General features: G+C 41.4%; 8 protein-coding genes, 1 long non-coding RNA gene and 1 pseudogene across 14 annotated transcripts in view; 6 read left to right on the plus strand and 4 right to left on the minus strand.

Annotated features, from left to right (window-relative positions):
• Positions 1-2,104, plus strand: part of LOC117526653 (E3 ubiquitin/ISG15 ligase TRIM25-like) — a 13,913-nt gene extending 11,809 nt beyond the window's left edge. The window contains exons 9-11 of the mRNA XM_034188708.1: positions 1,061-1,240; positions 1,397-1,456; positions 1,554-2,104. Coding sequence (XP_034044599.1) covers positions 1,061-1,240; positions 1,397-1,456; positions 1,554-2,086 — 773 coding nt within the window. The 3' untranslated portion in view covers positions 2,087-2,104. The remainder of the gene's footprint in view (positions 1-1,060; positions 1,241-1,396; positions 1,457-1,553) is intronic.
• Positions 2,105-26,306: 24,202 nt separating this feature from the next.
• LOC117526297 (structural maintenance of chromosomes protein 6-like) lies at positions 26,307-63,210 on the plus strand. Its single transcript, XM_034188349.1, is given in 27 exon segments — positions 26,307-26,774; positions 31,191-31,326; positions 36,188-36,293; positions 40,670-40,806; positions 41,111-41,172; positions 41,534-41,614; positions 41,729-41,830; positions 43,384-43,503; positions 43,729-43,827; positions 45,243-45,389; positions 46,265-46,353; positions 46,476-46,640; positions 48,847-49,025; positions 49,318-49,519; positions 53,442-53,556; positions 57,145-57,299; positions 57,632-57,767; positions 60,304-60,384; positions 60,520-60,690; positions 60,816-60,953; positions 61,337-61,482; positions 61,865-61,990; positions 62,164-62,269; positions 62,383-62,520; positions 62,522-62,536; positions 62,764-62,861; positions 63,038-63,210. Coding segments are annotated over 27 exon segments (3,267 nt in total). The 5' UTR covers positions 26,307-26,663; the 3' UTR covers positions 63,144-63,210.
• A 1,904-nt stretch (positions 63,211-65,114) lies between these two features.
• Positions 65,115-69,392, plus strand: LOC117527144 (uncharacterized protein C1orf115-like). Its single transcript, XM_034189332.1, has 2 exons — positions 65,115-65,448; positions 67,240-69,392. The coding sequence occupies exons 1-2, from the start codon at positions 65,191-65,193 to the stop codon at positions 67,375-67,377; spliced, it is 396 nt and encodes a 131-aa protein (XP_034045223.1). The 5' UTR covers positions 65,115-65,190; the 3' UTR covers positions 67,378-69,392.
• Positions 69,393-69,931: 539 nt separating this feature from the next.
• On the plus strand, positions 69,932-90,806 carry LOC117527140 (E3 ubiquitin/ISG15 ligase TRIM25-like). Of its 3 annotated transcripts, XM_034189327.1 has the most exons (9): positions 69,932-70,301; positions 79,013-79,624; positions 82,928-83,023; positions 83,874-84,107; positions 87,101-87,281; positions 87,441-87,752; positions 88,167-88,298; positions 90,417-90,460; positions 90,545-90,806. In XM_034189327.1, the coding sequence occupies exons 2-9, from the start codon at positions 79,031-79,033 to the stop codon at positions 90,665-90,667; spliced, it is 1,716 nt and encodes a 571-aa protein (XP_034045218.1). In that variant the 5' UTR covers positions 69,932-70,301; positions 79,013-79,030; the 3' UTR covers positions 90,668-90,806. The 3 variants fall into 3 exon arrangements, with proteins under 3 accessions (XP_034045218.1, XP_034045216.1, XP_034045217.1); XM_034189325.1 differs by having other exon boundaries at positions 90,417-90,806; XM_034189326.1 differs by lacking the exon at positions 69,932-70,301 and adding an exon at positions 78,628-78,647 and having other exon boundaries at positions 90,417-90,806.
• Positions 90,807-101,179: 10,373 nt separating this feature from the next.
• Positions 101,180-111,206, minus strand: dgke (diacylglycerol kinase, epsilon). Its single transcript, XM_034189328.1, has 11 exons — positions 110,639-111,206; positions 107,571-107,730; positions 107,360-107,479; positions 107,084-107,227; positions 106,840-106,997; positions 103,202-103,250; positions 102,999-103,112; positions 102,850-102,921; positions 102,651-102,778; positions 102,322-102,433; positions 101,180-101,686 (listed from the first exon to the last, which is right to left on the minus strand). Exons 1-11 carry the CDS (start codon positions 111,076-111,078, stop codon positions 101,471-101,473), a joined length of 1,713 nt encoding a protein of 570 aa, XP_034045219.1. The 5' UTR covers positions 111,079-111,206; the 3' UTR covers positions 101,180-101,470.
• cbx8b (chromobox homolog 8b) lies at positions 105,661-124,209 on the minus strand. Of its 3 annotated transcripts, XM_034189330.1 has the most exons (7): positions 124,052-124,146; positions 123,890-123,933; positions 123,668-123,733; positions 123,430-123,496; positions 121,695-122,521; positions 107,049-107,052; positions 105,661-105,673 (listed from the first exon to the last, which is right to left on the minus strand). In XM_034189330.1, exons 1-5 carry the CDS (start codon positions 124,118-124,120, stop codon positions 121,706-121,708), a joined length of 1,062 nt encoding a protein of 353 aa, XP_034045221.1. In that variant the 5' UTR covers positions 124,121-124,146; the 3' UTR covers positions 105,661-105,673; positions 107,049-107,052; positions 121,695-121,705. The 3 variants fall into 3 exon arrangements, with proteins under 3 accessions (XP_034045221.1, XP_034045222.1, XP_034045220.1); XM_034189331.1 differs by lacking the exons at positions 105,661-105,673; positions 107,049-107,052 and adding an exon at positions 120,994-121,664 and having other exon boundaries at positions 124,052-124,209; XM_034189329.1 differs by lacking the exons at positions 105,661-105,673; positions 107,049-107,052 and having other exon boundaries at positions 120,994-122,521.
• Positions 113,591-120,053, plus strand: c15h17orf67 (chromosome 15 C17orf67 homolog). Of its 2 annotated transcripts, XM_034189333.1 has the most exons (5): positions 113,592-113,827; positions 114,467-114,473; positions 116,157-116,253; positions 118,168-118,295; positions 119,925-120,053. In XM_034189333.1, exons 1-4 carry the CDS (start codon positions 113,785-113,787, stop codon positions 118,282-118,284), a joined length of 264 nt encoding a protein of 87 aa, XP_034045224.1. In that variant the 5' UTR covers positions 113,592-113,784; the 3' UTR covers positions 118,285-118,295; positions 119,925-120,053. The 2 variants fall into 2 exon arrangements, with proteins under 2 accessions (XP_034045226.1, XP_034045224.1); XM_034189335.1 differs by lacking the exon at positions 114,467-114,473 and having other exon boundaries at positions 113,591-113,836; positions 116,162-116,253.
• Positions 124,210-134,061: 9,852 nt separating the features above from the next.
• Positions 134,062-141,847, plus strand: LOC117526363. The gene is made up of 3 exons (XR_004565270.1): positions 134,062-134,193; positions 137,783-137,787; positions 141,831-141,847. It is a non-coding gene; the product is annotated as an uncharacterized LOC117526363 (long non-coding RNA).
• LOC117526362 lies at positions 134,566-147,876 on the minus strand (annotated as a pseudogene).
• A 10,023-nt stretch (positions 147,877-157,899) lies between these two features.
• LOC117526312 (E3 SUMO-protein ligase CBX4-like) lies at positions 157,900-165,544 on the minus strand. Its single transcript, XM_034188366.1, has 5 exons — positions 165,286-165,544; positions 165,046-165,089; positions 164,586-164,651; positions 161,247-161,313; positions 157,900-159,757 (listed from the first exon to the last, which is right to left on the minus strand). Exons 1-5 carry the CDS (start codon positions 165,352-165,354, stop codon positions 158,327-158,329), a joined length of 1,677 nt encoding a protein of 558 aa, XP_034044257.1. The 5' UTR covers positions 165,355-165,544; the 3' UTR covers positions 157,900-158,326.
• Positions 165,545-288,358: the final 122,814 nt, after the last annotated feature.

Genomic DNA, 288,358 nt, shown 5'->3' on the forward strand with positions numbered 1-288,358 from the left:
GCGGCCTTTGTGTGCATGTGTATGGCTTTGATCACAGAGAAACTGGGGAGAGCTGACATTTGCTGTTTGGTCTGCTTATGTATTTTGGGTCAAGGATGAATGAAGTGATAATGTAAAGTTGATAGGACTAGTATCTTTGAAGACATTAGGGACATTAGCGAACAACAGTGAACAGTGGACGTTGATATAATCAATCAGTTCCTCATAATCAGACAAGCTCTGAACAAAGGAAATATCTCAACCTTACCAGTTGTAAAAAATGACATAAACTAAATGTGCCAAAAAATAAATGCAATTATTCACTAAACTTTCTCATTTTAATTTCCTGCACTTTCACTTAAAATCATTACAGAAACTGCATAATTTATTATCACCCTTGAGAAATATCAGCTACCTCTTTGATGTACACTACCCAATCTAGAGCCCGTGGATCCCCACAGGCAATGTGCTAGTTTTTTTAAGTTGGAAAAGTGGAAATAAATGTATTTATCTTCCTTACTAGTACTGCCAACTGTTTTGATCATTTGGCTTCATTAATGTGAATATTTTGTAGTTTCTTTACTTCTCTGTGATAATAAACTGAATATCTTCGGGTGACGGACAAAACAAGACATTTGATGATGTCATCTTTGGTTGTGGGAAATACTGATCAACATTGTTAACAGTTTTATGGACAAAAACTAATTGACTTATTGCAAATTAACTGATAATGAAAAAAAGTTGTTAGTTGAAGCCAAAACATATTAAGAATTAAATATTTTACAAGAACTGAGATGTAATGATGTGGCTTTCTCTTTCAGAATGTTAACATAAGTTTAACGTCATGCCTCCTTCTATCCTCCTTATTTATCTGGGTGTGGGATTGGAACTCAGAATGTACTGGCTGCACACCCTGTGTGGCTGAGTTAATGTTAACATGCAATAATTTGTAATTTCTCACTTGATACTGTTTAGTGTAACATCTGTTATTCTTTTCACTGTAATTGTCATTTAACACTTTCCAGCTCTTCAGAAACTTCACTCCAGTTACAAAACAACCTTTTCATCTTTCTTCATTTAGAAGAACCTAAAAAGCCTCCGCAACCTCTCAGACATAATAAGAATCATGCCCGGTCCATGGAGAACATAAACTTAGACTTCAGCAAGCAACCTCTAAGAAGTCCAACTGCAGAGAAACCCAAACAGGAACTCAAAAAGATGCCCAAAGAGGAACCCAAAGAGGAACTCAGAGAGACACCAGGTGCAGAACATCCACAACTTATAGCTGTCATAATGCAAAGTATTAAACACGGAAGAGAACTTCAAATTATTTTGAAAGAATTATGACATGACCTCAGATTTTCATATACTGAACCTGAACGATGTTACAAATGAGCGTTGTCTCCCTTTGTTGTAGAAACTTCAGTTATTCCTCCAAATGTGGCATGTGCTGAAAAAAGAAACGACCTGCTCAAATGTAAGTGAACCAGATGTTGTCCTTCTCATGTTAATAGAAACAGGTGTTTTTATATGACTGGGCTTTTATTTTTTTATTTGAATTTTTTTCAATACAGACAGCACGGTACTCACTTTGGATCCAAGAACTGCTCACAAACGCATCATACTGAGTGAGGGCTTCACAAAGGCAGATGTGTCAGATGAGCCTGCAGACTACCCCGACTGCCCGGAACGCTTCACCGTCTGCTCCCAGGTGCTCACCACCAAGGGTTTTTCGCGGGGGCGCCACTACTGGGAAGTGAAACTAAGCAGTAATAACTTCCTTGGCATCGGTTTAGCTTATGGCAGCATTGACCGCAAAGGTCCCACCAGCCGACTGGGCCGCAATTGCCAGTCCTGGTGTATCGAGTGGTTTAATGTGCGACTCTCAGCTTGGCATAACAGCACTGAGGTTGTCCTCCACAATCCCAATCCAAAACGCATAGGCGTGCTGGTGGATTGTGAGGAGGGAACAGCTACCTTCTACGGTGTGGCAGACAGGGCCTATCCTTTCCATTGCTTTGTCTTTCCCTTTACTGAGGCTGTGTTTCCAGCTTTCTGGATATTTTCAAGTGGATCATCCATTTCTTTGTGCAAGCTGCAGCCATAATGGGAATATGCACCAAAATGTTTGCAAATGACACAAACACTGACTCTTAAATGTAACTGCTTTTGTGGCCTTTATGCACAATAATGTATTAGAATTAATCAGCTACAATTACATTCTGTGTGCATATTGGGCAGATCTTATGATTGTGAAATCAAAATTCTTAGAATATTTAAGATACTTCAGATTGGCTAAGAACATATTGTCATACATGTGAGCTAACAACACTGATTACTGTCTTTTGCATACATTTTGTGGATTTTTCCATGTCTGCATGCTATTTCCATGCATGCAGACATTGTTGTACTATGTGCCAAAGGGATGAATGAAATGGAATATACACCTGAGGGTGCAGGTTTTTTTCTTCTCATATGTTTTGAATCACTGTGGTGGACAGCGGTGGATAGAGCGATTGTGAAATCAAATGGGAAGATGGCTTTTTCAGGGGAAAAACAAAGGTGGAGAGATGGAGCAATGACTAGTGCCACAATAATTATTTTCATTGTTATTAATCTGTTGATTTAACATGTAATTAGTTGAAGTATTAGCCTATGGAATGTCAGGGAAAAAAACTGTAAATTATGTGGGTGGAATAAGTCTTTAATATCTAGCAGCATTTCATCTAAATATTTATAGTGTGCATTTTCTTTGGGATCAACATGAAGCACAGTCACAATGTCTTAGCAGTCGAGAGTGTGTGGTAACTTGGGTCCCTGGTGAAAAATACATATTTGATGATTGAGACTGGGCTTCACCTTGACGTTTAAAAATTGTATTTTTGGTCCTGTTTGAATTAATGCACCCAAACTATCAAACATTCTCCAAATGCACTGATCACGATTTAATGGCCTTGGAATTTGAGCCCAGTTTGAGGAGTTTCTGTCTGTGGTTCTTCCTTGCTGAACCCTAGTTTAAGGTTCACATTGATGCAAGAAAATGAGGGAAAAGGTGGAACTGGCTTCGTAACAGCATCATGACCCACGTTGTAGTCAAGTCACAAACCTTCAAGAAAGGCTGAGGCTTTAATCCTGTACGGCCCAAGCTTTGATCTCTCAGTACCTAGGCAGAGGCTTTGACCTCCCAAGAATCAGGCTTTGACCTCTAAATACCCAGGCTAAAAATTTGATTCCCCAAGGCCCATACTTTGACTCCTCCAGGCCCAGGCTTTGAACCCTCAAGGCCCAAGCTCGATTCTCCCAAGGCTCAAGCTGAGGCTTTGATCCCTCAAGGCCCAGGCTGATGCTTTGAACCTCCAAAGGCTGGGCAGAGACTTGAAACCACAAAGTCAAGGCATAAATAGAAAACAAATAAAGTTGTGTGTATGTAGGGGGAGGGGGGTGATCATGCAAAGATGGATTTTCACACAAAAAGACTCAAAAACATGGACCTTTTTTCCATAATGTGTATTGTCGCATTGAAAGGAGCCAGTCGAGGTGGTTTGGGCACCTGGTGAGAATGCCCCCTGGTCGTCTCCCTAGGGAGGTCTTCCAGGCACATCCAACTGGGAGGAGGCCACGGGGAAGACCTAGGACATGCTGGACAGATTGTATTTCCCAGCTGACTTGGGTACACTTTGGGATCCCCAGGGAAGAGTTACAGGACTTGGCAGAGGATAGGGAAGAGTGGGATGAGCTGTTTGCTTTGCTGCCACCGCTACAATGAATGAATGAATGGTATAATTTGACAGTCACCTCAAGAACAACAGTTGTTTCCAGTAAAAGCACATAGTTTCTGTATATACAGATTGTCTAGGTGTTGAAATTGTATTCAAAAATGGCAAAATTCCTGATGCTGTGAAAAAGCCTTGAATTGTCTTCAGATAACCAAGTCAAGACCTGGGGAAAAAATGGGCCTTAATGTGTCTTCAGGCCCAGGGGGAGCATGGAGGCACCACAGCACTGATCATGATACGTATGAAAACAGTTAATGACATCAGCTAGCAGTATTCACTACACTAGCAGTGATGCGTATGGCTGTAAAATCAAAAAGCTGCTGGTTTCTACCTTTGTAGGAATGCTCATGTTCAAGCAGAGTACACTGTGAGCATGCCTGCAAAGTACATCCGTCCCTGTGTGAAGCAACAGCAGCACCTGCTCATGATGCAGCAAAGCTGGCAGTAGTTTAATTTAAAAGCTTCAGTATTTCATTACATACACACATAGCAATAAATAAATATTTGCCTGTGAGAAGTGATGAATACTAGGAAGTCTTTTTTTTTTGTCTTTTCATGTTAGGTTTGAGCCAGACGGCATCTTAGTCAGTCACCTCCGGTCACTTAGATGTAGAGGTGCAGACAGGAGGAGCACTAGCTAAATTCAGAGGTTAGATCTACTCCTTCCTGTAAATTATGTAACTGTACATGTACATTTACCATGTATGTACAGTTTGCATTTCTCACTTTTATACACTGTGATACTTCTGAATGTTTTGGGATGAAGAATTTCTTTCCAAGACATCAGCACAGTGTTTTGTAGAATGTCTTGGTGTGAAGTGTCGGCTGATGAGAACAGGCATGATATAGACTGTTCCCATGAACTCTGTAGTGTTCATTTTCTTTAAGAGTAGATAGAGAAGCAGGAATTAATGTGTACAGAAAATCAGATTAGGTCTTTTCCCACTGGACATTTGAATGATGATGCAATACACAATTTTCTGGAGTATTAGTTGTGGTTTTATTTATTGGTTTGAGAGGTCCTGTGACTTATACACTGGTGCAGCTTGCATACCTGAAAAATGTGTTTATTATTATTATTATTATTAGTATGAGTATTATTAATAATAATAATAATCAGAAGTTATTTAGTCTTCTCGCTTTTTACACTCAGGGTTGCCACAGCAGATCCAGTATGGGGCCACATGTTTATTTGGCACAAGTTTTATGTGGGATTCCCTTCCTAACACAACTCCACATTTCGTGGCGAATGGGCATGGGTGGTCTTGTACTGGGAACCCTGTGTTTTGGTAGCAAGTGTACGACCACTTGGGCCCACGCATAATAATAATAATAATAATAATAAAAACTGCCAACCAGTGGTATTAACCATAGACTGTAGGGTGTTAATGCAGAGTGTTGCCATTTTGAGGTGTAATAGCACTTGTTAACACTGCACAGAGCAGCAGAGGTAGCAATATGGGCATGCTATAAAATAGGAATAATGCCTCCCCCAGATGGAGATGCAGGTTAACAGCTGGTGCATTCATTTGTCAAAACTCTAGATTACAAATATCACATTTCTGATCATATCTGGTCCTGGCTTGCGGTGGGAGTTAATCATAATGGTGGCATGGCATTGTGATGTTAGTTCAGTGATTGTGCTGTTGTTTTTCGCACCGAACAATGGCTGCCAACCCTCTAGCGACCAAAGGGAGAACTACCAAAATTTGAAAAACTGTAGACAGTCCTTTTGTGACCAGGTCGAGGCACATGTATGCGCTGTCTAATCAGTAGTGGTGTAACGAACCATAGTCGATCCATTTTGGCACACTTCAACTGTGGATTTATTGAAAAGTTCAGGTAATAGTATGAAAAACCGAGTTATAGTCATGGTAAATGGTTTTCAAACTAATAATTGCATACATCTCAACGTAATGTTCCAGTAAAGTCAGAGCAGATGTCTTCATGTGAGCGGGGGAAAAAGCAGTTGTTCATTCACATGAACATAGCATGTTAAAAGCAGACAGACTCTGCTGCCTTGCATTTGGTTTGTGACAGCTTGGTGCAGGCTCAATGCACATTGGGGCCTAAGCAGGAAAGAATCACTCAGGAATATCAGAAGTTGTTAACAGACTGTGTGTGTCACGTAGTTGTTGTGCCATCCTGAGAATGTGTTGACGTGAGTGTGGGCGAGGCCGAAGTGGCTGGGAGTCCACTAAGTTCCAGAAAAAACAAGTTGATTTTTGCCAAGTGGTGCGCCACTAGGAAAGCAAATTTTTCAATTCAATTGTTTTCCTTTATATAGCGCCAAATCACAACAGAGTTGCCTCAAGGCGCTTCACACAGGTAAGGTCTAACCTTACCAACCCCCAGAGCAACAGTGGTAAGGAAAAACTCCCTCTGAGGAAGAAACCTCAAGCAGACCGAACTCAAAGGGGTGACCCTCTGCTTGGGCCATGCTACCAACATAAATTACAGAAATAATTCACAGAACAATTCACGGACGAATATACAAGAATTGCTGTTGGTGCACAGGACAGGAGGGTCGCCAACACAAACACAACTCCCATCTCTGGATGGAGCTGCACCTTAAACAGAGAAAAAAACAGAATCAGGCATCAGAAAGACAAAAAATAATGTATAATTTGCCAGCATTAATCAACAAGAAAAACAGAAGAAATATTAAGGTGATCGCCGGCCGCTAGCCCTAAGCTTCACTAAAAGACCCAGAATTTATGTGAAGTTGAGGCCGCGGCCCGCTCCAATTACTAATAACATGAATTAAAAGAGTAAAAAGCGTAAAACAAAACTGTACCAGTATGCTAGCCATATGAAAGGGAAAATAAGTGCGTCTTAAGTCTGGACTTGAAAGTCTCCACAGAATATGACTGTTTTATTGACACAGGGAGACCATTCCACAGAACAGGGGCACGATAAGAGAAAGCCCTGTGACCCGCAGACTTCTTATTCACCCTAGGGACACAAAGTAGTCCTGCACCCTGAGAACGTAAAGCCCGGGTCGGTACGTAAGGTTTAATTAGGTCAGCTAGGTAGGGAGGTGCCAGTCCATGAATAATTTTATAGGTTAGTAGCAGAAGCTTAAAATCTGATCTCACTTGGACAGGAAGCCAGTGAAGAGATGCCAAAATGGGTGTAATGTGGTCAAACTTTCTGCTTCGTGTCAAAAGTCTGGCTGCAGCATTCTGAACCAGTTAGAGAGCCCTAATGCTAGACTGCAGTAAACCCGAAAATAGAACATTGCAGTAGTCCAATCTAGAACAGATGAACGCATGGATCAGGGTCTCAGCATCAGCCATAGACAGGATGGGACGAATCTTCTCTATATTTTGCAGGTGGAAGAATGCAGTCCTAGTAATATTTCTAATATGGAGGCCAAAGGACAACGAAGGATCAAAAATTACCCCAAGGTTCCTCACTTTGTCAGTGTGATGTATGACACACGAGCCGAGGCTGAGTGTTAACTGATCAAATTGATGCCGATGTCTCACTGGACCAAGAACCATCATTTCAGTCTTTTCAGAGTTTAAAAGTAGGAAGTTTCTAGACATCCAACTTCTCACTGCTGCAAGGCAATCATCTAAGGATTTTATGTGAACGAGATTACCAGCAGTTATTGGCATATATAACTGAGTATCATCTGCATAGCAGTGAAAGGTAATCCCAAAACGCCGCAATATGTGCCCAAGGGGTGCTTTATAAAGGGAGAAAAGCAGGGAGCCTAAGACAGACCCCTGTGGAACCCCAAATTTCATGTCACTAAGGTTAGAGGTTGTTATGTGGGCCGCTGAAGAGGAGGTACTGCTGGCCCACTACCACCAGAGGGCGCCCTGCTTGGAGTGCGGGCTCCAAGCACGAGAGGGCGCCAGACCCAGAGGAAGTGACAGCTGTCACTCATCACACCAGCTGTCACTCATCTACACCACTACTTAAGCCGGACTGCAACTCCACCTCCCCGCCGAGAAATCGACTACCAAGAGGTAATTTCTCTGCTGACTGACACGTTGTGTACTAATCTAGATCTCATTTGCAGCCATTGTCCTGTGGTCCTTGCCTTATCTGGGATTTTGGCGTTTGGTGTGACTACGACGACTGCGCCTCACTCTCTAAACAGATAAGTGGTTAATCAAGAGCTGCACGAGTGTGTGATTTGGAGGTGGAGGTTCCCCCTCCTAACTGTGTACAGACCGTGGACCACTGAGTGTGCGGACTTACACTCATTCATCTTGTCTCTGCTTTCTGCCAGCAGTACCAGGATCGACAGCCGAAGACAGAGGTCACCTGGGGATACGGGACTTGGCGGCTCCGGTGTTCTTCAGACCGTTGGTGGTGGAGGCCGTGTGGGACGCGGCTTCTCTCTCGTTGGGGTCTTCTATCTTCGAGCCTGCCCACACGTCAGCTGGTGTTAATTGGCTTTACAAATTTTGTGTGTTTAGTTGTGTGTTGTCACAACATTAAATTGTTACCTTTTGGCTTACTCATTGTCCGTTCATTTGCGCCCCCTGTTGTGGATCCGTGCTACGACACCTTCCCAACAGGATTTCTCGGCCAATCGTCATGGATTCCGAGGGGCGTCAACCCGAGCGTGAACGGCCAATGGAAGAGCCAGGAGCGCAGGCGTCAGCAGGAGGCGTGTTGAGTGAGCTGCAGCAGATCTTAACCGCCTTCACGGCTCGGTTAGATTTAGTGACCGAGCAGAATGTCCTCCTTAATCGGAGGGTGGAGGCTCTCGCCGCCAGGGTGGAAGCGCGCGATCAGGGCGCTGCTGCAGCTCCTCCTCTGGCTGGTCCTGGGCCTGTATCAGACGTTCCACTGGTCGTTCAACGACCCCCCCCACCGTCCCCTGAAGCATACATAAGCCCTCCGGAACCGTACGGGGGCTGTGTTGAGACGTGCGCAGACTTCCTCATGCAGTGTTCGCTCGTCTTTTCACAGCGCCCTGTCATGTACGCATCAGACGCTAGCCGGGTAGCTTATGTTATTAATCTGCTTTGAGGAGAGGCACGCGCTTGGGCTACGGCGCTTTGGGAGCAGAATTCACGGCTCCTAACGTCTTATACTGGGTTTGTACGGGAGTTCAAACAAGTGTTTGATCATCCCAACAGAGGCGAGACCGCTTCGAACGTGCTGCTGTCTATGAGACAGGGGCGCCGTAGCGCAGCCGAGTATGCAGTCGACTTCCGCATCGCGGCAGCGAGGTCCGGCTGGAATAACGTTGCGCTCTGCGTCGCCTTTGTAAATGGACTGTCCCCGGTCCTTAAGGAGCACCTACTGGCTAAGGAAGAACCGCGGGATTTTGACGGGCTTGTCGATTTGGTTATACGCTTAGACAACCGTTTAAACGAGCATCGTCGGGAGCAGGCCGGGGGGCGTGACCGGGCACGAGCCGTCCCTCCCCCTTCCGGTTCCGACAAGGTGACGTCGTCCCCACGCTTCACTGCCAGAGAGCTCCGTGTGGCTACAGCTCCCCCTGCTGAGGAGGCTATGGACACGAGCAGGGCCAAAGTGAAAACAAATGTCAGACAAAGGAGGCTGGCCCGCGGGGAGTGTTTTGTCTGCGGCTCTTGTGAGCACATGCAGAAGGACTGCCCTGAACGGTCAAACTACAACGCCCGTCCTTAGAAACTGGGCTAAGGGTGGGCCATAACACACACGCGGAAAGACCCCGCAAATCTGCACGAATCCCAGTAACAATCCTTTGTGGGGATTTAACCCTTCACGCCCCAGCACTGGTAGACACGGGGTCAGAAGGGAATCTGCTGGACAGCAGATGGGCAAAGGAAGTAGGGCTCCCCCTGGTGGCTCTGCCGGCACCATTGCAGGTGCGAGCACTAGATGACACCCTGCTTCCATTAATCACACATCAGACACAACCAGTGACTTTGGTTGTGTCTGGGAATCACAGGGAGGAGATGGTGTTCCATGTAACACCATCTACCTCCCGAGTGATTTTGGGCTTTCCATGGATGGTGAAGCACAATCCCCGGATAGATTGGCCGTCCGGGGTTGTGACGCAGTGGAGCGAAACCTGCCACCGGGAGTGTTTAGGATCCTCGGTTCCTCCCGGCACTACGGCTAATGAGGAGGTCAAAGTCCCCCCCAATCTATCGGCGGTGCCAAAGGAGTACCATGATCTTGCTGACGTTTTCAGCAAAGATCTGGCGCTCACTCTTCCTCCGCACCGACCGTATGATTGCGCCATCGATTTGGTCCCGGGCGCTGAGTACCCGTCCAGTAGGTTGTACAACCTCTCACGTCCGGAACGCGAATCAATGGAGACCTACATCCGGGACTCCTTAGCTGCCGGGCTGATCCGGAACTCCACCTCCCCGATGGGTGCTGGTTTCTTTTTTGTGGGTAAAAAAGACGGCGGACTCCGTCCATGCATTGATTACAGAGGGCTGAACGAGATCACGGTTCGCAACCGATACCCGTTACCTCTGTTGGATTCAGTGTTCACGCCCCTGCATGGAGCCCAAATCTTTACGAAATTGGATCTTAGAAACGTGTACCACCTGGTTCGGATCCGGAAGGGAGACGAATGGAAGACGGCATTCAACACCCCGTTAGGTCATTTTGAGTACCTGGTCATGCCGTTCGGCCTCACTAACGCCCCCGCGACGTTCCAAGCTTTGGTAAATGACATCTTGCGGGACTTCCTGCATCGGTTCGTCTTCGTATATCTGGACGATATACTCATCTTTTCCCCGGACCCTGAGACCCATGTCCAGCATGTACGTCAGGTCCTACAGCGGTTGTTGGAGAACCGGCTGTTTGTGAAGGGCGAGAAGTGTGAGTTCCACCGCACTTCTTTGTCCTTCCTGGGGTTCATCATCTCCTCCAACTCCGTCGCCCCTGATCCGGCTAAGGTTGCGGCGGTGAGAGAGTGGCCCCAACCAACAAGCCGCAGGAAACTACAGCAGTTCCTCGGCTTTGCAAATTTTTACAGGAGGTTCATTAAAGGTTACAGTCAGGTAGTTAGCCCCCTGACTGCCCTGACCTCCACCAAGGTCCCCTTCGCCTGGTCGGATCGGTGCGAAGCCGCGTTCCAGGAGTTGAAACGCCGGTTCTCGACTGCACCAGTTCTGGTGCAGCCTGATCCTGATCGCCAGTACATAGTAGAAGTGGACGCCTCTGACTCAGGGATAGGAGCCGTGCTGTCCCAGAGTGTGGAGGCTGATAAAGTTCTCCATCCTTGTGCCTTTTATTCCCGCAGGTTGACCCCAGCTGAACGGAACTATGACGTCGGCAATCGGGAACTTCTTGCGGTGAAGGAGGCTCTTGAAGAGTGGAGACACCTGCTGGAGGGGGCATCGTTGCCCTTCACGGTTTTCACGGACCATCGGAACCTGGAGTACATCCGGACCGCCAAGCGGCTGAACCCCAGGCAAGCCCGCTGGTCTCTGTTCTTCGGGCGCTTTGACTTCCAGATCACGTATCGCCCCGGGACCAAGAACCAAAAATCAGATGCATTGTCCCGGGTGCATGAAGAAGAAGCCAAAGCGGGGCTGTCGAACCCCACCGAGACCATCATCCCCGAGTCCACTGTCGTGGCCACCCTCACCTGGGACGTGGCGAAGACCGTCCGGGAGGCCCTGACAAGGAGCCCGGACCCGGGGACTGGCCCCAAGAACAGACTGTACGTCCCACCAGAGGCTAGAGCTGCCGTATTGGACTTCTGTCACGGGTCCAAGCTCTCCTGTCATCCCGGAGTGCGTAGGACCGTGGCAGTAGTCCAGCAGCGCTTCTGGTGGGTGTCCCTGGAAACCGACGTCCGGGACTACATCCAGGCCTGTACCATCTGCGCCAGGGGCAAGGCAGACCATCGGAGGACGACGGGCCTCCTCCAACCCCTGCCAGTGCCTCATCGCCCCTGGTCTCACATCGGCCTGGATTTCATCACGGGCCTCCCGCCGTCCCAGGGCAACACCGTGATTCTCACGATAGTGGACCGGTTCTCCAAGGCGGCCCACTTCGTGGCCCTCCCGAAGCTCCCGACGGCCCAGGAGACGGCAGACCTCCTGGTTCACCACGTCATGCGGCTGCATGGGATACCATCGGACGTTGTATCAGATCGTGGTCCCCAGTTCTCTTCACAGGTGTGGAAGAGTTTCTGCAAGGAGCTGGGGGCCACCGTGAGTCTCTCGTCCGGGTACCACCCCCAGACCAACGGCCAGGCAGAGCGGGCCAACCAGGAGTTGGAGCAGGCCCTTCGGTGTGTCACCTCCGCACATCCGGCGGCCTGGAGTCACCATCTGGCCTGGATCGAGTATGCCCACAACAGCCAAGTTTCGTCTGCTACCGGCCTCTCCCCTTTTGAGGCATGTTTGGGGTACCAGCCCCCATTGTTCCCGCTGGTGGAGGGAGAGGTCGGTGTGCCCTCGGTCCAGGCCCACCTCAGGAGGTGCCGCCGGGTGTGGCGGACCGCCCGCTCTGCCCTGTTAAAGGCCCGGACGAGGGCTAAGACCCATGCGGACCGCCGACGTTCCCCGGCCCCCACATACCAGCCCGGGCAAGGGGTGTGGCTTTCAACAAAGGACATCCCCCTCTGTGTGGACTCTTCCAAGTTAAAGGACAGATACATCGGACCATTCACGATCCTCAAGATCATCAACCCGGATGGATCCGCAGTGAAGCTGGGAGTCGGAGCTTCACTGCGGATCCATCCTGTATTCCACGTGTCCCGTATCAAGCCACACCACACCTCGCCCCTCTGTGCACCTGGACCTACGCCGCCTCCTGCCCGGCTCATCGACGGGGAGCCTGCTTGGACAGTCCGCAGGCTCCTGGACGTCCGTCGTAAGGGCTGGGGGTTCCAATATCTGGTGGACTGGGAGGGGTATGGACCTGAGGAACGCTCCTGGGTGAAGAGGAGCTTCATCCTGGACCCGGCCCTCCTGGCCGATTTCTACAGAAGACACCCGGACAAGCCAGGTCGGGCGCCAGGAGGCGTCCGTTGAGGGGGGGGTCCTGTTATGTGGGCCGCTGAAGAGGAGGTACTGCTGGCCCACTACCACCAGAGGGCGCCCTGCTTGGAGTGCGGGCTCCAAGCACGAGAGGGCGCCAGACCCAGAGGAAGTGACAGCTGTCACTCATCACACCAGCTGTCACTCATCTACACCACTACTTAAGCCGGACTGCAACTCCACCTCCCCGCCGAGAAATCGACTACCAAGAGGTAATTTCTCTGCTGACTGACACGTTGTGTACTAATCTAGATCTCATTTGCAGCCATTGTCCTGTGGTCGTTGCCTTATCTGGGATTTTGGCGTTTGGTGTGACTACGACGACTGCGCCTCACTCTCTAAACAGATAAGTGGTTAATCAAGAGCTGCACGAGTGTGTGATTTGGAGGTGGAGGTTCCCCCTCCTAACTGTGTACAGACCGTGGACCACTGAGTGTGCGGACTTACACTCATTCATCTTGTCTCTGCTTTCTGCCAGCAGTACCAGGGTCGACAGCCGAAGACAGAGGTCACCTGGGGATACGGGACTTGGCGGCTCCGGTGTTCTTCCGACCGTTGGTGGTGGAGGCCGTGTGGGACGCGGCTTCTCTCTCGTCGGGGTCTTCTATCTTCGAGCCTGCCCACACGTCACCTGGTGTTAATTGGCTTTACAAATTTTGTGTGTTTAGTTGTGTGTTGTCACAACATTAAATTGTTACCTTTTGGCTTACTCATTGTCCGTTCATTTGCGCCCCCTGTTGTGGGTCCGTGCTACGACACCTTCCCAACAGAGATAGTGTTACTGTACAAAACAGTGAGAACGACTGGTCAAGTATGACGTCAGCCATGCAAGGGCACTCCCAGTAATCCCAAAATGATTTTCCAGCCTATCAAGTAGAATATGATGATCCACTGTATCAAATGCAGCACTGAGATCTAACAGCAACAGAACCGTAGTGGTATCCGAATCCATTGTAAGCAGAAGATCATTCACCACTTTAGTGAGAGCCATCTCTGTGGAATGATATTTTCTAAAAGCAGACTGCAGTGGCTCAAAGAGATTATTCTCAGTAAGATAGTCTATGAGCTGCCGTGACACCACTTTTTCCAGAATTTTAGAGCAGAATGATAGATTTGATATCGGCCGATAGTTTTTCAATACACTAGGGTCAAGATTAGGTTTCTTAAGTAATGGTTTAATCACTGCAGATTTGAAATGTTTAGGAACAGATCCAGAAGTTAAAGAAAGATTAATCATTTCCAGCACAATCGGCCCAAGAGTGGGCCACAGGTCCTTAAACAGTTTTGTTGGTATAGGATCAAAAACAGGTTGTGCTTTTTGTTGACGTTACGAGTTTTGTCAGCGTGTCTAGGGAGATACTATCAAATTCTGTAAATCTAGGTAATACCTAATGTCATCTATTTTCTTCTCAAAGTAATCTAGGAAATCTTGTGCTGTAAAAGGAGAGCGAGCTACAGGTGGTTGTCCATGAATAAGTGTTGCCACCGTGTCGAACAAGAACTTTGAGTTATGCTTGTTTTTGTTGATCAGATCAGAGTAATAGGTCCGCTTTGTAGCCAATAATGCATGCTTATAGTCTAAGATAGCATCACGCCACACAAGGTGGAATACTTCTAATTTTGAAAGACGCCATTTTCGTTCAAGACCTCTTGCTTTATGCTTGAGGTCACGCAGGTAATCATTGAACCAAGGTGACTGCGATTTGGGGGAGTGCGGTTTCAACACAGGTGGTGCAATCATGTCGAGTGTAGTTTTGAGCACTGAGTTTAAACTATCCACAAGTCTGTCTACTGACTGGGTATTTGTCAAAAGTGAGGCTAAGACATCAGGCAGTCTAGCTTCTAGTTCAGTCTTAGTTGAGGAGTTGATGCATTGCTGCAGTGATAAATAAGGTTGTTGTTCCACTAAACACGGCAGCGAAACTGTAAACTTAATAAGTGAGTGATCAGAGACCACTGATGTAAGAGGCATGATGTCAATATTCGTGACAGCAATACCACGTGCGAGAACCAGATCCAGGGTATTTCCACTAATGTGCGTCGAATCCCGAATGCATTGCCGAAATCCTAATGCATCCACAGTTTCCATAAATGATTTGCAGAGGGGATCAGAAGGCTTATTTATATGAACGTTAAAGTCACCAATGATCAGAATGTTATCTGCACTAGTTGACAAGTTAGAGATGAACACACCAAATTCATCTAAGAATTCAGAATATGTGCCAGGAGGCCTATATACAGTGACAAAGTAATACGGCTGATTTTTATTCTTCTGACCTTGGCAATGCGTAATATCCTGAGCTGAGCGGAGAATCAGATGCTCAAACGAGTTATATTTGTGACCCCCTACAGCTAATAAGCTAAACCTAGATTTATAAATAAGAGCAACACCCCCGCCTTGCTTCGCATCACGAGGGATGTGACTAAATGTATATGCTGGTGGGCAGGCTTTATTTAAGGGGAGGACAGCTGTAGGTTTAAGCCAGGTTTCACATAACCCAATCATATCTAAGTGATGATCAATAATTAAATTATTAAACAACAGTGATTTTGAGGACAGTGATCTTATGTTAATGAGACCCAGTCTGAGGACCTCAGTGGGATTGACAGTTGAACTGTTTGGGTTTAGAGGTGGTTCCAGAGTGGCATATATAAGATGCCGAGAAGTAGATTTAGGTTTGAGACATTCCACGCGCGTTGTAGGTAGCAGACACGAAATCTTTGCTATTACTGGAACAACCACTGGGCCATCCTCAATTTCAACATGATCCAGTATAGTAATGGGTATTAAGTTTGCAAAGCATATCCCTCTATGATTTTTATGGACACGACTACGGAAGCAGGCCACAGTCTCAGCTTGTTGAATTTCCCTCCCTGGCAGATAAACTGCACTATCACCATAGTGGATTTTCTGCACTAATTTCCCCACTAAGCTAATGGATTCCACACCCACATTTGTCATAAGCCTTGCAGGGTCTCTAATCACCTGCTCCGTGGCCTGCTGTAGATTCCTAATGTTACCTTTATATCTTTGTTAAAGCAAAGATATATTTGCCTCTCCCTTTTTTTTCTGATCAAAAAAGAATGAAAAAAGATCTAATTCATGACTAAAAATTGTGAACCTAGTCAAACTTGGACTTTTGTGATCCATCACACAGTTATTAAGCAGTGAGTGGATTATGTGGGCAAAGGTGAATGTCTCAAGAATGCCGATTTTATAAAAAAAAAAAAAAAGTTTGAGAGAAATAGACATTTTGTATTCCTAAAAGAAATCTTAAATCTTCTTTAATGTATGAAAACTGGGTGTGAAAATAAGTGTTGCATTTATATATAGTATAGATGATGACTGCAGCATTTAGAATTTGTACCTGCTACAGTTTATCAGTTTAACTGTGATAAGTGCTGAGTAGTAACAGTTGGGTCAGGACATAATGTATTCCAGGCTGCACAAACTGTTCTAGATTACAGAGCTTTTCACGGCATGAATCCAGCACATGTGAGATGATATTGTGGACAACTTCACTAATCCTGTGTGGCATGGCAATCCCGTAATCATTTCAAATGCAAACAAGATAAAATAAGTGACAAAGAATGGCTGCTCAGTTATTTCATAGCTGGTTTGCTAAATATGAGGTCGACCTGCAGAGAATACAGGTGTGCAACATTTATCACTTTTTAACTCTTTATTGGACTCAAGAAGCAAAAAACTCTGACTTGCATCTTGCACACACGACAGCGATACCACATGAATCACAAGTCAAAGCAATAACCGCTCACTCACTTTGCAAACTCTGAGCTAACCTTTGCTCTCCTAATGAAATTTCACAGCACATCTGGCACAGAAACCGGCTATTATGCATGGTTGTGTGCAGTCACAGTCATTTCTTACCATTTACGGTTTGTTTAGTGGGAATGGTTGGAGCTCTTCCCCCACTGAAATTCACCCTGAAATGAAATCACCTGGAGGGTTTGTTCCATGAAGCAGATCCCATAACTGATCACTCTTCTGTGCAAAGATATTCTCTTATTTAATTAAACTGTGGCATCCTGCAGTCCAGATTTATGAGCATTTCAGTTTTTGACAGAGCATTTCTCATGCTGCATTATACACTTTTTGCAGCATGTAGAAATGGTCTAAAGCAGGAAAAACCGAAGCCGGCGAGTGTAGAAATGTCATGACTCTGATATTGTATAAATATAATCACTTCCATGTGGGAAAACAGCTTTTAACATTCTTGTGGCAGATGTAAACACAGGTCAGCAGGGTCTGCAGATAGAAAAATAAATAAATAAAAATATATGCAAAGTGACCTTTGAGCTTCACTTTAAGTGAAGGACTTATTTGACTGGGGTAAAAGTATGATTATAAAGTTTACCTCATCTTATAAGGTGTTTTCTGGAGCACACAGAGCAGCTTCTTATTTCCTGAGTTTGGGCAACTTGAACTCTGTTAACTGGTTGTCAGTGCAACAACAAATAATAATTGCAGAATATATTTAATTCATTAACGCTACAGAGTGTGTAGGATTTAGGGACATTTATTAGTAGTATACAAATAATGAATGTTTATGAGTTCAGCGGTACGAATATTTCATGAGGTGACAGCTGGAACAAGCCATTCCAGCTGTCACCTCATGAAATATTCGTACCATTGAAAGAATTTAAAAACATTCATTATTTGTTTTATATAACGGCTAAAATAGATCCTTGTCATTTGATATTTTATTAATTTATAAACAACAGAAAAGGGACTTACATTTTGCTGTTCCACTGCTGCTAAAGTCCAAATTGTAACGTGTAGTCCAGTGATGCTGTGCACTGACTTTGGGCTTCCATTAAAAAAAAGACTTTGTGTAGTTCCTCAGTCCAGCCAAAAATCACGTCAGCATTTCATCTGAACAGCGCTTCATGCAGCCAGACGGCTTACAGCGGAGTGGATTTTGTGTGTATGTTACAAGAATTAGCAGTGTCAGTTAGCTCAGTCAAATCATCATTTTGTTGTCCCCAGCGTACGCACACACACGCAACCGGGTCGGTCGACTGTGTACGTCCTCAGTGCAGCAAAAAAAAAAAATCATGTCAGAAATGAGTCCAGTTTTTCTTCTTTCTTCCTTTTAACAGCCTCCAGACAGCACAGTGGATTTGTTTTTTTTGTGTGGGTGTCTTAGAAGAATTAGCAGCGTCAGTTAGCTCAATCAAATTATGTCTTGGGAGAGTCGTTGTCCCCTGTGCGTGCGGGCACACATGCAACCTGGTCAGCGCTTGTGCATGCGTGAACTACCAAAAAAAGACTGTGTACATCCTCAGTGCAGCGAAAAAAAAAGTCACATCAGAAATTAGTCCAGCTTTTCTTTCTTCCTGCTAACAGAAATGGAACCAAGCTGCACTCTAAATGCAATGCAACACAAATGGGATGAATTAATCCGTGTCATGTGACATACAAAGTACCAATCAAATGATAAGGATCCACTCAGCTGTTATATAAAATGGAATATAGCATTCATCACCGTCTGTTCGTTAGTGTTTAATTACCTGCAACAACAAATCAGTGTGATTTCATGAGTGCAGAAGAAGCCCTTCACGTCTGTATAAGAGCGGGCCCCTTCATGGAGGCTGCCATCTTGCAACGCCAGGTTGTCATAGTAGCCCAAAAGGGACATACTCAACTTTTGGCATTTTGTAGTGCAGAAAACAAAAAGAGGACAAATCAGTGCTTCCTCCTTTCTAATCTGTGAACTGGTTGGTCATGCAGGCTAAAGCCACCGTGACACTTTCACAAATCTGATCCCCGCACTGGCATGAAATTTTGCGTGCCAATGAGTAAACTTGTTGTAAACAGCATGTAAACTGCGAGGCTGTGTGCCAGTGCGCAAAGAAAATTTTTAAATGTTCCAAATTTCTGGCACACATAAATGCCACTTGTGTGAACTAGTTGTGAACATTGTGCAGCATATTTGCAACCGGTGCGTGTCACTGTCAATGCGTGTCATTGAGCACAGGGCCTCGTGCAGTTTATGTAGTTTAGGACGAGTTGTGCCAGTGAGTAAACCCATCATAAACTGTGCAAGGCTACGTGCGTGCCAGTGCTCAAAAAAAAAATTCATGGCACTTGCGTGAACTAGTTGTGATCATTGTGCAGCCTAGTCGCAAAAACTGTATGTCAGTGTGTGTCATTGTGCATAGAGCGCACAGTTTTAGCATAGTTTACTCATTGGCAAGCACGATTGTGTGCCAGTGCAGGGATCATATTCTTACAAGTGTCAAGGTGGCTTAAGTTTGAAAACCCTCCTATTTGTGAAATAGAGGATCATGCTTATCACAATAAAAGGCAAGGGAGCATGAATCCCCTGTCACCAAAGAAGCAAAAACATGAAAACTGCCTGGCAACACCATAATGCAGTCTGCATTCTCACCACTAGATCACAGTAAATCCTACACTGTGTAGCTTTATTTATTTTAGGGTATAGTGCATGTTAGATGCTAGCAAGTCCAGTATCAAAAAAATTAGACTGTCTAAACATGTCCAGTTATTGTGAGTCTTTTATGAAGGAGGACTCTAATGAGCATTGAAAGTTGCAGACATATTTACCAAACAGATGCTAAAAGCAGCCTAATGATGGTGTAGGAGTGTTAGAATTTCTTCACAGTAGAAGTAACTGCAGAGCAAAGTTCTGCTAGTTGAAATATTATTAGTTTTATTTAAGATGCTGTTATCAAGAGCATGTTAATAATAAGATGATGGAGTAAAATTACTTACTTACTAATTAATTACTAATTGAGCTTTTTCTGCCAGCACATTTTATTTTTATTGTACATGCAAATATCTGGAGGTCTAGCTTGAACCTCTTCGGTCGAACTAGGAGTCTGGCCCATTTTGCTGGTTGTTGCCTTCACACGGGACATTTTTTGGTTGTAACCAATGGCAGTGAATATTCAGTACCATGATCAGTGCATATTGGTTTCCTGTTGCTACTGAGCTAAAATACGGTAATGTTTGGCATGTTAGTCATAAGCGATGGACCTATATTTCATTGATAGGTGCTTCTGTTGAATTTGGGCCAATTTACAGACGTTTCATAGCATGTTGAAATGCAGTTGTTTGTTTTTTATGAAACAAAAATTAACGGTGTGACATTACATTTTCTTTGTCACTCTGGAACTGATGTTCTTGTTTTTTTGTGAAATTTGCCCTTTGATTATCATGAATTCATGTTATGACATATGTAACACTTTAGATTTGAGATGCATTGTGTCTTATGATTTATCAGTGATTGTTCCTAATAAAGACTTTGTCAGTTACTCCTGTTTTGTTTTTTAATTTGCATTTTCAACATTGTGTCCGTGTCTACAGCGACGGCGCCACTCTCAGCATTGTGGCTTTCTGTGTTCATATGCCGCCACCTCACTCAGTTGAAAAACTGCAGCACACGCCTCTTAGATGATCCTTTAGGCCGATGAACCATACAACACGCCATTCTATTACAGATATTTGTAATAAAATGCTTACAAAGAAGCTATTCGATCATGCTAACAGCCATTATAATTGTGCTATGTCATGCTAGCAACTTCGAAAAGATTGTGTTTTCAAGATGTATCAATGATTAAATCCATCATGGATCACCACTTTAAGGAGCTCACCTTAAAGCCTTGGTTAGGTCATCAGCCACAGTTAGAAAATAAACTTAAAATTTATAAATAATTTAAAAAAGAGCTTGCTCTTTGAATTTAATGGCAAAACAGTTTTAGAGGTGGATACCGCCACCTACTGTATCGGAGTACATGGAATCATAATGTTAATTATTCTAAATTGATGCAATACAGAACGTGAAACAATAAAATGAAAAATAAATTTTACAATAAATACCTTTACACTCTTATTAAATGGCACACATTTGACCGTGTTAGCACAGACATACAGCAAGCACTTTTACAAGACTGAAAACACTGAGTGCTGTCATTTTTATAACCCTTTTAGGGCTATAAAAATGCGCGTTGATGCACTGATTCTAATACTGTGCTTAAATTTTTATTTTTTAAACGGAAAACCACTTAAAACTTGGTAAATACTCTTCACCTGGGCTAAGTTAGATACCTCTGCTAGTATCTATAAAGCTTCAAATCATCATTACACATCATCACAAAAAAAAAACGCCTCAAATGGGAGAGGTAAACTATAAGATCCAGATCTTTAATTTCATTTTCATTTATGTATATAGCGCCAAATTACAACAAAGGTGCCTCAAGGCACTTCACACCAGTAAGGTCTAACTTTACCAACCCCCAGAGCAAGCACACAGGTGACAGTGGTAAGGAAAAACTCCCTCTGATGATTTGAGGAAGAAACCTCAAGCAGACCAGACTCAAAGGGGTGACCCTCTGCTTGGGCCATGCTGCCAACACAATTTACAAAACAACTCACAAAACAAATATACAGGAAATGTTACCAGTGTACAGGACAGGAGGGTTACAGAAGCACACACCACACCCATCTCTGGATGGAGCCGCACCTCAAACAGAGAAAAAAGAATCAGTCATCAGAAAGACAACAAATACAGTAATTTATCAGCATTAAGCAACAAGAAAAACAGAAGAAACACTAAAGTGATTGCCGGCTACTAGCCCTAAGCTTCACTAAAAGACCCAGAATTTAGATAAAGTTGAGAACGCGGCACACTCCGTTTCCTAATAAAATGAATTAAAAGAGTAAAAAGCGTAGTAACATACTACGCCAATATGCTAACCATACAAAAGGGAAAATAAGTGCGTCTTAAGTCTGGACTTGAAAGTCTCTACAGAATATAGATAAGCTGGACTGTTTGCCCATGATACACTAAAAGTGATGGATTTGTGTGGTAGGGGTGGTGACCAACTGGTTATTGCACTTGGTTTCAGGTTCAAACATCACCCCTTCCACATTTCTCCATTTAATGTGGAGTTGCGTCAGGAAGGGCATCCGGCGTAAAAATTGTGCCAAATAAGCATGCAGGGCCACCTTGGACCTGCTGTGGCAACCCTGAGTGAAAACAAGAGAGCAGCCAAATGGACTCAGGCTTGAGGTAAAAGATTACATAGAACCAGGAAGGAATCATTTCACAGAGCAGCATACTTACAGCATTTCTCCGTCCTCTATAAAACACATTTCCTGCACACGAGGAAGACGTTGATGCACAAACTATCGTTTGGCACTCACACACACACACACACACACCCGTCTGCCTGACAAGAAACTCTGGTCTTTCCGGACTGACGAGACTTTACGTCACAGATTAATGAGGTAAGAAATTAAACACAGAGGACAAACACAAGATCAACCTTGAACATTGTGTTGACATCCAAAGCGTGATTCTGCTATAAGTCGTGAATTATCCGCAAACCGATAAAAATTTTCACAAACCATTAATATCCTTGAACCGTTAATTTTGCTGCAAACCAAACAGTGAATAAAATATTCCACAAAACACGAATGCAGATTTTGCAAAACGTGATTTGCAAAAGGAAAGTCATAAAACATATCCTTCATGATTTATATTTTCTTTTGGTTTAAGTAGTTTATGAGTCAGTTAATTCAGGAAATGTTGATCACAAACCTTATCTCTGCAAAATAAATAAAGCTGACCGTGTGTGTGTGCCAGCATGTGTGTTCGCTATGCACAGCACAGTAATTAAGCAATCGATGCCAAACTTGCTATGGTGACTGGGGGCAGCAAGGGGGAGGTCACTGGGGCTCTTAGATTGAAAGTGTATGTACGCGAACACACAAATATGGTCAGCCTTATATATTAGATCACGACCCGCTCACTGGAGCCCTTATTTTCACAGTTCACGTGGTACTCAGGTCAGGTAGCAGCATCACACTTTAGTTACTACATAGTAGTGTCTGACGAAGGTGTGCTTTAATTACAATCCAAACAGGCCAGTGTGAGTTAAGGCGTGCCACACAAGCGTTCCACACATTGCGAATAGGCATATAAGCCTAATGTGCATATTTATACATGTATGTTTTCCATATGTGGCTTTAGCATGGCAGAAATAATAGTAAAATCAACAAATAAGCGCTTGAGTTGTTGATTAGTTGAATATATTTTGGAAAATGTACACATTTTCTATCTTTTTCCTGTGGTTTGCTCCATTAATGAGCAAAAATTTATTTATAGTGACACGAAAGATCCATAGTCATGAAGAAATTCACCTTTTGCAAGATGTGCATTCACATTCCTTGAGATTTTTTTCAGTATTTATGTTTTGCAATTCACCATTTGCGGATAATTCACAATTTGCAGCAGATTCGTGTTTTAGGGGTTAACAGTTTCTGTTAAATGATAAATGATGGCACAACTTATATGCTGAAGTTCCACATGAAAAACGTGAGAATGTTAATCTTATTGTATAAAAACTTAATGACTGAGCAATAGCATCACACCGAGGTCAACTAAAGAAATTGAAATGTTTAATATAAAGGTTAATAGGTCAAACTGTTCAAAAAAAGTGATTTACAGTATGTAGTTATTACACTTAAATACTATATGTTTGAAGTGTAAAATAAAAAGTGCAAATTCAAACTTCCATGCTGTAAACTATTCTAAAAAGAGCAGTTTTTGTCATAGATTTTTTTATTTACAGAATGCAAGTTATATATCAGTAATGTGATACAGAAGGCCAGTTCCACACTCCTGTTGGCAGGATGAAGGACCTTGAGCTTGACCTTGAGTGAGACTTTCACATTTACTTATTTACTTTTTTATTGATTCCCACAGCCTTCATGTTGTCCTTTTTCTATACTCTGCAGGCAAACCTTTGACCTCATGATTTGGCTCTCGCCCGGATACGGCCACAGTGAGACTTTGTGTCGACACACGTGTGTATTAGACCCCCAAAATATGTGTTGAAACATTATTATTATTTTTTTTTTTTTTTTTTTGCTTTGAGATAGCGAAGCATCTGAAATAGAACGATTCTGATTTTGGGGGGGTAGATATGAAACCGATATTAGCGAGTTAAAAAAAACAAACAAACTATATCTTCTGATCAAATTCCTTGTATGTGAGAACTTACTTGGCAATAAATTCGATTCTGATTCTGAAATTTGATTCTGATATATTGGAGGTGGGGGAGGGGGTAATGGTTGATGGAACAACCTCTGCTGGACAACATATCTAATGACATCATTTCCAACAAAGTGTTTTTCTGCATTATTTATTCGCTAAAATAAGTTGTCATATCGGCAGGGTTGGGTAGGATTACTTTGAAAGAATACATGTGGATTACATGTATGTATGTACATAGATTTGGATTACTTGTAATCTGATTACTTTTGGATTACATTTCAAAGTAATCCTACCCAACCTTGCATATCGGCAATAACATACCGATACTGATAATTGTGAAAGGCTCATATCGCCCAGTATTATTGGACAACCTACATTAAATGAAAGGGTCTGGTTTAAACTGTCTAAAGCAACAACAACGGTAATAATAATAAAAATACTAATGTGTAATTTAAGAACGTGGACTCTCATTGAAGGAGCAGCTGATAAGCTGTTGGGCAGCACAGTGGATTAGTGGTTAGCACTGTTGCCTCACAGCAAGAAGGTCATGGGTTTGATTCCTACCTGCGGCCTTTCTGTGTGGAGTTTGCATGTTCTCCCTGTTTTTGTGTGGGTGTGCTCCGGTTTCCTTCCACATTTAAAGACTGAAGATGCAGATTCAGTGAACTAGAAACTTTATAAATGTCCAGGTCTGCCTCTCAGTGGAACTAACCTGGTTAAATAACGGATAAATTAAATTAAAAGATGTCAGTAATGTGAATGGCAGCTTTCTTGACCTCAGTAATAATATCACAAATATATGTAATTGTTAATTGTTAATTAATTTACAGTTTTGATTGATTGATTGATTGATTGACTGATTGATTAAAACCAAAAGATAACAGTACATGTAAAATTTCGAGGAAAACGACTGTTACAAATAAAGACCAAACGTATAAGGCACATACATACGTGCGCCCACGTAACACGAGTTAGTTTAGTTTAATGTATTTAATGTCCTTTTTGCGGATGATACAAACTGTGTTCTGTAGCGGTGAAAATCTTGAACAGCTTCTGGACATAGTGGAGAAAGAACTGGAAAAATTTAAAGTTTGGTTTGCCGCTAATAAGTTGTCACTCAACCTTGGGAAAAATAAATGTATTATATTTGGAAATAAACAGGCACCCAAATGTAAAAATTTAACTATAAACAATAAGGAAATTGAGTTAGTAACAGAGAATGAATTTTTAGGTGTTATAATTGATAATAAACTTAGCTGGAAACCACATATAAATTATGTGAAATCAAAATTGTCAAAAACTATAGCCATTTTGTATAAAGCCAAAGACCTACTGCCGCAAGAAGGGTTACTTACTTTATATCATTCTCTGATGGTACCATATATGACATATTGTGTTGAGTCATGGGGAAACACTTACAAATCAAATACCAATCCAATATTCCTTTTGCAAAAATGAGCCATACGAATCATCTGCAATAAACAATATCGTGAACCAACTCATTCTCTATTTGTGTCTTTAAATTTATTAAAATTCATTGATTTGGTCGATTACATTACAATTCAAACTTTATTTCGAGCGAAAAACCAAGCCTTACCGAGACATGTCCAGAGTCTGTTCCGATTGAGGGAATCCAGATATAGTTTAAGAGGTTGTGCAATTTTTATGAAACCACCAGTAAGAACAAATGTAAAGGGTTTTTGTGTGTCTGTGGTTGGGGTGAGGAAATGGAACAAATGTTCAACAGAGGTTAGAATGAGTAGTACCTTAGTAAGATTTAAGAAACTACTCAAAAAGGACATCATGTCTAAGTATCATAAAGAAGCAAATATAATTTGATTTATATGGAATGTTCAATTTATAAGTGGGACTTATTGTATATTTGAATGTGTGGGTATGTATATGTGTATGTAGATATATAGATATGGGTAGGTGTATATGTATATAAGTGACTGTGTATATGTATGTATATATTTATGTTTGTAAAGTATATACGTATGTATATAGGTATATATGGCACAGCCCAAGCAGAGGGTCACCCCCAAGAGCCTGGTCTGCTTGAGGTTTCTTCCTTATAGGGAGTTTTTCCTCACCACAGTTGCCTAGTGCTTGCTCTGGGGGTTGGTAAGGTTAGTCCTTAGTGGCGTAAAGTGCCTTGATTCGACTTTCTTGTGATCTGGTACTATATAAATATAATTATAAGTGAATAGTATATTGATGTGTATGTCTGTGTGTCGACATGTAGTAGTGAATTTATATTTATGTAAATATGACTGATTAGAATTGTTGGACTTGTACTAGCAGGGGTGGGCGCTAATAAGCTTTGCTTCAGCCCACACCCTTTCGGACTCACTAGTTTTGTCTGTGTTTGTTTGTGGAATTGTTCATTTTTTTCTATCTGAATATTTTGTGTGCCGAATAAAAAACTGTCACTTTGTCACTTTATTTATGCGGCGTGACACTCCAGTCCATTAGGTGGCGGTAATACAACACTAGTTTACAAGCGAAGCGGTCGCCTCGAATGAGAAAAGAAGCCGGTTTTAGTCAAGCTGGATCTAGACGAAAGTGCAGCGATTGTCGCTTTCAGTGTGTTTTACAATGTTTTATGTTCATTCAAAGGTAAAATGTGACTCAAGTTATTAGCGTTGTGATTCCTTTACATCCGGCGTGTGTTTAATTACAAGACGAAAAGTAATCATCGTGCTTTTAGGGAGTTAGCTTGAATTTGAATTACTGCTAACTTTATGTTGACTTTCCGCCTTTTTTATGTCGATGAACAAGATGAGAAATAAATGGCGACATTTTCTTTCGTTTAACGTTTAAATTCCCACAACTCTCTGCTTTCAAGCTCTTACGTGTGCACTTTAGCTTTCGTTTAGGTAAACTAGGCGTTGAACATGTCAAAAAGAAGAAGTGGCCCTGTCACTGAAAACCCAAACAAACGAGTCAGAGCTGAAGAGGTCGACGAGGAGGATGAGGATGGAAACACTGCAGCTTCACTACAACAGGTATTTACTCTGTCTCCAACATGTAGGGCAGACCGGGGCAATTCCATAACTAGATTTATTTTCTCCTGGTTATAGGTGTTTAGAATTGGAGGGGAGAAAGTTATATTTCAGGTATATTTTATAAGAAGGCTTCTGATTGTCTTTTGACCTTTCAACCTGTCTGGCCAAAAATATGGCAGTTGAGCAGACAACAAAAAACAATCCATTTTTTTAGGGTTCAAAACTACACCATCCAAGCTTGCATTGTGGTAAGTATGTTTCATAAACTCTCAAATAATTGTATAGAATTGATATTTTTTTTTAAATAAAGGATCTAATAATGTAAAAATATATGTTATATCTTGACCTGCAGACTCAGTTGTAAAATGATTTGACATATTCTCAACACTGTGAATGGGGTAAATCCATAACCCTGGGTGTGTAATTATCCCAGAGGTAAACAGTGGGTTGTTAGGAAACACTTAATTTCTTAGGAATACATTAATTGATCTGGGATTGCTCACACATATATTTAATGATAAAAAATGTGAATTTTGTCATTTTAAATTACTATTTTTTTCTATCTTTCCAGCAAAAATGGTGCGTTTTGATATTCTATTGGAATGTGAAACTAAAATGGGTTTAGCAAGTTGTTGTTTCCTTAAAGTTTAAATTTCAAGATTGACTAAAAGATGTATGACTGAATTTCTGACATTGTTGAATGTTTTACTGTTAACGTAAATGGGGTATGGAATTGCCCCGTTCCAAATTTTTGTTTAGTAGGTATTGTTTGTTTGTTAGAATGAGTTTGAATTGATTCTGCTTCCACATGGTTAAAATATTGAAATTTATAAAAGTAGGGTATGGAATTACCCCGGTCTGCCCTATTTACTTTCTGTGAAAAGTGTTTGAAAAGAGAGAGGGGGAAAAAGTAATTGTGACTGTTGTATGTGGACTTGACAGGGTATCCTTTTTTTGTAGCTGTGCGGTTAAAAAAACAAACATTGAAGCTATTAAAATACATTGCTGAAATGGCTATTTTGAACATATTATTTTTTGGTAATGATGTGCCCTTAAATTGTAGGAAAATCGTGCTGTCTGAATTACCCAGGTAGTTCACTAGAAGAAAACTAGTTTTAGTCTACTTTTACAACTAGTCATACCAGTGGTCTTGAGAAACTGCCTCGACGACACTTTGCTTTTGTGTCATTTCGCCCCTAATATATACAACCCCTGGCAAAAATGATGGAATCACCGGCCTCTGAGGATGTTCATTCAGTTGTTTAATTTTGTAGAAAAAAAGCAGATCACAGACATGACACAAAACTAAAGTCTTTTCAAATGGCAACTTTCTGACTTTAAGAAACCCTGTAAGAAATCAAGAAAAAAATTTGTGGCAGTCAGTAACAGTTACTTTTTTAGACCAAGCGGAGAGGAAAAAAAAATATGGACTCACTCAGTTCTGAGGAATAAATTATGGACTCACCCTGTAAATTTTCATCCCCAAAACTAACACCTGCATCAAATCAGATCTGCTCGTTAGTCTGCATCTAAAAAGGAGTGATCACACCTTGGAGAGCTGTTGCACCAAGTGGACTGACATGAATCATGGCTCCAACACGAGAGATGTCAATTGAAACAAAGGAGAGGGTTATCAAACTCTTAAAAGAGGGTAAAATCATCACGCAATGTTGCAAAAGATGTTGGTTGTTCACAGTCAGCTGTGGCTAAACTCTGGACCAAATACAAACAACATGGGAAGGTTGTTAAAGGCAAACATACTGGCAGACCAAGGAAGACATCAAAGCGTCAAGACAGAAAACTTAAAGCAATATGTCTCAAAAATCAAAAATGCACAACAAAACAAATGAGGAACGAATGGGAGGAAACTGGAGTCAACGTCTGTGACCGAACTGTAAGAAACCGCCTAAAGGAAATGGGATTTACATACAGAAAAGCTAAATGAAAGCCATCATTAACACCTAAACAGAAAAAAACAAGGTTACAATGGGCTAAGGAAAAGCAATCGTGGACTATGGATGACTGGATGAAAGTCATATTCAGTGGTGAATCTCGACTCTGCATTGGGCAAGGTGATGATGCTGGAACTTTTGTTTGGTGCCGTTTCAATGAGATTTATAAAGATGACTGCCTGAAGAGAACATGTAAATTTCCACAGTCATTGATGATATGAGGCTGCATGTCAGGTAAAGGCACTGAGGAGATGGCTGTCATTACATCATCAATAAATGCACAAGTTTACGTTGACATTTTGGACACTTTTCTTATCCCATCAATTGAAAGGATGTTTGGGGATGATGAAATCATTTTTCAAGATGATGATGCATCTTGCCATAGAGCAAAAACTGTGAAAACATTCCTTGCAAAAAGACACATAGGGTCAATGTCATGGCCTGCAAATAGTCCGGATCTTAATCCAATTGAAAATCTTTGGTGGAAGTTGAAGAAAATGGTCCATGACAAGGCTCCAACCTGCAACGCTGATCTGGCAACAGCAATCAGAGAAAGTTGGAGCCAGATTGATGAAGAGTACTGTTTGTCACTCATTAAGTCCATACCTCAGAGACTGCAAGCTGTTATAAAAGCCAGAGGTGGTGCAACAAAATACTAGTGATGTGTTGGAGCGTTCTTTTGTTTTTCATGATTCCATGATTTTTTCCTCAGAATTGAGTGATTCCATATTTTTTTCCCTCTGCTTGGTCTAAAAAAGTAACCCTTACTAACTGCCACGATTTTTTTTCCTGATTTCTTATAGTGTTTCTTAAAGCCAGAAAGTTGCCATTTGAAATGACTTTAGTTTTGTGTCATGTCTGTGATCTGCTTTTTTCCTACAAAATTAAACAACTGAATGAACATCCTCTGAGGCCGGTGATCCCATAATTTTTGCCAGGGGTTGTATAACTGCGCACTACTATGAAAATAGCAAGGTGGTGCATGTTTGTTATGCTGCACCGCGGCTACAGTAATATTGCCTCTCTGCAAAACTGTCATGGGATTGTTTCCCAATGGTCCTTTCTGTGTGGAGTTTGCATGTGTTTTCTCCGGGTTTAAATGTGGGTTTGCTCTGGCTTCCTCCCACTTCCAAAGAAGGTTCCAGTTCCATTGTAAGTTGGGTGAAATGGTAACTGCAGGTTTGTGTGCCAATGTAAGTGAGTTTGTCTGTTTGTATGTGACCCTGCGACAGACTGGTGTCCTGTCCAGGGTGTACTCTGCCTCACACCTTATGACTGATAGGATAGGACCCCTCCCCCCATGGGCATAGAGAATGAATGCTTGGTATATGGCACCGAAACAGCAAAAAATGCAACGAAGACATGCACATCCAAAACACATAAAAAGGCATGCTGGAACAAGAAAAAAATGCATCAAAAATAGAAACCAAATAACCAACCAAACAAACAAGACTACAAAAAGAAAAAAAATACACTAATATGAATATAGGCAGAATATCTAAATCAAATACATAATAACAGAAATGATAAACAGAGATACACACCAGGACACGTGTCCTGTCTTGTTTTTCGTCTGTGGCGCATGTTTATCCGCTTGCCCTCTTTAATTTGTGAATGTTTACAGCGGATAACATGATCATATGTTTTTAATTTTGGCTTAATTAGTTTCCAGGTGAGGGCAATTACTAATCATGTCTGTATTTAGACAGGTGTTTCTCACCTCTTTTTTTTTTGTCTGATGAAGGGCACATATGTCGTGTTTAATAAAACCTTTTTGTATTGGAGCGCTGTGGCTGTGCGGATCGTTTGGTTTCCGTTTTTGATCGAACCAGCAAAAGTCATCCAAACTATCAAAAGCTATTGTATTAAAAAAAAAACTGTGTACCAATAGCAAAAGAAATACCATGGAAATGCCACATGCAACAAATAATGTAATGCTGTATGGTTTATATAACAATCATACTTCAAAAGTTTTTCCTGCTCTAATATAATGTCATGCTTGCAACAATAGTCTATCCAGCACTTCAGTTTCACAGTTTCCGGAATAATCTTCATATGAACATTCATGCATTCTTGCCTAGTGAACTATTCATTGGATTTTTTCTTTTAACCTATTTGAAAATGCTTTGCTGCACTTTGTTTAACTGATCTTTATTATTGTAAGTATGTTCTAAACAGTGAGTTATCCTCCTGAGTCTGGTTTGCTTGAAGTTTCTTCCTCGTTAAACGCCTGAGGGAGATTTTCCCTACCACTTTTGCCTGTGCTTGCTCAGGGGTGTTTATGAGGTTAGACCTTGTGAATGTTATTTGGTGCTATATAAATACATTCAGTTGAATTAAACTAAACTCTGTTATTAGTTGAATAACAATGCTAGAAAATGTATGAGGAAAAACAGATATGTATTATTTATAGGAGTGTGTAGCAGGGTGCATGAACGAACCTGTTAACCTGTGTGCTGTTCAGGTCCATTCCGGTGGTGATGTCTTGAGTGACACAGGCATTGTGAAGAGCATCACATTAAAGAACTTCATGTGCCACTCCCTCCTTGGCCCCTTCGCATTTGGTTCCAATGTCAACTTTGTTGTTGGTAACAATGGAAGTAAGTGGTTTAATGAGTGATGTATTCCCAAAAAGAGGATTGTTAAATTCTCTGGATTTTCATTTTTCCCTCAAAATTCTACACAGTGTAAAGTGTTTTTTATTATAGATTTTTGCAAATTTATTTAAAATAAAAAACCAACAACTACTAAATCGCATGTACATAAGTATTCACAGCATTCGCCATGAAGCTCAAAATTGAACTCAGGTAAATCCTGGTTCCAGTGACCATCCTTGAGATGTTTCTACAGCTTAATTGGAATCCACCTGAGGTAAATTTAGTTGATTGGACATGATTTGGAAAGACATACATCTGTCTACATATAAGGTCCCACAGTTGACAGTCCATGTCAGAGCACAAACCAAGCATGAAGTCAAAGGAATTGTCTGTAGACCTCCAACACAGGATTGTCTCGAGGCACAAATCTGGGGAAGAGTACAGAAACATTTCTGCTGTTTTGAAGGTCCCAGTGAGCACAGTGGCCTCCATCATCAATAAATGGAAAAAGTTGGGATCCACCAGGACTCTTCCTAGAGCTGGCTGCCCGTGTAAACTGAGCGATCGGGGTAGAAGGACCTTAATCAGGGAGGTGACCAAGAACCTAATGGTCATTCTGTCAGAGCTCCAGCATTCCTCTGTCAGGGCTGTGAAAATTCCACAGATCCAAGGAATTCCGCAGATTTCATCATGTGAGTCGGGGGGGGGGGGGGGTGTTAGTGTTGTACTCTGTAATGGTCATCATCACTGACTTTTTAAGATGCCTATCACAATATGTTTCTTTTTTTGTGACCTCGTGCAAGTTTTATAAGTCCGCGAACACTGATCTGTGTGTTACAGATACAAATCTGTGTCCTCGGATTCACGGAACTTCGTGGAGGAAAAATGCCACTCAAAGTGTAGCTGTTAGGACAGTTGTCATAAAGCGGGACTGGTTGGTTGCTGTGGGGACACTGGCTCGTGTAGGACGCTTAAGCTAAATGTAGCTTGTGGACATCGCAAACTTTTAGAGCTCTCAAGTTTTTAAAAGAAGAATTGTGCAGCCTGTCTGTGTCATGGAGTGACGTCGGACAGAGCGAAGATGATGAGAAATAGACGGTTTGAAAGAGTTTGACAAGGATGAGAATCCATGGAATTGTCACTTGCTTCATGAACACACCTGAAAGATAAACGGAAAAAGTGAACTGTGATATCAGGAAATACAGTAAGAATTTTTCTCTCCCTGGAAAATAAACATTGTGCTGTTCAAACTGGATTTTATACTAGATGAAGTGACTTTTTTATTATTAATCAAAACTTTATTTTATTGGAGAACAGACATTGTGACTTTGAATGGATTTACATGAATTTACACAAGAATGTAAATTAGTTTTTATTAATGTAGACTTTTTTTCATGGGAAAAAGACACTGGATTTACAGGAATTTACACAAGAATGTGTGACTTTATACTATAAGGTGTGTTAATGATATTTTATCCTGATTTTCAAAATATTCTACAAGCTTTAGCTGTGGGTTTTGAAATGCTGTAACAGTCTTTTCAGTCTTCCTTAATTTCATGTAGTTTAATTGTTCTGAGTTAATGCATAATTTGGTTTACAATTAAAAGGAAAATCATTCCAGGTCCAACTTCCACGTCATATTCTGTTATTTCAACATTATCATTGACAGTTTAAATGAAAGATTGAGTCTAGGATCATTTTAATATGCCCTTCTTTTGAGATTTTTTTTCCTCTAAGGAGATGCTGAAAATGTATCATTAGATACAAAATTAATTGGTTTTCTGGGGCCCCACGGGCCCTAAACCCCGACTCGACCCCCTGCAAATTTTTCTCGGATTTCACAATTTTCATTTCACAGCCCTGTCTGTGGAGAGAGAACCTTCCAGAAGGACAACCATCTCTGCAGTAATCCACCAATCAGGCCTGTATGGTAGAGTGGCCAGATGGAAGTCACTCTTTAGTAAAAGGCACATGGCAGCCCACCTGGAGTTTACCAAAAGGCACCTGAGGGACTCTCAGACCATGAGAAACAAAATTCCCTGGTCTGATGAGACAAAGATTGAACTCTTTGGCGTCAGTGGCAGGTGTCATGTTTGAAGGAAACCAGGCACCATCCCTACAGTGAAGGATGTTGGTGGCAGCATCATGCTGTGGGGATGTTCTTCAGTTGTAGGAACTAGGAGACTAGAAAGATGAATGCAGCAATGTACATAGACATCCTGGATTTAAACCTCTGACTGGAGTGACAGGACAACTCTGTGAATGTCCTTGAGTGGCCCAGCCAGAGCCCAGACCTGAATCTGATTGAACCTTAATGACCTTCATCAAGTGAAGCTTCCTCGGGGTTAAATATACCCTATGTATATAATTGTGATGTATTTGCTGATGGTCAGGGTTTCTGGATGCTAAACTCACATTAACCCAGGCACTAGCCCAGTCAAATATAGGTTTTAGATCTGGAACATCACTCCTTCACATTGTGTGTAATGCCAAGGGTCTGTAATAATGCTGCAACAAAAACCGGTAGAGTCTCAAAATAAAACCATGTGTGCTTCCAGCAGAGTGTAACAATTTATGAAGAGAGTGTGGTGTGAGAGGGCCCTGTAAAGAAACACCATCGTCTTTTAAAGACGATCTCAGCTGCAAATAAAAGATAAAGGTGTGTGGGATATCATACTTAATGAATCGTTTCATCAGGAGACAGTGTGACTGTGGTTACTTACAAGATATGAAAGGCAGAAAGCAGTGTGAAGGCATGCATCAAAACTGTGTCCAAACCTGAAGCATAATCCGCATGTCTGCTGCCCACATTAAAGTCCAGTGTCACACAATATGCAGCAATATAGATCTGAGGATGCACTGATCCTGTTTTTTTTTTTTTTTTTTTTTTGGGTGCAAGTTACACACTGGCTATTAGTGTTACAGTGGCATATGACTAACCATGTGGTATTTAACAAGGTGGGTCAGGTTCATGCACAAGCTGTCTGAAAGATCTTCATGCATTTCTCTTTTAGTTCACATTTTTCTTTGATCTGTCTGTAAGGTTGGAACACAGCAATGCACACCATTTATATATGGCAACACCACTTTCTGGAGCCCTGGCTCACTGAATATTAGTCCAGTGCATAGAAGATGCATCGCCTTTGTCTGTGTCGCCCATCAGTTGGTTGGATCACCTTGTGAATGCGATAAAAGTCTACTGACATATCAGAAAATGTTCAAATGTGCATCGATTCAATTGTCGTCTGAAATCGCGATGCATCGGTTGCTGCGTGCTTGCATTGATCTAAAAATCATTCTAAACAGACAGAGGGAGGGAGAGTCCTTCATGTACCGTTTTGAGAATGGGGCGCATTTCTGAAAATAAATAAAAGTACTTCATTTAGTCATATTTGGAGTCAGTTTGGATAAATTGTTCGAGTCAGTTGGGATTAGGGTTGGGTTTTGAGAACCGGTTCTGTTCGGGTATCATTAAGAAATTATTTGATCCACTGATATCAATAGCCTTTTTACTTAACGATTCCCTTATCGGTCCTTCAGAATGGCTGTTGTTTTTGAGGGTGTTTGTCGGGAAAATGATGATTTTCTCTACATTGATTACAGACCCTGCAGCGGGTCTGTAATCAACTGTTTCTGCAGCGTGGTTCTGCATGGAACCTTGAACCAATGAAGCAGTGCTCCGATCCGCTGCTTCGTTGCTTCTTTGCTTTGCTCCTCTTCAGAAGCGGCAACTCCGCTTCTTATCCCCTCTCAAAGCCATAAAAATGTCAATCTTGAGTCACTTGTTTGGATTAAAGTAACTAACTGGGACTCCTGTCTTGTGAGATAGAAACGAGAATTGTCCTGCAGACTCCAGCAGCTGTCTGAGTTCAGCTCAGACATATGAAGAGACTTTCATGTCATTAATGTCTAAATAAAAATGCTTTTGACAAAAACGGCAGATTTTGTTTATTTCTTTTTATGTCCAGAGATCAAGGATCCAATGACCAATTTCATATTTATTTACTTTACGACTCAGTAAAATGTTGTTGACAGAAAAACTGTAAAGCCTACTTTTACTACACAGAAAATTCACAGGAGGTATTGTTAGGAATCAGATCGATAAGCTGAATTGATAATGGTATCTATCAATAAAATCTTATCAATACCCTTCCCTAGTTGGGATCAGTTTGGGTAAATTGTCGCACCCCGTATGAGGGAACTGATTCCTGTTCCTTAATGTTGCATCTGGTAAATTTGCTGCTTATAAGGAGTCAAACAAGTCCTTTGCCTCTCTAGGATCAGAAGAAGAATACCATAGTATCATACTGAATTTGAGCTTCTTATTTTCTATTTAAATTTTTGGTATAATTTCTTTGTATCATGTTGAAATGCATCATATCACACCAAATCGCATTCTATCACATAGTGAGGAATTGAATCGCTATGAAATGCATATCGCATCGAGAACAGGGGTGAATCGTATTGCGTCGTCTGTATGGCAAGATGTATCGCTGGTAGTGTATCGAGATGCGTATCATATCGTTGTCAGTGATGAGATTCACGTCCCTAATATACAGACATTCTCCACATCAACTTTTAAGATGAGCTTGATTTTAGTCTTGCTTTGACCTTTTGACCTCTGAAACTGGGTAAAGTGTCAGATACCTCGTATATGTTGATCACCTCCAAAATGTACAGGACTGTCCTCCGTGCATTATTATTACTCTTATTTTCGATGTTCTCTAGCTAAACAATTAATTCTTTCAGAGCCATCCACTACAAATACAAACGGAAATATACCTCTGATCTGTTTGTCTCTTGTAGATTATTTCTTTCGTCCACAACTTTTTTGTATACATACAATGATCTCCTTGTGCGACAGGTGGAAAGAGTGCCATTCTGACAGCTCTCATAGTTGCTTTGGGAGGGAATGCACAGACTACAAACAGAGGATTATCCCTGAAGGGTTTTGTGAAGGAAGGAGAGAGGTAACCACACCCACATCTCGTGCCTGAAGATCACTTACTCTGTCTGAGACCTGCTGTAAATGTCTTTTTGATGACTTTTGTTTTGGTGGAAAGCCTGTAAATGTGAATGTGGCCACAAGTGGCTTGTCCTTCCTTTCTATGCAGGCATGTGTCACTACAACATTTTGATAGTGCGATAACATTTATTCCTTCTTTATTTGAAACAGACAAATGAAGTCCATATGGTATTAAAAGAAATACAGTATTAAAAGAAAAAGACAAGTAAAACATTCATTTAAACAGTCTGTCCATCCATTGACATGATCCTAACATGCAGCATTATACAGTATTTCACAACTCCAATGGATACATTCGAGGGTTTTAATAGCTGCTGTCAGCTGAAATCATTTTTACCAGAGGCCAACATATGGCCATCGGGTATTGCGAAGACCTGGCATCTGTCCTCCTCTCTGTCTGTGTACAACATAAATCCAGTCCTATTACTGCTGCAGTCTTCAAATTCACAGGGAACATTCTTGGGACACAGACCTTGGACATGTTCAAAGATGGCCAACCTTGATGTATTTTAAGAGGTTACAAAGTCACATTCTGTTTTGTTTTTGAGTGGTGGGGATGACAGCCAATCAGAGTAGAGCTGCACCGTGACGTGAGTCGCTGGTCTCTTCAAAACCGCTTTGCTTTGTGTTTATATGCATGTCTCTCATATATTATGTAAAAGCTTGTGATAAATAAGCACTTCTAAAATGGAAAACGCCATTTTTTTTGGTACCTGATAACATCTCTGAACTTATTTTGCAGACGTTAGCATGGTGACGTCACAGGTTGGTAGCTAGCTGCAAAACTCTTTCATTTGTGTGTAAATATACCCTCTTTTCAATATATAACCCCTGGCAAAAATGATAGAATCACCGGCCTCGGAGAATGTTCATTCAGTTGTTTAATTTTGTAGAAAAAAAGATCACAGACATGACACAAAACTAAAGTCATTTTAAATGGCAACTTTCTGGCTTTAAGAAATCAGGAAAAAAAAAAAAATTGTGGCAGTCAGTAATGGTTACTTTTTTAGACCAAGCAGAGGGAAAAAAATATGGAATCACTCAATTGAGGAAAAAATTCTGGAATCATGCAAAACAAAAGAACACTCCAACACATCACTAGTATTTTGTTGCACCACCTCTGGCTTTTATAACAGCTTGCAGTCTCTGTGGCATGGACTTAATGAGTGACAAACATTACTCTTCATCAATCTGCCTCCAACTTTCTCTGATTGCTGTTGCCAGATCAGCGTTGCAGGTTGGAGCCTTGTCATGGACCATTTTCTTCAATTGGATTAAGATCCGGAGTATTTGCAGGCCATGACATTGACCCTATGTGTCTTTTTGCAAGGAATGTTTTTGCTCTATGGCAAGATGCATTATCATCTTGAAAAATGATTTCATCATCCCCAAACATCCTTTCAATTGATGGGATAAGAAAAGTGTCCAAAATATCAACGTAAACTTGTGCATTTATTGATGATGTAATGACAGCCATCTCCCCAGTGCCTTTACCTGACATGCAGCCCCATATCATCAATGACTGTGGAAATTTACATGTTCTCTTTAGGCAGTCATTTTTATAAATCTCATTGGAACAGCACCAAACAAAAGTTCCAGCATCATCACCTTGCCCAATGCAGATTCGAGATTCATCACTGAAAAAGCCTCCTGCAGATGCCGTTAAAACATAAATATTGGTTTTGATTGAATGATTGATAGAGGGGCTTTATTGAACATGTACAAATTGTACATAAGACAATAGGCTCTTAATAATTAATTAAACAACTGCAAAGAGCACAATGCTCATACGGCTGAGGGTATTTTAGCATTGCGTTATATTTACAAAATGCGATGGTAACTTCTGATTGTGTCATGTATCATGGTCCACCCCTTAGGTTTTGCCATATGAACTGCGGGTTAATTACAATACTTACATATTCTCTGCTACTTTTGCACCACTCAAAGCAGCCTGGGGGTTGACTCACATCAGGTTACAAGAACAGAAAGAATCACACTGAAATATCAGGAGTTGAGAATGGAATGTGTGCTCTGTCAGTGATATCATTTAAATGAGTGAGTGCCCACCTTGTTTTCATGCAGCTGGAAGTCAGTCGAACTCCAAAAAAAAAAAAAAAGAAAAAAAAAAGACCTAATCTCACTTTTTTTTATTGATTTCTGTGCCTGCTCAGGCGAGTACTAATGTATCCTGAAAGTGTTATGTCAGTGCAGTTATTACAGTTATACCACCTATGTAGGAACACAAATGAAGAGGAAAACTTGTGCAAATTAGAATGATTTTAGGGCAGCTTTAAAATGATATAATCTAATTAGGAATGACTATAAATTTGCCTAAATGCTCCACATCAGAAATAATTTTCAACTGACAGGTTAGAGCAGTGATTCTCAACCGGGGTGCCGCGGCACCCTAGGGTGCCGTGACCGATCGTCAGGGGTGCCGTGGGTATTTTTCATATTCGCGATTATTTTTCATATTCGCGATTACCGTGAATTATTTATTTTATCCACAAAGCATAAAACCACTCAGAATCTGACGTCAAACGTGCTGCAGCCTCGCTCTCGTCTTAAGGCGGGACAATAACAAGGAGGCTGACGGCCGATTAAAACATTGCCGTCTTCAAAAGCTGTCTAAAATGCGAAGCTGTCGGTGTGTGTGTCTGTGCCTGTGTGTGCGCACGCGCGGAGTTAACAGGCTGCAGACAGCGAGGGAGGGGGTGGGTGAGGGAGGGGGTGGGTGAGGGAGATTCCTGAATGCAGGCACGACATGTTCAGTGCGCAACGAGCGCGGAGCAGAGAGAGGATTGTAAACCCGAGTGAACGTTAAAACGGAAAAGTGAAGCTGCCTTTACTTCTCTCTGAACTTTCTCTAAAGGTGTGATTCTGCCGTTACCGTCCTGTTCACACCATGTGCGCGTCGTATGCTGAATTTATGAGATCATGAGATGAAATAAACGGTCAAATATCTTTAAAAACATATTTAAAAAATGAGAATATATGAATGAACTGAGCCACAAAAAAACAAACAAACAAAAAAAGAAAACTCTGAACTTTAACAGCTGTTACTTTCCAAAGGTATTTATTTGTTCAATCTTGAGCTTAATGCAGTGTTTAAGCACAAAACGTGACTGATGAGGAGAAATAATTTCAGAAATGCAACAGAAACAACCACAAATCAGAAAAAGTTGGGACTGTATGTAAAATGAAGATAAAAATAAAAATGTTGCACCATTCCCAGTTTCTCCACTTACAGAAGCCAAACATTCCAGAGTTGTGTAATTATACTACAATAGTGGAATATAAAGAAGGGGAAAAAAAAGAAAAAAATTTGTCTGACAATTAATCGTCTCCAGAAATTCCTAATCGTGACAGCCCTACTTGAGATCAGAGCGCAAAATGCTTGAGGATTTTCGAAATGCGGTGTTTTCTGTATCGATTTTCTATTAATAATAATAATAATAATGATATTTGGGTTTTGCGCAAAACCAGAGGTAATAGCATTATAATATTATTTTGGTTGGTGGTGTGCCGCAGGATTTTGTAAATATAAAAAAGGTGCCGCGGCTCAAAAAAGGTTGAAAATCACTGGGTTAGAGGAGTCCTGAATTTTAAAATTGAAAAGTATTTTGTTCAAACCCAGCCCTTTGGTCTTGATTGCTGACCCCAGAGAATGTAGATGTTAGCATATGTGTTATATGTTTTGTTAGCCAGTCAACTATATTTTTTCTACTGAAAGCCAAGGCAACACTGCCTATCTCTTATTGAAATTCATTTTAAAACAACACTACTTTTAATTCAGCAAAGACCTATAGGGGATGCAGTGTTTTTGTCCTCTTTCAGTTATTCTTTAAAAAAAAAAAAAAACTTTTCATGTTAGGTGGCTTTCCTCCTCTCCGCTGTGACCATGGGTTTTAGCTGTGCAAAAGTCACCAACCTAAGCATGAGGAATGATATCAGGTTTTAAAGAGCACATACCATTGAGTGGGAAGTCCTCAGTTTTTGAATTGTAGCTTTGTCAAACCAGGTTATACTTGATGAAATGGGTAGTTGGTGTATGGTTGCTTTCAAACAGTTGTCAAACCAACAATTCTGGAATACTTGAGCTGCATCTTCTCGTGAGACATCCGTACTTGGTATGGTATGGTAAAGGTATGGCACATTTGAGGACAGATTATGTTGAAATGTGTCCTGTTGTCTTTTCTGAGTCTCGCCAAATTCCCAATCCAGTAATCTTGGAATTGTCAAGTAATTATAAACATGCTTGTTCTTGGAAGTCGCATGAATTGGCTCGATGGATTAAGGCATATTTTTCTGTCTTCTCAGTTCAGCCGATGTGTCAATAACCCTGCACAATAAAGGACGAGATGCTTACAGGCCTGAAGTGTATGGTCAAGTCATCACTGTTGATTTGAGAATAACCCGTGACGGGTTAAGAACCTACAAACTGAGGGGAAAATCAGGTAAAGACTCTTTGTTTGTAAACAGTTTGTAAAGTTTTAGCACTGTATCTCTGCTAGAGATATTGAGACTGCCAGTTTGGAGGCCTTTGGGGATATCACATGGATTGACTCACGAGAGTTTGTTTTAAACATTTTCTATGCTAATGAACTTTTTTCCTTTCATGCAGGGGAGATTTTTTTTAAAACTTCATTATGTATTTGTTCAGACGCAGCTGTTGCTGGGTTCTTAATGCAAAGTCAACACAGCTTCTGTTTGCTTAAATATGTAATTATGAATGAAACACATCTTTGTTCTCTCTCATAGGTCAAGTGATCTCAACCAAAAAAGAAGAGCTCCTGTCAATTCTGGATAGTTTTAATATTCAGGTATGAGTTAATTTGGGGCCTAAACTCTCCTGTGCAAGACTCAAATGTTTTTCTAGACTTGGATATTTGTGATTTTGCTTTTGTAAATGATTTTGATAAATCACAAAAAAAAAAGGTTTCTTTTTAATGGTATCAGCATAATTCTGGTTCAAAACGTAATGATTCTGATGTCTGAGTGATGGTTGGTCAAGGTGTCTTCCTTCTCACACATGAATAAGAATGTTTCATAGATAATGCGAAGCAATTGCCATGACAGCCTGCAGCACAATAACTTTAGACACCTGGATACAGGTCACCAGCACAGAAAAAAACAATGATACTTTGTTGGACACAAATGTAATTAAGTTGTTTTCTATTAAAGGTTAACAATCCGGTGTCAGTTCTCACCCAGGAGATGAGCAAACACTTCCTGCACTCCAAAGGAGAGGGGGACAAATATAAGGTTTGTTTAACTTTAATATGTCTTCTTTTTGTTGGGTCTTTAGTTACCTTTTGTTTACACAGAAAACAGATTTTCTGTGTTGACCATGCTCTAAACCTTGATGCTTTTGCCCAGTTTTTTATGAAAGCTACCCAGTTGGAGCAGATGAGAGAAGACTTCATCCACATCAAATCAACTAAGAACGTCACGGAGGAGAAAGTGGAGCAGTACAGTGAAGTAAGCAGATTCATGATAAGATTACGTAAATGCCCAAGTGCTTATGTAAGTGTTAAGACCTTTAGTAATAGCTTCACTGTTTCTCTGTCCAGTGAGTATGACTTATTCCTATATGGCTGCAACGCTATGCTCGCTCTGATTGGCTGATTACCAGTCGAATATTTTCTCATATCGAACCAGTTACCATGACAATCAGTCCAGAACGCATATTTTCGTTACAAACCAGGAAGTTAAAAACGCGATTAGAAAAAATAAAGTCAGACATATACGCACTCCATAAATATCTAAACTGCTGTGGAAAAAACACAGATTGAAAGCTTACCAACTAACAACTGGACCATCTGTTAGCAAGTTCTTCATGGAGGTGAAGAAAGTGAACTAGTCTGACTATGAGGTCAACACTGTCAGCAGCATATTCAGGTGATACTGTAAGTTTGCGTGTTTATATATAAACTAATTATTAACCTCTCTTTCTCGGTCTGTACGGGTAGGCCTCTAAACACCTCAGTCTGATATTTTCCTGTACAGACCTCTCACTCAGTTAATAATCTTTTATTATACTTGGTTTGGAGATGGTGGGGGTGATTCGTCTAGCAGTTAAGCATTGGGCTTGAGACCAGGGGATCCTCAGTTCAAACCTCGACGAGACAATTACTAAGGGCCCTTGGGCAAGATCCTTAATCCCCAAGTTGCTCCCTGTGTGTAGTGAGCGCCTTGCATGGTAGCACCCTGACATTGGAGTGTGTGTGAGAATGTGGGGCATCAGTGTGAAGCGCTTTGAGTGTCTGATTCAGATGGGAAGCACTATGTAAGTGCAGTCTATTTGCTATGGTTTGTGGATCAAGATGTGAAGGATTTTGCTGTTCCCACATTAGTAACATGCTGTCATCATCACTTGGGTATGTCAGTGTGGTATGTTGTGGGGCTGAACTGAATAAAGGGACAGAGTTGCTATTCTGATATGCTAAAATGCTACAAATGTGAAACGACAGCACACCAGTTTGATATGTACTTGTTTTATTGCACAGGTTTCTTCCATGTGTAATAACATTACCTGATCGCCACATAGTTTATCTGGACACAGTTTGTAATGTTCTGACATTGTAGCTTTTGCAGCTGCAGTTATTTTTCAAGTTAATCTCCAGTCATATTCTATCTTAGCAGGTGTGAGCTTATAAATAATGCCAATTTCATGAAATCTTGTTGGCATTTAAAAAAATTATTTAGTAATATTACAAAGAAATTTAAAATAATGGAATAACTGTGTTGATTTGTGTTGTATGATGGTGAATGAAGTGTGCTCTATCTCGCTGCAGAATAAAAATGGGAAAATATGCAAAATGAATTAAATGTAGCTAATTTTATTATTATTATTTATTATTTATTTATTTATTTTTTTACATTTTTTTTGTGTGACTCTGAGAGCTCTACTGTTATGTGGATTTCACTGTAACAATTAGTTTTAATGTGACTGGTGTGTAGGTTTGTTTCCCCGATTTAAGCCAACCTCAGCAAAAGACCTGAGCGCATAACTGGGTTTATGTGATCAACAGTGCTTGAAAGATCTGAAGCGGAAGTATCTGGAGAAAGAGGACCGCTACAAGAGCCTGGGGTCCATGGATGAAATGCACACTAAACTGGAGGAACTGCAGAAGCAGATGGCCTGGGCCCTGGTGAGATGTCCATCTCAAAGTTTTCTCCTTTTTAAATATAATTGTAGAAATAATGAATTCCTTGCGACATAATTTGTGTTGTAAATGAGTACTAATTTTCAGGGTATCCTTAATGAAAAATAAATAAATAAATGTTTGTACAGTATGTACTAAAAAATATATTTTTTTTTTTGTACCAAGAAAGTCATGAAATGCACCAATTATCGGCATGAATGATTGTGGCAGGTGTCTGAGATGGAGACAGAGCTGCAGCCACTGAAGGATAAACTGCAGTCCGACAGACGAGCTACAGGGAAATATGACGAGAAGGTGGAAGAATGGAAGGTGAGATACAGTGCTGCCAAAAGGTTTACGAGGTCTATTAGAAAAGAAACAGACCTTTTTATTTTTTCAAAAACTATATGGATTTGAATCATGTGTGATTGCGTCAGACAAGCTTGAACCCTCGTGCGCATGCGTGAGTTTTTTCACGCCTGTCGGTTGTGTCATTCGGCTGTGGGCAGGCTTTGAGTGAGCACTGGTCCACCCCCCTCGTCGGAATTCCTTTGTCTGACTTTTTCCTGAGACTGGCGCTTTGCTTGATCAAAATTTTTTCAGGAACTGTAAGGCACATCTAAGTGGACACCATTCGAGAAATTCAGACGGTTTTCGGTGAAAATTTTAACGGCTGATGAGAGATTATGGAGTGTTACTACAGCCCACGGCGCGCCACGCCCCGAGCCGCCGTCGTCAGCCTGTTTTGATCTGAAAACTTCCAAATTTAAGTCTCTGTTGACCCAGGACGTCGTGAGAGAACAGAGAAGTTTCAGAAGAGGTCGGCATCAGCAGTTTATCCGAACATTCCACTGTTAAAGGACATTTTGTAATGAAAGACGTGCGGACGGATTCGCGCGTCGCCACCCATCTGCTCATCGCGTGGCGCCACAGCAAAACACCTCTGTTGGAAGCATTACAGGACAAGTTTGAACATGCCCAGCTGTTAAACAATCTCTCGGATACTCACTCGACTGAAAGCCATCGGAAACCGCCTGAATCTTAAGAATGGTTATCAACACGGAGGTGTTTTGCTGTGGCGCCGCGCCATGAGCGGCTGGGTGCTGACGCGCGAATCCGTCCGCACGTATTTCATTACAAAATCTCCTTTAACAGTGGAATGTCCAGATAAACTGCTGATCCCGACCTCTTCTGAAACTTCTCTGTTCTCTCACGACGTCCTGGGTCAACAGAGGCTTAAATTTGGAAGTTTTCAGCTTGAAACAGGCTGACGACAGTGGCTCGGGCCGTCCAGCTCCGTGGGCTGTCCTTAAAGCGACAGTAACACTCCATAATCTCTCATCAGCCGTTAAAATTTTAACCGAAAACCGTCTGAATTTCTCGAATGGTGTCCACTTGGATGTGCCTTACAGTTTCTGAAAAATTTTGATCAAGCAAAGCGCCAGTCTCTCAGGAAGAAGTCAGACAAAGGAATTCCGACGAGGGGGGTGGACCAGTGCTCACTCAAAGCCTGCCCACAGCCGAATGACGCATGCGCACGAGGGTTCAAGCTTGTCTGACGTAATTGCACGTGATTCAAATCCATATGTTTTTTTTTTTTTTTAAATAAAAAGGTCGGTTTCTTTTCTAATAGACCTTGTATGTGCCCTTGAGCGTTAACGCATTTGAATTTTGTGAATCTGTGAGCCAGTCTTCCATTTATGGACAGCTTGTCCCACTGTAACGTATTTTCATTTTGTATTCAGAATAAGGTAGCAGAGGCTGAGAGGAGGAACAAGGAGGTCCAGGAACAGTTGGAAGGTATCACAAAGCAGGTCCAGGAGCTTGTGCCCAAATGTGGTCAACTGAAGAAGGAAGCCCAGACACGCAGTAGTCTCCACAAGTCAAGTGAGGTCAGAGTTCACACTCTGCATTAGAGAATAGCAAACTGCTGTTTGTTTGCTCATATGTGTATAGTAAAAGGATTATTTGTGTGTTGTGCAAAGACCGATGCCAAACTCTACTCCATGTATTGTAAACTCATTCAAAGTTTATTCCTTTATCCCTGAACCAGGAATCAAAGACTGATCATGTAGCCTGCACAGTTGCTAATGTGTTATCTTCTTCTTCTTTGTCTTTCGGCTGTTCCCATTAGGGGTCGCCACAGCAGATCAATTGTTTCCATCTCACCCTGTCCTCTGTATCTTCCTCTGTCACACCAACCACCTGCAAATTGGATCAACTATGTACCATAAACAAAATTTATGATAATCTAAAGGTTGTAGATGTGAGCTTGGGATTGAAGGGTCATTGGTTCAGTTTTCTTGACTGGGATAGAAAAGCAGTTGATGACCAGCCTTCATTATGACCATGGAGGTGACCTTGAGCAAGGCTCTGAATCCTCATAAATCACATAAGGAGATCATAACACAGGTGTGATTATGAACTTGCTGAGTAACCAAGTTGTCTCATCTCTGGGCCCTTAAAAATTAGATACCAGATTTATTGAAAAACAAAGAAAATGCTGTAATTCATACTGCTCAGTGGTTATCCGGTTTGCTTGTAGAAACTCAAATTTAACCTGATGGTTGGCATTCTTGAGTTCATTTTTAATTATTGTTTGCTTTAAATTGCAACATTCTGTGAAAGACAGCTAACATCTCTGCACAAAGAGTTATGGACCTGTCTGCATGTTCTGTGAAGCTGAAGTTGAACATTTTTGTGTCCTTGTTGCACACCACTGTACTGGCCGGTGCTGCATAAGGTTTTAATCATGTGTAATATGCAGGTCAAGGTTCACAGATGTAAGGCTAACCTGAGGGACTTGGAAAAAGACAAGACTCAACTCATCACAAGAATAAATGACCTAAAGCTGAGGTATCACTCATGTTTACTCGACATCTTTGCTGTGTTCTTTCTTGTATTTAACATGAAGTACACACTAATTGATTGCTCCTTCCTGCTTTTGTGTATTTATTCATTTATTGGTCATCCTCTAGCATCAGCCAGATTGCAGGAGCAGAGAGCCAGGCGAGGATAGAGCGTATGCAGCAGATAGAGTCTGAGATTGAAAATCTGAGACACCACATCGCTACTCAGGGCCAACAGATTGACCAGTATCAGAATGCCTGTAACCGTGGCAAGGAGGAGTACGGAAAGATGAGGTGAGCAGCTGGAGAATAGAAGACAAAGGGAAAGATTCAACAATGGAATAACAGCTCTAACTGTTAGCAAATTTTTGCTTTAGGTTGTCCTGTAAACTTTTTCCCCCTTCTTCTCTCTCTTTTTTTTTTTAGGAAAAATCTCAATTGTTTTTGCTTATGAGGGGCTTTGGTCTTATAAATAGTACAGTCAGACCAATGTATTCGTTAAATTCAGCAGATATGAGCCTTTCACCAAAATATCAGTATCTGCTATTTTTTGCCATTATATAAGTTTTTATTTGTGTATAAGCAATGCAGAAAAATGCTTTAGCTGTTTGAAATGGAGTCATTATGTAGTTTGTCCAGGTGGTCCATCAAAATTGTTTACAGTGCTGTCAAGCATCGTGTTTCTCGGTGCATGATCCAGCACACAGGTGCCTGGATGTTGAGGACCCCAGTAGGTAGAGAAGGCCAAGTGGACACTCCTGTTTAACCTGGCTGATTTGTACAACCCCTGGCAAAAATTATGGAATCACCGGCCTCGGAGGATGTTTATTCAGTTGTTTAATTTTGTAGAAAAAAAGCAGATCACAGACATGACACAAAACTGAAGTCATTTCAAATGGCAACTTTCTGGCTTTAAGAAACACTATAAGAAATCAGGAAAAAAAATTGTGGCAGTCAGTAACGGTTACTTTTTAGACCAAGCAGAGGGAAAAAAAATATGGAATCACTCAATTCTGAGGAATAAATTATGGAATCATGAAAAACAAAAGAACGCTCCAACACATCACTAGTATTTTGTTGCACCACCTCTGGCTTTTATAACAGCTTGCAGTCTCTGAGGCATGGACTTAATGAGTGACAAACAGTACTCTTCATCAGTCTGGCTCCAACTTTCTCTGATTGCTGTTGCCGGATCAGCTTTGCAGGTTGGAGCCTTGTCATGGACCATTTTCTTCAACTTCCACCAAAGATTTTCAATTGGATTAAGATCAGGACTATTTGCAGGCCATGACATTGACCCTATGTGTCTTTTTGCAAGGAATGTTTTCACAGTTTTTGCTCTATGGCAAGATGCATTATCATCTTGAAAAATGATTTCATCATCCCCAAACATCCTTTCAATTGATGAGATAAGAAAAGTGTCCAAAATAGCAACGTAAACTTGTGCATTTATTGATGATGTAATGACAGCCGTCTCCCCAGTGCCTTTACCTGACATGCAGCCCCATATCATCAATGACTGTGGAAATTTACATGTTCTCTTCAGGCAGTCATCTTTATAAATCTCATTGGAACGGCACCAAACAAAAGTTCCAGCATCATCACCTTGCCCAATGCAGATTCGAGATTCATCACTGAATATGACTTTCATCCACAGTCCACGATTGCTTTTCCTTAGCCCATTGTAACCTTGTTTTTTCTGTTTAGGTGTTAATGATGGCTTTCGTTTAGCTTTTCTGTATGTAAATCCCATTTCCTTTAGGCGGTTTCTTACAGTTCGGTCACAGACGTTGACTCCAGTTTCCTCCCATTCGTTCCTCATTTGTTTTGTTGTGCATTTTCGATTTTTGAGACATATTGCTTTAAGTTTTCTGTCTTGACGCTTTGATGTCTTCCTTGGTCTACCAGCATGTTTACCTTTAACAACCTTCCCATGTTGTTTGTATTTGGTCCAGAGTTTAGACACAGCTGACTGTGAACAACCAAGATCTTTTGCAACATTGTGTGATGATTTACCCTCTTTTCAGAGTTTGATAATCCTCTCCTTTGTTTCAATTGACATCTCTTGTGTTGGAGCCATGGTTCATGTCAGTCCACTTGGTGCAACAGCTCTCCAAGGTGTGATCACTCCTTTTTAGAGGCAGACTAATGAGCAGATCTGATTTGATGCAGATGTTAGTTTTGGGGATGAAAATTTACAGGGTGATTCCATAATTTATTCCTCAGAATTGAGTCCCTATTTTTTTCCCCTCTGCTTGGTCTAAAAAAGTAACCGTTACTGACTGCCACAATTTTTTTCTTGATTTCTTGTTTTGTGTCATGTCTGTGATCTGCTTTTTTTCTACAAAATTAAACAACTGAATGAACATCCTCCGAGGCCGGTGATTCCATAATTTTTGCCAGGGGTTGTATAACTGGGAGTTTTATGTAACCATAAAGTTATTGCACCATCTCCCAATAGTTGTTTTTAACTGATAACTCATTCTCCTTCTTATGTCAGGCGAGAGCAAGACGACCTCTTTAAGTCAATTGAGGCGAACAGAAGACGCCTGCAGACGATGGAGAGCAGTCGCTCCAATCGTCTGCGGCGTTTTGGAGAACACATGCCTGCACTGCTCGACTCTATAGAAGAAGCTTATGGAAAGAGCCGGTTCAAACAAAAACCCAGAGGACCTATCGGTAAGACATCCTGCACAAGGGTGAAGGTCACATGTCTCTTAGTTTGCAGGTTTTTGCTTCTTTAAACAAACTCATTCTTTAAGGTGTTCATTTCAGGTTTATTAGGTATTTTAATGTTGTTTTATTTAGGGCTGTTTAAAGCAAATATCTTATGAGTCAACCACATGTCAGTGTACTGTTTCAGACCAAATAATATTGTCATTGATTTATTGTTGGATCCACCTGCATCCTCAGAAAAGAGCAACACTACACAAAGATATTTTTCCCCCCTCATGTTTCTTTCCTTGTACAGGTTATTGCATTAGGCTGAAGGACCCAGAGCTGGCTCTAGCTGTAGAAGTATGTCTTAAAAGTCTGCTGCAGGCCTTTATATGTGACAACTATGAGGATGAGAAGGTGCTGCAGGAGCTGATGTCCAGGGCCTTCAGATCAGGTCGCAGGCCCACCATCATTACGAGTCAGTTCATCCTACATATCCATAATACACGCATGAGGTGAGTGCGGATTTTCATTGTGTGTCTGCTTTGATCAGCCACCTTTCCAGACTTTATTCTCTAGATTTGGGTATGTAGTTAACCTGCTGTAGAGGAATAAGACTTTTCAGAAGTCATTCTCTATTTTAAAAAATTGTGGCAAAAAACAATGTCGGACTCTGTTGTTTTCTCTGGGCCCCTCCCCAATCAGACCGGGAGTGACATGTTTAGCCGCATGTTCTCCTTGAATTGCTGGCTGTCTGAGTGGTGTCCAAAAAATGAGGTGGGCTTCATTGATAATTGGCAAAGCTTCTGGGGAAAACCTGGTCTTGTTAGGAGAGACGGCATCCATCCCACTTTAGAGGGAGCAGCTCTCATTTCTAGAAATCTGGCCAATTTTTTTGGATCCTCCAAACTGTGACTGTCTAGCGTTGGGACCAGGAGGCAGAGCTGTGGTCTTATACACCTCTCTGCAGCTTCTCTCCCCCTGTCATCCCCTCATTACCCCATCCCCGTAGAGACGGTGCCTGCTCCCAGACCACCAATAACTAGCAAAAATCTATTTAAGCATAAAAATTCAAAAAGAAAAAATAATATAGCACCTTCAATTGCACCACAGACTAAAACAGTTAAATGTGGTCTATTAAACATTAGGTCTCTTTCTTCTAAGTCCCTGTTGGTAAATGATATAATAATTGATCAACGTATTGATTTATTCTGCCTAACAGAAACTTGGTTACAGCAGGATGAATATGTTAGTTTAAATGAGTCAACACCCCCGAGTCACACTAACTGTCAGAATGCTCGTAGCACGGGCCGGGGCGGAGGATTAGCAGCAATCTTCCATTCCAGCTTATTAATTAATCAAAAACCTAGACAGAGCTTTAATTCATTTGAAAGCTTGTCTCTTAGTCTTGTCCATCCAAATTGGAAGTCCCAAAAACCAGTTTTATTTGTTATTATCTATCGTCCACCTGGTCGTTACTGTGAGTTTCTCTGTGAATTTTCAGACCTTTTGTCTGACTTAGTGCTTAGCTCAGATAAGATAATTGTAGTGGGCGATTTTAACATCCACACAGATGCTGAGAATGACAGCCTCAACACTGCATTTAATCTATTATTAGACTCTATTGGCTTTGCTCAAAAAGTAAATGAGTCCACCCACCACTTTAATCATATTTTGGATCTTGTTCTGACTTATGGTATGGAAATAGAGGACTTAACAGTATTCCCTGAAAACTCCCTTCTGTCTGATCATTTTTTAATAACATTTACATTTACCCTGATGGACTACCCTGCAGTGGGGAATACGTTTCATTACACTAGAAGTCTTTCAGAAAGCGCTGTAACTAGGTTTAAGGATATGATTCCTTCTTTATGTTCTCTAATGTCATATACCAACACAGAGCAGAGTAGCTACCTAAACTCTGTAAGGGAGCTAGAGTATCTCGTCAATAGTTTTACATCCTCATTGAAGACAACTTTGGATGCTGTAGCTCCTCTGAAAAAGAGAGCTTTAAATCAGAAGTGTCTGACTCCGTGGTATAACTCACAAACTCGTAGCTTAAAGCAGATAACCCGTAAGTTGGAGAGGAAATGGCGTCTCACTAATTTAGAAGATCTTCACTTAGCCTGGAAAAAGAGTTTGTTGCTCTATAAGAAAGCCCTCCGTGAAGCTAGGACATCTTTCTACTCATCACTAATTGAAGAAAATAAGAACAACCCCAGGTTTCTTTTCAGCACTGTAGCCAGGCTGACAAAGAGTCAGAGCTCTATTGAGCTGAGTATTCCATTAACTTTAACTAGTGATGACTTCATGACTTTCTTTGCTAACAAAATTTTGACTATTAGAGAAAAAATTACTCATAACCATCCCAAAGATGTATCGTTATCTTTGGCTGCTTTCAGTGATGCCGGTATTTGGTTAGACTCTTTCTCTCCGATTGTTCTGTCTGAGTTATTTTCATTAGTTACTTCATCCAAACCATCAACATGCTTATTAGACCCCATTCCTGCCAGGCTGCTCAAGGAAGTCCTACCATTATTTAATGCTTCAATCTTAAATATGATCAATCTATCTTTGTTAGTTGGTTATGTACCACAGGCCTTTAAGGTGGCAGTAATTAAACCATTACTTAAAAAGCCATCACTTGACCCAGCTATCTTAGCTAATTATAGGCCAATCTCCAACCTTCCTTTTCTCTCAAAGATTCTTGAGAGGGTAGTTGTAAAACAGCTAACTGATCACCTGCAGAGGCATGGTCTATTTGAAGAGTTTCAGTCAGGTTTTAGAATTCATCATAGTACAGAAACAGCATTAGTGAAGGTTACAAATGATCTTCTTATGGCTTCGGACAGTGGACTTATCTCTGTGCTTGTTCTGTTGGACCTCAGTGCTGCTTTTGATACTGTTGACCATAAAATTTTATTACAGAGATTAGAGCATGTCATAGGTATTAAAGGCACTGCGCTGCGGTGGTTTGAATCATATTTGTCTAATAGATTACAGTTTGTTCATGTAAATGGGGAATCTTCTTCACAGACTAAAGTTAATTATGGAGTTCCACAAGGTTCTGTGCTAGGACCAATTTTATTCACTTTATACATGCTTCCCTTGGGCAGTATTATTAGACGGTATTGCTTAAATTTTCATTGTTACGCAGATGATACCCAGCTTTATCTATCCATGAAGCCAGAGGATACACACCAATTAGCTAAACTGCAGGATTGTCTTACAGACATAAAGACATGGATGACCTCTAATTTCCTGCTTTTAAACTCAGATAAAACTGAAGTTATTGTACTTGGCCCCACAAATCTTAGAAGCATGGTGTCTAACCAGATCGTTACTCTGGATGGCATTTCCCTGATCTCTAGTAATACTGTGAGAAATCTTGGAGTTATTTTTGATCAGGATATGTCATTCAAAGCGCATATTAAACAAATATGTAGGACTGCCTTTTTGCATTTACGCAATATCTCTAAAATCAGAAAGGTCTTGTCTCAGAGTGATGCTGAAAAACTAATTCATGCATTTATTTCCTCTAGGCTGGACTATTGTAATTCATTATTATCAGGTTGTCCTAAAAGTTCCCTAAAAAGCTTTCAGTTGGTTCAGAATGCTGCAGCTAGAGTACTGACGGGGACTAGCAGGAGAGAGCATATCTCACCCGTGTTGGCCTCTCTTCATTGGCTTCCTGTTAATTCTAGAATAGAATTTAAAATTCTTCTTCTTACTTATAAGGTTTTGAATAATCAGGTCCCATCCTATCTTAGGGACCTCGTAGTACCATATTACCCCATTAGAGCGCTTCGCTCTCAGACTGCGGGCTTACTTGTAGTTCCTAGGGTTTGTAAGAGTAGAATGGGAGGCAGAGCCTTTAGCTTTCAGGCTCCTCTCCTGTGGAACCAGCTCCCAATTCAGATCAGGGAGACAGATACTCTCTCTACTTTTAAGATTAGGCTTAAAACTTTCCTTTTCGCTAAGGCTTATAGTTAGGGCTGGATCGGGTGACCCTGGACCATCCCTTGGTTATGTTGCTTTAGACGTAGACTGTGGGGGGGTTCCCATGATGCACTGTTTCTTTCTTTTTTTGCTCCGTATGCATCACTCTGCATTTAATCATTAGTGATCGATCTCTGCCCCCCTTCTTGGCATGTCTTTTTCCTGGTTCTTTCCCTCAGCCCCAACCAGTCTCAGCAGAAGACTGCCCCTCCCTGAGCCTGGTTCTGCTGGAGGTTTCTTCCTGTTAAAAGGGAGTTTTTCCTTCCCACTGTGGCCAAGTGCTTGCTCATAGGGGGTTGTTTTGACCGTTGGGGTTTTTCATGGTTATTGTATGGCCTTGCCTTGCAATATGGAGCGCCTTGGGGCAACTGTTTGTTGTGATCTGGCGCTATATAAGAAAAAAGTTGATTGATTGATTGATTTTGTTTTGGGTTTCAGGGCTGTCAACCACCCTGAATACCCCTCTGTGCTGCAAGCTTTGGAAATTGATGATCCAATTGTGGCAAACTGCCTGATTGACCAACGAGGTGTAGAGAGCATTTTCCTCATTAAGGTAATGTTCTGCCCCTTAAACTGTGTATGGGAACGATCTGCACACACTGTGGTTACGTTTTATAGAAATGAGACTTATATTTATATTTAGGGATGTAAGGATCTGAACTTTAAATGCTGAATATCATCCAATATAGAGAATGTGATCCAGTAAGTTGAAAAAAACATCTTAAGAATTTACTTGTACTTCTTGTGCTATACAGCACATCCACAAGCACATATTAAAATGACAGTTCAGTTATTTAAAAACCCCTTCACACATAGTGCAAACCCCTGCGAATTTTCCTCGGATTTCACAATTTTCATTTCACAGCCCTGGTATTTCCATTAGTGACACACAGTTCTTGTAACTAAATTTGACACATTCAGTTCTATAAAATTCATCTTGACGCATGAATACAAGATCTGTATTGTTTGAAATTCAACTGTGGAGGAAATACTAATGATCCTGACTTTAATGTCATTGTGGCAACTCATAATATGTGGACCCAGTTATGTGATACCGCTATGTGGTTGTGTGTACTATAATAAAACTGATTTTGGTGCGATTTGGAGGTTATAAGGATTTTGTGTTGATTTTATGGATTTTTTTCACTTTGTTATACGGGTGGACCCTCAAAGGGGTTGACATGTATGAAAATGCAGTAAACTGCATGTTTGTGTCTTTTTTCATGAAAATATCTTACTAAAGATCACATATTTCACTTTAGTCAGGCCTTTAAAATACTTTTGTGGACTCTTGCTGTAATATGTTGTCAGTGGTTGAGATAGTTGCTGTAGGCATCTAAAAATGCTCATAATCGGGTGAAACCTGATGGAAATCTTTGTGGTGTGTCGGTTATGTATGTATGTGCAAAATAAAACAAAACACTACTCCAGGTATGTTTTTGATGAGGATATAACATTATAACTTAGTTACAAGCTCAAACGTTGATGTTGTGTAATGAAGTCCTTTTAATAATAACCCACTTAAAGAAATAATGGCAATAAAAAAAATGGCAAAACTCCCATGTAAGTAAAAAAAAACAACAAAATCGAAAAAATAATCGATTACTAAAATAATCATTAGTTGCAGCCCTAGTTTGTTTTATGAGTGAGAGTATTTTACCAATTAAATGTGAATAAGCCAGTTTTGAGTTTCTCAGTGCGCATGCATTTTCAAAACTGGTGACAGTGTTACTTTGTGCACAGCAGAACAACGTTGTCAGTTGCTTTAGGCCCTAATTTTGTATTTTATTGACTGTACAGCCAGTGACATAGCACCCTTTTGGCACATTTACCGTATTAAAACTGATCGAAATACTACAGAAGACAAAGAATTTTTACTTGACAGTTTGAAGTGAGTTTTCTTTGTTTCAGAGGGCTTCATACCCATTAAAATTCACGAGAATATACAAAATTTGACTTGCTCTTTTAAAACATTTCTGGGGGAGCACCCCCAGACCCCCCCGTAATCAATAATGTGTTTTTATTTCAGTTTGAAGTGACTTTTATTTGTTTCAGAGGGCTTCATACTCATTAAAATTCACCAGAATATGCAAAATTTGACTTGCTCTTTTAAAAAAAAATTCTGGGGGAGATCCCCCAGACTCCTCCTAATCAGTACTGTGTTTTTACTTAACAGTTTGAAGTGAGTTTACTTTGTTCAGAGGGCTTCATACCCATTAAAATTCAGCAGAATAGAAATCTGAGGTTTTATTATTGCATATAAAATTTTCTAAGCAGATTTACTTGGATGTCTTATTTTGGTATTATATATTGGGTTATAGTGCCAATGACAAATTGGTAAGTATCACAGTGTACAACTTTTTTTTGCAGTCAGAGATGCACTTTTTTCATTTAGAAAAATCACAGAGAAAGTGATTTTTCTAATTAAGAATTATGTGTCCAGAATTCCCCAGAATGCACCAAAATGGCGCCATTTAAAAAATGGCGCTCATATTGTGTGGCTTTGCCGCACAAACTGTCCTCCGTCAAAAAACATTTTCTCACCAGCAGCCATGCGCACGGTTCATTGACCTTTGACCTCCTTACACAGGTGAATCCAGTCATGAGAAAGGGTATTTAAGGTGGCCATTTGCAAATGTTTCTCCTCTTTGCATCTCTTCTAATGAGTGGCAACATGGGAGCCTCTAAAAAAAAAACTCTCAGATGACCTGAAAACAAAGATTGTTGAACATCATGGTTTAGAGGAAGAATACAAAAAGCTATCTCAGAGATTTGAGTTGTCAATTTCCACTGTGAGGAACATAGTGAGGAAATGGAAGACCGCAGGCACAGTACTAGTTAAGACCCAAAGTGGCAAGCCAAGAATAAAGATAAGTTGAAGCGAAGGATGGTTAGAACAGTCATAGTCAATCCACAGACCTGCTCCAAAGACCTACAACATGATCTTGCTGCAGATAGTGTCTATGTGCATCGTTCAACTGTACAGCGCACTTTGCACAAAGAGATGCTGTAATGCAGAAGAAGCCTTTTCTGCATACACGCCACAGTCGCTTGAGGTATGCTAAAGCACATTTGGACAAGTCAGTTTTATTTTGGAATAAGGTGCTGTGGACTGATAAAAGTAACATTATTTGTACATAACAAGGGGCAGTATGCATGGCTGAAAATGAACAGAGCATTCCAAGAAAAACACTTACTACCTACAGTAAAATTTGGAGGTGTTTCCATCATGCTGTGTGGCCAGTACAGTTACTGGGAATCTTGTTAAAGTTGAGGGTCACATGGATTCCAGTCAATATCAGCAGATTCTTGAGAACAATGTTCAAGAATCAGTGGCAAAGTTGAAGTTGCGTCGGGGCTGGATCTTCAACAAGACAACAACCCTAAACACTGCCAAAAATCTACTAATGCATTCATGTAGAGGAAGAGGAACAAGTACAATGTTCTGGAATGGCCATCTCAGTCCCCAGACCTGAATAATATTGAAAATATGTGGTGTGATTTTAAGCGGGCTGTCCAATGCCCGGAAACCAACAAACCTGAGATGTTTTGTGAAGAATGGTCCAAAATACCTTCAGCCAGTATCCAAACTCTCATTGGAAGCATTTAGAGGGTGTTATTTCTACAAAAGGAGGATCTACTAAATATTGATATTTTTTTCTGTTGGGGTGCCCAAATTTATGCACCTGCCTAATTTTGTTTAAAAGAATTATTCCACAATTTTTGTAAATCCTGTAAACTTCACTTCTCAAGTATCACTGTGTTCATCTGCTGTATGATACATTTTAACAGAAATTGCTGATCCAAGCAACCAATGATTTATAAAGGAAAATCTTGGAAATCATCAGGGGTGCCCAAACATTTACATACAACTGTATCTCAAGTTGGGAGGAGTCACCTCTTGTTTATAATCAATTTAGTGTGGTTGAACATATTTGAAGAGTTTAACCAGGCTGCTCCAGCCCACCCTTGTTGATGATATTCTTCATACATCACTCATTCCTCTAATCACCATCCTGTTCAGAATATGGCATCAGGTGTAATGCCAGTAATGAACTGTTTTTATTTTTTGGCTTTATTGTTTTTTTTTAAAAGATGCTGTGCACCGTTTCTCTCCCCACCCTTTTCGGTGCATTTATAGAATCGAACGGAGGCTCGCGGCGTGATGGCGAATCCTCCTCGTAATTGTACCCAAGCTTTTTCCGCTGACGGAGATCAGATCTTCAGTAATCGGAGCTACGCTGCAGATCAAACCAGAGCCAACTACCTTTCTGGAGATGTTGAGGCAGAGATCAGGTATGTGGGTGCACAGGCAGTGGAACAGACTGTTTAATGGCTCAGAGCTCCTTCCTGGCTACCTTTGCATCCTCTGCAACATATCCAGATATTTTGGTTACCCTTCCCATTCTTGGCTGATTGGTTTCAAAATGAGAACCCTGGACATCTGCCTCAAGCACTGTTCTATCCTAAATTACTTAGATGACACGTTTATATTCTCTGTACTTGTTTAGATTCACTTTGTACCATCTCTTAGAGCTCCAAATAGGAAGATGGTCATAAAAGCAGTGCCCTTGTCTTCTCGTGTGAAGCTGTTTTGACTTCTCCTTTCTGGCTGTTCTTTCCCTCAGACACCTGCAGGGGGAGCTAGAGAACCAAAAAGCTCAGGCAGCTCGCTTCCAGCAACAAATGAAGAAACTGGAGGATGATCAGAGACAAAATGATGGGCTGCTACGGCGAGCCGTTGGGGAACAGAGGAACACAAAAGTAACCATTTCACCTTCCTCCAACGTTTTTTTTTTCTCATCTCTTTGGACAGTTTTTTTTTTTCCCTTTTGCTATTCTATACAACTTGGAAATTGAAAAATGTTTTTTCTATCGGAAAAACTACACTGAGATGAGACTTGAAATTGGACTTGTATTTGAATTTGTAAATCAAAATCAAATCAAATCAATTTTATTTATATAGCGCCAAATCACAACAAATAGTTGCCCCAAGGTGCTTTATATTGTAAGGCAAAAGCCATACAATAATTACAGAAAAACCCCAACGGTCAAAACGACCCCCTGTGAGCAAGCACTTGGTGACAGTGGGAAGGAAAAACTCCCTTTTAACAGGAAGAAACCTCCAGCAGAACAAGGGGTTTGGGGTTTTTCTGTAATTATTGTATGGCTTGCCTTACAATATAAAGCGCCTTGGGGCAACTGTTTGTTGTGATTTGGCGCTATATAAATAAAATTGATTTGATTTGAAGTTATCATGCGCACAAGAAAGCATGACTAACGGATGCACGCATGTGCTCCACACAGTTTACAAATCGTACAAATTCCAGATTCGAACCTTGGCCGTGTTGAAATTCTGTTACAGCGCAACACTTTTAAAGTAGACCTGCATTGAAATAAATGTGGTCAGATTTCAGAAAGAAATAGCTGATATGTATTTATAAGACCCTTGTGAATGCAGTAAAGTAAATCTGTAAGCCCAAATTTGTAATTCAGCGGAGAAATCTTCGTTTTAAAATGACAAATTTGCAGCTAAAATTTAGCCCTCTGTGAAAACAGTTTGTACAGCCGTATCATTTTCATGACGTCAGGGACAAGACGACGCGCTCCCGCCTTCAGTCCGATCCCGCATTAAAATTTATTTTATCTGTTAGTAATGTTAGTTATACACGTCCTGGTTTCAACATCCAAAAGTAAGCTGCAATGAATGTGAGATACAGATCTGTGTGCTCAGATCAGCAACGACATCGACAGCGGGCGCCGTTCTTCCTCTCCCGCTCTCTGCCTCCGCTGCGCTTATTAAGTCTGCGGGCTCGTTAACGAGCTCGTTAACCGCCGACGCGGGCCACTCACACCGCCCGTGTCTGCTTTGCAGCCGGTGTTGTGTCAGATTCAGCGCACAACACCGGCATCACCTCTCTGTCTACTGAATGGAGCTGCAGCACACTTGGCACAAGTCCTGAGATTACGCTCGCTGTTTTAATGCGAAGCGGCCGGTACACCTGTTGCTGCAAGGACAGACTTCTTGCGGCAAAATCCACAGCACCGCACATCTCGGCAATCGGAGCCCCAGAGCTCCATGGACGCTGAGAGAGGTTTATATATTTTTAATGACTGGGATTCTTTGCGGGTCTCGCCTCCATATCCCGCGATGGTACCGGAGGCGAAAGACAGTAGATTTTCATTGCGACACCACTCAATCAAACGGGTGTATGAAAAAGTCCCCCAAAATATTTTTCAAGCACAAATAAAAGAAATGTGTACTTACCAAACGTGCCGTAAGACAATATGAAGTTTAAAAAAAAGTAGATCCTTCCATATAAGACAAGAAAAAGGTGCAGATGCAAACTGACGTAAATCCACAAATTACAATTGGCGCAATGCATGCTGGGAGAGGGTCTTGTCCGTGACGTCTTGGCAGCGTCCATGATGAGAGGGACAATTTGCGGAGGGCTAAATGTTAGCTGTAAATTTGTCATTTTCAAATGAAGATTTCTCCGTTGAATGACAGATCTGGGCTTGCAGATTTACTTTACTACATTCAGAAGGATCTCATGTGTAAATGTAAGTCATTTTTTGTTCAAAAAATCTGACTGCATTTTTTTCAATGCAGGTCTCCTTTAAGACAAAGTAATGTACATGGTTTTTGGGTACTACATGTCTCTCTTCAAATCCACCTAATGCCCAGGGCCCGTATTCACAAAGCATCCTAAGGCTAAAAGTAGCTCTTAGTGACATTCTAAGAAAAAAAAATCTTAGAATTCCTCCAATTCTAAGACATTTCTTAGAATTTTCCCTTGGTAAGATAAAAGGTATTCACAAAGCATCATAGGGCCCTGTCACACCATGACGATTTAGCCAGCTTATGCCGACGTATTAAAAACGCTGGCATATGCGAGCGTACGTCTAATACGTTATGCAGCTGTTACACTTTGGGTGCGACAGCTTTTCATGGTTACACATTTCTTAATACAGTCCAGGTTATATGATCATTTGATTTTTACTGTCCATTCATCACTAGGAGCGCCTAGCGCATTTGTTTTTTTGTTTTTGTTTTTTGTTTTTCTCTTTTTGTGACAACCAATCACAGCTCTTAGAAGACTGTGTCATTCCTAGCAATGGGGTCAGTTTCTGTCCCCTGCTTGCTCAGAGTTGCTCTCAGGAACTTCCTGGATCATTCTTAAGCTAAAATTCCTTGCTAGGAATCTTTAGGCTAAGTTGGGAGCTCTCTGAGAGGATTCTGAGAATCTTTGTGTTTATATTTGAAAGTTAATAAGGAATTTGTTTGATTAATTCCCAGGATAAGGCCACAAAGCTACAATTGGAGCTGACAGACCTACAGAATGTGGAAGAGCCCCAGTCAGAAGACCTGCAACCTCTGGTTTGGTTTATTTTACACCTGCTGGACTAATTTATCCATTTGAGTCATATTCCATGTCACACTCAAAGAGTGAAATATAAACAGAATCAAAGTTGTTGCTGCTGTGACATGTGGCTCAATCCTAACTTCCAACAGGAGGAGGAACTTCAGGAGATTGTCGCAAAGATCTCATCCAAACGTGCAGAGTTTGAAGAAGCACGTGCTCACATGGCTGAGCTCAAGGCCTCGTATGAGGAGGCAGAACAAGAATACAGACAGCACAAAGACAGGATGAGTGCCATCGCTGAAGAGGCGGAGTCAGTCAAGGTAAAACTGTTGACATGGCATCTGATAACTCTGCAGTAGTTGCACTGAATGTTTTTTTTTTTTTTTTTTTTTTTTTTTTTTGTGTGAATGTATTTCATGTTCTAAACTACAATGTCCTGCTGCAGGAAGAGCTGACCAAGAATTTCCAGGAGGTGGATAGATGCAAGCATCATAAAGCACAATATGACAACAAACGTAATGCACATCTCCATAACATCGATACCCTTGAAGCCAACCTGAAAGCCAAGGAGCAGGAACTTCAGGTATTATTTGACTTCCTGTCCATTTCATAAAATTCACACTTCAGAATTTAATTGTTAAATTGCTAAAAGTTCCATTGACTTGTGTGTTTTTACTTTTGGAGTACTGTTGCTTCACATTATGCTTTTATTTTGTGAGTGGAAATTATGTGTTGATTGGAAACTTTAAGTTGTCCGTAGGTGTGTGTGCGGGTGTGGATGTGTTTGTCTATATGTGGCCCTGTGACAGACTGGTGTGCTCTCCTGGTTGTACTCCACCTTGCGCTCTATGAATGCTGGGATAGGCTGCAGCCCCCCGCAACCCTTAATTGGACTAAGCAGTTGAAGGTGAGTGTGAATTCTACTGCTTTTGTGAAACTGTTTGTTTGTTTCACTCCTTCTGTCAGGCGTCTGTGGCCAAGGCCAGTAGCATCTGCCCAGAGCGCTTGGAAGTACGTCGGACAGCGAAAAGCCTGGACAGTGAGATAAATCGGCTGAAGATAAAGATCACTACTCAGCAGGACCAACAGGGTGACCGCGAGGAGATCATTCGGTGTGTTAGCATGAACACTGAAGCAAATGATGCCTTCTCTATTTATATATTATTATTTATTATTATTATTATCAACATTTAAGTTGGATTAAATATTGACACAATTGTTTCATATAACTTCTGTGTAATAAGGTTGTAGTTTTTGGTGTTTTTGGCATACAGTGTTACTCAAGAATACCTACTGTGAGTTCTGTTTAAGTTAATGATGTGGAATAATAATAATTATTATTATCATCATCATTTTGTTTAGGCTTAAACTTTTATAATACTTTTTTTTTATTTGCTTGTTTATTTATTTTAGCTAAATTAACTCATGTTAAAATATTCCCAAAATGTTTTGTCCTCTGATTTTACATAACACTCCTTTTTCCCGCTCCTGTAGCCAGTACCATGAGGCGCTGGAGAGCTATAAGAGCATGAATCAGCAAATCAAGAGCCTCAGAAAATTCACGGCAAAACTGGACAGTGTGATGACTCACAGACTGCAGGTTTATGCTGACCTCAGGAGGCAAGTGATGAAATGTAACTGACTGCGTTCTTCTGGTCACATTAAGCCGTGATGCCCCAAATCTTGAACAAATTCATATTATTTACTCAATTGCTAAAAATGTATTTGCTGTCAGATCAGCAAACCAGTGATCCTTCTTTCTTGTTATTTATTTATTTGTCTCTGTGTCTCAGGCTGCTCTCAGTCCGCTGTAAATACTACTTCAACAACATGCTGGGTCAGAGAGGCTACACTGGAAAAATGATCTTTGACCATAAGAGTGAAACCCTCACCATCTCTGTAAGAGGCACCAGTCACACAGTCACCATTCGTTTGAATACATAAGAACGTTTGTCCTGTTTTCCATACCAGTTTGAAAACTTAATCCGGATTCTTTGTCCACTGTCGCCCAGGTGCAGCCAGGTCAGGGAGGCCAGGCTGACCTGAATGACACGCGCTCCCTCTCAGGGGGCGAGCGCTCCTTTTCCACCGTGTGCTTCGTTCTCTCTCTTTGGGCCATCACAGAGGCGCCTTTCCGCTGCCTTGATGAGTTTCGACGTTTTCATGGTAATAAGGAACATGCTTTATGACGTTTACATCAGATTTTGTAGGTATGAAGTCTCTCGATGGGATTAAATGCTAAGTAGTTTAGTTTTAAGATGAGACAACCTTAATCATAACAGCCAACCACAATTTGACAACATTGTTGTTCTGATGCTTGACTGAAACATTCATGTGTGATATTTATTGAGCAGCGTATGATCATGATGATCACCTGTTTGTGACGTCTCTAGGACATGGTGAACCGGAGGATCTCGATGGACATGATGTTGAGAGTTGCTGACAGCCAGCGCTATAGACAGTTCATATTCCTCACTCCTCAGAGCATGAGGTAGCCACTTTATATTTCATTCATCAATCTGAGATCATCCCCTCGTGATTTATTGATGGAAATGTTCTGCGTAAACTTAGTAAATACAGTACATAGAAAATCCTTAATAAATCTTTATTTCATTGGTTGACTTTCCTGGGAAGGGATCGTGATCATTTCTGTCACTTCTTTTTCAGCTCTCTTCCTGTGAGTGACATCATTCACATCTTGCGTCTGAAAGATCCAGACCGCGGCCAAAACGTCACCTCGAGCCAAAGAAATCAAACCGGCGATGAAGAGTAGGACTGTTGGCTCCGAAAAACAACAACAACAAAAAAAAAACGAGGTAATGAGGACACAAAAAGGTCCTCAAACACGACAGAATAAATATTGTTTCGGGAACAATGGTTTTATGTAGTCTTGAAGTAATGATTGTTAAATGAAATACAGTTTGGTTTGCATGAAGAATGTTGGCAGAGTACTTTATGGGGCTCTGACGGTGTTTGTGTTCGAGAAATGTTTCACTGTCCTGTACGAGACTCGGTCTTAGATAGCTGTTTTGATGATTCAGAAGGAGTTTTCTCTTGTTCTGTTAATTATAATCTTTGGAGTTTGGACTGTTCTGTTCAAGATTTCACCTTGCTCTCAAGGATTTTTTTTTTGTTCTTGAATACAAATGTGTTTTTTTTTTTGTTTTTTTTTTTAGATATTTTACAGACTAAACTGTTTTTCCCCCTTAAAGTGCTGTTACACATTGGCATCATTTGTTCAATGTTTACTGTTGTTTTCCTTTTAATACTTTAATATACTGTTACTCATAAATGTTCTGTTTATGACATGTTTAAACTGTATATTTTGCTTTAAAAGCAGACCGTTCAGGGGTCTATTTTGTTTTCTATTCTGATAGAAATATGTTGGTGTTCATGTGACTTTTTTCAGGAACACAATTAAAAAATAATAATTAATAACTGGTTTCATTTTACCCCACATATCAGAATTACAGCTTCACGTTTATTTGGCATGTGTGGGACTTGGATCTAAGAAAGAACTTTATTAATCCTGAGGGAAATTATTTCCTTTGGGATTGGATGTATTCATATCTGAGTCCTTTAATTTAGACTGTTTGCCAGGACCATCTCTGACACCTTAATATAAACATGACAATTAATGCAACTGCATCCATCAGTTCTCTTGTTGGTTCCCGGTCAGTCTGCTGTGTGGGAAAAATGTGAGTCTGCACAAGTTTTCATCATCAGTGCAGCGATTTTCCTTGTTGCCAGATAGAGTTTGATATTATGACCGTAACACCAATCTGTGGATCCACAGTAGGAAATCTCCAATTATAATTGCTGTGTGTTGCCCGTACACCGCATGTTCACCCTCACACATGTAATCCAGAGATGCATCTACAGGACGGGCCAAGCTGGGGTCTGCTGGACCATGAGCTTTCCAGAAAGTAAAGTCTAGATGTCTGAATTTTAATTATTACTGGTGATGTTTTGATGGGACATCAACCACAACATGAATCTTAATAAAAAAGACTTTACAGTTAAAACAATGGTGAGGGGTGGGTGCGTTCATGTCAGTTCATGTCGCCAATCTGTCACAAATATTTTGGTGTTCAGTAGAAACTACATCATCTCTCTAGTGCCCTTTTGTGGAAATATAAAAGTCAGTCCCTTCGGTTGCTCCCTTGTTTGCACTCGGGATCGCCGCAGCAAATCCAAGATGGATCTGCATGTTGAATTGGCACAGGTTTTACGCCGGCTGCCCTTCCTGATGCAACTCCACGTTACATGGAGAAATGTGGCAGGGGTGGGATTTGAACCCGGAGCCTTCTGAACTGAAACCAAGCACATTAACCACTTTGCCACCACCCCTTTTTGTGGAAATATAGCAGAAAATATTGTTCACACCAGGTGTTTTGTTGATTTTGACCTTTGTCTAATCCTCTCCAAAAGTTAATCATTTCACAATATCTGCCCAAGTAATGTTCCTGCCAGGTTTGATCAGAGTCCATCCAGCCATTTTTTTTTATTTATTTTTTTTTCTTCACACACAACGAATTCCCACACCCGGCTTTGCAAATGCAGGGTAAAAAAACAACCCCACTACTTCCTGCACAGCCCAGTACCTGGATTCTCTGCTTCACATCAGTGTGATGAAACTCCAGGCCAGTGTTGTGAAGGAGGATTTACACCTTTAAGGGCACCAAGCCAACTCCCCCCTCCACCACTAAACCAGTCCACTGGAATGCACATCCTCTCATGCATATAACAACTTTTGAAAACACACCTGACCTCTGTGAAATCTTCTCCTTGATCCTGATCACTGTAAAAACTGGACAACAATGAAGCACAAATCACTTTCATTAAGACTTTTTGACAGAAATGCAGCATTACCAGTTGAGTCTCTGAGCGTACGAGCAGCAAAGTACCGACAACACGAGGACGCTGTGGATCAGCCGGCAGACAGACCAAGAGAGATGCACTACCGAGAAATTCATTTTGCCTTCCAGCTGGATGGATACGAGCCGCTGACAGAGGATGAAGAGGTGAAAGAAGACAAAAAGAAAAGGAAGAAAGAAAAGTACAAAAAAGTCAAAAAGGTTGGTGGACTCTACACTTTCATAATTACAATATTTCTGTTTAAAGAGTTGCATTTTTGCAAAGTGATGGCTGAATTTTTTTTTACTTTCAGTGTGGGCAAGATTAAAATTGTGCTGGAGTAAAATAGTCGCAGTACAATTTTTGAGAAACTGCAAAACTAGAATGTTATTGAAGCAGCAAATTTAATCATCTTTGTTGCTGTTAGATGTTTAAACGATAGAGATCAAACCTACCAAACCTGTTACAAATGTAAACACACTGCCTATAAAAAAGTAACTGCCCTTTTATTGTTGCTATTAAATAAAAAATAAATAAGAAAATTCATAATCCTACTTTGTGAACATTTAGTAATTTAAAATAGATTGCATAATATTTATGTGCAATATCCACAGTTTTGTACATTTCTCTCTTTTTTATATGTAATCTCTTTTTGCTACTATGTTCTTAGAATATTTTTCTTTTTAAATTTGCACTCTGGACATACCTCTCCTTTGGTTCAACTTTGCTTATTTTTCTTGTCTTTTCCAGCCCTTTAAAGTCTGCCCATGGTTTACTCAGGTTTATATTTGCAATTAAAAGTTTACACCTTACCTTTCCTTGTGCTGGTTACAATAACAATAAAGAATCTGTATCATAAGTATGCACATCCTTTAAGAAAAAACAAATAATCCCTTTTGCAGATAATTGGTAAATATCAGCTGTGTTCAGTTGGTGAGCTTCAGTTGATTGTAGACTAAATCCACTTGTCTAAAAGGGCCTGTTCAGGAGAAATCAGTATTGTGAGAGAACTTACACCATGAAGCCTGTGAATGGCTTCTGCAAAAATATCAGACTTGGTCCACTTCCAAAAGTGGATTTGGACAATACTGGGATTCCACTTCTATGGATGGCCTCCAGAAATGTGCAACACCATTGCAGGAATCTGGAATGGCTGTATGAAATTTTGGAAAGTGGACCGTATATGAAGTGGGCAGTGTGGTGGCTAAGAGGTTAGTGTTCCCACTTCAAGACCAACCCTTCCCATTCTCTGTGTAATGTGGAGTTCTGTCAGGAAGCTTTTTTTTTTGTAAAATCTGCCTTCCTGTATCCGCCTCAGCTGGCCTGTCCTTTCCTGTGCAGGAAGCACACTGTGTGCACTGAATCATTATTTGTGTTTTCTGGAATCAACGCTCCTGTGCATATGCAAGTGTTTCTGAAATAATTTATGCCTCAAAGCGTCACCCCGTCTCCAGTCAAACACGTTTTATTTGAGACATGTGTGAGTTTGTTGAATTGGTAGAATTACTCAAACTAATAAACCGGTTTTTCAGGAAACCTGTTGAAAATGTCAGACCTGGCCTGAAAAGAGAAGGTCTTATCATTGTGCATCACCTTGCTTTATCTGTCATGGTGGTTGGCATCCAGGAACGGGGGCGGTTCTGTGGTGTCGTGGATGCTGTGAGGCTGATACTAGAGCATACACCCAGACAGGGTTATGTGCTCTGAGGGCCCTTCAGGATGGTTTCTTAGTACAGTTACTCCCCCCCCCCCCCCCCCCCCCCCCCCAAAAAAAAAGATGATTGTCTTTCGGTCATATCAACATAAACACACAAAGGAATCCACTTTAAACATGTTGACTCTGTTTTATTACACTTCATTGGTGTTGTGCACGATTCTAGTTTAAATGTGTTTGACAATTTAAACTCGAGTGGTCCTGTAGCAGATGAAGGGAACCACATGGTGACTTTCAAGACATTCCAAGACATTAAACATCGCATATCAATTCTTCAATCTGTGACTTTGTCTTTCAGAATGTGGGCAAGGTGTTGCGCTCCAGCTGGAAGTGTTTCATGCTTGGCATGTACAATTTTGCCTTCACCTACTCGACTCCAATCACAGTGGCGGCGGCGTTCATCCCCGACTATCATGTCAATGGAAGCAGAGGCTGATTCGAGCCACGTGGATCGGCCCAGCTGACTGACAGTCCACAGCCTAGTAACCTACAGAGACAGAACTTAGACTTTTCATGTTTGTCACGTTGGTCACTGGAAATTGTTTGAGTAACTGCTCCACATGAGTGACAATTGAGACGTTTTGAGCCTCAACCAATAGAGTCAGGCTCTGTGGAAGAAGTAGGGTGTGGTTTTCCATACTGTGAGAAGTTTTGACTCACTGGGTGCAGTGCTGAGAAATATTGGTTTCTCCATATGCAAAAGATAGGGAACCAAACCCTACTTTTTCTGGGTCAAAGAGCGTTTTTAAACTGTCAAACAGTTACAGATCCTCTTGTTGTCTTTTTGCAGTCTTGTTTTTGCTGCCAACTTTAAGTATGTTCTTGTTCGATGACTAAATCATAGTGGTTCTTGGTTCAATCATGATGAATTATCTTTGATAGTAATAACCAGTGTTGGGAGTAAGTAGTTACATAATTAAATGACAAATGTTTTGTAATCAGATACAGTTAATGAGAAAAAAATGAAACTACAATTTTGTGCTAAAATATTGGTGATTACAAAGTGATTAATGTTGCATATAATTTAAAAAACATTTAAATAATAATAGTGATATAGCCTTTATTGTCATTGTACATGTACAGTAAAATTTGTCCTCTGCATTTAACCCATCTTAATTACAGTTAGACACAATCCAGCCTACGCAGACACGGGGAGAACATGCAAACTCCACACAGACAGGGTGGGAAGCGAGCCCACAACCTTCTTGCTGTGAGACGACAGTGCTAACCACTAATCCACCGTGCCGCCAATCCTTACTCAGTACTCATTAGGCCTATGTTGCTTTATAGCTTTGTGTTGCAGGTGTGTCATGTTCCTGAAAACGTGGATCACTAAAAGCTGATCAGTCAAATCTGATAATTTTTTTTTTATTGAATGCCCCCCCCCCCCCCCCCCCCCAAGATTCTGTCTGCTGAGCAGCCTTTGTCTGCATTTCCAATTTACCAGCTTTTATTACATTTTGTGACTTTTTGATGTGTCCTAGCAACTACAAATCCTGTCTTGTGACAAATATGGCAACGTTTATCATACTGTAACCAGTACAATCTGTAACAGTGGGAATGTCTGGAATGAAACAGAAGAGATGAACACTGGGAGATGCAGGGGAGGAGCACATGGGCTTGGCAGGATTTTGAGACTTGTTTGTGTCATTCCCATTTTATGTGCATGTATACATATCCGGGGGGGGGGGGAGATCTAACTTTTTCAATCAAGGTTTGGCAGTCATCATTGTTAAGAAGTCTACAGTACCAGGTGTAAATTTATATTTTTAAGATTTTGCAGCTTTGTTAGAAACATAAAGGGAATAAGTTACATTACTCTGATTAAGTAATTAAAATGGTTACATCACTTAATATATTTTACACAGTAATAACCTGTAATCTATCATGTTTCAGAACTAGCCTTCCTTGGATCATTATTCCGAAGGTCCCCAAAGAAGGCCAGTTAGCCAGAAAAGTGTTCCAAATAGCAGCGACTCCTTTCTGTTCTCTATTCTTCCTCGGAAGTTGAAGGTTTCTCCTCGACATGTCCTCATTCAGCTTCTGGCCTGACAGAGGGGACGCCGGGCGTCCGCCTGCACGCTCCTCTGCCTCTCAGGGGCTTCTCAGTCGGGCATTACGCCATCTCCACATCCAGCCTGATGGCCCTTTGGCATATTGAATAGTCACCCTTTTGCTGATTTCTACCAAACTTGCTCTCCAAGTATCAAAAACTTGATTTGGACCAAATGTAACACATGCATAGGTGGATTCCAGAACTGCCCTGGCAAGGTCAGCCGTGTAGGTCAGGTGGTACTTAAGGCCGGGTTGAGAACTGCTGCTGTAGCAGATTATTATAATTTTGTGTCGTGATTGCAAGTTGAAGTCAGTTTTTATGTAAGATGGCTCTGATCGAATGTAGAGAGTTTGGCAGGCTGTAAGTGTAGTTTTGGCGTGTGAATAAATGTACACCACAATCATATAAAAAATCTTTTAACAAAAAAATCAAAGCAGCAGCAATCTGCGGCCTGTTTCCTCCCATGTCCCACTTCTTTATTCTTTGTATTGATGTTTGTTGCTCCAAGGTAGGTGATCTGAAGCGAACAACTGCAAATGAACTAAAGATCTGGCTGTTTTGATGTAAAAAGCTTCTGCCAGTATTTCTGCACGAGCAGAATCACACCTGACTACTGGACTGATGCTCGTTTACTGTAGGACAGAGGCCTTCGAAGTTCTTGATATTTAAATTTTACTAAAGATGAGTGGTTTGCTGCGCATGTTTTAATTTAAAATGTATGTTTAAAAGTCGCAGTGCTTTGCTGATGTTTGTTTATTCAGACTTTTTCACCAGACGTCACTGCATGATCTTGTTGTAGTAACTCATCTGTTCCAGTAGAGGGAGACATCCGCAGATGAGCAAATCCCAACGATATCTTCTGAAGCTTTTGAACTTTTGAAATTGCTCCAGAGTCATAGAAGTAGCGGAGTGGAGGGTAAAATCTTTCCTGGAAAAAGTGTTTAAGAAAATATGCTAATCTGGGGGGGAAAAAAGCTTGTGGAATGTAACACTACCCTTGTTTTAATTTATTAATTTGGTGGAACTTGAGTTTCGTTTTTCCTCCTTTGAGGAGTCTGACGTCGATTTTGATTGCGCCCATATTTCTGATTTACGGTTTGTGGGTCGTTTCAATACATTTACCGGAAAATCGGGAATACGGGCGCTCCAAACTTTTGTTTACCAGGTGCGGTGTTATTGACCGCGGCTGGATTTATAATTTTGTTTTTCATCCTCTTAGCAGAAAGGGATTTTACTTTAATGACGAATTAGGTTTTTGACAAAGCTGAGAAGGTGTATCGTCAGGTTTGACTTGAACCCAAAAGGTATGTTTAACCATATCGTTTTGTTTGTTGTTAAACTGAGTTGAATTAGTGTATTTCCTGGATCCGAGTGGGATCGTTTGTCGACATTTTACTTATTTAATATTAACATTTGTATCAGCATTTCCGGTGTTCTGATTCCATGCTGGTTCCTCAAATTTTTTTTTTTTTCTTCACAGAAGGAACATCTGTCAGCTGATACTAAAGCACTCCCTCTGCTGAATCACCTCTAAATTATTTACACGTTATTCACTTTGCGTGTTTTTAGGAATCCGCTAGCTTAGCGCAGCTACTAGCTCTTAGCCGGTTTAGCATGGCAGCTTCTCCTGTCTCTCCTGCACTTTTCTGCTCTGGGTGTGAAATGTTTAGTTATTCCTCAGCCTCCTTTAGCGGGAATGGTACTTGTAATAAGTGTGGCTTATTCGTAGCTTTGGAGGCCAGGCTGGGCGAATTGGAGACTCGGCTCCGCACCGTGGAAAATTCTACAACTAGCCAGGCCCCTGTAGTCGGTGCGGACCAAGGTAGCTTAGCCGCCGTTAGTTTATCTCTGGCAGATCCCGAGCAGCCGGGAAAGCAGGCTGACTGGGTGACTGTGAGGAGGAAGCGTAGCCCTAAACAGAAGCCCCGTGTACACCACCAACCCGTTCACATTTCTAACCGTTTTAACCCCACTCGGCGACACACCCGCCGAGGATCAAACTCTGGTTATTGGCGACTCTTTTGAGAAATGTGAAGTTAGCGACACCAGCAACCATAGTCAATTGTCTTCCGGGGGCCAGAGCAGGCGACATTGAAGGAAATTTGAAACTGCTGGCCAAGGCTAAGCGTAAATTTGGTAAGATTGTAATTCACGTCGGCAGTAATGACACCCGGTTACGCCAATCGGAGGTCACTAAAATTAACATTGAATCGGTGTGTAACTTTGCAAAAACAATGTCGGACTCTGTAGTTTTCTCTGGGCCCCTCCCCAATCGGACCGGGAGTGACATGTTTAGCCGCATGTTCTCCTTGAATTGCTGGCTGTCTGAGTGGTGTCCAAAAAATGAGGTGGGCTTCATAGATAATTGGCAAAGCTTCTGGGGAAAACCTGGTCTTGTTAGGAGAGACGGCATCCATCCCACTTTGGATGGAGCAGCTCTCATTTCTAGAAATCTGGCCAATTTTCTTAAATCCTCCAAACCGTGACTATCCAGGGTTGGGACCAGGAAGCAGAGTTGTAGTCTTACACACCTCTCTGCAGCTTCTCTCCCCCTGCCATCCCCTCATTACCCCATCCCCGTAGAGACGGTGCCTGCGACCAGACCACCAATAACCAGCAAAAATCTATTTAAGCATAAAAATTCAAAAAGAAAAAATAATATAGCACCTTCAACTGCACCACAGACTAAAACAGTTAAATGTGGTCTATTAAACATTAGGTCTCTCTCTTCTAAGTCCCTGTTAGTAAATTATATAATAATTGATCAACATATTGATTTATTCTGCCTTACAGAAACCTGGTTACAGCAGGATGAATATGTTAGTTTAAATGAGTCAACACCCCCGAGTCACACTAACTGCCAGAACGCTCGTAGCACGGGCCGAGGCGGAGGATTAGCAGCAATCTTCCATTCCAGCTTATTAATTAATCAAAAACCCAGACAGAGCTTTAATTCATTTGAAAGCTTGACTCTTAGTCTTGTCCATCCAAATTGGAAGTCCCAAAATCCAGTTTTATTTGTTGTTATCTATCGTCCTCCTGGTCGTTACTGTAAGTTTCTCTGTGAATTTTCAGAACTTTTGTCTGACTTAGTGCTTAGCTCAGATAAGATAATTATAGTGGGCGATTTTAGCATCCACACAGATGCTGAGAATGACAGCCTCAACACTGCATTTAATCTATTATTAGACTCAATTGGCTTTGCTCAAAATGTAAATGAGTCCACCCACCACTTTAATCATATCTTAGATCTTGTTCTGACTTATGGTATGGAAATTGAAGACTTAACAGTATTCCCTGAAAACTCCCTTCTGTCTGATCATTTCTTAATAACATTTACATTTACTCTGATGGACTACCCAGCAGTGGGGAATAAGTTTCATTACACTAGAAGTCTTTCAGAAAGCGCTGTAACTAGATTTAAGGATATGTTTCCTTCTTTATGTTCCCTAATGCCATATACCAACACAGTGCAGAGTAGCTACCTAAACTCTGTAAGTGAGATAGAGTATTTCGTCAATAGTTTTACATCCTCATTGAAGACAACTTTGGATGCTGTAGCTCCTCTGAAAAAGAGAGCTTTAAATCAGAAGTGCCTGACTCCGTGGTATAACTCACAAACTCGCAGCTTAAAGCAGACAACCCGTAAGTTGGAGAGGAAATGGCGTCTCACTAATTTAGAAGATCGTCACTTAGCCTGGAAAAAGTCTGTTGCACTATTAAAAAAGCCCTCCATAAAGCTAGGACATCTTACTACTCATCACTAATTGAAGAAAATAAGAACAACCCCAGGTTTCTTTTCAGCACTGTAGCCAGGCTGACAGAGTCAGAGCTCTATTGAGCCGAGTATTCCTTTAACTTTAACTAGTAATGACTTCATGACTTTCTTTGCTAATAAAATTTTAACTATTAGAGAAAAAATTACTCATAACCATCCCAAAGACGTATCGTTATCTTTGGCTGCTTTCAGTGATGCCGGTATTTGGTTAGACTCTTTCTCTCCGATTGTTCTGTCTGAGTTATTTTCATTAGTTACTTCATCCAAACCATCAACATGTCTATTAGACCCCATTCCTACCAGACTGCTCAAGGAAGCCCTACCGTTATTTAATGCTTCGATCTTAAATATGATCAATCTATCTTTATTAGTTGGCTATGTACCACAGGCTTTTAAGGCAGTAATTAAACCATTACTTAAAAAGCCATCACTTGACCCAGCTATCTTAGCTAATTATAGTCCAATCTCCAACCTTCCTTTTCTCTCAAAAATTCTTGAAAGGGTAGTTGTAAAACAGCTAACTGATCATCTGCAGAGGAATGGTCTATTTGAAGAGTTTCAGTCAGGATTTAGAATTCATCATAGTACAGAAACAGCATTAGTGAAGGTTACAAATGATCTTCTTATGGCCTCAGACAGTGGACTCATCTCTGTGCTTGTTCTGTTAGACCTCAGTGCTGCTTTTGATACTGTTGACCATAAAATTTTATTACAGAGATTAGAGCATGCCATAGGTATTAAAGGCACTGCGCTGCGGTGGTTTGAATCATATTTATCTAATAGATTACAATTTGTTCATGTAAATGGGGAATCTTCTTCAGACTAAGGTTAATTATGGAGTTCCACAAGGTTCTGTGCTAGGACCAATTTTATTCACTTTATATATGCTTCCCTTAGGCAGTATTATTAGACGGCATTGCTTAAATTTTCATTGTTACGCAGATGATACCCAGCTTTATCTATCCATGAAGCCAGAGGACACACACCAATTAGCTAAACTGCAGGATTGTCTTACAGACATAAGGACATGGATGACCTCTAATTTCCTGCTTTTAAACTCAGATAAAACTGAAGTTATTGTACTTGGCCCCACAAATCTTAGAAACATGGTGTCTAACCAGATCCTTACTCTGGATGGCATTACCCTGACCTCTAGTAATACTGTGAGAAATCTTGGAGTCATTTTTGATCAGGATATGTCATTCAAAGCGCATATTAAACAAATATGTAAGACTGCTTTTTTGCATTTGTGCAATATCTCTAAAATTAGAAAGGTCTTGTCTCAGAGTGATGCTGAAAAACTAATTCATGCATTTATTTCCTCTAGGCTGGACTATTGTAATTCATTATTATCAGGTTGTCCTAAAAGTTCCCTGAAAAGCTTTCAGTTAATTCAAAATGCTGCAGCTAGAGTACTGACGGGGACTAGAAGGAGAGAGCATATCTCACCCATATTGGCCTCTCTTCATTGGCTTCCTGTTAATTCTAGAATAGAATTTAAAATTCTTCTTCTTACTTATAAGGTTTTGAATAATCAGGTCCCTTCTTATCTTAGGGACCTCATAGTACCATATCACCCCAATAGAGCGCTTCGCTCTCAGACTGCAGGCTTACTTGTAGTTCCTAGGGTTTGTAAGAGTAGAATGGGAGGCAGAGCCTTCAGCTTTCAGGCTCCTCTCTTGTGGAACCAGCTCCCAATTCGGATCAGGGAGACAGACACCCTCTCTACTTTTAAGATTAGGCTTAAAACTTTCCTTTTTGCTAAAGCTTATAGTTAGGGCTGGATCAGGTGACCCTGAACCATCCCTTAGTTATGCTGCTATAGACTTAGACTGCTGGGGGGTTCCCATAATGCACTGAGTGTTTCTTTCTCTTTTTGCTCTGTATGCACCACTCTGCATTTAATCATTAGTGATTGATCTCTGCTCCCCTCCACAGCATGTCTTTTTCCTGGTTCTCTCCCTCAGCCCCAACCAGTCCCAGCAGAAGACTGCCCCTCCCTGAGCCTGGTTCTGCTGGAGGTTTCTTCCTGTTAAAAGGGAGTTTTTCCTTCCCACTGTCGCCAAGTGCTTGCTCACAGGGGGTCGTTTTGACCATTGGGGTTTTTACGTAATTATTGTATGGCCTTGCCTTACAATATAAAGCGCCTTGGGGCAACTGTTTGTTGCGATTTGGCGCTATATAAATAAAATTGATTGATTGATTGATTCTCTCGTGCGGCCGATATGATCGTTTAGCTTTCAGCTAAATTGCAGCCATCCATAAAAATAAAACAACAAAAAAAGGTACTAAACGACATGTGCAACCCAGCCTCAGTCTACCACATTCTGCACAAACGTCACCAAAACATCAAATCTAGGTATCTCAGATGTACCTTCTGACAAATTGTAGCTGAACTTTCAGGTCGTCTTTTTAAGAAAATCCTCCTCTGTACCACTTCATTATGAAGCTGTATAACTGGTGATACAAAAATGCAAAATACGTACTATGCACAATTTCTCCAAGCACAGCCACAGAAGCTTATAACTTCTGGGTTGTCTTGGTGGCTTTCCTCACTCTTTTTCTTGCACAGTCACTCAGTTTTTGAGAACTGTCTACACGTTTATCATAGAGCGCCATACTGTCCAAGACATATTCAGTGGCTTGGAAGTGTTCATGTATCCATCTCCTGACTTGTCTTTAGAAAAGTGGCAATAAAATTATTTACAGGTATTATACCAAAGCATTCCATTACTTTTGCAACCCATCATCTTGGCTCTTATATTTTTAATTAATTTATATCAAATTTTAGAGATTTGCTTTGAGTTTAAGGAAGACAATGTTAGAAAACAAGTTTTTTATTTTATTTTTTTTTGTATTTGAAATGGCATAAACAAAGTGTTCCAATACTTTTGGAAGGTACTGTATGTACATGTGATTTCTTAGTTTTTTTATTTTTAAGAAATTTCACATTGTGTAGAATTTCGAGGGGGAAAAATGCATTTCATCCATGTTGGAATAAGGCTGTAACGTAAAATGCGGAAAACAAATCAAGTGCTGTGAATATTTTCTGGATGCACTGTAACCTTTAATTGACCTCTACCTGGCTACAGTTACCACCTCGGGATGGCTATCACACATTTTTATCCCCCGGTATGAAATGCGTAACAATATAGTGATCAACGCGTCCATCTGTCTGTCCGTTTTCACTTGTTAGCGTGATACTTGCAGAACCATTTAACCAATTTCATTTAGTATCAGGATCAACTTGTGTGACACCACGATACCAGTCCATTATTCTGACCTTGAGTTCAATATCAAGGTCACATGGATATATTCAAGATTTTGTTTGTAATATTTGTTAGTGAGATATCTCAAGAATCATTCATATTCAGCGGCGATCAGCACATTAAGATTCTGAAGAAGACGTGTTTAAGTGGACACCCGACTTGGTCAACAGGACTTAGCCTTAGTAACGTAATGGCGAATGGTTTCCCCATTAGCCATGTGTCTTTAGTTTCATGGACTGCTCCCTATATGTTCCTTCATGTTAAAAATAAATAAATAAATAAAAAATGCAAGAGAAGGTTTGCAGTGAAAACAAAAAATGCTCCATTGCTGGTCTTTGATTAAAACCTGTCATACGAGTCTTGTTCAACCTCTTAATTCATATTGAAGACTGTAGATCTCTCACTTCCAAATTATGTGAAGTTGCTTCCTTATTTGCGCTGTTTTGTGTGTGTGTGTGTGTGTTTTGTCCCACTTTGTATTACTGATTTGTGTGGACGGGGGGGATATGTAGTCCCCTGATGACTCTTGTGTAGACCATAGTACACTGAGGCTGGAGTATAAATGTTGGTTAGTTTCCTTAAGTGGTACCGAAAACCTGTTTGGCCCATGGACTATGTGCCATTAACGGAGAGTGTCACCAATTCTGAAATATTTTGTTTTGCTCCTAAACTGGCTACCCTGCGCTTATCTTCCAAAATCAGCAGAACATATTCAGATTTTATTTTGCTTCTCAAGGCTGTGATCGACACACAACATAGCTTCTGACACTGACCCGCAGGAAGAGTAGGACACAATTTAACGACTATATTCTTGTTTGGATTTCGTGCTGTTGTTATCAAAGTATTGGTGCCGCCACCTGTTGGGCTGCCAAGGCACTGCAGGAAGGTTGTGAGGTTGTGTTGCCTCACATATAACACACACATAATGACAAAGCAATACTTTTTAACAGCGATGATCAACGATTAAACAGTCCTATTGTCAAAACACACCATGTGGTAGTATTCTACCAACATCACAATACTTATGGCATGGACTTAATCAGAGGTGGGCACAGCTAACCAAAAAGTTAGCTTTGATAACAGCTAATCGGCTAACTGAAAAGTTTCTTTTATAAAGCTAAACCAATAAACCACCCAAAAATGTATCTGAAGCTACAGCTAACCGATAACTTTCAGTATTGCTTCCAATACACTTGCAACTACTAACAAGCTGATTTTGAGTTTTAACACCACGATCGCTGCTGGTAGCATCAAAGGTGACCACAGACCCAAACAATGAGTCAGCACTTCTGTCTTTGTGCACCCTGCCCCCTGCTGGAAACTCCTGTTTACTACATATTTTGCAGCAGTGAAGCAATTGAGAGGAGCTAAGCTCAACTCTACACACATACACACAAAATAAGCAGTTATTCTTTAACAGAATACAGCTATACCGCAGTGAGGCAGAGGTCTTGGAAAATAAAGCAGTTTTGATTTAAAATTATCAAATTAATCTGGATAGAATAACTCCATTAATGTCAATTCTGTCATTTGTACAAAGTTAAAATATAATGCATATCTTTTAATTTTAAATAATGCACTAATTCTGATGTTTTGTAACAAACACAGACAGATGCCAAAGGAATTATGAGTGAAATGAGCCTCAGCTAACACTGGTTGACTCATGCATTCTATGTAAACACCAACACGTTAATGTGAGGTGTGTGTTGGTGTTTACATATAAATGTGCTTTTGTAAAATATGCCTTTTTTATTTGTAAAAAGAAAAAAGCAGCCATTTGCAAAAAGTCAAAAAGTCAAGTTGTGATTTGACAACCGTCTGATATAACCGGGGTCAAAATAAATAGAACACTGACGCTCATACTGCCATGAACACTACTGGCCAGTAGATGGAAGTAGAGACTGAAAACTTGCCAAAACAAAATTTCAGCTAATCCGTGTCTGCTACGTTTAAGATGCATGGAATTTAATAAACGCAAACTGATTTTCAGACATATATATTAATCTAGAACAAAGACGACAGGAATTGATTGCAGTGATTCTAATTGAAACTAATGGAGAAGCAACCTGGGCTTCTTCTGGCATTTTTACGTAAAACAAACACAATAACGTCTGTAAACCCAGAGAATATATTCACAAGAGTTTTAGGCACAATATACAAAGTTTAATGCTGTTGTCCATGTGGAGCTTGATCAGAGCGTCTAAATGCATTTCTTCTGTCGTGAATGTACTGAGATTACCCATATTGAACCTGGACACAGCATGTCCACACTAAAACCTTCAAAATTAGTGCATTACTTTAAAACTGAAACATATATCTGATATTTTCACTTTATAAAACTTCAGACGTGACGTTAATTTAAATCACTTGTCCGAAATTAGTTTGGTTAAAATTTTAACCATAAGTTAAAACTGTATGCCACTGGATGACTTGGGTGATATTGCCAGCATATCAGCATGGGGTCAAAAGAAAGTTTTTTTTTTTTTTTTTTTTTTTTTTCTCATGTGACTAGACCTCCTTTGCCTGCAGAGGATAGAGCAGTTTCTTCTAGAACCAGCTCTGCAGAGGATAGAACTGCACATCTGTTACAAAACATTTAACAGGTAGGTACGCAACTGATTTTAGACTTAATAAATGTTTGTAACTGTTAAGCTTTGTTCACCACACCTGCAAAAATATGTTACCGGTCTAAAATTTATTGGAAGATAATTGGTCCGCTGATGGTTTATAAAGTTATCTGAAAAGCTAATCCGATAATGAAAACATTAGCTTTGATAATTAGTGGTTAGCGGATTAGCAGGACTGTGCCCACCGCTGGCCTTAATACAGCCATCAATCATTCTGTGCCAGTTATGAAATACCAGTACAATGACTTAAACCAGACACTTATTCTAAGAGACATTTTACCAAAATACACAAATATAAGTTTCAGTTTTATAGTGATGAAGAGTAATTCTCTGTCTTTTAGGCTTCGTGTCTCCTCGTCATGTCGGAGTTGAACGAGAGTGAGCTTTCTCTGCTCAGTCTGGAGGACGAGCTGACCTGCAGCATCTGTCTGTCCACTTTTGACTGTCCAGTGACCATTCCCTGTGGACACAACTTCTGCCAAGACTGTCTTCTGTCCACCTGGACAGACACCTACAGCTGTCCTCAGTGCTGCAGCCACTTCCCCACCAAACCTGAGCTGAAGAAGAACAGTGTCCTCGCTACTGTAGTCCAGACCTTCAAGATGGAACAGACTAGGGGCGAGGACATCCAGGGAGAAGAGGATCAAGTTCAGAAAAAAGGCTTCATACATTGTGATACCTGTATGGAGGCAGAAGCTTCTCAGACCTGCTTCACCTGCATGGCCTCGTTCTGTGAGGAACACCTGAGACCTCACAGGGAGAACCCGAGATTTCATCTCCACCAGCTGAGTGAGTCGGTGATCGACCTCTCTGAACGCATCTGTCCCGACCACCACAAGCTGTTTGAGCTCTTCTGCAACCAGCATGACCGCTTAATCTGCAGCCTCTGTCTCCAACAAGCCCACAAAGGCTGTGACTTCATGACGACTGAGGAGCGGAGGAACGTCAAAGAAGTGGGTCTCAAATTCATTTGATGAAGTTTTTCCCGGCTCCAGGGGTGGGATTATCCTTGAGCTCATCCAGTGGCCCTCATCGAATGTGACACAGAAACACTCCTGTAGTGTTTGATAATTCAGATGTGAAGCGCCACTCAGTCCCTCCAAATTAGGTGCAATATACATTTCAGCTGACACCCATCACAAAGGTTAGCCGCGGGCGGGGACAGAGGTAATTATGCTTGGCGTGGATGCTGAACCTCTTCATGCATGCGGAGATGTTCTGGTTTTGCAAGTGCTTTTTGCTTCTATTAGCGAGGCAGGTATCCCAACAGACAGAAAGAAAGAAAGAAAATGTTCCACCAGAGGACACCATGATTCATTTTATTTATTTGAGTCTGACAAATGTTGTTAAGCTCCTTTCACACCAGCACAAAGGTAGAGTTGCATATTGCGGTGTACTACTATGCTGAGTTATGCAGCTCTACGCAGCTCAGCGCCGGGTTTTTGCTGCCCAACGCAGCAGTATGCGGAGGGGTACACGCAGCCGACGCAAGAAATTAAACAAGTTTAATTTTTCTGAATAGAGCACTGGACGCAGAAAGCACACTGTTTTTAGGCAAGTCTGCACTTCTGCATGTAAGTCTGCTACACTGAACTACTATATGCAAATTTTCCACAAGACTGCACGACTGTACACTGCAGAAACTGAGTCTGTGACGCCGAACGTTGCGTGGTAGAAACAGAAGACTTTGTGGGCGCTGCTGTGGAGGGAGAGAAGCAGCTGCTTCCTCCATGTGCGAATGCGGCTGCTGTCATGCCGTAGTGCTGGTCGACCAGGAAGAATTTGTCGGCCTCCTCCGCCAGTGCACGGCAATCCATGATCATGGTGTTGGCCAGCGCTGCACGCACCTGAGGGGGAGGTTGGTTCACAGAAAGTCCAGCTGGTGTCCTCCCAGGAGCTGCAGCATTCTGTCCATGAGCTCTGGGGGCTTGCTGTCCTCCAGCCTGTGCAGAGCCTGCTGGCCCTTTCACTGTCTGACAGTTCAAAAATTTTGATGAGGTGATTCTTGATGGCTGCATATTTCTTCACCGCATGGGGGTTTTGCAGTGGTGCGATCAGCCTCAATCAGTCTGCCGAGGAGCTGCTGAGGGCTGAGACATAATCACATTTTGTGTCTGCGGTAATCTCTCAGAGGGAATTGCACCTCAGTTTGTGCAAACCAGGTGGCAGTTTACAGAAGCGTGACTTTGAGCATCAAGTGTGAAGCAGACATTCATGTGTGAAAAGGTTTGATCCACAGAGATGTCCCTGAGATGAGCAGAAAACCCAGTGTTATCGCACATGGCTGCATCCTTTTCTGAATAAAGTCTGAGTCCATGAACTATATACGAGACAGTCCATTTGTGCGTGTGTCCGCGTGCGCTACAGCACATCCAAAAACTGAGTGCATTCATCCAGAGTGAATTAGCTGGAGAGCAGGTGAAGCGCGCGTGTGTGGCTGATCCATGTAGCGCCTGTGCGCGCGTGATCAGAACAGTGTAATCGAACCCGCACGTGTGAGCGTGTGACAGCATGATCCACACAGCTGCAGTGCCCGATCGAACAAGCTGAAGAGAAACAGCAGGGGGGGACACAAGGACTCTGAACTTTGCGATCTGATGTTCTCAACCCTGACAAGGAAGCAGTGTGTCCCGCTGTACCTCTGGAATAAGTTTGCTTTTTACTATTTTGAGAATGGAGCGCATTTCTACAATGCAAAAAAAACAAAACACAAAAACAAAAAACTTAGGTAGGAGTGGACTGTGAGAGGCAGAAAAATGGCAGCGAGGGATATGCCATCACACACCAGCCTACACAGGGACTACACCAGGGAGATAGTCTCTCCCCACCCCTTTTTTGTCTTAGTATTGAGGAATTTGACATCGGGTATGATTTAGATGGAGGTAGGGGAAGAAAACAAACAGGTGGTGAGCCACCTTCTATTCTTGGATGACTTAAAAATATTTGCAGATTCAGAGAGGGGACTCAGGAGATTAGTGGAGGCAGTCCATAGGTTTTCTAAAGAAATCGGTATGGAATTTGGGCTGGATAAATGCTCTAAATATACAATCAGAGGTGGTAAGAAGCAGGTCACACAAAATATACAGTTGGATGAGGGGAATACCATTGAAGATTTGGCTGAGGATTCCACGTACAAATATTTGGGAATTGAAGAAAATACTACAATAGAGCATAAAAAAAATGAGAGAGAAAGTAACACAAGAATACTTAAACCGCTTAAAGAAGATCTGTAAATCAGAATGGACACCAAAGAACAAGATCACAGCCATAAACCAGTTTGCATTGCCTGTGTTGAGCTATGGCTTTGGCATAGTAGACTGGCCACAGGGTGAGCTTAACAAGTTAGATACTAAAACTAGGAAGATGCTCACCCTACATAAAATTACATACAGAAATCAATGCATGGATAGAATATATCTCCCTTGTCGAGAAGGCGGCTTAGGTCTTATGGAGATCAACCAGGCTTATAAAGCATCTATAATAAGTATTGGGCAGTACTTAAAGAGTTCTCAAGAAGAAGTTATGAAAAAGGTTACACAACACCATATTAAGACCATGCCACAACAGACTTCTGTTATAAAATTGGCAGAAAACTTTGGCGGAGATCTTTTGCAAGAGAGAGAAAGCAATGAGCTGACACCTGCAACGACACTAGCAAGACAGGCCAGGGAAAAATACAGCAAAAGAGAACAAAAACATTGAATGAACAGATGGAAACAGCACAAAAGGGCTGGCCGATTCCAAGAAGAACTCGAAAAGGAGGACTACACCAAATCGGCGCAATTTTCCATACACATCACAACACAACTGTATGCAAGCCCGGTGTGAAAGGGGCTTAAAGCAGCTGCGGTGCTAATCATGTTACCCTCCCCACGCATAGACTTTTCTTTTCCAAGTAGAAGGTCTGAAATTTCTGCGCTGGTTGCAGTGGCGCATTAGTGTCTGAAGTCCAAAGTCTGGAGCTTTTGTTGCCAACCATTTAAAGCCAAGACAAAGCAGCTGATGTAGAAGTTCAAAGGATGGTCCTCCTAGCATGATGCCCCACAGCCTGACATTTGATACCAACTGCAGATGGTGATGTTGACTGAACGTTGCAGATGGTTGCAGTGCAGACAGAAGTTTGTTGTTCCTGCTTTCTGGGCTGGGAAATGAAACCATTATTTTCTACAGGCTGGTGCGGCGGCCCAGTGTCAACAACTCTCCACATAATCATCTGTCATGTGATTTTTCTCTCTCTCGCTCTCTCTCTCTCTCAGGCTGAATTGAGAGACAAATTAGGTTCGCTGGATGGGAAGATTGAGAAGAATGAGGCGGTTATTTCTAAGATAAGTGACATTCAGAGCAAGCTGAAGGTAATTAGCATGTTTCATGTCATGCACACGATTAAATCCCATGAAAGAAATATGGTGGGAGCACTTTGAGGCCCAAAATGATGAATCGATTGTTTTAATTTTGGAAAAATAAGTCACAAAAGGACAATGTGATTGCTGTGAAAGGATGCATTAACCTTTTTTTTTTTTGCCTCTGCCATTAGGTAATGTTTTCAGCAGTGTTTTTTTTTAGCAGCATAACTCAAAAAGTAATGAATGACTTTCAATAAAACTTGGTGTACAGTTTTATAATATTACAGGAAATAAGTGGTGACATTATGTGGAGGCCGTCGGGAATATATTCTGGAATAATGCTTGGCACATAGCAACATTTAACTCAAAAACCTATGAGAGGATGTTGATGAAATTTGGTAAGCAGATGGGTCATGTCCTAGAAAATGAGTGATTTTATTTTGAATTTGATCCGGAAAAGCTCTTATGGTGCTCAGCTGAGCTCGTGTGTTGTCATGCAGTTTGTGGCCATTTCTGGCTTCATTCACCAGGTGGCACCAGATTAGCATCCTGTGCTGCTGAACATTTGCGATACATGCAAAGATTTTGACAAATATGACAATTTACTATTATTCTGCAGCACAGGTTGGTTAAATTGTATTTTCATCTGCCAGTGTAACCATTTTAAAATTTACCAATCAGCTGTGTACCAGGAAGGAAAATTTATGGTCAATTCCCTGCTCCTGAATCTTAGTCACACTTGGTCGAGGGAAATGCCATCAGGTTTTGGATTACAGGCGAGCAGCATCATCATCTAAACTCACTCATAATCTAGGCTGTGCCTGTTCATGTCATCTTTTCCGTCCCCGTCCTGTCTCAGGATGCAGCTGCCAACAAGAAGAGAGCTTTGGTGGGCGAGTATCAGCTGATACGGGACATGTTGGATCGAGAGCTTTCTGAAGCTCTGAGCGTGGTCGACCTCGAGCTGGCGAGTGGTCAGGCAAAACTTCGGAATCACACAAAGAAGTTTACTGAGAACGTGGAGAAGATGAGCAAAGTTAAAGAAGAGCTCAGCAGTCTGCTGACCCAAACTCAAACGCTGGCTTTCTTACAGGTGGGATGAGCATCGTCACTCATTGTTAGATGAAGTTGTAACTGCTCTTTGTTTCTATGATCTACAGCAAGAGGGTTTGGAACCAGCCCTCTGATTTTTAGTTTGTCTGTAAGAAACAGAAGGATTCCCGTCTAAAGTTCACAGGTTAATAACGCTTGCAATTTTATTATCTATTTGCCGTCACTAACCGAGGCAGGAGGGGGCGGCGGTTATGTGGTTGTCATTGTTTGTTTAAAGCAGGATATCACTTTAAAAGTGACGGATGGATTCAGATCGTTTTGAAGAAGGTTCCATGAATTGGATTATTCATGTGTTTCACATTGTTAGATAGGCTTTCAATTTAGCTCTTTCTTCAGCTTGTCTTGTTTTATGACGTCACAAAGCGCTGGCCCTGACAACCTCTTTTGGTTGGCTCTCTACATCGGTAATGAAACATTTCCCCGAATTATCTTCTTTGCAGATGTGGAGCTCAGTGCTATTTATGGCAGACATCGTTGCGCTGACTTGGCACATTTGGCTACTGATGGTCCATGTTAAAGAAAATGCTAGCGTATGTGTTCATGCACTAGTAGTTGGTATGTACAGTCACTGTGTGATTGCTGCAGACTGTTTGATTTTAACAATTAGTGATAGCTATCGCTTATGTGACTGCACACGTGAAACATTAGCACGACAGCTTGCAAACTGCATGTGCTAACCACCGTTGGCGTGACTGTGTTTGCAAACTGTATATCCTCATCAGTGCGACTGTGTTTGCAAGATGGACATGTTAAAAATGATTAATGTGACCACTTTTGAAAAATACACATGCTAAAAATGACTAGCGTGACAGCGTCTGCCTAAACAGGGATGAAAGTGATAAAACACAAAGCTGAAACCCAAAATGACCCCCCCCCCGAAAATTTATGAACTCTAGAAGCTCAAATGCAATCTGGGGCTATTCAAGACAAACTGTAGCAAGTGCAGCACCCATTTTGGTGAGAAAAAACGCAACTTTCCTTATTCAAATCACTCCTGTCATAGTATTTTTCCTTTACTAGAATGCACCAGTTTTCTATTTTGGCAGATAGTTCTGGAGGAAATGCTGAAGGAAATAACTGAAAAAAAAATGAATTGAAAATGTGGATTGATCGAAACAAATTGTCATTAAACAAAACTGTTATTTGGGAACTGCAGAACGAATGAGCAAGTACAAATACAAATAGATGGGGTGTAAATTGAAAGGGTTAATGAAAATAAATTTCTTGGGGCAATAATAATAGATGAGAAAATCAGTTGGAAACCACACATCAAATAAAAACAAATCAAATTATCAAGAAGGATTTCAGTGTTTTTGTTTTTTTTTTAAAGCAAAACATGTTCTGGGTCACAAATCACTCCGCACTTATTTCTTTTGTCATGTTCAAAATAAACCTTCAAATAAAGTTAAACAGTAAACCAGGAGTCACCAGGTAAGTTTGAGATGCTCACTGTGAAACTACAATATATAAAGGAAAAAAATGACAATTTGTAATGCATTTGACTCTTCTACGTCAAATGCTGAGTCATTAATTATACTGAACATAAATGCGCTGATGGGCAACAGCTTAATGCTAACTTTAACATTGAAAATGCCATAGACTTGCTAAGACATTAGCATTGCTCCGGTTTTTAAGTTCTAAAATACATCAACTGTTTCAGAAGACCATAACAGGTCAGTTTAACATAAAAAGGTAAATATTACTCAGACATATGCTCTTTGGGGTTTTAGTGGGGAAAAATGAAGAGAATGTGAAATAAAAACCACCAGCTTTACTTCAAGGGCCCCTTGCTAGAGCTGGGCAGATCGATCCTAATATTGATACCAACGCTGGTATTGATATTGAACGATCCTTGTGTAAAAAGATCAAAACTCAAGCTTTTTTCTCTCCCGCACGCACTGACTGCTGCACACGCAGATTCATCAAATTCTACTCTCTGTAAAAGCAGCGCTGCACTGTCACACAACACGGAGCAGCACACCGTCCCCCCTCTGGTCTTTTGTTGTTGTGCCGTTATGTGGCTCAGCGGCGTCAGCCAATTTTGTTGTGGTGTGTTAATTTTGTTGTATTGTGGTTTGTCAGCCCTGTACCTCAGGAGATTTTAAGTTGTGTTGAGTGGTATTTTTTTAAACAAAAATGTTGATTGTAATAAAGTATTTTGTTGTCACATACAATGTTTGGTGAAATTCTATCCTCGGTCTTTTGGATCCTTTGGATCTATGAAACTTAAATATGAAAAAGTATCAGTATTGATATCGGCGATACTGGGCCTGTATTCACTTGGTATCGAATCAATACAAAAATTCCCAGTGTTGCCCACCTCTACCCCTTGCTGCCCAACAAGATGCCTGATGGGGAAAAAAGCGGAAATCTGCCAAAAAGCAAACATTTTTCATCCCTGAAAATGCATATGCTAAAATTGACTAGCCTGACAGCGTCTGCAAAATGCATATGTTAAAAGTGACTGGCGTGACAGCGTCACCCTGCTCAGTGTGCTGCTCTCATTGGAGCGACATCTCTGCTATTTTGGCATTGTGGGATAGCTCGCACCCACAGATTGAGCTCCCCGGACTACTTTCGCCTGACCCAGTTTCTGGTTGTTTGTAAAATGGCAGTGAATTTGCCGACATGAGAAGATGCTGCTGGATGAGTAGGAGTATTGACTTATGATAATTTAGGTGTAAAAACACACGAGATACACAAGTTCCTGTACCACATATCACAATTATCTGGGAACTACTTTTTGCACAGGAATTCATCAAGCACGACGGCCGCTGGCGCGCACTAACAATATACAAAAACTGTATAGAAGTTTGGCCAAAACCAGAGCGTCCACTTTTAGCTTGCCACAAGTTAAGCTAGTGGCGCTCGTGAGTGTGACAGCGTCTGCAAAATGCATATGCTAAAAGTGACTGAGGCTAAAGGTTTGTGTTGACTCATTGTTAAGTACCTGTGACTCTGTGTCTTGCACAGGCTTCATTTGACCTGCCCTCAGTTGTGAAGTTTGACCCTTATGCCCCTCGAATGCACCTGGACTCTAAGAAGGTCATAGCAGTGCAGACCTTTGCTGCCATCCTGAAGGAGCAGCTGACGGAGCTCCTCAAACAGCCGGTTGAAGCTCGACTCCCAACGGTCAACCCAGATGAAAATGCTGGTAAGAGATGCTTCATAATTGGAGATAAGCTTTTGACCTCTCAATGACCAAACTTACAACAGATGAGATGGGAAGTAAGAATCAGCAAAATATTTGAGTGTTGCTGCAACAATGTGTCTATAAAATACACTATAATCAATGTTACTGGGATCTTCACAGGTGAGAACGAAGCCGCTGCCTCATGCACAGAGTGCGCCACCGCCGCCTCGCGAGCCGAGAGTGCCGCCGCCTCGCGAGCCGAGAGTGCCGCCGCCTCGCGAGCCGAGAGTGCCGCCGCCTCGCGAGCCGAGAGTGCCGCCGCCTCGCGAGCCGAGAGTGCTGCCGCCGCCTCGCCAGCCGAGAGTGCTGCCGCCGCCTCGCCAGCCGAGAGTGCTGCCGCCGCCTCACAAGTCCAGAGTGCCACCGCCGCCTCGCGAGCCCAGAGTGCCGCTGTCTTGCGAGCTGAGAGTGCTGCTGCTCAGCTTGAAGCTGGTTAGTTCAACTCTGTGACAGTACTTCAGCTATAAAGTCAGAAGATGTGAATGTACAAGCAGGGGGTGTTTACAAGGACTTTACTGAGATACTGACTAACTCTTGGGCTTCATTGGAATTAGTCATGAAGAGATTAAAAAAACAAAAAGGATAGTTATTCTAGAGTAGGAATTCCTCAAAAACACGGTGCATGTGGAAGACAGGTGAGGGAAGCCACAAGACCACATTGAAAGAGTTTCAGCCTTTGGTGTGTGTGTGTGTGTGTGTGCATTTTCCCCGTGTTTCTTCACGAGTCACACAGTGAAACGGAAAAGAACTTTGTTAAAAAAAGAGAGACAAGAAATCAAGCTTACAGCGTGCGTTCACGTTTACAACTGCATGGACTAAAATACTCTTTCCTGCACTTGGTTTCAGAATTGTTCAAAATTCGCCACCGTTGGAGTTTTTATGAACAAACGCCAAAAGTCCATAAGCAATCCCAGCATGCCCCAGGAGATGCAGCCTACTCCTCCAGGGGTCCCAGAGTTCCTTCAAGCCAAAAGACATGTAAGTAAAGAGCCTGTACAGCTGCATGCTAATGGGTTATCTTCTGAATGTGAGAATGTGGACGAGTCATGTGACCTGTAGATTTACTGCAAGTTTGGATCAATTGAATACATGAACATACTGTTATTTGAGCAAGTAATAATCAGTGATTTATTTTATGTGGCTCCCAAAGTTTATCTTTAGAGTTTGTTTCACTGATTTCATGTGGTCCCAGTGGAGACTTGATCAAAACTAGATGGTCACTCAGTGAGTGCAAACCTGTGCCAACAAACCACCTACTGTCTGCGGCAGTTGAGTTGTTGTATTACAACCCCTGGCAAAAATTATGGAATCACCGGCCTCGGAGGATGTTCATTCAATTGTTTAATTTTGTAGAAAAAAAGCAGATCACAGACATGACACAAAACTAAAGTCATTTCAAATGGCAACTTTCTGGCTTTAAGAAACACTATAAGAAATCAGGAAAAAAAATTGTGGCAGTCAGTAACGGTTACTTTTTAGACCAAGCAGAGGGAAAAAAAAATATGGAATCACTCAATTCTGAGGAAAAAATTATGGAATCATGAAAAACAAAAGAACGCTGCAACACATCACTAGTATTTTGTTGCACCCTCTCTGGCTTTTATAACAGCTTGCAGTCTCTGAGGCATGGACTTAATGAGTGACAAACAGTACTCTTCGTCAATCTGGCTCCAGCTTTCTCTGATTGCTGTTGCCAGATCAGCTTTGCAGGTTGGAGCCTTGTCATGGACCATTTTCTTCAACTTCCACCAAAGATTTTCAATTGGATTAAGATCCGGACTATTTGCAGGCCATGACATTGACCCTATGTGTCTTTTTGCAAGGAATGTTTTCAGTTTTTGCTCTATGACAAGATGCATTATCATCTTGAAAAATGATTTAATCATCCCCAAACATCCTTTCAATTGATGGGATAAGAAAAGTGTCCAAAATATCAACGTAAACTTGTGCATTTATTGATGATGATCCCCAGTGCCTTTACCGGACATGCAGCCCCATATCATCAATGACTGTGGAAATTTACATGTTCTCTTCAGGCAGTCATCTTTATAAATCTCATTGGAACGGCACCAAACAAAAGGTCCAGCATCATCACCTTGCCCAATGCAGATTTGAGATTCATCACTGAATATGACTTTCATACAGTCATCCACAGTCCACGATTGCTTTTCCTTAGCCCATTGTAACCTTGTTTTTTTCTGTTTAGGTGTTAATGATGGCTTTCGTTTAGCTTTTCTGTATGTAAATCCCATTTCCTTTAGTCGGTTTCTTACAGTTTGGTCACAGACGTTGAGTCCAGTTTTCTCCCATTCATTCCTCATTTGTTTTGTTGTGCATTTTCGATTTTTGAGACATATTGCTTTAAGTTTTCTGTCTTGACGCTTTGATGTCTTCCTTGGTCTACCAGTATGTTTGCCTTTAACAACCTTCCCATGTTTGTATTTGGTCCAGAGCTTAGACACAGCTGACTGAACAACCAACATCTTTTGCAACATTGCGTGATGATTTACCCTCTTTTAAGAGTTTGATAATCCTCTCCTTTGTTTCACTTGACATCTCTCATGTTGGAGCCATGATTCATGTCAGTCCACTTGGTGCAACAGCTCTCCAAGGTGTGATCACTCCTTTTTAGATGCAGACTAACGAGCAGATCTGATTTGATGCAGGTGTTAGCTTTGGGGATGAAAATTTACAGGGTGATTCCATAATTTATTTCTCAGATTTGAGTGAGTCCATATTTTTTTCCCTCTGCTTGGTCTAAAAAAGTAACCGTTACTGACTGCCACAATTTTTTTTTTCTTGATTTCTTATAGTGTTTCTTAAAGCCAGAAAGTTGCCATTTGAAATGACTTTAGTTTTGTGTCATGTCTATGATCTGCTTTTTTTTCTACAAAATTAAACAACTGAATGAACATCCTCCGAGGCCGGTGATTCCATAATTATTGCCAGGGGTTGTATTTACCTTATCGTCCTTTTTAAGTACAGTCAGGTCCATAAGTAATAACACAGTGACAATTTTTGAAATTTAGCCTCTGCTTTCCATCACAGTGGAGCTGAAACTATATAATGTACTTATACGTTTTGTTTTTATTTTAGATCATCACGGCAGTAAGCCTCACAGCGGGCGAGAAGGTGGTCAGGCCAAAGACAAGCCAAAGGACAAGCCCAAAGACAATCCAAAGGACAAGCCCAAAGACAAGCCAAAGGACAAGCCAAAGGACAAGCCCAAAGACAAGCCAAAGGACAAGCCCAAAGACAAGCCAAAGGACAAGCCCAAAGACAAGCCAAAGGACAAGCCCAAAGGGAATCATGTACAAAAACCCGCTGGCAAGACCAAGAAAACATAAGTACACTTATCAGTGTTCATGCAGCAGCATGTGTTTGCACGATTTGCCCTGATCATTGGCATTTGTTGGGTTTAGAAATTTCAGAGTATTTGTTTGTTTGTGATGAAAATGTGTTGCCGATAAACGAAAGCCAAATGACCTTTGGTGTTTGAACTAGTGATTCATTCTCATGGTACCGATAATCTGCTGCAAAGCTGTTTCTTCCTCCTGCACCCAGCAAACAGCTGCACTCAATAAAATAAATACATACATAAAGGTTACAGTCTACCTTTTTTAAGGTGTTGATAATATTGGGGTTTTACACTATATGTCTTGCTTACATTCAAATATGATTGGTCATGTGTTGTAGGTTTCACTGTTTAGTGTCACTGAATAACTGAGGACCAACAGCTGAGAGGTGAACAGGATAAAGGTCAAAGGTCAGTTTGAGATTTACACAAAACTAAAGTGTTTAAATGCTGTCAATCCAGTTCTTTGTAAGTAACATGGAGAAGGACAAAATAAAAACAGAGACTCTGCTTATATATGAAAATATTTATGGGAATGTCTTCAAAATATGTTACATTTGGTTCCAGCAGAATAAATTTTTGACAACCGTAGAAGCAGATTCATCAAACGCTCTGAATATTTTTGTAAACATCTGAAGTGATTGTTCGCAGTAAGATCAGGAGGCTTCATCTGGTAGTTAAGAATTACTTAAAATCAGGCTTCTTTATATTAAAAAAATTTTAGATTATGTTTTTGCCTCGACGCTTATGCCCCCCCACAGTGTATTTCTGGACTCCTTGATCCAGCATAGTGCTGCTGCTTCACAGTCAGAAGGTTCTGGGCTCAGTTCTCGCTCCCAAAACAGATGCATATTGGTCTAATAAGACTCCAAAATGAAGTTGTTTGGTTCACGATGGACTCGTGAGCTGAAGACAGTTTAAACCCGTCTCACACATTGCCTGCTGGGACTTGCACCCTAACAACCTTCTGTCAGCCATACAAAATAAGCAGGTGTAGATGGAATGTTCTAATAACTAAATCAGAGTTACGCCACACGTCTGGCGCTCAGATTTTCACATCTTCCTTTATGATCAGCTGCACTGTAATGGATATCGGAAATATTCTTGCCGCCATCCTGTGAGTTGACTAAAGTTCACCGACTGTAACGCTGTATTCACATCTGTGTGCAGCAGACTGGAAAAAAGATTTGTGTTCAATGAGGGGACAATGGAAAATGTAATTGCCGCTGGCTGTGAACGCATCATCTGCACACGGTGACGCCATGAGTCGCTGAAGGTTAAGCTTGTTTTTCCACTTGTAGTGCAGCGGATAACTGAAAAAAAAAAATCTCTCAAATGGTGATGCAAACACCAAATTTGGCACAAATATACCTTAGGTATTACCCTTTTAAAAAGGCAGGGTGTCCACTTGAATTTTCATTAGGTAGTCAGAGATTCCAAAAAGGTATAGTTTGGAATATCTGTGACTGAATGTTATAGAGTTATGGGGTAAAAACTGCAAGAATAGTGACAAAGGTCAATTTCAGTTTCTACAGGGGTCAAAAGTTAAAGTTGCTCTAATTCTGGAAAAAAAAGAAAGAATGGAAATTATTGGCCGAGTTAGTCGGGTTTTAAAAAAGCTTGCATCATGTGTCATGCTTAGTTATGTTATGGAGTAACATATGTCACATGTCATAGAATCCAATGGACGTCGACCTTATTTGGCCTTTACGTTGGAGACCAAACATTTAACACAGACAAAACTATTCCATTTATTAATCCTATTACCACAACCAGTAGTTTGGTTGAGCTGGAGTCTTGAATAAATGAGTTACGTTCTGCCCTCCATGACTGTTATATATTCATTTACATCATGTAGTGGGTTTACTTTTTTGTATAAAGAAGCCTGATGTCATAAACATGTCAAATCCTAAATGATGTGATTGTTTCACAGCCTAAAGTGCTGCTGTATCTTAAATTTTCTGTGTGCACAGCAAAAACATGTGCAAATATATATCTAATTATTTTCTACACCATAATGTGAAAAATTAACAGAACATTTGAGACCAGGAAAAAAATTAATAAAAATCTGCCGCACATGTAAAAACATTTGATAAATACTCATTTTATATCTCACTACACTTAACAATTGGCCGCTATGAAGTTAGGAAACAAAACATGAACACAAAAATACACCAAAGCCTATTAGCACACTAGCGACCCCTAGCGGCTGTAGCAGTCAGTATACATAAAGTAAACTTTACTGTAGTGCCACACTGAAAATAAATAAAACAACTCTGGAGCTGACAGTCGTCAAGACAACAAGGATCACGAAATGTCAGAGACTGATGGTAGCTGAAGTATTTCTACTTGCTTTGATAAAGATGTCATCTTATTAAATATGTCTTCAAAAATTCAGTGCATAACTCTGGTAAACATGGACAACGAGATAAAACCAAAACGGGTGTCTGAGACACAAACACGTGGGATCATCAACACTGTGCATATTCTAAAAAAAACAAAAAAAACAAAGCACAGGCATCACACAGCTAAAAACTGACCCCAGATCAGGCTCTGTATCCACAGAAACGGTTTTTACAAACTCATCTGATGTAGGTGAGAAACAGACAACCTACCATTCATCACCACAAAAAACAAAACAAAAAAGTCCTGTGACAACTCTGAATATAACAACAAATTCAAATTCCATGTAATAAAAGTAAAATATTTAGGTCCCTCAAAATCAGTTAACATTCAGATTCTACAAGAACTCAAATCTAAAATGTTCAAGTTTAATATCCAAGTGACAAAAGAGAAGCCGTCAAACCAGACGGAGCAATTCTATCTTCAGTCAGCTTAGTTCCTCAGTTAGAAAAAGCAACAAATACAAGGGGGGCTTACGACCGACCACTAGTTAGGCAGAAAAAACAAAACAAAAGTTTTTCTTTAAAAACTCCCCAACACTGTTTAAAATTAGTGTTGAGGTCCTGAACATCCTGAATATTATATTTTCTGTACACTTCTATTTTTAGGTCTGAATTTGTTTTTAAAAAGGTGTAGTCCCTTTAGATTTGTCACAAAATTGACAAGTACTGCAGCAAATAACCAAAACAATCGTTCAGTTTGTGATAAAAGCATGAAATTTGGCACACATTCTAAATTAACTAATGTTTATTTTCAGATATGGAGCCATCCTGGAGCTGACCTCTAATGAGCTACAGGGGTCGATAAAGAATTACACAGGGGTAAAAATTTAAAAATGCTCCAGTTATGTTGAAAACTATACCATATCATAAGGATTCCAAAAAGCTATAGTTTGGACTATCTATAACTGAATGTTCTGGAGTTATGGGATAAAAATGGCAAAAATGGTGACAAAGGTCAGTTTCAGTATATCCAGGGGTGAAAAATTAAAGTGACTTCAATTTTGTTAAAAAAAAAAAGTGATGAAAATTATGGGTTGAGCGAATAGGATTAATAAATGGAATAGTTTTGACTTTGTTGAATGTTTGGTCTCCAAAGTAAAAGTCAAAAAAGCTTAACATCCATTGGATTCTATGACATATGTCACCCCGTAACATCAATCAAACAATCAACTTTTTTCTTGTATAGCGCCAAATCACAACAAACAGTTGCCCCAAGGCGCTCCACATTGCAAGGCAAGGCCATACAATAATTATGAAACACAGTCTACGTCTAAAGCAACATAACCAAGGGATGGTCCAGGGTCACCCGATCCAGCCCTAACTATAAGCCTTAGCGAAAAGGAAAGTTTTAAGCCTAATCTTAAAAGTAGAGAGGGTATCTGTCTCCCTGATCTGAATTGGGAGCTGGTTCCACAGGAGAGGAGCCTGAAAGCTGAAGGCTCTGCCTCCCATTCTACTCTTACAAACCCTAGGAACTAAGTAAGCCCGCAGTCTGAGAGCGAAGCGCTCTAATGGGGTAATATGGTACTACGAGGTCCCTAAGATAAGATGGGACCTGATTATTCAAAACCTTATAAGTAAGAAGAAGAATTTTAAATTCTATTCTAGCATTAACAGGAAGCCAATGAAGGGAGGCCAACACGGGTGAGATATGCTCTCTCCTGCTAGTCCCCGTCAGTACTCTAGCTGCAGCATTCTGAACCAACTGAAGGCTTTTTAGGGAACTTTTAGGACAACCTGATAATAATGAATTACAATAGTCCAGCCTAGAGGAAACAAATGCATGAATTAGTTTTTCAGCATCACTCTGAGACAAGACCTTTCTGATTTTAGAGATATTGCGTAAATGCAAAAAGGCAGTCCTACATATTTGTTTAATATGCGCTTTGAATGACATATCCTGATCAAAAATAACTCCAAGATTTCTCACAGTATTACTAGAGATCAGGGAAATGCCATCCAGAGTAACGATCTGGTTAGACACCATGCTTCTAAGATTTGTGGGGCCAAGTACAATAACTTCAGTTTTATCTGAGTTTAAAAGCAGGAAATTAGAGGTCATCCATGTCTTTATGTCTGTAAGACAATCCTGCAGTTTAGCTAATTGGTGCGTATCCTCTGGCTTCATGGATAGATAAAGCTGGGTATCATCTGCGTAACAATGAAAATTTAAGCAATACCGTCTAATAATACTGCCCAAGGGAAGCATGTATAAAGTGAATAAAATTGGTCCTAGCACAGAACCTTGTGGAACTCCATAATTAACTTTAGTCTGTGAAGAAGATTCCCCATTTACATGAACAAACTGTAATCTATTAGACAAATATGATTCAAACCACCGCAGCGCAATGCCTTTAATACCTATGACATGCTCTAATCTCTGTAATAAAATTTTATGGTCAACAGTATCAAAAGCAGCACTGAGGTCCAACAGAACAAGCACAGAGATAAGTCCACTGTCCGAAGCCATAAGAAGATCATTTGTAACCTTCACTAATGCTGTTTCTGTACTATGATGAATTCTAAAACCTGACTGAAACTCTTCAAATAGACCATTCCTCTGCAGGTGATCAGTTAGCTGTTTTACAACTACCCTCTCAAGAATCTTTGAGAGAAAAGGAAGGTTGGAGATTGGCCTATAATTAGCTAAGATAGCTGGGTCAAGTGATGGCTTTTTAAGTAATGGTTTAATTACTGCCACCTTAAATGCCTGTGGTACATAACCAACTAACAAAGATAGATTGATCATATTTAAGATTGAAGCATTAAATAATGGTAGGACTTCCTTGAGCAGCCTGGCAGGAATGGGGTCTAATAAGCATGTTGATGGTTTGGATGAAGTAACTAATGAAAATAACTCAGACAGAACAATCGGAGAGAAAGAGTCTAACCAAATACCGGCATCACTGAAAGCAGCCAAAGATAACGATACATCTTTGGGATGGTTATGAGTAATTTTTTCTCTAATAGTCAAAATTTTGTTAGCAAAGAAAGTCATGAAGTCATTACTAGTTAAAGTTAATGGAATACTCAGCTCAATAGAGCTCTGACTCTGTCAGCCTGGCTACAGTGCTGAAAAGAAACCTGGGGTTGTTCTTATTTTCTTCAATTAGTGATGAGTAGAAAGATGTCCTAGCTTCACGAAGGGCTTTCTTATAGAGCAACAAACTCTTTTTCCAGGCTAAGTGAAGATCTTCTAAATTAGTGAGACGCCATTTCCTCTCCAACTTACGGGTTATCTGCTTTAAGCTACGAGTTTGTGAGTTATACCACGGAGTCAGACACTTCTGATTTAAAGCTCTCTTTTTCAGAGGAGCTACAGCATCCAAAGTTGTCTTCAATGAGGATGTAAAACTATTGACAAGATACTCTAACTCCCTTACAGAGTTTAGGTAGCTACTCTGCTCTGTGTTGGTATATGACATTAGAGAACATAAAGAAGGAATCATATCCTTAAACCTAGTTACAGCACTTTCTGAAAGACTTCTAGTGTAATGAAACTTATTCCCCACTGCAGGGTAGTCCATCAGGGTAAATGTAAATGTTATTAAAAAATGATCATGATTATTTTTTCTTTTTGAATTTTTATGCTTAAATAGATTTTTGCTAGTTATTGGTGGTCTGGGAGCAGGCACCGTCTCTACGGGGATGGGGTAATAGGGGGATGGCAGGGGGAGAGAAGCTGCAGAGAGGTGTATAAGACCACAGCTCTGCCTCCTGGTCCCAACGCTAGACAGTCACAGTTTGGAGGATCCCAAAAAATTGGCCAGATTTCTAGAAATGAGAGCTGCTCCCTCTAAAGTGGGATGGATGCCGTCTCTCCTAACAAGACCAGGTTTTCCCCAGAAGCTTTGCCAATTATCAATGAAGCCCACCTCATTTTTTGGACACCACTCAGACAGCCAGCAATTCAAGGAGAACATGCGGCTAAACATGTCACTCCCGGTCTGATTGGGGAGGGGACCAGAGAAAACAACAGAGTCCGACATTGTTTTTGCAAAGTTACACACCGATTCAATGTTAATTTTAGTGACCTCCGATTGGCGTAACCGAGTGTCATTACTGCTGACGTGAATTACAATCTTACCAAATTTACGCTTAGCCTTAGCCAGCAATTTCAAATGTCCTTCGATGTCGCCTGCTCTGGCCCCTGGAAGACAATTGACAATGGTTGCTGGTGTCGCTAACTTCACATTTCTCAAAACAGAGTCGCCAATAACCAGAGTTTGATCCTCGGCGAGTGTATCGTCGAGTGGGGAAAAACGGTTAGAGATGTGAACGGGTTGACGGTGTACACGGGGCTTCTGTTTAGGGCTACGCTTCCTCCTCACAGTCACCCAGTCAGCCTGCCTTCCCGACTGCACGGGGTCTGCCAGGGGGGAACTAACATAACTAAACATGACAGAGGGTGCAAACTATTCCTTTTGAAAATGCTATTAACTCAACCAATAATTTGCAATTTAATTTGCTTTTTTTTTTTTTTAACCAAAATTGGACCAACTTTAACTTCTGACTCCTGTACAAACTGAAACTGACCTTTGTCACCATTTTTGCTGTTTTTACCCCATAACATTCAGTCATAGATAGTCCAAACTATACCTTTTTGGAATATTTATGATCAGACAAATAATGTGGTATAGTTTTCAACATGATTGGAGCATTTTTAAATTTTGACCCCTGTAGCTCATTAGAGGTCAGCTCCACGATGGTTCCATATCTGAAAATAAACAGTTAATTTAGAATATGTGTGCCAAATTTCACACTTCCATCACAAACGTCACAATTGTTATGGAAATTTTAGCTAAGCTGCACCACTAAAGATTCACTTGGTGCTGAACTCTCACTATTGGGCAGCACGGTGGATTAGTGATTAGCACTGTAGCCTCACAGCAAGGTTATGGGTTTGATTCCCACCTGTGAAACTTGCATGTTCTCCCTGTGTTTGTGTGGGTTTCCTCCGGTTGCTCCAGCTTCCTCCCACATTTAAAGACATGCAGTTTAGGTGGATTGGAAACTATCATTGTCCAGGTCTCCCTGGCAAGAGAGACCAACCTGGTTTTTTATATATATATATATATATATATATATATATATATATATATATATATATATATATATGACACACACACACACAAGGTCTGTCCATAAAGTATAGGTCCTCTTTATTTTTTTCAAAAACTATATGGATTTCATTCATATGTTTTTACGTCAGACATGCTTGAACCCTCGTGCGCATGCGTGAGTTTTTCCACGCCTGTCGGTGACGTCATTCGCCTGTGAGCACTCCTTGTGGGAGGAGTCGTCCAGCCCCTCATCGGAATTCCTTTGTCTGAGAAGTTGCTGAGAGACTGGCGCTTTGTTTGATCAAAATTTTTTCTAAACCTGTGAGACACATCGAAGTGGACACGGTTCGAAAAATTAAGCTGGTTTTCGGTGAAAATTTTAACGGCTGATGAGATATTTTGAGGTGATACTGTCGCTTTAAGGACTTCCCACGGAACGGGACGTCGCGCAGCAGTCCCAGGCGCCGTCGTCAGCCTGTTTCAAGCTGAAAACCTCCACATTTCAGGCTCTACTGATCCAGGATGTCGTGAGAGAACAGAGAAGTTTCAGAAGAAGTCGGTTTCAGCATTTTATCCGGATATTCCACTGTTAAAGCACTTTTTCGGCACATTGAGACAGACGTGCGGAGGAATTCCGCGCGTTGTGGTGGAGCCGCATGGCACAAAGCAACGCTGCGATGAAGCCTCACAGGACATGTTCTGGCATGTCCAGGCTCAGCCACAATTTCTCAGTCACACGACTGAAAACCCACCGACAGCCATCTGAAAGCCATCTCAAAGCCGTCCTGTGAGACCAACACGGAGGTGGTTTTGTGCCACACCATGAGCGGCACGGTGGCGCATCCGTCCGCTTTTCTTTCCATGAAAAAAACTCCTGTAACAGTGGAATGTGCCAAAAAAGTACTGATGTCCACGTCTCCTGCCATTTTTGTGTAAGACGACGTCCCGGATCAACAAAGCCTTCACGTTGGAAATGATCTGGTTGATTCAGCCTGTCGATCGGCGCGCTCTCAGCAGCTGTGGGTGGTCTATAAACCAGCTGGAGCACTCCTTAATCTGTGTAATCCCCATAAAATCGTCCCTCAAAGCCATTTGAATTTTCCAAATGGTTACCACCTGGAGGTCTCTCACAGTTTCTGGAAAAAAAAAATCGATGCAGCAAAGCTCCAAATTGTTCAGACATTTATTCGCAATAAAAATCCGACGAGAGGGGTGGACCACTGCTCACACAAAGCCTGTTCACAGGCGAATGACGCAACCGACAGGCGTGAAAAAACTCACGCATGTGCACGAAGGTTCAAGCTTGGCTGATGCAATCACACGTGATTCAAATCCATATGGTTTTTGAAAAAAATAAAAAGGTCGGATACTTTTCTAACAGACCTCGTATATAAATGAAGTAGTAGATATCCAGCAACATACTTCTGTGAAACTTGCATATATGTATGTTAACCATTTGACCTTATAAAGGCACACTCAAACTTAAGTTGTCCAATGTGTCTTGCTGCTGCATTTTAATCCAGGTGGGTCAAAATTCTGAATGATTTCCAAAGAAGGAAGGAAAAAGGCAAAATTGTTCATATTTGTGAGATAAGATTGCGAATCCTTTCCCTGAATACTGCTCAGTATTCAGGGAAAGTATTCAGTATCTTCAAAGATCAATTGAGTGTATGGGAGAAAAATGTATGACTTCAGTGGTCCAAAATTCAAAAAGGGATTGCACCTTTAATTTCAGAGTTGATCTAAACTACAGCTCAGCGTGCGGTGGCCATCATGAGCAGACAATTTTTCTACGAGACAAACTCTCCTCCAGCCTGTCGCTAGTTTGCTACTGTGTTTTAGGTGCCATGAAGAACATGTTCAAGCACAAAAGAACATTAAGACATGGGACAGCACGCTCCCGTCAGCAGTACATCAAAGGTCAACTTAAGGGTTTATATTTACAAGAACCTAGCAAAATGCATTTTTCAGTGCAAGTGCCAAAACAGTACTACACAAAATATGTAAACACAAAACGAAATACAGTTTTTACAACTGGACAAAAGCACAGTCACATGGCAGGTTCTGAAACGTTAATCATCAGGATGTTTCCTGCAGCTTCAACCAGAAAGTTAAATATGGTGAAGACAAAGAAGCAGGACATCATAAAATATACAAACAAACCACTGGAGAGCATCACAGAACTGCAGCAGGATTTACGTCCCTCACATGAAAGCCAGACGAAAGTCTGAGAAATGAATCACGGGGAAACCGCGGAGAGAGATTTCAGTCCGATCCGACGGCTGAACCCAGAGTTGGTGATTTCAGTCGTACAATGTAATAGTTTCTTATTAAATCAAGATATTCTGAAATGTTAATGTAAAACATAGGAGTGCTTATTTTTATTTAAAGATAAATAAAATATATTATTATATGGCTGTGATGCTGGCTGATTACCGGTCGGATGTTTTCCCATATCCAGACCGCTTCCCATGACAATCGGTCCTTAATGCATATTTTCTTTACAAACCAGGAAGCTAAAAACACGATTACAAAAAGCAAGTCGGACATGAACATACGCCATAAATACCTCAACAGCAAAACAAACAACAACAAAAAAAAGAAAGATTGAAAGCTTACCAGCTAACGACTGGACCATCTGTTAGCAAGTTCTTCACGGAGGTGAAGAAAGCGAAGGAGCCCAACACCATCAGCAGCATATTTGGGTGATACTGTAAGTTTGCGTGTTTATATGCATATAGCAGCCATATAATAGACAAATTATTAACCTCACTTGCTCGGTCTGTACGGGGATAACAGACCTCGGTGTTTTTCGCACTGACCTCTCGCTCGGTTAATAATCTTTATGTGCTAATTATGAGTAACAGATATAAGGTCAGTTTACATGTAATGACCTAAGGAGGTTTTTATTATGTTGCTATAAAGTTATGGCTTTGTTTTAATATTAAAATAAGGGATGTGGTCAGTCAAATGGTTGTTTTTTTGGCTCTTAAAAAAAGGCTCAAACTCTCCTGTGCAGCTGTGACGGGCTTTTCATTCTAAATACTGTTAATTGTGTGTGTGTGTCAAGTACGGCACCAACGATCAGTGCAAATAAACCGCAAATGTACTCTGAAATATTCACCTGCTAACTGTCCCGCCTGTGGAGGGAGAACTGGGTAATTTCACGGGGGGTAGCTAACCTCCAGTTGACCTTGAGACGCTCACCTGTAAAGATGGGAGACATTTACGTAGGAAAACAACATCCATGTTCATCGACACGGGCTGAAATGTGGATTAACTGTCTCACAACAGAAGAACAGACGCAAAGAGGAAACGATCTGAAGGTCAGATGTCTGTGGAGGTCTGCGCCGGGGGTCTTGGCGAGTCATGGGGGGTGGGGCTTTCTGCGTCAGAGGCGCTGGATTCGTCGTCGTCTGTGTGCTCGGCGCTGTGATACAACATGAGCGCCTGCGTCTTGTGGGTGATGGTGATGGTGCAGGGGCCCTGCGCCCATGGCTCCCCGTCCACCTGCATCGGCATCGTGGAGCTCTTCAGAACCAGCTGGAGAGGAAACGGCACCGGACGCGTCACACAGTTAATGAGCGTAAGTAAGTAACAACACACTATTATTCGCTGCATGTGAGGTCACTATGATGTCATCTCATCTGCATCAGCACAGGGTGCAGCTCCAGCCTTTACCCAGTAGGAGGCACCAAGAAGGAAAATATTTTACTAATAAAATGTATTTGTGTTTTTATGGCATCATGATAATAAAATCTAACTTTTCAAAACATTGAAGTAGCTCTGCCTTTCACAATAAAAGCTTTTTAATCACTTTAAAATGTTTTTGTTTTGCAGCACATTCAGGAAAGTATGAAACGGACATCTACACATTTCACTCACTGCCAAAAGTAGCGACGTGTTAGTTCTGCCTGATGACGTTTACATATCAAATGCTGAATAATCAAAACGTGTCTTGACAGCGTTGTAAAAAAAAAAAAGTGAAGCTAATTGGAGTCCTTTAATGTCCTTGTAAACAGGCGGTTACTGAGGGAAACAGGAGGCTGTATGAAGCCTGTCAGTCACACTGATGGTTACCCTGGTTTACGTGATGTCAGTTCAGACTGTCTGTCCCGTTAAGATAAATATTACTTTACATTTGGTTGAACTAGAAAACACACAGATAACCGGCTCACCCTGACAGTGTGTGCCTGACCCAGCCGTAGCGGGTTCGCCAGCTTGACCTGGATCTGAGCACAGTGGAAGGAACCAAACACACCGACAACCTCCAGCAGACCGTCATCCACCCTGGGGGAAACCCCCCCCCACAAAGCAACCATTAACTTTTGCCATTAACTGTTTGTGCTAAAACCACACAACTCGCCATCAGCAGCACGAGTTCTCTTTAACAACCGACTACTAACTAACTGGTGACACCTGATGGTAACATCTACGTTTTATAGACTCAACCATCAATCAATTTATCTGACAACAATTAACTAAACGTGGTGTGTATGTGTGTTACCTCGTCGGGGGGCAGGGTTCATTCCCCATACCCTCCCACAGTCTGCAGCCGCCGCCCCAGTAGCCAATGTTAGAGACTATGATGCCCTCCAGACTAGGCAGCGCCACCTGCTCCCCATCCAGCTCCAGCTGTCACAAGAACATGCACACTGAGCGATAACAAACCAAGCCCCGCCCAATGTATAAATGCCTAAATGTACCTCAATCCTCTTATTCAGATCCTTGCACTCCTGCACTAAACAGTCTTTGGTGCCATACAGGAAATACACAGCCTGGCAGAGAACAGAGAGTTAGCGCCTTTTCCCAGCATGCATCAGTCCATGGTTAACACACGTGAAGTGCTTCAAACCTTGTTGATGATGCGGCTGGAGAAGAAGGAGGGCGTTTTCTCACGGTGTGTGTGGAAGTTGAGCGCCATCAGAGCGTCAGGTCCCACAGAGAAGTAGTTGTTCATGGTCAGAACCTGAGGAGACCCAGAATCAGGTAAACAAAAGGAGCAGTTCGGTTCACTACCACAGCCAGAACCAAAGACACAGTGACAAATGGACTCACCTTTGGCTTACGAAAGTAGGCACCTTTTGATGCGACCTGCACTTTCCATCTGAAAAACATTAATACAAACCAAAAATAAAAAAAAACCTGACTGCAGGTCTTGATAATCAAAAAAAAAAAACTTTTTTAACAGCAACAAACACCTGTTTTAACAGGTGACTTTTTTTTTTTTTTTTTTTTTTTTAGGGGGACCAATTTTTAGGGGGGAACCATTCGGTCTGCAATACAGGTCTGCACACATGCAGATTTCTGAGGCAGATGCAAAATAAAATATTGCACCAGATGACAGAGACAATTTTTTTTGTTTGTTTTTCGAAAGTCTTAAAAGTTTACAAAGATGAAATAATGTTTGATCGCCACTTCCACCGTTGACAGTGCAGTGAGGACATAGGATAAGTTGACAAAGGTTTTCCTAAAGTGTTATTTAGCTTTTGACCAGAAAGAATGTGATGCAAATAATGAAATAATAAAATTTTAATCAGATTTCAAACATGGTTATGACTATATTTTCCAGGCTATAAGTTGTGCTTAAAAAAAAATTGTTTGGCTGGTCCTTATACTTGTTCTGCATTATCATTTATGGGCAGCAGATGGCACCATCTACACGCATGATAACTATAATATAACGGCTGAGTGGATCCTTGTCATTTGAGTGGTGCTTTGTATGTCACATGACATGGATTAATTCATCCCATTTGTGTTGCATTGCATTCAGAGTGCAAATTTGGTTCCATACTTTTGGTACCAGAATCAGAATCGCCTTTATTGTCATTGTAATTTACATTACGAGATTTGAGTGCAACTCCAAAAAAGATGCTTTCCGTGGTGCGAGTAATTTTTAGCCAAAATAAAAGATAGTGAAATTTAACAGTAAATTATTCAGAGTATATGTAAAACTAATATAAACATAAGGTAAAATAAAGTAAAATGAAATGTGGACCACGTAAAATGTAAAATGAGAATTATATACAACTGTGGAATCATATTGCACGGGAATATTGCACGTGATTTACAGATACTGCACAAGAAACTGACTGCACTCTGCGCACACACACACACACGCGCTCGCGCACGCACATGTGTGTGATCACACGCGCACGCACATGTGTGTGATCACACGCGCACGCACATGTGTGTGATCACACGCGCACGCACATGTGTGTGATCACACGCGCTCGCGCACGCACGTGTGTGATCACACGCGCTCGCGCACGCACGTGTGTGATCACACATGCTCGCGCACGCACACGCATATGTGTGTGATCACACATGCTCGCGCACGCACACGCATATGTGTGTGATCACACATGCTCGTGCACGCACACGCATGCGCGCCCACACGTCCGTGCATGTGCACACAAAACAAATCCATTGTGCTGCCTGGAGGCTGTGAGCAGGAAGAAAAAGAAAAGCTGGACTCATTTCTGATGTGATTTTTTTTTTTTTCGCTGCACTGAGGATGTACACAGTCGACCGAGCTGGTTGCGTGTGTGCGCGCGCCAACAACAGGATGATTTGATTGAGCTAACAGACGCTGCGACACACACACACAAAAAAAAAATCCACTCCGTTGTAAGCCGTCTGGCTGCATGAAGAGCTGTTCACATGAAACACTGATGTAATTTTTGGCTGGACTGAGGAACTACACAAAGTCTTTTTTTTTTTTTAAATGGAAGTCCGAAGTCAGTGCACAGCATCACTGGGCTACATGTTACAATTTGGACTTTAGCAGTAGTGGAACACCAAAATGTAAATCCCTTTTCTGTTGTTTATAAATTAATAAAATATCGAATGACAAGGATCTATTTTAGCCGTTACATAAAACAAATAAATGTTTTTACATTCTTTCAATGGAACGAATATTCAATTCAGTGAAAGCTGGAACAAACCATTCAACTCAGCTTTGCCTCGTTGAATGGCTTGTTCCAGCTTTCAACTCATGAAATATTCGTACCATTGAACTCAAACATTCATTAGTTGTATAATGAACACTGCTCCTGTATATGATCTGAATGTGGAGGAGAGGCTGGGTCTGAGACATCCAGCTCCAACTCTACACTCCATTTGTTTGCTCTTTGTGGGATAGCTGCAACAGAGCTAAGTTAGGCTAAGGTAAGGCTAACAGTATAATCAGTCACTTTTAAAAGCTTATTTACATTTAGTGAGGTAAACACATGCACGTTTAGCTCTACATTAAAGCAGTCCATGCATCTGGGCACTGCTAATGACATTTTCATTTGTTCAGTGGTGACAAAAAGCAGTTTGTGGTGACTGTTGTCAACAACATGGTGTCTAACCAGATCCTTACTCTGGATGGCATTACCCTGACCTCTAGTAATACTGTGAGAAATCTTGGAGTCATTTTTGATCAGGATATGTCATTCAAAGCGCATATTAAACAAATATGTAGGACTGCTTTTTTGCATTTACGCAATATCTCTAAAATTAGAAAGGTCTTGTCTCAGAGTGATGCTGAAAAACTAATTCATGCATTTATTTCCTCTAGGCTGGACTATTGTAATTTATTATTATCAGGTTGTCCTAAAAGTTCCCTGAAAAGCCTTCAGTTAATACCATATCACCCCAATAGAGCGCTTCGCTCTCAGACTGCAGGCTTACTTGTAGTTCCTAGGGTTTGTAAGAGTAGAATGGGAGGCAGAGCCTTCAGCTTTCAGGCTCCTCTCCTCTGGAACCAGCTCCCAATTCAGATCAGGGAGACAGACACCCTCTCTACTTTTAAGATTAGGCTTAAAACTTTCCTTTTTGCTAAAGCTTATAGTTAGGGCTGGATCAGGTGACCCTGAACCATCCCTTAGTTATGCTGCTATAGACTTAGACTGCTGGGGGTTCCCATGATGCACTGAGTGTTTCTTTCTCTTTTTGCTCTGTATGCACCACTCTGCATTTAATCATTAGTGATTGATCTCTGCTCCCTTCCACAGCATGTCTTTTTCCTGATTCTCTCCCTCAGCCCCAACCAGTCCCAGCAGAAGACTGCCCCTCCCTGAGCCTGGTTCTGCTGGAGGTTTCTTCCTGTTAAAAGGGAGTTTTTCCTTCCCACTGTCGCCAAGTGCTTGCTCACAGGGGGTCGTTTTGACCGTTGGGGTTTTTACGTAATTATTGTATGGCCTTGCCTTACAATATAAAGCGCCTTGGGGCAACTGTTTGTTGTGATTTGGCGCTATATAAATAAAATTGATTGATTGATTGATGACTGTTTTGTCTCTCACAATATTATTATTGGCCTGTTAGCTTTTGCTTGTTAATGTGGTGTATGCATTTTAAATAAAGCGCCAATTCAATTCATTATAGTCTTGAGTGAGAAAATGACCCCAAAACACCTAAAAACAGAGCCTGTTGTAGACTGTAATTAGGTGGAATTCTCCTTTATCAGCGGTACAGTTATGTCTTTATGCCAATGAGAGAAATAAAAATAATTTTGTTGGTGTGACTTCTTGTTGCACCCTATTTTAAAAAAATCAATGCAACTTGTACAAGTTTTTTTTGTTGTTGTTTGCCTCCTTGTGATGTACTTTTTGATTGATGAGATAAATACTCTGGTGTGACATATAATCCAGATAATATGGCAACAAAAATTTCCCTAAAGCAGACAGGAAACATTGCGCTGCTGCCCCCACCTGTCCATTTTGACCACCTCTGCATCGAGGATGTTCCGGAGAACCTGCTCCACAGGAATCTCTCCAGCATAGCCAGCACCCCAACCCAAAGTGTTCGAAAGGTCATTTCCTGTCCCCAGGGGCAGGATGGTGACCCTCGGAACAAACTGGTCCTGACCCTGAAACAGGAAAACAAAAACATGAGCGGGCAGTGAGGAGAAAAACAAAACCAGACTCCTTGTTCTGAAACGCACTCCAGCCTCACCTTGAGCTTCATGGTGTCAACGGCATCCAGCACCCAGCCCACCGTGCCATCCCCGCCACAGACGACCACCCGGACGCTGCCGGGGGGCAACAGCGTGCACAGCTGGAGCGCCTTGGATGGCGCCAGCTGTGACAGGTCAAACACCTGCAGGACAGACACAAGCATGTCCAGAAACACTCACATACTAAACTTTCTCAAATGTTAATCATTAAATCAGATGAGCTCCACGTGCACGCTGTCAGTTCATGTTTCAACACACGCCGGCTGCCAGTTGACCTGCACAGGGTTCAGCAGGGTCCGAAACTCTCCCAGCAGAACTTCACCCATGTTGTTGCCGCTGCGCGTGTTCGCCAAGATCAAAACCGGAGTCCAGCCGCTGCCGCAGGAAGACGCCAGCTGCAGACACACAAACGCACATGACATCTGTTTTTCTGCAAAACCCACACTGAGTCCAACCTGAACCGGCGGGTTCTGCGAGTGTCGGCACCTTGCTGTACTCATCGGGCTGTCGGCGGCGGAGCTTGTTGACGTGGAAGAGGTAGTGAGGCGGGATGATCAGGCTGCGGAACTCGCCCAGGTCACAGTGGTCAGCGTGCGGAATGCTGCTCATGCAGTCGTCGTGCACTGTGGTTTGACACCACACACACCTGAGGACGTACAGGGGGAAACACAATTACATGAGCGCCTGACCTCTGACCTGCAGAGCTGGCAAGCGAGGGGGTGAAAAGTGTGATGAGTTGAGATAAGAAGAGTAATAACATTGTGCCACGCAGAGATCATCAGCGTCTATCAGACCAAATTAAATGTTGAAAATAGAAGCTTTTTTTGCGGCACATTGTGTGATTACAGCCCGAGGAGGCTGGTGAGCTTTGGCGCCAGCAGTTTCCAGCCCACAGCAGAACATATCTCTGCTGTGACATGTCACAACTGTGAAATCTAGATAACTGCACATTTATGATTACAAACCTTTCAAATTTTGTATTTTTTATCTTAATATGGATATTTATTTAAATCATGACATCATCCACAACATCCAGTGCTGACGAATCAAAGCAGTACTGAAGCACCAAAGCCTGCAGTTCCTGCAGTAGCCGCTTGAGGATGGTGGAAAAAAAGCAAGCAATTCCCATAAAAGCCCATGTTAAAATGTCCAATTTCATAACAGAGATAAACATGGGCAGCGTGGTGGCCAAATGATTAGTGCACTTGTTTTCAGAGCAGAAGGTTCCTGGTTCAGGACTACCCCTGCCCATTCTCCATGGAATGTGGAGCTGAGTCAGGAAGTGCATCCAGTGTAAAACCTGTGCCAAATAAACATACAGAATTTATCTTGGATCAGCTGTGGCTACCCCATGTGAAAAGAAGGTGAAGGGACTTTTACAGCAGAAATAAACATGTTTACATCGTGGTATCAAAGAAAAAAGGTTTTTGGGCTTTTTTTTGGTTGGGGGGGGGAGTATTTTACACTTTTGTGACAAATGTCCAGGGTGTAATTTTTTTATACAACTCCATTTTGAAACAGTTTGAAACCATTCCACATTCTGTCATCTAACTGTATTTCCTGGTAATGTGGACAACTGTTTGCATTCTTTATACTTAAAAAAAAAAAAAATTAAAATTAAAATCTGAATGCTTCAGAGAATTGATTTTTTTCCCCCCACCCCAAGAACAGACCAGCATTATTGTTGTTGCCTCTCGCCCGCTCTCACTTGCTTAACAATACAAAACAACATTGTGCACATATTACAAAGGCATGGCAGAAGAAGAAGAGGGTACGAACACGCGACAGGCCTGCCTGCAGTCCCCAATGTGTGGAGAATTTTAAAGAGAAAAATGCATCAACGACGACAGCGTACTGTTGCACACCTTGAGATGTGTCTGCAGAAAGAATGGGACAAATTAACAGCTGAAACGCCTTACCGCTTGGAATCCTCAACGCCAAAACATCTTAAGTGTTGTGAGAATGAATGGCAACATTGCAAAGTGGGAAATGCTTCAGCATAGCAACTTTTATGTAAAGTATTGAAGGCCTGAAAGGCAAGAATTCATATAGATTAACAAACTCAATGTCGACCATACAGAATATAAAATATGAGCATCTGGTTTCTTATTGTCTGCAATGAAACAGAAGTCAAAGCAAATGTAAGAATAACTGCTTTTTGTTTTCTTCTTCATTTTCCCCTCATCCCAGCGTTTTTTTGGTGCCTCCATAGCAGTACCCTCTGTAGCCATGAAACCTTTACAATATATACAGGGGTGCACATAACTGGTACTCATGGTGCGTGTGCATGCTAAAAATAAATGATGCATAGCAGAAAACACAAGGGAAGTGCTTCATAAGAGGAAAGCAATGACAGATTATAGGAAAAGTGTTTCCCTCTGCTGTGCATCAACGATGTTTAGCACGCATGAACACAATGAGCACCAGTTATGTGCACCCCTGAATATATATATCTTGTAGTGAAAGCCACCTCTCTGAGATCTTGTGAGATTTGAAACCTCAATTCGCTCTTATTGAGATTTCAAATCCCGCAAAATCTCAGAGAAGTCGCTGTTTTGCGAGATGTCAACAATACTGAGAAATGCACTGACACATTCTGACAATGCTGCAATTTAACCACTGCACACGGACAACAGCATCAACATCACAAGGTAAAACTCTTTGTATATTCTGCCTTAAACAATCATGAATTTATTATCTGGGTTTTTAGACGTTGCTATTGTGTTGATTTTATATAAACACGTGAAAATCTCAAGTGATTTTGCAGTTATTTACAATGAGAATTATGTGAGCCGTGATCTCTTCCCATTTATGTAGTTCTGGGGGAAAGTGAAGTTTGCTCTTTAACATCCTGCTTATTGTCCTTTACAACACTATTTGTTCCAGAGTAATGTAAAATACATACATACACACACACACACATATATATATATATATATATACACACACACATATACATAATGTCTGAAATTTGGGTTGCGTGTAAGAAGGCAAATTTACATTTTGGTAGTTTAATGTTTATTTGCAATTGTCGTCATGTGGTTTCTCCATGTTATTTTGACTGCACTGCCTCTCTGGTGCACAAGGGATTATGGGATGTCTCAATAGGGTGAATAGGGTGAATTGATTGCCGGCTACGGAAAGTGTCGCTGAGTCTAAATTTGGGGTTATATGAGTTGTGTGAAAAGTTTTTAAAAAATTATAGTTTACAAAATTGTGAACTCCAATCCAAAGCAATTTTTATATTAAAAAAAAGTCCAAGGTTTCTCGGCAACTGAGATATCAGGTTTATGCTGCATTCACGTTAGTGCCACTGCTGCAGTAACAGCAGCATTTGTCTTCTGCAGCCGCAAAGTGCAGGAGTTTTAGGGCGTTTCACGCAGTTATATTAAAACAGGAAGCTCAGGTTGTGATGGCAGCTTAAAAAGTTAACTTTTTATGAAGCTATAGATTAATTTCTTTCTGTAATATCACACCAAATAATCACGTTTACCCGTTTAAAGCCAGGTGACTCTCTGCAATGAAATAACCCATCTCTTGCTGTGTGAGTTTACCTGAGGTCGCAGAGTTTGGGCTGCGTCCCGCACTGCTGTTTGCACGCCGCACAGTAACTGGCCAGCGGGACGTTCCCGCGGACCCAGCGGTGCTCGGCGGTGCCGTCGGGTCGCGCCTGGGCTATGATCTCTTTGCACGGCAGGTCGCGCTCGGCTCGGCGCAGGCACGGCTCGTCGGCGCACACGCCGCAGCAGTCGCAGAACGCCCCCTGCAGGATGTGCTGGGAACACACGCAGCAGTAGGTGGGCTTGTTGAAGAGATCCGTGCACCGCCAGCCGTGTCTGCTCTGGCGGAAGAAGTCCTTCATGTAGGTTCTGCGTTTGGCGCGTTGCGCGCTGCACCACAGCGTGATAAGGACGGGCGCAAGCACGGCCACGGAGGTCCACAGCAGCAGCGTCCACGCCTGGTCCGCGTCCATGGTTAAATTAAAGGACCACATAACCGAGTGTCCGCAGCCAGTCTGCGCACGGAGCCAAACATTTACACACCCGAACGGGACGACGTGCGCACGAGAAAAACGCACTCAGCCGAAGATGAAATCTTTCCGGTGATCGCGAGCGCCCAAACAGCGCATGCGCACAACAGGGATTTAAAAAAAAAAATAAAACTTTATTGAAATGACCAGCGCGTTTATGTTATTAAAATAAATAAAAGCTGCTTCGTCATTCGAAATAAAATTTTCTCTCTGTGATAGTAATAATTACAAAATTGCTTAAAGTCCTGGTTCAAGAAAATAAATGCCAAATTTAGATTAGTATTTTTTGCACCCTTTTACCTGCACATTCAGATTTTGTTTGGGATAAAACTGTTTTACTGTATCTGACAAGCATAGCGAGATTTAAATATGATAAGAAGAAATAAATACATTTATGTAGTTCCTATCTGGGTAAATAAAGTTTTGAACCCTTTTTTCCTATTTGTCCATGAACCAGTCACCAATTTTGACCTCATCGGTTCCACTACGACACTTACACTCCAGCCTCAGTGTACCATGGCCTACACAAAAATGTATGATAGCCATCCCAGGGTGGTAGTTACAGCCAGGTCGGGGTCAATAAAGGGTTACACAGAGGTCAAAATTCAAAAATGCTCCAATCATATTGAGAAATTTACCACATTATTTGTTTGATCATGATGATTCCAAAAAGGTATAGTTCGGACTATCTATGTCTGAATTCTATGGAGTTATGCGCTAAAAACAGCAAAAAAATAGTGACAAAGGTCACTTTCAATTTGTACAGAGGTCAAAAGCTCCAATTTCGGTAAAAAATTGTGCAAATTATTGCTTGAAATAAAAGGATTAATAAATGGAATAGTTTCGACTTTGTTGAACGTTTGGTCTCCAAAGTAAAGGTCAAGTAAGATTGACGTCCATTGGATTCTATGACATGTGATATATATTACCCTGTAACTAAGCATTGCAGATGGTGAAAACTAATTCTTTTTAAAACCCTATTAACTCAACCAATAATTTGCAACAATGCTTACCAAAATTAGAGCAACTTAAATTTTGACTCTGTACAAACTGAAACTGACCTTTGTCACCAGTTTGTTGTTTTTTTTATTTTATTTTATTATAATAACCTTTATTTAACCATGTAGAAACACACTGAGATCAAAACCTCTTTTACAACCTCTTTTACCCCATAACTCCATAGAGTCATAGATAGTCCAAACTATACCTTTTTGGAATCGTTATGATCATACAAATAATGCAATATATTTCTCAGTATGATTGGAGCATTTCTAAATTTTGACCTCTGTGTAACCCTTCATTGACCCCTACCTGGCTATAACTACCACCCTGGGATGGTTAGCATACATTTTTTGTGTAGGCCATGGTACACTGAGGCTGGATTGTAAATGTCCTTTAGTCCCCATAAATGGTAGAAAACCTGCTTGGTCTGTGGACTCTATGTGTCTCTCCACCTTCCCAGTTCCGCTTTTTAAAGTTTGCACCTGCTGGAAACATGACAACAGTCAGATATGAACGTGCCTGTTGGAAACTTGGCTGTGATTAGGAAGCCTGTAGTCTAACATACAAAACATTACACCACCCACTTCTTTATGGGACATCTGGTGGCCTGAGACAATGATAGTTATTATTGATATTATTATTACTACTACTACTACTACTACTACTACTACTACTACTACTACTACCAGAAAGTCCAAAAGGCATTTTGTTGTCCAGAATTTTGAAGTTGTTGAAATGTCTCATAATGAGAATGCCTGATTTTTCATGATTGTCTGTGTTTTTTTGTTTTTTTTATAAAAATCCACTGTCACCCTCTCTTCACCCTCTATTTTCTTCCACCCCTGCGATTTGGACATCTGGAGTGCCACAAGGGTCTAATCTAGGGCCTGCTCTTTTTTTTTTTGACACATTCACCCTATCCTTCTGACTACCAGGACACACACACACACACACACACACACACACACACACACACACACACACACACACACACACACACACATATATATATATATATATATATATATATATATATATATATATATATATATATATATATATATATATATATATATATATATATATATATATATATATATATATATGATAAGTCAAATCATTCATCACCATATGCAAAGCAGTGCTGCTTTGTGCCGTGGAACTTGGAACCCTAACAACACTAGTTTCTAGTTCTCATCAAATACTGTCCTGTGTGCACTACAAGCTCTGTTTAAATGCCAAAACCTTCCATCCTCTGGCATGCAGATAAAACATCCGAGTGTCTGTTTTTTTAAAAAACTGAATTTTAAAATATCACAAACTGCTGCAGGTACAATAGCCTGTCTTGAAATGTGGTTGTACTGCCATCTAGTGGACAGTTTCCAATGCACATGCACAGGACAGGGTACAAATTCTGTACTCGTCACTCAGTAATTTACTTGTCTTGGACATATATCAAGATATATGATTCATATTTTCATATTTTTTTTTATTAATAATAGTATTTATTTATTTACCACTGATGATTTTAAATATGTCATGTGCAACGTGACCAGGTATGTGCCAGGTTGTGGTTGACGTGCAGGAGGAGGAGAATCGACCCCTTTCACCCCTTCTGGACTTTAGATCTCAGAGCAGAAGAAACCTGGACGGCAAAAAGTGAAGAAGATGACGAAGTTAATGGTGATTTTCTTCTGCCTGGTCCTGCTGAATAACGCAGGTGGGAAAGAATTGTGATTTAATATCAAAATAATGTCTTGTATTTATCAAATGCATATTTTTTTATGAAGTTATTTGGGATTGTTTTGCACGGATTCTATGTTCATTTGGAGTGAAATTCATATAAAAAAAACACGTTAAATATTTTTACTCATGTGCATGTTGCTTTATTCTGGTACAGCTTTTCTTAATTTTACTTACGCTGCCTTTGCACATAGCTTCCCCCCCAACGCCAGAATGGACCTAAAACGCTTTTTTAACGCAGTATAAGTGTGTAATGTGTTTTTAAAGGTGCGCTTTGTCACTGTTGTTCAAGTGCAAAACAGCGCCCCCAAGTCTGTGCAGTCAGCTCCGTGCTACTGCATTTGTTTTGCAACAGATTAAAAGACATCAACGACGTTATGCGGTGTTGCGGCGCGGTTTTGCACCTTGATCATGTTGAAGGTGTGTTTTTGCCACGATGCTGTGAGAGCTGCAGCAGCTCCACCTTCGTGTTGACAGAAGTTCATTTTCACTGCAGCTCTTTTTGGAAGAGACGAGGAGAAACCGTCTGGCTGCTGGCCGGGGTCACGTGCTGCTCGGGCCCAGCACTCTGGGGAGCCAGGAGAATGAATAGGCACTCTGTTACCATCCATCAAATCCTAAAATATAGGCCTTGGTTAGAGAGAGGGAGATAGAGAAGAGGGTCCTCACTGTGCAGAGACCAGTGTGTTGGGGAATACACGGCCACGCGGGGGCCGGAGGCTCACCGCAGGCAGAGAGAGGCCAGAGGTTTCATCTGAAGACCACTTCAGTCTCGCAAGTGGAGGATTAGCTGTTCACAGGGAGCTCAGATGTACTGAGTGACAATAGTCCCATAGCATGTGGGCACTTACATGGGCACTGCAAGCACCAAATCACAATACTGAACAGTTTAGATCTGATAAACATGTGGCACATATCTCACTACAGACTGTGGGGTCTCTCCTGGATTACACCCATGGGGATGCCAACCAAGAAGTGTAAGTGAAATTATGCATATTTATGGTAAATGGACTGCATTTATATGATGTCATAAGGAAAGAATGGTCCTTAACGATGTCATAAGGCAAGAATGCTGGCAAACAGATCAAAAGGCACTTCAATTCACAATGGAAACAAAGGAGGTGATAAAAAGAAAGACAATGCCATGAAGAAAGAATGTCAGAATAATTAGTCAAGCTAATTTATCTGTCATTGCCAAAGAAAAACACAAAAGCAAAGTTTTGGCAAACAGATCAAAAGGCACTGTAAGTCACAATGAAAAAAGAAGACATAAAAGGCAAGATACAATATCAAAAAGAAAGAATTTTAGAGTATTTAATGATGGATATTGTCTGTTGTTTTTTAATTAAATTTTTTCTTTTGTTATGTTCAGAATAAACCATCAAATCAAATGTTAATGTTTTTTTTCTGAATGCCAAAGAAAAAGATAAAAAGCAAAATGCCAGGTGATGTCATGAGGCAATAATACTGGAGAAAAGATCAAATGATACTCTATTTCTTAATGAAAAATTGAGACATAAAAATAAGTATTCTGATGCATCATAAGGAAAGAATCTTGGAGAAGAAACTAAAGGAAGTCCTATGTGATATAAAAATGGAAGCAGAAGAGAATGTTTTTAGTGATATAAAGAAAAAAGTATTTAAAAGGCTAAGTTAAGAATGTGACAGAATAGATCAAAGGAAAACATGTCTCAGAATGTAAAAGCAAAAAACAAATTGTGATGTCATAAAGATACAAAAGTGAGAGAAGTGGGCTAGGCTGGGTTTGGGAGTATGTGCTTCGGATCCTGAATGTTAAACCCTGAGGCACGCCTGTGCTTATAACCAAACAAAAATGTGTCATAAAGAAAGAACATTAAAAGTCAAAAGGCAAGATTGTTAGAAGTAAAGTAAATGCCAAACTTAAGAGATAAAAGGAAAATCTTCCAGGCAGAACCAGAGAGTCACCAAAACGTGACAAACCAGCGGCCGCAAAATTAATTTCCTCGACTTTGCTACATACACGACAGACAGATGGGGACGGTGACATCTGGAGGTGTGCAGAGTTGCACATCCGCCCGCGTCCCTTAGTTAGTAAAAATAACAGCAGAGTCTGAATTTACAGACTTCCTGAGTCTGCTGTGAAGAGGAAGTAAAAATGGAACAACAACCAGGGATATTCTGGTGAAAACGTTCCTCTCCCCAGATTACCACGGCAACAACAACATTCTATTTTAATATGTGCAGTATAAGTTCAGGTTCAGTTCCAGGATGTGCATGAGTCAAAACTGGAATTTTTTTCTTTTCTTTTTAATCTTTGCAGATGCCAACCCCCTCATCAAGGAGAGTTTTGCTAAGCAGCTTCTCAGCAATAAGAGGCAGGACCAGGCCGGCTACCCCGACGAACCCTTGAGGGTACAGAAATGTCATTCAGTCCACACGGTTTCTTTTTTTTAAAACTGGGATTTTTACCTCCAAATTCTTATGAAATAAAACCATATACCTTTTAATAATATTCTTTTTTTCTCAGTTATTCAGTAACATAATAGAAAACAAGAGCAATACTTACACGAACGTGTCTTCAAGCCCAACCTCAAACTTGTCTTGTATAATCTACAGGAGCACATTTCATTACAATCCATGAAGCCCTCATCTCATCTCATCTCATCTTCAACTGCTTATCTGGGATCGGGTCGTGGGGGCAACAACTCCAGCAGAAGACCAACCCTGGACTTCCCTTTCCCAGGCCACATTAACCACCTCTGACTGGTGGATCTCGAGGTGTTCCCAGGCCAGTGTGGAGATACAATCTCTCCACCTAGTCCTGGGTCTTCCCCGTTGTCTTCTCCCAGATGGGCATGCTTCCTGGAACACCTCCCTAAGGAGGTGCTCCAGGAGGCATCCTTACCAGATGTGCGAACCATCTCAGCTGGCTCCTTTCAATGCAAAGGAGCAGCGGCTCTACTCCGAGCTCCTCACGGATGACCGAGCTCATCACCCTATCTCTAAGAGAGACACCAGCCACCCTCCTGAGGATCTGATAAACATGTGACATATCCCACTACAGACTGTGGGACTCTCCTGGGTTACACCCTTCTGAATGCCAACCGAGAAGTATAAGTGAGATTATGCATATTTATGATGTCATAAGGCAAGAATGCTGGTAAAGAGATCAAAAGGCACTTTAATCCACAATGGGAAAAAAGAGCTGATAAAAGGAAAGACAATGTCTTAAAGAAAGCATGTAAGAATAATTAGTCAAGGGAATTTATCTCTGAATACCAAAGAAAAAGACAAAAGCAAAGGTTTGGCAACCAGATCAAAAGGCACGTTAAGTCACAGTGAACGATGGAAGACATAAAAGGCAAGATATTTAAAAAAACTAAAAAGGAAGCAAGACGCATCTACTAGGTTTCAGGGTCTCAGGCCCCTGCTGGTCACAATAAGAACTGGCACGTGTCCATCATCAAACATGTCCAAGATCTTTCTAAGGTGACCTTGAGTACCGAGTTTCACCTTGATAGGACGACCAAAAGTCTTTGTCAAGATATTAAATACACAATGTTTCAGAGACTTTGCCCCCTGGTGGCTACAATTAGAACTGAAATGTGCTGACCATCTAAATTGCCCAAGATCTTAATAAGGTGACCTTGTGGACTTTGACACAGAAAGTCTTTGTGAAGACAACGCGTACGCATCAAGCACATGCACATATGGAGCAAAACGAGTCCACAACCTGCTCTGCCGGCCGTGACACAAACAAAAATTAAATTTTCCTTTGTTATTGTCACACAACTCAAAATCAGACAAAAACAGATGTTGATCATTTGCTACACATTTAGAACTAATAATAATAAAATAATACTTGAAATAATATTAAAAAATTAAATTAATTACAGTTCAAGCCTCAGTCTCACACACACAGTTTAAGATTTCAGATTTACACTCGCAACGCAGGGGATTGTAATCAGTCCTGTGTGTGTGTGTGTGTGCGCTCCTGTAAAGAAGATTAAATAAACACACACACCCTGTGCGCTTTAAAAAAATGACCAAGAATTTTTTTAAAGCCTTTGAAACACTGTATGTGTGCTTTTCTTACAGAATCTAATTCCTACTTAGAGATTAAAGAAATGTCTGTATTATCAGCGTAACAGGTCTGAGCGTGTTTCCTTCTCTTCGGGTTAATTCCACTTTGACTGTGCAGCCGTCGCCTGTGACAAAGTGGCAGATTTGTTCTGAGTCAGATTTGGTTTTGTGCAAGCGCGTGAACATTCCTCTTCTGTCACAGCTTGTGATTTGATTTCACCCTGTGTTTGTCTCCTCCTGAAGGAGCATCTGCTCCACATGCAGGCTCTGGACCAGAGGGCCCAGGAGACCAACCTGGAGAACTGGCTGAACCCCCACTGCCCCCCGCGCTGTGACCGGAACTACGGATACCCTGTGTGACCATGGCAAAGGTCACAGCAAATCTGCTCATAGTGCAGCTCCGTGTTCTTCTCTGTGCGGCTCTAAATCACATTTTATGACCACGACGGGCCTCAGTGTGACCGACAGGAATGACAAATTATATCACTTTATCTCAGAAGGACACACACACACACAAAGATTTTTACCTCAAAGCAGGACTGAAGCCATATCACCGAAAGGATTCTTATTGCACAAATAATTTAAAATATGTCCCAAAGATGCACCTCTCCCTCCAACAGGGGGCGCTGTAAGCAGTAGATCCTTTCTATTTAAAGTGACCGACAGAAAAACACTATTTTCCCCCTGAACGATGCTTGACCTCAGTGTCCATCAGCTGTTCTTGGTTACAAACTTTATCTAATTTTAAGACACATTACGAAGTTTCGTTCCTTGATAAGTTGTGAACTCTTACCCCTTTATCTTTGCTTTTCTTTTGTAACAGTAGAGACAAAATTTAGGTTATATCATCTGTCAAAAACAATTTAATATCACTGACAAGTGAAAATGTGTTCCAACTCGTAAATTGTATAAAAAAATGCAGAAGTGCAATGTCAAAAAAAAAAAAAAAAAAAAAAAAATGTGTTGACTATGATACAGACACACATCAGTTCTCAATAATAAATGCTTGTTACACCCACCAAGGACGTAATCAAATTATCTGCTTTAATTATTTGTCTGTCTGTCAGTCTGTTAGCAGGATTACACCAAAATCACTGCACGAATTTTACCTAAATTTTCACCACAGATAGATTACACCATGGAAGAACCCAATAAATTTTGGAGGTGATCTGAATCTTTCTGGATCAAGATTTCACTTTACATAGACTTTGAAGGATTACATCAAATAAATAAATAAATACTTTACATATTTTCACCAAATTTTCACCACAGATAGATTACACCATGGAAGAACCCAATAAATTTTGGAGGTGATCTCAATCTAGATTCTGGATCAAGATTTCACTTTATATAGACTTTGAAGGATTACATCAAATAAATAAACAAATAAATACTTTACAGATTCTCACCAAATTTTCACCAGATAGATATTAGGTCGTGGAAGATTAATTTTTAGAGGTCATCCGGATCAGGATCCCGATTCTGGATCATTTCTTAAATTTTCACCCTTTTGGGGATCATCTCAAATCTGCTTAATAGATCATTTTAAAAATCACATGTGGCTTTTGTATAAAGGATGATCCTGTTGGTGTTGGATGTTGGCAGTGATCCGGATCAATATGCAGATTCTGCAGCAGAAACAAACAAACATCATGACGTAAGATCAGGAAGACACCATTTAGTTTCTGCTTGTGAATTAAATATCAGATTGCAACATCTTGATCAGTCAGACCATTCTGGATCAATATGCACTTATTGCATAGTGTTGTGAAATCCGGATCCAGGTAAAATCCGGGTCATGATTTGAATAACAGATCTTTTATTTTGAGTCCTTGGCGGACGTCAGAAATCTCCGATTGCTCTTGTTTTAATACTGTTCATTTGTTTTTCTTTAAAAAAAAAAAAAAACGGTGTGAACATGATGCCAAAATATTACAACCACATGAAGATTCCACTCGATAATTTTATACCGTTTGTTTTCTTCTTTTACTCTCCAACAGAATGACCGGTGGTGAAAAGACGAAAAGACTGAACATGGCAACAAGGGAACATTTATTTTAAAAAATGAAAAGCTGTCTTTTTCTCCCAAAATTCTTTAAGCAACTAAATAAAATCAACTGAATGCGCACCAAATAATGGATACTGTTATTATTATTTAAAAAGTGAATACAATGATGAGGACAATTTTAGCTCTCTCTCTCTCTCACACACACACATATATATATAGCAATTTGGAAAATACTGATCCGACTTTTTTTCTCACAAATATCACCGAGCTACACTGACATGCGGCTACCATATATATAAAACCCCTTATACGCGTCTCTTGATTAAAAAAAAAACAAAAAAACAAGTAAAAGTAAACCCACGGCTGATTATAAATAGTTTGGAAATTAGATACATTATAAAGGCCACAATATACGAACAGAAATATTATTTCCCCACCATGATGCTGATGAAGAAAAATCTCCTTCATCCCTTTAATTAGTTCGCAGAAGCCTACCGTTTTTGTAATTGACGTGGTTTGACGTCATAGTTTTGCTGTATGATGGAGTTCGTAATAAAGGCCGTTTGAAGAAACGTCACTGTACATTCTTTGAAAAATGCTATAATTAAAATTGTATAAACATTTATCGCAGCGAATAAGAAAAAAAAAAATCTTCTCAAATGGAATCAAATTAATTAGTTTTCGTCTCTAGACACGAAACTTTAAACGCCGCTCAATCTGGAGGAAACGTCACGTTTAAACGAAATCGGATTGAAGTCCGTCCTCACGGCCTGCTCCGACAGTTGAGGCCTCCCAAAAACTAAATTATTCAAACACTGTCAGGATTAAATTATGACAAAATAATTTGAAATAACACCTGAAGATCATCTCACGTTACATTCATCAATCAGACTGTAGGTTATTTATGCATTTAGGTCATAATAAACAAAGGACATTCCCTAATCATTTTATTATTAATCAACACATTTACAATTTAGAATGAACATCCTAATTTACTATATGTGGTTATCGCGTTATGAATCGTCCCACTTTTAAAAAATGGACAAAATTCGACAGAAAAATAAAACACAAAATGAGAAAACACATTTATTGTGAAAGGTGTCAAAAGTAAATCGACAAACTGTGATCTTGTTACAATGATTCATGAATATGCTCTATGAAAAAGTAAAATACACTATATGTGCAGTGACTACCTTTAATTGGTTAGTTTGGCTTATAATTACAAATTTAAGAGACGTTACAAACTCAGCACTGGCCTGCTCTTAACCGACATGTCTTTGGGTCTTTGAATGCAACACGAATACATTCTTCTCTTTTAACTGCTTTCAAATAAAAGTGCTTAAGATTTATTTTTAAAATATAAACAGTTTGCATGAAACCAATATTTAATCAGGGAGACATTCCATCCACAGATATCTTGTAACTTCACCTCATCACTCACCAGCTTTCACCAGCTGGCAGAAGACACATTTTATTATTTTTTTTTTAACTTGGACAATAAAACTCAGAACTCTATTAAAGTTTCAGCTGCCGCAAAGCAAACACAAAACTCACATTTGTCAACGCTGGATGTGAAATGGACTTCATTTGATGAGATCAATACATTAAATAAATGGCCGACTTTAAAATACATACACATATGCACTCTGTAATTTGTCTTTTTACATTGCATACAAAAACTGCTTCTGCTAATCCCACTATACACACACTTTAAGAATCAGACTGATTCTGATGGAGGAAGCCACGCATTCTGCCAAGAAACCGTTCAATCCATCATCTTTTATCTTTGAAGAAGCCTTTTGAAGTGCTGCTCTCTTTTATGGTGACAGTCAGGAAGTTGGTGGTCACATCTGTCACCAGGACCTTTTCCATGTTGCTGAGAGACGGCCTCCATGTCACTTCATCCAAGTCGTCATCGAGCCGGGTTGGGGACGGCCTGTCTATGAAGTAAGGCTTTTCAGCGGGGCGACTCATGTTCAAGCTCATTTTGGAGTTATGCTTGAAGTGTGCTGGTGCCAAGTAGTACGAAGCGTCTTTAGTCCTGTGTGGGTCCACGTCTGTTCTGTATGGATGCAGGCTGTGGTCGGAGTAAAGCTGCTTATACGAGCTTCCGCCGGAGTCTCCTCGGTTGAGTGCGTGGTGGTGTTTGTGCTTATTACTGGGGCTGTGGCTCTGCAGGTGTCTGTGTACTAACAGACTCGTGTCTTTGTCCCCTTGGAGCTTTGCCAGTTTGTGCTGCCTGTGTCTCACCTGCTCCTCTGGTCTCCTCTTGTGAGGTTCAGAGGCCGTAGAGCTGTAAATGTCATCTGTAAAGCGTGGCTTTGGCTTCGGCCCTCTCTTTTTGGGTGAGTGAACGAGTCCATCAGGGCCACTTTGCTGCAGCGAAAGAAACTGGTGCTCACAGGCCAGTTCTGGGTGCCGGACATGAATGCCTTCTCCACGGTTAACAGTACTGGGAGGAAAGATGGTGGGAACAACAGCTCTCAGGCCCTCTCTGGCCCTGGGCGTGATTACTGGCTCTGGAGTTGGGTAGGTGATCCCTCGGACTGAGTCACTCCTGAACTCATACGGCTTGGCTTTAGTCTGAGCCTAAAATGATACAATCCTTTAGTCAACATTTAAAAGTTACAGTTTAATAACTGAATTTTGTAGATTAAAATAGATGATGCTAAGACTACGTTTGTTCCCCATCTAAATAGATTTAAATACACTGAAAAATCAACACTATCATGGTATAAATGACCCTTGTTAGATTTGAATGACTTGGTTTTACACTATAATTGAACTTGATTTGGAGTGGGACCGAATCCACTCCTGGCAGAGTTGCTTTTACTCTGCTAAATTTGCTGTACACGCAACTTAATTACATCTCACTCCGAACTGTTAGATCTTAATAAAGCAAATATTTATACAATATTAAAGCAAAAAATAAATAAATAACATAATAACGAGCCCTTCAAGCCATGACATTTGATTCAAACTGTCACCTCTTAGTTAAGAGTCCTGTCAAAAGTGATTGCGGCATTTCAGTCATTGTTAAGCTCATTTTTACAGTATTTGTGTTTGATACCTTACTGCTGTAACATAAGAATTTTCCAGTTTGGGATCAATAAAGCTGTACAGCCATTACAAGGCAATTTTTTAAAAATAATTACTAAACTGGAAGCATGATTCTTGCAGCTCACACTTATGCTGCTGTGAGCTGTTCAAATAATTTCATTAATACACATTACATATTTTATTTTGTCTGTACTTACAGAAAAAGATGTAGCATGTCCAACACAAAAGCGCCTTAGGTTGTAGCTTAATGAAGCAGATTTTGGAGGTTATTCCAAATTAACAACGCATTTATATAAAGACTTAGCAGCAAAGTTATGGATATTATTCTTTAGTTAAACACAATTAGAGAAAAAATATCACTGCGGAGTCCTTCAGATTGTTGGCGCAAATACGCCTCAGAGTATTTTTTTAATCATTACTATAATTTAGATTTTTACCTTGAGAAGAAAGGTTTTGGGTTTGGGTCCCCTCTTTTTGGGGCCATACAGCTCTCTTTCACGCTCCCTGTGGGGGGGGGGGGGGGGGGGGGGGGGGGGAGAGGAAAAAAAAAAACATTTTGAGAGAAGTGCACCGCGGAGGGGGCCGTGTATTTACTGGACGCGTTATCCGTCACCGTCTGTGACCGTGAAGGCCGACTGACAAACCCACACGTCTTTATCAACCGACACCTCTTACCTCTGCTCGAAAGCGGCGAACAGACGCGAGTCCAGAATGTTCTCCTCCGGCTCCCAAGTGCTGTATCTGTGAAATAAAACGACGTTAATTAAGCGCTGGCCGTAGCGTTAGCCTGCAAGCTAAAGTCTCCATCGCGCTGTGCCACTTAATCCGGCTGCCGTTAGCCGATTCGAGCTAACGCCAGCGGTGGGGGGAAAACACGGCGTCCAGTAGTATACTCACTTTGGGGACCATCCCTTCCATTTCACGAGGTACTCAATCCGACCCTGCGTGCCATCACAAACAGACGCCACTTGGTTAGCTTGCAACGCAATTTAATTACAGCGCCAACTCAGGTTTCTGGCGCAGAGAGCTGTAAAAAAGGGGGCTAAACATCACGCTTACCTTCCTTATCCTCCGTTTTATGATCGACTCGGCAGCGAACACCCTCTCCCCGACGGCCGACAGCTCCATGTTTATGCCGACCGTTAGCTTTAGCAGATATTTTCCTCCAGTCCCAACCACTCTGAATTCCCGACAGACCATAATACTCCAGAACAGAAAGGACGTCAGCACAATTTTTTTTTTTTTTTTACAGCGTTGCTAAGGAACCGCAGTCGGTGGAACCTCGAACGGAACGCCCATTGGTCAAACCGTTGCTACGTGCTTTGGGTTGCTAAGCGAGGGGCGGAGCGATCGCTTGTGTGAATTCTTTCGGAGGAGTAATGGTGTCTTTTTTTTTTCTATTTTCTCTCCGCGTGGAATCATTTCGCGCGAGCTGTGGCGACAAACACGCGTGGTGTGAAAAAATGTTTTTATTTACACTGAGCGATGAGAAGCCACAGTTTTGTTTAATGAAGTGTCGCTGGCGCGGTAACCTCATTTGGATGACGTTTGAATATTATCCGTCCGCACAGACTGCGTGAAGGCACTATTTGTTAGGCAAATATATATTTTTAATCTCATTATTTAATCTTAATTCAATCTCAGCGGGTTCTTAGTTATATTTAGCGCTGGCACCCAGAACAAACATATTTTAAAATCTTATTTATGTCGGGTTAGGGATAGGCGTGCGAACAATCTGTTTAAAATACGATTTCTGCCACACACCCAATATCCAAGAGTCTGATTTGTAAAAGAAGATTTATTGCCCAGAAAAGGATCAGATAACACGGACATCGGTAATGTCAAGAAAGATTTTTCATATTTATCTTCCAGAAAGATGGGTCATCTCAATCAATTCAGTCACCAAGGTGTTAAAAAGAAAGAAAGAGTTTGTGTTTTCCAACAACAGCTCTTATGTCAATACTAATCAAAAATACACACATTCGGACACAATATATTTAAATATACAGGCTTATTTATATTTCATGTATATCTGAATAATAATCGAAACAAAAAAAAATTATGAATCGAAGTTTATTTGGTTAAATTTTGTAACCTAACTTAAGAGAAAAAATGTATATATTGATAATGGGAAAAAAAATGTTTTTACATAAAGTAATAGCTGGCAATGTGACATCACGAATAATAATAATAATAATAATAATAACGTTGGCAACAGCACTATTTTCAGCTGAATTTTAAAAAACTGCAGAATTAATATACATTTTAAAATAATATTTAACTAAGTATTAACTCCTAAACGCAATTTAAGTCAATCTGTGCCAAATTAACAGGACGGGGACTTACGAGACAAAATTAAATGGACCGGGAGGGCTAAATGCATGAAATAATTCTGTTTGTAAAATGAATATATACAGAGGCCATCTGTTAGTTTAATCAAATCTTTGTCGTTGCTTTCAGTCCGAATGCGAATCAAATTGGTTTTGGCACACACGCAACTTGTCAGAATCTAAATAATAATACATTAATTAATTAATTAATAAAAATGAAAACATTGGAAATAAGAATTCATAAGTAGAAATGTAGCAGGCCTTCATGACATCAACGATGAACAAAATAAAATTAAAATAAAATAAAATAAGCACCACAATGTAAATAAGTTCTGGCAGTTACCTAAGCCCAAATGAAAACCAGTCAATCATTCATTCAATGAAATTGAAATAAAATAACACAGAATTCATAATGAAACCATTCAGAGCATCAATCCTGTTGGAGGCCTGAATGAGGATATTTTTGTTCCATCCTATTATTTTGCACGTTACAGCTTATTTTGTCAGACTTTCCAGAAATCTTCAACTACACGTACTTATTAATCTACATATTTAACAGTTATGTCCATTGTTTTATATTTCTATTTGTTGTTGATTATTGAAGTGCATTCAATAGGGGAAAAAAGGGGGAAAAAAAAATATGTTCGAAGGCCATAAAAATATCACCTTTTCCAGTAACCTCACTGCGCCGTGGAATTTGTGCACAAATGACGAAGTGATTGCCTTTAAAAATCCTCTTTACATGCAAACATGACCCTTAAATGTTTTCCACATTTATTTCCAATTAAATATTAGTCTGTTCGAACTGCAAGGCCTGAACTGAAAATCTCACACTGAAGTGAAACCAGCTGTTTGACCTTTACCAGTGAATCGATTCTTTAGAGAAAATCTCCACATGTGAATCATTTAGTGAACAAAAATGGGTTGATTATGGTTGTCTTTGTTATTGACTGCGTCACGCATTTTGTCCACCGGCCTCGTGCCGTTTCATTTTGGACGACGACGCGCGTGCACGGGGAAGATGTGCGCATCTTCGACTCCGGATGCAATTGGTTTCGGCGCGCCTGCAGCGCAACAGTGATGCATGCAGCCGTCAGAACACCATTGGTTGTCTTGTATCCAGGCAAGACGCCGCTACCCGGTGCGCGTAAACGGCTCCACAAATGCGCAAGAACGGAAAGGTGGAAATTGCGCACTTATGCGCGTCCTTCGGACGAGACAAAACTCAGCCCGAAGGTATTTTTGTGAAAGATTTTCTGTGCACAGTATGACTTCTGACACTTTATTCCTTTAAAGTCACCCGCTGGTTCAAAAGATCCACCGTAAACATTCATTTAAAACGACACCTTTTCCCACTGAAACACTGACTGGATGTTAATAATATGCGGGCGGAATAATAAATCGTGCAAAGAGTTCATTGTTTCACTTGTTTTGCATGATATTTTCAGATTGTCTCCACGAAACCTGGCGAGAGTGTCAACTTTATCAAGAGCAACAAAGGTTTGAATTTTGAGTGCAGATCTGAATCAGAATGTTTTAACTTTGGATACATGGGAGGTTTTTCTTTTTTTTTTTATTTTGATCTTCTGAGAGAATAACATCACTAAACCTGCCTGTCAAACATGATTGGAAGGTTTGTGGTGATCCGGATTTGGATCCACATCTAAAAGTACAGGTGTGAAATGGAACTTTTTCGGCCTCGCGCGCCACAACGGTGTTTGAGAAACACCGAGCTCGGGTCATTGCTGAATGTTCCGAGGTCGTCATCTGTGCTTATAAATGATGATCTGAGCGCGATAAGGACATTTCAAAGTCCATCCGAGCACGCGCGAAGGTCGTGCGCATTGCACGATCCCGCGCTTCTTTATCCACGCATTTTTATAGATCTGACAAAAATGAGCTGCGCTCTGCTGTCAGAGAGATATCAGTTTGCATGATTTGGATGCAGCTCAGACTTTGGAAACCCTTTTCAACGTGCCACGCATGAACACAGCTCTACACTGTGTTAACAGACAAAATTATCACAACAGAACGACACTCAGTTAAATTCATTCTGGAAAAAAAAAAAAAAAAAAGGTGAAAATGCGCCCAGGAAGCCAGAAGTGTAATTTAATCCACTATTTGTGAAGTTTTTAGTTTTCTGGTGGAAAGCTTCCTATAGAGGTCCGAAATCATTTCTTTCTAATTGCCCCCCCCCACACACACACACACACGGGCGTTACTTCATTCAACATCTGGCGGATTTTGGAATCTCCCCCTCTTTCCGCGGCACAGCCGCACTTTGACTTTAAAAGCAAATGCGTCAGACAGCATTTGCGCACAGCGCAGTTATGCGCAAACAGGATGGATGATGAATATGTGGCTATACTTTATACCAAAAGAGCCCCCACCTCGAAAAAATAAAAGCTAAAATAATAGCTGCGGATATTTTTTTGTTGTTGTTGTTTTGCGCCGTCGATCCTTTGCGGTGAAACGCGGATGCGGTTTTGTGCTGCAGCCGCTGCACGGCGGTTTGGAGGCGCGATCGAAAGAATGTGGATGTGAGACGGAGGAGCCATTTTCTCTGTCGTTCCTCGCGTTATTACGCGCAGAAAGCCGTTTTGTTGGCGGGTTGCGGGAGAGGAAATGGTCGAGAGCTGCCGTCACTGTCTGGGCTCCTGCGCTTCTGACGCATGTGTTTATTCGGCGTGGTTCTGCGCCATATGCGCAACGTTTTCTTTCCCCGTCGAGAGACAAAAGCCTTTTTCCACACGAAAGGTTCGGAGCTCCGCAGAGGATCGCGCTCGTCTGCGCCATCAAAACCGCCATTAAACAGTTGAAATGGAAATAAGGGAGAGAACATTTATACCTGCAGGGAAAATGATTTTCGAACGGAATAAGCTCCACGCTGCGCACAAAAAAAAAAAAAAAAAAAAAAGAAGAAGAAGAAGAAAGACGCTCGTGTTTGGCTGTTTTTAAAGACACACCTGGCAACTGCGCACAAATTTTGACCTTGAAATTAATGACCTCTTCAAAATAGTGGATAAATCTATAAAGGAATTTCCATAAAACACAATTTGGAGTTTTCATGTGCTTTAAGAACTCATATTAAATTATTTTATTACGTTTTCTTGAATTAAAAAAACATTATGGGCCTGCTATGAATTTTACAAATCTTTCACTTATTTGAAAATTAATTGACAGAACTAGACTGGCACTCGGAGAGTGTTAACCTAAACAGGACTGAACAGTTGTGGATTTTTTTTATATATATACATATATTTTTAAGACATATATTGCTCTTAATTTTTTTTTTTTTTTTACAATTTTAAAAGCATTTTGTCTTAATGTCAATTGTAACAGTTTGTGTGCCCATCAAAATCTGCAGGAAATTCCGCTTGTGGATTATATACAACTGCACAACTGACACCATGTCTGGTTATGAGATATGGCATACCCCCCTGCAAGAAACAGCTCTTACTCAGTAAAGAAGGCAAAGGAATGATCCATAAACCACAAGCTGATCAATGGGGTTCTTCTAAAGACTGGTTGAAAATCTTTTGAGAAACTGACCAAAGACTCCCAAAATGCCCCATCTTGCTTTGCAAAAATAATTTTACAACTATGATCCACAATCCATGTACCTGATCAACTTAATTTAATGGAGTCTTCCTCTGGATAACACTGATCATTCTATCAAAAAAGCTCCAGAATCCACACCTAGAGCACTTTCTTTTCTGCAAACCTTTTGAGTAATTGTGCTCACAGACAGTTGTCACGTCACCTTTTTGGCATAGAGGTTTGAGCTGCAGCTATATATGTGTGTATGTCAACTAGCTGTATGTGGGGTTATCGGAAGCTCATCTGAAAATAGCCAAGTCTGAAACAGGCTGTGCAGTGATCCTCATGGCTCACAGCCTGCACACGTACAGCCACAAATAGACTCATGCACAGAATTAGAGGAGCTTTGTCACTGCAGATCGGTTTCTTTCTCCCCCTTTTATGTGCAAATTTTAAAATATCCAGGAAAACCAAAGTCAGCTGATGTCTTCATCTTGTTTCAGCTGCTCCTGTCCTGTTAGGGGTCGCAGATCAACCTTTTTCATCTCATGCTGTCCTCTACATCTCCCTTTGTCATGCATCTCCTTCCTTAGCACATCCATAAAGCTCCTGTTTGGGCTCCTTCTTCTCCTCTTGCCTGGTGGCTCCATCTTCTGCATCCTTCTCCTTATATACCCTGGGTCCCTTCTCTGTTCATGTCCAAACCATATCAATCACACCTCTCTGTGTCCAAACCATCCTACCTGTGCTGTCCATCTGATGAATTCATTCCTAATCCTGTCCTTCTGCGTCAAAAAAAAAAAAAAAAAAAAAAAAAAAATCCTCCTAAAGAAAATCCCAGCATCTTCAACTCTGTCACCTTCAGCTCAGCCTCGTTTTTGTCAGTGCCACCATAGCTGGTGTCACAACCATCTTGTAGACTTTCTTTCACAATACTTTGGATAGTTGATCCTCAGGCTGTAAAGTCATCTACCTTCTCCACCCCTGTTCCTTGCAACTGTACCATTCCACTGTTCCCCCTGCCTCTCCCCAATTCATACTGTCTTGCTCCTACTGGCTTTCATTCCCCTTCTCTCCAGAGCACCTCTTCAGGCTGATCTCCACCTGCTCTTTCTTGTCCCTAAATATCACAATGTCATCTTCAAACATCAGAATCCATAGACTCCTGTCTGATCTCAGTCAGTCTGTCCATAACCATTGCAAGCAAGAAAGGGCTCAGAGTCTATCCTTGATATAATCCTACCTCCACCTTGAATGCATTTGTCATTCCTATGGCATATCTCACTGCTGTCACACTGTCCTTGTACATTTCCTGCACCACCCTACATGCTTATCTGCCACTCCAGACTTCCTCATACACAGTTCTTTTCTTGGTACCCTATCATAAGCTTTCTCTAGACACGCAATGTAATTCCTTCTGCCCTCCTGTGTACTTCTCCATCAGAACTCTCAACATAAAACATTGCATCTGTTAGTGCTCTTTCTCAGAATAAAACCATATTGTTGCTGTCAGTTGTGTCTTTTCTAAGCCTAGTTTGCTGTGACATCATGCTGTGGCTGACCAGTCAGTGGATTTATTTTCAACAGGCTGGTACGTAGGATGATGCACAAAGAGAATCATGCCACACAAAAGTCAAAATAACATTTGCAAACAATTTATTATTGCAAAATGTATCATTGGAAGTTTTGAATGAGTCTGCACACAAAACATCAAAAGTGCTTCTGATCAGCCTTCTTGCAGTTCTGCCTCCCTCCAGATGTTTGGACATTTAGAGCAGAAAAAAGACTTTACAAGGCTTTTATGACACAGCAAAACAGTTCTGATTCTGATGAGAGCATAAGCTTCCTTAAAAAAAATAAAATAAATAAATGTGTTCCAAATGTTAGTGTGCAATTCATTGATTTGATTTGGAGAACACACTTTAAAGGGGTCATAGTATACACCTTTTCAGTTAGTTAATATCTGCCTTCAAAACGGACATTAAAATTTTCGAACCAAAATGCAGCCTCAAAAATAACTTCAGTCTTCTATAAAATCTGTTTTAGTACATGTCAAATGAAAAGGAGCCACAGCTTGCCACACCCAATCTCATAAGGGAAGGCCAACAGGAGCACAATAACAAGTTAAAGGTGCTATAAACATTTTACTGCTCCTAGATGTCGCACTAGTACTAGTATCTCAGGACCAAAACACTGGCTTCACTTTTCAGCCACTCCTCCCCAACCCTTCCTCCTACACACTGAGAAGGAAATGTCACGCAAATCCCCTTTAGCAGCTGGAAAGGGTGAGACTCATGTACATTAATTCTGCATGCCTGGACTCATGTGTGGGCAGTCCGGCTAGGAACAGAAAAGCTCAATTACAACCCACACAGAGGGAGAGTTGCTTCATGCCATTATGCCAATAAATCGTTATGCATACAATACATATTTGCAATATATTAATGTTTAGATTTAATTTGTAGCACCTTTAAAAACCTTCCCGAGTCCCATATATGGTGTGGGCATGGCAACACAACAACCAAGTCGAGATGTAGACATCTAATGTTTGCTTTGTTTTCTTTAAATTTCCACAAGTCTAAAATGTCATTAACACAAACTCCACTGGCACTATGGAAATTTAACTGCACCCAGTCTGGACTGAACAAATTTTAATGCAAAAATGTTCAGTGTAAACAGGTCGACGGATGTTTGGTTCCAAATCCAACCGTGCCGAACACCCAGATTCAAGGTCCTCCCGGCCCAGGCAGGGCACGGTGATAGATTTCAGTGTGTGCCAATCAAAAATGTTACACACTTGCTGATCACGCTGCTAACTCTTGACCCTGACATGACTACAGCAACAAGTCACTTCAGGCAGAGATGACAATGTTTTATTGCTTACCATAGTCCCAATGTACACTCGTTTGGCAGGTCCTGCAGTTTACGCTCAGGAAGATACGGTAATTCTACATTTTCACTGTGCCAAATAAATGCGATCCAGCATGATCTGATGAGGACATTACTGCAGGGGAAGCTGGACGTATGGATTGCTGAGGGGGCCGCAGCACCCCCTGTTGGTGAGGAGCTGTGGGTGCAAGTGAAAAGTTGCACCCTAATTTTGTTCTATTTTAACAGAAGCACAGTCATCAGCTTAACATTCCCCCTTTTTTTTAAAACAATATCTGACTTCATTTGAGAACATTGTTGTATTTTCAGTGCAGCCTATCTGATGCACAAACAGAGTTCGACAGGTAACGGGGGCATATGATCGAGTTATAGCATTTGATAAGTTACTTCTTATGTGGTTGCTACCGATCTCGTGCGTCTGTGGCTCAGTGAACAACAGACTGACTTCGGTAAACCTGCAGTCTCCACTATCCAGAGCAAAGTGTGTTGTTTTGACAAGTTTGCCATCTGATGTAATGTAAAATGCACTAAAACTGGTGTAAAAACTTGGCTACTCAATACAAAAACATCACAATGTTGCATCTCTGTGCAGCATTTAATATGACATCGTTATATATCCGATAATACAGTTTTCGACAGAGCCACCAACACTAGCAAATTAAGACAAGCACTATTTGCATTTAACAAAGCATGTGCATCACTTCAACAACTGGTAGTTGCATTAAAATAACGTTAACATGTCTGTTGCACATTCACAACACACCCAAAAACAAAAATGCGTTGCAAAGCTCCACAACACAATGGAAGTACTAACAACACAAAAACAGGTTTCTGCATGGAGGACTTTAACAGGTTTGGTCAATGCAGCACAATGCTCAGTTATCTTTAAGTCTACCTCGTCAGTGGAGCTGAGTAAATTTATTTATTTACATAATTGATCATTTTATGCTTTGATTTGTAATATATTGAAAAACAGAAGTCATTCAAAGTCCTCTGGACAGAACCTATTTTTGTGTTGTTAGTACTTCTGTTCTGTTGTGGAGCTTTGCAAACCGTCTGGGTTTTTGGGTGTACTGTGTAAAATTGGAACACACATTGAATTAAATTGTTACACGTGCTGCAGGTTGTATTTGTATTCTCTGTGTTGGATGCATTTTTCCCTGCATGTTGGCAAAGCAGGAAGAGCAGGGTACCGTTTTCACTGCTGTGCATGTGTGTTTGTCGGTAGACAAGATAACTCAAGAACAACTGGATGAATTTCCTTAGAACTTGGAAGGAATATTACTTGTATAAATAGAGGTGATTCAATTTTGGGAGTAGTAGTTTGGTCAAAGGACAAGGCCAAGGAAAACATGGTCTGAAAACACTTTTTTTTTTGCAGTGTTTTTTTGTACATCTCAGTGATTGAAAGCATTGATCTGCAAATTATGTGTGATTGATTGGTGCGCTGTAAAAAATGAATCGCTGTCGCAATGAGAAAAAGTGATGTAACAATTTGCATAGTTTTTTAAAAAAGTTATTTCAATTCATCTAAAATGATTTCAACTTCACTAGAGAAGTTGAAAGTTGAAATAACTAAGTTGAAATAACTTAAAAAAATCTGTGCAAATTGTCACATCAATTTTCATTTTTTTTAGAGTGTATGAATGATTTCTCCATTTATATTGTGGTGTGTAGAGTGCACATGGTATGCACAAGGTTGGGTAGGATTACTTTGAAAGAATACATGTGAATTACATGTACGTATGTACATACATTTGGATTACTGTAATCTGATTACTTTTGGATTGCATTTCAAAGTAATCCTATCCAACCTTGGAACAGCCATCTGGTGTCTTTCATTTGAATTTGCAACTACCTGTTGTTGAATTAATGTATTTTATATATATAGATAGACAGATATAAAATGCATTTTCTGCATTTGCTAGTGTTGTGGCCTGTCTAAAACGGCCCTAGATTTTTGCACAGATTGCAACATGGGGATTGAAACATGCATCTCTCCACAACCAGCAATGGGGCAACCATGTCCACTAGCTCAGTCTGTCCAACTTGTTGCATTTGAAATCATCACATTTGAAGTGAGTTATAACTGAGGCTATGGAAAGAACTGTGGAACACTGACACATAAAAGTGTAAAGATAATAATAATAATAATAATAAACAGTTTTGCACAATATGACCTCTTAAACTGAACACTGCAGCCTCTATGTAATGAACCGAGGGATCGCACAGCAAACAGGTGAATATGTAATTATACAAGTTTGTCAGGGCATCTTATACCTCAACCTGCGCTGCTGTACAACACAAAGACCCGGTAAAATTAATAAATTAGATCACAGGGCTTCATCTACTGTCTGGATGGGTTTGACTCCAAAACACTGAACAAGATCGGGATAAAACATGAACATTAATCACCGATAATCTTTCATTTGAAAGCTTCTCGTCTGCTCAACAATGCAAATGACATTTATTGACATGAAAGTGATTAATTCTTCTTCATCATCTGCTTATTCAAGGGCGCCGAATGGCATAATTTGTCCGTCTGTTCTCATTCATAAATACACACAGTCATTTAAACACTTAAATATAACGTTTCTGTCTTACAAAATTCTCCCCATTATCCCCATTTTTAACCTTCTCTCCAAATTAGAAAGCTGAGTATATAAATCAATAATAGCCATAGAAAACATGAAGTGCGTTTTTACTTAATAGTTTAGGATTTTTTTTTTTTTTTTGCCTTTAGAAACTACAGTGAAAGCAGATACTGTATCCAGAAACAGCTAAACCTTATAAGAATAATATATAGCAAATAACTGGTTGGATTCAAATATTTTTCTGACCTTTAGGAAATTAAAGACGTTAATACATTCAAGCAGCTCAGAAAATATGAATAAAAAATCTTCTGGACATTTACACGGTTGGCGTTCAGTTTTACTATGCTGTGATGTATTCCTTGAACGTAACGGTGAGGCAGTTCGTCGTGATGTCAGTGATGACAATATCCCAAGGAAAGGCTGGAAAGAGGGAAAAGGCTCCTCCTCTTTTTGCGTTTCATGGTTAGAAACAGACAAAGACTCCTTTTCCACGTCTGTGGGTTTTGCCGTTTGGGCCGGTGCCTGTGCGTCTGTCTGTGTTTGTGTATCATCCCGCATGTGACTCTCAGTCGTTGTGGAATCCGTAACTTTTGGTCGAGTCTTGACTATACTCAGGTCCATGGGCTCCTCTTGGTCTATGTACCCACAGTCCTGGTGTCCGAGATTGTGCCCGTTTTGGTCAGTGCTGGTGTTCTGGTTGGGTGATGCATTCAGAGCTCCGATACACCCAGATGTCACAAACCGTTTACTTCCCCCACCGTCCTCAGCGTCTGTGTCCATTATTCGTCGCTTGAGTCCTTTAAATCCATCTGGTTCTGTCTTTTGTCCTGTGGGGAGGAAAGTCCCCTATCCGGCGTTGATGAGACCACAGTCGGCTCAGCCGTCAACTGCAAAGGCTGATCCTCTGGAGGTTGCACCTGCTGTCCAGTTCAACATGTTTATCCTGTTCCATCACAGCTGATTCCGTTTTAGGATACTGTTCCTTTCTTTGGGATAAGCTCCATTAAATCCAGAACTGGGACAAGTTGATTTATCTTGGGACTGTTTTGCTAATCCGTTCATGAGACCAAGTTTTTTGACGAGCTTCATCTTCTCAGTGTGGTTCTCTGCACCGTTGTCTGCTCCATGTAGTGTCCTTTTCAACCATTTCAGAATCACCACCTTTAATTTTAGGTTCTTGCATTCCATTTCCATGTACTTGCTCATCACAATAACAATCCTCCCATTCTTATTTTTGTTTTTACTATCTTTAGTTTACTACTGCTGCCGCCGTTGGACTGGGGTAAAGTGCCCTCCATAGTTGGAGGCATTATCTTCTCTGACCGCATTGTTTCCAATGAGGTCTCCTGGGAGCTTCTTCAGCTCCATGGTGATATCCTTGACTTTGGTCAGACAGCCTGAGGCTTTGTCCCGGACCCATTTTTGCTGCAGCACCGGGGGCAGGTTGTACCCCTGGTTGGTGAGCTCTGGAGCTCTGACCTCTTTGGGTTTAACAAACATGGGCTCGTGCATCTTGAGGTCCGGCTGGTAGTGGTGATGCTTCTTGCTGTGGAGCTGATAGTAGAACTTCTTGCCGTTGGTCCTGCTGCTCGGCATCCCGCTCTCTGCACAGCGGCTGGTACGGGTGTGCTTCTTGCTGTCCAGTTGGTACTGCTGGGTCTGGGGACGAAGCATTTGGATGGTGTTGGTCTTCTCACAGTTGTCCTCATCCAAGGAGGCCTCATGTAGGTCGGCTAGAATGCTGGATTCTCCGGGCAAACGAAGGGACCTGTGAAACAAGACAGGAATTAATATTTTATTCAAGAGAAAGAGAGTGAAAAGCACATTAGATTTTTTCCCCAATTGCCCTGAAAGCTGCAGATCTTCTTGCTATATTAATTTCTGGTGTCAGTGGAAGACAGTGTGGCTGAAACAGAAAAGTCAATCCATCCCTGGATGGGAAGACAGTCCATGGCAGGTATTCTGATGTACAGGCCCAAGACCAGCACCCATTTATAGCCAAGTGAACTCAGGTCAGAGACAAGAAGTGTCGCCAGAATCAAACCCAGGTCTACATATTGAGGCAGGGGGAGAAAGACACCTCATGTACTCATGTCAGAAGGCCAAATCTGTCATTGTCAGGATTTTATGTGCTATAAAAGCTTCCATGAAGGAAACAGGCAAAGTATACCCTTTGTGTGTGTTTTTTTTTTTATAAATATTTTCAATAAAGGTGAGATCTTTGCTACAAAAGCATCTTTGTCTGGCCAAACCATATTTCCTTTATGAGTCATAAAGATGAAATCTGGTTTCATATTGCAACTCAATGAGTTTATTTCAAGGCCCTGTGTCGAAGTTCACCACCCCCCCAAGTTCACACACACCAATTCCACCCCAGAGTGACATTTCAAAGTGTCTCCTATGGCTGTGACCTCAGTTTCGAGGAATGTCACTGCCTGCTTTGTGTCCCATCATTGACTTTTTTTCACTCTGTGTGTCACAACCAACAGCCCCGCGAGACAAAAAAAAAAAAAAAACAGAATCTGACTGTTATGGATTTGTGGGGACCGATACCGATAGAGAGATAGAGAGGAGAGAGAGAATTACGATGCGATATATCTGCCAATATATCCATAAAAAGGCATTAATTCCTAACATTTTGTTTTCAAACCCTTATGACAAAGAAATGTAATTCAGGCTCAATGTTTCAATGAACAACCAACCATCTACAATCACCTCCGCCTTCCACTCCAATTGGCGGTCGCTGTGTCACATCTTTCAGCAATTATATAAACTACACTTCATGTATATGTTGGCACCACCTGGCTTGAGACACAGTGACCGCGTGTGTCTTGTGGCTGTAAAACACACACTGACTGAAAATGAAGTGCTGCTTTTCATTTGTCTCTTCAGGCTAATGTGACCAAGGGATGACGGGGGTCCCAGCCATGCTTGATATCATTGCAAACAAGGACAATGATGCCACTTCCAACAGCCCAAGTGTTTTTCGGCATTGTTGGTAAATAAAAGTTTCATATCGGCAAAAATAATGCAGATACTTAAAGGCTCATATTTGCCGATATTATTGGCTAAATGATATATCGGTCAGGCTCTCAAAAAAAAACAAAAAAACAACCCTGATAAGGTCAAACACAGATATTATCTCTGTGTATTTATTTCTCATAAATAGTCTATTTCAGCTCCTCACTCGGATTTTCTTCATGATTTCCACTTTTGATGGTCAGTCTGTTGATGTCAGTTTCATTCTCCTCCTCACCTGAAGCAGGAGGTGCTTCGGCTTCGGTCCTCTTTTCCGATATCCCGTCAGCTGTTCTTGACGTTCCCTGCAGGAGAGGAAGCAGCCAATCAGCAAAAACCATCTCATAGCGATGAGTTGCTGTTGCATGGCAACACAACGTCATGGGTATCCTCCTCAGGCTCAATTAGAAAGCTCCAAGCTCGTGTTGCAATTTCAATTTTTTTTAAACTCCTGATGCAATAACGACATGCTTCCTCTACCGTTTGACACATGACTGCTTTACGCCGTGTTAACTGTGCAATAAGAAAAAGCCAAACAGTCACTCTTCCTTCTCGTGCAACACTCGGTGTCTGGAAGTGGAAGATAAAGGCCCTTCTTCGCTTGGGCTTTTCTTGGTCATCGTGCACGTCTCTTCACAGCAGTAACTCAATACCACAGACAGGAGTGATGTCAGACCCCTCCCCACCCGCCTCCCTCACATCTAATTACAATGACGACTCGGTGTATTTTCATAGGCCGGCATTCAGACGATTTGGCTCCCCGGAGAGACATGCAATTAGTTTCAATAAAATCTCTCCCCTTTAAAGAGAGAGCGAGGTAATTGCAAAAACAGACGCAGAGCGCCGTCAGTGTTTTGCTTTAACATGTGACCTCTGCTGAAAAGACAAGAGGGGGGGGAAAGCAGGATATGGCAATGAGAAAAGCCAGTGACAGTTTTCACGCTTTGTGTTTAAAGGGGTCGTAATACACATCGTTACAGGAGGCTAATAAAGATCACCGGGTCTTAAAACTCACATAATAAAGTTTATAGACAAAAACAAAAACGACAGACACTGGGGTCGCGCATCATTAAAAACATATTCAGGTCTCTGAGAAATCTCACAGGGCATATGTCCCTTATGAGACATATGTCACAGAAGCGCAAAATGAGCTGTTTCAATCCTAAATGAAATGCATCAGAGAGCTGATACACACCCTATGTATGACTTCATTATGAATCAATCTCAAATATTTTTCCGATCAATATATGCTTTCGATTATCCATGTAAAGCTTTTTGGTTGTTGAGATGAATGAATAAATAAATTGTTTTGGGAACCATGTTTTCTTTGACCTTTGATGAAACTACTCCAAAATCTAATCACTTCTATCTATCCAGGTAATGCATCCACCAGGTTTGATCTATCACGGCTTCTTGTTTGTTGAGATATACAAATAATAAAAAAGTGTTTTTCAGATCATGTTGATCTTGATCTTTAACCATCTACTCCAAAATGTAATCATGCCTAGATATCTCTCAAAGTAATATTTCCACCAAGTTTGTAGGAAATCTATCCTGCCAGTTTTGAGTTATCTTGTCCTCAGACGCATGCTGGTGTCGCAGATGGAACGGTCCGCCCCTAAAAATCGGTCCGCCTTTCGCATCTGCGCAGGCGTCATTTGGGACCACAGCAGTATGTCTGAGATGAGGCTCTTCACTCAAAGCGATCAAATGGATTAATGGGATTATTAACCATCAGATGACGAAGGTAAAACCTCTTAAATCATTCTAAAGTCAGTTTTAAGCAGAAATTAGGCCGTTTTAAGCAGAAACTCTGCAGAATTCCATGACGTTTTGACATGACCGACATGCGGCGAATGCATCAGCTAGCAGCTTGTTTAGCTGCGGTGCTCTGATCACTTCTGCCACCTTTTATGATGAAATAATGCTGATTATATGAGAAAATGATTGTTGTACAAAAGCTTCAGATATCTGTCGCTGAAAGATGATGACTGGAGTGCAGTTTGAAGCAGAAATGAGGTTTTAATCCGTGAACCGCGACTAATGATGCATGCGCAGATGCAAAAGGCATATGTCTGTGTCAAAAGATGAAATCCTGACCAGCCAATTAAAAGTCTGAGCTGGCAACACAAAATCAGGAGGTTGTGTTAGCTTGGTTAGCTGCTGACTAACCTTCATGACTCACCGCTGGCCAGCATTATGGTGAAGACAGTGCACGCAGAATAACATCAACAGCTCCCAGTAAACATTCTGCACTTTTCTCACCATTTCTGTAAAAAAACAGCTACTTATAGAGCCAGCCCATCCCCTCTAGTTTGTGAACATGATAACTCAAAAACAATAAAAGATATAAGCTTGTATATCTCGAAAATGAAAGTTGATATAATGAGGATAAATTGCATAAACTTGGGTTAACTTTGATGCATCAAACCAATACAAACAAAAAGTTTGTTTAGCATGTTCCTTGTGATTAGCAGAACATGCATAGCTGCTTCGTATGGGATTGCTGCAAGGAGTCATTTTAGGATGATGGAAATTAGGTGCAGGTACAGTTGAAGCCTGTCTGTCAGTTTCTTTGTTTTCTAAAAGCCTAGGTCTGATTGCCACCTGGCCATCACTGCTTGGATGGTATCTTAAATAGCGAGATGTGCTGCAGAATTAAAAGTTCAGATCATTCACAGAATATATTTTTTGAAATAAAATGTTAAATCTATTTGCATAATCAATCATGAATATAATCTTTAACTTCATCTTGACCAAAGGTTTAAAGCGTGAGAGCAAACAATCATTAGTGACCATTTTCTGCATCTCTGTGGTCTCTAGTAACCCTGACCTGAGTTTCACTCCAGCCTGACAGCAAAATAAAGCAGGATACACAGCTTCATTGGTTACCCAATAATAATCCAATAGCGAGCCAATATAAACTCCAAAAAATAAAGTTATTTCACAGAGGACCAAGATGCAATACTGCCAGTTCAGATGCACTGATGGAGTAACGTTTGACGTGTCATCTTAAAACTTAATTATTTGATTTGGTTCAAAGAGAACTTGTTTTTGGATCAAAACTGTTGGTGGCTCCTAAATGAATGGCTGCAGAACAGCAGCTTTGATTTTTCAAATTCATCATCTCTTTTCAAAGAAACAATTTCTGATTGACCAGGAAGAATTTTGGAAACAAGAAGCACAATAATTTTCACCTTTGCATGAAAATGAATAATGCATGTTACAATCTGCTTGGAGACGTGCGCGCACATTCATCTAGTACTTGCTTTGGTTTGTGTTGTGATTAAATGTTTCAAACAGGGTTCCTTTTGGCATCATCACCCCCATCTTCTTTGCTCGCTGTAAATCACATGAATCCAAATGCAATCCATGTTTCAACAATGACCTGGAACCCAGTGAGCCTAAAAGAGTTCCACAGGGGACTGTAGATGTGGCACTCAGCTGGAGCTTTGTTTTTGTGTACAGAACTGCAAATGTCTGTAACAGTGATTTTGAACCTGCTTGGTCATGTTACTTGGCACCTTTCCTCCTCCTCCACTTGTGCTGGTTTGTCCAAAACTTACCGGTCTTGGAACGCATCGAGCAGTCTCGGGTCCAGGATGTTTTCCTCCGGTTCCCACGTGTTGTATCTGTCAGACAGGAGACACGGTGACGCACAGACGTGTCAAAAGCGGATTAGGTGAGGACTGACAAATGAATCACACTCGGGAGTCCCTGCGGGCGGACGAAGTTAACTTTTACGCACGGCCTCGGTGCGGCGACGCAGCGCGTGCGCGCTCAACTGCGGATTCGCAGGTAAGTGTCGTCGGTGCGCGGTTCCACTGTGTACATGCCCCGTTGGGGGGGGATTGCGCACACTGCGAAACCAACATCCATCATCTTGGCCGACGCCAGCAAGAGCGCGCAAGGACGGCATGGGCGCCCACGCGCACATGGATACGCGCGCACGCACTTCTGCTATGAATTTATGTTCCCGTTTAATTTTTTTGGACAGCGGTATTAGTTTTACGAAGCAAACTTACTTTGGAGACCATCCTCGCCACTTGACCAGGTATTCGACTCTCCCCTGGGGACGAACACAAACGGGACATAATTGCATCATCTTATGAATTAATTACACAGTGTGTGTGCGCTCCTGTAAAGAAGATTAAATAAACACACACCCTGTGCGCTTTAAAAAAATGACCAAGAATTTTTTTAAAGCCTTTGAAACACTGTATGTGTGCTTTTCTTACAGAATCTAATTCCTACTTAGAGATTAAAGAAATGTCTGTATTATCAGCGTAACAGGTCTGAGCGTGTTTCCTTCTCTTCGGGTTAATTCCACTTTGACTGTGCAGCCGTCGCCTGTGACAAAGTGGCAGATTTGTTCTGAGTCAGATTTGGTTTTGTGCAAGCGCGTGAACATTCCTCTTCTGTCACAGCTTGTGATTTGATTTCACCCTGTGTCTCCTCCTGAAGGAGCATCTGCTCCACATGCAGGCTCTGGACCAGAGGGCCCAGGAGACCAACCTGGAGAACTGGCTGAACCCCCACTGCCCCCCGCGCTGTGACCGGAACTACGGATACCCTGTGTGACCATGGCAAAGGTCACAGCAAATCTGCTCATAGTGCAGCTCCGTGTCTTCTCTGTGCGGCTCTAAATCACATTTTATGACCACGACGGGCCTCAGTGTGACCGACAGGAATGACAAATTATATCACTTTATCTCAGAAGGACACACACACACAAAGATTTTTACCTCAAAGCAGGACTGAAGCCATATCACCGAAAGGATTCTTATTGCACAAATAATTTAAAATATGTCCCAAAGATGCACCTCTCCCTCCAACAGGGGGCGCTGTAAGCAGTAGATCCTTTCTATTTAAAGTGACCGACAGAAAAACACTATTTTCCCCCTGAACGATGCTTGACCTCAGTGTCCATCAGCTGTTCTTGGTTACAAACTTTATCTAATTTTAAGACACATTACGAAGTTTCGTTCCTTGATAAGTTGTGAACTCTTACCCCTTTATCTTTGCTTTTCTTTTGTAACAGTAGAGACAAAATTTAGGTTATATCATCTGTCAAAAACAATTTAATATCACTGACAAGTGAAAATGTGTTCCAACTCGTAAATTGTATAAAAAAAATGCAGAAGTGCAATGTCAAAAAAAAAAAAAAAAAAAAAAAAAAAATGTGTTGACTATGATACAGACACATCAGTTCTCAATATAAATGCTTGTTACAACCCACCAAGGACGTAATCAAATTATCTGCTTTAATTATTTGTCTGTCTGTCAGTCTGTTAGCAGGATTACACCAAAATCACTGCACGAATTTACCTAAATTTTCACCACAGATAGATTACACCATGGAAGAACCCAATAAATTTTGGAGGTGATCTGAATCTTCTGGATCAAGATTTCACTTTACATAGACTTTTGAAGGATTACATCAAATAAATAAATAATTACTTTACATATTTTCACCAATTTTCACCACAGATAGATTACACCATGGAAGAACCCAATAAATTTGGAGGTGATCTCAATCTAGATTCTGGATCAAGATTTCACTTTATATAGACTTTGAAGGATTACATCAAATAAATAAACAAATAAATACTTTACAGATTCTCACCAAATTTTCACCAGATAGATATTAGGTCGTGGAAGATTAATTTTTAGAGGTCATCCGGCTCAGGATCCCGATTTCTGGATCATTTCTTAAATTTTCACCCTTTTGGGGATCATCTCAAATCTGCTTAATAGATCATTTTAAAAATCACATGTGGCTTTTTGTATAAAGGATGATCCTGTTGGTGTTGGATGTTGGCAGTGATCCGGATCAATATGCGATTCTGCAGCATGAAACAAACAAACATCATGACGTAAGATCAGGAAGACACCATTTAGTTTCTGCTTGTGAATTAAATATCAGATTGCAACATCTGATCAGTCAGACCATTCTGGATCAATATGCACTTATTGCATAGTGTTGTGAAATCCGGATCCAGTAAAATCCGGGTCATGATTTGAATAACAGATCTTTTATTTTGAGTCCTTGGCGGACGTCAGAAATCTCCGATTGCTCTTGTTTTAATACTGTTCATTGTTTTTCTTTAAAAAAAAAAAAAAACGGTGTGAACATGATGCCAAAATATTACAACCACATGAAGATTCCACTCGATAATTTTATACCGTTTGTTTTCTTCTTTTTACTCTCCAACAGAATGAACCGGTGGTGAAAAGACGAAAAGACTGAACATGGCAACAAGGGAACATTTATTTTAAAAAATGAAAAGCTGTCTTTTTCTCCCAAAATTCTTTAAGCAACTAAATAAAATCAACTGAATGCGCACCAAATAATGGATACTGTTATTATTATTTAAAAGTGAATACAATGATGAGGACAATTTTAGCTCTCTCTCTCTCTCACACACACACATATATATATAGCAATTTGGAAAATACTGATCCGACTTTTTTTCCTCACAAATATCACCGAGCTACACTGACATGCGGCTACCATATATATAAAACCCCTTATACGCGTCTCTTGATTAAAAAAAAAACAAAAAAACAAGTAAAAGTAAACCCACGGCTGATTATAAATAGTTTGGAAATTAGATACATTATAAAGGCCACAATATACGAACAGAAATATTATTTCCCCACCATGATGCTGATGAAGAAAAATCTCCTTCATTCCCTTTAATTAGTTCGCAGAAGCCCTACCGTTTTTGTAATTGACGTGGTTTGACGTCATAGTTTTGCTGTATGATGGAGTTCGTAATAAAGGCCGTTTGAAGAAACGTCACTGTACATTCTTTGAAAAATTGCTATAAGTTAAAATTGTATAAACATTATCGCAGCGAATAAGAAAAGAAAAAATTCTTCTCAATGGAATCAAATTAATTAGTTTTCGTCTCTAGACACGAAACTTTAAACGCCGCTCAATCTGGAGGAAACGTCACGTTTAAACGAAATCGGATTGAAGTCCGTCCTCACGGCCTGCTCCGACAGTTGAGGCCTCCCAAAAACTAAAATTATTCAAACACTGTCAGGATTAAATTATGACAAAATAATTTGAAATAACACCTGAAGATCATCTCACGTTACATTCATCATCAGACTGTAGGTTATTTATGCATTTAGGTCATAATAAACAAAGGACATTCCCTAATCATTTATTATTAATCAACCCATTTACAATTTAGAATGAACATCCTAATTTTACTATATGTGGTTATCGCGTGTATGAATCGTCCCACTTTTAAAAAATGGACAAAATTCGACAGAAAAATAAAACACAAAATGAGAAAACACATTATTGGTGAAAGGTGTCAAAAGTAAATCGACAAACTGTGATCTTGTTACAATGATTCATGAATATGCTCTATGAAAAAGTAAAATACACTATATGTGCAGTGACTACCTTTAATTGGTTAGTTTGGCTTATAATTACAAATTTAAGAGACGTTACAAACTCAGCACTGGCCTGCTCTTAACCGACATGTCTTTGGGCTTTGAATGCAACACGAATACATTCTTCTCTTTTAAACTGCTTTCAAATAAAAGTGCTTAAGATTTATTTTTAAAATATAAACAGTTTGCATGAAACCAATATTTAATCAGGGAGACATTCCATCCACAGATATCTTGTAACTTCACCTCATCACTCACCAGCTTTCACCAGCTGGCAGAAGACACATTTTATTATTTTTTTTTTAACTTGGACAATAAAACTCAGAACTCTATTAAAGTTTTCAGCTGCCGCAAAGCAACACAAAACTCACATTTGTCAACGCTGGATGTGAAATGGACTTCATTTGATGAGATCAATACATTAAATAAATGGCCGACTTTAAAATACATACACATATGCCTCTGTAATTTGTCTTTTACATTGCATACAAAACTGCTTCTGCTAATCCCACTATACACACACTTTAAGAATCAGACTGATTCTGATGGAGGAAGCCACGCATTCTGCCAAGAAACCGTTCAATCCATCATCTTTTATCTTTGAAGAAGCCTTTTGAAGTGCTGCTCTCTTTTATGGTGACAGTCAGGAAGTTGGTGGTCACATCTGTCACCAGGACCTTTTCCATGTTGCTGAGAGACGGCCTCCATGTCACTTCATCCAAGTCGTCATCGAGCCGGGTTGGGGACGGCCTGTCTATGAAGTAAGGCTTTTTCAGCGGGGCGACTCATGTTCAAGCTCATTTGGAGTTATGCTTGAAGTGTGCTGGTGCCAAGTAGTACGAAGCGTCTTTAGTCCTGTGTGGGTCCACGTCTGTTCTGTATGGATGCAGGCTGTGGTCGGAGTAAAGCTGCTTATAACGAGCTTCCGCCGGAGTCTCCTCGGTTGAGTGCGTGGTGGTGTTTGTGCTTATTACTGGGGCTGTGGCTCTGCAGGTGTCTGTGTACTAACAGACTCGTGTCTTTGTCCCTTGGAGCTTTGCCAGTTTGTGCTGCCTGTGTCTCACCTGCTCCTCTGGTCTCCTCTTGTGAGGTTCAGAGGCCGTAGAGCTGTAAATGTCATCTGTAAAGCGTGGCTTTGGCTTCGGCCCTCTCTTTTTTGGGTGAGTGAACGAGTCCATCAGGGGCCACTTTGCTGCAGCGAAAGAAAACTGGTGCTCACAGGCCAGTTCTGGGTGCCGGACATGAATGCCTTCTCCACGGTTAACAGTACTGGGAGGAAAGATGGGTGGGAACAACAGCTCTCAGGCCCTCTCTGGCCCTGGGCGTGATTACTGGCTCTGGAGTTGGGTAGGTGATCCCTCGGACTGAGTCACTCCTGAACTCATACGGCTTGGCTTTAGTCTGAGCCTAAAATGATACAATCCTTTAGTCAACATTTAAAAGTTACAGTTTAATAACTGAATTTTGTAGATTAAAATAGATGATGCTAAGACTACGTTTGTTCCCCATCTAAATAGATTTAAATACACTGAAAAATCAACACTATCATGGTATAAATGACCCTTGTTAGATTTGAATGACTTGGTTTTACACTATAATTGAACTTGATTTGGAGTGGGACCGAATCCACTCCTGGCAGAGTTGCTTTTACTCTGCTAAATTTGCTGTACACGCAACTTAATTACATCTCACTCCGAACTGTTAGATCTTAATAAAGCAAATATTTATACAATATTAAAGCAAAAAATAAATAAATAACATAATAACGAGCCCTTCAAGCCATGACATTTGATTCAAACTGTCACCCTCTTAGTTAAGAGTCCTGTCAAAAGTGATTGCGGCATTTCAGTCATTGTTAAGCTCATTTTTACAGTATTTGTGTTTGATACCTTACTGCTGTAACATAAGAATTTTCCAGTTTGGGATCAATAAAGCTGTACAGCCATTACAAGGCAATTTTTAAAAATAATTACTAAACTGGAAGCATGATTCTTGCAGCTCACACTTATGCTGCTGTGAGCTGTTCAAATAATTTCATTAATACACATTACATATTTTATTTTGTCTGTACTTACAGAAAAAGATGTAGCATGTCCAACACAAAAGCGCCTTAGGTTGTAGCTTAATGAAGCAGATTTTGGGAGGTTATTCCAAATTAACAACGCATTTATATAAAGACTTAGCAGCAAAGTTATGGATATTATTCTTTAGTTAAACACAATTAGAGAAAAAATATCACTGCGGAGTCCTTCAGATTGTTGGCGCAAATACGCCTCAGAGTATTTTTTTTAATCATTACTATAATTTAGATTTTTACTTGAGAAGAAAGGTTTTGGGTTTGGGTCCCCTCTTTTTGGGGCCATACAGCTCTCTTTCACGCTCCCCTGTGGGGGGGGGGGGGGGGGGGGGGGGGAGGGAAAAAAAAAAAAACATTTTGAGAGAAGTGCACCGCGGAGGGGGCCGTGTATTTACTGGACGCGTTATCCGTCACCGTCTGTGACCGTGAAGGCCGACTGACAAACCCACACGTCTTTATCAACCGACACCTCTTACCTCTGCTCGAAAGCGGCGAACAGACGCGAGTCCAGAATGTTCTCCTCCGGCTCCCAAGTGCTGTATCTGTGAAATAAAACGACGTTAATTAAGCGCTGGCCGTAGCGTTAGCCTGCAAGCTAAAGTCTCCATCGCGCTGTGCCACTTAATCCGGCTGCCGTTAGCCGATTCGAGCTAACGCCAGCGGTGGGGGGAAAACACGGCGTCCAGTAGATACTCACTTTGGGGACCATCCCTTCCATTTCACGAGGTACTCAATCCGACCCTGCGTGCCATCACAAACAGACGCCACTTGGTTAGCTTGCAACGCAATTTAATTACAGCGCCAACTCAGGTTTCTGGCGCAGAGAGCTGTAAAAAAGGGGGCTAAACATCACGCTTACCTTCCTTATCCTCCGTTTTATGATCGACTCGGCAGCGAACACCCTCTCCCCGACGGCCGACAGCTCCATGTTTATGCCGACCGTTAGCTTTAGCAGATATTTTCCTCCAGTCCCAACCACTCTGAATTCCCGACAGACCATAATACTCCAGAACAGAAAGGACGTCAGCACAATTTTTTTTTTTTTTTACAGCGTTGCTAAGGAACCGCAGTCGGTGGAACCTCGAACGGAACGCCCATTGGTCAAACCGTTGCTACGTGCTTTGGGTTGCTAAGCGAGGGGCGGAGCGATCGCTTGTGTGAATTCTTTCGGAGGAGTAATGGTGTCTTTTTTTTTCTATTTTCTCTCCGCGTGGAATCATTTCGCGCGAGCTGTGGCGACAAACACGTGGTGTGAAAAAATGTTTTTATTTACACTGAGCGATGAGAAGCCACAGTTTTGTTTAATGAAGTGTCGCTGGCGCGGTAACCTCATTTGGATGACGTTTGAATATTATCCGTCCGCACAGACTGCGTGAAGGCACTATTTGTTAGGCAAATATATATTTTTAATCTCATTATTTAATCTTAATTCAATCTCAGCGGGTTTCTTAGTATATTTAGCGCTGGCACCCAGAACAAACATATTTTAAAATCTTATTTATGTCGGGTTAGGGATAGGCGTGCGAACAATCTGTTTAAAATACGATTTCTGCCACACACCCAATATCCAAGAGTCTGATTTGTAAAAGAAGATTTATTGCCCAGAAAGGATCAGATAACACGGACATCGGTAATGTCAAGAAAGATTTTTCTATTTATCTTCCAGAAAGATGGGTCATCTCAATCAATTCAGTCACCAAGGTGTTAAAAAGAAAGAAAGAGTTTGTGTTTTCCAACAACAGCTCTTATGTCAATACTAATCAAAAATACACACATTCGGACACAATATATTTAAATATACAGGCTTATTTATATTTCATGTATATCTGAATAATAATCGAAACAAAAAAAAATTATGAATCGAAGTTTATTTGGTTAAATTTTGTAACCTAACTTAAGAGAAAAAATGTATATATTGATAATGGGAAAAAAAATGTTTTTACATAAAGTAATAGCTGGCAATGTGACATCACGAATAATAATAATAATAATAATAATAACGTTGGCAACAGCACTATTTTCAGCTGAATTTTAAAAAACTGCAGAATTAATATACATTTTAAAATAATATTTAACTAAGTATTAACTCCTAAACGCAATTTAAGTCAATCTGTGCAAATTAACAGGACGGGGACTTACGAGACAAAATAAATGGACCGGGAGGGCTAAATGCATGAAATAATTCTGTTTGTAAAATGAATATATACAGAGGCCATCTGTTAGTTTAATCAAATCTTTGTCGTTGCTTTCAGTCCGAATGGAATCAATTGGTTTTGGCACACACGCAACTTGTCAGAATCTAAATAATAATACATTAATTAATTAATTAATAAAAATGAAAACATGGGAAATAAGAATTCATAAGTAGGAAATGTAGCAGGCCTTCATGACATCAACGATGAACAAAATAAAATTAAAATAAAATAAAATAAGCACCACAATGTAAATACGTTCTGGCAGTTACCTAAGCCCAAATGAAAACCAGTCAATCATTCATTCAATGAAATTGAAATAAAATAACACAGAATTCATAATGAAACCATCAGAGCATCAATCCTGTTGGAGGCCTGAATGAGGATATTTTTGTTCCATCCTATTATTTGCACGTTACAGCTATTTTGTCAGACTTTCCAGAAATCTTCAACTACACGTACTTATTAATCTACATATTTAACAGTTATGTCCATTGTTTTATATTCTATTTGTTGTTGATTATTGAAGTGCATTCAATAGGGGAAAAAAGGGGGAAAAAAAATATGTTCGAAGGCCATAAAAATATCACCTTTTCCAGTAACCTCACTGCGCCGTGGAATTTGTGCACAATGACGAAGTGATTGCCTTTAAAAAATCCTCTTTACATGCAAACATGACCCTTAAATGTTTTCCACATTTATTTCCAATTAAATATTAGTCTGTTCGAACTGCAAGGCCTGAACTGAAATCTCACACTGAAGTGAAACCAGCTGTTTGACCTTTAACCAGTGAATCGATTCTTTAGAGAAAATCTCCACATGTGAATCATTTAGTGAACAAAAATGGGTTGATTATGGTTGTCTTTGTTATTGACTGCGTCACGCATTTTGTCCACCGGCCTCGTGCCGTTCATTTTGGACGACGACGCGCGTGCACGGGGAAGATGTGCGCATCTTCGACTTCCGGATGCAATTGGTTTCGGCGCGCCTGCAGCGCAACAGTGATGCATGCAGCCGTTCAGAACACCTTGGTTGTCTTGTATCCAGGCAAGACGCCGCTACCCCGGTGCGCGTAACGGCTCCACAAATGCGCAAGAACGGAAAGGTGGAAATTGCGCCACTTATGCGCGTCCTTCGACGAGACAAAACTCAGGCCCGAAGGTATTTTTGTGAAAGATTTTCTGTGCACAGTATGACTTCTGACACTTTATTCCTTTAAAGTCACCCGCTGGTTCAAAAGATCCACCGTAAACATTCATTTTAAAACGACACCTTTTCCCACTGAAACACTGACTGGATGTTAATAATATGCGGGCGGAATAATAAATCGTGCAAAGAGTTCATTGTTTCACTTGTTTTGCATGATATTTTCAGATTGTCTCCACGAAACCTGGCGAGAGTGTCAACTTTATCAAGAGCAACAAAGGTTTGAATTTGAGTGCAGATCTGAATCAGAATGTTTTAACTTTGGATACATGGGAGGTTTTTCTTTTTTTTTTTATTTTGATCTTCTGAGAGAATAACATCACTAAACCTGCCTGTCAAACATGATTGGAAGGTTTGTGGTGATCCGGATTTGGATCCACATCTAAAAGTACAGGTGTGAAATGGAACTTTTTCCGGCCTCGCGCGCCACAACGGTGTTTGAGAAAACACCGAGCTCGGGTCATTGCTGAATGTTCCGAGTCGTCATCTGTGCTTATAAATGATGATCTGAGCGCGATAAGGACATTTCAAAGTCCATCCGAGCACGCGCGAAGGTCGTGCGCATTGCACGATTCCCGCGCTTCTTTGATCCACGCATTTTTATAGATCTGACAAAATGAGCTGCGCTCTGCTGTCAGAGGAGATATCAGTTTGCATGATTTGGATGCAGCTCAGACTTTGGAAACCCTTTTCAACGTGCCACGCATGAACACAGCTCTACACTGTGTTAACAGACAAAATTATCACAACAGAACGACACTCAGTTAAATTCATTCTGGAAAAAAAAAAAAAAAAAGGTGAAAATGCGCCCAGGAAGCCGAAGTGTAATTTAATCCCTATTTGTGAAGTTTTTTAGTTTTCTGGTGGAAAGCTTCCTATAGAGGTCCGAAATCATTTCTTTCTAATTGCCCCCCCCCACACACACACACACACGGGCGTTACTTCATTCAACATCTGGCGGATTTTGGAATCTCCCCCTCTTTCCGCGGCACAAGCCGCACTTTGACTTTAAAAGCAAATGCGTCAGACAGCATTTGCGCACAGCGCAGTTATGCGCAAAACAGGATGGATGATGAATATGTGGCTATACTTTATACCAAAAGAGCCCCCACCTCGAAAAAATAAAAGCTAAATAATAGCTGCGGATATTTTTTTGTTGTTGTTGTTTTGCGCCGTCGATCCTTGCGGTGAAACGCGGATGCGGTTTTGTGCTGCAGCCGCTGCACGGCGGTTTGGAGGCGCGATCGAAAAGAATGTGGATGTGAGACGGAGGAGCCATTTTCTCTGTCGTTCCTCGCGTTATTACGCGCAGAAAGCCGTTTTGTTGGCGGGTTGCGGGAGAGGAAATGGTCGAGAGCTGCCGTCACTGTCTGGGCTCCTGCGCTTCTGACGCATGTGTTTATTCGGCGTGGTTCTGCGCCATATGCGCAACGTTTTCTTTCCCCGTCGAGAGACAAAAGCCTTTTTCCACACGAAAGGTTCGGAGCTCCGCAGAGGATCGCGCTCGTCTGCGCCATCAAAACCGCCATTAAACAGTTGAAATGGAAATAAGGGAGAGAACATTTATACCTGCAGGGAAATGATTTTCGAACGGAATAAGCTCCACGCTGCGCACAAAAAAAAAAAAAAAAAAAAAGAAGAAGAAGAAGAAAGACGCTCGTGTTTGGCGGTTTTAAAGACACACCTGGCAACTGCGCACAAATTTTGACCTTGAAATTAATGACCCTCTTCAAAATAGGGATAAATCTATAAAGGAATTTCCATAAAACACAATTTGGAGTTTTCATGTGCTTAAGAACTCATATTAATTATTTTATTACGTTTTCTTGAATTAAAAAAACTTATGGGCCTGCTATGAATTTTACAAATCTTTCACTTATTGAAAATTAATTGACAGAACTAGACTGGCACTCGGAGAGTGTTAACCTAAACAGGACTGAACAGTTGTGGATTTTTTTTTATATATATACATATATTTTTAAGACATATATTGCTCTTAATTTTTTTTTTTTTTTTTACAATTTTAAAAGCATTTTGTCTTAATGTCAATTGTAACAGTTTGTGTGCCCATCAAAATCTGCAGGAAATTCGCTTGTGGATTATATACAACTGCACAACTGACACCATGTCTGGTTATGAGATATGGCATACCCCCCTGCAAGAAACAGCTCTTACTCAGTAAAGAAGGCAAAGGAATGATCCATAAACCACAAGCTGATCCATGGGGTTCTTCTAAAGACTGGTTGAAAATCTTTGAGAAACTGACCAAAGACTCCCAAAATGCCCCATCTTGCTTTGCAAAAAATAATTTACAACTATGATCCACAATCCATGTACCTGATCAACTTAATTTAATGGAGTCTTACCTCTGGATAACACTGATCATTCTATCAAAAAAGCTCCAGAATCCACACCTAGAGCACTTTCTTTTCTGCAAACTTTTGAGTAATGTGCTCACAGACAGTTGTCCACGTCACCTTTTTGGCATAGAGGTTTGAGCTGCAGCTATATATGTGTGTATGTCACTAGCTGTATGTGGGGTTCTCGGAAGCTCATCTGAAAATAGCCAAGTCTGAAACAGGCTGTGCATTGATCCTCATGGCTCACAGCCTGCACAGCTACAGCCACAAATAGACTCATGCACAGAATTAGAGGCGCTTTGTCACTGCAGATCGGTTTCTTTCTCCCCCTTTATGTGCAAATTTTAAATATCCAGGAAAACCAAAGTCAGCTGATGTCTTCATCTTGTTTCAGCTGCTCCTGTCCTGTTAGGGGTCGCAGATCAACCTTTTTCATCTCATGCTGTCCCTCTACATCTCCCTTTGTCATGCATCTCCTTCCTTAGCACATCCATAAAGCTCCTGTTTGGGCTCCTTCTTCTCCTCTTGCCTGGTGGCTCCATCTTCTGCATCCTTCTCCTTATATACCCTGGGTCCCTTCTCTGTTCATGTCCAAACCATATCAATCACCACCTCTCTGTGTCCAACCATCCTACCTGTGCTGTCCATCTGATGAATTCATTCCTAATCCTGTCCTTCTGCGTCAAAAAAAAAAAAAAAAAAAAAAAATCCTCCTAAAGAAAATCCCCAGCATCTTCAACTCTGTCACCTTCAGCTCAGCCTCGTTTTTGTCAGTGCCACCATAGCTGGTGTCACAACCATCTTGTAGACTTTCTTTCACAATACTTTGGATAGTTGATCCTCAGGCTGTAAAGTCATCTACCTTCTCCACCCCTGTTCCTTGCAACTGTACCATTCCACTGTTCCCCCTGCCTCTCCCCAATTCATACTGTCTTGCTCCTACTGGCTTTCATTCCCCTTCTCTCCAGAGCACCTCTTCAGGCTGATCTCCACCTGCTCTTTCTTGTCCCTAAATATCACAATGTCATCTTCAAACATCAGAATCCATAGACTCCTGTCTGATCTCAGTCAGTCTGTCCATAACCATTGCAAGCAAGAAAGGGCTCAGAGTCTATCCTTGATATAATCCTACCTCCACCTTGAATGCATTTGTCATTCCTATGGCATATCTCACTGCTGTCACACTGTCCTTGTACATTTCCTGCACCACCCTACATGCTTATCTGCCACTCCAGACTTCCTCATACACAGTTCTTTTCTTGGTACCCTATCATAAGCTTTCTCTAGACACGCAATGTAATTCCTTCTGCCCTCCTGTGTACTTCTCCATCAGAACTCTCAACATAAACATTGCATCTGTAGTGCTCTTTCTCAGAATAAAACCATATTGTTGCTGTCAGTTTGTGTCTTTTCTAAGCCTAGTTTGCTGTGACATCATGCTGTGGCTGACCAGTCAGTGGATTTATTTCAACAGGCTGGTACGTAGGATGATGCACAAAGAGAATCATGCCACACAAAAGTCAAAATAACATTTGCAAACAATTTTATTATTGCAAAATGTATCATTGGAAGTTTTGAATGAGTCTGCACACAAAACATCAAAAGTGCTTCTGATCAGCCTTCTTGCAGTTCTGCCTCCCTCCAGATGTTTGGACATTTAGAGCAAAAAAAAGACTTTACAAGGCTTTTATGACACAGCAAAACAGTTCTGATTCTGATGAGAGCATAAGCTTCCTTAAAAAAAATAAAATAAATAAATGTGTTCCAAATGTTAGTGTGCAATTCATTGATTTGATTTGGAGAACACACTTTAAAGGGGTCATAGTATACACCTTTTCAGTTAGTTAATATCTGCCTTCAAAACGGACATTAAAATTTTCGAACCAAAATGCAGCCTCAAAATAACTTCAGTCTTCTATAAAATCTGTTTTAGTACATGTCAAATGAAAAGGAGCCACAGCTTGCCACACCCAATCTCATAAGGGAAGGCCAACAGGAGCACAATAACAAGTTAAAGGTGCTATAAACATTTTACTGCTCCTAGATGTCGCACTAGTACTAGTATCTCAGGACCAAAACACTGGCTTCACTTTTCAGCCACTCCTCCCCAACCCTTCCTCCTACACACTGAGAAGGAAATGTCACGCAAATCCCCTTTAGCAGCTGGAAAGGGTGAGACTCATGTACATTAATTCTGCATGCCTGGACTCATGTGTGGGCAGTCCGGCTAGGAACAGAAAAGCTCAAATTACAACCCACACAGAGGGAGAGTTGCTTCATGCCATTATGCCAATAAATCGTTATGCATACAATACATATTTGCAAATATATTAATGTTTAGATTTAATTTGTAGCACCTTTAAAAACCTTCCCGAGTCCCATATATGGTGTGGGCATGGCAACACAACAACCAAGTCGAGATGTAGACATCTAATGTTTGCTTTGTTTTCTTTAAATTTCCACAAGTCTAAAATGTCATTAACACAAACTCCACTGGCACTATGGAAATTTAACTGCACCCAGTCTGGACTGAACAAATTTTAATGCAAAAATGTTCAGTGTAAACAGGTCGACGGATGTTTGGTTCCAAATCCAACCGTGCCGAACACCCAGATTCAAGGTCCTCCCGGCCCAGGCAGGGCACGGTGATAGATTTCAGTGTGTGCCAATCAAAAATGTTACACACTTGCTGATCACGCTGCTAACTCTTGACCCTGACATGACTACAGCAACAAGTCACTTCAGGCAGAGATGACAATGTTTTATTGCTTACCATAGTCCCAATGTACACTCGTTTGGCAGGTCCTGCAGTTTACGCTCAGGAAGATACGGTAATTCTACATTTTCACTGTGCCAAATAAATGCGATCAGCATGATCTGATGAGGACATTACTGCAGGGAAGCTGGACGTATGGATGCTGAGGGGGCCGCAGCACCCCCTGTTGGTGAGGAGCTGTGGGTGCAAGTGAAAAGTTGCACCCTAATTTTGTTCTATTTTAACAGAAGCACAGTCATCAGCTTAACATTCCCCTTTTTTTTAAAACAATATCTGACTTCATTTGAGAACATTGTGTATTTTCAGTGCAGCCTATCTGATGCACAAACAGAGTTCGACAGGTAACGGGGCATATGATCGAGTTATAGCATTTGATAAGTTACTTCTTATGTGGTTGCTACCGATCTCGTGCGTCTGTGGCTCAGTGAACAACAGACTGACTTCGGTAAACCTGCAGTCTCCACTATCCAGAGCAAAGTGTGTTGTTTTGACAAGTTTGCCATCTGATGTAATGTAAAATGCACTAAAACTGGTGTAAAAACTTGGCTACTCAATACAAAAACATCACAAATGTTGCATCTCTGTGCAGCATTTAATATGACATCGTTATATATCCGATAATACAGTTTTCGACAGAGCCACCAACACTAGCAAATTAAGACAAGCACTATTTGCATTTAACAAAGCATGTGCATCACTTCAACAACTGGTAGTTGCATTAAAATAACGTTAACATGTCTGTTGCACATTCACAACACACCCAAAAACAAAAATGCGTTGCAAAGCTCCACAACACAATGGAAGTACTAACAACACAAAAACAGGTTTCTGCATGGAGGACTTTAACAGGTTTGGTCAATGCAGCACAATGCTCAGTTATCTTTAAGTCTACCTCGTCAGTGGAGCTGAGTAAATTTATTTATTTACATAATTGATCATTTTATGCTTTGATTTGTAATATATTGAAAAACAGAAGTCATTCAAAGTCCTCTGGACAGAAACCTATTTTTGTGTTGTTAGTACTTCTGTTCTGTTGTGGAGCTTTGCAAACCGTCTGGGTTTTTGGGTGTACTGTGTAAAATTGGAACACACATTGAATTAAATTGTTACACGTGCTGCAGGTTGTATTTGTATTCTCTGTGTTTGGATGCATTTTTCCCTGCATGTTGGCAAAGCAGGAAGAGCAGGGTACCGTTTTCACTGCTGTGCATGTGTGTTTGTCGGTAGACAAGATAACTCAAGAACAACTGGATGAATTTCCTTAGAACTTGGAAGGAATATTACTTGTATAAATAGAGGTGATTCAATTTTGGGAGTAGTTTGGTCAAAGGACAAGGCCAAGGAAAACATGGTCTGAAAAACACTTTTTTTTTTGCAGTGTTTTTTGTACATCTCAGTGATTGAAAGCATTGATCTGCAAATTATGTGTGATTGATTGGTGCGCTGTAAAAAATGAATCGCTGTCGCAATGAGAAAAAGTGATGTAACAATTTGCATAGTTTTTTAAAAAAGTTATTTCAATTCATCTAAAATGATTTCAACTTCACTAGAGAAGTTGAAAGTTGAAATAACTAAGTTGAAATAACTTAAAAAAATCTGTGCAAATTGTCACATCAATTTTCATTTTTTTTTTAGAGTGTATGAATGATTTCTCCATTTATATTGTGGTGTGTAGAGTGCACATGGTATGCACAAGGTTGGGTAGGATTACTTTGAAAGAATACATGTGAATTACATGTACGTATGTACATACATTTGGATTACTTGTAATCTGATTACTTTTGGATTGCATTTCAAAGTAATCCTATCCAACCTTGGAACAGCCATCTGGTGTCTTTCATTTGAATTTGCAACTACCTGTTGTTGAATTAATGTATTTTATATATATAGATAGACAGATATAAAATGCATTTTCTGCATTTGCTAGTGTTGTGGCCTGTCTAAAACGGCCCTAGATTTTTGCACAGATTGCAACATGGGGATTGAAACATGCATCTCTCCACAACCAGCAATGGGGCAACCATGTCCACTAGCTCAGTCTGTCCAACTTGTTGCATTTGAAATCATCACATTTGAAGTGAGTTATAACTGAGGCTATGGAAAGAACTGTGGAACACTGACACATAAAAGTGTAAAAGATAATAATAATAATAATAATAAACAGTTTTGCACAATATGACCTCTTAAACTGAACACTGCAGCCTCTATGTAATGAACCGAGGGATCGCACAGCAAACAGGTGAATATGTAATTATACAAGTTTGTCAGGGCATCTTATACCTCAAACCTGCGCTGCTGTACAACACCAAAGAACCGGTAAAATTAATAAATTAGATCACAGGGCTTCATCTACTGTCTGGATGGGTTTGACTCCAAAACACTGAACAAGATCGGGATAAAACACGAACATTAATCACCGATAATCTTTCATTTGAAAGCTTCTCGTCTGCTCAACAATGCAAATGACATTTATTGACATGAAAGTGATTCATTCTTCTTCATCATCTGCTTATTCAAGGGCGCCGAATGGCATAATTTGTCCGTCTGTTCTCATTCATAAATACACACAGTCATTTAAACACTTAAATATAAAGTTTCTGTCTTACAAAATTCTCCCCATTATCCACATTTTTAACCTTCTCTCCAAATTAGAAGCTGAGTATATAAATCAAATAATATCCATAGAAAACATGAAGTGCGTTTTTACTTAATAGTTTAGGATTTTTTTTTTTTTTTTTGCCTTTAGAAACTACAGTGAAAGCAGATACTGTATCCAGAAACAGCTAAACCTTATAAGAAATAATATATAGCAAATAACTGGTTGGATTCAAATATTTTTCTGACCTTTAGGAAATTAAAGACGTTAATACATTCAAGCAGCTCAGAAAATATGAATAAAAAAATCTTCTGGACATTTACACGGTTGGCGTTCAGTTTTACTATGCTGTGATGTATTCCTTGAACGTAACGGTGAGGCAGTTCGTCGTGATGTCAGTGATGACAATATTCCCAAGGAAAGGCTGGAAAGAGGGAAAAGGCTCCTCCTCTTTTTGCGTTTCATGGTTAGAAACAGACAAAGACTCCTTTTCCACGTCTGTGGGTTTTGCCGTTTGGGCCGGTGCCTGTGCGTCTGTCTGTGTTTGTGTATCATCCCGCATGTGACTCTCAGTCGTTGTGGAATCCGTAACTTTTGGTCGAGTCTTGACTATACTCAGGTCCATGGGCTCCTCTTGGTCTATGTACCCACAGTCCTGGTGTCCGAGATTGTGCCCGTTTTGGTCAGTGCTGGTGTTCTGGTTGGGTGATGCATTCAGAGCTCCGATACACCCAGATGTCACAAACCGTTTACTTCCCCCACCGTCCTCAGCGTCTGTGTCCATTATTCGTCGCTTGAGTCCTTTAAATCCATCTTGGTTCTGTCTTTTGTCCTGTGGGGAGGAAAGTCCCCTATCCGGCGTTGATGAGACCACAGTCGGCTCAGCCGTCAACTGCAAAGGCTGATCCTCTGGAGGTTGCACCTGCTGTCCAGTCTCAACATGTTTATCCTGTTCCATCACAGCTGATTCCGTTTTAGGATACTGTTCCTTTTCTTTGGGATAAGCTCCATTAAATCCAGAACTGGGACAAGTTGATTTATCTTGGGACTGTTTTGCTAATCCGTTCATGAGACCAAGTTTTTTGACGAGCTTCATCTTCTCAGTGTGGTTCTCTGCACCGTTGTCTGCTCCATGTAGTGTCTTTTCAACCATTTCAGAATCACCACCTTTAATTTTAGGTTCTTGCATTCCATTTTCCATGTACTTGCTCATCACAATAACAATCCTCCCATTCTTATTTTTGTTTTTTACTATCTTTAGTTTACTACTGCTGCCGCCGTTGGACTGGGGTAAAGTGCCCTCCATAGTTGGAGGCATTATCTTCTCTGACGCATTGTTTCCAATGAGGTCTCCTGGGAGCTTCTTCAGCTCCATGGTGATATCCTTGACTTTGGTCAGACAGCCTGAGGCTTTGTCCCGGACCCATTTTTGCTGCAGCACCGGGGGCAGGTTGTACCCCTGGTTGGTGAGCTCTGGAGCTCTGACCTCTTTGGGTTTAACAAACATGGGCTCGTGCATCTTGAGGTCCGGCTGGTAGTGGTGATGCTTCTTGCTGTGGAGCTGATAGTAGAACTTCTTGCCGTTGGTCTGCTGCTCGGCATCCCGCTCTCTGCACAGCGGCTGGTACTGGTGGTGCTTCTTGCTGTCCAGTTGGTACTGCTGGGTCTGGGGACGAAGCATTTGGATGGTGTTGGTCTTCTCACAGTTGTCCTCATCCAAGGAGGCCTCATGTAGGTCGGCTAGAATGCTGGATCTCCGGGCAAACGAAGGGACCTGTGAAACAAGACAGGAATTAATATTTTATTCAAGAGAAAGAGAGTGAAAAAGCACATTAGATTTTTTCCCCAATTGCCCTGAAAGCTGCAGATCTTCTTGCTATATTAATTTCTGGTGTCAGTGGAAGACAGTGTGGCTGAAACAGAAAAGTCAATCCATCCCTGGATGGGAAGACAGTCCATGGCAGGTTATTCTGATGTACAGGCCAAGACCAGCACCCATTTATAGCCAAGTGAACTCAGGTCAGAGACAAGAAGTGTCGCCAGAATCAAACCCAGGTCTACATATTGAGGCAGGGGGAGAAAGACACCTCATGTACTCATGTCAGAAGGCCAAATCTGTCATTGTCAGGATTTTATGTGCTATAAAAGCTTCCATGAAGGAAACAGGCAAAGTATACCTTTGTGTGTGTTTTTTTTTTTATAAATATTTTCAATAAAGGTGAGATCTTTGCTACAAAAGCATCTTTGTCTGGCCAAACACATATTTCCTTTATGAGTCATAAAGATGAAATCTGGTTTCATATTGCACTCAATGAGTTTATTTCAAGGCCCTGTGTCGAAGTTCACCACCCCCCCAAGTTCACACACACCAATTCCACCCCAGAGTGACATTTCAAAGTGTCTCCTATGGCTGTGACCTCAGCTTCGAGGAATGTCACTGCCTGCTTTGTGTCCCATCATTGACTTTTTTCACTCTGTGTGTCACAACCAACAGCCCCGCGAGACAAAAAAAAAAAAAAACAGAATCTGACTGTTATGGATTTGTGGGGACCGATACCGATAGAGAGATTAGAGAGAGAGAGAGAATTACGATGCCGATATATCTGCCAATATATCCATAAAAAGGCATTAATTCCTAACATTTTGTTTTCAAACCCTTATGACAAAGAAATGTAATTCAGGCTCAATGTTTCAATGAACAACCAACCATCCTACATCACTCCGCCTTCACTCCAATTGGCGGTCGCTGTGTCACATCTTTCAGCAATTATATAAACTACACTTCATGTATATGTTGGCACCACCTGGCTTGAGACACAGTGACCGCGTGTGTCTTGTGGCTGTAAAACACACACTGACTGAAAATGAAGTGCTGCTTTTCATTTGTCTCTTCAGGCTAATGTGACCAAGGGATGACGGGGGTCCCAGCCATGCTTGATATCATTGCAAACAAGGGACAATGATGCCACTTCCAACAGCCAAAGTGTTTTTCGGCATTGTTGGTAAAATAAAAGTTTTCATATCGGCAAAAATAATGCAGATACTTAAAGGCTCATATTTGCCGATATTATTGGCTAAATGATATATCGGTCAGGCTCTCAAAAAAAAAACAAAAAAACAACCCTGATAAGGTCAAACACAGATATTATCTCTGTGTATTTATTTCTCATAAATAGTCTATTTCAGCTCCTCACTCGGATTTTCTTCATGATTTCCACTTTTGATGGTCAGTCTGTTGATGTCAGTTTCATTCTCCTCCTCACCTGAAGCAGGAGGTGCTTCGGCTTCGGTCCTCTTTTCCGATATCCCGTCAGCTGTTCTTGACGTTCCCTGCAGGAGAGGAAGCAGCCAATCAGCAAAAACCATCTCATAGCGATGAGTTGCTGTTGCATGGCAACACAACGTCATGGGTATCCTCCTCAGGCTCAATTAGAAAGCTCCAAGCTCGTGTTGCAATTTCAATTTTTTTTAAACTCCTGATGCAATAACGACATGCTTCCTCTACCGTTTGACACATGACTGCTTTACGCCGTGTTAACTGTGCAATAAGAAAAAGCCAAACAGTCACTCTTCCTTCTCGTGCAGCACTCGGTGTCTGGAAGTGGAAGATAAAGGCCCTTCTTCGCTTGGGCTTTTCTTGGTCATCGTGCACGTCTCTTCACAGCAGTAACTCAATACCACAGACAGGAGTGATGTCAGACCCCTCCCCCACCCGCCTCCCTCACATCTAATTACAATGACGACTCGGTGTATTTTCATAGGCCGGCATTCAGACGATTTGGCTCCCCGGAGAGACATGCAATTAGTTTCAATAAAATCTCTCCCCTTTAAAGAGAGAGCGAGGTAATTGCAAAAACAGACGCAGAGCGCCGTCAGTGTTTTGCTTTAACATGTGACCTCTGCTGAAAAGACAAGAGGGGGGGGAAAGCAGGATATGGCAATGAGAAAAGCCAGTGACAGTTTTCACGCTTTGTGTTTAAAGGGGTCGTAATACACATCGTTACAGGAGGCTAATAAAGATCACCGGGTCTTAAAACTCACATAATAAAGTTATAGACAAAAACAAAAACGACAGACACTGGGGTCGCGCATCATTAAAAACATATTCAGGTCTCTGAGAAATCTCACAGGGCATATGTCCCTTATGAGACATATGTCACAGAAGCGCAAAATGAGCTGTTTCAATCCTAAATGAAATGCATCAGAGAGCTGATACACACCCTATGTATGACTTCATTATGAATCAATCTCAAATATTTTTCCGATCAATATATGCTTTCGATTATCCATGTAAAGCTTTTTGGTTGTTGAGATGAATGAATAAATAAATTGTTTTGGGAACCATGTTTCTTTGACCTTTGATGAAACTACTCCAAAATCTAATCACTTCTATCTATCCAGGTAATGCATCCACCAGGTTTGATCTATCACGGCTTCTTGTTTGTTGAGATATACAAATAATAAAAAAGTGTTTTTCAGATCATGTTGATCTTGATCTTTAACCATCTACTCCAAAATGTAATCATGCCTAGATATCTCTCAAAGTAATATTTCCACCAAGTTTGTAGGAAATCTATCCTGCCAGTTTTGAGTTATCTTGTCCTCAGACGCATGCTGGTGTCGCAGATGGAACGGTCCGCCCCTAAAAATCGGTCCGCCTTTCGCATCTGCGCAGGCGTCATTTGGGACCACAGCAGTATGTCTGAGATGAGGCTCTTCACTCAAAGCGATCAAATGGATTAATGGGATTATTAACCATCAGATGACGAAGGTAAAACCTCTTAAATCATTCTAAAGTCAGTTTTAAGCAGAAATTAGGCCGTTTTAAGCAGAAACTCTGCAGAATTCCATGACGTTTTGACATGACCGACATGCGGCGAATGCATCAGCTAGCAGCTTGTTTAGCTGCGGTGCTCTGATCACTTCTGCCACCTTTTATGATGAAATAATGCTGATTATATGAGAAAATGATTGTTGTACAAAAGCTTCAGATATCTGTCGCTGAAATAGATGATGACTGGAGTGCAGTTTGAAGCAGAAATGAGGTTTTAATCCGTGAACCGCGACTAATGATGCATGCGCAGATGCAAAAGGCATATGTCTGTGTCAAAAGATGAAATCCTGACCAGCCAATTAAAAGTCTGAGCTGGCAACACAAAATCAGGAGGTTGTGTTAGCTTGGTTAGCTGCTGACTAACCTTCATGACTCACCGCTGGCCAGCATTATGGTGAAGACAGTGCACGCAGAATAACATCAACAGCTCCCAGTAAACATTCTGCACTTTTCTCACCATTTTCTGTAAAAAAACAGCTACTTATAGAGCCAGCCCATCCCCTCTAGTTTGTGAACATGATAACTCAAAAACAATAAAAGATATAAGCTTGTATATCTCGAAAATGAAAGTTGATATAATGAGGATAAATTGCATAAACTTGGGTTAACTTTGATGCATCAAACCAATACAAACAAAAAAGTTTGTTTAGCATGTTCCTTGTGATTAGCAGAACATGCATAGCTGCTTCGTATGGGATTGCTGCAAGGAGTCATTTTAGGATGATGGAAATTAGGTGCAGGTACAGTTGAAGCCTGTCTGTCAGTTTCTTTGTTTTCTAAAAGCCTAGGTCTGATTGCCACCTGGCCATCACTGCTTGGATGGTATCTTAAATAGCGAGATGTGCTGCAGAATTAAAAGTTCAGATCATTCACAGAATTATATTTTTTGAAATAAAATGTTAAATCTATTTGCATAATCAATCATGAATATAATCTTTAACTTCATCTTGACCAAAGGTTTAAAGCGTGAGAGCAAACAATCATTAGTGACCATTTTCTGCATCTCTGTGGTCTCTAGTAACCCTGACCTGAGTTTCACTCCAGCCTGACAGCAAAATAAAGCAGGATACACAGCTTCATTGGTTACCCAATAATAATCCAATAGCGAGCCAATATAAACTCCAAAAAATAAAGTTATTTCACAGAGGACCAAGATGCAATACTGCCAGTTCAGATGCACTGATGGAGTAACGTTTGACGTGTCATCTTAAAACTTAATTTATTTGATTTGGTTCAAAGAGAACTTGTTTTTGGATCAAAAACTGTTGGTGGCTCCTAAATGAATGGCTGCAGAACAGCAGCTTTGATTTTTCAAATTCATCATCTCTTTTCAAAGAAACATCATTTCTGATTGACCAGGAAGAATTTTGGAAACAAGAAGCACAATAATTTTCACCTTTGCATGAAAATGAATAATGCATGTTACAATCTGCTTGGAGACGTGCGCGCACATTCATCTAGTACTTGCTTTGGTTTGTGTTGTGATTAAATGTTTCAAACAGGGTTCCTTTTGGCATCATCACCCCCATCTTCTTTGCTCGCTGTAAATCACATGAATCCAAATGCAATCCATGTTTCAACAATGACCTGGAACCCAGTGAGCCTAAAAGAGTTCCACAGGGGACTGTAGATGTGGCACTCAGCTGGAGCTTTGTTTTTGTGTACAGAACTGCAAATGTCTGTAACAGTGATTTTGAACCTGCTTGGTCATGTTACTTGGCACCTTTCCTCCTCCTCCACTTGTGAGGCTGGTTTGTCCAAAACTTACCGGTCTTGGAACGCATCGAGCAGTCTCGGGTCCAGGATGTTTTCCTCCGGTTCCCACGTGTTGTATCTGTCAGACAGGAGACACGGTGACGCACAGACGTGTCAAAAGCGGATTAGGTGAGGACTGACAAATGAATCACACTCGGGAGTCCCTGCGGGCGGACGAAGTTAACTTTTACGCACGGCCTCGGTGCGGCGACGCAGCGCGTGCGCGCTCAACTGCGGATTCGCAGGTAAGTGTCGTCGGTGCGCGGTTCCACTGTGTACATGCCCCGTTGGGGGGGGGATTGCGCACACTGCGAAACCAACATCCATCATCTTGGCCGACGCCAGCAAGAGCGCGCAAGGACGGCATGGGCGCCCACGCGCACATGGATACGCGCGCACGCACTTCTGCTATGAATTTATGTTCCCGTTTAATTTTTTTGGACAGCGGTATTAGTTTTACGAAGCAAACTTACTTTGGAGACCATCCTCGCCACTTGACCAGGTATTCGACTCTCCCCTGGGGACGAACACAAACGGGACATAATTGCATCATCTTATGAATTAATTACACACACACATATATATATATATATATATATATATATATATATATATACATATATATATATATATATATATATATATATATATATATATATATATATATTATGCACGGGAAATAACTGTTAAATTCGAATGCCCTGGTGACGAACCTTTCTCCTGCGCTTCTTTTCGATGCTCTCCACCGCAAAGACATGTTCTCCGGCGGCGGGCAGCTCCATTTTCCGACACAAGAGGAGCGCCTCTTTCTCTCTTCTCCTTCCGCCTGTGATCTCCGACACTTTCTCCTCGCCCTCAGCTCGTTTTTCTCCTCCTCTTGTGTAAAATCCAACCGTCTCCTGGCTGGATGTGCGCTGCGCTCCTTCCCTCCCTCTCCCCTCTTGGACGGAATCGGTCTGCTGCCGAAGCGCAGCCGCAGCCAGAAAAACGCTTCATGCAAATAGCTTTACGTCACGTGACGGGGAGGCGATAGGGGCGTGTGACGGGGGGGATGCTTTGTGCGTCCTTCGCTGACGGTCAGAAAAATCGCTATCACGACATTCGATGAGTGGCAAAAGGGATGTATAAAAGAGTTTTCTGTTAATGAGTCACCAGTTTGATTTGGATTGCTGCAGTAACACAAGAAATATATATTTCCTGTTTGCTTGGTGTTCCAAACACACACTCAAAAAGGCAATACAACATTTATAGACAAAATTTCCATTTAAATTAAGTCACATGACACTCCTGTTCATCAAGCTAATTGGGCAGCGCAGTCTCGTTTGAGCGTGGGCACTAAAGGGGTAAAATATGACGCATATGACGTAATTTATCTACTTCCGGGGACAGAAACACTGTGCTTTTGGCGCTTCCTCTGAAATTTTGGTCAAATTACATGCAAATAAAGTGAAAATACAAAGAAGTGACGATGTGGTGGGAAAGTGGACATGTGTTGCGGTTTGTTTATGACCCGCCGATCTGATGTAACAGCAATATTCACCCTATTGACATATCCCATAATCCCTTGCACGCCAGAGAGATGCTGCAGTCAAAACAACAAAGAGAATCCACATGATGACAATTGTAAATGAATATTATACTACAAAAATGTAATTTTTTATGCTTTTCATCACGTTAATAAGAGACTGCTGCATGATACCCTGAAAACCCGCTAAAACAATTATAACAAATAATCCATGTTTGCTACGTTTAATCTGCGTGGAATTTAATGAACGCAAACCCAATTTCAGACATATTATATATATTAGTCTGGAACAAAGAGGACAAACAGTGTTGTAAAGAACAATAATCAAGACGTTAAAGAGCAAACTTCACTTTCCCCCAGAATGACATGATCAGGAAGCGATTGCAGCTCACAGCAGCTCCCATTGAAAATAACGGAGAGACAGCCTGTGATTCTCGCATGTTTACATAAAACAAACGCAATAACAACGTCTAAACCCAGAGAATATATTCATGAGAGTTTTAGGCACAATATAAAAATTGTTTTATGTTGCGATGTTAATGGGGTTGTCCATGTGCAGCGGTTAAAGTGCAGCGTGATCAGAGCGTCTCAATGCAGTTCTCAGTGTTACTGAGATCTCACTGCGTGGCGACCTCTGAGGTTTTGTGGGATTTGAAACGTCAATAGGGTGAGTGAGCGGTAAGCAGAACTACTATGCAGTACATTTATTTGATTTGGAGATCCTGGTGTTGCTCTCAGTATGGCAGTGGGTCACAAACTCATGACAATCTCTCTCCCAAGATAGCGGATGAAAATAGGACAGAAAAGAGTTCCATTTTCTGTGCAATGAGTTTGCTATGCGCAAGTGTTTTTTTCCCCCCCCAAGCAGATGTAATGGTTGGTACTATGCATTGTGTTGTTATGACTCCACCCATTTGCTCTCCTCAGGACGCGAACTCACAATCTCCGTCATGGGAGATCGTGAAGGCTAAAACCCAGGGCTCTGACCTTGTGAACAGAGAATCCTTTTGAGCTGTTGGGATTGAGGATTACTAACTACATCTGCACAGCGACACCTGCTGGCCTCCGTTACACAGATACACTGAAATGGCTTTCCATCAGAAGTCATAAATACCGACTCTGAATTCCTGACTTCAGACTCGCAATGGAACACATCATTACTGTGATCTAGTGCTGAGATTACAGATTGTATTATACAATTGCTGTCATGATTTCGTTTCCCCTGCTATTTGTCTGGAACACACTGTGATTGGTTGAGCACCATGACATCATCACATGACCCACTTTAGTGCGTCACTGGCTTTCTAATATTTTCGTGAGGCAATTTTTTTTTTATTTTGCTATATGCTTCCGCTTCCTCTTCCAGTAAACCCTAACCAAACCCATACCCCCCCACTCTCTCTCGTGCTACCGTCACAGCTTGTTCCGGACAAATAGCCAAAGTAAGTTCTCTTGCGGTCATGGAAGAATATCCACTTTGTTCACAAAAATGATGGGTCGCAAACTTCTTAACCTGCAGTAGTAACCAACAGACAGTGTAACAGTGTACGGGGTGGTGGGGGGGGGGGGCTCTTAGTTTTTCTTCAGTTTTTTTTGGCTGTGCTGCAAAATGTGAAGGGCAGAGTAAGGATGTGCCTTTTGGGCAAGGTTGGGTAGGATTACTTTGAAATGTAATCCAAAAGTAATCAGATTACAAGTAATCCCAATGTATGTATGTCGTCCTGCGTCTTTGTTTGTCTGTGTGGTTATTGTTTTTCTGTGCTGATGGGTTTTTTTTTCCCTCATTGCTGCTGTGTAACGCAGTGGCTATGAGGGTTTTTTTTTTTTCTCCTTTTTCCCTCGTGTGTGCTTTTTTAATATGTGTTTATGTACCGGGCCGGCCTATGTGTGTTGTGTGTCGTTTGTTATGGGTCGGTCTTGGTTTGCTCAGCCCTGCTGTTGACCAAGGCAGGGATGTACATCTGGAGCTGGTCCCCGGGTGCTTAATGGCGACTTCTGCTCCTACTGGCAATTAGGATGGGTTAAATGCAGTAGACACATTTCATTGTGCAGGGAACATGTTCTTTTGTGCATATGACAATAAAATTCTTTTGAATCCTTGAATGTACATACATACATGTAATCCACATGAATGAATGAATGAATGAAATGAATGAATGAAATTTATTTCAGCAACACAGCACAGTCACAACGTATCAAAACAAAACCGGAACAAAACCAAAATTTGCACTGTGTCTGAAAGGGGGTGGGAAGAAGCAAAGCTTATCAGTTACCCACCCCCATACCAAAAGTCCAAGTCCAACACTATTAGCACTTATGCTCAAAAAAACACAGACTCATAAATACATATTCATTTTTGCTCACACTCCTGTATATACATATATACACCACAGATACATACCATACATTAACAAGGTTATACATCATATTTATACATTATTTAATTCAATTATATTTTTCATTATATCCGGAAATTATTACATTTTTATAATTTTTCTTAAAACAAACTAAAGAACCACATAATCTAATTTCAACAGGACATTCGTTCCAAACCTTCACCCCTTTAACTGAAACACAAAAACCCTTTACATTGGTGCGTATAGGAGGCTTCTTGAATACAGCACATCCTCGTAAACTATATTCAGAGTCCCCCATCTTGAACAGGTTCTGGACATGAAGTGGTAAGGCTAAAGTTTGTATTGTTATGTAATCCACTAAATCTCTGAATTTCAATAAATTTAAAGTTGTAAACAGGGAATGCGTTGACTCAAGATAATGTTTGTTACAGATGATTCTAATGGCATGTTTTTGTAAGAGAAATATTTGATTGGTGTTTGATTTGTAAGTGTTACCCAAGACTCATATATGGTGCCATTAAAGAATTAAATAAAGTAAGTAACCCTTCCTGTGACAGTATGTCCTTGGCCCTGTACGTGATGGCGATAGATTTTGACATTTTCAATTTTATGTAATTTATGTTTCCAGCTGAGTTTATTATCAATTATAACACCTAGGAATTTATTCTCAGTTACTGTCTCTATTTCCATATTGTTAATGGTAACATTTTTACATTTAGGTACAAGTTTATTTCCAAATATAATACATTTAGGTGGAGTGACAATTTGTTAGCATTAAACCAAGCCTTAAATTTATCCAATTCATTTTCCACAGTGTCCAGAAGCTGTTCAAGATTATCACCACTGCAAAACACAGTTGTGTCATCTGCAAAAAGGACACACCTCAGTGCTCTTGACACCCAACTTATATCATTTATATACAGTATAAATAACAAAGGACCTAACACCAAACCCTGGGGCACCCCACACGTAATTTTCCGGAATTCAGAGTCAATGTTGTTATATTGAACATACTGAGACCGACCATGTAAATAACTATTTATCCAGTCATATGCCAGTCCTCTGATTCCATATTTCTGTAATTTGGTTAGTAATATTTCATGGTTAACAGTGTCAAACGCTTTCTGTAAATAAAAAAAAACCTACTGTATATTGTTTATTATCAACTGCAGTCACTATATTTTCCACAAAATCCATCAATGCATGTGAAGTAGTCCTAGATTTTCTAAATCCATACTGTTCTTCGCAGAGTATCTCATGCTTTAGTAAGTAATTATTCAGTCTTTTTACAAACATTTTTTATAGTATTTTGGAAAATTGTGGTAAAAGTGAGATAGGTCTGTAATTGGAAAAGGTGTGTTTGTCACCAGTTTTAAACAGAGGTATTACTTTAGCTATCTTCATATGAGAAGGAAATTTACCAGAACTTAATGATATATTACAAATGTAGCTGAAAGGTTTTACTATACAATCAATAATTTTTTTCAAAAAAGCCATATCCAGATTGTTGAAGTCCGTTGATTTTTTGCTTTTGGAATTATGCACCAGATCAATTATTTCTTTTTCATTAGTTCTACCAATAAACATTGACACAGATTTATTGAATGTTATCTTATTTTCCCAAGAGTTGGTGCTCGATGAACCAATATTGATTGAAATAACATGTATTCTTTCAAAGTAATCCTACCCAACCTTGCTTTTGCGTTACCATATCAACATGGCGGTGCAACATGGCCTCCTCCATAAGGGGGTCCATGCCCATGTAGCTATGAAGCGCTCATTATGAAAACATATCGCTTCATCGTTGCACTAATGAAGAGATGGTTATGAATGCTATACTCCATTTTTGCTAATAAATGCCCCCAGGGTTTAGGACACATGGCTGCTTGTCAGACATATAATTCCCACAGTGCATGTGGGTGTGTCACACAACGCACAGCAGTGCAGATACGGACTGAGATGGCAGCGCAACATAGATCATGGATGTCAAATGTGAGCTGTGCCAACAATTAGTTTGCTATGAAAACCCCAAACTCACTGTTAAAACTACACCAAGGCAGTTTTGTGCAACAAACTCCTTCAGGAATGTGAACTTCACTGCAGCTTCCTTATCCAGATCAGATCAGAATGAGGAACAGGGAAGACACCGTGACATGAGTCGCCACCCTCATGTGGTTTCAAGCTGAGTGAACTTTGACGAGTTACTGAACTTGGAAACCTTCAGCTGTCCGCTTAAGATGTACGTGAACCCGTGAGTTCTCTAAAGTAGAAGCCGAGATAAGGAACAATGAACGCAACATATCTCCCTCTTTAACAAAGAGCCGCCATGACCTGACGGGCGGAGACATGGCGATGGGGCCTTCCACCCTCTTTGCATACATTGCTGGGTTTCACACGGTACACACGCACACACACAAAAAAAATTGGCTGAGAAGTTTCATGATCATTTTAATCCAAACGATAATGGATTTAAACGGGTTGTTCGTGTGAAAAAAGTAGTGTATTATAGGCAGCACTTTCAGAGTTCACTTGCAAATGCTGACATTGATTGCACCTGCACCACAACGAGGCTTCGTCTGCTAAGAGGCAATCCTGCCAAAATGGGAAATAGGCATAGGGAGTTGCTTTTCAAGTTTAAGCCCGTCATCATCCATACTTTACAAATTAGTGTCAGAAAAGAGGCTTTTGAGAGTCTGAACAATTCGGAAAAAAGCTCAACAAAAAGATTCACTGTTTTTTAAAGTGATTAAAAGAGTAAATGAAATGGTTGGTTCAGCCATCCATTCTCCGTTTTGAAATGCTCAAAATGCTAAAAGAAGCTGCTTTACAATTTAAGAATGGTTGGAACGTCAACTGAACTAAAAGCTTCATAAAATGACTCAGCGTTTCAAAATGCTCAAAACAGGGAATTAAACAATTGTATCAGACGAGGATTCACCATTTCACAATGTTAAAAACACTCACTGAAACATCTGCTTCAATAATTCACAGTTTCAGGATAGCCGAAACAGTAACTGAAGAAATGGCCTTAAAAAAAAATCAGCAAATGTAAAATTGTTTAAGGCAAGATTCAGTATTTCAAATGATGAAAAACTGTAAATGAAAGGCATTGTTTCAGAATGGCCCCAAAACACTAAGTGAAACAACCATTTCAATAATTTGCTGTTTCAGAATGGTTGAAACATCAACTGAACCAAAAGCTTCATAAAATGAGGTTTAAGTCCGTCTTTATCCATACTTCACAAAGTAGTGTCAGAAAAGAGGCTTTTGAGAGTTTGAACCATTCTGGAAAAAAAAAGCTCATCAAAAAGAGTCACTTGTTTTTTTTAAACGATTAAAAAAGTAAATGAAACAGTTGCTTCAGCCATCCATTCACCATTTTGAAATGCTCAAAATGCTAAAAGAAGCTGCTTTACAATTCACTGTTTCAGAATGGTTGGAACATCAACTGAACTAAAAGCTTCCTAAAATGACTGTTTCAAAATGCTCAAAACAGGGAATTAAACAATTGTATCAGACGAGGATTCACCATTTCACAATGTTAAAAACACTCACTGAAACATCTGCTTCAATAATTCACAGTTTCAGGATAGCCGAAACAGTAACTGAAGAAATGGCCTTAAAAAAAATCAGCAAATGTAAAATTGTTTAAGGCAAGATTCAGTATTTCAAATGATGAAAAACTGTAAATGAAAGGCATTGTTTCAGAATGCCCCCCAAACACTAAGTGAAACAACCATTTCAATAATTTGCTGTTTCAGAATAGTTGAAACATCAACTGAACCAAAAGCTTCATAAAATGAGGTTTAAGCCCGTCTTTATTCATACTTCACAAAGTAGTGTCAGAAAAGAGGCTTTTGAGAGTTTGAACCATTCTGGAAAAAAAAAGCTCATCAAAAAGAGTCACTTGTTTTTTTTAAACGATTAAAAAAGTAAATGAAACAGTTGCTTCAGCCATCCATTCACCATTTTGAAATGCTCAAAATGCTAAAAGAAGCTGCTTTACAATTCACTGTTTCAGAATGGTTGGAACATCAACTGAACTAAAAGCTTCCTAAAATGACTGTTTCAAAATGCTCAAAACAGGGAATTAAACAATTGTATCAGACGAGGATTCACCATTTCACAATGTTAAAAACACTCACTGAAACATCTGCTTCAATAATTCACAGTTTCAGGATAGCCGAAACAGTAACTGAAGAAATGGCCTTAAAAAAAATCAGCAAATGTAAAATTGTTTAAGGCAAGATTCAGTATTTCAAATGATGAAAAACTGTAAATGAAAGGCATTGTTTCAGAATGCCCCCCAAACACTAAGTGAAACAACCATTTCAATAATTTGCTGTTTCAGAATAGTTGAAACATCAACTGAACCAAAAGCTTCATAAAATGAGGTTTAAGCCCGTCTTTATTCATACTTCACAAAGTAGTGTCAGAAAAGAGGCTTTTGAGAGTTTGAACCATTCTGGAAAAAAAAAGCTCATCAAAAAGAGTCACTTGTTTTTTTTAAACGATTAAAAAAGTAAATGAAACAGTTGCTTCAGCCATCCATTCACCATTTTGAAATGCTCAAAATGCTAAAAGAAGCTGCTTTACAATTCACTGTTTCAGAATGGTTGGAACATCAACTGAACTAAAAGCTTCCTAAAATGACTGTTTCAAAATGCTCAAAACAGGGAATTAAACAATTGTATCAGACGAGGATTCACCATTTCACAATGTTAAAAACACTCACTGAAACATCTGCTTCAATAATTCACAGTTTCAGGATAGCCGAAACAGTAACTGAAGAAATGGCCTTAAAAAAAATCAGCAAATGTAAAATTGTTTAAGGCAAGATTCAGTATTTCAAATGATGAAAAACTGTAAATGAAAGGCATTGTTTCAGAATGCCCCCCAAACACTAAGTGAAACAACCATTTCAATAATTTGCTGTTTCAGAATAGTTGAAACATCAACTGAACCAAAAGCTTCATAAAATGAGGTTTAAGCCCGTCAATAATTTGCTGTTTCAGAATGGTTGAAACATCAAAAGAACCAAAATGTTTCAAAATGTAGCAATAGAAGCAATCATATCAGACAAGAATTCATTATTTCTAAATACCAAAAACACTAAATGAAACAAGTTGATGATTCACTGCTTTAAAATGCCTCAAAGAGCAACCGTACCAAACACTTTACAAAACATTTCTCTTTTTTCCAAAACACTAAAATAGCACATATCAGAAAAATAATCAATATTTTAAAAACCTTTAACACTAAATAAAACAAATACTTCATGAAATCAGTGTTTTGAAATGTGTAAAGCTCCAAATGAAATAACTGTTTCAGTCTTGCAGAGAATGTGAAATATTATACAATAACAGTGACGGCACAGTGTTATTCCACGTCCCCACCAAAAAAAGTTTGCTTTACTGCTGTGGAACTGCTTCTAATGCGGCATGAATCACTGTGTAAAGTTAAACTGTGGGCAGATGTGGCTGCTGTCGTGGGGATTAATATGAACAGATTTCTGAGTCAAGGTCACACAAAGAGGCGTTTGTTCAGCTGGCACCGTGTCACCAGGATTTTCTGGTGTATTTGAGAGATAGCCTCCGGTTGTGAGTCAGCATCCTCTGATGGGGCTTCAAACCTTCCTTTGCCTTTAATTTTTGTGGATCAAGGTCAACCAAGACACGGGTTCGACGGTGCTGTTATGACATGTCACCTGAAGAGAACCCAGGATGAAGAACATGTACAAGAATGAAACTATTTTTTTTTCTGAAACAACTGGTTCATTTAGTATTTCAAACCTCTTGAAGTAGTTCTCATTTAGTATTTTGAATGTTTTTATACACCAAATTACTTTCTGAGTCAGTTGATTCATTTAGTGTTGTGAGCATTTCAAAACAGCAAATCTTTTTTTTTTCTGAAGCAGCTGTTTCATTTTGGTTTTTGCAAACTTTGAAACAGTGAATCATTTTCTAAACCAAGCCTTTTCAAAACAATAAAAATGATTTAGTGTTCAGACCATTTTGAAACATTTAATCTTTTTTTCTAAAACAGTTAATTTAGCATTTTAAGCCTTTTAAAGTCATTATCTCATTTAATGTTGCATATTTGTAGACAAGGAAATATTTTCTAAAGCAATTCTACAATTTCATGTTGTGTGCATTTCAAAACGGTGAATCACTTTTTGAAAACCAAGATATCGCCAACTGTCCATTTGATGACACATAATACTGTCAACACTAAATTCATTTGTAATGCAAATAATTTAGTGTTTCACGCACTGTGAAACACTAAATCATTTGATGAAGCAGTTGGTTTATTTAGTGTTTCATACCTTTTGCAGAAATTAATGTTTATGTGATGTACTTGTTCATTTATTCATTTAAGTGTTTGCAAATGAAAATATATTTTTGAATGCAGCTGTTTCATTTACTGTTATGAGCATTTGTTGAAAACAACAAATCATCTTCTGGAAGTCAAATGTTTCATTTAAGCTTTTGCTTCTGTCCACACCCTTTCAGTCACACAGGTTCATTGTTGAATTGTCCCATTTATGTTTTTTTTTTATTGTTGAGCCTGTGTGTTGAATAAATTCATTCATCCATTACAGGTTTGCACACTTTGAAACAGTGAATCACGTGATGACCCCATCATAATGATTCATACTGTCTCCTTTGTTGAAACAGATGTTTCATTGAGTGTTCTGAGCATTTCAAAGCACGGATCACTTCCAGAAGTATTTGAGGTACTTAACTGACGATCTGGAATATTTCAGGGGGGTTTGAACGCAAGACCCACCTCATGGCTATGCCCCTGTGTGTGTGTGTGTGTGTGTGTGTGTGTGTGTGTGTGTGTGTGTGTGTGTGAGACACACACACACACTTAATGACTGCTGAATCTTTCATGCCAGTAAACTCATTAAAGTTGGTGCAAATACATTCATATAAATACGTGCACTGTTTCAAAGGGTTCAGTCAAATCCAGCAGTGGGAGGGTTAAAGTGCGCTGCAGGCTGCAGCCTAATCAGCCAATCACAGAGAGGCACGATTGTCTTTCCTTATAAGGCAAAGAGCACAAATCAGCAGCTAAAATAACCGAACCGCCGTGAGGCGTTCACGGCTCCTCATTAGCATTTAAAGACTTCCACTCGCTCCGACCGTCTAAAGACACATTAATCTCCACTCGATTGTCTTCTGTGGAAGCAGAAAAGTCTGAGAGCTGATTAGTTGCTCACTGTGGGTTGCTGTCTACACCTGTGCAATCTCACGACGTACAATTAACCCGAAGATCTTACAAGTTACAAGTCACCATTTCTGCACTGTGCATGTCAAAATGTTATTTGTTCCCATGCTTGTTTGTGCCCTCTACTGATGTTAAAGGGGTAATTTTGTGTGAAATAATTTTTGATTGACGGTTTATAGTCAAATATGATTGATGTTTTTTCATAAACACCCTTAAAGTTCCACAATTCTACCCCGTACATGTAGAAACTTGTTGCTACAAGCAAAATTGTGACCTTACACAGTTAATTTCTGACACCTGTAACATGCGTCACAGAATTCCATATATGGATTACTGCTTGCTGTGTGAAACACGACCAATGAGCCCACTTGTGTTGTGTGATAGGGAGCAAAAGGTCCTTTTCATTTAAAGCAAAAGACACAGAAATTATATATATTTTTTAAGTTGCATCACATCAGTGTTGTGAGTGCTGGCTTCAAACAAACATAATAAACTGTTTTAAGACAACAGAACATTTGCTACAAATGTGAAACATTTGAAGCCTCATTTATGGTCACATTAAATAGTTCTGCACTTCTCATATTGATGCAGTAAAATTATATCTGCAATATTTTTGGTCACAATTACCTTCAAAGTACAGCACGTGACAGTAGTAATCTTTGGCGGTTAGCCGTTAAAACGGTTAAAATACGGGGTCACATTTTTTGGCGGAACACCGGTATCGTTCACGCGCAAAAGGTGCGGCAACCTCCTCGCGCACGCGCACCGCCGCGGCAGCCGTTCACCTTCAAAAGAAGGAGCCGTTATTTACAGCCCAGACAAACTGATAACGAGAAGCCGACCGTTAGGCCGTTACTGTATACTGTTCGGGGGTTTTAACTGTGTGTCGCTCTGTGCACGCGGACGCCCAGAACGTGGCACCTGTCCGCGCTCGTCGCCCTGACGCACGCGCCCCTTTGCCACAATGAAACAATGGCTCGTGCTGGTGCCACGCGACACATTTTGTCCTGAGCCGTGGGAGGCGGCACGTGCTCCCGAGGTTGGTCGGAACGCCACGTAGCACGTGCGCGTATTGATGTGACTGTACCGGCGCGCGCGCACAGGCTTCACCTGAGCAGCAGCGCGCGCGCGGTATCACGCACACACGCGCAGCCCCGAGGTGGGGGTGGAGGAACCGGACAAACCAGGGAAACGGTTAACGGCTTCCATCGACAGGTGAAATACACCAATTAAATTAGTGTGAAAAACAGCCGCAGAAACCGTTCGCGCGCCTTCAGTTATATTTTGATTTGAAATGAAATTGAGAAGTGTCGCATAGCAGCGAAGAAATTGGTATTTGACAATAAACTCGATGCAAGAACGCAATTTCCTCAATTTGTGGTCGTTAATAGTTCATGAAACAGCACAAACCTGAATCTCAATATGACCCAAAACCAAACATCAGAGTTCTGAAAAATGTCAGTTTCACGTTATTTTTTATTGTATTATGGAACTAATTACAGTATTTAACTATACATCCCGGCATTAATCCCAGTTTTGTGCAAATAAATTACCATTAGGCAAAAATAATTACTGGCAGCTCTCCTGTAATTATTTGTAATCTGTGCAGTTTGCACTCACGTGCACTTCACATTGACTCCTGCAGAATGTCTTTGAATAGATCTTTAAAAAAAAAAAAAAAGCACATGGTTGCTATGAAAGTCTTGGAGAAGTAATTATCCATAATTATGTATACCATGTACATAATAGTGTTCCACTGAGGGAGTGTAATTATTGTTACAAGGTTTATTCAGTCAAAGTCTTTTCTTAAAACAACACTGGAAGTCTTTTTAAGTCCTGATGAAACCTAAATGTGCATCTTTGCTCCGTCTGATCAGGCAGGTGAGGACGGACTGAAATAGTTGGATGTTCTGCTGCTCCTGAGGACGTGTGATTGAAGTGACATTTCCACGTAGGAAGAAATTATGCTGCACCTCTGTCACGGGGCCTTAAGATCAAATGACAACAGTGGAAAAAAAAAAAAAAGCAGCAGGATGAGAGTGACACAAGTTGTCATGCAAGGAACACTTTCGCTCATAAAGGGTCCAACAAACTCCAAATCAGTTTTCCTCAAGAATAAAAATACAATAAATGGCTGCACAGAATTACATTACAGTCTTATGGCTATTTGAAACAAATCTGTGTTTTATGACGAAAGAAGACTTTCAATTAAAATAAAACAGTTAATGCACATCAGTAAATGTGGTGAGATCTGCTGAAGTGTCATCACACGTCAGGACGACAGTTTCAGTGAAAAGTTCAGAGAGAATCACGGCCACCGCTGCTTTTAATTTCATTTCAACCAGTCTGCCAAAAACAAACAAACAAAACACACACACAACACACACCCAGCTATTTTACTAACCAATGTAACCAACCTTTACAAAAAAACAACATAAAAAAAAAACAAGATTGACGAGTCAACGGATTTTTCTCAACTATTAGTAACATGATTCAGAAGTTTTTTAAATCACATGACAATCGATTGTGGGGACTCAGTTCTGATGTCATAGAGCAGGTATCTGCTGCTGACGTGCTAAAAAGCACAAAGTCGCCCAGCTGAAACATGGCACGCACGTATTTAAAGACTGAAGCGACTCCTTTCAGATTAGTCTCTGAGAGATCCAGAAAAGGAAAACAGGATTTTCAGAACTGCACCAGGAACATCTGATTCCACATGATGCAGCGGCATAAAAAAAAAAAAAAAAATCATTCATTTTCATTATTTGTTCTTACTTTTACTGGAATTGAAACCTAAATTAGCTGTGCTTGGCGTCAGTGTGTCTGTGGATCTATTCTAAGCTCATATTGTATTTCCCAGACGTGTACGTTTCTTTGGATAAAAGCACATGACACATGCTGACATGTAAAGGCACAAACTTCACTTTAACATGGCAAGATGAGGGTTAATATCTCAAGAATTCATTCACTGATGACTGGCACTATTTGTATTAAATACTTTTCATTGTTCATATCACTTTTGCCCCCCCCCCCCAAAAAAAAATCCCTCCACCCACCATCATAAACACACATACCAACTCAGACTTCAAAGCACATTCATATGAACGTCACCGCGGTAGTTTCTCAAAGCCTGATAATTCCATTTCGTCATCCAGAGTGACACCGTTTATTGACCCCGGGTGACCTCAGTGAATGTGTTGTTTACAAACATCACAGTTTATTCCGTTAAGGTTGTTGACTTCATGGAGGTGACCTTAGGGTCACTGAGGTGACCTTAGGGTCACTAAATGGTCCAACGCTGATGGATGATGCTGAACAGACTTAGGGATGTATCATAACAGGTATTATATATTTATTATTCACATCTCTGCATAATTGAATAGATTTGTGTTGGATTTCACTCAAAAACTGACTCACTGGATTGGATTTTCATCTAATAAATATATGTAGTCCCATCTAAATAAAATTAAATTATCTTGCATGGATGTGCTTTTTTGAGTTTGGGCTACACAGTAAATTTTGCAGAGTAAAATTTACTCTGCTGGGATAACATTTGGTCCCAGTCTAAATAGAGTTAAATACACTCTATCACAGTGCTAAATCAACTCTGTCACAGTGTAAACTCTTATTGGAGTAGAAAAACTTGATTTGACAAGACGGTAGAGCTGATTGCACTGTATAACAAGAGTGTATTTTACTCTATTTAGACTGGGACCAAATGTTATCCCACCAGAGTAAATTTTACTCTGCAAAATTTACTGTGTACTTATATTTATTGGATGGAAATCCAATCCAGCGAGTCATTTTCTGAATGATTTTGTGGGAAAAAGTACAATACCAAAACCTTCAAAGTTTTCTAAAATTAGATTTTTGAAACACTATAGTATTAATTAACTTTTATCTTTAAAAAAATCACAATGATTGATTTCACCTGGAATAGAGTAAAATAAATAAATAATGATTTTTTTGAAAACAGCAAATTTGGGTTTCAATTAGTTTGCGAGTGCTCGTCCAGTTTTCAAAGCATTCATCAATTCCCGTGATGAACTCTTATGACATGAAAAATCCACATGGATTTAAATAGTGAATGGAGATTTATGTTATCGTTTTTTACAATAGAAGTTAAAAAGTTGTAAACAATTATTACTGTCAGCAAGGTGATTTTTTTTTTTACACGTCTGTTTGTCACTTTAGGAAAAACCTTTTAAATGTGTGTTGATCCAGATCTAATGGCAGAATCAAGAACTTTTTTCAAGATTTGACATTTATGTCAATTTTCAAAAAAAGAAAGCATGGAACTAAAAAACAAAACTAAACACACCACCGTTTTCCTCTGCGTTGTTCTGGCAGAGGAAAACTTTCTAAAAAAAATGCTCTTTGAAAAAAGATGTGCACTAAAATAGCATCAGTACTTGTGCAAAGTTGTGAGTGAGTGTGAGATGTGTTGTCGAGATATTTTCCAGCATCACGGTTTCACATTTCGAGGCATTTCTCTTTAAATCTGGGAATATGGACGGTTTCCTTCTGTTCCACACTTTTCTATGAATGTTGTGTAATCGCACGGACACACTGAACTCATCATCCTCACGTGCTCTTATGATCTCTGGATTTCTTCTGATCATAAACGATCTCATCTCCCTACGTGTCAGCGTCTGCCTCTATGACGTGCACACGTCTGCTTTCCTCTTGACCTGTTGACCTCACCATGACACTAAGCCATTTGTTCATTCCTAAGACTGTCGTCTGTAGACTGCCTCGCTCAGTCTCTGGGCCTCGTCCAGACTTCCCGCCAAAAACACACACGTTGCCGATTCTGCGCCCCGCCAGGCTCGCAATTAGGCTGCTTTCCATGGGCACAGTTGGGTGCAGCCGCAATGGACAAAGAACAGGCGGTCAGATATGCCCTCATGGAAGTACATCGCCCAGGAGTTATTTCATGGAACCAAAAGATGCCAAAAGAAGGATCTGCCTGTGGTCTCGCATGAGTCCATGTATTCTCTGATGGTTTTCATTAACAAAACCTGCTGCGGCACCAAAGCATCAAATAGCTGAAGCATTTTCAAAGAACTTGAAGTTCCTGCAATGATGGTGAACGCATCCTTCCATATCATTCTGCAACACCAGCAGAAACAACAACACTATGATCATCCCATAATATCAACCTTAGCCTCATACTAAAGGGGTTATATTGTGCAAAAGTATCTTCTTAAATCTACTGTATGTTTTATATTAACATAACTTTTATAGCAACCTGTTCTCATGAAAAATTTGTTGTAAAATGTGCAAAAATGTAATGCACAAAAATCCGGACATATTTGCACTCATTTTTCAGCTGAATTCATACATACTACCTGCATTTACTTATTGCTGTTATTCTCATCACAAGTCTTATCCTATCCTTAACCAAACTGCAAAACACACATTTGCATTTAATATCAAGAAATGTGTTTTGCATTGAATGTTCAGAAACGCATTTTGCACTTAATGTTAAGAAATGCGCATTTCACATTTCACTTAATCAGCACACCTGGGGTCCTTGTGGACCGCGGAGAGGAAAAATGCATTTTAAATTGGTGTCCTGCCAAAACCTTTTCTGTATTCCTCGAACTATTTGTCCACTTAATAAATGCTTTATGTTTTTGGAAAAATATCAAGGAATATTTTTGAAAATTTAATTTTTCTTTTGGGGTCGACATGGACCCCAGGATTATTTGATACTTGACCATAAGTAAAGGTGTTTTGAAGCTGTGTATGATGTTCCATCTAAGTATTTCTTCTTTATAACATTCAAACATTCTTATTCCTCACCTATATTTACATGTTAGAGTGAAAACAAATTGCAAGAGTAGATAAAAATGACAAGATGCACAGCTGCAGAAGCTTTAAAACAAATCCTGTAGTGAAAACGACTCTCAGTTTGGTAATGAATCAGTGTGAAGAGGAGAGTCACGTCTAACAGGCTGCACGTTGTGTCCAAGAGAAAAGGACAAGAAAAATATGCCAAACATGCAGTGCATGTGGAAGTTGTGTGCAAAACTCACTCAACACCAAGCATCATGTGTGATGAGTGCATGTGAGTAGAGTGAGAGAGAGAAGGTGAATCATTCTTACAGTAAATAACAGAACATTTCTTCTATATGTGGTACGTGTGTGCTATAAGGGCATTTTTAATTAGCCTTATAGAGAAATAATTGCATTATTACGTGAGGTTCTACTGATGAAGGTGAAAATATGGTTCACAGTTTTGTAATCAGTTTGCATGTGTGGTGTGAGGGCATTTTAATTAACTTTTTCTCGATGTAATTGCCATACAAGCCTTATGATACAAGTCTTAATTTTCCTGATGTTGCATTCAATTGTTCAGAAGCAAGCTTTACACATTTAATGTTCAGAAATGCGCGGTTCACCTTTAATGTTCAAAAGGGGCATTTCACATTTAATGGTCAGAAACACGTGTTTCATATTCAATGTTCAGAAATGCATGTTTCACATTTAATGCTCATCCAGATTTCGCATTTAATGTTCAGAAATGTGCATTTTGCATTTCATGTTCAGAAAAGCATCTTTCACATTTAATGCTAGAAAGGCACATTTTACATTTAATGTTCAGAAATGTGTATTTTGCATTGAATGCTACAAAGCCGCATTTCGCATTTAATGCTCAGAAATGCATGTTTCGGATTGAATGTTCACAAAGGCACATTTCACACTCAATGTTCAGAAATGCATGCTTCACATTTAATGCTCATCCAGATTTCGCATTTAATGTTCAGAAATGTGCATTTTGCATTTCATGTTCAGAAAAGCATCTTTCACATTTAATGCTAGAAAGGCACATTTTACATTTAATGTTCAGAAATGTGTATTTTGCATTGAATGCTACAAAGCCGCATTTCGCATTTATTGCTCAGAAATGCATGTTTCGGATTGAATGTTCACAAAGGCACATTTCACACTCAATGTTCAGAAATTCGTGTTTCACATTTAATGTTCAGAAATGCATGTTTTGCATGCATGTGGACATTCATAGGAATATGCATGAAATATGACACTTTGTGTATCTATTGAGATTAGCAGTTCAAAATAAACCTAATTTGCAGGCAGCAAAAAGTCAAAAGGGTTGTTGCAAAAGCCAAGGTGTTTTAATGTTCCCAAGGTGACAAATTGCCCAAACAGGTGACATGAATGAACGTGGAAAAAGAGTCCAAATAAAACATGGCAAAATAATCCAAACACGAGAGAAATGAGAAACAAACAAAACATGCTAACTAAATACAACAACTGCAAGGAGGTGACAAACAATACTCTTGGTACTTACTAAACTGCAAGAGAACAAAGAGAACAACGTGAGCAAAGAGAACAAACCAGCAACTGAACAGAGACACAGATGTTACTTAAATACCAAACCAACTGATGAATAAATTAAGGACAGGTGTGAGATGGAGGTCAAAAGGTCAAGAGACATAACCAACCAAAAGGTGCCTGGGAACATAAACAGACATCTAAGGGTAAGAGAAAAACAAAACATGCAAAAACAAAACATAACCCAAGGAGCAGAACATTCACAAAACCAAAATACAAATATAAGTACGTAATGCCAAAAACAAACATGGAACTCAAAAATGTATAAAGTGCCAAAGTGAAAAGACAGACAAGACAACAGAGTACAAAGGGAGGTAACACATAATCAGCTATGACAAAGACTAAACAATAACCAACACAAAATCAAGATATGACAGCAGAAAACTGATAAGGAGCTCAAAAGGGCATCAATGTGAGAACAATCAATAACAATGACAATAACACACAGATAGGGGTGTAGACAGCAGAAAATAAAAACATAAGTGCATACACAGAAACAAGACAGAGGACTAAATGCCAACCCATAAACATACAGACACAATTGACAGACGCGCGCACACACACACACACACACACACACACACACACACACACACACACACACACACACACACACACACACACACACACACACACACACACACACACACACACACACAAAACAGGACCCCCCCCATTCAAGGGTTCGACCCTGGCAGCACCAAAAGAACCCTCCTAAAACCGAATGGCTGGAACACAAAAACAATGGGCATAGAACAACAATGTGGGAGACACCATGCAACAAAACAACAAAAAATCCCAAGGAACCATAGAACACAACCAGGGAGGGAGGCAGCGGCCAGAAGGCAGGAACCACCAACAAACAAGGACGGAACACCCAGGTGGTAACGATTCAAAAATATATCAGAACACACAGGATTAAATGCCTGCGTATAATCAAAGGCAGAGACCAGAGGTTGGCCAAGCAGCCAGCTAAAGCCGGAGACTGTGTCTAGCTAAAGTCCACAGCAACGTCAGGCGACTCCTGGCAACATCAGCTGGCAGGAGCTCTTGGCGGAGTCTAGAGACATACCATTCGGCTGGCAGGTGTTCTCGGTGGAGACAGCTGATCGGCCGCACGCTCCCTTGAATTCACTGCAGAGTCAGCGGGGCAGATGCACGGCCCATCAGTGATGGTGTCAGAAATGGGGTGAAATGCCCCTTGGCAATAGTAGGGGCAGACAGCCACTCTGCGACGTCCTCGGCTGTGGAGGTAGCCGGGCCCACAGTGTAATCTGCAGAAATGGGGGTGGATGGCTCCTTGGTGATGTGTGTGGGTGCAGAGGCAGCTGGCCCTGTGGCGATGACTTCAGATATGGGGCATATGGCCCCCTCGTGATGACTGCAGAAGCAGGAGCAGACGGCTCCCCAGTCACATTCTTGGCTGCAGAGATGGCTGGGTCTGTGGCAACATCTTCAGAGACAGAGGCAGACAGTCCTGCGATGATGTCCTCAGAGGCGGGTGCAGACAGCCCCGCAGCAACGCCTTCAGGAACGGGGACTGATGGCTCCTCGAAGTCTTTGGGCCCTGGGGTTTCCCCCTCTCCGGTGCTATGGCGAATGGCTCCCTTGGAGTGCAAACACCACACGCACCGGAGTCCGCCGATTCCAGCGGGTCAGTGACGTTTGCAGAGCTGGGGGCGGACGGCCCCTCAACAATATACTCGGAGGTGATGCGGACTGCCCTTTGGTGACATTCTCAGGAGTGGGGGCTGACAGCCCCCCGATGTAATCAGGTCCTGGTGTGGATGCCCCCTCCAGTGCTGTGGCAGATGGCTCCCACAGAGCACAAGTGCCACACACACCGGAGTCTGCTGACTCCAGCGGGCCATTGACGTCCCCGTAGATGGAGGCGGACTGCTCCCTTGTGACACCATCATGGGCCAGGACTGATGACCCCTTGGTGACGTCCTCGGGAGCGGGGCTGACCACCTCTGGCACCTGCAGTATGGAGCCGGTCCTGCTCACCAACCTGAAACACAAAGCAGACTGGTTTGGTTGCCCCATGACCACTCCGGAGCCCTGAGACAGCTCTGCTGGGGGGCAAGGCATCTTCTTGGACCTGCACAGATGCCAGCACCAAGGGGAGGACTGCAGCCTCCATCATTGCCTGCCAGTAATCCCCTCTGTCAGACTTTCTGTCAGACTCTCCTGGCCCCACCTAAGCCACAGGTGGTGCCAGGCGAGGGCAGCGACCAAGGAGGATCGGCTGGTTCTGTCAGCTGCCTTGATGTGGGGACCACCGGCGGCTGGAGAAGTGTGTGGGATGCTGGTTGTGAAGGCGTGTGGGACACTGACTGTGGCGAAGGAGAAGAGGTCACGGAGTTCGACCCAGAGATCGTTGTGCTGGGGAGAGTGTCTTGACAGCTGAGGAAGGGCTGACTGAAGACTGCTGATGGTTTTCTCGAGTGTGGACAAAATGCACTGAACAGTGAACAGATCTGATGTGAAGGTGGGAGATTGGAGTCTGCATATTAAGTTTTGTATGATTGTGATGTATGGGTGGCAATGTGTTAAGATTATTGTTTGGGCTTGGATGGTTGACAGGAAGTCTTGAATGGAGGAGATCTGTGGCTGTAGGAAGGTTAAGTCTATTGTGGTGGGTGTGGCTGTCGTTTCCGGAATGCCGGTTAATGAAGCTTGGGTGTGTTTTGTGGGAGGCTGTTAAGCGGGATTGTGGATGTCAGGAACTAACTCACTGTTTTGAGTGGTGCAGCTAGAGCCCTAGTTCTGGGTTCCCTCGTGATCATGGTCATGTGACTGTAGACGGTCCTCAGAATGATGCACCCAGTCAAGGTGTCTATCCAAGTCAAAAATGTCTTCTAAAGAAAATAATTCACAAATCAGTTGGATTTTCATGAGTTAATCTCAACCAAGTCCCAAGCTTATCTCAAAAAATCTGATTGCCCGCTCTGGATGTTTGTTGTTGTTGTTGGCAGTTTCCTCGCTTGTGAGGATAGTGGGAAGGCCTCTTTTTTTTTTTTTTTAGTTTATTTTCTACAAGCCCTCTGGTGGCTGAAAAGTCCGATGCGGGATACACAAGACCTGTTACACTTGGGGCAAATGAACACTTGAGTAGGCTGGGCTTGTGATGCTGCCCGCTTTTTCTGTCTTTGACGGTTCTGGCGTGAGGCCTCACTTCTTTCTGCCTCAAACTTCAGGCTGGCGGATTTGATGCTGGAACGCCAGCTGAGTCTATCTGTAGCTAGATGCTGCCATGACTGATGCTGAATGCCTGCAAGGGAGAGCTAGGCATCACCCTGGTATGTAGTACGTCTCTTCTATCACGCTGTCGCGTCAGAACGTAGTCCAGAAGGTGCCAGTGTTTGGAGCGTGGGTGTCTCCAGGTTGCTTTGAATCTCTCTTTCTGTTGGAACAGGCTGTTGGTGATCGTCAAGTCATGTGCAGAGCAGAACTCCAGCAGCAGGCGGCCATTGTCATTACAGTTGCCTATGCCATGTTTCCCTAGCACATCCTTCCATACATCAGAGTCGCGGCCCACTCTGGCGTTGAAATCTCCCATGATGAGGAGCTTGTCCTAGGTGTCGACGCGCTGTAGAAGGTTGTGCAGATCGCTATAAAAAGCCTCCTTAACTCCAATGTCGGCTTGCATGGTTGGGGCATACACACTAACAATAGTGGCAAAATCCTTGTTGTTGATGGGGAGCCGGACTGACATGAGTCGGTCAGAATGTCCAACTGGCAAACTGTGTAACCTATGTGCTATGGCGCTCTTAATCATGAACCCGACCCCTGAGAGTCGACGATCTTCTTTAGCCTTCCCTGACCAGAACAGTGTGTAGCCTGTGCCTTCCTCGGTGAGTAACCCTTGGTCTGCAAAGCGCACCTCGCTGAGTGCAGAAATGTCTATGTCAAGCCTTGCTAGCTCTTTGGCGACTAAGGCTGAGCGTCTTCGAGGACGATCGCTATTGTCTGAGTCCATCATTGTGCGTACATTCCAGCATGCAATTTTCAGGTTCTTTGTTTTTCTTTTCGCACCGCGTGTAGTGATGCCCATTGGCAGCGGTGAGCCAACCGGGTCTAGTGAGACAAGCCATGTTTAGACCACCTTTTCTAGGTCTGTCTCCATGTGGAGCAAGCAGGGCTATCCCTAAACAGGGCTGCTTGGTCACCCAGGGCCCTGCCGGATGATGCTGTTGTCTCGGTTCAGCAATCAAACGACCATAGCTCCTGAGCCGCGTGCATGCAGGATCGAGACTGCAGCTCCCAGTGCCATCATGCACCTGCTGTTTTCGCCTCTTCCCATCGCTGCAGGGCTTTCCTTCCCGCCTGCTCTCGTTGCTTAAAGTGGGGATCAGCTCGCGCACACCAATTCCACTCTTTAGGCAAGGTGGCACTCCACAGTGGCACAGACAAACTGAGACGGCTGTAGGTTTTACATCAGAGTGACCTTCTCCTAGCCTCCAGCAAAACCAGGCTCAGGGAGGGGCAGTCTTCTGCTGGGACTGGTTGGGGCTGAGGGAATATAAAGCTAACCAAATCTAAATGCATTTAAAACAATCACAGTCGAAACCTTTATCACTATGAAAAAGCTCTGGATGTAGCACCTGTGATAGCAATCAAAGAGTATATTCAATTTAGGGGTACTGCCTGCTGGGTTCATATTTGGCTGGTTTGATCTTTTGAGAGTCGAAGTTCAAAATAAACCCAATTTGCAGGTAGCAAAAAGACAAAAGGGTTGTTTCAATAGCCAAGGTGTTTTAACATGACAAAGTAATCCAAACATGAGGGAAATCAGGAACAAACAAAACACACTAACTACAAGTAAATACAACAACTGCAAGGAGGTGACAAACAATACTCTTGGTACTTAAACTGCAGAGGCGACAAAGAGAAACACGTGAGCAAAGTGAACAAACCAGCAACTGAACAGAGACACAGATGTTACTTAAATATCAAACCAACTGATGAATACATGAAGGACAGGTGTGCGATGGGGTCAAAAGGTCAAGAGACATAATCAACCAAAAGGTGACTGGGAACATAAACAGACATCTAAGGACAATAGAAAAACAAAACATACAATAACAAAACATAACCTAAGAAGCAGAACATTCACAAAACCAAAATACAAATCTAAGTACATAATGCTAAAAACAAACATGGAACTAAAAAATGTATAAAGTGCCAAAGTGAAAAGACAGATAAGAAAACTGAGAGTACAAAGGGAGGTAACACATAATCATCTATGACAAAGACTAAACAATAACCAACACAAAATGAAGAAACGACAGCAGAAAACTGATAAGGAGCTCAAAAGGGCATCAATGTGAGAACAATCAATAACAATGACAATAACACACAGACAGGGGTGTAGACAGCAGAAAATAAACACATAAGTGCATACACAGAAACAAGACAGATGACTAAATGCCAACCCATAAACATACGGACACAGTTGACAGACGCACACACACAGTATCATGTCACACAAAACATATCATGAGAATATGTTGCTTACATGAAGCATCATTAAAGTCTGATCATTCAGTGTATTTCCATTTGCACTCTAAGAAAAAAAAAAATGCTATATTTACTCAACTTATGCCAATTGGACTTACAAAACTGATTGTTGAAATGGGAAAAGGAAATTACAACAAACAGTTCCAGTTAATATTATATTTCCCGTTTAAACAACCACTTTTTGTGTGGAACTTGTTGACATTACGAGATTATTTAACCATATTTTATTAATTTTTTTTTTAGCGTGTAGAACCTTGTTTACTTGAAGCCTTTATGACATACGGGGTGTGTCTGAGCAATTTTCAACTGAAGGTCACACCCAAAAGTTACCTTTTAAAATGTCAGTAAATCAACTGGCATCAGGTTTAGACCTTCTTGGTTTTGGCAATGATGACCATAACACAAAGATTTGGAATGATTGAGTAAACTGGAAAAATGCCCATTGTCCTTGTTTTGATGTAAAATGGAAACGTTCATTTTGTGCAAAAAAGCAAAAAATTATCTTATTTTTGATGTCCAAAGTGGATATTGACAGAAAATACTTTAAAATAAACAGAAGGTTTAATCATGTAGCAGCAGTTATGACGAGGTTTCTCGTAAACTCAATCCAGGTAAGTCGGCGTGACATCCTTCAAAAGAGCAAAAACAAACGTGTGACAGAGAGAGATGAATCAGGGAAGCTTTTACCCACGTCACCATCTGCACAGCATCCATTATACAGCGTGAGTCACCGATGGCAGGAAGGTTACCTGCCTCTGACGTGCGCCGCCCCATCCAATCATCTCGCTTATGTCAACACCAAGAGCAGGACTGACGTACGAGGGAGGACTCAAGAGCCTGAGAGCAAAGCCTCCCACCACATTTTCCCCATGAGTCATGAAAGCCTCGTTAAGGTTTACATCACTCTGTTCCAGATAAAAACAACCTCACTATCAGTGCCAACACAAACCACAAACCGTTACTGGGGTTTTTATACGAGGTCTGTGATGAAAAAAAGCGGTCCTTTTTATTTTTTTCAAAACATAAATGGATTTGATTCATATGTTTTTACGTCAGACAAGCTTGAACCCTCGTGCGCATGCGTGAGTTTTTTCACACGTCGGTGACGTCATTCGCCTGTGGGCAGGCCTTGAGTGAGGAGTGCTCCACCCCGCCCGTCGGAATCTCTTTGTCTGAATAGCTGCTGCGGACGGCACGCGTTGCTTTATCAACATTTTTTCTGGACCTGTGAGGAATATCCGAGTGGACACTATTCGAGAAATTAAGCTGGTTTTCGGTGAAACATTTAACGGCTGATGAGAGATTATGGGGTGTTTCTATCGGTGTAAAGACTTCCCACGGAGCTGGACGTCGCGCAGCGCTTCCAGGCACTGTCGTCGGCCTGTTTCAACCTGAAAACATTCTAATTTAAGGCTTAATTCACCCAGGACGTCATGAGAGAACAGAGAAGATTCAGAAGAGGCCGGCATGAGGACTTTATGCGGACATTCCACTGTTTAAGGACATTTTGTAATGAAAGACGTGCGCGCAAATTCGCCGAGTTGTTTCCGTGACGACTCGGCGAATCTGTGTGCGCCGCGACAGGAAAAACACCTCCGTGTTGAAAACCATTTGTAAAATTCAGGCGGCTTTTGATGGCTTTCAACAAGTGAGTAACTGAGAAATTGTTTAACAGCTTGGGCATGTTCCAACTTGCCCGTTAAGGTTTCCAACGGAGGTGTTTTTCCTGTTGCGACCCCCCGCGGTCGGGTCTGGCCCGACATGCGACTCTGCCCGCACGTTCTTTCATTACAAAATGTCCGTTAACAATGGAATGTCCGAATAAACTCCTCATGCCGACTTCTTCTGAAAGTTCTCTGTTCTCTGACAACTTACTGGGTCAACAGAGCCTGAAATGTGGAAGTTTTCAACTTGAAACGGCGAGATGCTGCCGCCTCGAAGTGCAGATTGCCGTCAGGCGTCGTGGGCCGTCCTTAAAGCGACACTACCAGACCAAAATCTCTCATAAGCCGTTAAAATTTTTACCGAAAACCAGCTGAATTTATCGAATGGTGTCCACTCAGTTGTGCCTTACAGTTTTTGAAAAAAATTTTATCAAACAAAGCAGCAATCTCTGAGCCATTCCTAAACAATGAAAAAACGATGAGAGGGTGGGCGACTCCTCAGTCAAAGACTGCCCACAGGCGAATGACGTAACCGACAGGCGTGAAAAAACTCTTGCATGCCCATGAGGGTTCAAGCATGTCTGATCTGAGGCTGATGTTGGTTGTTCACAGTCAGCTGTGTCTAAACTCTGGACCAAATACAAACAACATGGGAAGGTTGTTAAAGGCAAACATACTGGTAGACCAAGGAAGATATCAAAGCATCAAGACAGAAAACTTAAAGCAATATGTCTCAAAAATCGAAAATGCACAACAAAACAAATGAGGAACGAATGGGAGGAAACTGGAGTCAACGTCTGTGACCGAACTGTAAGAAACCGCCTAAAGAAAATGGGATTTACATACGAAAAGCTAAACGAAAGCCATCATTAACACCTAAACAGAAAAAAACAAGGTTACAATGGGCTAAGGAAAAGCAATCGTGGACTGTGGATGACTGTATGAAAGTCATATTCAGTGATGAATCTCGAATCTGCATTGGGCAAGGTGATGATGCTGGATCTTTTGTTTGGTGCCATTACAATGAGATTTCTAAAGATGACTGCCTGAAGAGAACATGTCTATTTCCACAGTCATTGATGATATGGGGCTGCATGTCAGGTAAAGACACTGGGGAGATGGCTGTCATTACATCATCAATAAATGCACAAGTTTACGTTGATATTTTGGACACTTTTCTTATCCCATCAATTGAAAGGATGTTTGGGGATGATGAAATCATTTTTCAAGATGATAATGCATCTTGTCATAGAGCAAAAACTGTGAAAACATTCCTTGCAAAAAGACACATAGGGTCAATGTCATGGCCTGCAAATAGTCTGGATCTTAATCCAATTGAAAATCTTTGGTGGAAGTTGAAGAAAATGGTCCATGACAAGGCTCCAACCTGCAAAGCTGATCTGGCAACAGCAATCAGAGAAAGTTGGAGCCAGATTGATGAAGAGTAATGTTTGTCACTCATTAAGTCCATGCCTCAGAGACTGCAAGCTGTTATAAAAGCCAGAGGTGGTGCAACAAAATACTAGTGATGTGTTGGAGCGTTCTTTTGTTTTTCATGATTCCATAATTTTTTTCCTCAGAATTGAGTGATTCCATATTTTTTTCCCTCTGCTTGATCTAAAAAAGTAACCGTTACTGACTGCCACAATTTTTTTTCCTGATTTCTTATAGTGTTTCTTAAAGCCAGAAAGTTGCCATTTGAAATGACTTTAGTTTTGTGTCATGTCTGTGATCTGCTTTTTTTCTACAAAATTAAACAACTGAATGAACATCCTCCGAGGCCGGTGATTCCATAATTTTTGCCAGGGGTTGTATCAGTGTCCAGTGATTGTATTTATTATTTATATACCGGGTTGGACATAATAAGACATAATGAGAGCACACTGCTTCATTCATGACTGTACGTCTCTGACCATGGGTCATCTACAGAGGAGTAGATGGTTCATACTTGTATTGTCCACTCGATAAGAGGGATTCAATAAAATGCTGTGTTTTTTATGGTGTGTGGTTTTTATTTATTTTTTCCTCCACAGCAGAAGCGTGATGTGGTGCAACATGTTACAGCTGCATGCGCAAGAGCGTGCACGAAAATGTCATCAGTAGGTGAAATGTTTCGTGGTTCCCCATTTCGTGTTTGGTTCTTGGGTTGTCTTCTGGTTTCTGCATCTTTCATGTTATGTGTGAAGGGGCCCTATAAAAGATGACTGACATAAAACATGATTTTTTTGTGGGGTCATTTTACATTTTTTTTTTTTTTTACACAAATCATAGAAGAAAGGAGTCTTAAGAGGTATTGACAATACAAAATATTTCTTATCAATATGAGATTTTCTTGCCTCAAAATACATAATAATTGAGGCTTGTGGAAAAATTGGTATCAAAAATGGGTTAGTTTTTTTGTGGCAATTATTTTTTCTTCTATAAATTGTAACGAAGTTGATGTTTTAAGGCTTTCTTTTTTTAAAAAATAGAGGTTTGTGAAGAATTGGCATGATAACTAACGTTTTTTGTTTGACAATTAACTTTTTTCTATAAAGAGACAAGAAATGATGCTTGTGACATTAAAATTGCATTTTTTCTTAAATTTTTAAAGGATTTTTCTACAAAATACAGAACAATGGATGCTTGTGAGGAACTGACAGCGCAACAGGATATTTCTTGCAAATTTATTTTCAGTTAAATTCGTTATTGGAATGAATCACGCTTCATAATCCATGAATACGCCACAAAGTGCGTTAATCTCTGCTCTTCTCTGGATGAAGGAATGAATTGTGAGCGCTGTATGTGTGTGTGTGTGTGTGTTTGCTTGTAAGATGGCCTGAGAGGAGCCTGGAAGCGGCCACATGAGTGGATGCTGATAGAGGAGCGGCCTCCCTCCTGGCTCCTCTGGCAGCCTGCTCCCCTGTCAGAGCTGCAAGCCAGAGCTACTGTGCGGAATGATGAATCTCCAGGAGATAACGGCTGTGAGGAGGAGGAGGGGGAGGTCTGCCCCCCCCAGCCCTGAGGATGCAGCAGCATCCAGAATCCATCCAAGGTGACAGCGAGAGAAGTGCTGGTGCGCGGTTGGCCTCGGGCGGAGCGCGGCACGGGGGAGCAGGGTACGGTGAAGGAGCTGGATGATGTCGAAATGGAGGAGAGTTGTCTCACTTATTGGGTTGTGCTTATTGTAGGTGCGGCGTAAATGTTATGAGCGGCCTGCAGCCGTGCTGACGGTGCACTGCAGGGGGCGATTAGGGCCGTGCTATCCATCTCCCTGTCTGCTGCCGAGGGAGGAAACGAGGGCCTGTTTGGAAGACAGGAGGGAAAGAGGCGGATTACTAGGTGGCGCTGATTAGCTGGCAGCTCAGCGACACGCTGCGTTTTCCATCTCATCTTCAGCAGATGACCCGGGGCTGATTGGGGGGAAATGAAATGGTACTTTTGACGATTTATGAAGAAAAAGAAAGTGGAAGCGGGCTTGTGGGTGTCGCATGAATATTCAATTCACAGGCAATTAAAAGACGGCCCACTTGGAGAACAAAAAGCGACGTGACACTTGTGTGAGCGTTCGGGCTTTACGGAACAGAACGGAACGCTTTTGTCCTTTAAAATCGTAACTGCTCTCTGCTTGACACACTGCTGGTGTGTAGAATGAATTTACTTCCCTCTTTTTGATCTATAAGAGCGTACGAGCCTCCGCTGTCACCATTTCTATCAGCTGACAGAGGGAGCTTTGTGATGTCATAAAGCAAGGGTATTCAAGGTAATTGTGAAATCATATACTCAACAAAAATATAAACGCAACACTTTTGGTTTTGCTCCCATTTTGTATGAGATGAACTCAAAGATCTAAAACTTTTTTCACATACACAATATCACCATTTCCCTCAAATATTGTTCACAAACCAGTCTAAATCTGTGATAGTGAGCACTTCTCCTTTGTTGAGATAATCATCCCACCTCACAGGTGTGCCATATCAAGATGCTGATTAGACACCATGATTAGTGCACAGGGGTGCCTTAGACTGCCCACAATAAAAGGCCACTCTGAAAGGTGCAGTTTTATCACACAGCACAATGCCACAGATGTCGCAAGATTTGAGGGAGCGTGCAAGTGGCATGCTGACAGCAGGAATGTCAACCAGAGCTGTTGCTCGTGTATTGAATGTTCATGTCTCTACCATAAGCCGTCTCCAAAGGCGTTTCAGAGAATTTGGCAGTACATCCAACCAGCCTCACAACCGCAGACCACGTGTAACCACACCAGCCCAGGACCTCCACATCTAGCATGTTCACCTCCAAGATCGTCTGAGACCAGCCACTCGGACAGCTGCTGAAACAATCGGTTTGCATAACCAAAGAATTTCTGCACAAACTGTCAGAAACCGTCTCAGGGAAGCTCATCTGCATGCTCGTCGTCCTCATTGGGGTCTCGACCTGACTCCAGTTTGTCGTCGTAACCGACTTGAGTCGGCAAATGCTCACATTCGCTGGCGTTTGGCACGTTGGAGAGGTGTTCTCTTCACGGATGATGCGAAGGAGAAGTGTTGCACTGCATGAGGCAAATGGTCACACCAGATACTGACTGGTATCCCCCCAAATAAAAAAAAAAACTGCACCTTTCAGAGTGGCCTTTTATTGTGGGCAGTCTAAGGCACCCCTGTGCACTAATCATGGTGTCTAATCAGCATCTTGATATGGCACACCTGTGAGGTGGGATGGATTATCTCAGCAAAGGAGAAGTGCTCACTATCACAGATTTAGACTGGTTTGTGAACAATATTTGAGAGAAATGGTGATATTGTGTATGTGGAAAAAGTTTTAGATCTTTGAGTTCATCTCATACAAAATGGGAGCAAAACCAAAAGTGTTGCGTTTATATTTTTGTTCAGTATATATTGAAGGACACAATCATGATACATGTCATGTTTTAGACATGTTTCATGTGACTCAACCTTTTAAAAGTAATAAAAACTGCTATCAAACTACATATATAAATAAATCAAATATGTGACCATTTAATATTTAAACTACATCATCACTTTTAGGTTGTTTTCTGCAGTTTATAAGATGATGTTGTATTTAATTATATTTTTATAATGTGACTAATGTGCAGTGCAGATACGAGGTATATTAGAAAAGTATCCGACCTTATTATTTTTTTCAAAAACCATATGGATTTGAATCACGTGTGATTACATCAGACGGCGATCTGCGCTCCGAGGCGTCGTCGTCTCGCTGTTTCAAGCTGAAAACTTCCACATTTCAGGCTCTGTTCACCCAGGTCGTCGTCAGAGAACAGAGAAGTTTCAGAAGAGGTCGGCATGAGGAGTTTATGCGGACATTCCACTGTTAAAGGAGATTTTGTAATGAAAGAACGTGCGGGCAGATTTGCATGTCGGGCCGGACCCGACCGCGGGGGGTCGCGACAGGAAAAACACCTCCGTTGGAAACCTTAACGGACAAATTGGAACATGCCCAGCTGTTAAACAATTTCTCAGTTACTCACTTGTTGAAAGCCATCAAAAGCCGCCTGAATTTTACAAATGGTTTTCAACACGGAGGTGTTTTTCCTGTCACGGCGCAGACGGATTTGTGGCGTCGTCACGGAACCGATTCAGCGAATTTGCCCGCACGTTCTTTCATTACAAAATCTCCTTTAACAGTGGAATGTGCGCATAAACTCCTCATGCCAACTTCTTCTGAAACTTCTCTGTTCTCTGACGACGACCTGGGTGAACAGAGCCTTAAATTAGGATGTTTTCAGCTCGAAACAGCCAGACGGACGCCACCTTCAAAGGATTCAAAGGAATTTTATTGTCATATGCACAGAAGAACATGTTCCCTGCACAATGAAATGTGTCTACTGCATTTAATCCATCCTAATTGCCAGTAGGAGCAGAAGTCGCCATTAGGCGCCCGGGGTAAAGAAACTCCACAATCTCTCATCAGCCGTTAAACGTTTCACCGAAAACCAGCTTAATTTCTCGAATAGTGTCCACTCGGATATTCCTCACAGGTCCAGAAAAAATGTTGATAAAGCAACGCGCGCCGTCTCTAGCAGCGTCTCAGACAAAGGATTTCAGCCGAGAGGGCTGGACCAGTGCTCACTCAAAGACTGCCCACAGGCGGATGATGTCACCGACACGCGTGAAAAAACTCACGCATGCGCTCGAGGGTTCAAGCATGTCTGGTGTAATCGCACGTGATTCAAATCCATATAGTTTTTTTTTATTTTTATAAAACTGCCGGTTTATGATTTCCTGGCAGACATGAAAATACCTAAGAGACCCTTGAGCAAGGTCCTTAATCTCCAAATAGCTGCCAGTGTGCACTTGAGCACCTTGAATGGCAACACGCTGACATCACGAATTGGGTGAAAACATCAAATGCAACATTTCAATCAAAATCCTCATAAAGATATAAATCTTTGAAGCTACAGCGGCAGTACAGAGGTGGAACTGATCGGGGAATATACCTTCCAAACAGAAGGCTGTTGGTTCAAGGCCCCTCATGCCCCTGTCTCCTTATATATCTCAAGTTGAGTCGGGAAGGTCATTCGGTGTAAAACGTGCCAAATGCAGATCCAAACCAGATCCCCTTTGGAGACATTGAGTTTTTTTCAATGACTGGATTATTATTTTTTTTGTTGTTGTTGCCCGAATTGTAGCCGTGCAGTGACTAACCAGAGGTCCCCCCCCATGTGAATTTTGTGACAGTATGGCTTGAAACTTTCGTTGCATTCAGTTTCAAGCCATACTGTCACAATTGCATTGAAAGCCGACACCCCTCCATAATTGCAAATATACCTTAAAATCAGTTTTGTTGGCGCCGGCCTGAGCTGCACCAATAAGTCAGTGCCCCTGTGTGTTATATTATTATTTTCTCTGAATATGAGTCACGGGGGCTGTTTTACATTGTATTAATCTGCTGCCATTGTCAGTGAGATGAATGTGATTGTGCTGGAGCATCGCGCTTCAGGAGGATGAATGGCAGCGGCGGCGCTGCGTTTTCCAGCTCATTGTGTCGAAATGATTCTCCCCACTGTCATTGTCATCAAGTGCCGCGATACAGATGGGTCTATATCGTTTCCTTTCTTGCTCCTCCTCTCTTTCTCATCCCTATCACCTTCTCTCCGCGGGCCTCTCTTTCTTTCTGTGCCTCCTGCTCTTCCTCTTTTCCTCTCTCACACTCCATTCTTGGAGCAGGGAGCCCTGCCCCCCCACATCACCACTTCCCTAGGATCAGACCTGAGTGGGGGGATGGGAGAGAGGGAGATGGGGAAGGACGAGGGTGAGCAGAGAGTCTGCCAGGCTGGCGGGGAGGTGGTGGAATTCTGCAGGTTGCCACGGTGAGCCAGCTGATGGAGTGTCGAACCGTGTGCAACAAAGCTATTCTCTGCCCTTCACCTGCTGCTGGCACGCAACGTCACACCGCTCACAAACAAAGTGACGATTTGACACAAATCACCAGTGGTGACACAGTTCCGCGAATCCGCTAACTGCTAATTAGCAAAGCTAATGTTTTCATTTGCTGATTAGCTTTTGAGCTAACTTTGAAAATCATCAGCAGACCAGTTAGCTTCTGCTAACTTTCAGTCCACTAACATTTTTTTTTTTTTTTTTTTTTTGCTGGTTAAGTGAGTAAATTTAACAGCCAAAAATGTTTGTAAACCCTAAAATCATATGTTAGTTCCTCAAGAGCTAACTTAGGGTGATCAAATGTCCCGTTTTCCCAAAACATGTCCTGGTTTCTCTGACAAGCCAATCTAAATTTGTGTCTTTGGGTATACTTAGTATTTTTGTAATATAATTTTCTATTAATACAGAGGAAGCATACTTTAAATGCATTGAAATTATAAGGAATATTTGAGTGAACTTCGTGTATCTCATTGCAGAATGTCCTTGTTTTTCGATAGTCAAACTATAGTCACCCTAAGCTAGCTAAGCAAAGCTTCCGGTTCACGGGTCAAAGCACACAAGCGCTGGTAAGAAGACAAGAAGTTACACTTGTTGGGAAAGTGTAGTGACACGGACCCACAACAGGGGGCGCAAATGAACGGTCAATAGATGAGCCAAAAGGTAACAATTTAATGTTGTGAATGTGCACAACGAACATACAGACAATCTCAGAATATCATTACAGTCAATACACAAAGGTGACGTGTGGGCAGGCTCGAGGATAGAAGACGTCCGTCCTGAGAAGAGCCGGAACCACACGATTTCCGCCGCCCCAGAACCTGGTGAATACTGGAGCCGCCAAGTCCCGAATTCCCAGGTGATCACCGTCCCCGACTGTCGGATCTGGTACTGCTGGCGAAGAACAAAGACAGTCAAGTGTGGGTGTGTGTACACCCAGTAACAACAACGGTGGGAATGCCACCTCCACCTCTCACTCAATATGGTGCAGAGTACCGCAGTGATTCCTCAGGGGAAAAGAGTGCCTTCTAGCGCTCTCTCAGCTTCCACTGACAACGGTACCGGTACTCCTGCAAACACTCACAATATACAAACAATGTTGTAACACGAAAACGGCTGAGGATATTACCTCCAATGAAGTATGATATCTCGGCAACGAGGTGGAGATGACGTCTGGTCTTTATGGAGTGAGATGATGTTGAGTAGATGGGTGACAGCTGTCAAGAGGTAATGAGCGACAGCTGTCACCCCCGGCTGTGTCCATGGCGGCAGCGCCCTCTCCTGCCTGAAGCCCGCACTTCAGGCAGGGCGCCCACTGGTGGTGGGCCAGCAGTACCTCCTCTTCCGGCGGCCCACACACAACAACACTGTGGACAAAAACGGTATGTAAGAAGCTCAAAGGTCAGCATTTTTATTACCTCCGCCAAGGAGGTTATGTTTTCGGTTATATTTTGTTTAGGTTATGTTTTTATGTTTGTTTGATGTTTGTCTGTCTGTTTGTCAACAGGATAACTCAAAAGGTTTTGAACGGATTTTGATGAAATTTTGTGGAGTGGTTGGAAATGACAAGAGGAACAAGTGATTAAATTTTAGTGGTGATCCGGATCACGATCCGGATCCAGGAATTTTTTAAAGGATTCTTCACCATTGCGGGATAGGGGGAATTTTGACATTCTAGTTTCTAACTCCATAAAAACAAGGCAGAAAGGCTTGAAAAAAATTAGGTTGTAACATAGTCAAATATTCTATCAAACAACAAAGTTTGGTGATGATCAGATCCGGATTCCGGATCTGGTGATCCAGAATACGCAAAAATATAGGGAAAACAGAAAATGTGTCAGTGTGAGGTGACAAATGAAGCTAGAGATGCACAACTAACACCACATTGTAGCTGAATCTGTACTGATTCATTTTATTTGGAACATTAGTATTTTTGACATTGTGGATGCAAGGTCTTAAAATATGGAAACTCCATCCATCCATCCATCCATCCATCCATCCATCCATCCATCCATCCATCCATCCATCCATCCATCCATCCATCCATCCATCCATCCATCCATCCATCCATTTTCTTCCGCTTTATCCGGAGTCGGGTCGCGGGGGCAGCAGCTCAAGCAAAGCCGCCCAGACCTCCCGATCCACACACACCTCCCCCAGCTCCTTCGGGGGAACCCCAAGGCGTTCCCAAGCCAGCCGAGAGATGTAGTCCCTCCAGCGTGTCCTGGGTCTTCCCCGGGGCCTCCTCCTGATGGGACATGCCCGGAACACGTCTCCAGCGAGGCGTCCAGGGGGCATCCGGAAAAGATGCCCGAGCCACCTCAACTGACTCCTTTCAACGTGGAGGAGCAGCGGCTCGACTCCGAGCTCCTCCCGAGTGACCGAGATCCTCCGCTTGTACTCGCGACCTCGTTCTTTCGGTCATGAGCCAAATCTCATGACCATAGGTGAGGATCGGAACGTAGATCGATCGGTAAATCGAGAGCTTTGCCCCCTACTCAGCTCTCTCTTCACCATGACGGACCGATACAGCAACCGCATCACTGCAGACGCTGCACCGATCCGTCTATTGATCTCACGCTCCATCCGTCCCTCACTTGTGAACACGACCCCGAGATACTTAAACTCCTCCACTTGAGGCAAGGACACTCCACTGACCTGAAGAGGGCAAAGCACCTTTTTCCGGTCGAGAACCATGGCCTCGGATTTGGAGGTGCTGATTTTCATCCCGGACGCTTCACACTCGGAAACTGCATGTGGAAACTGCTTTTTTATTTAGATTGAGATCTGTGCACTTAGTCGTCTCCATATTTCTTTTAAAATGGATTTTATTTTATTTTATTAGACTTTGACTACAAATAGTTGTCGTGCTTTTCTATTAATTCTCGAAGACGGAAGAGCTTTGAGACTATTTTCATCCTTCAACCTGTCTGTTAGTTTGAATTTTAATATTGCACCACTTTGTTTTTAAAAGACATATATCATTCATGTTGAATGGCCTTCAATGTCTGCTCAACCACTCATCCTTACTTCCATATATTTGTTAGAAAAGAAACATAAATTACATAAAAATCAGTGCATCACCTCAAAAATAATGCAAAAATTAATGACCTGTCATGCAACCTGATTGTGATGTTTTGTCAGATTGCAGCATTTCACTGGCACAGACTTATTTCAGACGTGGTTGTAAAAATACTCAAACGTGCTACTATTCTTACAATAGAATGTTCACCCAGTACACAGTTTGCTCCACTGTATTCAACATCTTTTGTGTGTAGCAAGTTTTTTTTCTGTTATGTGTATTCGATTTAGATTTTTTTCTGCAATTAAATTGTTTTATTTTGATACTTGTTTTAAAAATGTCACTTTGCTGATTGAGATATTTTTATATGAGGTCTGTCAATAAAGTAACGGTCTTTTTATAACTTTTTTCAAAAACTATATGGATTTCATTCATATGTTTTTACGTCAGACAAGCTTGAACCCTCGTGCGCATGCGTGAGTTTTTCCACGCCTGTTAGTTACATCATTCGCCTGTGAGCACGCCTTGGGAAGGAGTGGTCCCGCCCCCTCGTCGGATTTTCATTGTCTGGAAATGGCGGAATGAAAAGGACTTTTTTCCATCAGAATTTTTTCCGAAGCTGTTAGAGACTGGCACCTGGAAACCATTCGAAAAATTTATCTGGCTTTCGGTGAAAATTTTACGGGCTTCACAGAGAATAAGGACTGTTACTACAGCTTTAAGGACAGCTTTAAGGACGGTCGGTGCGCCGCGCTCCGAGCTGCGACGACGAGGCAGAAACCCCCGGATCATTTCTAAACGGATGGCTCTGTGGATACGAGACCGTCGTGTGCTCTTTCTCTGGTTATCACAAGAGCTGGACATCAACCATTTTGCGGCAGATTTCACTTTTAACAAGAGATTTTGTCATGGAAAGCCGCGCGGAGGCTTCGCACGTAAAGACCGATTCGCTGATGAAGCAAGACAAAGGAACACCTCCGTTTCGGAGTGTTAGAGGACAAGTTGGGACATGTCTATCTCGGCTTTCAGTGCTTACCAGTCGAGTGAGTATAAGAGAAATTGTGGAGAGCTGGACATGTCCCAACCTGTCCTCTAACACTCCGAAACAGAGGTGTTCCTTTGTCTCGCTCGATCAGCGAATCGGTCTTGACACGCGAAGCCTCCGCGCGGCTTTCCATGACAAAATCTCTTGTTAAAAGTGAAATCTGCCGGAAAATGGCTGCTGTCCAGCTCTTGTGATAACCAGAGAAAGAGCACACGACGGTCTCGTATCCACAGAGCCATCCGTTTAGAAATGATCCGGGGGTTTCTGCCTCGTCGTCGCAGCTCGGAGCGCGGTGCACCGACTGTCCTTAAAGTAGTTCTTAAAGCTGTAGTAACAGACCTTATTCTCTGTGAAGCCTGTAAAATTTTCACCGAAAGCCAGATAAATTTTTCGAATGGTTTCCAGGTGCCAGTCTCTAACAGCTTCTGAAAAAATTCTGATGGAAAAAAAGTCCTTTTCATTCCGCCATTTCCAGACAATGAAAATCCGATGAGGGGGTGGGACCACTCCTTCCCAAGGCGTGCTCACAGGCGAATGACGTCACCGACAGGCGTGGAAAAACTCACGCATGCGCACGAGGGTTCAAGCATATCTGACGTAAAAACATATGAATGAAATCCATATAGTTTTTGAAAAAAATAAAAAGGACAGTTACTTTATTGACAGACCTCGTGTATTAAATATTTGACATGAGTCATCAATGTAAAGTGTCATTGTCGATTTCTGTATTTAAAGATTTGGATTTGAATTTATGTGGTCGTATTCGTACCGGTTAAACAACACAGGTGCAAATAAAATAACAACAACAACAACAACAAAAAATAAAATAAAATAACACATATCATGAAGTCAAATCAAATTAAAATTTATTAATTTATATAGCGCCAAATCACAACAAGTCGCCTCAAGGTGCTTCACAAACATCATTTAAAAGGCAGAATAAAATGAAATAAAGATTAAAAACACAATAAAAAACATAAATAAATAAAAGGAATAAAAGAAGACACACAATCGTATAAAATGCTAATGATAAATTCGGGAAAAAAGTGTGTCTTCAATCTGGCTTTAAAAGTCTCCTCAGAGTCTGATTGTTGGATCTGCGCAGGCAGATCATTCCACAGAGCTGGGGCGCGGTGGGAAAAGGCTCTGTAACCTGGTGACTTTTTATTCACCCGAGGGACACACAGTAGGCCTGCATCCTGTGAACGCAGGCCCCGAGCCGGTACATAGGGCTCAACCAGGCCGGCCAGGTAGGGGGGTGCCAGTCAGTGAACAATTTTATAGGCTAATAATAACACTCTAAAATCCGATCTCAAAGAGACTGGAAGCCAGTGAAGGGACGCCAGAACCGGCGTAATGTGGAAAAAACCTTCTGCTTTGTGTCAGAAGTCTGGCAGCAGCATTTTGAACCAGTTGAAGACCCCTGATGCTGGACTGCGGTAAACCAGAAAAAAGACCATTACAAGTCCAGTCTGGAAGAACTAAAAGCATTATTACCTCCGCCAAGGAGGTTATGTTTTTGGTCGCGTTTGTTTGTTTGTCTGTCTGTTTGTCAGCAGGATAACTCAAAAGGTTTTGAACGGATTTTGATGAAATTTTGTGGAGTGGTTGGAAATGACAAGAGGAACAAGTGATTAAATTTTAGTGGTGATCACGATCTGGATCCAGGAATTTTTTAAAGGATTCTTCACCATTGCGGGATAGGGGGAATTTTGACATTCTACTGTAGTTTCTAACTCCACAAAAACAAGGCAGAAAGGCTTGAAAAAATTAGGGTGTAACATAGTCAAATGTTCTATCAAACAACAAAGTTTGGTGATGACCGGATCCGGATTCTGGATCACCAGATCCAGAATATGCAAAAATATAGGGAAAATAGAAAATGTGTCAGTGTGAGGTGACAAATGAAGCTAGAGATGCACAACTAACACCAAATTGTAGCTGAATCTGTACTGATTCAGTAAGGTGTCATCAGATTTGATGTAGCTTCAAATGTTATGGAGCTAGATCCAGAAGAAAACCGCCATTACCGAAAAATCGTTTTATACAATAACGTTTGAACTAATAAAGACATAAAAGTGATTCCAAGTTCTAGTGGTATGTTTTCATGGTCAAGGATGTCAAATATACAGGAAAGAAAAGTGTATGTATCATAGTTTTGGTTGTAACACTGAATTGTTGAATAGATCACTGTGCCAAGGAGGGAATCTCTTTAGGGTCAGTGACCCTATGGCCTTGGCGGAGGTTTGCACTCTCTGAGTGCTTCTAGTTAATTAACTTTTTCGTCTTTTGTTTTGTGAACACAATACAGGTGAGCCGTAGCTCCGTTAACGGTTTTTAGATATATAATATAGAGCTAAACTGTGACTTCTAATACTGCGATTTACTGCTTTTGATAAAGGTCATGACTTTGTTTGGAGTTTTATTTATTTTTTTGTGCTTTCGTTTTGTGTTTGTGATCGTCTTTGAATTTACCCAGCAGCCACTGCGGCGCTTAAACTCAAAAGTGGCTTATCAGTAGCCGACAGTGTTATCCGAAGTGGCCGCGACCGAGTCAATACTAAAAGTTAGCAGTTAGCAGTAGCGTCCACTAATTTTTTTTTTTTTTTTTGTGATTTCTCGGTTTAGCGTTAGAAATATTAACTTTTCAGTTAGTGGTTTAATGGTTATCTAAGCTAACTTTTCAGTTAGCTGTGCCCACCGCTACAAATCACACAATGACACACGCTCAGCAACCCGTATTTTTTTTTTTTTTCCCATCCAGAAGCCACAGCAAACAGGAACTGGAGCAAATCCCGGCTGCAGGAAGCTCAGTGGAAACTTAACATCTGTGCCTGAGAAGAAAAAGCTGCTGCTTGTGTTTTGTAGCATTTTTCAGGTTGCACATTTCAGCCCACGTCTGCCTGCAAGCCACAGTGTTTGTGTATGAAAGAGACAATTTACAAAATGTCATGCAAATTATAGGCGTGACATTGGACAAGGAACAAGCCTGCTGATTGGACTGCGTTGCACAGTCGCTGCGTGTCGCAGCGTGCTGCTGAGTGCTGTCCCGTGGCTTCCTGTGATTAAATTTATTTACTTTTTTTTGCTGCATGGTAACTGCAAGAAAAACAGGGAACTTGAATAAAAGCATGAAAATTGCTGCCATGCAGAGAATGAATGACATTTTTTGCTGAATGTCATTATTTTTGCACCTTAAAAATCAGATGTAATAACTGTAATTTCCACAGAGAATAGGTCAGCTTTCTTCACCCCCCAACTCCCCCATCCCCATTATTCATAAATCGAAAAAAAAAAGTACTAATTCCAACGCCAACGTGTGTGTGTTTCCAGGTACTGGCTGAAGTTCTTTGTTGTAACACGTAAACAGTCCTGGCTGGTAAACCGCGCTGATGTATGCAATGAAGCACCTTCTGATTACAATATGTTGCATTTTGTCAGTTTCAATTTGTAACAAAGAAAATGTTAACAAGCATCAACAGCACATCAGCACAACTGCCATTATTCCCAAACTCATCATAAATTCAGCTCCCGCTGTCATTGCGTTGTGCACAATTTCAGTTTCACAACAACAAAACAGATGCCTATCAGTCATTATCACTTCATGTTCCACTGGTTTATGGTTTTGGCTCTGGTCCTGTTTTGGACAGATATTATTGAGTCATTTCCTGTCATTTTCCCTCCATGTTTCTTGTGATGTTTTTCCTGTGTTAGTTTGACAACTGTTATGTATCACATTCTGGGTGGATCTTGTTCTGTTTTTCTGTTTTTGTCCAATGTTCTAAGTCATTGATGTATTTCTGCTGATTTTCCTCCATGTTATTTGGTGATGTTTATTAGTCACATGCTTATTCTTATGTTTCCTCCCATGTTGTTTTGATTTGAGGGGGGTTCACATGTCCGTGAACTTCCAGGTTTGCTCTACATCCACTATCAATACACTGCATAAATGCATGTAATGTCTCCTCGTGCCAGATTGTCAGAGGTTCTGCCCTGCTCTCTGGTGTTCCATGTGGTAGTGTTTTTGATTCAACACTGCTGACTTTAGCTGTTGTTCCAGACTCCTGTTTCTTGCCTACTGTTTTTTTTTCTCTCTGGTTACAGTGTTTTTATTTTACTTTATAGACATTTCCTGCCATTCTGGATTCCTTTCTTTCACCTACTGCTTTGGATTCTATGATGTGAAACTCTGGTTACTGAAATCATTCTATGTACTGGATAGTAAGTCCCTTCGGCTGCTCCCTTGTTTGCACTTGGGGTCGCCACAGCAAATCCAAGGTGGATCTGCATGTTGAATTGGCACAGGTTTTACACCGGATGCCCTTCCTGACGCAACTCCACATTACATGGAGAATTGTGGCAGGGGTGGGATTTGAACCCAGAACCTTCTGCACTGAAACCAAGCACGTTAACCACTTGGCTTCCACCCCTGCTAATTCTGCCTAAAACCATTGAGAACTCTGGTTAATGAACTGGCTTTGTATGATTCTCCTCTGTTTTCCCTCAACCTGAGACAGTTTTGGACTGGTTGCTGACAGAAGCCTGAGTTACAGACCATTCTTTGACGCCTACTGTGTCACTGCTGGAGCTGTTTATTTTGCACAATAATATCTGTTGTAAACATCTGTTGTTGTGGTTCTCTGCGCTGGGGTCCTTGACAAGATCCATTACAGTTTAAAGTACAACAAAATCCTATCATACACTCAGATATGTTGCGTGTTGTAGCAATAACACTAAAGAATGGGTCAGCGATTAAAAAATAATAAATTGTTGCCTGTATTTTTCTGTAAATGACTCTGCCAGAATGAACCAGTTTTCACACAATTCATGAAGAAGGTTGTCATTCAGCAAAAAAGCAAAAAAGGGGCGGTGCCTGAAACCTTAAATAAGTGACACTCTTAATAAATCTTTGTAGTGGGAGGAGATATTGCAGAGACAATCACTTGTCTTGGCGGTGCCATTTATGTCTCTTGGTTCTCTGCCTTTGAGATTGAGAAACATCTGGGAAGAGCTTATAGAATCACGAGGAAGATCGACACAGTTATATTTTGAAGACATTGTCTTTGCAGGAGAAGAAACAATTAAGCATTTAGGATCCTGGTGCTTCCTGTTTCAGTGTATGGGGTGTAAGACTTGGATGTGAAGATTGCATGATGATGCTAGGTCTATCTGGAGGATCCTTGGATATCAGTGGAATAAACGGTTACTTGAGGAGACTAAGATAAAGATTGTCATTTGCATTGTGAGGGAGAGTCAACTATGACATTTAGTTCATGTGTCGTGTTTCTCTGGTTATGATCCAGTACATAGGTTCCTCAATGTTGAGGATCTCAGCAGCTGGGGAAGGCCAAGAGGATGCCCATGGTTCATCTGGCTGCGGCAGATAGATGGTTGCTTTTGAATGGTGGGGATCGACCGGTTTTCTGTGTGGCTGCTTGCCATCCAGGACCCGTGTTGGTTCTGAAAAGTTGTGGATGTGGTGGGCTTTTAAAATCCAAATTTTAAAGTTCAGGCAGGGGTGCTGCCCAAGCAGTTAAGTGCTCTTGTTTCTAGTAGGTTCCCAGTTCAAAAAACCAACCTTTGCCCATTCTCCATATAATATGGAGTTGCGTCAGGAAGGGCATCCAGCGTAAAACTTGTGCCAAATCAACAAGCAGATCCACCTCGGATCTGATTTGGCGATGCCAAGTGACAACAAGGGAGCAGCCAAAGGGTCTTACAATCATCTAGTTTAACCCTCTGGGGCTGACACCGTGGTATACGATGGCTAAGACCAAGCTTTACTAAATTATAAATAACTTTTGAATGATATGAGATAGAATCTTACTTTTTATTGCTGAAAAGGTAACTCCGCGGACTTTCGAGCCAGCCATCGGCCATCTTTGTACTCCTCATAGAAGCTGTGTGATGACGTGCGCAATGTGAGTGTCTAATCAGAATTGGTTCACTGTCACATGGTTTTCCAAAATCCAATCGTAGGACAGATTCACCTCATGTGAAAAGCCAAAGATCGTTTTCAGGAGTGATATGTTACTAGTTGGCCCGTTTGAATAGCCCCCTGGGTGCTCCAATGAGTACATACTATTGGGCTCCAAATGCGCCCTGCGCCGTTATGCACAGCGATCACTGAAAGCAGATGGAGCAGACGGAGAGCCTCTGATGACAATCTCGCGTGCTCAAACAAAGAGTGTGTATCTATCAGGATTGCTCCACTAGTTTGCATGTAAATGTTACTGGATAACTCTGTTGTTTTTACCATGAAGACAAAAAAACACATAGACCATTTTTTATATACTGTTCAAAATGTGCATTTGTGTTTATTGTTTGAACCTTTTTGTTGTACAGTCTTTCACACAAGACCTCAAATTACCTTTATAAAGTGTCAAAACAGTTGTTTATTATAGTTTGCTGTGTGTTTTGAATAAATGTGTGTGTAAAATTATTTTCCACTTTACTTTTTCCTTCCTTATTTTTGATTGTAAACCTTTATTCCACTTATAAAACACAACAAAAGCATATATATTATGAAATCACAGGTTGTCTTGAAAAAAGAGACATAAAACGTGATTGTGGGATGCAGGGAGAGCTGTTTGGTTTGGTTTGTTTGTTTATTCCAAGTCAACATAATATATAAACAATAATATAAACAATATAAACAAATAGTACAGTTTTATGTTCACACTTGACACTGTTCATAAGATGGTGAAAAGAAAAAAGAAAATACGTAAAGACAAAAAAAAAGGCATAATTGAATTAACATAACACTAACAGAATCAACTTGGAAAGGAGTGGGATGAAGACAAGCTTATTGACTCCCACCCCCAATTCCATCCTCAATTAAATTAAATTACACGGTTGCTGTCATTTTGAGTTTAATATTTCATATATAATATATAAAGCATATAAATAATACAATTATATATGTATGTGAACATACACCCACACACACATACATATGAACACACACATACATACACATACATACATATCCATATATACACACACACTCACACACACACATATACATACATATACATACACATACATATATACATATACACATATACATACATACACACATATATACATATATACACATACTATATATACATACATACATACATACACACATGCGCATACACATATAAATATAAACGTAACATAATACAATACCATAGTAATATAATATAACACAGGAGTGAATAACAATTACACACTGGACAGTATAGACAAAATAACACACAACAGAGGACCAGACAAGACACATGGAACACATATCATTGGATTTATTATCATGATTATTATTACTGTTGTTGTTTACCCTGCTTAGTTTGAGGCACTTGAGGTGAGTGCAATTAAAACCACAGGTCCTTGGTGAGGACCTGCTAAAGCATGGGGTCATATGAGGTTTGATGTTGGTGAATTGTCCAAAAAATGCCCTTGGACCCCAGAGGGTTAAAGTTTGAGCTCAATTATCACACATTTCCTTATTGGGAAGCGTTTGCTAAAACTCAAAAAGGAAAAATAAAAAATAGTTTTTCCTGTCTTTCCTTGGTTCCATCCTTATAGGAACCTTTAACTGTACGAAAAAAATAAATAAAATAAAATAAAATAAAGGCGACACTAAATTGTTGATGCAAAATGAAGAACTAGTATAGAGGAGGCATAGAAGAAAAGAAGAAGGAAAGCAGGGCGGCTTTAGTGGCCTTTCACTGCCGGATGTTAATCACAGTTCTGCTCAGCTCTGCCTTCATCCCTCACTCCTCGCCCACTGTATTCAACTTGACCTTTTCCTTCTTTTCGTCGCTTCCACTCAGAATCCAGGAGCCTTTTAATATGTGGGAACATTTTCTCCGACCAGGCGTCCTTCACCCTTTGTTACAGTGCGGAGCAGCGCAAAGAAAAAGTGTGAGACACAAAAAGCAGAGTGAGACAAAACTAAGAGACAAGACTGAAATCAATTCACTGAAATAAATGATTCCAATACAATCACGTTCTTTAAATGTCCTCAATCCAGCTAGGAATTCTTTTTGGGGGTGGGGACACAGTGTTCCAGAGATGTCTCCTTCATAGTACTTCAAGCATTTCAAAACACTTCATTACTTTCTGGAACTATTTATTTATTTAGTATTGGGGATGTTAGATAGTTGCATTTGCTGTTTCCAGTCTGTTGAAGCAGTTGTTTTCAGAAGTGAATGTTTTTTTGAGTGTTTCAAAAGCGTGAATCACTTTCTGAGTTGATCTTGCAACCAAAAGTGAAGTGTCTGTGAAATAAATGATTTGCTTTATGTAAATAGTTTTTAAAACAACAACAATAATAATAATAAAAATTCTAAAGCAATGGCTTCTATGAGTGTTTTGACTCTTTTTAAAAACTGTGTGTGCTTTGAGCATGATGAATCAATAAATTTAGTGCTTTGAGCAATATCAATCAGTGACTCATTTTCTGAATTAATTGTTTTGATTATTGCTTTGAGCATTATGAAACAGTGAATCATTTCGGTTCAGGCCTTGAGCATTATGAAACAGTGAATCATTTCGGTTCAGGCCTTGAGCATTATGAAACCACAAATTGTTTTCTGAAGGAAAAGGTTTGGTTAGTGTTTTGCATGTTTTGAAATGGTTAATATTTTGAAGTAACTGTTTAATTTTGTATTTAGTAATTTACTGAAGCAAGTACACTTAGTGTTTCAAGCATTTTCTAAAACAAGATATCATTTTCTGAATTAGTTTAATGTTTTACTGTTTTAATGTTTCCAATAGTGAAATGTTTGTTAAATATTTGTTTAATTGAATGAAAATCACTTTAAAATAACAAATATCATTTCTGTTTCATTTCATGCTTTGAATATTTCAAAACCCTGTGTTATTCATCAGTTTATGAAGCAAGTGTTTTTGCTTAGTGTGTTCAACAGTTTTGAAACAGATAATCACTTTCTGAATGAATTGCTGAGTGCTTTCAAATTATGAATATTTGGAAGTAACTATTTGATTTCCTGTTTCCAGCTTGATGAAACAGTTAAACATTTTTCAGAAACAAGCATTCCACAGTGTTTCAAAACAGTAAATCATTTTCATTACTTCATGTACTGTTTTGAGCACTGCCTGAAGCAATTGATTAATTTGCCATTTCTAGTGTTTCAAAATAGTGTGTGCCCTTGTAATGCAATTGATTCATTTGCCATTTCTACTGTTTCAAAACAGTGTGTGCCTCTCTAAAGCAAATGGTTCATTTGCTATTTCAAAGCAGCGTGTGCCTTTGTGAAACAACTGCTTCAATTGCTGTTTCTAGAGTTTCAGAACAGTGTGTGCCTTTCTGAAACACCTGGTTCATTTGCTGTTTCCAGAGTTTCAAAACAGTGTGTGCCTTTGTGAAACAACTGCTTCATTTGCTGTTTTTCAATTTTCAAAACAGTGTGTGCTTTTGTGAAACAACTGGTTCGTTTGCTGTTTTTCAAGTTTCAAAACAGTGTGTGCCTTTGTGAAACAACTGCTTCATTTGCTGTTTTTCAAGTTTCAAAACAGTGTGTGCCTTTGTGAAACAACCGGTTCATTTGCTGTTTTTCAAGTGTCAAAACAGTGTGTGCTTTTGTGAAACAACTGGTTCATTTTGTTTTTCAAGTTTCAAAACAGTGTGTGCCTTTGTGAAACAACTGCTTCATTTGCTGTTTTTCAAGTTTCAAAACAATGTGTGCTTTTGTGAAACAACGGCTTCATTTGCTGTTTTTCAAGTTTCAAAACAGTGTGTGTCTTTGTGAAACAACTGCTTCATTTGCTGTTTTTCAACTTTCAAAACAGTGTGTACCTTTGTGAAACAACTGGTTCATTTGCTGTTTTTCAAGTTTCAAAACAGTGTGTGCCTTTGTGAAACAACTGCTTCATTTGCTGTTTTTCAAGTTTCAAAACAGTGTGTGCCTTTGTGAAACAACCGGTTCATTTGCTGTTTTTCAAGTTTCAAAACAGTGTGTGCTTTTGTGAAACAACTGGTTCATTTTGTTTTTCAAGTTTCAAAACAGTGTGTGCCTTTGTGAAACAACTGCTTCATTTGCTGTTTTTCAAGTTTCAAAACAATGTGTGCTTTTGTGAAACAACGGCTTCATTTGCTGTTTTTCAAGTTTCAAAACAGTGTGTGCCTTTGTGAAACAACTGCTTCATTTGCTGTTTTTCAACTTTCAAAACAGTGTGTACCTTTGTGAAACAACTGGTTCATTTGCTGTTTTTCAAGTTTCAAAACAGTGTGTGCCTTTGTGAAACAACTGCTTCATTTGCTGTTTTTCAAGTTTCAAAACAATGCGTGCCTTTGCGAAACAACTGCTTCATTTGCCATTTCTGTGCCTTTGTGAAATCGGTTTAATTAACAAATGCCCATTTACTATGTTCAAAGTATTTATCATTGTGTTAAAACCTAGAACCACTCCTAGGTATGTGTGTCCTGGCATCGTTATTACTAATCTTTCTTTTCCAAATGGCCCTTCGCTCACTATTTCCTGGTGTAGCAGAAACAGAAAAGCACCAGCGTGAGACGGAACGCCAGAGAGAAAACAGCACATTAGATCTTTTTAAATAACCATTAGTGTGAGAGAAGCTGAGGAAAAAATTAGATTTGATTCATGGGGAGATTTAAAAAGTACACTTGAATTTCATTTCGAGTTAACCAGAAAGAGCTAGAGAGAGATAAGAGGAGGAAAAAGGAGGAGGAATTAGATCCCTGTAACGACAAATTAGCAGGAGTGGACCTGAGAGAAATTAGATTTGATTCCAAGGTGGAGAGAGGAAGAATGTGAATTATCCTTCAGATCTCTGCAAAGCGAAGCTTGTGGGAGACGGCGAGCAGGAAAAGGGGGGCTGGGGGGTAAGAATGACACATAATTAGAGGAGTGCTTGGCGCTGATGAATCCAACACTCGGGTCACCTCTCCATCCCTCCTGCTCTTCTCGCCTTGTCCTTTCAGCGCGTTAAAGACCCCATAAATAACTCAAAGTCCCATCCAGGCCCACAAAAGACAACAGGATGCATTTTCATTTCAATGGTCTGCAGTCTGAGTCACTTAGAGTGCAAAAACATCATTAAAAACCAATAGCTTCCTTTTGATGCCGCTCTCCATCCACCCCCCCCCCCCCCCCCCCCCCCACCCACATTGTTGTGTGTTAATCATGTTAAACATCACAGTGTTTGGCGACAGCACGCTCCCCACAGGCTGCGAACAGGTGGCCATTAACGGGGGTCAGGCTCGTTTGGGGATAAAAAGCTCATTAAGTGCGACGACGGTTTAGAGGTGGGACGTAAAAACGGTGTGAGAACAGAGAAAATGACACCATTAAAGTCACGAGCAAAGACATGAGTGCACCAAAGGCACATTTGGAGGTCGTGGGTTTGCGCCGCGCTTGCGCATGCACAGGCTCACACGGATGAATGCTCCGTCTGTACAAAAGCCAAGTGGCAGCGCGGAGAGCTGGTGAGGAGCCAGAGAGGGAGGACTGTCTGCAGATTCATGAGTTAGAGGCCTCGTGCAAGTCCACACGTCCCCGAGAGAGACGCGAGAGGCCGATCTGGCAACGGGAGACAGCGATGACCAATATGCACGAGCCGAGCAGATGTAGATAAATGTGCACATGTTGGCGTGCACGCACGTGGGAATGAAGAGTCATAGGCAGCCATAAATATGGAGTCCGCCCACACACACACACACACACACACACACACACACACACACACACACACACACACACACACACAAGAGTGATGTGGGTGTGGTGGGGGACTGGGAGGATTTGGCTGCGTCGGGTCCACGTGTCTGAGCTGTCCTCGGGTTTCCGGCCCTCTCGGTGAGCCTGCTGATTTATGAGACCCATCGATGTGCATGTGTTTGTTTTATTTGTGGAAAAAGACAGGGAAGAGAATGAGGGACACACACACACACACACACACACACACACACACACACACACACACACACACACACACACACACACACACACACACACACACACACACACACACAGTGTGTATAGAACAAGAGAACATACACTACACATATATGGTGATTATTTTCTCACTTTCTCAAAAGTGGCTGCATTCTTTCTGCAAAGCAAGCAAGGTTTGTCCAGGTTGCAATGTTGCCAGATTTCCCAAAGAAAAACAAGCAACCGCAAATTTGGCAACAAGGGGAAAAAAACAACAACAAAAAAACAAGGGACTGAGCTCCGCTAAATAATTCTGGAATAATAGTCTTTTTTTTTACATTATTATACAAGTGTTTGCAGTTTTGTTCCATTAATACCTTCAGAAAGAGGCAGAGTCGTTGTGGTTAAACACACAATGATACAATGTTGGCAGTGACTCAAATCTGCCTCCATTTTATAAAATCTTAAAACATTTTAATTGTTAACGTCATCATTGAGATCTGATGGGTGGGGGGGGGACATCTGTCATTTGGAAGCGATATAAAAAAAACCCCCACCCATAATAATTCTTGAGGGTAATTATCCCATAATTGAGGTATATTCATTTACGGGCCATGATGCCAGAATTAGTCTACAGCAGGTCTTTGATAGGGATGTGACCTGCAACTAACACTGCATCCAGGTGAAATCACAGACTCACATCCACTGTTTGCTATCATGCACGGTGATAAGCAACGGACTTACGTAAGATTTTCTACTTATTTTTCATTAATTACCTCAAGAAATGTTTGCACTCTGTGGCCTGCATATACTTATGGTACTGCATACAGTACCTTAAGTATATGCAGGGGGCTGTAGTGTGACGGTCTTCAACATATTATGCAGACAATAGTAGCAGGAGGTGGTAATGGTAGAATTTTTTTTTTTTTTTTTTTTTCAAATATGCTTACATCCACTTCAGAGATTGTGCATTGTGTAATTTGGGAGATATTTCATATAGGAAGTGGGTGTCTACCATGACAAAAAACAAACAAAAAAAAAAACACCCCATGAAAAAAGAGAACTGCAATATATACTGTAATTGTAACATCTTTCTAAATATTAGAATGTAATTGTTTTGACTTCATGATTAGTTTTGATGAACCCTGCATTGAATACAACATTCAAGTTTATGATACATAATGCTCCTGACTTGGTAGTACTTGTTTTAGAGAATTCACAAAAGCTACATAAGCACTGATATTATTACAGCGATCATGCAATTACACATGCAATTTCAAGTCACAGCATGGCAGGTTGTAATAAATCAAGTGTCATGGCCAAGCCAAGAACAAGATCTCAGGCTAAAGAATTTGATAAAACCTTTGACAATGGTTTATGTTTTTAAAGTTTTTGAAGAGCATGGCCTCCTCCTAAGTTCTGTTATTCACACAGTGTTACTGAAATAAAACCTTTGTGAAAGAATTGTGTTTATAAAGTTTTTGAAGAGCATGGACAAACTTTACACATAGTGGAATAGCCAGATAATTGAAAATAGACCATACTTTGTTACATTCAAGGGGTGGGGGGTTATTTTCAAGATATAGGATTAATTCTGATGCCAAAATTCTGGTATTAATATTGTGAATCATTTCCCAAATGGATGTATTGAAATTCTGACTTGTGATTTTACCACCTCCTGCTAACAATAGGTTTTATTTTAAAAATAGCTGTTCTGTTTTGTTGGGTGTCATTGCCGGAAAGTCTTTGTTAGCATATGCAGACACGTTAGTGACTAGCGGGTCACAATATAAGGCCAACAAAGGCTGGTCAGGGTTGATAATGAAGTCATACGCGAGATTGACAATTTCCACAACAGAGAGCACACATCTGTGGGTTTTTTTTTTTTTTTTTTTTGGTATTTCTGCATTGTATCACTCTTTTTTGCAGGCCCTTTGTCTGGTGCAACATCCATCAGACTCTGTTACATTGTCTGGAGGTATTGGTAGAAGGTGTTTCTTACATCCTGTGGTCAACTGCAAGATCCTCCCCATGTCTCAGTGTCTGCATTGAGGGCCTTCAAGTTTCTCTTGCAAGTTCTATTGTAGCACAGGTGGGGTTGATCTGTTGTCGTCTTACCAGTTGCCAGTCCTCTATGGAGGAGGTGGCAATGCAGTCATCCCTAGTCAGGCAAGGCATTGCACAGCCAATGCAGCCTGCATTGAGGCCAGTGCAGGTCAGAACCTCAGAATTGAACACTTTGTCTTGAGAAGATGTGCCTATTGGCTTGGCCTAGGAGTATGAGTCAGAGTCACATAGATGTGAAATGAACGGAACTTAATCAGTCACTGTCTTTTGTTATTCACCTTGTCCATGCCAAAGTGTCCAAGGCATGACGGACATGACTCGTGGTCTGCACCCACTCTGGCACTCGAGTCTCCAAGGCAAAGGAGATGATCATCGTTCTGAATGTCCTTGATAATGAGAAGTTCTTCTGGAACACATCCTGTGCTTCTGGGGTGGAAAGTAATGTGGGAACACTGGTACTGACAAGGGTGACGGGTCATTCAGTAGCTTTAAGAGACAGAGTCAGGAAGCATGCCGAGCCACTGCTGCCTGCTTTGACTATCTTCAGCAGGGTGTTTCTCACTACTAAGTCTTTTCAAGGCAATCTGGGCTCACCTGAGCTCTTCTCTTGCCAGAAGAATGTGTAGTTGTTCTCTCTCTCAGTATGCCAGAATATTCCAGGCATGCTTCCTGAAATAGTTCTATTCACCTCCAGTCTCTTGAGCTCTTTATGACAGCTGTTTTCCTGGAAACACTGATGTCTTGTAGGTTTTTTTTTTTTTTTTTGGCAAGGCGAGTCACAACTGTCCAGATGTTCTAATGTCCCAGTTTCAGAGCTACTCTCTTAGCTGTCATTTGCTGCATGGAGCTACAAAGGGGTGAGTGAAACATTTTGAGCTTGATCAAGACAAAACCACAATTGAATGAATGTAATATTATTATGTATTATTATTATTAATGTATTAATATGTATTATTTTTCAACATAATCCTCATGTAAGCCCACACACTTTTTCCAACGTCGCTGCAGTGCCTTAGGGCCCCTTCACACAACATGAATAAGTACGAATCAGGGCGAATCATAACAAAACAGCCCAAATGAGCGAACAACGAAAACATCGAGCTGACGTCGGGAGGGACACACAGTTGGGCAGGCATGAACGATCCAGCTGCAACGGTTTTTGTGCATGCATATGCACAAACACAGTGCGAGCAGCTGGAACGTGTTGCACCACATCGCGCTGTGCGCTGTCATTATGTTTTATTATGTCCACCCGGGTATAGAAATAATTACTACAATAACTACAGACACAATTACATGCCAAAATAACTAAAAACAATGATCACATAACACAGAAACAGAGAGTTACACTTTGGTGCGTGCGCTGAACGGACAGGGGGCGTGGCCACCAACAGCAGCAGTTGTTGATATCTCTGGACCTGGACGTCACAGCTGTAGAACATGTACTGTGTTTTGAAGGACATGACCTTACAAATACCCACTGTGATGTGCGCGTGTGTGCTTGCTGTTGTCATGTGGAAATACATAAACATACATTGACAGGCTGTCCCAGGTGAAGGGGACCATCAGATCATGTGGACACGCAGTAGGCGATCTGAGTGTCATGTCACCCACTATGTGCCACATGACGTGGTGTCTGTCCTGCAGCGTGCCGCTCAAAGGATACGCGTGTCGGGCTGGACACGCATGTCATGCCAGGCCCATGCACGTCTCTGGGCCAACACACGTGTCCGGCCAGACAGGACCATTTATACACAAAGTTAAAATGTTGGTAAAGGTCTTGAGGGTGTTAAAAATAACACCAAAGCCTTGAGTTAATGCCTGTCGTCTCACATAGAATCTGCCAGCAAGTCCCATGTCACACCTTTACTGCTATTGACAGGTAAATTAAGTCCAAAACTTGTTCAGCAACTCTGAAATGTTCATGAATTCATCTCTGACTTGTCTAGGGAAAAATAGCTGCAAAAGTGATGGTTTGCATTAACAATAATCATTATATCTACTGTGTCCAATTACTTGTGGCCTCTGAAAATGGGGAGACTGTGCATAAAAATGTCTAATTCTTAAGTGATCTATGCAATATTTTTGTTCCACCCCTTGAATTCAAGCTGAAAGTCTGGAGGATTAACACATCTTGATCTCTTCATTTAAATGCCACTGTCATCGCTGTCCAAATACTTATGGACCGACATGTAGACCACTATAAAGAATCAAAGAAATGGATGTAAACAGTAATGTGGAGTACATCATGATGCAACTCATGCTGTGACTTTTTTCCCCCTCCCCACAGATTTCATTCCAAGGGATCTGAAGCCAAAGCGAGCGTGGTTCAACTAAACCTGACGTTCGGTGCATTTATGTGCCGCGCAGTTCTGAAGGATGTGTCAGCCGAAATCTCTTTTTAATTTGCACACAGCATCATTAAAATAATTCTGCTTTGCATAGTGAAATGATCAATTTGCATAAGTACTGTGAGGTGCAGTGTGCATGTGGAGATACAATGTGGATGCTGGAAGCGTGCACGAGATTATATGTGTGTGTGTGTGTGTGTGTGTGTGTGTGTGTGTGTGTGTGTGTGTGTGTGTGAGAAGGAAAGAAACACATGCAGTATGTTTGTTAGTATTTTTCCACAAGGGATTCACATCTGTATTCAGGTGCCTCTCTCTTCCTCCACTCTCGTGCATGTACGTGCACACATAGAGGCCTGCAGAGGGAGAAATAGTGGAAGCCGAGGGAGGGAGAGGAGCAGTGAAGCGTGAATTAAGGATTTTTTAGGATTTCCCGTTGCTGCAGGAGTGTGGATACAGAGAGAGAGAGAGAGAGAGAGAGAGAGAGAGAGAAAGTGAAAGAGAGAGAGCGAGGAGAGACAGGTTGCGCCAGAAAAGGTGGAAAAGCAAGAAGGAAAAAAAATGAGTGGAAAAAGCAAACATCAGTATATCTCTACCCCCTCACCAAAAAAAAGAAAAAAAAAAAGACAAAGAAAGAAAGGGAAAAAAAAAGTCCTGTACATGAGAGAGAGAGAAAAAAAAACAACCTGTATATTTGCTTTTGGAAGCTCTGGGGCAGGTATATAAAAAAATAAAAATAAAAAATCAGGGCAGTTCAACACCCTTTTTTTTTTTTTTTTTTTTTGCACAACATGGACTTTGAGTCTTTCCGACTTTTCCTCTCAGGCTGCTTGAAGCGAAGCAGAGTTGGGTAGTGAATGCTTAACCAGGTGTGGCAGTGGATCAAAACATTTTTTCTGGTGGAAGTGCTTTAGCACAGGCAGTAAAGTCTGGATAGCTGACAACACACACACACACACACACACACACACACACACACACACACACACACACACACACACACACACACACACACACACACACACACACACACACACACACACACACACACACACACACACACACACACACAGGACACTGCAGATAAGATTTAATGCCATATGGTCTCTGCCAGTCTAAACACATTCCACTTGTTCTCATCTCTCTCAGTTTTATTACTTTCATACTTTCTTGTACTTTTTAAAGCTTTTCCACCTGCACAAAAGTGCAGACGTCAACACACTGTCATTCAGACGCATCAGATACGGACACATTTGGCGAAATACTGAATAATCATACGAGCATAATGCATAGAAGCAGTACATCATAACCCGTAAGGTATCTGAATACTTTATGACATTTAGTACTAGTTGATTGGTACCCGGATGACCGACTATTTCCATAGTTTGCAAGCGGATTACACAATACTAACCCATAATGCAGCTGGAGCCTGGTAACCAAAGAAGAAGAACTTCCTGAAAGTAATCATACACAAAACGGCATCAGCGGAGCCGTGGTTTTGCAGAAATATACATTTACTGAACATTAGAAACTGTTTAAAAAACGCTGCCGTTAGACAATAGAATTTTTCTCTGCATACGAGGATACGCGCACGCATCATCAGTAAACATCCCAGTCAAATAGTGGCGCCGCGGTGCATCCAAATGGTGTCTCTACTGCTCGCTGGCTTACTTCTAGTATGTAAAACAGTAATGATTATGTAGTATGTACCAACAAACTTCAGTACATACTGAGTATTCAGGCGCACTGTTTGTCAGAATCTTTGGTGTTGCCATAGAGACGGCAAATCTGTGTCATTATGACAACACACTCAGGAATGGAATGGCAATGTGTCTCCACCCAGATCCTTAAATAACCCAGACGGACAGCTTTGCATATGTCAAGGAGATAATAAAGTTAACCTGATGGTTAAGGTGCAGGTGGGGGTTAGGCTGATTGGAGAACTGGAGATGTGGTTAGGTTTAGTCCTCCAGCTCCACCTATGATGTGTCTACATGCTTTGGAACAGAGGAGGGAACCGTCCGATGCACCAAGCGAGAAAAATATAAGCCAGCAGTAGGTGTTTTATCAGCAGACAGGTGTGCAAGTGCTTCACAATTTAGTGCTCACTGAGCCCATGAGCAGGTGTTTTTGCACATCTGAAACACCATTAAGAGGTCTAAGGAACGCAGGAAATGTCAGGATCGGGCAAGATCCAGAAATAAAGACATCATCCATTCATACTGCCAGTATGGATTTGAACACCATATGATGTGTGAGAATGACAATGTGATGAAACCGTCACACAGACAACCAGCTGCAGGAGCCCATTTCCCCCCACGGTCAGGAACACCAGACACCCTCAGCTGAACGGGCGTCAGAGCGCACACTGTGTGGCGGTGTCACATTTAATAAATTGCAGACGGGCAGCCTGTGTCACAGGAAAATATAGCAATTTTAACAAGAGTGAAAAAATAACCTAAAACACACTACGTTACTCTTTTTTTTTTTTTAAATCCTCTTTTACTCTTATTCATCTGATAAAACTGCGAAAATTTGTTGTGAGACACACAGACTGCAAGATTCTTGAGATTTTCAGCTAAGAATAATAACAACAATGATGGCAAAATAATTAGCAGATATCAGCAGAGAGGGACACTTGGACAAACCAACCTTCATTTTTTTTTAAAGGTGGGTGATGAATAGCCATCATACACAGGAAGTTTTGCACAGTACAATAAACTCTGGCGGGGCTACATTTGGGCCCACTCCAACAAGTGTTAAATAAACTTTATTATTGTGTGAAATTAGCTCTATCGTCTTGTCAAATCAGGTTTGTCCACTCCAATAAGAGTCATTCACAACATGATAGAGATGATTTTACATTGTGATAGAGTTGATTTTATACTGTGATAGAGTTGATTTTATACTGTGAGAGTTTATTTTACATTGTGATAGAGTTGATTTTACACTTTGATAGAGTTTATTTTATACTGCGATAGTTGATTTTACACTGTGATAGAGTTGATTTTACACTGAGAGTTGATTTTACACTGTGATAGAGTTTATTTTACACTGTGATAGAGTTTATTTTATACTATGATAGTTGATTTTACATTGTGATAGAGTTGATTTTACACTGTGATAGAGTTGATTTTACACTGCAAGAGTTTATTTTATATTTTGATCGAGTTGATTTTATACTGTGATAGAATTTATTTTACATTCTGATAGAGTTGATTTTACAATGTGACAGTTTATTTTATAATGCGATAGTTGATTTTACACTGTGATAGAGTTGATTTTACACTGTGAGAGAGTTGATTTTACATTGTAATAGAGTTGATTTTACACTTTGATAGGGTTTATTTTACATTTTGTGCAAGTTGATTTTATACTGTGATAGAGTTTATTTTACATTGTGATAGAGTTGATTTTACACTGTGATAGAGTTTATTTTATACTGCAATAGTTTATTTCACACTATGATAGAGTTGATTTTACATTGTGATAGAGTTTATTTTACATTGTGATAGAGTTGATTTTACACTGTGATAGAGTTTATTTAACTCTGTTTGGAGTGGGACCAAATGTATTCCTGGCAGAGTTTATTTTACTCTGCAAAATTTTCTGTGTATGTTAGAGGTCTGCTTATTAAAGAACGTCAACAAAATTACACTTTCCCACAACTCCTTGCAAAGTGCAGCAACACAAAGATGTTTATGCATACTTTCAAAGAAATAAAAACTTGTGTTTTTTTTTAATGTCAAAACCTATCTGAACGCGACTCTCATCTAACTGACACCAAACATTCCCACATATGAATGATTCATGGGGACAGACTTTCTGTCCTCACAAGGATATTGTGTTCCCACAAATCTGGAAACGGATTTCTGTCCCTGCAACACATACGTGCACACGCACATTTCTCTCTTTACGGTCACACTGAAGGCCTGGCAATACATCAGGGTGTGACGGCTGAAACCCAGCAGGTTGCCTTGAGACCGCCATGCACGCACGCACGCACGCGCACACACACGCACACGCGCGCGCGCGCGCGCGCACACACACACACACACACACACACACACACACACACACACACACACACACACACACACACACACACACACACACAGAATTAGAGTTCAGGAGGAACCGTTATGTGTATAACAGCTGTGTGCAGGTTTGCTGCTTACTTTAGTAACTGTCACAGCTAAAGGTTACCACCCATGGGTTATTTCTGAAAGGAAAGTCTGAATAGCTTTTTTTCATTTTGTTCCTTCCTCTAAAAAAAAAAAAAACATTTAACGGTGACTCCTGCATGCAGAAAAGAGCCAGCATGGATCCTGGCCAGTTGGGACAATATGAACGGAACGAGGCTGTTCGTCGTCCATGAGGGGACGTATTCAACTTTCTCGGCTCTGACACGATGGAGATCTGTGTTATATTTTAAAACTTAAAGTATCTGAACTACAGCAACCACATTCCCTCACGCAAATACAAACTTCACATACTTAATTGTGCTGAAATTATTTAACTGTCAACCAGCAAGTCTCAGAGGTAATTGTAGAAGACGTATAAATCCAATATGGGCTCTGATGGACATTGATGTCGGTCCTTATCCCTGGATTCCACAGTGTGAAGGGACCAAGAGTTTATGACTCCTCCTGGATGGGACACCAGTCCTTTAGAGGTTTGGTCCCCACCCCAGACTGGAACCCATTTATAACAGAGTGAATTGGGACAATGTAGATAAAGTGTCTCGTCCAAGGTAGAGACAGACTGTTAACATGAGTCAACCCGAGGTCTATCTATGTTGTGTGTTGGGGGGTTTGGCTGGACATTTGGGTGCTGTTTTCTTTTCTTTGCTCTCCAGGTGGTATGCAAACTGGTTTTTTCTGTGGAGAAGGTGCTGGCGGAAGAGTCCTTCACCCTCATCAGAACTATTGGCTGCACCTGTGGAGGATGTTCACGTGCAGGCCTAACAACTTGCAGCACCTGTGGATGATGCTCACGTGCAGACTTAAAGACTTTCAGCTGAAGCAGATAATGAGATGGCGTTCTGCATTTAAGCCATGAGTGATTTGAGCAGAATTGCCGGGAACTCGACCTTGTGACGTTCGATTGTGAGACGCTGAGGACCGCGCCAGGGTTTGACACATCGTGCCTGTGAAGGAGGACGGGTGAGGGACACATGCTGTCAGCACACATCAGAGGTGATTATCGTCTGAATAATCGTTAATAGTAATTTGGCGTTTTGTTTCGCAGTATATTTGAACATTGATGAGAATTGTGCAGTTTGCTTCTCACTGCCATGGCGTACGGATTGATGATCCTCCACCTGTTGTGAGAAGCTGCTCATTTACATAAGGCTTAAATTCAGACCTGAATGTGTTGCTGATAGTGTGTGCCTCTGAAGGATATTTGTTGTAGCTCTGTTGACTTACCTCACCTTTTCCATCCTTCACAGAGTCAGTTTGTTGTATTCACCTGGGGGGTGTTCGGCGGTGAATCTGAGTACAGAAGTGCCGGGCTTTGATCCATTTGGGCGCTGGAGAGCGCGCCGTCCTTCACCTTGCCAAGACAGCTGACTATTTATGTTGTACACGGATTATTGCACATGAGGGGGAATAAATTTGTTTCTTGGAACCGCTTTCTGGTTATTTAGCGCTGGGCCATTGTCAGATGCTGGTTCGGTTCTCTGACCCGCGTCAGCACATAACAATCTACTTATCACATACCTATAAATGATACACCAATATGATTGGATAAAAAAAAACTAAAGAATAAATAGCAATACACCCTTTTCGCGGGCAAGTAATATTTTTTTAATACCACCCGAGTAATCAGCCAATCCGGACAGCGGAGCGGCGCCACGACGAAGAGGCGCGGTCAGAGGAACTGTGAAATACTGGTGAGTCACTATTAATAATTTCTTACGTGTCTAACCTTGTAGGTTGATCGTTAAAATTAAATTTGTTAGTTCTAAAAGCCATCATAATTATTTATAGGAAAACATTCTTTTTTTTCTACTAAGGTTTGAACTTTGAGTGTTTACACAGGAGAGAAAAGTCAGAAAATGTTAATGCCTGTTTGAGAAAAGTGTATAAAGTGTGTAGTGAGGAGTTTTACAGCCTTAAAACTTCTATAACAATTGTAAAAAATAATGCTGACTACTTCGCAGATTTCGCCTATCGCGGGTTATTTTTAGAACGTAACTCCCGTGATCAACGAGGGACCACTGTATATGATAAAAGATAGTGGTGCATACAGAGCAAAAAGAGAAAGAAACACTCAGTGCATCATGGGAACCTGATGTATTCTGTATGCACCACTCTGCATTTAATCATTAGTGATTGATCTCTGCTCCCCTCCACAGCATGTCTTTTTCCTGGTTCTCTCCCTCAGCCCCAACCAGTCCCAGCAGAAGACTGCCCCTCCCTGAGCCTGGTTCTGCTGGAGGTTTCTTCCTGTTAAAAGGGAGTTTTTCCTTCCCACTGTCGCCAAGTGCTTGCTCACAGGGGGTCGTTTTGACCGTTGGGATTTTTACGTAATTATTGTATGGCCTTGCCTTACAATATAAAGCGCCTTGGGGCAACTGTTTGTTGTGATTTGGCGCTATATAAATAAAATTGCTTGAATTGATTGATTTACCAATGAATATGGCTTTTTACACCCTTCAGAAAACCATACAACATTTATCATTTATAGGTATATGATAAAATCGTTATCAAGTTGTTCACCAATGAATATGGCTTTTTACACCCTTCAGAAAACCATACAACATTTATTATTTATAGGTATATGATAAAATCGTTATCAAGTTGTTCACCAATGAATATGGCTTTTTACACCCTTCAGAAAACCATACAACATTTATCATTTATAGGTATATGATAAAATCGTTATCAAGTTGTTCACCAATGAATATGGCTTTTTACACCCTTCAGAAAACCATACACCAACTTGATAACTGATAATATTAGTAGTCCAATTCCTTATCCTTTGGAAAATCTGAAAACATAGTGATACACCATATTCTTTGTTTTTCTAGACAACACAGCCAAAAGTGCTGAAACAAAGTTGGTGTTTGACCAAATGGTAAAGACGTGTCTGTCCCACAGTACACACATACACAGTACAAACTCGGGGTGCCCTGAGCTGGTATCTAAGATTTGTATCAATCTGATATTGGCCAAAATTACTAGACCGGATATCGGATGTGTGTGTGTGTGTGTTGGGGGGGGCCACATTTCGGATACACTTTCCCATTCATTTGAAGTGTATCCAAACCATTGACTGGTACTGCTTAGGTTTTTCTTTACAAGGAGCAGAATATTTGTTTCACAGTTTAGTTAGATGCTAGGTTAACAAAGTGCATCCAGACAAATACATTTTTGAACAGACAGGGGTGAATATAGCTAGAGATGACAAAGGAATGCCCCTGGTGCACCCCCCACAAGAAAAAAAAAAAAAACCCCAAACCAAAACAAACAAACAAAAACCAAAAACAAACCACAGCTCAGGTGGGTTATGAGTTAACTCACACATCACTACCAGATCATTTATCGAAGTAGAAATAGTCTCAGTTGCATGATATTGTGGTGGACCATCAAAAGCTGAAAATCATTAAGCATTAAAAACTCATAAAACCTTTCACATATTTACATTTTCAGCAGTTTGATGCGTGGCAATGAGGCGTAATTGTTGGAAAGCGGCACTTAGAAAAACGTCTTAGCATGCAAGCAAGTGTACCGAAGAGCTTATCCACATACAACTACGTCATACTGTACATGTCACCATCACAATGTGTTGCATCACTTTAGGAACAACACCGCCGGTCTTTCACAAGCACACAAACCCTGTTTGTTCTGTTCACAGGGAAGAATGGACAAACTGTGTCACCCTTTCCACCTGCTGATCCAGTGTCACTAAGTACACAGACAGTCAGGCACTGAACAAATACGCCGCACGTTGTTTTACATCTGTTTAATGAACACTTAAGGCCAGTGTGGCAAACTCTCACTGATCCAACGAAACCATGTCCAGAGGACTCGTAGTCGATCTTCATCTGCAAACAAAACAGATTATTGACATAAAACCAAAAGCACACAAAAATTTTCAAACACTTACACGCATCAAAGAATTCCAACCTGAAAAAAAGATATATATATAAAAAATATATATAATATACTCAATTATTATATAATATATACGTATAATAATATATATAATAATTATATATATATATATATATATATATATATATATATATATATATATATATATATATATATAAACAGTTGGCATGAAAACAAACAAAGTTCTGAATCAAAAATACCACTGAGTTTTCTGAATCTGTTCCTTTAAATGTAAGGTGCTGTGGGTTGCCACACCCCTTTTCCAAAAGGATGGGGGTGCAAGCAGTGTAATGGCTGAACACACCACCTGCCACTCAAAAATCATGTGTGCGCTTCCTACAGATTAGCTCAGTGGGCGTTGCCTGTCCAGTTATGAAGGGTTGTGACATGTCAGAGTGTTCCATGACGCGTACCACAAAATGGCCGATGCACATCCAAAATGTCCTTGTAATTATTTGATCTTAACCTAACTCCTTTTCAAAATGGCCGACACACCCCCAAAATGTCCTTGTATTTGACAAGACTATCTGATCTTTTATAGGTGTCTAATTTATAAAACCATCTGATCTTTTAAAGCTGTCTATTTGATAAAACCAAAGTATTCACATCTATTTCCTCCCATCCATCGTATTCTCTCCCTCAGCCCCAACCAGTCCCAGCAGAAGACTGCCCCTCCCTGAGCCTGGTTCTGCTGGAGGTTTCTTCCTGCTAAAAGGGAGTTTTTCCTTCCCACTGTTGCCAAGTGCTTGCTCACAGGGGGTCGTTTTGACCGTTGGGGTTTTTCTGTAATTATTATTGGCCTTGCCTTACAATATAAAGCGCCTTGGGGCAACTGTTTGTTGTGATTTGGCGCTATATAAATAAAATTGATTTGATTTGATTTATTTGGAAAAGAATGGGAACAGCATGATGGAACACTGATTTGTTGCCTGGCACATAGACATACAATTTTAGATAATTTTTACATACCACCTTGAATACAATATGAGCACGACACCTGCTTATACCCGCCTACCTCACTTCACTTTGAAGCTAATCACATAGCCACTGATTCACGACAGGCTAAGGACCAACCACATGGGGGCCAGCCTAGACTCAGGAATAAAAGTTAGCACAGGGAGAAAATCTAGGCTCTTTGTTCAGATGTTGAATGTGGTCTGTTCGAAGACCCCAGTGCTGCTAGATGACTCTCTGTTATCAGTGTAGGCACCTTTCAATACAACATCTAAACTTTGAAGTCCATTTCCTGTCCAATTCTTTTTGAGATCACTCACCACATAAAAGAACTCTAACAGACATATGTCACAGAAGTCTAAAATGAGCCATTTCCTGTTTCAGTTTTTTTTAAATCACACCTAGTTTCTACTTGAGGTCTCCACGGTTCCCGTGGAGTCAGCAGACCATACTCCAGGGATCATGTGTGTGTCACAGGCGACAGTGCTTGAACAGCAGAGAGTGCAGGTTTGTGCACAATGAAATATTCAGGAGGATTATCAGAGTCAATTTGAATTCTTTGGATCCATAAGGATCTACTGGTTCTTCTGAATATGTTGCAGGATGACTGTAAGGTCACGGTTAAGTAAAATAAAGTGTGCACACTTTAGGTTGCAGGTCTTTGGATAAATTGTCTTATTCATATGTGATCACTGCAACATTTCCCCAAATTCATGAATTAATTCAGAACTAGAATCAATATAATATCAGACAGTCTGTTGTCATCCTTCTACCAATCTAATCTTTTTGAGCAGATTCAATGTCCTGAGTTAATAGTAAATTCAGTTTTTTGTTTTTTATGTTATTGTTAAATTGTTTTCTGTTTTTTTTTTCTGTTTTTTGTATTTCTTATCCTCTGCTCAAATAAAATAGATGATGATGATGATGATGAATCTAATAATATCTATGATTAATGAATGGCACATTACACAGCACTGTGCATGTGTATGTTCTCTGTTATTCTGGTCTTCTTCCGATGCACTGCATTTAAAATCAGGTACATTTGCATTCTGGTCATTTCAGCCTGGATCCTCATAAGCACAGGTTGTTTTTGGACTTGAGCCTCCACTTTTAGAATTCATTTATGCACGCTTGGATTTGAAGCTCTACGGGTCCAGGGAGGTGATGGCTACTCACCAGAAAATCACTAAAGCCCCTTGGGCAAGGTAAGTTGCTGTTGGCGTGGAGTTGAACGTCCTGATATTGAGGGGTGTGTGTGTGTGTGTGTGTGTGTGTGTGTGTGTGTGTGTGTGTGTGTGTGTGTGTGTGTGTGTGTGTGTGTGTCTGACCATATGTACACAACACACCATATCACACAAAAGTGTGATAGAAATTTAAACTTTTGGACCAAGGAAGACATCAAGTTTTTGATGCACAGAGAATTGTTAGACTTTGAGGATGATTGACCTGAAATTGCAACTCACAAAATACTGTAAATGCTAAAAAAAAGAAGAATTTTACGCAATACAGCCTCTTTAAAGAAACTCCAAACACTTTCTCTCAAGTCCCAAACAGGCACACTTTGAGAAACAGAGGTGCCTCCTGTGTTATTTTGAACACACCTACGCAATCAAAGACAGAAGACTCCTTGTTGCAAGAGTCCTTGAAGTGAACACAGCGGGCAGTATGTGGCGTGTTCCAGGTCAAAGTGGAACGAGAGTTAGTGCAGATCTGGATCAAACCGACCCCTCACTGGGTAAAATCATCAACTGCAACCTTTGCACTGAATGAGTCCTCAGCTCACCGAGGCCCTCCGGAGAAGATGGTGTACCTGGTGCTCACACGCACCCCACCACACGCTTTGTTTACTCCTCTCTCTGGACCAAATACTGCAGCCATGTGACTTGGCTGGTTTGGAGTCCACAGTGAGTCAGCACTTGTGCGCAGCACATTATCTCACTTAGTTCCCTGAGATAAATGTTTAATCAGGCATTCGCACAGCTGCACCACACCTAACGTCTGATGAGGAATTTGCTGACAGCATGCTGTCTGAGAACAAAAGCTGCAGCACTGTTTTCTTGATCGTGATTAAAATATGGTTTTCAGATGTACTACGAAATCAGAAGTCACAGTTAAATCGGTGATGCTGACAGGAAAAACTCCAACTCTGTCTGTCACCTCCCTCACATACACTGCCAGACTGCACGGCTCAAAGTTGCATTGCTAATCTCTATAATCATTCATTGACAGCTCATCCCGTTAAAGCATTTTACTTAGACTGTGGTGCAAGTGGAAATACATTAGAAAATGTGGTTAATTTCATCCAAATAAACTGTGAACTTTTCAAATGCAGCGGTAACAGTCTTTTACGTTAACCAAGCAACCAAGCATCTTTTTTTTTTTTTTTTTTGGAAAATTAAATATAACACTGTTATTAATTTTAATGGTGATTTCAACATGTTTCACCACAATCCATGGATTCAACCATATTGGCGATCTAGTCACTTGAGTAATCCACACAGATAGTTTGGATTAAATTCAACATTATTTGATTCCAACAACGGGTATTTAACTTGGGAAGCGGGGTGGGGGGTGGGGATGGAATTAATGTAATATTAGCTAAAATCCCTGGATCAGATATAAAGCAAAATAAAATTAACTAATTTTAAAAAATCAATAAAAAAAATCCTAATCGATCAGACTCTTATATTTATGTTTTTGTAGAGATTTATTTCAGATTCTGATTTGATGTTTTGTTAGATGCCTTGGTTAACAAAGTAATATAAAATCAGATAAAATAACACTTTATTAATCCATGAAGGTAAATATAGGTGTTCCAGCAGCTCACAGGCAAAAATAAAACCAAGCATATCCAGAGAAATGTATTTATTAACAGATTAGTTCTTTTAAGGCAGGGAAAAATGTTTCGGATTGGTATCAGTATTGACAGACACTGAAGATTCCAGTATCAGTATCGTATAGTGAGTACATGAAAAAGTATTATGTCATCCCAAGTATTTAATGTACATCACTGGCCAAAATCAAGCCATCCAAATTCTGTTGAACTTCCAGACTAAATTCCATTAACTGAGAGAGCTATATTAGCAATAATATCATATTACCTATCCGGCTAATATAATCCAATTTTATATAATTCTGACCTATAAATTATAGAATCACAGTGATGTAGTTTGCATTCAGTTCTAATAAGATTGAATGCACAATGTACAAATACATATACATTATTGTTACCTTAATCATCAGTTTATATCTGGTTAGAGACCAGCTAGCTAGCGAGAATAGCTGAGTCACTGCAACAGCTCACCATGCTAGCATATGGCAAGCTAAAAAAAAAAAAAGCCTGCCAACCTGTTTTCTGTAGGATTAAGATCAAAGTGTACCATAACGTTGTTAAACACTTATATGGGTCATGATTTCGCAGGTTATGAAGTCTGGCCAATTCCAGAGCATTTGCTGTGGTTTGTTGATTCAGTTTCAGCCTGAAACAACACTGATATGTGAAGAGAATTTGTGATCTTTTCTTTCTGTTCTTCTACTGGACCATTATTTTTGTCAGCAGTGACTCAGAGGAGCCATGAGTCACTGCAGCGCTCAGCTCTCTCTCTCTCTCACACACACACACACACACACACACACACACACACACACACACACACACACACACACACACACACACACACACACACACACACACACACACACACACACAGTGGTATGTAAAAGTTTGGGCACCCCTGATGATTTCCATGATTTTCCTTTATAAATCATTGGTTGTTTGGATCAGCAATTTCAATTAAATATATCATACAGCAGACGAACACACTGATATATGAGAAGTGAAATGAAGTTTCTAGTATTTACAGAAAGTGTGCAATAATTATTTAAACAAAATTAGCCCCTTTTCATTTTATTGATTTGAATACATTTAGCACTAATTATTAGAACACAAAATTGATTTGGTAAGCTCATTGACCCTTGACCTCCTTACACAGGTGAATCCAATCATGAGAAAGGGTATTTAAGGTGGCTATTTGCAAATGTTTCTCCTCTTTGCATCTCTTGTAATGAGTGGTAGCTTGGGAGGCTCTCAACAACTCTCAAATGACCTGAAAACAAAGATTGTTCAACATCATGGTTTAGGGGAAGAATACAAAAAGCTATCTCAGAGATTTCAGCTGTCAGTTTCCACTGTGAGGAACATAGTGAGGAAATGGAAGACCACAGGCACAGTACTAGTTAATGCCCGAAGTGGCAGGCCAAGAAAAAATGTCAGATAAGCTAAATCGAAGGATGGTGAGAACAGTCATAGTCAACCCACAGACCTGCTCCAAAGACCTATAACATGATCTTGCTGCAGATAGTGTCTCTGTGCATCGTTCAACTATACAGCGCACTTTGCACAAGGAAATGCTGTATGGGAGAGTAATGCAGAGGAAGCCTTTTCTGCATACACGCCACAAACAGAGTCACTTGAGGTATGCTAAAGCACATTTGAATAAGCCAGCTTTATTTTGGAATAAGGTGCTGTGGACTGATGAAACTAAAATTGAGTTTTTTGGACATAACAAGGGGCCGAAAAAGAACACAGCATTCCAAGAAAAACACTTGCTACCTATAGTAAAATTTGGAGGTGGTTCCATCATGCTGTGGGGCTGTGGGGCCAGTGCAGGCACTGGGAATCTTGTTAAAGTTGAGGGTCACTTGGATTCCAGTCAATATCAGCAGATTCTTGAGAACATTGTTCAAGAATCAGTGACTGGATCTTTCAACAAGATAACGACCCTAAACACTGCTCACAATCTGCTAAGGCATTTATACAGAGGAACAAGTACAATATTCTGGAATGGCCATCTCAGTCCCCAGACCTGAATATTATTGAAAATCTGTGGTGTGATTTTAAGCTGGCTGTCCATGCTCGGAAACCAACAAACCTGACTGAACTGGAGATGTTTTATAAAGAAGACCAGTCCAAAATACCATCAACCATAATCCAGACTATATAGGAAGCATTTAGAGGCTGTTCTTTCTGCAAAAGGAGGATCTACTAAATATTGATGTATTTTTTTCTGTTGGCATGCCCAAATTTATGCACCTGCCTAATTTTGTTTAAATAATTATTGCCACTTTCTGTAAATACTACAAACTTCATTTCACTTCTCAAATATCAGTGTGTTCATCTGCTATATGATATATTTAACTGAAATTGCTGATCCAAACAACCTAACCAACCAACCAAAATGCTGCAGCTAGAGTACTAACGGGGACTAGAAGGAGAGAGCATATCTCACCCATATTGGCCTCTCTTCATTGGCTTCCTGTTAATTCTAGAATAGAATTTAAAATTCTTCTTCTTACTTATAAGGTTTTGAATAATCAGGTCCCATCTTATCTTAGGGACCTCATAGTACCATATCACCCCAATAGAGCGCTTCACTCTCAGACTGTAGGCTTACTTGTAGTTCCTAGGGTTTGTAAGAGTAGAATGGGAGGCAGAGCCTTCAGCTTTCAGGCTCCTCTCCTGTGGAACCAGCTCCCAATTCAGATCAGGGAGACAGACACCCTCTCTACTTTTAAGATTAGGCTTAAAACTTTCCTTTTTGCTAAAGCTTATAGTTAGGGCTGGATCAGGTGACCCTGAACCATCCCTTAGTTATGCTGCTATAGACTTAGACTGCTGGGGGGTTCCCATGATGCACTGAGTGTTTCTTTCTCCTTTTGCTCTGTATGCACCACTCTGCATTTAATCATTAGTGATTGATCTCTGCTCCCCTCCACAGCATGTCTTTTTCCTGGTTCTCTCCCTCAGCCCCAACCAGTCCCAGCAGAAGACTGCCCCTCCCTGAGCCTGGTTCTGCTGGAGGTTTCTTCCTGTTAAAAGGGAGTTTTTCCTTTCCACTGTCGCCAAGTGCTTGCTCACAGGGGGTCGTTTTGACCGTTGGGGTTTTTACGTAATTATTGTATGGCCTTGCCTTACAATATAAAGTGCCTTGGGGCAACTGTTTGTTGTGATTTGGCGCTATATAAAAGAAAAAAAAAACAAAAACAAAAAAAAAAACAACCAATGATTTATAAAGGAAAATCATGGAAATCATCAGGGGTGCCCAAACGTTTACATACCACTGTATATTGGAGTTTATTGAGGAGATGCACACTTGGTTCGCTCTGCTGCACTATTTAATTTTTTGCCTTGCAAACCTTGTGCTTTTTGCTTGGAATCCCAGTTTTATTTTTATTTTTCATATTTACTGCTTTTTGACCACCTGCAAAATGTCCAAGTCTAAAAGTAAGTCTGAATGAGAGAGAGAAACTTCGCTGCTTGCTGCACCTGTAACTATGGTGGAGATTTGCCTTCTGCTGGAAGGTTACAGACTGCGCTCTCTTCTGACTTTTAGCCTTCTTTTGAAAGTTTGTCATCCAAGCTGGACAGTGTCCAATTTGAAGTGAGTGACCACAGGTTACACATTAATTCTCTTGAATCTGCGCACATGGATTTTGACCAGCATTTGGACCAGCTCAAGGCTGAGTACTCTGCACTCTGAAAATACCACGAGTGGTTAAAATCCAAAATGGAAGACCTGAAGGGACACAGCAGATGGCAGAATACAGTGGTCCCTCGTTTATTGCGAGAGTTACGTTCTAAAAATAACCAGCGATAAGCGAAATCCGCGAAGTAGTTAACGTTATTTTTTGCAATTATTATAGACCAGGGGTGGCCAAGTTCGGTCCTCGAGAGCCACATTCCTGACACTCTTAGTTGTCTCCCTGCTCCAACACACCTGAATCCAATGAAAGACTCATTAGCAGACTTTTAATGAGCCTTTCATTGGATTCAGGTGTGTTGGAGCAGGGAGACAACTAAGAGTGTCAGGAATGTGGCTCTTGAGGACCGAACTTGGCCACCCCTGTTATAGATGTTTTAAGGCTGTAAAACCCCTCACTACACACTTTATACACTTTTCTCAAACCTTTATGTGTAAACATTCTCAAAGTTCAAACCTTATAACGTAAAATAAGACCAACTTGTTTTCAGGCTCAAACATTTGTTTGAGAAATAAAAATAGAACGTTTTCCTATAAGTAATTATGATGGCTTTTAGAACTAACAAATTAAATTTTAACGATCAACCTACGAGGTTGGACACATAAGAAATTATTAATAGTGACTCACCAGTATTTCACAGTTCCTCTGATCGCGCCTTTTCGTCGTGGCGCCGCTCCGCTGTCGCGTCTTTTTCCACTGAGTGACACCTCGGTGCAGGTGTCTTTTTCCGAGTGAAGAACACAGTTATGGGTAGTTGTTGACGCTCTTTTTTCTTCTGGGTGAGAAGATTCAGACATGCAGAACAAAATGCGCGTGCTCTGCCTTCGCGGTGCCGCGACCGGCCTGCTTGATGAGTACGCAGAACACAATGCGCTGTAAAAAAAAAAAAAAAAAAAAATGCAAAATTGGACTAAAAAATCCGTGAAACTGCGAGGCCGCGAAAGGTGAACCGCGTTATAGCGAGGGACCACTGTATTTGGATTGTAGGTTCACCTGAAGCTATTTTGGATGTTTTTGGAACGTTTTTGGAACGGAGGTACTTGCTTCAGCACCGGAATTGGACAGGGTGCACCGTAGCTTAGCTCCTAAACTGGCTTTCAGATGAAAACCCTGACCAGTTATCCTGCACTTTCATTGTTATCAAATGAAAGATCTGGTGATTCATGAGGCACCTAAGAGGGGTGACCTGACCTACAATGGACATAAGATTTGGCTCTATGAAGATGACAGCCCCGAAGTGGTAAGACAGCGCGCAGCATTCAAGAGCACCATGTCAGAACTCTACAAGCGGGGACACAGGCCTGCGCTCCTGTACCCAGTCAAGCTGCGTATTACTTTGACGATGGGGACAGGAAGTGGTTGCAATCTGCATCGGATGCTGACAAGTTTGTGCAGGACCAGTGCAAAGACTAGATGTGTTTCTCTTCTTTTCATTTCAATAACCGCTATGTGCATTGTTACGGGTAAAGTGGACTGATCGTGGCCGTTGCTGTTTCTGACTTTTTGATGGTCCGACTGAGATGAGATTTATTAAATAAAAAAGGCCTTCAAGAAGCAGCAGCAGTTGGCTGGTGGTCTGTAAATGCTACGAGTGATGAGCGAACATGGCTGTAAAATGACTGAGATCGCAATGTAGATGATATGTGTCTTGTTCTGGCAAATGTTGAGCAGCCAAACATATTTAAAGAGTTGTGTTGTGACATTAATAAATGTTTATGAGCATGTTGTAACCATTATTACACCATGAAAATAAACACCTGATGAAATATTTTAAAAGCACCAGCACTGGTCGATTCTCAGTCATAAAGGAGTTGGTGTAGACCGATGGCTAAACAATCACACGACTGGAACATCTAAAATTTTCACCACTGTTGCCGTTTCACGCCTGTAACGCAGTGCGATTTGTTTTCAGAACAATGTGTTCTGTTTTAACCGGCCCTTAAAAGAACCTGTCTCCCCCCCACCACACATACATGATGAAATTACCCAGAATGGCCATAGTGAGAGAATTTATGATGTCAGTGACAGTCCCTAGAAGTCCAGTTGAACAGGAATGTGTGTGTGCAGTTAATTAAAGTTGGGAGGCGAGCTCAGGGGGACAGGGAGCACTGCCAAAAGCTGTTGCATTAAATAAACATGCAGACACACAGTCACATGCACACTGCAAACATCCTCCATTTCTGACTCGCTCTCCGTCATACCATCTGACTCACAGAATCGCTCACGTGTTGCTGTTATTTTAACTGCACCGTCAAACTTTACGGCACGAATGACGTTAGTCCAATGCTTTGCCTCTCTGCTCTCGCAGCCTCCTCTTTCTGCACGACAGGTGTCTAATTTGATTTGAAACCGACGTGGCTGGAAAGGTTTTGTTATTATCTGGCCGAGGTTGCAGACAGGCGGGGTTAACCTAAACCCAGTCTGAGGTCAGTCGACTGCACTGCACTTCTACTTCAGCAGCAGCTGTTCAGTCTGCAGCTCAAGTTCAACCTTTCGGTTGTATACGGGCCAAACTGAAATGATCACACTTTTATTACGATATGAAAAACTGCCCTCTTGATTCAGAAACACACACATGCACACACACACACACACACGCACACACACACACACACACACACACACACACACACACACACACACACACACACACACACACACACACACACACACACACACACACACACACACACACGGAGGAGACAGCAAACAGTTAAATCACTTCAACCAGGAACGCCAGACGCTCCCCTCGAGAACTGATCGGTTTGACCACAAACCTCAAAAATGTTGATATAATTATAATGTGTAAACCATTAGAATAAAAATGACCACACCAAAAGCCATGTACGGCTACATTGAACCTGAAAATAAATCTTGTCAGGCCAGTTACGCCGTGAGATCACAAACTGATCCCAGATCAGAGGAAAACATTAAATCTTGCACATCTGCTCATTTACAGTATGTGTTTAATTCAAAAGATTACACTTTTTTTTAAATAAGTGGACACCTCTGCCAAGGACCATTAGTACTCTGCCTTAACTACACAGTAAAATCACCGGTGTAAAACTAAAACTGACAGTGCTGAATTAACACTGCCAGTGTACATATGTCCTCAGAGTGGGACCATATGTTCACTGTCAGAGTTTAACACTGGTGTTTTTACTGTGTATGGACAGGAGGTTCTGGTTCACCTCTTTTTCTCTGCGGGAGACGATGGTGTAGTGTCCAGTTTGGTTTTTTGCTTCTTTTGTTTGTTTGTTTTTTTAAATACACTTTTCAATTAATTTCAATTTCAATTTATTTTATTTATATAGCGCCAAATCACAACAAAGTTGCCTTAAGGTGTTTCACACAAGTAAGGTCAAACCTTACCAACCCCTAGAGCAAGCACACAGGCGACAGTGGTAAGAAAAAAACTGATTTGAGGAAGAAACCTCAAGCAGACCAGACTCAAAGGGGGTGACCCTCTGCTTGGGCCATGCTACCAACACAACTGACAATATAAATATACAGGAAATTTTTGTCTTTTGTTTCTATCTGTACCTGCGTGAATGACTTATCAGTCCATTGTGTGTGACAATCTATGTGTACAGTGATGCCTGCTGAGGCTGAGGCTGCCACTGTCACTCCTTCCTCCTCCCTCGTTGCTCAGCAAGTCCTTGGATCCTCTCCTGCTCAGCCCTCTGTGCACCTGTTCTGACAGTAAGAAGCCAGGCTGCGCGGTCCTTTGCACACTGCTCCCACATGTTGACATTGACGCTGCACATTTTCATATCCTTCTTGCAGACATCCTTGAAGCGCAGGTGTGGTCAACCAGCCAAACGAGTGCCCTCTGCCAGCTCACTGTACAGTAGATCTTTAGGAATGCAGCCCGGATTCATTCTCCTGATGTGGCCAAGCCCACGAAGGCGCCTTTTGCCAAGAATGGTGAACATGCTGCTCATGTTGGCACGTTACAAGACTTCTGTGTTGGGCACCTTGTCCTGCCATCCTATGTCTGGTAGATGCACAGTTTTGTCTTCTCAGTGACGCTGGAATTGTTCCACACTTTGTGGCTTAGTCTTGCCATAACTGCTGCTGCCTTCACAATTCTAATCTCTGCATCAATGGAGAGTGAGTTAGAGATGGTTGACCCAAAGTATGTGAAGTGCTCCACGATTTCCAGGCTATACCCATCAATGTCATTGCTAGGGGGAGCAACTGTGCCCTGCAGGCATAAGAGAGGTGATTAACAAGCTGCTGCAGACCATCGTTGGAGTGTGATGTTAAAGCTGCATCACCGGCAAAGAGCATCTCATGGATGAATACCTCCACAATCTTGGTCTTGGCGCATAGTTGGGCGATGTTGAAGAGCTTGCTGTTGGCTCTGGTGTGAATGTACACTCCCTCGCTGCAATCCTTCAAGGCGTACTGGAGGACCATGGAGAAGAAGATTCCGAAGAGCATCGGCACAAGGACACAGCCCTGTTTCACCCCACTGCTAACTGGGAAAGCCTCTGATGTTGCGTCATTGAAGCAAACTCTACTGTGCAAGTTCTCATGGAACGAAGAGACCACTGTGAGGAGTTATGGGGGACAGCTGATCTTCTGCAAGAGTCTGAAGAGTCCACTTCGACTGACCAAGTCGAAAGCCTTGGTCAGGTCAATGAAGGCCATGTACAGTGGCATTTGCTGCTCTTGACACTTCTCCTGCAGCTGCCTTATTGAAAAAATCATGTCCATGGTAGACCTCCCAGCTCGAAAGCCACACTGGGACTCTGGGTAAACATGCAAGGCCAAGCTCTGTAGATGTGCTAAGGCAACACGGGAAAAGGTCTTCCCAACAGTGCTGAGAAGGCAGATGCCTAGATAATTATTGCAGTTGCTTCTGTCTCTTTTGTTCTTATATAAGGTGACGATGCTCGCATGTGTTGGTCACGCATAGGCCATGATAGCAGCATAGCTCCATCAGTCGTTAGCCGTTGTCATTGATCTTGCCCCTTCTGTAGACACTTAGGCAGGTGGGCCAGGCCTTGTGATCAGCACCCACTCTGGCGTTGAAGTCTCCGAGTAGGTAGAGGCCTTCTGTGCTGGGAATTCCAAATATCACTTTGTCTAGGGACTCGTAGAACTGGCCTTTTATTTAATAAATAACTACAACATAAACTGCAAATCTTGGACATCAAGTGTGTTGGTCCTAAAATCCAGTAATAACACAATGCTAACCCCCCCACTCCCAAAAAGTACAGATTGATCTTCCCCGCACTGAAAGGTACTGTACATCTGCATGCCTTTGCACAGTTATATTTATTTGTTATATTTATTTGACAGTGAAGTATTTTCCCTTTTCTTTTTATTATTATTTATGCACCAATGACACCAGATCAAATTCCTTGTATATGAGAACTTACTTGCCAATAAATTTGATTCTGATTCTTTGAACTTGTCCAAAGTCTGTGCCTCAAGAACGTTCCCTGTGAATTTGAAGACTTTGGCAGTAATAGGACTGGATTTATGCTGAGCAGACAGATGGACGAACGGGCGGACGGACAGACGGATGGATGGATGAACAGACAGACACAAAGCCTTCGGTAAAAATCCACCTGTATCTCTGATGGTCTATTGTCCACAGACAGACATCCTGCTCTGCATGACCGTGAATATGAAAATAAAGCATCGGTTTATATTCTTGCAAGGATATTGAGGATGGATGATTCTCAAGTGTCTTGTTCTTTTGTTTCAGTCTTGTCTTCCAGGTTTTAAGTAGTTTGTGTTACATGGACATTCTTTGCTTTGCTCCAAAACAGTGCAATTATGCATTCAAACCCTGCAAAGAGTGGAATACAGCGTATGGGTGTGTGGGCACAGTAAACCACTGCTCGTTCCGCCTGGAAAAGGAGAGCAGGGAAGCTTTAACATGCAAATCCCTCCTTTATCTCTGTCCTCTCATATCGTCCATAGCAACACGGATATGAGCCGTAATGAGGAGGACGTACGGTTTCAGGGCACTGAGTCGTCTCAGAGGGTGCAGTTGACACGTCCTTCGTGCACGTACACATACACATACGCACACAAACAGTACTATTTTCTGAGGAAATGGATGAAATGCACGTGTTGTTCTTAACAACAAATAACCAGCGGGCAAGCGGGAACAAGATGAGATGCTTCCACACACTACATCTCAAATTCCTCAAGTTATTCAAAATGCTGCTGCTAGAGTTCTCACCAGAACTAGAAAATTTGACAATATCACCAATACAAGCCTTGCTGATATTCCTTCTTGTCCCCAACATTACCAGAATGTGGCTCTACATAATTTCTAAAAGGTGAAAAAGAAGCCAGCAGGCTCCACAGCTTTCTCTTATCATGGCTGGAATGAGCTGTGTGCTGAGATTAAATTACATTTTATTACTTAGTCTTGTGGGATTTAAGGATAGCAAAATAAAATATCAACCTAATATAACATCTACACCATATTGAGATTGCAACATATAACTCATAAATATACATATCTCTGAAAAGAAGACCGTCAAATAAATTACAATATATTTCATAGATAATACATATTACCAAAAAAAAACATTTTTAAAAACTAAAATATTTTGTTAGTTTTGTCTTGATTAATTCTGGAGTATTAAAATTTATTTGTAGGAGATGGCTAAATTTTGTTGGTGTTCTGGCTCTGGCTTAATCATCTTCTTTTTGCCTATTCAATTATGAGGTCCAGGTTCCTTTAATCACCAGCATTCTTGCATTATGACATCATAAAGATGTACAACCCCTGGCAAAATTATGGAATCACCGGCCTCAGAGGATGTTCATTCAGTTGTTTAATTTTGTAGAAAAAAAAGCAGATCATAGACATGACACAAAACTAAAGTAATTTCAAATGGCAACTTTCTGGCTTTAAGAAACACTATAAGAAATCAAGAAAAAAACTTGTGGCAGTCAGTAACGGTTACTTTTTAGACCAAGCAGAGGGAAAAAAAATATGGACTCACTCAATTCTGAGAAATAAATTATGGAATCACCCTGTAAATTTTCATCCCCAAAACTAACACCTGCATCAAATCAGATCTGCTCATTAGTCTGCATCTAAAAAGGAGTGATCACACCTTGGAGAGCTGTTGCACCAAGTGGACTGACATGAATCATGGCTCCAACATGAGAGATGTCAATTGAAACAAAGGAGAGGATTATCAAACTCTTAAAAGAGGGTAAATCATCCCGCAGTGTTGCAAAAGATGTTGGTTGTTCACAGTCAGCTGTGTCTAAACTCTGGACCAATACAAACAACATGGGAAGGTTGTTAAAGGCAAACATACTGGTAGACCAAGGAAGACATCAAAGCATCAAGACAGAAAACTTAAAGCAATATGTCTCAAAAATCGAAAATGCACAACAAAACAAATGAGGAACGAATGGGAGGAAAGTGGAGTCTAAAGGAAACGGGATTTACATACAGAAAAGCTAAACGAAAGCCATCATTAACACCTAAACAGAAAAAAACAAGGTTACAATGGGCTAAGGAAAAGCAATCGCGGACTGTGGATGACTGGATGAAAGTCATATTCAGTGATGAATCTCGAATCTGCATTGGGCAAGGTGATGATGCTGCAACTTTTGTTTGGTGCCGTTCCAATGAGATTTATAAAGATGACTGCCTGAAGAGAACATGTGAATTTCCACAGTCATTGATGATATGGGGCTGCATGTCAGGTAAAGGCACTGGGGAGATGGCTGTCATTACATCATCAATAAATGCACAAGTTTACTTTGATATTTTGGACACTTTTCTTATCCCATCAATTGAAAGGATGTTTGGGGATGATGAAATCATTTTTCAAGATGATAATGCTTCTTGCTATAGAGCAAAAACTGTGAAACATTCCTTGCAAAAAGACACATAGGGTCAATGTCATGACCTGCAAATAGTCCGGATCTTAATCCAATTGAAAATCTTTGGTGGAAGTTGAAGAAAATGGTCCATGACAAGGCTCCAACCTGCAAAGCTGATCTGGCAACAGCAATCAGAGAAAGTTGGAGCCAGATTGATGAAGAGTACTGTTTGTCACTCATTAAGTCCATGCCACAGAGACTGCAAGCTGTTATAAAAGCCAGAGGTGGTGCAACAAAATACTAGTGATGTGTTGGAGCGTTCTTTTGTTTTTCATGATTCCATAATTTTTTCCTCAGAATTGAGTGATTCCATATTTTTTTTCCCTCTGCTTGGTCTAAAAAAGTAACCGTTACTGACTGCCACAATTTTTTTTCTTGATTTCTTATAGTGTTTCTTAAAGCCAGAAAGTTGCCATTTGAAATGACTTTAGTTTTGTGTCATGTCTGTGATCTGCTTTTTTTCTACAAAATTAAACAACTGAATGAACATCATCCGAGGCCGGTGATTCCATAATTTTTGCCAGGGGTTGTATAATCTCTACAAACACCAAGCACACATGATCCAGATCAGTTCTTTGTAATATTTCATGGAAACCAAAAGACCAGTTGCATTTATTTATTTCATTATTAAAGTGTATTTATTTGTTCCCATATAGTTAACAGAATAAATGTGTGATTAAGAGTTTGTTGTGGTGATTAAAAAGAAGAAGAAGAAGAAAAAAGAAATGCACAATTCAGCCATTCTATGTTATCCAAATATTTGTGGACTCTTGTGACATTTAAGTGATAGAACACCTGTGCTAATATGTGAGACATGAGAAATGTAAAGCAAAATCTGTTTGGACTGTTGGTGAATTCTGTCAGGTTAATAATATCAAAAGAATAACCTCTTTGATGGCAGTTGTTAGATAATATCTGTGCTAATTCTTTGTTTTATGTTAGCTATTAAGTATTTGTGTTATTTGTTTGGAAGTTCTGAGAAATATGTTAAATTTTTCTCTATCATCTGTCCAAGTTTCAGATACAGGGAGAGCTCCCTTGTTGGTGAGAGCCAGTAACATTAGAAATATGAGACTAAACCACACCCATGTTAACACCCACAAGGTATAAAAAGTGTTGTATGACTCATTTTAGGGGCCTTTCACAAGATGGACACTGTCTGTAGGGGTCCCAGGCCTGGTTTCTAACATGACCTTGAATAAACTCAAAATGAGGAATACAATGGTTTGGTTTTTGGTAAGGGGCAGAATTTTACATAAAAAGAACCAGGTAGAAATAACAGTTTTTGCCTTATTTGTTTGGTTTCCTCCATTAGGATTATTAAAAAAAAAACAACAAAACACCCCCTCTGAATTTTAGGAAGCTACCTGGAATGGAAATGAAAAAAAAAACAAAACATTTACACACTACTTTTCTCTCTCTAACACACACATACACACAGAAATGTGAGTGCAATATAACACTGCACAACATGAAAATGACTAATAAAATGAACATTATTTTATTCTCGCACACATTATTATTATCATTGTGGTTCTTCGATATTGTTTATTCCTGGGCCTATTTTTGTGTATTATATGTGTTGAATCAATGTTTCTTTTAATATCATTATTACTATTTCATATTATTATACTTTTGTAACCAGAATGACAATCAAAACCTTGATTCTTTAATAAAAAGTGGGAGCTGTCGGAGAAGAGAAATCACATTTCATATCAGCCTCGGCGAAGCCTCGTGGGACGCAGCCGGGCTGATTTATGAGTATATTAGACGCATTATACCAACACGTGTCAAGGTGCTGCTTTACTAAACAGACGAAGGTTACATTTGACTGCACTTGCACATATTCATACGCGCGCGCACATACACACACACACACACACACGTTTACATCAGCTTGCAGGCAAATGAGGCTAAACATTCTTTTTATTTGGATCAATGGCAGCTTGGTTGTAAAAATTTTAGCATTGTTATGTGTGTGTGTGTGTGCGCGCGCAGAGTAACATACAGCCTTTATTTACACTGCTTGTAGGAATGGATGCATTTTGGCTGACATCATCTAATATGTGCAAAAACAAGCAAAAAAAAAAAAAAAAAATCCAATCTTTTAAATTACATTAAGGTTTAACCAACAGTTTAAATGTTCAGGTTCTGCTTTCTTTGAGCAACAATGATTTTTCATTGTAAATCTGCCTCACAGCAGAAGAATATCTACATACACTTACACAATCATACACCGATGAGTCAGTCTCCATCTTTGGTGGAGACATGGAATGCTAATCTTATTTAATTGTAGAATACAAATTAATCTTGCATATTATCGCCCCTTTGAAGTGCTACAAAAGTCATTATAAACCACATCTATTCTGGAATATAAATCATACTTTTGTTCTTGTTTAGTTTTTTAAATACTGTGAGATCCTGCAACTTATATTCTGAAATGACATATATGGAAACAAAAGCAACATTACACTGGTTGCAAATCACTGTAAAATAACAAGAACACCTGAATGAGAACGATGTTCTTTGTCTTTGAAAATGTGTGAATTTAATAAACCATGCTCTCAAACTGAAAGACTCTACTGTTGAATAACAACAGAGAGTATAACTTTCATACCACTCTGTACTCTACTTGTTTGTACTGTATGAGGCAACAACAGCAATGAGTAGGGCAGCTGGGTTAGACTAAGGTAAGGCATTATGTTTTACAAATGACTAATGAGTTTTCAAACATTTAATTACTTTGAAAAAGGCCACTGAACAAATGTTTGCAGTGGCCACAAGAAGATGTTTATGCTAAGATATTTGCACCTGGTGCAATAACATTGATTCACCCATTAGCTTCTGCTCATTAATCCAGTGTTTACATTATAAATGAATACTTAGTAAATTAACTTTTCGTCTTGTTGCATAAAGCAGTGGCACCATATTTCAAAAATAAATGCGAGTTTTGACTGATGTGACATTGTTTTTCCTATTCAAGATACATTTTTGGACAGATCTTACTTATAGAAAAGACAGTAACTTGATTAAAAATAGTTATACTATACAAATGCAAATTAAATTCATTTCTGATATGGATTGAAATATTGAACTGGCAGCTGAAGACGTTATGCAGAGTCACTGCAACAGAAACATGCTGCAATAGGTACGAGTCAAACAAACACCCTGCATTACTACCCTGTTAACCTTAAAGAGTGGGATTTTTCAAAAAAGAAAGAAACTAATGGGCAACAGACAACATAATGACAACATAATCCAGAAAGAGAAACTGGATTTCTGTAATTGTAAGTGCAAAAACACAGCGTTTCTGTGAAGGTGTTGTGGATTATTTCACTTCAAACAGGCCTCTTACTCTGATATGAACGCATCAGTGACAGGTGCACTTTAGATACACGGCATTGACACTTTCACCGTTTGGACCCGGACATCCTAAACCAGCAGCGACCACCTTGGTGGTAATAATGAGGGTGCAGAGTGGTGCCTCGGGCCGTGCCTGCAGCCTGCAGGGAGGGGGCGAGGTCTGGCGATGCCTTCCTGGGCGCGTGGGGATGCATCACTGGTATCATTTAATTCATAGCATAAACGTGACAGGGTTAATGAGTGGCAAAGAGAGCCTGGGGACCGTGGGGGCCGAGTGGGGGGCAGGGGATGTGTGTGGGTATAAGAAGATGATAGGCCTTGGCCAGGGCGCCGTACCCTCCAGTCACAACCCGTGCTCTTTAATTCTAAACGTAACGGCTCATGGAGGACTGCTGGAAAATGGCAATAAGGAGACATTAGCGAGAGACAGAGAGAGGAGTAGTTCAGGAGTATCCGGTTTAGGGGAGACAGATGGTGCAGCCTGGGTGGAGTATTTATTTTTTTCTGGACGTCAGCAGGTCTAATTAGACTCCAGATATCAGTGACACGCATGTGCTGACTTCTTACACAAGTCCAAAACGCAGCAGCAGACAAAAAGGGACGGAAGGCGAGAGGTTAGGAGAGGAAAAAAAATGGGTGAGGAGTAAATTGACTGGGTGGAGTGACGGAAGACGGAGAGGAGAGAGGGAGAGGTGATGGTGATGGATGAGCAAATGGTGAGTGTGTGGTAGGAGAGTGCACAGTGGGGGGGGGTTGCAGGTTGGAAGCACCAGAAAACCCCTGGTACCCACCCCCACCTCACTCCTCCATTAACACGGTAACACTGGCGCTTATTGTGCGCGAGGCGTGCAGTTTGTGCTCGCCTTTGCCCCGGACAATTACTCCAGGCGTCAACACACTGGACCACTTTGACCGTGTACGTGCGCACTCTGGTTTAAGAAAGTTACATGTGTCAAAATCCCACAGAGGGTTCATGGGAGATACATGCTTAAAAACCTTGAAAAGGTGAACTGATGAATGAATAAAACAAACAAACAAACAAAAAAACAAAAACAAAAATAAAGCACCTCTTTAAATACATAGTGTCGTTTGCTGGAACGCAACAATGGATGGAAAAATAAAGAGCGCACGTTTCCACAGTGGGGTCATGAACACAGCTTGCTTGACTCGTGAACGTTCAGGCTGTTCTGACATTAAGGCCCCGCCCCTCGCCTTCCACCCCCGCCACAGCACCTCCCTTCGTCCCCGGGGACGATATCAGGACATGGAAAGGTCAGGGGTCTGGTAACTGTGCACACACACACACACACACACACACACACACACACACACACACACACACACACACACACACACACACACACACACACACACACACACACACACACACACACACACACAGCACCTGCAGACGAAAACAGTCCGTCGGCGTTTTTCCCACTGATCGATTCAAACGTTCTCACTTTATCGTCTGCTGTGGCGATACACACTGTGACTCATCAATAAGTCAATCTGACCTTTCTAACATGAACTGCGCCCAAAGTGTTACTGTGTTTTCCCACCAGTAGCAGCACACAGATTTGTGGTATTTTTCCCCCAAACACTGACTTTATTTTTATTATTAGATTAGATTTTGCAGATTTTCTGTTTGGTAATTTGTCAGCAGGATTAATCAAAAACAAACAAAAAGTGTGGTCAGAATTCTTTTTTTTCCCCGCTACCCTCTAAGTGCTTGGTTTAAATTTATGGCATCAGAAGGCAAGAAAGTTTGTCTTTATGATGTCATGAGGCAACAGTATCATGTTTTCCCTCATGGCTTTTTGTGAAATCACAAACCACAAATGTTTTTTTTTTTTCTGTTTTTATGTCATAAAGCAAGCATGCTGGGACTTGAAGAAAGCAAAAAAGATCATACATACAAATGAATAAATACCGTAAATGGTAAAATGGTAAATGGACTGCATTTATACTCAACAAAAATATAAACGCAACACTTTTGGTTTTGTTCCCATTTTGTATGAGATGAACTCAAAGATCTAAAACTTTTCCCACATACACAATATCACCATTTCCCTCAAATATTGTTCACAAACCAGTCTAAATCTGTGATAGTGAGCACTTCTCCTTTGCTGAGATAATCCATCCCACCTCACAGGTGTGCCATATCAAGATGCTGATTAGACACCATGATTAGTGCACAGGTGTGCCTTAGACTACCCACAATAAAAGGCCACTCTGAAAGGTGCAGTTTTATCACACAGCACAATGCCACAGATGTCGCAAGATTTGAGGGAGCGTGCAATTGGCATGCTGACAGCAGGAATGTCAACCAGAGCTGTTGCTCGTGTATTGAATGTTCATTTCTCTACCATAAGCCGTCTCCAAAGGCGTTTCAGAGAATTTGGCAGTACATCCAACCAGCCTCACAACCGCAGACCACGTGTAACCACACCAGCCCAGGACCTCCACATCCAGCATGTTCACCTCCAAGATCGTCTGAGACCAGCCACTCGGACAGCTACTGGAACAATCGGTTTGCATAACCAAAGAATTTCTGCACAAACTGTCAGAAACCATCTCAGGGAAGCTCATCTGCATGCTCGTCGTCCTCATCGGGGTCTCGACCTGACTCCAGTTCGTTGTCGTAACCGACTTGAGTGGGCAAATGCTCACATTCGCTGGCGTTTGGCATGTTGGAGAGGTGTTCTCTTCACGGATGAATCCCGGTTCACACTGTTCAGGGCAGATGGCAGACAGCGTGTGTGGCGTCGTGTGGGTGAGCGGTTTTCTGATGTCAATGTTGTGGATCGAGTGGCCCATGGTGGCGGTGGGGTTATGGTATGGGCAGGCGTCTGTTATGGACGAAGAACACAGGTGCATTTTATTGATGGCATTTTGAATGCACAGAGATACCGTGATGAGATCCTGAGGCCCATTGTTGTGCCATACATCGAAGAACATCACCTCATGTTGCAGCAGGATAATGCACGGCCCCATGTTGCAAGGATCTATACACAATTCTTGGAAGCTGAAAATGTCCCAGTTCTTGCATGGCTGGCATACTCCCCGGACATGTCACCCATTGAGCATGTTTGGGATGCTCTGGACCGGCATATACAACAGCGTGTACCAGTTCCTGCCAATATCCAGCAACTTCGCACAGCCATTGAAGAGGAGTGGACCAACATTCCACAGGCCACAACTGACAACCTGATCAACTCTATGCAAAGGAGATGTGTTGCACTGCATGAGGCAAATGGTGGTCACACCAGATACTGACTGGTATCCCCCCCAATAAAACAAAACTGCACCTTTTCATCTGCATCAGACGCTCAAAGCGCTTTACAATTATGCCTCACATTCACCCCAATGTCAGGGTGCTGCCATACAAGGCGCTCACTACACACCTGGAGCAATAGAGGATTAAAGGCCCTTAATGATTTTCCAGTCAGGCGGGGATTTGAACCCATGATCTTCTGGACTCAAGCCCAACACCTTAACCACTAGACCATCACCTGCCCTGTAAATAAATAAATACATAAAAATTAAAAAATACACTTGTATATACATTTGTAGATACAAAAAAAAAAAAAAAAAAAAGAAGATTCCAGGTACATCCCTGGATCTGCACCAAAACTTAGCAGCTTTTTTTTTCTTGGTCCATGATCCACCTCTACATGATTGTTCAGTGAGACTGGGCAGTATTTTAATCAAAGTGTCACGAAACAACCAGAAAAACAAACAAACACCAAAAAAACAAAAAAAAAACAAAACAAAAAAAGCGACCTCCAAGATTGGTAACAATCAAAAGGATCACAAAACCTTATGAAAATGCTGGGTGTGGTCAGGTCAGGTCTGGGAGCAGCCCTGGTGCCACATCACCACACTACAGTCCCATCCTGGGTACTACTTGACAACCGTCCATGCAGACAGCTGGTCCATCCCCGGTCACCATCATTTGCCTGCTTACTATTTTCCAGTTGCTTGAGTCCTCAACACTAAGGGACCGACACGTGCAATGGACATCAATACAAGGTCATTAAGAATTGCAAAAAGCAGGAAAATATAAATGCAATATATATATATATAAAAAAAATTCAATAAAGAGCATCTCTGAACCTAATTTTCACAAAACACAGTCAAAACATTGGTCACGTCCTCATGTCCTGAAACAGACACCATTGCATTATGGGCTGGATTGGCATAAAGGAACAAAGAAATTATGTTTTGATATGTGGTTTTAACATTGTAAGATCATTTCAACTGAAGCAGATGACAAGAGCTTAAGTCCTAAGGTTTTAACATCCAAACTGTAGCAGAGCACAAACCTTGACCAAGGATTAACAGTCCACCAGATCTTGAGGTCCATTCAGATTTGGACCAAAGTGCATTTTTAGACAATCAGATGTCATGCATTATGTTTGTGTTTTAAACTTAATATGTATGCATCAATTCTGTGAGTTTATATATATATATATATATATATATATATATATATATATATATATATATATATATATATATATATATATATATATATATATATATATCAGTGGGGAAAATAAGCATTTGACCCCCTGTCAGTTTTGCAGGTTTTCCCACCTACAAAGAATGGAGAGGTCTGTAATTTTTATCGTAGGTACACTTCAACTGTGAGAGACAGAATCTAAAAAGAAAATCCAGAAAATCACATTCTATTATTTTTAAATAATTAATTTGCATTTTATTGCATAAAATAAGTATTTGACCCCCTACCAACCAGCAAGAATTTTGGCTCTGACAGACCTGTTCATTTTACTTTAAGAAGCCCTCTTATTCTGCACTCTTTACCTGTATTAATTGCACCTGTTTGAACTTGTTACCTGTATAAAAGACACCTGTTCACACACTCAATCAATCACACTGAGAACTGTCTAAAGACACTAGGGACAAAACTGTAGACCTGCACAAGGCTGGGATGGCCTACAGGACACCAGGCAAGCAGCTTTGTAGAAGACAACAACTGTTATGATTATTTATTAGAAAGTGAAAGAAACACAAGTTGATTGTCAATCTCCCTCGGTCTTTGATTCCATGCAAGATCTGACTTTGTGGGGTAAGGATGATTCTGAGAAAGCTCAGAACTACACAGGAGGACCTGGTGAATGACCTGAAGAGAGCTGGGACCATAGTCACAAAGATTACATTAGTAACACATGATGCTGTCATGGTTTAAAATCCTGCAGGGCAGCAAGGTCACCCTGCTCAAGCCAGCACATGTCCAGGCCCGTTTAAAGTTCACCAGTGACCATCTGGATGATCCAGAGGAGGCATGGGAGAAGGTCATTTGGTCAGATGAGACCAGAATAGAGCTTTTTGGAATCAACTCCACTTACCATGTTTAGAGGATGAGAACAACCCCAAGAAAACCATCCCAACTGTGAAGCATGGGGGTGGAAACATCATACTCTGGGGGTGCTCTTCTGCAAAGGGGACAGGACGACTGCACTGTATTGAAGGGAGGATGGATGGGGTCATGTATTGTGAGATTTTGGGAAATAACCTCCTTCCCTCATTAAGAGCATTGAAGATGGGTCATGGCTGGGTCTTCCAGCATGACAATGACCCCAAACACACAGCCAGTGTTGTGTGGGCCGCTGAAGAGGAGGTACTGCTGGCCCACCACCACCAGAGGGCGCCCTGCCTGGAGTGCGGGCTCCAGGCACCAGAGGGCGCTGCCGCATCATGGGAGTAGCCTGGGTGACAGCTGTCACCCATCACCAGACACAGCTGTTCCACTCAGCACAGAGGTATATCAGGAGGACGGCGTCTCCACCTCAGTGCCGAGATATCGCCTAAGAATAAGGTAGTATTCTCTGCATTTATATATTAACCAGCTAAACCTATTAAACCTTTTCAGGACTGGTGACTACAGATAGCTTCACTGTTTTGGATAAGTACTCACCTTCCTGCTGTTTTTTGACAAGAGGTGGAGGCGGCTTCTCCCCTCTCCGTTACTGGGTGCGGTCATCCACACCTGTGTGTTGTTGCTCTCTCCCGCCAGCAGTACCGGATCCGACGAGCGGAGGCAGTGGCCACCTGGGAATTCGGGACTTGGCGGTTCCGGTATTTCCAGGGTTCGGTGGCAGAGGAGATCTGGGTGGTTCCGGTTCGACTGAGACGGACGTCTCCTACCTTCGAGCCTGCCCACACGACACCAGCGGATTCGACCCCAAATTGTGTTTGTTATATTAATTGTGCCTGTGTCACAGAAGTAAATCTTGTTATTTACCTTCTCCATTGTCCGTTCATTGCGCCCCCTGTTGTGGGTCTGTGTTCCAACACTTTCACAACAGGATATCTCGGCCAGCGTCATGGACCCCGAGGGGCGTCAACCGGCTGTTGAACGGCCAATGGAAGACCAAGGCGCGGCGGAGGCTCCGGGAGGGGTACTCGGTGAGTTGCAGCGGATCCTCACCGCTTTCACCTCTCGGATCGATTTAATGACCGAGCAGTACGTTCTCCTAAACCGCAGGGTGGAGGCTCTCGCCGCACAAGTGGAGGCGCGCCCTTCGGGCGCCGCTGCGGCTTTCCCTCCCGAGGACCCTGCGCGCGAAAGTGACGTTCCACTGGTCGTTCAACGGTCCCTTCCTCCGTCCCCAGAAGCATACATAAGCCCTCCAGAGCCGTACGGAGGCTGTGTGGAGACGTGCGCAGACTTTCTGATGCAGTGTTCGCTCGTCTTCGCACAGCGTCCCGTGATGTACGCGACTGATGCTAGCAAAGTAGCTTATGTGATAAATCTGCTTCGCGGGGAGGCACGCGCTTGGGCTACAGCGCTCTGGGAGCAGCACTCGCGGCTCCTTCATACATACGATGGGTTTGTACGGGAGCTCAGAACGGTGTTCGATCATCCCAACAGAGGAGAGTCCGCTTCAACCGCACTACTGTCAATAAGACAGGGGCGTCGGAGCGCAGCTGCCTATGCAGTCGCCTTCCGCATCGCGGCGGCGAGATCCGGCTGGAATAGCACTGCCCTTTGCGCTGCCTTTGTAAACGGACTGTCACTGGTCCTAAAAGAGCACCTGGTGGCTAAGGACGAACCGCGGGATTTAGATGGGCTCATCGATCTAGTCATACGACTCGACAACCGGTTAGAAGAACGCCGTCGGGAACGAGGCGAAGGGCGTGGCCAGGCACGCGTCGTCCCTCTCCCTTCCGGGTCCGATCGAGCTCCGCCCTCCCCACGCTCCTCTGTTCCTGCGCTCCGTGGGGTCACAGCTCCCCCTACTGACGAAGCTAGGGACACGAGTAGGGCAACATTTAGGGCACCAGATGCACAGAGGAGATGGACCCACGGAGCGTGTCTTGGTTGTGGTTCAATGGAGCACCATGTGAGAGACTGCCCTGAGCGGTCAAACGCCAACCGCCCGCCCCTAGAGACTGGGCCAGGGGTGGGCCAAAACATTCGCGTGGGACACACCCACATTGCTACACGACTCCCAGTCACGATCCTGTTTGAGGATTCAACCCTGAAGGCCCCAGCACTGGTGGACACGGGCTCTGAGGGGAATCTGCTTGACAGTAGATGGGCCAGGGAGATAGGGCTCCCTCTGGTGGCTCTTACCTCGCCTGTGCAGGTTCGGGCGCTAGATGGCTCCCTACTCCCACCAATCACACATAAGACACCTCCAGTAACTCTGGTGGTGTCAGGTAACCACCGGGAGGTGATCGAGTTCTTTGTGACTCAGGCCACCTCCCGTGTGGTTTTGGGGTTTCCATGGATGCTAAAGCACAATCCCCGGATCGATTGGCCGTCCGGGGTAGTGGTTCAGTGGAGCGAAACCTGCCATCGGGAGTGTCTAGGTTCCTCGGTTCCTCCCGGCTCCCAAGCTAAGGAGGAGGTCCGAGTCCCGCCCAATCTGAAGGCGGTGCCGGCGGAGTACCATGACCTCGCTGACGTGTTCAGCAAGGATCTGGCTCTCACGCTTCCTCCCCACCGCCCGTATGATTGTGCCATTGATTTGGTTCCAGGCAGTGAGTTTCCGTCCAGTAGGCTGTACAACCTCTCACGGCCGGAGCGTGAATCAATGGAGACCTACATCCGGGACTCATTAGCTGCCGGGTTGATCCGGAATTCCACCTCTCCGATGGGTGCTGGTTTCTTTTTTGTGGGTAAAAAGGATGGCGGGCTTCGTCCATGCATTGATTATAGGGGGTTGAACGAAATCACGGTTCGCAATCGATACCCGTTGCCCCTGTTGGATTCGGTGTTCACCCCCTTGCATGGAGCCAATATCTTCACCAAACTTGATCTTAGGAATGCGTATCATTTGGTTCGGATCCGGAAGGGAGACGAATGGAAGACGGCATTTAACACCCCGTTGGGCCATTTTGAGTACCTGGTCATGCCGTTCGGTCTCACTAATGCTCCCGCGACCTTCCAAGCGTTGGTAAACGATGTCCTGCGGGACTTCCTGCACCGGTTCGTCTTCGTGTATCTGGACGATATACTCATCTTTTCCCCGGATCCTGAGACTCATGTCCGGCATGTCCGTCAGGTTCTGCAGCGGTTGTTGGAGAACCGCCTGTTTGTGAAGGGCGAGAAGTGTGAGTTCCACCGCACTTCTTTGTCCTTCCTGGGGTTTATAATCGCCTCTAACTCCGTCGCCCCGGATCCGGCCAAGGTTGCGGCGGTGAGAGATTGGCCCCAACCTACAAGCCGTAGGAAGCTGCAACAGTTCCTCGGTTTTGCTAATTTCTACAGGAGGTTCATCAAGGGCTATAGTCAGGTAGTCAGCCCCCTGACAGCCCTGACCTCTCCAAAAGTTCCCTTCACCTGGTCGGATCGGTGCGAGGCCGCGTTCAAGGAGTTGAAATGGCGCTTCTCTTCTGCACCAGTTCTGGTGCAGCCCGATCCTAGCCGCCAGTTAGTGGTTGAAGTGGATGCCTCGGACTCAGGGATAGGAGCGGTGCTCTCCCAGAGCGGGAAGACCGATAAGGTCCTTCACCCGTGTGCCTATTTTTCTCGCAGGTTGACCCCCGCTGAACGGAACTATGACGTCGGCAATCGGGAACTCCTTGCTGTGAAAGAGGCCCTCGAAGAGTGGAGACATCTGTTGGAGGGAACAGCCGTGCCATTCACGGTTTTCACTGACCATCGGAACCTGGAGTATATTGGGACCGCCAAGCGGCTGAACCCCAGGCAAGCCCGCTGGTCACTGTTCTTTGGCCGTTTTGACTTCCGGATTACCTACCGTCCCGGGACCAAGAATCAGAGATCGGATGCATTGTCCCGGGTGCACGAAGATGAGGTCAAAACGGAACCGTCGGATCCCCCGGATCCCATCATCCCGGAGTCCGCTATCGTGGCCGCCCTCACCTGGGACGTGGAGAAGACCGTCCGGGAGGCCCTGACCCGTGTCCCGGACCCCGGAAACGGACCAAAGAACAGACTATACGTCCCACCAGAGGCTAGGGCTGCAGTCCTGGACTTCTGTCACGGTTCTAAGCTCTCCTGTCACCCAGGGGTGCGAAGGACCGTGGCAGTCGTCCGGCAACGCTTCTGGTGGGCATCCCTGGAGGCCGACGTCCGGGACTACGTCCAGGCCTGTACCACCTGCGCCAGGGGCAAGGCCGACCACAGGAAGACCTCAGGGCAGCTACAGCCACTGCCCGTGCCTCATCGCCCCTGGTCCCACATCGGCCTGGACTTCGTCACGGGTCTCCCGCCGTCCCAGGGAAACACCGTCATCTTCACGATAATGGACCGTTTCTCCAAGGCGGCCCACTTCGTGGCCCTCCCGAAGCTCCCAACGGCCCAGGAGACAGCGGACCTCCTGGTCCACCACGTCGTCCGTCTGCATGGCATACCATCAGACATCGTCTCCGATCGCGGTCCCCAGTTCACCTCACACGTCTGGAGGAGTTTCTGCCGGGAACTGGGGGCCACGGTCAGCCTCTCGTCTGGGTACCACCCCCAGACCAACGGGCAGGCAGAGCGGGCGAATCAAGAACTGGAGCAGACGCTTCGCTGTGTGACAGCCGCGCACCCGACGGCCTGGAGTACCCACCTGGCCTGGATCGAGTACGCCCACAACAGCCAAGTGTCATCAGCCACCGGCCTCTCCCCGTTTGAGGTGTGCTTGGGGTATCAGCCCCCCTTGTTTCCGGTGGTTGAGGGAGAGGTCGGTGTGCCCTCGGTCCAGGCCCACCTACGGAAGTGCCGTCGGGTGTGGCGTGCCGCCCGCTCTGCCTTGTTGCAGGCCCGGACGAGGGCGAAGAAACATGCAGACCGGCGGCGAGCCCCGGCCCCCAAGTATCGTCCTGGGCAGGAGGTCTGGTTGTCCACCATGGACATTCCTCTACAGGTCGACTCACCAAAACTCCAGGAACGGTACATCGGACCGTATAAGATCCTCAAAGTCGTCAACCCCGCCGCAGTGAGGCTCCAGCTTCCGGCCTCACTGCGGATACATCCAGTTTTTCATGTTTCCCGGATCAAGCCTCTTCACACCTCACCCCTCTGCACCCCGGGTCCGGCGCCGCCTCCTGCCCGGATCATTGATGGGGCGCCGGCTTGGACTGTCCGCCGGCTCCTTGATGTCCGTTGGATGGGCCGGGGTTTTCAGTATCTGGTGGACTGGGAGGGGTACGGACCCGAGGAGCGCTCCTGGGTGAAGAAGGGCTTCATCCTGGACCCGGCCCTCCTGGCCGACTTCTACCGTCGCCATCCAGACAAGCCCGGTCGTGCGCCAGGAGGCGCCCGTTGAGGGGGGGGTCCTGTTGTGTGGGCCGCTGAAGAGGAGGTACTGCTGGCCCACCACCACCAGAGGGCGCCCTGCCTGGAGTGCGGGCTCCAGGCACCAGAGGGCGCTGCCGCATCATGGGAGTAGCCTGGGTGACAGCTGTCACCCATCACCAGACACAGCTGTTCCACTCAGCACAGAGGTATATCAGGAGGACGGCGTCTCCACCTCAGTGCCGAGATATCGCCTAAGACTAAGGTAGTATTCTCTGCATTTATATATTAACCAGCTAAACCTATTAAACCTTTTCAGGACTGGTGACTACAGATAGCTTCATTGTTTTGGATAAGTACTCACCTTCCTGCTGTTCTTTGACAAGAGGTGGAGGCGGCTTCTCCCCTCTCCGTTACTGGGTGCGGTCATCCACACCTGTGTGTTGTTGCTCTCTCCCGCCAGCAGTACCGGATCCGACGAGCGGAGGCAGTGGCCACCTGGGAATTCGGGACTTGGCGGTTCTGGTATTTCCAGGGTTCGGTGGCAGAGGAGATCTGGGTGGTTCCGGTTCGACTGAGACGGACGTCTCCTACCTTCGAGCCTGCCCACACGACACCAGCGGATTCGACCCCAAATTGTGTTTGTTATATTAATTGTGCCTGTGTCACAGAAGTAAATCTTGTTATTTACCTTCTCCATTGTCCGTTCATTGCGCCCCCTGTTGTGGGTCCGTGTTCCAACACTTTCACAACAGCCAGGGCAACTAAGGAGGGGCTCCGTAAGAAGCATTTCAAGGTCCTGGAGTGGCCTGGCCAGTCTCCAGACCTGAACTCAATAGAAAATCTTTGGAGGGAGCTGAAACTCCAAACCTGAGAGATTTGGAGAAGATCTGTATGGAGGAGTGGACCAAAATCCCTGCTGCAGTGTGTGCAAACCTGGTGAAAAACTACAGGAAACTTTTGACCTCTGTAATTGCAAACAAAGGCTACTGTACCAAATATTAACATTGATTTTCACAGGTGTTCAAATACTTATTTGTAGCAGTAACATACAAATAAATTCTTAAAAAAATCATACATTGTGATTTACTGGATTTTTTTTTTAGATTCTCTCATAGTTGAAATGTACCTACGATACAAATTACAGACCTCTCCATTCTTTCTAGGTGGGAAAACCTCCAAAACTGACAGGGGGTCAAATACTTATTTTCCCCACAGCATATATATATATATATATATATATATATATATATATATATATATATATATATATATATATATATATATAACTCTCTCGCCTTGTTCAGACTCTCTCGCCTCTCTCGCCTTGATCAGACATCTTGGTTGAATGAAATGATCTGGATCCTGTATCAGGATCCTGCACTTGTCACCAGGGTAACACAAAATGGGGGGTGTGTCATTGGTGGGGCCGAAAAATGGGGGCTCCTGATTGGATGAAAAGTGGGGTGATGCAAAGCCTGATATTTTCATTGTTTTTTTTTTGTTGTATCGCTTTGTTTTAAGGAGAGCTTTGAGAGAGGCTATGGGGCTTCGGCCTGCTATGTCAGACTGCGGTCTTGCCTTGGGCTGGCAGCCGGAGGAGGGGTTACCGGAAGCGGTGCGAGTGACGGCAGAAGCGCGGCAAGTGGGCCTGAGTTCGTGCTCGGCTAACAGCAAAGCCAACTCGGCAAGCTCTCCCGTCCATCCTGCTCTCTAATGTCTGCTCCCTGGCAAATAAACTGGACTACATCTGACTTCAGCAAGCTACACGACGAGGATTTACAGACTGCTGTGTCCTGGTTTTCACCGAGACGTGGCTGAGCGAGAGTTCCCGATGCCGCCATTCAACTACACAGATTTACTTCGTTCCGAGCAGACAGAATCCCAGCCTTGTGCGGTAAGAACCGTGGGGGGCGGCTTGGTGGCGTTTATTCATGAGGAATGGTCTAAGAACTCTGTACTAGTCTCTAGTCACTGCTCATCTCTAGTGGAGTTTATGATCGTCAGATGTAGACCTTTCTACTTACCGAGAGAATTCACCGCAGTACTGATCATCAGTGTTTACATTCCACCAGCTACTAACGCTAAAGATGCGCTCTGTGAGCTGTATAGTGCTATTAGCGCACTACAAAACACATACCCGGATGGACTGTTTATTGTTGCTGGAGATTTCAACCATGTGAATCTCAGGTCTGTCCTCCCTAAATTCCACCAACATGTGAACTGCGCTACGAGAGGAGCGAACACGCTGGATCTTGTTTACACAAACATTCCAGGCGCATACCGTGCAGAGCCCCTCCCCCACCTCAGATACTCAGATCACACCCCTGTTATGCTAATTCCTGCATACAGACTGCTGGTCAAACGATCAAAACCAGTTCAAAAGCAGGTGAGAACCTGGCCATCAGGAGCCATCCCTGCTCTGCAGGACTGTTTTGAACACACTGACTGGCAAATGTTTAGAGAGGCTGCAACCTATAACAACACCATAGACTTGGAGGAGTACACTTCATCTGTGACCAGCTACATCAGCAAGTGCTTAGATGATGTGACTGTCTTCAGGGCCATCACCACACGTCCCAACCAGAAGCCGTGGATGACTGCAGAGGTGCGTGCTCTGCTGAAGGCTCGAGACTCCGCCTTCAAAGCTGGAGATAAGGTGGCCCTAAGGAAAGCAAGAGCCAAACTGTCCCGGGCCATCAGAGAGGCAAAGCGCGCATACGGACAGCGCATCCACAGTCACTTTAAGGACAGCGGTGACACTTGGCGCATGTGGCAGGGCATCCAGGCCATCACCAACTACAAAACATCACCACCTGCCTGTGGCAGTGATGCCTCCCTTCCAGATGTGCTGAACGACTTCTACGCCCGGTTTGAGACACAGAACGGCATGGCAGCGAGGAAGACCTCCCCTCCTTCTGACGACCAGGTACTGTGCCTTACAGCAGCTGATGTGAGGCAAATGCTACGTAGAGTGAACCCACGTAAAGCTGCTGGTCCAGACAACGTTCCTGGTAAAGTGTTCAGGGAGTGCGCAGACCAGCTGACAGATGTCTTCGCAGACATCTTCAACACCTCCCTGGACAGCGCCACTGTCCCAACGTGTCTAAAAGAAACCACCATCATACCGGTGCCAAAGAAGTCTTCAGTGTCCTGCCTCAATGACTACCGTCCCGTAGCACTCACACCCATTATTATGAAGTGCTTCGAGAGGCTTGTCAAGAGGCACATCAAGACCCTGCTGCCTCCTTCATTGGACCCCCTGCAGTTTGCGTATCGTCCCAACCGCTCGACGGACGATGCCATATCCACCACTCTGCACCTGGCACTTACTGACCTGGAAAATAAAGACACTTATGCCCGAATACTGTTCATAGACTTCAGTTCAGCATTCAACACAATTATCCCTCAGAAACTGATTGGGAAGCTGACCGCACTGGGACTGAATATTTCCCTCTGTGACTGGATCCTGGACTTTCTGACTGGGAGACCCCAGTCGGTCCGGATCGGAAAAAACACCTCCAGCACCACCACACTGAGCACTGGGGCTCCCCAAGGCTGTGTGCTCAGTCCATTGCTGTTCATTCTATTGACTCACGACTGTGCAGCAATGCACAGCTCGAACCACATCATAAAGTTCGCTGACGATACGACTGTGGTGGGCCTCATCAGTAAGACGAGTCAGCATACAGAGAGGAAGTACAACGGTTAGTGGACTGGTGTAGAACCAACAACCTGTCTCTGAATGTAGATAAGACCAAAGAGATGGTTGTTGACTTCAGGAAGACCAAGCGTGATCACCCCCCACTCCACATCAACGGCTCTGCTGTGGAGATCGTCAAGAGCACCAAGTTCCTTGGAGTTCACCTGGCAGAGGATCTCACCTGGTCCCTCAACATCGGCACCATAACCAAAAAAGCCAATCAGCGCCTCTACTTGCTGCGGAGCCTGAAGAAGGCACATCCCCCATCCTCACTACATTCTACAGAGGAACCATTGAGAGCATCCTGAGCAGCTGTATTACTGCCTGGTTTGGGAACTGCACCGCATCGGCTCACAAGTCCCTGCAGCGGATTGTGAGAACGGCTGAGAAGATCATTGGTGTGTCTCTCTCCACCATCACGGACATTTACACCACACGCTGCATCCGCAAGGCAATCAGCATTGTGGATGACCACACACACCCCTCACACACTCTCTTCACCCTCCTACCATCTGGAAAAAGGTACCGCAGCATCCGGCCCCACACATCCAGACTGTGTAACAGCTTCTTCCCACAAGCCATCAGACTCCTGAACAGCCAGAGTCTGGTCTGATAATTGCACACATCTCATTGACTGATCAAACACACACACACACACACACACACACACACACACACACACACACACACACACACACACACACACACACACACACACACACACACACACACACACACACACACACACACACACACACACACACACACACACACACACACACACACACACCTCACTTACAAAGACAATAACAAAACTGAAAAGCTGCTGCTAAAAATAAGTCTGTTTAAAATTATACTCCCTGAACCACCTCCTCCCCACTAATGTGGTCCTGTGTATTTATTGTACAACCCCTGGCAAAAATTATGGAATCACCGGCCTCGGAGGATGTTCATTCAGTTGTTTAATTTTGTAGAAAAAAAGCAGATCACAGACATGACCCAAAACTAAAGTCATTTCAAATGGCAACTTTCTGGCTTTAAGAAACACTATAAGAAATCAGGAAAAAAAATTGTGGCAGTCAGTAATGGTTACTTTTTTAGATCAAGCAGAGGGAAAAAAATATGGAATCACTCATTTCTGAGGAAAAAATATGGAATCATGATAAACAAAAGAACGCTCCAACACATCACTAGTATTTTGTTGCACCACCTCTGGCTTTTATAACAGCTTGCAGTCTCTGAGGCATGGACTTAATGAGTGACAAACAGTACTCTTCATCAATCTGGCTCCAACTTTCTCTGATTGCTGTTGCCAGATCAGCTTTGCAGGTTGGAGCCTTGTCATGGACCATTTTCTTCAACTTCCAAAGATTTTCAATTGGATTAAGATCCGGACTATTGGCAGGCCATGACATTGACCCAATGTGTCTTTTTGCAAGGAATGTTTTCACAGTTTTTGCTCTATGGCAAGATGCATTATCATCTTGAAAAATGATTTCATCATCCCCAAACATCCTTTCAATTGATGGGATAAGAAAAGTGTCCAAAATATCAACGTAAACTTGTGCATTTATTGATGATGTAATGACAGCCATCTCCCCAGTGCCTTTACCTGACATGCAGCCCCATATCATCAATGACTGTGGAAATTTACATGTTCTCTTCAGGCAGTCATCTTTATAAATCTCATTGGAACGGCACCAAACAAAAGTTCCAGCATCATAACCTTGTCCAATGCAGATTCGAGATTCATCACTGAATATGACTTTCATCCAGTCATCCACAGTCCACGATTGCTTTTCCTTAGCCCATTCTAACCTTGTTTTTTTCTGTTTAGGTGTTAATGATGGCTTTCGTTTAGCTTTTCTGTATGTAAATCCCGTTTCCTTTAGGTGGTTTCTTACAGTTCGGTCACAGACGTTGACTCCAGTTTCCTCCCATTCGTTCATCATTTGTTTTGTTGTGCATTTTCAATTTTTGAGACATATTGCTTTAAGTTTTCTGTCTTGACGCTTTGATGTCTTCCTTTGGTCTACCAGTATGTTTGCCTTTAACAACCTTCCCATGGTGTTTGTATTTGGTCCAGAGTTTAGACACAGCTGACTGTGAACATCCAACATCTTTTGCAACATTGCGTGATGATTTACCCTCTTTTAAGAGTTTGATAATCCTCTCCTTTGTTTCAATTGACATCTCTCGTGTTGGACCATGATTCATGTCAGTCCGCTTGGTGCAACAGCTCTCCGAGGTGTGATCACTCTTTTTTAGATGCAGACTAATGAGCAGATCTGATTTGATGCAGGTGTTAGTTTTGGGGATGAAAATTTACAGGGTGATTCCATAATTTTTTCCTCAGAATTGAGTGAGTCCATATTTTTTTCCCTCTGCTTGGTCTAAAAAAGTAACCGTTACTGACTGCCACAATTATTTTTCCTGATTTCTTATAGTGTTTCTTAAAGTCAGAAAGTTTATCATTTGAAATGACTTTAGTTTTGTGTCATGTCTGTGATCTGCTTTTTTTCTACAAAATTAAACAACTGAATGGACATCCTCCGAGGCCGGTGATTCCATAATTATTGCCAGGGGTTTTGTATATATATATATATATATATATATATATATATATATATGTATGTGTGTGTCCACATCTGGAAGATCAGTTAAAAATCTTACAAAAACAGTTCAATTGGTTTTGAAGTGATCCTGGTCACAGCCACACTGGCCCTAAAACATGACCTCTTTGGTGGGAGTCGTGAAAGCACACAAAGCTCCTGTAATGACTGAAATCCCTCTCCTGCCTGGTCCTGGACCAGAGAAAACAAACCAAGGTCTGAAGTGGACAAATTGGGACAGACTGGATCAGTGTGCAAATGATAAGTTTCACATCCCAACGGTAGGCCGGTGTTTGACAAGTAGCAGCAGCTTCTACTGTGACTATTTTCCAAAAGCAGTTCCAGACGGACGGTATGCATGAGTTTCCAGAGGAGCTGTGATGTCTGGAAACGTGTGCAACAAAGGAAGCAAATGGGAAATGAAGTATTGCTCCTCTAACACTTGAATGTCTGGTTTCTGGTGAGCTTACACTGCCGTGTTTTCCCCAGTCACATTTATAAAAACAAATTGTCAACAGCAGTGGAAAGTACTCAAATAAATGTAATCAAATACTGCCCTGAAGTTTAATGCCAAAAGAAACCAGAGCAGCCTGTGGGCAGGCCCAGCGCTCTGGAAGTCTTGTTTGCTAATCACCATTTTTCAACAACGTGACAATATATAGACGCTGTCAGAACGTTTAGCTTCTCCCCAACAAAATGAGAAGAAGATCCTGATTACAGATTTTGTGGCCATTTAAATTTCACATTGAAAACACCATTTAATGTATATTTTACATTATATCTTAATCAAATGTGTCCAAATCACTCTCATATTTGATAGTGAGGTGCAGACTGACACTCAGTATCACCTGACAAACTTTGATCGGGATCTGATCAGGATTGTGGATTTTGTGCCCATTTAAATTTCACATTGAAAACCCTGTTTAATGTATATTTTACATTATATCTTAAACAATCATGCCCCAATTACTCTCATATTCAAAAGTGAGGTGCAGACTGACACTCACTATCACCTGACAAAGTTTGATCGGGATCTGATCAGGATTGTGGATTTTGTGGACATTTGAATTTAATATTGAAAAGCACATTTGGTGTACATTTTGCATTACATATTAATCAGAACTGCCTCAATCACTCTCATTTGTGACACTGAGCTACAAACTGGCACTCTCAATGATTAGACTAAGTTTGATCCGCATCTTATCCGTATTGCGGATTTAGCGGATACTTGATTGTTTTTAACATTGTAAAGCCCTTTTGATCTTTATTTTGTATTATATTTTAGCTTATGAAAAGCCACTTTTAACAGGACTTTGACCTTGAAAATGTTTTACAAGGTTTAAATGTGTGGAATTGGGAGGTTTGAGCTCTACGAGCGCGGTGCTCTCATTTGAAAATGTTCTGCTTCCAAAGAGGAACCCTTTGGAAACGACAGGATTTAACCCCCCACATATTAAGGAACAGCAAAAATCATACTGCCTTTGTAAGAATTTTAGGTGACTTCTTATACTTGTAATCATAGTTTTATTTATGCAAACAGTTCTTCCACCATGTCTTTCCTGCAATTAACGGGGCCTGTATCTATTGGAGTCACTGATTGAGTGAACAAGTAGCTCTGCAAATTTTCTTTCAGTAACTCTGTTAAATCTCCTGCATATTAAGCTTTGAAACTGTGAGTGGATTTTATTTTGAGACAGATCTGATTCATTTGAACATTTTTCTTTAACAGTATTAAGGGAACTGGCTTTATGACATCACAAAGTTTGATACAGACACCTTGTGATGCATAAAGAAGTAGAACGGGTAATGCCTATACAGGCCCTGCAGCTCAATGGGCCATTTAATTAGATTTTTTGGCTTTAACAGTATTTCAGGAACCAGCGTGACGATGTTGCAAATATCTATACACCTTATTGTTAACAACGAAGAAGAAGAAGTAAGTCCTGTAAAGGCCCTGTAACCCACAGGCCCATTTATAATTTGATTTTCCATCACTTTAATAGCATTTCTGAATTTATGACAAAGATCTAAATATACATTGTGCTGCACAACGCAGTATTATTATTGTTGTTGTGGTAGTAACAGTAGTAGCAGCATTGTATTACATGTGAAACAGTGCAAACTCAATACTAATACAACACAAAACATTAATAAAGTTAAATAATTTTGTATTTTTAGGAGAACGTTTCTTTTTGGCTTCTTATTGTCTCAGCCATGGCTAATTTTTTCCCCCTCATGGCCTCTATTGATTGAACCTTTGCATTATTAAAATGGATCATTTTCAGGGAGATGTAACATTGTTGGTAAGTAAAAAAAAAAAACCCAGTGGTTGTGCACATGCGGTATAAAATAAAAATCTCCTCCTAATGAGACAGAAACATCCTTCCCCCTCCTGCTCCTGTATCTACTTAAATAACACATCTCATTAAGCCTGCTAAGTAATGAGGTGATTAGCACCGGCTACCAATAACTAGCGCTAGCGTAGCGTTAGCGGCACTCTTACAGGATTTAAACACAGGATGGTTTTTAATTGCCTGAGAGCTATTAGAGCTAATATGCAGATATGTGAAGGACAAATGACTTTAATTAGCCTCTGTTAATGTGTTTACTGGCAGAAATATCGGCGTGTAACGTGTAGCAGGAGCAAACGCATCATATCAAGAAAGGTAGGATGGAGCGCGTTGGATTATGGGTGGCTGTTCTGAGGCCGGTCAGGAGGCCCCGGCAGCATTGCATTGAAGTGTGCCACAGCTATTTATAGACCCAGTTGATTGCAGATTTATTCTCCTGGGAGGAGGAACTGGGAGCGCGTACGTGCGGGGAGGCGCAGGTTATGAAGAGGAGCTGCTGTGGGAGGAACAGCTGTCTGTCAGGACGAATCCATCGGTTAATTTCCTTTGGGGGAGACGCAGAATTGAAACGCGAGACCAGACGTCTCTGACAGCAAGAGATGATCATTTCTCTGATTCTGGTCGACCAAACCAAATAACATTTTTTCTGATGAAAATTTCACTTTCACTGCTGCAATATTCAAGATGAGTTCCCTTTATGACAACCTCAGCCATATTAAAGCTGTGTGAGAGAAACTTCGTTTTCAATCACAGGCTAAAAACAAACTAGATGGTTATCAACAAGAACACTTACCAGCCACAGCCGAGGCATTAACAGGAAACACCACCAGGGGGCATCATCCATAGTGGTCACAGACTGATGGAGGCCGAGTATATAAAGATATCAGGCCCGGATCCAGACCGGTTTGAACCAATGGAGTTTTTTGCATTTTTTTTACGCATCGTTCGAATAATCCAGAATAGTGCCGAACGTGTCCCTGTGGTGAACACAGCTTTTGATTTGATCCCACAATGCACCACGCAGGTGTACACAGGAAAACTCAAACCAGATCAAACAAACATAGTGTCAGTCCAGTCGAGTCGGTGATCATGGCATCCAGGAAAAAAGTTGTGCAAGGAAAATTGGGCGCTTATTTCAGCAAGAAACAGTGAGTGGTTTATAAATAGTTTTCAGAGAATAGTGTTTGTGAAAGGCATTCTATGATGACTGAAATTACATTTTCGGTGGTTTTCCGACCATACATGTCAACCTATACAGATTGTCCATAAATTATACAGATTTTTCCGAGTTTCAGAGTCATACGGACGTACAAATAAAGTCGGATATTCAGGGTTTGGTCTGCAGCAGGTCTGTAATCAACTGTTTCTGCAGCGCGACTCCACTCTGAAGCTTGAACCATTGAAGCAATGCTTCGATCCACTAGATCATTGGTTCTTTGATTCACTGCTCTTCAGAAATGACAAGTCCGCTTCTTAACTCTTCTCAAAGCCATTAAAATATCATGAGTCACTTTTGTGTGGAGTAAAGTCACTAACTGGGACTCTTGTCTTGTTGCAGTCAAGAAACGAGAATTGTCCTCTGTTCCGTTGGTACAGCTCCAAACGCTGCGCGGCTCTCTGCCGAGACAGAGTCCGGTCAGAATTAATAACTTCAAAATGAATTGCCTCTTTAAATAAAATGACACCTCTTACAAATGTTGTATTACAGAGAAGAAACTGCAATCGACTAAAACGTTTTTTTTCCTGCCAAAATGAGACGTGCTGTATTTCTTTACAAATTACATCCTGACGTGAAGCACAGCAGCTGTAAGAGCTCAGCTCAGATATATAGAAAAACATTCATGCCAATAATGTCTGAAAGGAAATGCTTTTGACAAAAACTACAGATTATGTTTATTCCAATTTATGTCCACAGATCAAGAATCCACCATGTCAATTTTTGTTATATAAAAGAGTGAAGATTATTGAATAACAAGACACGTACAATTTTTATTTTATCATTGGGCAAAAATGCATCTGTCAGATTTTCACTCTGGATCCAGCCCTGGATATGTGATAATGTGAATGACAGCAAGGAGTTGCATCCGTGCCACATACTCTTGACAAGCCGAGACAATCAACCCTGGGGACCGCAGAGTGGCCACCCAATGCCTTCCCGACAGGACCAACCCAGTATCACAGATTGCCGTGATTCAGCAGCACAAAATATACATTAATCTATTCCGTAATGGCTGCACGTAATAAAAAGTGCAGCGGGGGGTCGGGGTTGGTCATGGTTAGGGTTAGGGGAAGGAGTAGGGTTAGTAATAGTGAGTTAAAAAAAAAACCTGTCACAAAAATTTAAATCATTTTGTTATGGGAGGATAAAAAAAAAACAAAAACATGAAACTGGGCTGATAAACCAAAACCCCCCAAGTATGTTGAACACAGTAGTCTGTGAAAAGTGTTTGCTAGGATTCAGTGTTGCTTGAGGACTGGAGCACTCTGACTCATGGCAGCACGGTGGATCGGTGGTTGAACTTTTGCATCACAGCAAGAAGGTCTGGGATTTGATTCCACCCATAGCCAGTTCCTTTTTGTGAGAAGTTTGCATGTTCTCCTCGTGTCTGTGTGGGTTTCCTCCGGGCACTCCGGTTTCCTCCCATCAACAAAACATGCACATTAGGGTCTGGCTTCTTTCTCTGCTCCTGACCAAGGCAGTGTGTTTCCATCTGGAGTTTGGCACCGGATTGCAGCTGCCCACTGCTCCTAGTGGCTGTATTGAGTCTGTAATCAGGATGGATTAAATTCAGAGGACAAATTTTGTTGAATGCACAAAGTGACAATAAAGACACTTATTATTATTATTATTCTGGCTTCACTCCCAAGACGTCAACAGTGGACCATCCTGTCTCTGCAAGTACTCACCAAACGCAAGTGTGACCAACCCATGACTGAAGCTGATGACTAAATGATGATTTAGTCTCTTTGGAGGATCCTTAGGTACCACTGGATTGACTTCATGTCAAATCATCAGTACTAATACTGTGAGGGAACAGCTACAGCATTCCTGCCACGTGGCCCATTTCTCCAGTCATAATCCAGCACTCAGTGTTCAGGACCCCAGAGGCTGGAGGAGGCCGACGAGACGCCCTCATTTTACCTGCCTGCAGCAGATAGATGGTTACGTTTGAGAGCTGAGAGGGATCAGTTGTCTGACATCAAGTACCCAAGGCGGTTCCACTGAGGGACGTTCAAGCCCCCAGATCTGACCTGATCAATCACTTCTGTTTGAAACAAAAGCATGATCTCCATCATTTTCTGCCAGTAACTTTGTAAAAACTCCTGCATATTAAGCTTTGAAATTGTGCATAGATTTTATTTTGAGACAGATCTGATTCATTTGAATGTTTTTCTTTAACAGCATTTCAGGAACATTCTTTATGACATCACAAAGTTAGACACAGACACCTTGTGATGCATAAAGAAAGAGAACAGGTAATGCCTATACAGGTCCTGAAACTCATTTAATTTTTTTTATTTTTTTTTACTTTAACAGTATTTCAGGAAACCGAACCATGATAATGCAAATATCTATACATTTTATGCTTAACAAAGAAGAAGAAGTAAGTCCTGTAAAGGCTCCAAAACCCACAGTCCCATTTATAATTTGATTTTCTATCACTTTAACAGAATTTGCTGAATTTCTGACATAAGAAAGATCTAAATATACATTATGCTGTACAAAGCAGTATTATTATTGTTGTTGTGGTAGCAACAGTAGTAGCAGCATTGTATTACATGTGTAACAGTGCAAACGCAATACCAATACAACACAAAACATTAATAAAGCTAAATAATTTCACATTGACATTAAATACCCACGGTGGGTCCACTGTTCGGCATTGGAGCCTCCAGATCTGACCTGATCAATCACTTCTGTTTGAAACAAAAGCATGAATCAGTGTCTCTCCATCAACTGCAGTCTACTACAATATTAATGTTGAAAACTACAATGTTACACGAGTTTAAAAAAGGCTTTTTGTATATATATATATACACATGCAGATCAAAGGACAAACTGCTTTGACACTAATCAAAAGCCATCCAACCTTGATTGTGCCAAATATAAAATTCCCATGAAAAGGAGGCAGATGTAAAGCTAATTTTTTGAAGTCCAACGTGCTTTCTTTCAGCGTCGTCGCTGCGGAGACAAAGAGGAGGTGTTGCCATTTTGTACAGTTTGTTCTTGCACAGGTCTGAGTTTGTTTTCGCTGTGGTGTGCACGGCGAGGAGGAGAAAGAAAGCAGCAGAGTAAACAAGGAGGCTGATATGTTTTGACAAGGGGATGGGAAAAAACTGCGGCTGGCGTTGCGGATAAGATGAATTTCTGACTGCTGGCATTTGTGGCGGAGTCGCTTCCAGGCAGGGTGTGAAACTGGTGTTGACACTGTAAACATCAATGTGTACACATGCACATGCTCACATGTTTGCAGGTGTTGCTGAAATTGTACCCACGTGATTTTTAATTTTTGTATTTTTTTTTATTTTATTTTGAAGCTCTGGATGAATTTGCGTGTCCTCACTCAGTCTCGAAAGCTGGACGTCTCCCGCTGTCGTTTTTGATTCCCCCAAAGCAATCAGGAGACAAAAGCTGAGCTAACAGAGACAAAGAGCCGAAAACAACCTCGGAATTGTTTGGCTAGCGCAGGGTGGATGACTGACAAAAAGTGTTTCAGGCTCTTTGCCAGAACTCTGGGTTGCCGAGTGTCAGACGATGCTGCCAAAAAATGTGAACAATGTTGGTGAAATCAGATCTGTTTTGGGTAAGAACAGTTTGCTGGATGGATACAGCTTAAAGGAGCGGTATGATCCATGAAACAAGTTACTATAGATCAGCTGGTGTGTTAAAATGGGATTAAAGTTAGACGTCCTAAAATAATCCTGTGTTCAGGAGTGGAAACAACCAGGGGCGTAGGTTTGCATATGGACCATAGGGACAAGTCACAACCAATATTTTGGGATGGCAAAATAGTCCCTACCAATATTTAGCATTTTTGTTTATATAACAAAATCATTCACTATTTTTTTGCGAACTCGATACTATAATTTTAGTCGTCACGTTTTGTGTTTTCGACGTGCCAGAATGACAGGGTTACCCATGTTGCAATTTCATTGGCTCACGTTCTTCTCACATGGACGTAAACAAAGCGCATCTCGTGGCAGGCAGTGCTTAATTTGTAAAGTGGGAGGTCCCGGAGCGCAGAGGATGGGTGGCTCCGGTGCAGTGTTGCCAGATGTACGATAATTATCGTATTTGTACGATAGTTTTGCCATCTGTACGATGTACGATCTATAATGGGAAAAAACCCAATATGTACGATAATTTCAGTTGGTTGCCCAAACATGCATCTCTCTCTGACACCCAAGAATCATTTTGCAGGCGTTGCACTCAGGCGGCATCAAAGACACACCACACACAGGGCTGCTGCTGGCTTTGGGCTGCTGGGACAGTCATTTGAAAGCCCGCCCCCTCCCCATACAAAGTAATGAGTTCCCATCCAATCTCTGCAGGACAGGACAGGAAGATTCCCCAACCTGTGATGGTGGTGAGCAGGGGGGCCGGGGGGGGTGTGTGTGGTATTGTCCCTACCAAAGCTGAGACCAAACCTACGCCCTTGGAAACAACAGCTTGTTTCTGCGTCTGTCACTTTAAATGGAAAGGAGCTGCTGCTCACCACGCCCCCTCTCTAACATGAGGGAGAGAAGGACCAATAAACAGTTACTTTCGCACCCATATGAGTGGGCCAGCCCGGCTCAGTGGGCGTGTCGGTAGGAGAGCAGACATACGTATGTCAAAAGGGAAAAAATTTTAAGTTAAGACATCATTTTGCAGACAGCAGGGACGATTCTGCACGCAGAGATTACTGAGAGAGTTTAACAACAACAACAACAGCAAAAAGTGTAAAATACAAGCTCTTTAAGGATTAACCGCTGCTGGTTTTAAAGCAAAAAGAACACCACAGCCGCTCTCAGTAGGCCTGTAGAACATTCAAGGCCCGATTTACTAAAGGTCCGTGTGTGCTAAAAGGCACCCAAAAGCCATTCTATGTGCAAAAACACCTGCATGCTGAGATGTTAACAGTGCGCCACGAGAATTCCATCGAATTCCATCGAATTCCATCATGAATATGCAGTTTGGGGCTTGTCCACCCAGGTGTGCAGAATTGTGAGAGGAAACATGCAAATAGGTGAGGTTTGTACAAACGATACGATTTATGAAAGTCAGCTGGGAATTTAGCGACAGCTGATAGCGTCTGCATTTTTGGAGTTTGAAACCTTGACATTAACTGATTAAGTTTGATGTCCTGCTGTTCTAGAATGTCAGCAGAGAGGCTGCACAGCATAAAAAAAAACTTTGCATCCATCACTGCAAACATTATCGTTATTTTGTAGTTTTTGCTTTAAGAATAAATGTATCCATGTGTAACAGACCGAAAACAGAGGACATATCAGATTTGTGTGAGACATCACACTTCAACACGCTCATGTACGGCCTAGTACAACAAACAAATATACAAAAACAATATTTCAGACATTTAATTCTCATTACATCCAGTGTGTTTTAGCAAACTGGTGAATAATTATCATGTGTTCTGCCGGTGAAATGCACACAACTGTGCACAGTTCGGTGAAAATTTCAAAAGGCTCATTCATGTTCCAACAAGAATTAAATTACTTTAAAAAAAGAACAGAAATTTGAAAACTCCAAATGTTCATATTCCAACAAAAATGAAATGACTTTTAAAAAAATAAAATAAAATTCTAAAGGTCCAAACATTCATACTACAACAAAAATAAATGACTATTTCAAAATAAATAACTAAATTTTGTTAAGTGCAATGATTAATATGTCAACATAAATTAAATGTTAAATGTTTTTTTTCCAATTTTTAAGATCAGCTTTAATGTGTTATTCACAGTGAATGTAATATAGTTCTGGCTACAAGTGTAAAGGGTTATTAAATATGTGAAACACTGCAGTGCACCACATTGTAATTTTATTAACTTGGTGAAAAATTATACAAAGTATATATCCAAGTCTGAAGAGCAGACAATTTAAAAAAAAATTGTTTTGGCATCTGATGTTTTTCACTCTCAGACTGTGAGCAAATCTCGTCGTAATCTTGAGTTCTGCACATGGAGCTGAGATGGTTTTCAGATTTCTCACACATGCTGCCCGACCCAGGTCAGAGTGACACACACAGCACAGCGTGCTGCATGAGTGTGCACAGACACAGGGAGCAGGGAGAAGAACAAAAACATCATGGAATAGTTATCAGATCGAGTGCAGCTCTGCAGTTCAAAAGAAATGAGGAAATGTGAGTTTGAGTCTGAAATATATGAAGCACCAGAAAGACATTGAAAGTCACCTGGATGTGACTCTTTGACTCCTGGTGACATGATGACACTCTATTCATGGCCTAAAAGAGAAGAAACTGGGAAAAATACCATCTTCCGCTTGCTGAGGCATCCAGTAGATCAGGAATTCTTTATTTTAAGCAAACAGATCTTTAAACGCAGATTTTGCTGCCAGTCAGTTTTCTGATTTAGCGTGGAAGCTGTTTTACGTTGCAACACTAATGAGCACTTACTGGCCTGTAAGAACACATCCGTGTGGTTTGTGGCAGGACAATAAGAGCGCTGTTTACAGCGACAATGAGACAACCAACAAACCGGTTGAACAAAGCTGCTCACGTGCACATACGAGGGCTGTCCATAAAGTGTAGGTCCTTTTTATTTTTTTAAAAAACTATATGGATTTCATTCATATGTTTTTACGTCAGACATGCTTGAACCCTCGTGCGCATGCGTGAGTTTTTCCACGCCTGTCGGTGACGTCATTCGCCTGTGAGCACTCTTTGTGGGAGGAGTCGTTCAGCCCCTCATCGGAATTCCTTTGTCTGAGAAGTTGCTGAGAGACTGGCGCTTTGTTTGATCAAAATGTTTTCTAAACCTGTGAGGCACATCGAAGTGGACACGGTTCGAAAAATTAAGCTGGGTTTCGGTGAAAATTTTAACAGCTGATGAGAGATTTTGAGGTGATACTGTCGCTTTAAGGACTTCCCACGGTGCGAGATGTCGCGCAGCGCTCTCAGGCGCTGTCGTCAGCCTGTTTCAAGCCGAAAACCTCCACATTTCAGGCTCTATTGATCCAGAGCGCCTTGGGGCAACTGTTTGTTGTGATTTGGCGCTATACAAGAAAAAAGTTGATTGATTGATTGATTGATTTTATCCGGATATTCCACTGTTAAAGGAGATTTTTTTAATGAAAGACGTGCGGACGGGTACGCATGTCGGGATGCAGCCGGCGCGGTGGCGGCACAGGAAAAACACCTCTGTGTTGATAACCATTTGTAAAATCCAGGCGGCTTTTGATGGCTTTCAGTGGAGTGAGTATATGAGAAATTGTTTAACAGCTGGACATGTTCCAACTTGTCCTTAAGGCTTCCAACGGAGGTGTTTTTCCTGTGGCGGAGCGTCGCAGTGGCTACAAGCCGACGCTGCAATATAGTTTTTGAAAAAAATAAAAAGGATCTATACTTTATTGACAGACCTCGTATTTAGAAATATGACACCCTCCGGGCCAGTCTCTCAGGCGCAGGTCTGCGGCCGGCTGCAGGATCACGTGTTGGTGCCTGGCTGGCATCAATGCCGCTGATGGAGAGCATGGTGCTGGCACCCTCTCATCAGAGCCATGCACGATGCCAACCGAGGCGCTGCCAACAAAGGCAGCGTTACAAATACCTCCCATTAGAGGAATTACGGCTTTATATGCCATCCAACCGGCACCGCGGTGAAACAATAGTGTGAGAGAGATGGCATTTCCGTTACAATTAGCTGCAGGCTAATCTGTCTTTTATCCAGCCTTCCGGGCCTCAGTGCCCAACAACAACACGAAGAGTGGCAAATGTGAGAGTTGGTGCAACAGCAACAGAACAAACGAATGTAACAGCCTGCAAAATAAAGAGGCAGATCAGACCTAAATAATTCAAAATGTGTCCAGAATGGCTGCACAGTGTTAACATACACACACACACACACATATATGTGTGCGTGTTCTTGTAAACTGACCTGAATGACGAAAAGGGGTTGGGTCTCATAAGGCAAGCCCCCTTCTCAGCATTTGACTTGTTTGCAGCTGCAGTGGAGGAGGACAGCTAGGCTAATGCAAGGCTAAATGCATAACCAGTCATTGTAAAAAGTTTATTTACATTTAATGAGACATATGTGGGCAGCATGGTGGCTTTGTGGTTAGCAATGTTCCCTCACAGCAAGAAGGTGGAAAGTGTCCTTTCTGTGTAGAGTTTGCATGTTCTCCCTGTGTTTGTGTGGCTTCCCTCCAGGTGCTCCGGCTTCGTCACACATCCCAAGACATGCAGGTTAAGTGGATTGTACACTTTAAATTGGATGTACGTTTGCGTGCGGGTGTGAATGTGTTTGTTTGTCTATATGTGTCCCTGCGACACACTGATGTCCTGTCCAGCCTCACTCCCTATGACTGGTGGGATAGGCTGCAGCCCCCCTGTGACCCTATATTGGAGTAAGCGGTTAAAGATGAGTGAGTGAGTGAGATAAATGTGCTCACGTTTAGCTCAGCACTGAATCTGTCTGAGCATCTGGATAACTCTAGTGATCTTTTTGTCTGTTCAGTGGCGAACAGACAAAAAGATCTGTATGAGATTGTATGAGATTAACTCATACAAAACATTAATTAGCCCATTAGCTTCTGCTTGCTGATGTGGGGTTTGCATTATAAAAAAATTATTTGATGATTAAATAATTTTTTGCCCCAAGTGAAACGATGACCCCCAAAACACCTAATAAATAAATAAATAGAATCTAGATTGTAATTAGGTGGATTTCTCCTTTGTCAGTGGTACAGTTACTTCTCCTTGCCCAGGCAAATTATCAAGGAGATGAATATAAACTGTCTTCCAGAAGTAATACTTTTCCCATTGTTGTTTTGAGTACTCAATTTTTGCAATGTAATAAACATAAAGCATATGGCACAGATGACAAGCCTGTCGAGAGCAGGCAGTCCTAAAACACGTGTGAAGGGGAGGAAAGACAGACGTCTTCACCTCGTCCTGTTCACCTGTTCTTCCAGTATCACCACTCTTCTATCAACTCATTTACAACCTCGAAGTGCTTTCTTGGATATGTCTCCATTTCTTGTTGCCTCTGGTTCTCTCATTTTTTATTTATTTGTAACTCAATGCATCCATCAATCTCTCATTTCTGACACGTCCACCTTCTCCTCCTCAGGCACTCTGCCCTTCATTTTTTTTTAAAATAAAGATGCATTAATTTAATGCAATTCAAAGAGAAAATGAAAAGCCTAGAGTACATTTTTATTAAAATTTTAATTGACTGCATGTTCTGTTTACGCTGTTGTTGTGTTGAAAAATTTCCTATCAGCTTAAAAAAATGTATGTAATATGTACAAACAGACAGGAGATTCTCAAATGGAGGTGAAGGTTTTTAGTCTTTGTCTGACTGCAAAATACTTTAAAATGCAATTTCCTGAAATAAGACACATGGACCAAATTGAGGCCTGTTTTTTTTGTTTTGTTTTTTTCTCCTCTGCTGGCCCATTACTGCTCGTGCAGCTCTGTGAAAGCCCCGGCCAGGCTCTCCGCAGGCACTTTGGCAAGTATGAGCATCCAGCCTATTTTTCCCGGATAAGGGGAGGGTGGGGGTGTTTTTGTCTGCCCATGTGAGAGAGGGAAGGAGGAGGGAGGAGACAACAATGCTGCCATGAGGGAATGGTGGTGGTGGTGGTGGTGGGGAGGGGGGGTACAGAGAAGAGAATGATGGGGAGAGACGTATAAACAGCTAATCAATCAGCGTAGGAAAGAGACGGAACCAGAGCGGAGCAGAGAGGGAGATGCACAGATGCTGAAAGAGGAGGACAGGGATGGAGAGCGTCCTCCTCCTCGTCTCTGTGCACAGCTGGTTGTAGCTGGCACGGCGTCCAAATGCACCGCTGTCCTTTCCCTCTGGTGGCCGATCTGTCCGTCTGTTTGGGCCTTGGCAGGAGAGCTCGGTGTTGCCGGGACGTGAGCTCCAGCATCCTCTGTGCGGTCAAACTGTATCGCCCACCTCCCTCAGCCTGCAATTTGAGCCCCCAGTGGAGTCAGAGCATGGTTATGTTTTTGTTTTTTGGTGGTGGGGGACATTTCAGAGATCAGAAAGGTTTGGCCACTGAGGAGGAATTGTGTCCTGAGCTCCGGCTGCTGCTTTCTGGAAACAATTCAAACCATGCAATGTCATTTTTCCAGGCTGTGGGCAAACCTAAGCCATTAGCATGAAAAATACAGCGGCTGCACAGACCGATAAATCCGCCCACTCCAGATTATTCACATAAATGTTAGCATCTTGTAACTCATCAAAACCCAAAAGGCAAACTCATAAGATCAATTTAAAAAATCTTTCACCTCGATGTATCTGACACTTGTGTGCAGGTTCACGGACGCAAGATTGACGGATGATGAATTAGGAGCAGGTGTGACTGTCAGTGAGACAGACAAAGTTTCTGCTCACAAATGTACTAAATTAGAGAAAGAAACATTTTCTGATTGTTGCACCATGGTTACGTTCTAAAACTCGAAGAACCTGCATGATTCTCATGAACCGTCATAAAGTGATCAAACACATCAACAGGAAAAACCTGTTGGAGGTTTTTGTCTTTTGTTTAAAGCTTTCTTTGACACAGAGAATTCTGGCTGGTATTTTTTTAAATTCATTTCCTTAATACTAACACGCAGATTTTGATTGAAACCATAATCATAAATGACAGACAATAAAAAGTTAAAGTACATTTGGATTTTGTGATATTTGGCTGGTTTTATATACATAAAAAAAAGGTTGAAAAAATATTAATGTTGTAAATTCCATTTGCTGTCAGTGTTGATATGTGTTGTGTTTGTGCATTTGTGTTTCGATTGTTCAAAATGATTTTTGAAAGGTTATTTTTCGGATCAGAATAAATGACCTTTAACACGGCGACACCTTCTCCTCCTTTCCTCAAAGAGAACATTGATGGAACACCCAGAGGACGTTTACAGCCTGAAGAATTTCTATTTTTGAAAGCTAAATTAGGAAGCCAAAAATGGCACGAGTGGATTTATATTGTCCCATTTTTCCAAAGGCAGATCCAGCCTTTGATCATTACTCTAACCCTAAAATCGGTGTGTGAGTGCATGCATGAATGGGTGAATGTGATGTATAATTGTAAAGCATTTTGAATGTATGCCTCACATGAAACCCATGAAAGAAATGCAGTCCAATCACCATATCTTAAAATGTAATCACTGCACTTACATTCTGATTGCTGTTTGCTTTCATCCTGATTACAGGATCAAAGGAATCTGAATCAGACATTAAAGATCAAAAACAGGTTCATGATCACGGGATTCAGGGTCTGAGTACAGGATGAACAATCAAGTCCTCTGCAATCAGGATCAAAGATAAACAATCAGGATCAAAGGTAAACTATCAGGATCAAAGATAAGTGAAAAGAAGCAAAGGGTGATTTGTCAAAAATAAGAAAAGGTGTGTGATCAAAATCTCATGACCTTCTATCCAAACATGTACTGTGATCCAGATCTGACAAAAATGTGTTATTTGACAGGAAAAACCACTAAACTGGGCTCAAGATAGAATTTAGTTTGGGGCCAGTCTTAACCTCTTAAGCTTGAGGGTCTAGTTCACCACAATCCTATACCTGTACATTATGATTTATTTCTCAGCTTGTACAAGGTCAAAAATCCAAAACTTTGGATCAGCTACAAGACAGGACCTAGAGGATGTTGTGGATGCAAAAAATTGAAAGTAAATAATACTTTGTAGGAGTAAATGAGGTTTTTTGCCCAAAACAATGAATTCAGATTTATGTCTTTATTTGCTTGGCATTTGAGCTGTGGTTAGCTGTTATGTTATTGACATGGATACTTTTGTAGAGGAGACTTTGCTTGACATGTTGATGTATAATAAGTGTATGTTGGTGTCAGCATTGGTTAGTTATGAGCGTTCAAATCTTCCAAAATGGGGCAAATCCCCAAATTTGGGGACTCTCTTAAATGAAAGGGGACTGTGGGACCTTGGCAGAGATATACGCTCTCTGAAAACCCTATTTTATAACATAAATCTTGATGTAAACAACAACAAAACATTTATTTATTTATTGTTTTATTAAATTTTTTTTGTACTTTGTGTTTTGGTGGGGGTGGGGGTGGCACATCAAAACCAGGTGTTTGACCGTAACACATTTTCAACTTTGGAGAAGATGGTGTTATGATCAAACAATATTAATATTTGCAAATTTTTTTAAACAATATTTTAATTAGAAACATTCCTCGGCAAACAGAACGTTAAATACATAAGTAACCTGTTGGGCAGGTTCACGTCTGGTATTCACAACTTAATGGCAGCAGTAAACTGAGAATGTGATGGTGAAAACAATGAAAAAGAATTTCCACACGGGAGCGAGAAACAAGGTGAGCCGTGCTTAGCACCTTGTTGAATATGCATAGACATGAAAAATGTGTGGGTTCAATGAAAATGGAAATATCTAAGTGAAAGGTCACATAGATGAAGTAATTTAATAATTTTCTGCTTCGTCCTTTGTGTGGATTTGGAGAATATGTTTGACCTTCGTAAAGCCAGAGGTGCCTTCTGGAGATTGCAGTAAAAGGGGTGAATGGATGTAAAGTCATGGACAAGAACCCTGTATTTTGTCCACCGACTCAACATCAGTTTGCAGGCTATGAATAGTCAAAAGCACCAACGGTCTGCCTGTCTAAAGCACCGAGAAACCAACAAAGACCACTGAGAATTAATTTACTTCATGCATGTGAAGGACAAATGTGAGCCCAGTTTACCCTCAGAATCTATTTATTCTCATGTGCACAATTTGAAGCCCTTTGAAAGCCCAACTGCAAATTCAAACCATCTAATTTCTTTAGATCAAGTACCAAAGAGCCGAAAACACAGCGGCAATAACACACACGACCTTCCTTGGACCTTTTCATGTTTTGTTTTATGGTATCAAATCAAATTAAGAAAGTAAGAAAAAAATGATATTTATTTATTTAGCCAAGTACGTGCATTACCGCACCCACTGCACCAAAGAACCACCTTGAATTCTAGATAGCAACCACCCAGGGAGTGATCCGGTCCATCCCCTCCTCTGTCCAGTGACTTTGTGACTCCTTAAGCTCCTTTTCTTGATGCAAAAGGCCAAGAAACTAGAGACATGAATGCCAGTCGAAATAAGTGAATGTCTCTACAATTTCAGAATACAGATACGCTTCTAACAGCTGAAGACAGAAACTCACTAAAAGCATGGATTTAATTCTTGATCGAGGTCAGTCACAAACCCAGAAAGGCCGATTCCTTACTCAGCCTTTCAAGTCCTGCAATCACACAATCCGTTGATCCTGCAAAGATCACAGCATCACCCACAAAGTTAAGGTCCATAAATCATTCCAGAGGAAAACAAAAAAAGGCACCGAAGCCACTGTTTTCCACAACCCCACTCTGTACCCATCCCATGCAAGGAAATTCAGACAAATAGTTCTATGAAAAAGGTTGAATTGTTTTATTTAAAGTTGTAAAACAAGAAAAACATGGAAAACCCCAGGGAACCTTTACAGGCAATCTGTTTTTCTCAATCAAACTCTTTCTCTTTCATGAGGCAGAAGGTTGCCTTGAATCTGCACATTATCAGCCTGTGAATTAAAGCTACAGATTTGCAACAGGTTGAGCAGCATATCTCAGCTTGGCACAGCACCAGGCCAGGTGAATGACATGTGACATGTCTGTCACATTTTGCACGCCATGTTTCAGTTGGTTTCAGTTTAAAAACCCCACAGATTTCAATCAACATCTGATAATATCCAGGCAGTAACCTTCAGTTTCAACAAATAAAGCCCACATGTAAGTGGAAAAACCTGCAGTTCCTTCAATGGCCACTTGAGGCTTACTCAACAAGAAAGTCAGTCCACATAGTTAAAATCCCGATGTTAAAAGATCCAGCTTCACAGGAGAAATAAACATATTTGCAGCATGGTACAAAACAAACTAATCTGGTCTCTATAGCCAGTTTACTTATTCAGGGAATTATAACTCACCAGTTTAAAGTTTTATAAGCCATAAAGTTATGAATAATGAGGGTTGTGATTGCTTTGAGTGATAGCAAGTGTGTCAGGTCAAGAAACTATCAGCGGATATCGCTATGTTTGTCCTTTCTTAGCATTTACTGTGATAATACGGCTATTTGTGAGGTCAGTTAGACAATCTAAGATGTTTGTGCTCCAGTATTTCCAATGAATGAAATTTTAGTATGATTTAATTTGAGTGTTAGTTGAGCGTTGATAGCTTGGCGATGTTAGCGACACTGATGGTGCCACCCACTTGGTGACATTGATAGCTTCAAATCTGCTCTTCAGAAAACTTCTGCGTACACAATTATTAGGCGAGTGAGGACTCTGGCTTTATCATTTCTATGCATATTTTCCAACTCCAGGCTACAAAAACCTTAATGCTTGTTGAATTTAAGTATTCTCAGGTGAGATGTGTTTGTATAACGAGGAAGGGTGTGGCCAAAAGTGATTAACACCCTATCAAGGTGAGCATAATTATTAGGCAGCTTCTTTTTTTTAAATGTCAGGCAAAATGGGTCAAAAAAGAAATTTACTGAGGCGAGACCACCGAACAATCAAATGTATTATTGCAAATAGTCAACAGGGTCACCAGAAACGTGGAGAAGAAAAGATGCAAATGCACTGCGAAAGACTTGAGAAGAATTAAACGTGACACTGCCAGGAACCCATCATCTTCCTGTGCCACCTCAGTCCAGAAACGCAACCTACCTGGAGTAGAAGGTGTTCCATCTTCACAGGCATGGCCAAGGTAACAATGGCTGAAACACACCCACCCCTGAAGAAGACTCACATGTTAAAACTCAGTATTAGGCCAAGAACCATCTGAATACACAGGAAATGACAGTGATTCTTGATGGACCAGATGGATGGACCCACAGCTGGATCACTAATGGACACAGCACCAGTTCGAGTCAGATGCCAGCAAGCTGGAAGAGGGTTACGGGTACGGGACTGCTATTGCTAGGAATGTGATGGGTGGACCTTTCCAAGTTGAACTTGAACTTAAAATCAACTCCCAAACCTACTGCCAGTTGTTAAAAGAAACTTTCTTCAAGCAGTGATACAGGAAAACATCTGCATCATTCAAGAAGACCATGACTTTTGTGGAAGACCATGCTTCATCACATGTATCCAATCACATCACTGCTGAAGATGACCAAATACTGCCATGTACCCTTTCCTCACCTGGATTAAAACCGACTGAGAACTTGTGGGCTCTTCCTAAATGTGGGATTTACAGTAAGGGAAAATGATGGACCTCTTTGATCAGCATTTGGTTGGTTGTGGTCGCTGCTGTGCCCAAAATTGATCATCAGCACATGAAGAAACCGACACTCGCTGAGGCTGATGGCAGGTATCGAAAAGAAGGGTGGCTGTATGGGTCACTGAATATTTTTGACATTTCACAAATGTTAGTTTCTTGTTTATTTGTTCTACTTACTCTAATAAATGAAAATAAACAAATGAGATGGGAGAACTGTAGTTTTGTATTCAGCTGCATCATAATTTTGCACTCTTAACTGTTGCCTGATAATTGTGCACACATACACATATATCCTCATGAGAAAGCCAAAACTAGTGCAGTGCCCATAGGAAGTTTGTATTCCTATAGAAAATTGGGAGCTAAGAAATTAAATAAAAAATACCACATAATAATGCCAAGTACCACCACCAGACCAATTGAATTATAAATACATCCACCAGTTGTAATATAAATAATAAAAATCATAACCAATGAATATACCTGTACAGTATTTAGCACAGTGCTTTAATTTTCCCTCAAAATATTTTATTTTACAAACTCTATCTTGTCATTTTTAAATGGTTTATCTATTAAAGAGTAAAAACTCAAGGAAATCAATTCTAAGGCCTGAAAAAAGTTTTTGTAAGGATGCCGGCTGCCATTAATATATATATATATATATATATATATATATATATATATATATATATATATATATATATATATATATATATATATATATATATATATATATACACACACTTTAGCGGCCTTATATGACAAAACAAATGGAACATGGAGCAAATTTTGACAGAAATCCGTGTACAAACGTAGGACAGAGACGCCATTGAGGGCGCCATTTTGGAAGTACTAATGTTACTATATACTCGTATATAATTAATGTCAAATTAAAGGTTTTATAAATGAATCCCCAAAATTTTCATATTAAAGGATGCACATCATGCACATCATCATGTCATGTGTAAGCCATATCAGAAAGCTGAGGTTGATCTGACAAACAGACTTTGAGATATGCGAGTCTCACACACACACACACACACACACACACACACACACACACACACACACACACACACACACACACACACACACACACACACACACACACACACACACACACGCTTCTTACTTTATCAATAGATTCAGGTTTGAGGTTTACTGTCATTTTTGGATTGACTTAGAGGACAACATGTGTTCAACAATAAAATGAATCCTCATTCATATAATTTGCCTCATAATTGTAGACACAGTGTATCTTTGATGGTCTCAGCCTGAAAATGTTCTTCCAGAGAAGAACGTATCCTCAGACGGTCTCTCAGCTGTTCCAGCATTTGTCTAATTGACTCGTTTACTGGTACAGTGGTCCACAGGCCACGGTTATTTCTATTTATTTTACAAATTTGCCCTCCAGGAGACATTTAACGTGTCTCATCTCCTAAAAGGAAAAAATAGGACGTGATTGCTCGCTCCATTTTCGGAGCAGATCTCATCTGTCATGCAGGGAGAAGACAAAGGGAAGCCGCTCGCTGTCTGTCCCGCTGCTGCTGCTGCAGCAACAGCACGGCTGCTATGACGGCATTTACATGTCAGCCAACTAAAACAGGCTATTTACATGTGACTGCTGGCGACTTAATGTTATGTGGCATCTCTTTTAAGGAGCGCTCCTGCCAAGGGAGCTGCAGATTTACTGACGGCGCAGCATTAAAATATTCATTTAATGCAGCATAATGCAAACATTCTTCTATCCTAAACACATATAAATGCAAATGAACTGTTTAAAATAAAATCTCCAAATGTATTAATAAATAAATGTTTAATTTATGAAGGCTTGCAATATTGTGCAAAAGATGACCTCCTGTCACTGCTATTCTTACACGTACTCTTAAGGAGCTAATGTTGATACCAAATGTGCTGTTTTGATGTTTTGTTAACAGCGTTACTCACAAACTAATCGGTGAGAAGGTTTGGTAAAGCAGGTAATAATTTTTGGAATGGACTTGGCAATAGTACCTGTGGGCGTGATGACAGTAAAGGATTTGGCAATCTGACATTTGACCCCATCCAGATGATTGACGTCTGGTTGACCTTGCCAGGACAATTCTGGAATTGACCTAACTCTGTGCCCCGTGGCATTGCAATAGACTGGTGGTCTGTCCAGGGTGTTGCACACTACCACCTGCCCAATGGCCATTGGGACAGGCTCAAGCCCCCTGCAATCGCTGTTAACTGGAACAAGTGTGTTCAGAAAACAAATGGCTTAATGTCTGTCACATTCAGAAAAGATGCCTGGACGCCTCGCTGGAGAGGTGTTCCGGGCACGTCCCATTGGGAGGAGGCCCCGGGGAAGACCCAGGACACACTGGAGGGTCTACATCTCTTAGCTGGCTTGGGAATGCCTTGGGGTTCCCCCGGAGGAGCTGGGGGAGGTGTGTGTGGATCGGGAGGTCTGGGCGGCTTTGCTTGAGCGCTGCCCCGTGACCCGACTCCGGATAAAGCGGAAGAAAATGGATGGAAAAAAAATGGATGGTCTGTCACATTTGGTCGAGATCAAGTTGAAAATCCAATATCAAATTCCTGTAGCTTTGCCAAAAATAATTCCTTAAGGACAATTTTTGAGGTCAACAGTCATTGACGTATCAAGTTTGGTAGAAATCCCCAAGATGAACTAGAAGAGGTGGGCCAACAAACATGACCTTGGCCACAATGATTGACCTTTGGCAAATCTGACCTTGCTGCGTAATTCCAGAGCTCAATCCATGTGTGCCAAGAGTGGGGCAAACTGAAATTGGGGGGAGGGGGAAAAAAGGACCTTTCACCCCGATGACCTTGATCTTAGCTAAACGAAACCCCGTAAGAATGATTCTGTAGTTGACCGTCATCCACAAATCACGTTTGGTAGAAATTGGCCAAAAGAGCCGGGGAACAAACGGAGACAAATTAAAGTATGATTTGTATTAAAGTGCAAAAGTAGACATAAGTCCGAAACAGACTACAAGACCTGCTGGTGCAGATGAGATCCTACAACTTTCACTGGTCAGGATGCCAGTTTGATAGGGGTTACTTCCCCAAAGAAGAGGTATAAATTTACACCTGGGTGAACTGAGTGTCTTGTCGAGGACACAAAAAGGTAACGTCTACATATTGGTAGCTGAACTCCTTACCCCACTGAGCTACCTGCTCTGCTATGAAGATGCAGATGTTGGTATAATTACCTCCGCCGAGGACTCAGAGGCAACGGGAAGTAGAAGCAATCCTTAGGATGGATGAGCAAGGCTGGACACCTGTCTACCTAAATTATCAGGCCAGGTCACTGACCGGTGTAACTCAACATCTGCAGCCTGCAGAAGATGAGAGCGTTGTCCACTCGATCCCGTTTCAGAGGTGGCCGAGGAGCTACAGAGTATGAGAACGAGGACAATGAAAGTCATGACCTTCTTGGCAATGTACAGTTCAGTACAGAGGCAAACTAAGTAACAAAACAACCACACACACACACACACACACACACACACACACACACACACACACACACACACACACACACACACACACACACACACACACACACACACACACACACACACACTAAATATGGAGTGTGCTGCAGAAAGACTGAGTTACCAACAAGAGGACTCACTGACAGGCAAACCAAGCGAGAGACAAGAATAAGGACAAGTAGGTGGGATTCAGTCCCTGGAAGAAAGCTCAGTGGTGCAGTCGGACCAGTCAAGGAGCAGAGAACTATGGGTAAACAAATGATGCAGAAGCTTTCTCAGTCCTCAAAGCACATCATCTGTGCTACAAGCAGAGAAAAGATGTCTCGTTGAATTTACGGTGATGGGTCTCCATCCCAACAAAATAATGGAACCAATAAAGGCGCTCCATGTTTAATTCAAACACTGAGACTCCAGGTAATTGCCTTCTGTTACAACACTGTGGTGATGCTCGCTGCGCACATATTGTTTTTTTATGGCGGTGATTCTCATCCTGCATAAACCGCACCACCCCGAGAGCCGCGCTTTTATTCAGCCACGTCACAGACAGCCATCAGTGACGTAAATCACACCGGGATTGTTTACAGTTGGGGCGTTAACACTGAAAGCCACGTTGGATGTTGTCTTTAACCCTCAAGCGACAGAGCTATTGGGGTTATTTATGATCCCATTGACTTTATATTGGAATTCTTCTATATAAATGATTGTTTTAGGGTTCTTCATATATATTTCACTCTCTAATATTTTTGTCCATCATCCTTTTCATCCTCACTTTGGGTATCAAGAATCAGTCTCAGTGCTTGTGCAGCTGTAAATCTTGGTATTCTAGGTCTGTTGGCTTCACTGCAAAACAGTAAAATCTAATGATTAGCTTTGGAAAATTTCAATACCATCTGAAACTGTAATGTTGAAAATCTCATAGAACCCCAATTCTATTGAAGTTGGGATGTTGTGTAAACTGTAAATAAAAATAAACTAACTGTAAATAAAAAACAATGATTTGCAAATCCTTTTCAACCTATATTCAACTGAATACACCACAAAGACAAAATGTTTAATTTTCAAACTGATAAACTTTATTGTTTTGTGCAAATATTTGCTCATTTTGAAATGGACACCTGCAACACCTTTCAAAAAAGTGAAGTGGGACGGGCCAACAAAACACTGGGAAAGTTGATGAATGCTCAAAGAACACCTAATTGGAAACAGGTGAGTATCATGATTGGGTATAAAAGGAGCATCCCCAAAAGGCTCAGCCGTTCACAAGCAAATATGGGGTGAAGATCACCACTTTGTGAACAACTGCGTGAAAAAAATAGCAGAACAATGTTTCTCAATGTTCAATTGCAAGGAATTTGGGGATTCCATCATCTACAGTCCATAACATAATCAGAAGATTCAGAGAATTGGGGTTGTAAGTGAGCTAAGTTTGGATTATCCTTGCCACGCAGATAGGCCAATCCTTGCAAACTTCTGTGAACAAATGCAGGACAAATAGATTGACAAATTCACAGTAGGAAACTTTTTTCTGATTAAAATTAGAAAAATGGTGCACAAAAATATATGCCTGGGGTGATAAATGACCCCACTCGGTTGTTCGAGAGTTAAACAAACACATACCCTCTCCACAGCATCACCACAATAAAACACACAATAAACAAATACTCAACTCAGCACAAATATTTAAAATTTACCTCAGAGTCCATCTGCATGACATCAACTGTCATGTCAATTGTCATGAATGAAGGAACTAGATATAGACACCAAAAACCGTCTTTTTTTGACCAGGCTGTTCACATGTTGTAAAGTTGGACATTTTAACATGGAATTTTATGGAGAGTGACTTGGTTTTGGAGCCAGCCTTGAAGAAAAAAAATGGCTTCTTTTTTTCACTGATTCAAGATTCAAGACTCAAGATTCAAACAACTTTATTGATCCCTAAAAGGGCAATTCATATTCGCATTATTTTGTGATAGTTTGCATTTTGTTCTGTTAAAAAAAACAAAAACAAAAACAAAATGATTTATGATCCAAACACATTATTTCAGCGAAATATTCAACCTGGTCTCATGGAAAGTCGTGATTCAGCAGCACAAAATATACATTAATCTATTGGTTTGTGATATTGTGATGAAAAGCGCCTCATTTTCATCACGACAGCACGAATTCATTCTAACTCATTCCGTGATGGCGGCACCAAATTAAAAGTGATGCGGGGGGGGGGGGGGGTGGTCGCTGTTGGTTATAGTTAAGGTGGGGGGATAGGAGTAGGCTTAGGTTATGGTTAAGGTTAGTGTTGGGGGTAGGAGTAGGGTTAGTAATAGTGAGTTTAAAAAAAAAACCCTGTCATAAAAATTTGACTCATTTCGTGACAGGAGCACGAAAGAAACGTTAGACTGGGCTGAAATATTACACCTGCAGCAGCACTGTTTAGTCTCACGAGGCCAGAAGCATCTGAAATATGGCAGTCTTACTCTTAGTATGATGTCATAGAGGCACATCAGCAGGCTCCCTGTGCTGAAAACAATATCAATACCCACAAGCAGTTCTGAGGAAAAACTTGATTTTGTTAGTGTCTGAAAGCTCCTATGAGACAGACTTGTCAAACACTACCAGAGACCATAACGTGCCAGTTACATTTGATGATCAGAGGACAGGTTTGAGCCACATAAATTTGAAGCAGGCGACAAAGGGAGCAAATACAGCAGAAATTGGCCAGAATGGAATTCTCCAGGATTTACAATGGCATAAACGTATTAAATGGTTATTTATATTTATTAAACAACATATATAAAATCCCAGGATTTTGCCAACATAAATGCAACACCAGATTGGTGTTACAATCGTGTCCCAAGCCAGTGCTTCAGCGCGGGGCTCCGTGAGCCTGAGCGGCACGACTATCTCCGGCTCTCTGCGTGGACGGCACAAACCCAGTATGTGCAGTCAGTGCAGATGCATTAGAGCCCAAACACATCTGTAAGGCAGAGGTACGAACACAATAATGTGTCTAGATCTCAACAGAACACATAATAAAAAATAAAAGTAAATGACTGACTGGTGACATTTTAGCTCTGAGATGTTATTTCATTAAAATCTTCAGGATGCATTTCTGGAGTTTGGAAAATAGCTGGCAGTGCTTCTGCCAGTAACACATTTGTTTTCCATCATGTTTATTCCCATTTCAGACAAAAGTATGGGTCCTTCCACAAAGCAATCATCAGAAAAATGCAAATATTGATCCATTTTGTAGCTCTCCAATGCTCAGTCTAATGTTCACATTCTACACTCAGCGACTAGCACCTATTTCCACGCTAAAAGATGTCCTGTCAGTGTCTTCAACGAGAACTCGGCAGGTTGAAATTTGCAATGGGAATTTTATAAAATCATCAAAGTGCTTGTTCATAGCATTTTCAGTGTATTATTTGGGAGTCACATTAGGTACAATCCTGTCATGTGAGGCATATCAAACCGTATCAACTGCACTATAAGTAGCTATTCCACTCAAAAAACTGACTTATTGGATTGGATTTCCATCTAATAAATATATGTAGTCCCAACTAAATTAAATTAAATTATCTTGCATGGATGTGCTTTTTTTTTTTAGTTGGGGCTACATATATTTATTAGATAGAAATCCTGCACATAATTGAATTGAGTTTCTCCAATGAGTTTCAATTTCATTTTATTTTCATTTATATAGCACCAAATCACAAGAGTTGCCTCAAGGTGCTTCACACAAGTAAGGTCTAACCTTACTAACCCCCAGAGCAGCAGTGGTAAGGAAAAACTCCCTCTGAGGAAGAAACCTCAAGCAGACCAGACTCAAAGGGGTGACCCTCTGCTTGGGCCATGCTACAGACATAAATTACAGAACAATTCTTTTTTTTTTTTGAGTGTGTAAGATTTGCCACTTCGGCACTGGCTTTATTTTTCAGTGCTCAAGGTTGGGCCTGGGTCCTGAGAACTAGCACTGAGAAATGCTGAACTAGCATATTAGCAAAACAACAACAACAACAACAAAAAACCCAACAAACTGATTAGATTTTTTTTCTGGACATCACTGTACCATGAACATACCAACAATTATAAGGTAAGTTATTAATATTATGTCGTGACTGTTATGGATGAA

This window comes from Thalassophryne amazonica, chromosome 15 (genome assembly GCF_902500255.1).
Source record: "Thalassophryne amazonica chromosome 15, fThaAma1.1, whole genome shotgun sequence".
In the NCBI taxonomy this organism is placed as follows: Eukaryota; Metazoa; Chordata; class Actinopteri; order Batrachoidiformes; family Batrachoididae; genus Thalassophryne; species Thalassophryne amazonica.

Bases quoted from the DNA above. Each gene is read 5' to 3' on its own strand.
- LOC117527144 (XM_034189332.1), top strand. From the start codon at position 65,191: ATGAAGCACAAATCACTTTCATTAAGACTTTTTGACAGAAATGCAGCA. The intron at 65,449-67,239 runs GTTGGTGGACTC...TTTGTCTTTCAG, and splicing joins AGTACAAAAAAGTCAAAAAG to AATGTGGGCAAGGTGTTGCG.
- LOC117527140 (XM_034189325.1), top strand. From the start codon at position 79,031: ATGTCGGAGTTGAACGAGAGTGAGCTTTCTCTGCTCAGTCTGGAGGAC. The intron at 79,625-82,927 runs GTGGGTCTCAAA...TCTCTCTCTCAG, and splicing joins AGCGGAGGAACGTCAAAGAA to GCTGAATTGAGAGACAAATT. The intron at 88,299-90,416 runs GTAAGTAAAGAG...TTTTTATTTTAG, and splicing joins TCCTTCAAGCCAAAAGACAT to ATCATCACGGCAGTAAGCCT.
- dgke (XM_034189328.1), bottom strand. From the start codon at position 111,078: ATGTGGTCCTTTAATTTAACCATGGACGCGGACCAGGCGTGGACGCTG. The intron at 103,251-106,839 runs GTGGGGGCAGCA...AATGTTTTTCAG, and splicing joins GAGGTGGTCAAAATGGACAG to ATGGAAAGTGCAGGTCGCAT. The intron at 102,779-102,849 runs GTACATTTAGGC...TTCTTGTGACAG, and splicing joins ATCTGAATAAGAGGATTGAG to CTGGAGCTGGATGGGGAGCA.
- c15h17orf67 (XM_034189333.1), top strand. From the start codon at position 113,785: ATGACGAAGTTAATGGTGATTTTCTTCTGCCTGGTCCTGCTGA. The intron at 116,254-118,167 runs GTACAGAAATGT...CTCCTCCTGAAG, and splicing joins ACCCCGACGAACCCTTGAGG to GAGCATCTGCTCCACATGCA.
- cbx8b (XM_034189331.1), bottom strand. From the start codon at position 124,192: ATGGTCTGTCGGGAATTCAGAGTGGTTGGGACTGGAGGAAAATATCTG. The intron at 123,497-123,667 runs GTAAGAGGTGTC...CCCCCCCCACAG, and splicing joins TTCGCCGCTTTCGAGCAGAG to GGAGCGTGAAAGAGAGCTGT. The intron at 122,522-123,429 runs GTAAAAATCTAA...GTATCATTTTAG, and splicing joins CCAAAACCTTTCTTCTCAAG to GCTCAGACTAAAGCCAAGCC.
- LOC117526312 (XM_034188366.1), bottom strand. From the start codon at position 165,354: ATGGAGCTGCCCGCCGCCGGAGAACATGTCTTTGCGGTGGAGAGCATC. The intron at 161,314-164,585 runs GTAAGTTTTGGA...CCTCTCCTGCAG, and splicing joins CTCGATGCGTTCCAAGACCG to GGAACGTCAAGAACAGCTGA. The intron at 159,758-161,246 runs GTGAGGAGGAGA...CTTGTTTCACAG, and splicing joins CGAAGCACCTCCTGCTTCAG to GTCCCTTCGTTTGCCCGGAG.